General features: G+C 45.5%; 1 protein-coding gene across 1 annotated transcript; it reads left to right on the plus strand.

Moving 5' to 3' along the window:
- The first annotated feature begins 20,986 nt into the window (after window positions 1-20,986).
- Window positions 20,987-174,208, plus strand: RAB32 (RAB32, member RAS oncogene family). Its single transcript, XM_078649208.1, has 3 exons — window positions 20,987-21,491; window positions 134,353-134,633; window positions 173,127-174,208. The coding sequence occupies exons 1-3, from the start codon at window positions 21,236-21,238 to the stop codon at window positions 173,271-173,273; spliced, it is 684 nt and encodes a 227-aa protein (XP_078505334.1). The 5' UTR covers window positions 20,987-21,235; the 3' UTR covers window positions 173,274-174,208.
- Window positions 174,209-288,358: the final 114,150 nt, after the last annotated feature.

Genomic DNA, 288,358 nt, shown 5'->3' on the forward strand with positions numbered 1-288,358 from the left:
GAGGAGGTAAGGGGGTGCGCTCTAGTCCATCAACCCTCCCGCCCTTCCCGCCCCTTCTATGTATAAATTAGGAGGAATATCCCGTCCGCGCAGGGACCGGGCCTAGGGCCATAACCCCTGCCCAACAAGTGTTAGACACCAATAAGAAGTATACTAGTCAAGGCCTACTGGCACTTCGGCCAACCACCAGTACCAGCTGTCTCAAAATAATACCCTCCGAGATTCACAGGCACCTGGCCATCTCCTGCCCTCATTGTAGCTGCACCATTCCGTTACGACTATCTGACGTTAATACTACACCAACTAAGCACGATGAAGGAGCGGTTATATCTATTTCCCTCATCAATGCGCGTTCACTCGGAAAGCACAGGCAGGAGATCTCAGATCTTATAACAGATTTTAAAGTAGATGTTCTGTTTGTCACTGAGACTTAGACCGATGACACATCTCAGCCAGACCTAGCCATCGCAGTACCGGATGGATATAAAGCACACTGCCAGAACAGGCCCAGACAAAGAGGGGGTGGGCTGGCCATAATAGCTAGAGACTCATATCCTGTCAGAACAACCCCCATTCCATCAACTTCCTGTGAGGCCATGCAATTTGCTATTAACCCTTCACCTTTGTTTAATTTTAAGGGAATACTGATATACCGCCCTCCGGGATCCAAAACAGCATTTTTAACCAGCATTAATACCATGATGGAATCAGTAGCCACCGAAAGTGCCTTTACGGTTCTAGGTGACTTAAATTTTCATTTGGATCAAAGTCACCTAACAGATTCGGTCACCCTCATCTCCGATCTAGAAACTCTAGGGCTCAAACAACGGGTTACGTCCCCTACCCACCAAGCTGGTCACATCCTAGACCCCATATTTTCCAACTTAGAAGGCTTACAAATATCCAACATCTTACCCATGCCTTGGACTGACCATCATGCAATCTTTGCAACTATAGCCACCAACATTCGTCGTAATAACAAACCCCTTCCCATCCCCAAACAGTCCTTTAAAGATTGGAAAAATATCAATCAGGATGACCTAAAGCTAATACTGGATCACACCCGTCCAACACTGTCTACAGAGCCTAACTTAGCTCTTCAGCAATTTTACACCTGGTTGGGCCAGGCCACAAATCAGTCAGCCCCTACCAAAGAACTATCCAGAAATAGATCTAAACCTACCGCCCCCTGGTATAATGAACAACTAAGGGCACAAAAGCAAATCAACCGTAACAAGGAAAGACAATGGAGAAAAGATTATGACACAGTTAGCAAAGCAGCTTACAAGGAAGCCTTGGCACTCTATAAAGCCATGATCGTTAAAGCCAAAAAAGACTATTACACTGACCAGATCCAGAAAGCCAAAAATTGTAGCAGATTATTGTTTCAAATCACCAAAGTATTGTCAGGCAACTCCCCTGACCTCACTCCTCCCCCATCGCAACTTCTATGTGATTCGCTAGCTTCCTTTTTCTTTACCAAAGTGGATGATATTTACCAGGCTTTTTCCGCTAACTCACTTGTGAGGACAGTCAACCCCCCCATTTTAGCTCCAGTTAACATGTTCCCCAGCTTCCAACCAGTCACCTCCGACCAAATAAAAACTACACTGTCTACCATTAAATCAGGATCACCCCTGGACCCCTGTCCACTCTCAGTACTTCTGCCGGTAATGGACTCTATCATACCACTACTGACTCAGGTGTGCAATTCCATTCTCCTATCAGGCAACTACCCAGACCCCCTTAAAAACACTCTACTAAAACCCCTGTTAAAAAAACCGTCCCTGGATAAAAGCGAGCTAAAAAACGACCGTCCCATCGCAAGTCTCCCTTTCATGGCGAAGGTGATTGAAAAAACCATGAACATTCAGATTTCCGAATTTATTGAAAAACACCATCTTCTGGACAACACGCAATTTGGATTTAGGAAATACCATGGGACAGAGACAGCCTTGATTAAGGCTGCTGATGACATCAGGGTAATCAGGGATCAAGGGGGCACAGCCATTCTAGTAATGCTGGATTTATCAGCAGCTTTCGACACGGTCGACCATACCATCTTGGTCGACCGTGTCGAGGGATTTGGCATCTGCCACGCCGCCAAAGACTTAATTGCGTCCTTTCTTGCCAAAAGAACGCAGGCTGTTATCTTAGGACCCTTCCAATCGGCCCAACTTTCATCTCCATGTGGAGTACCTCAAGGCTCATCCCTGAGTCCGACACTCTTTAACATCTATGTGTCGGACCTTGCTAAAACCATCAAAGCACACGGGATGAGCCTAACCTCCTACGCCGATGATACCCAACTTGTGTTGGCGATTAAGGGGGATGGAGATCTAGTGGCTGAAAAATTCAAGAAGGGACTGTTAGACATAGGAGAATGGATGGCTACCAACTGCCTCAAATTAAACTCAGAAAAAACCGAGGTACTCATTTTCGGACCCCTTTCACCAGCCTGGCCATCAAGCTGGTGGCCAGAGGCTTTTGGCACTCCTCCCATTCCAACTGCTAAAGTCAGGAACCTCGGTATCATCTTCGACGAGGGTCTAAATTTCATGGATCATGCCAACAAAACAGTGTCCATAGCACACCTGAAGCTAAAGATGATAAGGAAAATACGTCCTTTTCTTCCTGACTCAGCCATCAAAACACTGGTTACCTCTCTTGTCCTTTCTTCTCTGGACTATTGTAATGGTCTCTTCCTTAATGCTCAATCCAGAGTAATTACTAAACTGCAGACTATTCAAAATGCAGCTGCACGTCTGCTCTCGGGCAAAACAAAATATGAATCCATATCCAACAATATAAAGGACTTCCACTGGCTCACTGTGCGAAATAGAATTCACTTCAAGTCCCTCTGTATTGTTTTTAAACCACTCAACAACCAAGGACCCCACTTTTTGAAAGAACAGCTACAACAATACAAACCTAACAGAGTTCTACGATCAGCCACCCTCAATCAACTGGTCATTCCTCGCACTAAAACCGTCACCTGGGGCGACCGGCGCTTTTTGGTGGCCGCCCCAAGGCTCTGGAACACGCTTCCTCCAAACATCAGGGACAGCTCCTCTCTTCTCCAATTCCGCAAACTTTTAAAAACCTGGCTGTTTGCTCAATGATCATCCCTTCCTCATGTTGACCGTCACAGATAACTGGTTTTACTAGCGCCAAGACGCCCAAGGGTAAATGATGCGCTTTACAAATATTAAAAATAAATAAATAAATAAATAACAAAAACTCATCTAAGGAACTTTTCGAGACAGTGGCTAGTCTGGCTTCTCCCAAATCCGTGATTGTGCCACCTAATATAGAACTTTGCGAATCACTAGCAAGTTTTTTTCTGAGCAAAGTTCATTCAATCTTTACCTCTCTTGAACCTTTGGTAGCCCAGAGTCTCTTAGAAATGCCCCATGGGAATAGTCCGGCTGGACCCCCGGCAGCTAAATTCTTGGCCTTTGAGCCAGTCGGGACAGATGAGGTATTGAAACTTCTGTTGGCCACTAAATCGGGCTCACCCCAGGACCCCTGCCCGACCGCAATCGCAAAGCTAGCAGCAGTCCCTATTGCGGACCACTTGGCCAGCATTTACAATCTAATGTTTGAGAGAGGGGAGTTCCCTAAACTATGGAAGCGGGCCTCAATTCACCCACTTCTTAAAAAACCCTCCCTTGATATTGCAGACCCCAACAGCTATAGGCCAATTTCCAGGTTGCCACTACCAGCTAAAATGGTTGAGAAAATTATGAACTCCCAGCTCTGTTCTTTCCTGCGTAACTCCAAGGGCCTGGATCCAGCTCAACATGGGTTCAGGGAGGGTCACAGCACCGAGACCGCTCTTATAAAATCCATAGAGGAGGTCCGGAAGGTACTTGATGAAGGTGGCCAGGCAGTGCTGATCCTTTTGGACCTATCGGCAGCCTTCGACACGGTCCACCATGCTTTGCTGGTGGATCGATTGGAGGGCTGCGGGGTCCAGGGTCAAGCACTTAACCTCCTGAAAGCCTTTTTAACAGACCGGGTACAAGTGGTGGCGATGGGGGAGTTCGAATCAAGACCTTTCCAACTCCCTGGGGGGGTCCCGCAGGGCTCCTCCCTAAGCCCCACTTTATTTAACATCTATGTATCATCCCTGGCCCCGGTGATCAGATTCTTTGGATTCGAGCTAACATCTTACGCGGACGACACCCAGATTGTGGTCTCGGTGCTCCCGGGGACAGAGGTGGCTGTGGCAGGCAGGTTTCAGGAATGTATGTCAGCAGTCAGTTCCTGGATGGCTAAAAGCTGTTTAAAAAACTTAACTCCTCCAAGACTGAAGTGGTCATCTTTGGGTCAAATACCAATCATTGGGGCCCCAGCTGGTGGCCTAATGATATGGGACCACCACCTTGCCCGGCCTCGAAGGTGAAGAATCTGGGTGTCATTATTGACAGCCAACTCTCCTTCAAACCCCAAGTCAAGGCACTGAGCTCCTCCATACATTGGACCCTGAAAATTATTAGGAAGGTCCTCCCCTTCCTACCAGAGGGAAGCAGAAAGACGGTGGTGACAGCTCTTGTACTTTCACGCATTGACTATTGCAATAGTCTCCTCCTCGAGGCACAACAGGGGGTGCTCAACAAACTTCAGGTCCTACAAAATGCGGCCGCCCGCCTTATTGGGGGTCTGCCCAAGTTTTCCTCAGTCACCAAGGAGCTGGAGAAGCTGCACTGGCTCCCGGTGCGGAAGCGGATTCTGTTCAAGGCCCTCTGTATAGTCTTCAAGGCATTACATGGTCTTGGCCCTCAGTTTCTTCAGGACCGCTTTCAATGGTATAGACCAGGTAGACAATTTAGGTCGGCCAGTCTAGGGCTGGTTAAAACGACCCGGATCAGGAAGGTGCATTGGGGCGGAAGGAGTTTCTTTAGGGGAGCAGAGGTGGCATGGAATTCCCTCCCTCTTTCCCTTAAACAGAACGAGAATCTGCTGGCATTCAGAAGGGATCTAAAAACATGGCTCTTTTCCCTCTAGGTCTTGAAAACTTTTCTCCCTAGGGACTATCACTTCAGCGCCAGGACACCGATTGGTAATAGCGCGCTTTATAAGTGTTATAATAACTAAATAAATAAATAGTATGGCGCCGACCGCGAGGTGCGTGGCGTAAGGCCCGGAGTCAAAACAGACCCACAGAGAACAGTACCTTGTAAAAGCGAAAATAAAGACTGCTCACGGCGTCAGGGAGGTGCAGCTTCGTTGGCGCATTGCGGCATCGGTTCCTTACTTCGGGGGAGATGATGCGCCGGAGGCTTTGGTTCTGGATCGAAGACGAGGTGACATCATGATAGCGACAAAACCACGGTTCCATATGATGTCACGATGTCGATGGATTCTTGACCATCCACATCGACGACCAGCTCCGCGAAGATGTCGGCTTCGGAGTCGATGCGGAACAGCAGCAGGCGTCGGGCCGGCGTCTCAAGTCGGAGCAGCGCTCACAGCTATGGCAAGCTTACAATGACGTCCGCTGGCGTTGATGTGGCATGGCGGCCGTTGTAGGTCTAAGCAGCGCTCACGGCTTTGATACAGATGGCGGCATCGCTTGCCAGCATCGGTGTTGCATAATTCCTTCTGTAGCAGCTAGAACAGCAAGGTCCAGATGCAGGAAAACAGAAGGGGTGAAGTCTGGTATCCCTGAGACTTCGGTCAGGAGGCAAGCTCAAATCAAGCCCTTGGAGTAATATTCTGCAAGTCCTTTAGAAGTCCCTTCTCCTCTCCTTAGCACTGAAGACACCACTGTAGGCCAACCCAGCAACACAACACACTGGCAGGGGGGTAGTACAACTCCTACAGCTTCCGTGGTTCATCTCCTTGGCAGAGGTTTGTCTTGTTGTTCCAGAAGTGATCTAAAGTCCTGGGGTCTGGGTCCCAATATTTATACTAGCAAATCCTTTGTCCTCTGAAGGCAGAGGATCCTGTTCCCAATCCAAACCAGTTCTGTACAGTCCTGGATCACTTTGTTTACATTACTCCTGCTTTCCTTTGGCAGGGTGGGCCAGGGTCATCAGACACACCACAGAAGGTGGAGCCGGCATTGTGGAAGGCAGGCACAGCCCTATTCAGACCCAGGTGCTACTCCTCCCACCCATCTGCATGCAGATAGGTCTATTTAGCCTTGTGCTGATTCACCCTGTCTAATGGAATCCCCCAGCCTCTGTCACTCACAAAACCAGACACACAATGCACAAGATAGCAGAGGCAGGCTGGATGGTTAGGAAAGAAAATACCTACTTTCTAAAAGTGGTATTTTAAAAAACAGAATGTTAAAACCAACTGCACTAAAAGGTGTATTTTATCATTCTGAGTTCAGGCATACTAAATTTGAATTTCTACCATGTTCCCTGAGTCAGACAGGATTATAAAATGTTATAATCAAACTGCCCATTCTGGCCTATGGGGAACAAAAATGGCTGTAATTCACTATCAGGACATGCCACACACATCAGGGCATGTTCTACCTTATACTTACAATGCACCCTGCCCTTGGGCCTACCTTTGGGGTGTCTGATATGAAGAAAAGGGAAGGTTTAGGGATTGGCAAATGGGTGCACTTATCAAGTCGACATGGCTGTACTAGACTGCACACAGGCTCTGAATGGCAGGCCTAAGACACACTTTACAAGCTGCTTCTGTGGGTGGCACAACCAGTGCAGCACGCCCACCAGCAGCATTTAATTTACAAGCCCCGGGGAGCCATGGTGCACTGGACTAGGGTCTGACAAGTAAATCAAATAACCCAGTCATGGAGTCACTAATCAATACATCAATTTAACATAGGGAGCACTTGCACTGTGGCACTGAATAGCAGTGTCACAGTGCCCACAGTATCTAAACAGCAAAACAGATCAAAAACAGAGGAGGCAATCAGTAAAAAATGGAAATGATACCAGGTCTAACACGCTGCAACAGCGTGCTGGAGTTTGTGGTTAAAAATTGTGGTTGGTGCTTCCAGCGGGAGCCACGCTTTCTTGCAGGTAGTGGCTATGCATTTCTCTTGTGAAGCGATGAGTCAAGAAAACAGGTGCTGGTAGTCAATGTGTGGATTTAGATCACCAGGTTACACTTCCAAGGGCTGGATTTTGCACCACTTGGCAGATCAGGACTCTCCAAAACCAAAGGTGGTGATGGACGGAGCGTTGACAATACAAGCACTCACCCCCAGTCAACTGATCTGGGTTTAATCCATCACCGTTCTTTAGCCCACTCTGCCACCCCAGTTCAGACATGGCCATATGCAAATCAGTCTGACCCTGTGCCTCATGGGAACAGTCCAGCCCGAACTGCCATGCCATGCCTTCCCTGGACCGGAAACAAGCTTCGGGACTCTCAGCAGAAGAGCATGGGCACTGGTAGGTGAATGATTTGATGGCCTTGAGACTTCTTAACAGGAGGCAATCATGCACAAGCCCTTGGAGAACCTCGGGTGTAGGATGTAGAAAGCAAAGTCCAGTCCTTTCACTCCCAGGACAGAAGCAACAAGTAGCAGGCCAGCCCACCAAAGCAACAGTTAGAGTGGCAATCCCTCCTACAGCATCCAGCTCTTCTTCCTTGCAGAATGTTCTCGGTCTAGAAGTGTTCTGATTTTGGTGTGTCAGAGGTCCAATACTCATACTCCTTTCTGCCTTTGAAGTAAGCAAACGTCAAAGGAAAATCTTTTGCAGTGCACAAGACCCTGTCTTTCCCTGACCTGGCTTCAGACACACGACGGGGTGGAGACAGCTTTGTGTAAGGACAGGCATAGCCCTATTCAGGTGTCAGTGACAGCTCCTCCCACCACTCTAGTTCAGGAAGGCTCAACAGCCTGGTGATGGGCCATCAGGATATGTAAGACAAACCTCACTCCTTTTGTTTGACTGTCTCTAGTGAATGCACAGGAGACCAACTGTCAGCTAACCCAGACGTGTATTCTACAGACAGTGAGAGGCACAGAATGGTTAAGCAAGAAAATACCCACTTTCTAAAAGTGGCATTTTCCAACACTCAATTTAAAAAACAGCTTCACCGAAGGATGTATTTTTAAATTGTGAGTTCAGAGACCGCAACCTCCAAATCTCTATCTACACTAAGAAGAAATGTCAAGGCAATCCCCTTGTTACCCTATGGGGGGGATAGTCCTTGCAATGGTGAATCACTAACTTAGCAGTATTTCACTATTATGACATATAAAACACACCAACACATGTCATACCTTTAAAATACACTGCATCCTTCCCAAGGTGCTGTCTTGGGCCTACCTTAGGAGTGATTTACATGTAGTAAATGGGAAGGTTTGGGCCTTGCATGTGGGTGCAATTGCCAGGTCAAAATGGCAGTTTAAAACTGCACACACAGACACTGTAGTGGCAGGTCTGAGACATGTTTCCAGGCCCACAAATAGCATTTGATTTACATGCTCTGGGCCAACCTGGTGCACTTTACTAGGGACTTGCTAGTAAATCAAATATGCCAATCATGGATAAATTAATAACCAATACATTTTACACAGGGAGCACTTGCACTTTAGCACTGATTAGAAGTGGTAAAGTGCCCAGAGTCCTAACACCAGCAAAAAGTAAATGAAACACAAAGTTAAAAACAGAAGGTCGGAAGTCAAAAGGCTGGGGAAATCACGCCAAAAGATGGCAGGACTAACAAGTCCATACACATTTCTCTGATGGTCCCTTCTGACAAAATAGCTGAGGATAATTAAACTTAAAAAGTGCAGTGGTCCTGGTCTCTTTTCACCCCAGTTTCAGAGTCAGAACTAATGGACACCATATCTAAGTTGGAAACATAACAACACCTTTCTGACACTGCTGATGATCAAAGACCTCACTAAACATCTCCTCCCATTTTATCCATTCTGTTCAACTCTTCTCTCGAAAAAGGTACATTCCCAGGTTCTCTAAAAGTTGGCCAAATCTCTCTTCTTCAAAAAAACAACCACTGGGCCCAGATGACCTAAACAACTTCTGTCCAGTCTCCACCTTTCCATTCTTAGGTAAGGTGATAGAAGGTTGCATATCCTACCAACTGTCATCTCAAATCCATGTAAATAATATCCTAGACACTCTACAATCTGGTTCAGTCACGGTTAGAACACCAAGACAGGAATTCTGCAGATCATTGATGATTCACTCCTCATTCTTGACACTGGAAATCCATGTCTTCTTGTTCTCTGTGATCTCTCAGCTGACTTTGGTACAGTCAACCACATGCTTTGTTCAGCATCCTGACAAATTTAGTTGAAATTGATAATGATTTATAAAGCGCAACGTATGCCAAGGGCATCATAGCGCTAATGTCCATAAAGAACTGCAATGTGGTAGAAAGAGAAGGAATTGAACAAAATAGCGATGCAATAAAGCCAGGTTTTGAAGTGTATCCAGGAGATGCTCAAATGTGGCTAACTTCCTAGATGCCTACGGAGCCATTTCCAAATTAGGCAGGAAGAACAGACAAAACTCCTCCAACCACAAGAAACGTTTTTGGTTTTGAGCACAATCAACTTTTTAGATGCTTCAGAATGCAGACTTCTGCCTAGGGTATCCATGAAAAAAAAAATCATTTAAGTACTCCTGCCAGTATCAGGGAAAGCTTGGTGCACTGTACATAGTGGTTGAAAGGCCGCTCTCTTTTTTACTGGGAAGCAATGAAGCCCCTCTAATGCCTTGGAGACTTTCGGAATCTTCCTGAGAAGCCTTGCTGTTGAATTTTGCAGCCTCTGAGCATCTATTTAAGGGGCCATGTTGAATGGCCAAATAAAGGGCATTACAATAATCAAGCCATGACAAAGATTAGAGAAATTAGGACTACCTTCTGCAGTTCAAATGGAATGAAAGAAGACATTTTCTTCAGGACTTTTAGCAGGAAAAAACAGGATGAGGTAAGTTTGCTAATCCGATCTGTGAAAGAGAGGTGTTAGTCAACGATTGCCTTCAGATTCCTTACTTTGGTACAAGCATGGTGAGAAAGCCCAACAAATGTGGTCACTAAGCCATGTTACAGAAAGAGGTGTCCTTCCCAAGAAGGAGCACCTCTTTTTTCTTTAAATTCAGCTTCAGGCAGTGACTACTCAACCAACTGACTATTGTTCTCATGCAGTTGTTAAAACGATGTGTCACTGAGGTACTGAAATTCTGAACCCGTTTCATAAAAGTCGTCGTATCATGACGATTTTGGTAACATTAGACCGAAAAAGACAAGTGTAAGGTATACGAGCATTTTCGGCATATTCGAGTGACGAGATCACCATGAAATCAGGGATTCCGTTCTGAACCCTCGGGTTCCATTTTGTATACAGCAGCCATTTTGTGGTTGCCCTCACATAGGCCGATGACAGTGGCCGAACGAGTCTCCAAGCACACCTACATCTTAGCTGACTTCTGAATGACCTGAGCAAGCGACCCTCTTGCCTGAAGCCAAAACTTGTTAGGCCAGTTCCTTTCCCAGTAGCTGATCAAGATTACTGAACATTATTGCGCATCACTATTTCTTATCTTGCTCACACCTGTCTCTGCTCCTTTCTTTATGGGCCGTTTACGATGGGGATGTGCCCGTTTTTATGGTGGGTTCGATCGACCGATCTGATGAAGAATGTTAGGTTTGACCAATAGTTGATTGTGGGCTGGACAAACTGAAAAATGGACTTGTCATCATGATCCTGCTTTTTTCTTTTCGTGAAAACATGTGAATGGTCAATTGTAAATAAGGAATGTTTGCCTGAAGCATAATTTTTGGTATAAAAAGGGATGACTAGCTTTGTAAATTTTTTGAGCAGTCTCCTGAGAACATACACCGTGTTGTACTTCTAGGATATCTGTTACTGGCTGCAGCTAATAAAATTGATCCTTGACGTCACCAAAAATCACCCGTGTCTCTGTACTCTAAGACAGGTGGACCCGGAGACTAGGGCGTTATCCCTGGCGCCGCTGGGTCTTAAATAACCCGGTTCTTCATTTGGTGCCCAACGTGGGACGATTTCAGCGGTACCGGTCCAAGCCAGAGGTTCGTGAGGAGCTTCGTGCGGAAATTCTGGAGGAAGGCCAACCACTTCATCGACCCCTGTATGTCGTGGTGGCCCGAAAGTCTTTGCTGCGAGGTTCCCCGCTTTCTGACGGCTACGAAGGACTGCTGGCCTGACTATCGCCCTGCCTTGGAGCCTTTGATGATTTGTAAAGCGAGACGATAGACGGGCCTTCTGGTGCCGACATCGATACCTCAGTTAAGTATGAGTGGAGCGTCTCCCAGTCCTTCGTTTTTGGGTATCCCCTTGGGATCTTTGATTTGGAACTTGCAAGTACCAAAGCCGAGGGACTCGTGTATTCACGAGACTATCGTATTCGATATTCCCTTGAAGTTTGAAGCTAGACTAGTGAGCGAAGATGCCTGGCCTTAGCAGACTTGGAAATTTGTTTTGTTGTGATTGACCCTATGATTTGTATGTCATCAGCATAAGAGATGGTGGAGAATCTGAAGGACTCGATCAGCTTAGTTCGGGGAGCACATAATTATTGAAAAGCGTAGGGCTCAGCGATGACACTTGCGGGATCCGGCAGGTCAAGGAGTACAAGAAGTGAACTCCCCAAAAGTGACTGATTGTTCCCTGGCAGCGCGGAATGACCAGAAAAGATTGTAGACAGAGCCGTCGATCCCAATTTCAACAAGGCATTCCTTCAGGACCGCATAATTCACAGCGTAGAAGGCTGCAGATAGGTCCAGAAGGACCACCACAGTCTTTTCTCTATTGTCCATGATATGACGAATTTCTTCAGTGGCCACTACCAGTCCTGACTCAGTGCTATGGCCCTTCCGAAAGCCAAACTGAGCTCCAGCCAAACTGAGCTCCAGCCAAAATCCCATTTTGATCTAAATACTCTGAAAGAGCAATATTCAAATGCCTCTCGAGGATCTTTACTGGCATAAGGAGACACAAGTGTGGGCACCAAAAGTGTAGTTCTTCATGTGTTTACCTCCTATCTAATGAACCGTTCACAAAGAGTAAAAAATGAGAGCTCTGTCTCAAATACAGTCAGCCTGAAACAAGGGGTTCCTCAAGGCGTGATCCTCTCACTAACCCTAGTTATCATCTATCTTGAGCCCCTTTGTGAGACCCTTAGGAACTCTGGGATCCTCTTTCACCTATATCTGATGATACCCAAATCTACTTGATGTTTTCATCCCCAGTCATTATTACCTTTCTTCCCAACACCGTGGCAAGAATTGAAACAAATGTCAACTTACCACCTCAAACTTTACCCTGCAAAAACAGAATTTCTTTTTATATCTTGAAGAAATCCAACCTACCTGTTCAAGAATGGATAGAATTCCTCTTGGTCTTGGACTGTCAACCCTTCATTGTTCAGGACGCTAGGTCACTTGGATTCATACTCAATAATTGACTCAACCTCCAGAGTTCTGCCAGGGCCACGGCCAAAAGCGACATGTTCCAACTAATGTTGCTCTGGGGGAGCGGCTGTTTCCCTCCAAGGACGTTTTACCTGGATTGAATTATTAGTGCTGGAATTATTCCCTATGTTGGTCTTCAAACCCCAGGGCACTGGCCATCAAACCTGATTTGAATAATCCTGAATTTATACAAATCACATGACTCTTGCCCAGCATCAGCATCAGTAATGCTGTTCCTTTTTTCACTTGTGTGATTGAGCCTACTTGCATCTTCCCTGACACTTGCAGATCCTCCTAGCAGCCGCAATTCTTCACGGGACGCTTTTCCAAGTCTGGGGCTGTCCCCTGTCCTTAAGAAGACCCGCTACGACATTATTTATGCGTTATTAGGGTCGGAACGTCACCACTTAACGTTGGTTCAGCCATTACATACCTCTGGTTCCTAATGCAGAGAAACCTTGCCATTACCAGAGAGACTCTGTCAATCTTTGTTCTGACCATTCCTGAAATTGTATATGCTTGTACATAGCTTCACAATTGTATATATACACACTTTGTCACCAGCACTGTGCACACGTCACTTTAAAACACCTGGCACTTTTATACTCTAATTTCACTTGGACAGCCCTACAATATGTCTATTTGGGATATCTGATGGAACAATTCAATAACAGAAACCCTTGTTGCAAAGTGCCTATGTATATTTAATTCTATTTGAGCTTTTTTTAAATATCTAAGCGCCAGCGTAGGCTGGCTTTTAGATAGACTTTTGTATAAAATGATTATTTATGTGTATGATCATGAATTACTGTTTTAGAATGTCTTTTATGATGAAGAATCGCAATAAAGACTTTTTGACTTGACTTGACTTGCCTTTGTGTTTTTTATTTGTTTTGGGGTGTTTTCATACTTACCTTTTTGCGCACGCTGATTTGTTCTATCTACAGTATCACTTGCTCCATTGAGAATTCTGTTATAAAGTTATTCTTCATGATTTATCCTTGTGAAACAAAGTAATTGTTGCTCCCCGACAGAGCCATTGTATCTTGCTATATACTCACCCAGGCTCTGAGGGACACTGGAATACCAGATTCAGGATAGTGGGATGCACACCTTCTCTTAAAAAGTTCCCTTGTTCTGTGTAAATGTTTGTCATCTATGTACTCTATCAATTAGTCTTTGTAGGCGTGCAAGCTCATCATGCGCTCTGTCCCAATGCGCTGCAATTGAAAACTGAACACGTGGGCACCACATTTCGGTACCCTTAAAGCTGCACAGCCAGAAACGAATTCAATGAATCAATTCATTAAACCTCTTAATTTTTTTCACCATTTTCTCCAACATATTTCATCTGTTTTACTTTTTACTTCTCATCAATTCATTTTACTCATTTGTTTGCCATTCTTTCCAATTCAAATAAGGTCCAGGAATGCCAGTTGTTTCCTCATGTCACGTTTATTGGTTACCCAATGCATTTCAGGAAAATTTCCCTTCTTCGGGGGTATGCCTATATATACACAAAAGAATGAATCAACTGGTGTTTGCTTGTCTTAATTAAAAATACATGAAACATGCTCTACGCACTGCTAGTACTCCCTATTCTTCACTTTTTGTAATCTCGTATATTACATTCCTGTGCATGTCTGATATTGTTTACATGTATAACCATCTCCCTTGTCTTTGTAAATAGTGCCAATGTTTGCTCAACAAACCCGCCCTTTCTTTAATCTAAACATCAGATGCTGACCTAGAAATTTGTTGCGCATCTTTAAACGAAGCAGCTTAATATTCCGTTTTCCATGCAACCTTTAAGTTAAACCAGCTTACCGTGCCATGAATCAATCTGTATTTTAATAAAATTCTCTTCAACATATCCATCTCCATTGTATAATGTTAACATTCATTCCGAGGTGCACGCCGCTGACATGCTCCTGCCTGTTCTTCCGAGGAGTGTAGATTAAACCATTGCCGGTTTCTCCTCTCCTTCCCTATTTCAATTAAGCTTCCCTCAGGTGCTCATGGCACCTGAGGGAAGCTTAACTTGGTTTAACTTAAAGGTTGCAGAGCAAGAAGGCCGCAGCAGAAGTGGGAACATCAGGCTACTAGGGTTCCCCAAAGGGGAAGAAGATAAGCCCGGCTCCTGCACAAACTTAATAGAAGAGCTACTACCACTAATAACTGGCATCAAATTTGACAGGCAATTTGAGGTAGACAAAACCTACAGAGTGCCTGCCAACAAACTACCTCAAGACCGCGGCCCAAGACCAATTATATGCAAACCATTGAGAGCAAACCAAACTGACGCGATCTTTGCTGTAGCCAGGAAAAACCCGAACCTAAGATGGAAGGGACACAAAATAATAACAACGCAAGACTTCTCTACACAAACAGTTGAAATAAGAAAAGGATTCCTGGTGCGAAGGGAAAAAATGCGGAAAGAAAATGTCACCTTCAGCTTCGCTGGCCCAGCTAAACTAAGAGTTACCGGCAAAATGAGGACTCAAATCTTCGAGGACCCCAACGACCTAAGAAGATACCTCCAAGGCCCCCCACCGGAGGACATGGATGCCAAGAACGCTTAAGCGGGGAAAAGAAGAGCATCAATGAGCACCACGGAAACCGGAGAACCCAAGGAGAACTGATGAACAAGACTTAAGACACGCATAAGACTATCTGGAACTACTCTACCTCAAACCACAATGACCTACCCCAGGACAAGACTAGACCAAGATGCAGACAGCCGGACACACAGAGAGGCAAGCCGGTCTGCAGCAACAGAACTTAGACCTCACTTAAAAGCTAAGACTGCCTTCATCTAGTCAAATCCAACAAGAAAAAGCTACCTCAAAGACGAAGCTAAGTTGCTCACATATCCTTTAAGTGATCAAGCAAGACCAGGACCTAGCTCAGCATGAGCCTCAGGGGATAAGGGAGGGAAGGAACTTTGCTGTTGCACGCCCGTATTGCAATCAAGGGGGTGTGGGGGGCCTCAGAGTACAGATTTCTATGGTTTCCATGCTTTCCTTCCTTCTTCCTTCTTTCTCTTTCCTTTCCCTCTCCATCCTAGTTGCGGACAGATCCAGAACCATACGAAGCCATCGAGCTAGTTACAGCATTTTACACAAGGGAGTAGCAACAAGCAGTAACAAAGGGCACCACCGAGGAAGTGCGAGGGCACACAGCAACACCACAACACACAGCGATTCCACAACTAAGGGATGACAAACAACCAATCACCCACAACCTTTAAAGTAGTCTCCTTCAACGTTAAGGGGCTAAATCACCCGGTCAAGAGGAGGAAAGCCATAGAATACCTGACCAAGAACAAAGGAGACGTATGCGTCCTCCAAGAAACCAAACTGTCAGAAGAGGATACACAACGGCTAAGAGCCAACTGGATAGGCCACACATTCTGCTTGCCCGCGGTACACTAAAAGAGGGGGGTCATCACACTTATAAACAAAAGATCCAGACTCATAGTCCAGGACACCTACGCAGATGAGGACGGGAGAGTACTAATAACCAGCCTCAAGAGGGGGGAGGACACCGTACACATTGCTAACATATACGGTCCCAACGCAGAAGACAAGGCTTTCTGGAGTAATGTCGAGAACAGGCTCAGCAAGCTCCCACACGAAGACCTACTCATTGTAGCTGGGGACCTCAACCGGACACTAGATAGCGAGATAGACAGACACCCACAAAGAACTAGTCACTGCAGGCCCGGCAACAAAACACTTGGCAACCTGTGCGCAAAGCTCAACCTAAAAGACCCATGGAGACTACAACACCCAAAGGAAAGAGACTACACATTCTACTCTCACCCACACAACTCATACAGCCGCATCGACTATATCCTTATCTCCGCACAACATACTCATCTCATAGACCACACAGACATTGCTCCCAGAACAATATCAGACCACTCACTCATCAGCCTAACACTCAGCGGGCGCCACAATGACCAGACTAGCAGGAGGTGGAGATTAAACAACTACATACTCAGAAATCCGAATAATGTCACGGAGATAGAAAACACTATAAAGGAATACCTAACCTTTAATGACAGCCCAGACATGGACAGAGTCACCCTCTGGGACGCCCTGAGAGCCACGGTTAGGGGGAAACTGCTTAGCATCAAGGCAAGAGGGAACAGAGAAAGAAACAAAAAAGTAGAAGAGCTCGAAAGCCAGATCAAAGACCTAGAGAGAGGACACTGCTCTAACCTCAAAAACAAGAATACCCTGACCGAACTGTCTAGGAAAAAATACGATCTTAACAAGTTACTAAGCGAGAGAGCAGGCATGTGGATAAACAGATTCAAGGCAGTTAACCTCTGCAAAGCGAACAGGGCAGGAAAAGCACTGGCGTCTTACCTTAAGTCCAAACAGAGACAACATACCATCGCAGCAATGACCGATAGCAAAAAGATATCACAAACGTCAAACAAAGAGATTCTCAGAGTCTTCAAGGACTTCTATGAACGCCTATACAAAGAGGACAAAGACCTCAAAGCAGACAATGGGGCCAGTCTCCTAGCCAAACTAAACCTGCCTAGTCTAACTGTAGAGCAGAGAATGACCCTAGAACAATACATCACAGAAACAGAGATAGAGAGAGCAACCGCAAGCCTCAAAGACAACAAGGCCCCTGGACCAGACGGGTACACAGAGGCTTTCTACAAACAATTCCTCCCCGTACTCAAACCCACAATGAAGGAGGTGTTCACACACTGTTTCCACATGGGCAAAATGACTAGCTCAATGTCAGAGGCCAACATAATAGTAATACCCAAAGAGGGGAAGGACCCACAGTACCCACAGAACTTCCACCCTATTTCACTAATAAATGTAGACTGCAAGATTTACGCCAAGGTCCTGGCAGCTAGACTAAACAACCAACTGCCAACGCTAATCCATAACTCGCAGGTAGGCTACCTCAAAAACAGACTATCCCAAGACAACACAAGACTGCTATGCCACCTGATAAACCACTCCTCCACCAAGAGCGAACAAGCGGTGATGATCGCACTTGACGCCGAGAAGGCTTTTGACAGAGTGTCATGGCCATTCCTGGAACAATGTATGCAAAGGTTCGGGTTAGGAACGAACTACAGAAGAATGGTGATGGCACTATACAACGAGCCAAAAGCCAGAATGGTAGTAAATGGGTGCTCCTCAGAGTTACTGCTACTGGAAAGAGGTACCAGGCAAGGGTGCCCGCTATCCCGGCACTGTTTCTACTTTCCATAGAGCCACTGTTGTGTATGATCAGGACCAATCCAGAAATAAAAGGAATTCAGATCAAGGACAACACGGTTAAACTAGCTGCCTACGCAGACGATATACTCATAACTACAGAATACCCTAAAAACTCAATAGCAGCCCTGATGACCACCATTGAGGAATTCGCTCAAGTGTCGGGCTACAAACTCAATAGAGACAAATCAGAATGTAAACCCCTGAACGTGCACACCTCCAAGGCGGTGCTAGGGAACTCAGGACTGAAATGGCAAAAAGGCGCCCTGAAATACCTTGGCCTACACTTCGAGAGAGACCTAAAAATGACACTGGACCACAACGAGAGAACATTTCTGAACAAAGTAAAAGAGAAACTAGACTTGTGGTCCCGGAAATATGTAAGCTGGTGGGGTAGGGTTGAAACAGTGAAAATGATGATAGCACCCCTGATTAACTATCTGCTAAGCATGCTCCCACTATTAACTACAGTAGACTTCCACAAAAAACTAGACCTCTTGTTAAACAAATTCCTATGGAAGGACAAGAAGCCAAGAATAAGTCTCCAGAAGCTAAAGCTACATAAAAAACCTAGGAGGTCTCAATCTCACCAACTTCAAAACCTTCCAGGCGGCATGCCTAGCCAAACAAGGTCTGCACTGGCTAACCATGGAACAGGACTACACACCGGTGTGGCTAAAGCTGGAAAGAACTATGCTAAACGGGCTAGACCCCCTAGCCCTACTAACGGCCAATAAGCACCCCGAAGCGAACAACCCTATCCTCAAAAACACCAAGAATGCACTCATCATGGTGGACAAAAGAATGGAGAACACAATAAAAGGAACCAAATGGGAGTCCATCTGGTTCAACACAAAAATAAAATACAAAGACAGGACACTGGACATACCCTACTGGTATGAACGGGACATCTCCACCCCCAACCAAACAGAAAAACTAGGCACTCTACTCACATTTGACACCCTAAAATACCTCGCCAAGTTCCCTAACGTAGAATTCTATAACTTTCTAAAAATAAGAGCGGCAATCACCAGGGCAGACCTAAACAGACTAACACCATCAATCTTGCAATACGCGGTCAGCCTAAACAAGGTGGGCCACCAAACTTCACACTTGTACAAACTACTAAGCCCAACATCAACAAAATTGAATGCCAAGACATTAGAGTTCTGGGAAAGTCAGCAAAACAGGAGATTTAGCGACAGGGAAAAAACCCGCCTGTGGAAACTCAGCAAGCACTAGCAAAGTCACCCCCATCTTGGCACAAACGAAATACTGGCTCCTCCATGAAGCATACTGGACTCCCGCCAGACTAGCAGCAGCAGGGATCCGCGACAATGACCTATGCTGGAACTGCCATAAAGTGAGAGGAGACCTGGCACACCTTATCCTCCACTGCCCCAGGGTCAAAACATTCTGGAACAAAGTATTAGACTTCATATCCAGCATACTGGGGTTCAGATTGCAGGCCGACCTTGCAGGTCATGACTCAGGACACCCAGCCTAAGGAAGATAGTGAGCTATTAGATATCCTACTTACTACAGCAGTCAAATCAATCCTATCAAACTGGAAAGACACAGGGAAGGCCACGTTCAAGAGCTGGTTCAACTGGATCATCTTCCTCAGAGGGGCAGACAGCATAACATCTAAACACACACCAAACTCAGGCAGGAAAGGAGAGATGTGGAATACCCTAGACAACTATCTAGACTCTCACAAACCTCCTTAGGCAGCTGACTGGTCCGAGACCGCACACTCTCCCGACGCACACTCATGCTTCCCAGCAAGATGGCTCCAACCAACCAAGGAGCGCCAACTACCCTGTCCGCCCCCCCTCCCTTTCTTTTCCGACCTTTTCTTTTCCTCCTTTTGAAGGCAGTATGCAATAAGACTTAACGCCAACATACCAAACCACCATAGTGCATGCCCGTAGAGAAAGAATGAGCAGCTCAACCAATAAACGCCAAATGTAACCTCACTGGCGCTGGACAGTACTGTTATTGCCTTCGACCTGTCTGTAGTTCCTATAAAATTCTTCTAATAAAATCCTTTGAAATAAAAAAAAAACCTGTGTGCACCACACACAAATGCCCTATTTTCCTCTTCGCCCATCTACACAAGTGGAAATTTAAAATCTCAGGCATAAACCAGAGTTCAAGAAACACAGAATACCTTCTCCTGGGGTCTCCAATCAAGGGCGTAGCTTGTTCAGTATGATTGGGGGAACGTGAGCTTCTGATTTCCCAACAATCACGCTTGGACATCTTTTTAAAGCACATTATAGGAGAAGCTCGACATGAGGGGGCTAAGGGAGCAGTCGAAAGAGAGGGTGCAGGTGTTTAGTGCTACTTAAAATGTAATAGTTTTCAAACTAATAAACATTTTTTAAGTCATTCAAAACATAGATGAGAGTGTGTGTGTTTTTGTCAGTATGGGCATGTAAAAATCCCAGGTGAAATCCAACGGACACTTCACCTTACCCAACTGAAAGCACTTGCACCCAACTATTTACTACAGAATCCATTTGTTATGGGGGTGTAGCATCTCAACACCTCCTCCCACCCCCCTTTACACTATGCCCCTGCCTCCAATCTTCAAACAAGAACTATACATGAACCAGTCAATCTCAGTAAGCGCAACAAGAATCTTCAACTGCCTTCTTCCATCCTCTGTATGTCTCCCATTGCCTTAAGAACTTTATAAAGAAACAAGACTTCGTTTTGAAAGACAATTTGGCTAAATCTTTGATTTCCCACACACTCTTGAATGTCTTTTTCTCAATTTTCCTGCAATGCATCTCAAATGTATTTTTCAGTTGAGTGCACTAACTGTACTTTGTAAAGCCCTCGGATGCCCCAACGCTATATGCAATCACAAAATAAAAAATAAAGTTCCTAAATCGTGAGATGTACGCAGCACTGTATGTAGTGGAAAAACAATGACTTAGACAGTAACAGAGTACCCCAACCTAATAATGCCAGAAAAAGACTAGGCTGAATAAAAAGGAATTTTTTTTACCCTTTCATGTTAGCTTTGCCATTTGCCCTCTAAAGGTCATCTCTAGTTTTTGGTTCTCAGGCAAGCTTTTGCATGCATCGTTTTTATTTCTGGTAAAAAAAAAAAAAGCTAATAAAAATATTGCAAAGGACTAAAATAGTCAGTTCTCAGCTTTTGGTATGTTGCTTGATGTAAGAGTGACGTCCCCGAGACGGGGGCGGGGCTTGCAGGACCTCGCCCCACCCCCTGGGCCTGTCGGCTTGCAGCCCGCCTACCTCCGGCGCTCGAGGCCGCCCCTGTGCCTTGTGACAGCGGTTGGTTGGTCCCGAAGAAGCGAGGGGAGGGTCAGGAAGAGGCAGACGTGAAGTTTCTCTTGGACATTTACTACCGAGGGCTCTGGAACCTTGGAGGCGTCGGGGGTGTAGAAAGACCTCACAGGACACTACCTCAATTCACCTGGGTGTGCTATTACGTACTTCCTTATTGTAGGCACCCGTTCACCCTGCTCTCCACTTCCTCCTTTGCCGCCGCCCCCCGGGGTCGCCTTGCAGCGGGCATGTCCGCCCCGGGCAGCGGTGACGAGGTTGCTTCAGCCGCTGGCGGGTCCCCGACGCCCCCAGAGCGCCGCGAGTACCTCTTCAAGGTGCTGGTGATCGGGGAGCTGGGCGTGGGCAAGACCAGCATCATCAAGCGCTATGTGCACCAGCTCTTCTCGCAGCACTACCGCGCGACCATCGGCGTCGACTTCGCCCTGAAGGTGATCAGCTGGGACAGCAGGACCATGGTGCGTCTGCAGCTGTGGGACATCGCAGGTGAGGCAATAACGCCACAATTGCGTAAAGGTCGCAGTTCAAGTGTCAACGGGTTATCCTGTCAGCCAGCAGCGTGTTGAAGTGTGGGATTTGTAGTTTCCATGTTGCCCAAGGAATGATGGTCTAGAAATCACTAGCATGGAGATAACTTTAGTTGAAAGTCCACGTTTGAGTAAAGGTACCCTATGTGACAGGGGGTAAATGTGCATCTATGTAAATTAGCGGGGGGGGGGGGCTAGTCTCTTCTAACTAGAAAATTATTAGCATCCCTAAAATGGAGACTGGCCTGAGGGTCTGGAGGAGTGAAGGGAGTGTGACCGTCGATCGTTTCCCCGGTGATCGTTTATTTCTGTGAACCCATAAGCTTCTGGCCCTTCTATGAATCGGTCTAAAGGTGTTTATTAATTTCAGAAGTGACTTTATCAATCTCTCCGTAGTGCCAGAGTACTTCGTTTGGGTGTGAGGTTCACACATTGAAGTAGTCTCACTCGTCTGCATTATCCATGCCTCTCTTTTTTTTTTTTTTTTTTGTGCGTTTACAGTTTTTATTGAATTTAGCAATAAAAATACATCAAGAGAATAAGGGTAAGGATGCATTATTACATTGTTAATAAATAAATGAGGCATTCTATAATGATAAAAAAGTGACAATAAATACATGACATTTGTTGATGAATGAAAGCATATACATATGGAATATATAAATATCCATGCCTCTCTTGAGGTTACCAAAATATGGCTAGTGTTTTTTTACATTTTTGTTACGTTATTTTTTTATCACAATCATCCGAAAAGAGTGACATATTATTAACACCATCCATGCTCATGACGAGCTGAGCTCGTCCTGTGGCACGGTGCTCATGACGAGCTCAGCTCAGCTCGTCATGAGCCGTGGAACGCTCACACGCGGGGATAATTCCCCTGCTGTGCTGAGCGTTCCACGGGAACGGGTGAAGCTGTGACGTGCTCAGCTCGTCATGAGCACCGGAGCGCTGTGCCTCATGACGAGCTGCCTCATGACGAGCTGAGCTCGTCATGAGCATGGGGGTGCTGTGCATGCCCCCTAGCACAGCGGGGGGATTACCCCCCCCACACCCCCCCGCAGCGAAGGGGTTAATGCGGCTCTATTTGGGATTAATATGGATATATCACACATCCCTCAATGGGAAACGGTTCAGTAACCTCACTGGACCAGACTTCACTTAGGCTTTTGCTGGAAAAAGACTCGAGCAATGGAAAATCTTTAGCAAATAAGGGCCAGAAACTTTTCAAATATTGCAGTTACACCTCCTCTCTAAAAACGATCAAACTTTTTAAGAATGGCACCAGCATTTACATAAATTACATAATACAGGTTTCCAATAAAGGTATTTGTTCAAACTTGACTGTATAACACTCTCTGAACTCCAGAGAGGTATTTCAAGAATGTTTTCCTCCTCAAAATATTGAAAAACACATATCTTATGTTGAAGGCAAGAGTGATCGTGTCTGTAAATCTCAGATGATTGAAATACATGTGCTGGCTCAATCGTCCTTTTAAAATCTAATTGTTACTGAGTAGTAGATACTTTAGTAAGAAAAGATGTCCGTTTCTTATTACAACGTATGTATTTGTGAAATGGAAAATATTAAAATGTAATAAAGAGATTGCCTTTTGCATAGTTTTTGACTGGTTAGGTGTCTTCTGGTGTTGTGGCTGATGTTTGTACTTTGAATGACTTTAGGTGATGGAATCCTGATCTGAAACTGCACAGCTTGCCACACCAAGTTCAGTTACATTGTTCAACTGGATGGCTAACAATTGCATAGATATATGAATAACAAAATGTTATTTTCCGGGATAATAACAAGAAATCGCGGGAAAGGAGTGAACCTTGAAAAGGGTCTAAGTTCCTGTGTGTTTGTGATTTTTAGTGCAACTAGTATTATTTTTATAGTACAGCTGGGTTACATAATTGCAACATCAGCTTAGGCCCCACATTCCGCTTAAAAAATAATTTGTTGAGTCATTGTCCCCATAAAGAATTTCTGCCCCGCCCTTTCTCCACTCCTGCAGATGTTTTTTAACGTGTCTGCTTATATTTTTCGGCCAATCATATTATTCAGTGTTTTGTTGAAGAGCCCATTACAATATTTCACTGTCATAATGACTAGGGACACGGATCAGAAGATAAAACATTTACAATAGTTCAAGAAGTCAAGGAAAAGGTAATTGGTGGAAGTGCGTGTGTCAGAACTTCTTAATTCAGAAAGTATGGACTAATGCTTTAATTTTACCTTTGCATCGCAAGGCTAGCCCACTAGCATCCAGTGAAAAACTAAAAGACAGAACATGTTGAAAGGCAGACTGACCCTTCATATGTTGAATCAAACCATTACCCCACAGGGCATTGTAGTCTATGATGTAACAGCCATCACAGATGGTATTTGAAATCTCACTTCTAGTGGTTGTAGATCTTAGAAGCATAGACGCAATCTTCATGGTGTGAGTTACACATCGTGGTTGCTGCAGAAGGTGAGTCGACTTATCCAGCGCATGCCAGAGCTCTACTTGCACAGAGCTCTCATTTTTTTGGCATGGCTCTGTGGAACCGTGGATTAGTAAGGCCTCTGATCTTGCCAGCTTAGGGATAACTAAATTGTATGTGTGGCGGAAGGAAAAAAAACTTACTATAGATGTGATCTCAGTTTGTATGTTTAGTGTCTCGTCAAGCAGTAACTCGTTCTTAGACTTTAGTAGGCACAGAAATCCTTACATTTCTGCGCCCAAGATTGCTGTGGTATGATATATGTGGTGACTCTGAATCTGCAAGCAGGTTCACTTCTTGCCACAATCGAGTTGGTCTGTCTCTAAACCACCTTCTTTTATAAAGTTTCCTTTATAAAGTCACAGGGTTTGGTCGGAATGTTTATAATATTATGTGGTATCCCCCACCAGTTCCACCTCCCCACCCAAAATTGTCCTCCATATGCAGATCTAACTAAAAGGTGGCCATATTGAGCCAGAATCTGTTTGAAGATAGGAATCTTCTTAGTTGTGTTCCTGCAGCTGATAAACAAATTCTGCATTATTTATTAGAGGGATCTGAATGGTCAGGCATGTCAAAATACGTCCTATGTCCTTGAGTTACGGGTATTTCGTCTTTGTGTTTCCAGGCCTTTGAGAGCTTTAAAAAGCGTATTGTTTCAAGACAACTGAAGGGATGTGACGAGAATACACTCGGCAACTTAAATAAAAAAAAAAGTCCAAGGGGAGAGCCTAGATTGGAGATCCCACCTGGTTGAGGATCCTAGAATCGCCACTTTATAGCTGAGCTAAGAGTTGAAAAGTTGACCGGTGGTCTTAAACAGTCAAGGCAAACGGTCCTACTAACCATTGTAAAAAATAAATTCAAATTTTTTGAGGCCAGGAACATAAATATGATTATTTCATGCCAGCACTAGGTGTGATCTATATGATCTGTGTTCCTTTGGAGGAAGCTATTGTTCATTGACTTACCACTCTAAGGTGTTGTAGTTTTATGTTTTGAATTTGATATCTTTTTATTAACTGGAGCAGTGTGATTCAACTCCTGCAAACATTCCATTCTACGTGTGGCATTCAAATGCACAGAATTTTTGCCAGAGTTTTGGTATGCTGGTGTTGTCATTCTTCTTCAGGATTAGACCTCATTTTTCTACTTCCAATCTAACCTTGTTGTTGTTGGCCAGTGACATTCAACATAACTCTTTAATACCTGCTCTGACACAATGCCTTATCCTAGATTTAATTAGAAACTCCTTTCCTCATGGCGTAGGACTCAGTTGCTGCAAGGTGGTTGGAGCGGGTTTAGTAGAGTTCGTAACAGTTGCTGCATGGTGGTTTGTGCGGGTTTAGTAGAGTTCGTAATTAAGGCAACTCCAACGGAATATTATAGGTTCAGCAGCAGGACATTAGCAGTTCCTGGAGACCATGATTCATTTTTAGCTGAGCGGTTCATAAGGTGTATGCTTTTCTGGGTTTCCAGAGCCTAATATAGTAGTTCAAAGTTTCAAAATTGTATTACATAATACAGTCAACGAAGTGAGTTAATAATGGTTTGAGATACAGTGATGAAATGCTGGTGTACATGCCACTCCCATCTTATGTGGTGTTTTGATGTTTTTGTTCAGGAAGTGGCTAGATCAACTTTAGGAACTTTGTGTAAAGTTATCTTTAGTAAGGTAGCGGAAGAGTGTGGTGTACTTATGTTTTTTACTTTTTTTTTAGTACCATACTTCTGCTTTAAAAAAGTTTGTAATGAGTCAAGCTAAAAAAAAATTAATCCCTCCTTCACCCTGCTCTACTTCTGTGTCCGTGCACTTGTGGTCTCGAAAATTGAAGAATCTTGTAGAGAGTTGAACTTGGTTGTGCAAAACTCAGCAAGCATTGGCAATGCCAATACGGCTGGCTTTAAAGGAATGTTGTATTGTAAAGTGTGTTTGTGTGAAAGCAAAGAACTGCAGAATAATATTGGTGTCGGTTAAAAGGACCGGTGACGGTTGCACTGTCAAGCCAGACCTCCAAATCCACGTTGGTTATTGACTGTCCATCTCCCATCTGTGCTGCTGCCAGAGAAAAACACACATTTTAATAATATAGTTATCTAACACACTTTTACAGCATTGCAATGTCGTGTATGTCCCTGAAAGTTTAAGGTCAGCGAACTGAATGAATAAAAATAATTATCACAGCTTATGGTGGGAAAACACTTTTTTGTGTAAAAGCACACAAGTTCTGCTCAATCAAAACGTACTCCTGGCTCACAGCATGTGGGCAGAGCCAACGCCCCTCTCTAGTGGTACTCGCATCATTTTCGGGTGAAAACTGCACTGTCAATCCATACCATAAAAAGGATGTCAAAACCATCACTAGTAGCAGGCCAGACCGTAAAAGCCCACCCTTCCCATTTGGGTCTATTTTTATTTTTGCTCACCGCTCTAGTGCATGCTAGGATGCCTTTGCTTCCCATTAACTTAAATGTGTTTAAAGGTAGACCTTATTGGATGCCAGTAATGCAATGTTTACTTCTTACAACACAGTTTATTTTGTGTGTTTTATGCATAGGATGGGCCGGGCTGGTACAAAGTTCAATGCCGTTGCGTCGCACCTGCAGACGAGCTGTTTATTAATCACTCATATCTGTAAGATGACAGTGACAGTATTGGAGGAGTTTTGAGAGGCTTCTTTTTATGCTGACAATCTTCTGGATAATGTGGCATAAAAGGTTTCTGTGTCATCTTGGGCTTGGGAGGTTTATTTTTAACACTGCCTAAGAAGTGCCGAATCAAGACATCTACTGGATTGTGTGATGATATTTCTTTCGTAGAGCTGTTTCGAGCCACGAAGGGACATGTGACTACCAATTGTGTCACTGTGATGGCACACTGGTCATTTCTGTGCAGGATCCGCGTGGACGCTTGGCCACAGCAATATTTGGTCATAGAAGAGTGAGGGACTAAACTTCAAACTCCTACTCTCCTTTACATGTTTACTTTACCACACTATCACCCCTACTAAAACCTTTTCTTCTTTGCACCACTTTGTCACAACTTTTTCATCTACACGTGGAGGCCAGGAGTTCAGTTTACCCCGATAACCGGTGCGTGCTATTTAGAATGCAGAAATAATGTAACAATATCTAATTAAGCATTGTCAATGCCAAAATGTCTGGCTTGGTAGTGCCTCACTCAGGAATCCACTCAGCACTTAAATGGTTATGACTCTCACCCAGCACCGAAAGGCACATAACACCCCTGCCCTCATGAACTCACAACCCTCCCCCTAAACACTTAACCAAAATACTCCCCTGCACTCGCACAGTTCCCACGGCTCTCACATGGTCGCACCTCTCTCTTGCCTCTCACACAGACATACCTCTCAACTTACACCAGTGTTTTTTAAACTTCTTAATGCCGCGTCCACGTTAAAAAGAAAAATCATTGGGCCCCTCAATTTTTCACAATTATTCTGTTAAATTGGCAATGTTTGAATATGCCTAGACATATTTAAACATTGCAGTTAAGTTCTGTAACTCCTTTTACACACACTCGGAGCCAGGATATAAATGGCAAATCATGTTGGTGATGGCTCATTACAAAGTGTCTTACCGCTGCTCATTTCTTTATCACTTAAAAGAAAGCATAATGCTTCACTTGGCCAGAGCCTGGTGCCCCCCTAAGATCTCTTAATGGCCCCCCAGGGGAGTGCACCCCCCCCCCCCAGTTTGAAGACCTCTGCCCTACACTCAGCCACCCCTGGCACCTTGCATTAACACGGGTACACCTCTGACACTTTACTCACAGCGCCACATTTTGACCCCACACTCATGAGGCACTTTACTTCTCTACCGTGCACAGACGCATCTTGGGGGTGGGGGTGTTCGGGCAGTGCGCACTGCAGGGTAAACTTTACCTGTCTGCGCGGGGATGTCTTAAGCAGCGAGGGGATGGGAAAGATTATGGGCAAGAGTGAGTATGGCTAGCAGAATGTGCACGTGGCGGGGTAGAGCAGCCCTGGGTGACCCTGCGGTGAGCTGTCCCCAAGTGGGAAAGAAAGTGCCCCAGGGGTGCCCCTCTGAGAGGGGGTAGACTGCATACATGTCCCCGGGAGGAGGGAAGGCGTTCCTGAGTGGGCGATAGATGCCACTGAGCGGAAAAGAAAGGTGCCTCTGAGGCGAGGGAGAGACAGGAGAGTGAATGGATACGCAGTTCATTTTTTACGGGGCATGCCAGAATGAGTGAAAGTTCTTGGGAGCTGGTGTTCTAAAATGTGACTTTTCGTTCTGGGCAGGCAGTTGTTAGAAACGGCCATTCACAAGGACTTCCTGACGCCATATTTTAAATAAAACATTTCCAAATCCAGCACAGGAACTTTCAAAAGGCAAACCACAGCGTGAGGCCTCCCACTAACGGAGCAGCGAGCGTCCAGCTGCTACTGCTGAAATATTCTTTCCTCCCCAAAAGCAAAGTTATAAAATGTTACATCCTTTTTTTTTTAACCAAGATGTTTGCGGAAGTCAGCGAGTTGCTTCTTGTAGTTCCTAGGTTACACATGGCGACAGTTTGCCCAGCGGATGCTCAGTGTTTCTGTATTATTCCAGAAAGCCTAGTGTGGGCCCACACAGACCCTGAACTTCCAGCCGTGGGCTTATAGGCGTTCGTGAAGAGAAGTCACTCTGGTAATCCGCACATGTTCATCTTGAACGGTCTAAGTCTTGCGGCACAAGGTAAGGCAACAGCTTGGGCAGAATCATGGCGGGGATGTGTCACTAGACACCTCTGTGGACACTATTAATAGCACTGGTCAGTACTAGTCCCATTGTAACTGGCACACACACTCCCTCACACCTCCCTCTTCACACGAATAAGGCGACATTCTCTAGACCTGAAAAGCAGCAAGAACTCCCGACAGATGGTGCTCACCAGTTTTTCATCTCACCTCAGGACCTGAGAGGAGAGCTTTTGACTGCCTCAGCAGTCCAGGGTTTTTGGATGACACATTTAGGGGTCGATTAGGATCGCGGACGGACTTGAGTCCGTCCGCGACCCCTGAGGAGGAGGGAACGTCCGCATGGGCTGCGGCGTTCCCTCCGATCTGATTAGGATGTGACCGCCAGGGTGGCGGTCACATCCTCTATCTCTAACATTGCGGCGGGTGCAGCTTCAAGCTGCACCCGCCCCAATGTAAAAAATGCATGCACAGCATTTGCGTGCACAAAGCGGCAGGCACCGCGCGGTGCCTGCTGCATTGTGCACGCAAATGCAGGGGGGTACCATAGGTACCCCCCATGTGCACCCACCACCACCCCTTCACCCAGGGGGCCCGCAACGGGCCCCCGAAGTGAAGGTCCGTATGCTTTTCCATGGCGGCAATGCCGCCGTGGAAAAGCATATTTACACACACATCATAATATGGCGGACGGTGTCTCATAGACACCGCCTGCCATGTTATAGCTTTTCCGCCGCGGTCGGAAGCCGACCGCGGCGGAAAAGCGGCGGACGGATTTCCAGACCCACCAGCCATCCTAATTTGGCGGTGGGTCTTTGGAGTCTCCGCCGCGGTTTTTCCGCATCCTCCAGGCCGGCGGACACTTCCGCCGGCCCGGAGGATGCGGAAAAACCGCCATCCTAATCGGCCCCTTAATGTGGTACATTTAATGGTCAAAGAGGCGCCACATGTAAAACCTGTGTGCTTATCTGAAATGCTGGTGCGCACACACAGTTTAGAAGGCCGTGAAGTCAGCACGCAATTGAGGCAGCTCTGGGCTGTAGTCGCTACAATACTCATGCTGCAGGCGAAGAAGTTCATCGCTACGTCATTACTCTTTGAGGCGAGTGGTATCCGTCAACGAGCAAGTAGGAGTGAAGTGCAAGCACTTGTTCTGCAGAAAAGCACAACTTCTGCCCAATCAAATGATGTACTAAGTGTAACAAACTTGTGGCCACCGCCAAAGCCCCTCTTAGTAGTGATTCTTAAAGCTCTTTTCTGGTGATTATATAAGATCTAGCAATAGCTGCACCATCAAGCCAGACCTAATGAGGTAAAACATTATTTGCACTGCCCAGTCAGACCTAATGAGGGTATACATTGTTTGCGTCTTGTCATACACGTGGGAAATGAAGGTATGAGAAAGTAGTTGTCGGGAGGGAAAGACATCTATCTGCCCAGACATGGGTGGTTTGCCACAGTCATAAAAAAATGGGAAGGTGCTTCTATTGATCACTTAAGCAACATATGAAAATATTGAGTATTGCACACAGTGTGTTTGGAAAATATTTAATGGTGATTTAAGAGGTCAAAGATAACCTTAGAAAGCTATCTAAGTGGTAGCTGTGGAGAGCAGCCTTCAGGCTTAGTCGTTACCTAATGTTAAGCAGCTTGTTTTACCAGAGTGCAACTTTATAGTATTGGTAAAATGAAAAGAGAACGGCACGGTAATTATAAAAATATGTATTTATTAACCCCTTAACCGCGGGCGTTATTCCTCTCCTGTGCGGGGGGAGGGGGTCTGTGCGCGGCGCCGCGATGCTCATGACTGGCTTGTCATGAGGCACAATGCAGCTGTGCTCATGTCGGCTGGGCTCGTCATGACTCCGCCCACTCCAATAGAACGTCCGCACAGGTGTGGAATTCACCTCGCGGGGGAGTGTCGCGGCCATTATGACGAGCTCGTCATGAGCACAGCTCCACTGTGCCTCATGACGAGCTGGGCTCGTCATCAGCAGGCAAGGGGTTAATATAACACACTCTTAAGTACGACACAGTATCTTCTACACGAAGATACTCCCAAAGCTCACAATACTGTAGCACAGAAACAATAGTAAATAGTACTAATACACAGCGGGCTCCAGGGGGAGACCAAACCATATACTAAAATAGTGGTATAAGAACCACGACTCGAGTATATTTACCAACCTATGGCCTAAGGGTAGGCTTCACATCCCTGTGGGGGTCTTGAAGCTGCCAGCACCTCTTGTCTTAATCCATTCGGCCCGAGCGGGACACTCTCTGTGATACTCAAGGTTTGACTTCATGGTTAGTGATGAAAATGGCCGCCACTGAACCACCAACGTGCAAGTTGACCACAGAGGCTATTGAGAAGTAATTCCTTGCTCCACCTGCCTACCACTACCAGGCCAAATTGTGAAACCAGACTGCACCTCCTGCTGCCACTTCTGAGAGGCAGCGAATGGTTAAATGCAGAACACTCTCTGCAGAAATAGGAACTAAACTTCGTCTCTAGGACCTGGTACCCAAAACCTGATAGAGAAGAACACTAAACCATCTACCTAATCCTCCTGCTCTGAGAGAAGAACCTGCTTGTCCCTCAATTCACCCAAATGTCAAGCAAGTGCGAATGTGTTTGTTATGAAACTGGAGTAAAGTGTGTTCCTTGTATTGGGTTAAAGCATAGCAGACTGGTCTGTCACCCAGTAGATAATCTGGATGTACATTAGTGTTCTCTAGCATTAACATATTAGAGCAAGACACATCAGAGGGAGCAAGTCGCTTCAGACAGTAAATGCTGTAGTTGGAGAGTAGTCCCTAATGCAATTCAGTGCAAGAACAGGAGTAGAGACTGAATACACCTAGTTCTTTAGTTCTTTCTATTGTTCTTAGCGCTAGATCGTTGAATCTTGGTAGTAGATTTGAGAAATACGGCACCATGTCCTCGCCAAATGCAACCCTGTCTGTGTTAGGATTGTGCTCGGCACCAGTAACCCTGCATCGTCTAATCCAACTAGACCCATTTGTATATCCTATTCCTTGGATGCTGATGATGTCATCCTTAACCAAGGCAATACCTAGTCCAGCTGCTACCTATCCCCTACCCAGGTTCACACTAGTTAATCTTGTCCTCAATCTGTTTTTCATTCCAAGGCCCCAATTTTACCCATTACGTACACCATGTATGCCACTCTCATTCCTCCTCAAATGCTTCCTCTTCAGCTCGTTATCCTAAGGTAGGGGAACCTACTGTTAAACCATTTGTTAAATGTTTTTTAAATACATGTTAGATCCTTTACTGAACACTTATGATACTTTTGACTTTATTATTATCCCAGAATCCTGACACAGTATTTTTAAAAGAAACGTTGCTTTCTGATAGTTCTGCTCCTGCTATTTCTCAAGCCACTCCTCTTGGTTATTCAGCCCTATGTTTAGATCACCCCTCTGTTAAATGAGGTGACCTTGCCATAGTGTTCAGATTGTCTTTTTCTTGTACGCTCCTTGACCCCGCCGATTTCCATTTTGGGGAATGTTTTTTTCTCTCTCAAATTAAGTCCCTGCAGCTCGATCTCAGGTGTGCTCATTTATCGCCCTCCAGACATTAGATGAACTTTCTCAGCTGCTCTGACTTCATTTTGTATCTCTATACATTGTCAAATCAGCTAATTTCATGATCTTCGGAGATCTAAACTACCACTTAGAAAATGCCTTTATCTATTACTCAATCTGTTTTTAATGTCCTTGACCCCACTCTTGCTGTTACTGCCCTACACTCCTTTGCAAGACATTTGTTGGACCCTATCTTCTCTAATGTGGATGCCCTAAAAGCTTTCTCTCCTTGAAGCCCTCTTATATTGACAATTTCCTGTCCCATTCTCCATTTCCCTTGGTTTCTATAGAACCTTTGCACCTGTACTTGAGTCCTCATTTGATAAAAGCTCCTGTGGTAATTTTATGTAACCTAATCTTAGGTCTACATCGCGCCCTAAATCTCTCAGTGCCTCGGAGGACGCCAACGCAGGGGCAACCAATTTTAATAATTGGAAACATTGAACCTTTGCTTACTTGGCTGCGGGCAGGTGGTGGCCCTTTATAACATCCTCTGGGCTTGCGCATGATAAAGAAATACTGGACAGAGCTCGCAGACTATATGTCCCTGGTGGGGAGAGTAGGACTGAATGGTTCCACTTAATGTCTGGGGAGAGGTGAAGTTCCCAAAATACGAGAAAACTTGGAAGATTCTTGTTCTCAGTGTCGCAAAATGAAACCTCACCAGAGTGAGGGAGTGCCAGGGACTCTCCAGATATTGACAATTGGAAAAAGACATGAATTGGTGTATGCTAGCAGAAAAAGTAGAAGGAAGGAGTTGCTGCAACATATGGGAAATAATCTGGCATAGCTGGAAATGATATAGTAGAATAGACTCCATGGTCTCAGACCTGATGCTGTGTCGTAGCGATATTGAAGATATTTACAGAGAGGGGGTACTTGAGTAAATGGAGGCAGTTGTGGTATAAAGGAGGGATGCAAGGCCAACCTGTTCTTTAAGGGTGTAAAAGTATCGTGCACATGACAGTAGAATGTTATCTTTGTTGCAACATCACTAATATAGAGTAATTAAAAATAATAATAATAATTGGTTGACTGACCATCGCAACTCCTTGGCACCTTCCACTTGTCATGGCTTGCACTGTTGTGTTCCTTCTTCTCTGTAGTATTCTGGGTACTCCATTGAGGATATAGACCATTGTGAAGCTCCCAAGAGATCCTGGAAACAATTCTGTGACCCCCTCCCCCACCCAGGACAAAGCCATTTATTGTACTGCTATCAAGAAATATCTATATAATAAGCTCGATGTGGTCTACCTATTTTGCAAATAAAATTGAGACTTTTGGTAACGTCCATAAGAAAATCTTGTCAATCTTTAAAAGATTTCTCCCTCATACGTGCTGTACTGATAGCCTCCAACTCTTTGTGATAATCTGTCATATTTTTTAAAGACAGAATTGACACGATTCAAGCATGTTTCACTGTCCAAACTGCTGTTGATGCTCTGCTGTTTTTAAATTATATGTCTCAAGTTCATCCAATGGGTCTAGTCTACCCTACTCTGAACTTGTAGGATTTACTCACCCTTCAGTCTATTGAGTCTGGCTCGTCTCTGGATCTCTGCCCCCCCCCCTTCAGATCTACTCACTTGCTCATGATGTCCTATTCTTACCTTTCCGTATCTTGTATAACTTTTCCTTGCTTTATGCCAAAGTACAAAGCACCTGGAAACACCATGGTTGTCCTTCTGCTCCGAGCAATTATCTGCCTCTGTTACTGCTTCCTTCTCCATGCAAACGTGTTGAAAAGAATATTATTTTGCAACTATCTAATTTCCTTGAATTGCATTTTCTACTCAATCGGAGCAATCTGGTTTCAGAAAAGCTCACAGCACTGAGTCAGCTCTCCTCTCAGTAAACTATAAAATTGGGAGGATCGTGGACCAAGGATGTTTTGTCGTCTTGATACTCCTGGATCTCTCTGCTCCTTTTGACATTGTATCACATCCTCCTTTGATATCTAATCGGTTTCATCTTTGCGTAAGTAAATTATCCTTCATCTGAGCCTGCTCCTTCATATCAGCCAGATACAAATCAATCTCAATACCCCATTCCGCTCATCATCTAAAGTGGTAACTTGTGGGGTTCAACAAGGTTTATCACTTACCCCCACATTGTGGTAAGTGTTGCATCTCCCAACTGACTCTTGTTAGATCCTACAGTTTTGACATTATGTTATATGGAGATGACAAAAGTTGTCGTTTCAGTATCTGGTAACATCGCTCTGACCTAAACAAATTTTCACCATTGCTTTTCTGGGGTTGAAAGTTGGAAGCAAGTGAACTGCTTCCATTGAATGGAGAAAAACGAAGTTCCTTATGTTTGTCAACAATGCACTAATTTGGTCTTCCAACTTTGCGGCCAATAGAACTCTGCCATTCTCCTTCTCGTTCTCCTTTAGTCGGAACTCTGGCATATTGTATTTGATCCCAAGCTCATCTTCTCACCTGTCGGCTAGGTGGAAGCAATCTGTTTCTCTTTACTTAAAATGGTCTGTAAGGTAATCCCCTGTCTTAATTTAAAAGAATGTAAGACCGTAGTCCAGGCACTTATCTTGCTTCTGGTCTACAGGAAATCTGAAACTATTAGCTTATTTCCTTCAGCAATTACAGATCGTTCAAAATTCTGCTGCCTGACTGCTACTCGGCCCTCCTCCATGTGCCTATAGCATGTTACCTTAAAAAAAAAAAAAAAAGATCTCCTCCGGCTTCAAATCCAAAGATGCCTGCCCTTTAAGGCACTGCGTATATCCCACATCGGTCCGGTCTACTTTAGAAACCAGTTTCAATCTTTTCTGCTGTGCTTATTGCGTTTTCTCATCTTATTTTGTAATGGTCTCAAAGTTTTCCTTCCTTTCACACGAGCTTTGGAACTCCCAACCTGCCAGTATAAGGAGAGTTGCTATCCACCTGCATCTTCTCAAGAAGTTGAAATATTGGCTCTTTGCCTAAATCAGGCTGTTTACCTGGCTCCTCTAGTTCCAGGACACCTTTCTGGGTATCTGTTGAGCCCACAAATACTATTCACTCAAGCAGCCAATAGCGTTAGGTGAGAGATAAACACTCCACTGGATTTAGTGTCAAGCCATTGGGTGAAAGCAGCTATGCAGAGAAAGCAAATGTTTGAAAGAGGCAGATCCAAATCCTCCTCTAAGAATTTTGCTAGTAATAGGTCTGTTTGACAACTGCTCTGTCAAAACCCAGATCTAAAAAAAGGTCTAGTATCGGAATGTGCAAACTACGCCTATTCTTGCACTTTTCTACAGCATATCTTTCCATGCGTTCCTACCAGTTCTGCTATACTTTTATTAGAGAAAGTTTCAAATCCTCCCACGTGTAGGCCAAACTATACGCCTCGCCCTATGAACCGTACACTTTGAACTGGTGCTCAGGACCCCGAATTAGAGCGCTTCATAGCCTCGGAAAGAGTAGAAAGTGCTTTGTAAATTAAGCGGTTACTATATATAATGCTTGCTTCTGCTGCCAGCGACTGGCACACTTCTCTTTATCTGTCTTTCTCTTCCGGTTCTTTTTTCCAGTGAGTTAACTTAATTGTTCCTAACTCGTGACGGCTGCCCTGAAAGCGTTGTGTATGGCGCAGAGGGCATGTGACTGTCATTCGCTGCACCCCTCCTGATAACGTGGCGTGACGTAAGGGGCAGGCACTTTTTATCGTCCATCGGAGGTTTCACAGGAAATTCGAGCTCGAAAGAATCATTTTCGGAAATAATGAGGAAGGAAAATCAGGAATCTTTTCTATTTATCAAATAAAGTTTGTATTAAGCCTCAAGCCGAGACTGGGTATCGAGGTGCTTATTAACATTAACACGGATTTTGAATAGAAGTTTGCGAGCCGCTGAAAGCGCGATTCTGGTGTCTCTGTCTCAGCTTGAGGACCTTGGACCCAAAACGAGCCGAACTTTTACAGGAGGCGAAGTGACTTTGTGGCTACACCTGACTAGTACCATGCAAAATGGGAGCCCCAGGTTCGAATCACTACCTCCGCTCTGCTTTCTTGGAATCCTGGCACAGCTACCTCTGCCAGAAAAAAATGTGTAACATAGTGTGTGTCTGTTGTGTAACGTAGCGTGTGTCTGTTGGCGAAGCGCTATTATGTCCCTGGGCAAAGTTAGCGCAGTGTAAAACTGCCCAAAAAAACCTGGATTCTACCTGTCTGTCACACACGCTCCACACTCCTCCTCTCAGAAGTAAGGACAAAAGCATTAACGTTTGATGTCGGAAAGAGATACCCTTCTAGTGACTCAGCTGCGTAGTGTGAAACTGACACATTTGGGCTCAATCCCGGCTTCCCTGCTTGGCCAAACTATGTCATTCTAGAGAAGTATTTTGTTTCTCACAGGCTCCTTTTTGTGTATTCTTGTGTATGCCAGACCTTCAGCTACATGTGTTCAGGTGCATTGTGCAAAAACGTCTCGTGTGTTTGACTTAATAGCCTCTGATGTTCCACTAACTAAAATAAGACTCTAAGTTTTATTATGGGTACACATTTGCCTCTTAGCTCACTATAACATTGTCATTAGTAAGGAGAAGGAATATTTCTCAGTGCATGTTAAAAAACGTACTTTTAATAAATACTTTATAACACAGATATAATCTGATGTACTAAAGTAAAATTCTTCAGTGTGTTAAAGATATACACTTTTTTTTAACTTTGAAGATCCTATATCCTATTCTAAAATGTTTCTTGCATGATTTGCATGTCAAATATTTTCACGGCTCGGGTTGTGCACTGGCTCTTGGAGTCCGTCGACCCTTGACTCAGCTTGACTTTTGTTGGGCTCTCCCTATACATTTGTTGGATTGACCTTTTCTATTCATGAAAGACGAATTGCTGCAGACTTTTCTTTGAGGGTAATTATCTGACTAGACGCCATGACCTGACCTGGAGACTTCGTAATCATACTGTCTTGTGACCGGATCTTCTACAACTCTTTTGTCCACTTTTTTTTGTTTCTTTATTTTGAACAAGGAAACTTCTACAAGTACTAGGCCACACGTTTTGAGGTATGGATCTGAAGGGGGTTCAAGATGGCTGTTGCCTGCCAAGCAAAATAAAACTGCACCGACTTTGGGAATTTTTGTTTCTGTAATTTTGACGTTCTCTAAGCTTTTTGTTGGTCAAGTCGGACCCTATGACTCCCCATAAACAAAGATTATCAATGGCTTAGCAAAGCAGTAAATGTTTACATTTCTTTAGGCAATAGGCTATGTTCGTTGCTGACTTTCACACTAACTGGATTTAATAAATAAAGCCTGTGTGGCAAATGGCTCGAAATCTTAAGGTACCAGGAGTCGAGGAAGCGAGTGGTGTTTCAATAAGGTTGACTAACTGGACGGTTGGCTCAGCTTGTTATCCCTTTTGCCCAGCAAAACCAATATTTCATGTTGTTCACCTGTAAGAAGGTGATTGGAGCTAGAGATTTCCTTTCCATGCAGCAAATAGTCCAGATATCACAGGAGAAGAGAGCAGAGCAACTAAAAAGTGTAGGGAGGAGGCTTATCTGCCAGAAAGTGCCATTCAGTTTCACAACGTTCAGCCAGTCCCTTTTCATTGCACTCAAATCTGCTCTCCCCCAACAGTGCTTCTTGGGGGCACAGAGGCATGCTGTGGCCTCTTTGGGGAATAGTCTGATACCTAACCTGCTATTTTATTAGTTCACAGAGGTGGAAGCCAGAAGATTGCTTAGTGCAAGAATACTCTACCATAGTCTCATGTTTGTGTGAGTTGGAAGTTTGCACCTGATCATGGTTCGCAACATGCTAAACAGTAGAACAGTGTGAGGGGGGACAAACTATTAATTACGAAGCCAGGAGAACTTATTAGCTTCATTTCAGAAGGACACTCGTGTGATTTAGTCTTTTTCTAAAGCTTATTGTACGTAAGGAGGTGCACAATGAAGGCACATCCAATCTCCTGAATTTCGTACCTCAGACCGCAGTCACACGAGGAGGCGCACTTATCATGATGATGGATATGGGGCTTGAGGATGCCCATAGGAACTGACAAACAGCTGGCAAACATTGCTTTAATATTGGTAAAATGGAGGAATACTGGCCTGAATTAAATTTAAAGCCTTGACGAAATTCCAGGAGTATTTTGGAGCGAAACGCATTGGCTCAATTGTACTTTTTATAAAAAACTTTTTGAAGATTGATAAAATAAAGGATGTTGTTACAAAATTTATGAGCTTGGACTTTCCTTCCTGGTGCACCTCCATACGTACAATAACTTTGGAATCTGTCGAACAGTAATACTAAATGGCGACAAGTGCCGGAGGAATTGTGCACAGGACATTATACTATTGTTGAATAATATGTAAGGGGCAGCCTGGATAGTCCATCGCCTGGTTTTATTTGTGTGTTTTTCTAAAGCTTAATCGTCTTAGCGTTTCCATCTCTGTACCCTAAAATGAGCCAGTTTTGCTTCTCTCAGATTTCACTTTACTAATACCTATGCCAACTTTAATTTGTGTTCACTCCTTGACCCCGCTATTAGCCTGTGCAAAATTACCTTACATGATGCCACTGCCATTGAAATGTTCTTGACTAGTGATAAGCATCAAGCCTTTTCTCGAGTTCCTTGGCAGTCCATGGTCTGTGTCCTGCCATTTAACAAGGCGAGCCTTGGCCACCAATACTATTGTAAATCAAAGGTACTCTGGTGCAGTCAAGGAGTGGAGTCTTATTCTAGTAGAGCATGATTAGAAACTCAGATACAGCACGACCCAAAATTAACATTGGTTTATTGTCCAAACCAGTGCTTACTGTATGTTAGTGTTTGTGTGCGCACCTGTAGATGGTGGGCACCGGCACTCATTCTAATTTACTGTGACTTCCTTTTCATCATTAGACTTTGGCCCAGGGTCAAAGAGCAAAAGACAGAAAAGAGAGATCTTCTTAAGGGAAATAAAGGTTAATCGTGACATGGAGAAAGAATGAATGTTATATAACCCACTGAGTGAGATAAAGACGCACGAAGTATAAGGTTGTGGAAGGAAAAAAGCATTAAGGGGAATCAAAAGTAGCTAGCCATGGTATTCGGTAACTCCAGCATTCAGCAGCACGAATAGGCTGGCTTCTAAGAATACGGTGCCATCCTGCACTTATGCTTTTTATAAATTAAGCATTGGCTGTGTCTTCCAAGTGGAATAGGACTTTAATCTACCGGTGAGCAATTGAGCAAAATATGATACTGGAAAAAAAAGAAAGCGCTAGCTCATGCTAGAGATGAGAACTGGCCCTTTACATTTTTTACCGTGTTTTATGGGTTAGGGCTTCTATAACAATGGCCATATGGGCAGTGTTTTACTTCAGGACTGCACGTCAGTACTCTCTGAGGCATTTGATGATTCTTTTCTGCTATTACCTTTTTTGCAAACTCTAAGATCTTAGACCGAGATGCCAAAGCAAAATAGTACTATGCAATAAAAAATGTATAGAGCCGGCTCTTTGTTTCAAGCGTCTCCAGCTCTGTCTAGAGTTCGGTGTGCTAAAGTGACTGAATTTCGGCTCAAAAATAGGAGAAATTCCTGCATCTAAAAACTCTCCACCAACATAGGCGCCCTACTCAAACAAGTCAATGTAGGGTGCCTTGTTTAAATGCTGTCTAGGCAGGACAGAGGTAAAGTTCTTTGATAATAGCAGAAACTTAAACTGCTCTCTGTATTTACAATGAGGTCAGAAGAAAAGTGTAGTAGTGGGTCAGGTCCCACCTTGATGTCCTACTAGCTCAAGGGGGCGATATTTACTGAAAGCCAAATCCACAGTGGATGCCTTTGTTCAGGAAGTTTCTGCTTAATTCAGTTTAAATTCTCACAATTACCGTGAAGCTCATCCTTGTTCTCAGGTCTAGGCCATTGGACATCGGAGTTGAATTTCTGGCAAGTGTGGACTGGTTGGGTTGCGATACCAATCACTAAATCTATGAAAAAGTGGATAAGCGGTGAATGAAGGTCCAGCATAAACGCTTCCAATTGTACAAGTAAGTCAAAGGTATACAGTTCCTAAGAAAGAGAAGAAGGGGAAAAGGTCCACATGCATCTTGCCTTTCTAATGGTTACACCACCTGTCGCAGAGTCCTGGGTAGGTCGCACACTAGCTGTGATCACGACCAACTGTGGTCCTACCCCAAGACTCCACTACCGACATTGAGGGCATAATTCATCTCCTCGGCTGTTGATTTATTTATTGATTGTCCTAAGGTATACTACATAATTTGTGTGATAGGTGGAGGGTACGGTTTTTGAAACAACACATACTCTGAACGACCCACCCTTGAGTAGTCTAGCCTTTGATTGGTCCTAAAGAATTGCTGTGATCATTTTTTGACATTAGAAAGGCAAGAAACATGTTGACCTCCACGTAATTCCTTGAGCCAATGTGGACCATTGTATCCACTCCTGGCCGTCACTTGTTTTTATTATAACAAAGCAATCCAGACATTAAATTTACATTTGAATTAGCTTTAGTTAATTTTAAACTCACTTCACAGCAGCCTATTCACTTCAGCACACTTGCACTGCATCTCACTCTTCACATCAGCAGCAGAAATGAACTCTGACAAAGAGCCCCCATGAATGGCCTTGCAGCACCGGCCCAAATAGGAGCTGCCAGATGATGAAGCATGACACCCCTCGGGGGGGGGGGGGGGGGGGTGAGTGCTCTTGCTCCCGATGGATCAGATCCCCTGATCTGACACCTCAGTTGTTCCCGTTATTTTCCCCTTCTTCCTTTTCTGAGGAACTGCATTCCTTTGACTGTACTCTGATATCGATTACTGCCAGGCAAAACTTATAAGAAGACCAGCCTTGCTCGGTGAAAGCTGGCAACTCTCGAACAGGGATGGGTTTCACTGAGGCATGAAAAGCCTACACTGAAGAAAGTATGGGGTGGCAACCTCCCCATACCTTAACAGTTACAACTGGTTTTGTGATGCGGTCCCTAACACAGTAGTATGGATAAAGGCATCCCCTAGGGAGTCCACCGACTTGTTCGCCAATGCATGGTGTGCCCCTGTTGACACCCTCAATTCATCCGATTATAATGACTAGTACGTGACAAACACACTCGATTGCACACTACTGACATGTTCCCCACATGAAGGTAGGCAAAACATCACTGTTAATGGGCACTGATTGGATCTTAGGGCCAGTAAGTAGTTTCTATCCAGGTTAAACGCCTGTGTCCCTTTCTATGTTGCGTCTCCCACCTTGAGCAGTTGTGGGCTGTTAGCCAGAGATGAGGAAGCTGTACCCACACTCGCTTAGGCTTTACTGTGGGTGAATAGCTCTGCAGAAAGCTGCTCTGAAAAGTGTGGGATACCTCCAGTGGGCTCCCAAATTTGAGTTCACTAGAGGAAAGCAGATCAGCACTGCTTTCCTAAGCCATGCACCGGATCGGCTTCGCAACAGTGTACTCTAGGCCCTTAACTTAGCACCTAGCTCCAGTGTGCTCCCTTTGTTGCATACCTGTGCTTTACAAATATTATGTAGCATTACTAATGATGCGTTTTATGGCTTTCTGTTTGGAATTAGTCTGTGCTGCTTTAACCCTGACAGATGATCAGTCATGGTTGATTTGTGGCATGTGCAGGCTCTCCTTGAGTATTGCTCAATTTCTAACTGGTAAAACCTCTTACTTCCTTCTTGCTCAAGCTCCCCGTGATTGTATAAGTTCATGCGTTTTTTTTCTGCTTTGCAGCGTTTTGATAGCCCAAGAACTGCAGTTTGAAAAATACTTTAAAATGTTAGTTGTAGGATGTCTTCTGTTTTGAGTTCAGTATCGTGATTCTCAGATGCTCATAGGGATTTCATATGCATTTAATCTGAATGAACTTTGTTTTCCGTGCACATAATCATTTTACAGGCGGAGATGTGGCAGAGATAGGCCTCTTGCCCGCTTTAATATGATCATGAGACCGAAAAGCAGCTGTTGTTGCAGGGTTTTGACTGGGTGTGTTCGTTTCCAGTGCAGATCATTCAGATAGGGAACTGTGGTTTCAAGCAGACGAAATAGTCCGACTCCAGTGAGCAGGGCATGTTAACAAAAGTCTGCATGCCCAATTATATATTTTTTCTTCTCTGGGGAGCATCTTCAGGCAGTCGTTAATCCAGCGTGGGTAAATGTCTGGACTGGTTCTGAACCCCAGTAGATGGATGTATAATGATTTTTTAAATAGGGTGCAAAAGCCTGTAATTGTGTGTTCTCTTTGACCTTGAATCACGGGGGTGTGTAAAGCAAGGAGCAATTCCAATTCTTGTGGAAAAGCGTTGCATCACGTTCAAGAAAAAACTGCGCTGCTCAGAGTCGCTGGCCATCTCCAATGGGGCTTTGCGGGGGGTGGCCGACCGGAGGGAGGCTCGCCCCCCCGGGGATTTTGGGGCTCCGGGAGGAAGGGGAGGGGAAACATTATCGAGGACACAGGAAGGGTTTAGGCATTTGGGCTTGCTGGCGGTTTTGGGCTCCTTTTGGGCTGGGTGGGGATAAAAGCGGCCATTTTGGGTCACTAGTCACCATTTTATGGGACAGTGACCCAGCAGCCGGGGAGGAGAAGGGGTTTTTTGTGTTGGTAGTGGTAGTTCACAGTTAGGGAGTTTTGAGGGTGTTAGCGCGCGTGTCGCGTGTAGAATAACGTAAGCGTACTTGCTTGTAGTTTGGCTCGCTGTCGGTGGACGTGGTCGGTGTCAGGCAGTGGTTCGTGACCGTTAGAAGAACAGCGACGATGGCGGCGGACGGCATGGCGGATCCTCGCGTGCAGGAAGCGCTGCGCCTGCTTGGGGAGGCGGGACGGACCGATCTTCTCCGCAGCGATGTGCGGGTAAGGCCCCCGCGGCGCGCTGCTGATGGCGCCGCGGCGGCTGTTGCAGCGTGTGTCCCGCTGGGGTCGCGTGCGCGAAAGGGTGAGGGGGCGGGAGCAGCCAAGAGGGCGGCGCGCGGTGGCGGCCTGCAGGCGGCTGGTGCGGCGAAGAGGTCTAAGGGCCCGGGGAGGAAGCGCGGTGCAGGTAAGAAGGCACCGTTGGTTTTTGTGGCCGAGCCTGAAGGGCGGGGGGGGCTCCGGAGCGGTGGGGGGGCGGGGGAGAATGGCTCAGGTGTTTCTGACGGGAGCGGGGAGGCAGTGGTAGCGCAACCTGGGGACGCGAGGGGGAAGGGGGGGGAAGGCCACGAAGGAAGAGGGGTCGGAGGGCGGGGACAGGCTGAGGACGCGGTGGGGGGGGGCCGGGGGTGGAGGGGAGAGAGGGGTTTTTGGTTGGAGCGGGGGGGGACCTGGGGGGGAGGAGCAGAGAGGACTGGAAGGGGCAGGGGGGGAATCCCCATTGTTGATTGAGGACACGGAGGGGGAGGAGGAGGAGGAGGGGGGGTGGGGGGCGGGAGCGGTCAGGAGGGAGTGGAGTCTGAGGATGAGCAGGTCATTCCGCCCAGCATTAGGGGTTCCCCGCGGGGGGGGAGGCGGGGGGTGCAGGGGGGAGGGGGTGCGATGAGGGGTAGACGGGAGCAGGCGGGGGGGTGGGGGATGCGTCGGGGGGTGGGGGCTGACGGAGAGGGGGGGAGGTTTGTGGGGGGTCACAGCGGGGGAGGGGGCGTGTGGGAGGGTGCGGGGGGGATTGGCGGGGGGGAGCTGCGTGAGTGGGGTGGGTGGGGGGGTATGGGTGGGGGCGCGTGGGGTGGTTCGGGCGGGGTGGGAAGCTGGGGGTGGGGGGGTCGACCGGCGTGGCGGGGAGGGCATTCTGCGGCGGGGGGGGGAGGTGGTTGGGGAGGTAGTGGAGATGGGTTTGCCCCGGCTTGCTGGACTTCCCCGTTTTTCTCTTGGCAGGAGCAGTGGGGGAGGGGCTCGGGTGAGCAGCATGCGGCTCCACCCCGCCGAGTGGATGGGCCGGCTCTGCCTAGTACGGGCGGTCGCGCTCCAACGAGGGACCTGGGGTGGTCCGAACGAAGATGGATGGACAATAGCTCTCCAGCGCCCCCCTCCCGATGGGTCGATCCGGCCGCCGGGGGACGGGGATGGAGCAACGAGGCAACGGTTTCTTCTTACCAACATGAGGGTAGACGGAGAGTGAGTGTGGACCTAGGGGCTTTGATGACGGAGTGTAGGGCCAGAGCAGGTTTGAGTAGGGTTTCTACTAGTGGGATTGTGGTGGAAGGGGCAGGGAGTGCGGAGCTGGAGTCGGAGGAAGAAGGGGAGGTGCGGGAGGCCGGGGAGGTTTGTAACGTTGTTGCCAGTGTTTTGCAGGAATGCCCCCGGCAAGTGGTGCCGCGAGTGACGGCCCCCCCTGAGGATCTGGTTAGGCGGCGGGATCCGGTGAGGACGCCAGCCTTGACGCCAGGTAAGACCAGTACGGGGTCGGGGTGTGGCTTGGGCAAGCCTCGAGGAGGCAAGGCGGGAGGTGGTGGTGTTGGAGGACACCACGTGTCGGTTGGGACGGATGCGGAGGGTGGGGATACAGTGAGACTGTTGAAAGGTAGGTATGTGATGGATGCCGGCGTGGGTACTGAGGCGGTTTGCGGGTCGGCGGGGAGTGCGAGGTCGAGCGGGTCTGCGGGTGAGTTAGTGGCGGCGAGTGTCGGAGCGGCTGGGAGCGGCGAGGGTCTGGCTGCGAGCGCGGCAGTGGGGACCGCTGGGACGGACGGGGCGCTAGGTGGTGCGGCGGCGTCGAGTTCCGGGGCGAAGGAGAGCTGCGACGTTCCGGTTAAAAAACTGCCGTACATGGGTGTAGCGAAGCCATTGGGGGCTCATTTGTCATTGGCGACCAGGGAGAAAATATGGAAAGGGGAGTATGTCGAGATCTTTAGGTTGCTTCACCGGGAGTTGATGGCCAAAGAAGGGTCTAAGGAGGAGGAACAAGAATTGGCGCGGCGACCGAGGGTGCCAGTTACTATTGAGAACTGGTCGGCGGCGTTCTTAATCTATGCGAGCGTATACTGCGAGAAGTACCCGGACAGGGCAGTCGCGCTTTTCAAGTACATGGATGTAGTGCGGAGGGCGCAGGTGACGTACGGTGGTAATGCGTGGTCACATTACGACGAGGAGTTTAGGGCGCGTATGGCGTCGGATCCGGAGGCTAAGTGGGGGGAGTTGGACGCGGACCTTTATCAACAAACGATGAGTGGGGCGAAATTTGGCCGCACTATTTACACGGCCAGTGGTTTGCCACTGGCTTCCACACCCTTTTCGGCTCGCCCCACCCGTGGGGGGGTGGGTCCGGGGGGTGCCGGGAGCGTCCAGAGTGGGGGGGCCTGCTGGGATTTTAACAGGGGTTCCTGTCTCCGGCAGACGTGCAAATTTAGGCACGAGTGCTCCTCTTGTGGGAAACGACATCCAGAATCGCGTTGCTGGGGGCTTTGGGGAGGCCCCTCACAGGGTCAATTCCCGGCTCCCGGGCCCGGTAGGGGTAGAGGGGGGGCAAGGGGGGGTGCGAGTACCTTGGGAAAAGGCTCGTACTCCGGTTAGGCTGGATCGGTTGGAACCTCTCTTGGAGGTGTATCCGCGGGCGGATGATGCGTCGGTGCTGCGTCGGGGTTTCAGGGAGGGTTTTCGGTTGGGGTACGAGGGTCCGCGGATTGCTCGTTGGGCGGAGAACCTGAAGTCTGTGAACGCGCACAAGGGCATCGTCCGGGAGAAGCTGTTCAAGGAAGTAAGGGAGGGGAGGATGGTGGGACCTTTTGCGGTGGCACCTTTGGAGGATCTGATCATTTCACCCATTGGTGTGGTCCCGAAGAAAGAGCAGGGTCAATTTCGCTTGATTCAACATCTTTCGTGGCCGGAGGGCGCGTCGGTGAACGATTTTATATCGGCAGACTTGGCGTCGGTGTCCTACTCGTCCGTGGACGTTGCGAGAAACTTGGTGACGACGGCGGGACGAGGGGCGCTCATGGCAAAATGCGATGTGAAATCGGCCTTTCGGTTACTACCGGTTCATCCGGAGGATCATCAGTTGCTGGGAATACAGCTGGACGGGTTGATTTTTGTTGACAGAGCGCTTCCGATGGGGTGCTCGGTGTCTTGTGCCTTGTTTGAGCGATTCAGTTCTTTCTTGCAGTGGGCCTTTTCCTGGCGCACAGGCTCTGAGGCGATTACGCATTATCTGGACGACTTCTTCCTGGTAGGTAGCCCCGGTTCAACGGACTGCCAGCAACAGCTGAGTAGTTTTATGGACCTGATGAATTACCTGGGGGTGCCTTTGGCGCCAGAGAAGACACAAGGGCCCAGCACGGTGCTGTCGTTTCTCGGGATAGAGCTCGATTCAGCGGCCATGGAAGCACGCCTGCCGGAGGACAAGAGGTCGGCGATGGTGGTTTTGGTGAGGGACATGTTGGCGAAAAGGAAGGTGTTGGTGCGAGAGGTACAGGTGCTGCTGGGGCACTTGAATTTCGCATGCCGAGTGGTGCGGGCGGGTCGGACTTTTTGTCGACGTTTGGGATTGGCTTTGTCTGGGCTGTCAATGCCTCATCACCATGTGCGGTTGCCGGCGGGCGCGAGAGAAGATCTGTGCATGTGGTTGGCTTTCTTGGAGAGATTCAACGGTGTTCCCATGGCGCCGCCGGAGGAGTGGGAGTGGGACGTGACCATGTCCTCGGATGCGGCGGGAGTCGGCGGTTTTGGACTCTACTGGGCGGGCAGGTGGTGCGCGGAACAGTGGCCGGAGCAGTGGCAGGCGGGGGGGAGAAGCATTGCTTTTTTGGAGTTGTTCCCGCTGGTGGTGGCTGTGACTGTGTGGGCGCGTGAGTTGGCGCACAGGCGCGTGTTGTTCAGGGTGGACAATATGTCGGTGGTACAGGTGGTGAATCGGCAGTCTGCGCGGGAACCTCAGGTGCTGAAGCTGATGCGCGTGTTTGTGTTGAGGTGCCTGGACAACAATATCTTGTTTCGGGCACAACATGTGCCGGGAGTGGACAATGACATTGCGGATGCTTTGTCTCGTCAACAGTGGCGGAGATTCCATGGGCTAGCCACGGAGGCGGAGGCGGTCAAGACGGAGGTGCCGGCGGAGATGTGGTTGGTGGGAGAGCGCGGGTCGTTCGATTGGTGAGGTCGTCCGTGGCGGTGTCCACATGGAAGAGTTACGAACAGGCATGGCTGGAGTTTCTGCGTTTTGGAGCGGTAAGGCAGCGGGACAGGTGGCGACGGGAGGAACAGGTGGTGCAATTCATGTTGGGGTTGATGGACAGAGGTCTGGCGAGGGTGACTATTGCGGGTAAGCTGGCCGGTGTGGCGTTTATGGGCAAGCTGTGGTGGGGCTATGCTCCCTCGGCGGGGGAATTGGGTGGGCGTCTTTTGGAGGGTTGGGAGAGAGAGAAAGGGGCCCGGGTGCGGCAGAGACGGCCCATTTCGGAGGCGATGTTGGAGGGATTGCTGAGTCGGATGCCGGTGGTGTGTAGAGATCAGGGAGAGGCGGTGCGGTTTTCTACGTTGATGTCGTGGTTGTACTTCGGGGCCTTTAGGGTGTCAGAGCTGGTGGGATTGAAGGGGCAGGCGGGAGTCAAGTGGGGGGACGTGGAGTTTCGGGGAAGGGAGGTCGCCGTGCGGCTTCGACGTTCCAAAACCGATCAGCGGGAGAGGGGCACGTGGGTGGTACTGGGGCCAGGGGGCAAGGAGGCAGTGTGTCCAGTGGAGTGGGGGAGGCGGTTGGCGGCCGGTGGAGCGCAGGCGGGGACGGAGGTTTTCGACAGGGGAGAGGCGGGACGTGTGACGGCCGCGCAGTTGTTATGGGTCCTGCGGCACGCCCTGCGGTCCATGGGTGAGGATCCAAAAGACTTCGGGACGCATTCTTTCCGCATCGGGGCGGCGACGGAGGCGGCGCGCCGGGGTTGGGGGAAGGAGGACATTAAGCGGTTGGGGCGCTGGAAATCGGATTGGTTTAAGACATACGTCAGGTTGAGAGGGGTAGTGGTGGAATGAGAAGGTGTGGACTTGTGGCTTACATGTGTCTCTTTTCAGGTGCAGTGGCAGGGCCTACGGCGGCGGCGGTGTCCATTTATGTGGTGGGACATTCTTTTGTAAAAAGAGCAGAAAAGGCCGAATGGGAAAAATGCAGGAGCCTTAACCTGGAATTAGACGAACAGTTGTTTAAATGCCATTGGAGAGGAAAGGGGGGAATGCGTTGGCACGAGTTGGTGCCAGTTTTAAATAATGTTGTTCGGGGAGGGGTGTGCCCGGATGTTTTGGTGGTTCATCTGGGGGAAAACGACCTGGTGCAATGTAAGGGTTTGGCCCTGGTGAAGCAGATGCGGAGGGATCTATTGGAAATTAAGAGGCAGTGGGCAGGGTGTCATATTATCTGGTCTGAGTTCATTCCGAGGAGATGTTGGAGGGGGGCAGTGAGGCCGGGAGCGATTGACAGAACCAGGAGGAAGATCAACAGGGAAATGAGGGCCTTTTGTGAGAAGGAAGGGTTGGGCAGGATGGAACACCCGGAGCTGACGTATGGAGCTATATATTTTTTCTTGGAGGATGGTGTCCATTTGTCTAGGTACGGGATGGAACTTTACGTGGTGCAGTTGAAGGAGGCGTTGGACAGGGCGATAGGGGTAAAGCGATATCCGAAGGTACAGAGGTCCTAGGTGGGGGGGTCGAAAGCGGTAAAGGCTTTCGAGTGGCGCTTTTCCCTAGTATAATGGGGGGGGGTAGGATAGGAGGAAGGAGCTTGACTGGTTGGAAGGGAAGGAGTGTACAGAGGGCAGAGATTAAAACATTGAGCCAGGAGTTTGTGTAAAGGATAAGGAGTTTATGAGGTTGTTGGGGAACTGTTTAGGGGTGGGGGTGGGGGGTTTGACAGATATGTGCATATTTAGTTAGGCCTAGTTTTGTGCGGCAAAGGCCAAGGTTGGGGTTATGTTCAGGATGCACCTGTTTCCAATAAAAGCGGCCTTTAACACACTATATACCTGTGTCCGGTCGGTTCTTCCCCTCCCCGTCTCCCGATGGGCCCCAATGGGGCTTTGCGGGGGGTGGCCGACCGGAGGGAGGCTCGCCCCCCCGGGGATTTTGGGGCTCCGGGAGGAAGGGGAGGGGAAACATTATCGAGGACACAGGAAGGGTTTAGGCATTTGGGCTTGCTGGCGGTTTTGGGCTCCTTTTGGGCTGGGTGGGGATAAAAGCGGCCATTTTGGGTCACTAGTCACCATTTTATGGGACAGTGACCCAGCAGCCGGGGAGGAGAAGGGGTTTTTTGTCCCACCCTCCCTCCCTGTTTTAGGCTAGTTAGGGTTGGGGGGGGGATACTGTAAGGGTTTTTGTTGGTTCCAGGTGCTTTCTGTGTTAGGGTTGTCGAGTGTGTCGCTAGGAGCAGGTGCGGGGGTGGTTTTCTTTGGGTTGGCGCTTTTCCCTAGTATAATGGGGGGGGGGTAGGATAGGAGGAAGGAGCTTGACTGGTTGGAAGGGAAGGAGTGTACAGAGGGCAGAGATTAAAACATTGAGCCAGGAGTTTGTGTAAAGGATAAGGAGTTTATGAGGTTGTTGGGGAACTGTTTAGGGGTGGGGGTGGGGGGTTTGACAGATATGTGCATATTTAGTTAGGCCTAGTTTTGTGCGGCAAAGGCCAAGGTTGGGGTTATGTTCAGGATGCACCTGTTTCCAATAAAAGCGGCCTTTAACACACTATATACCTGTGTCCGGTCGGTTCTTCCCCTCCCCGTCTCCCGATGGGCCCCAAAAGACAACTCAAAGCCTGGCTGTTTGATGCAGCCTAGTCATGAAGATAATGCAGTAGGAGTTATGTGTCTGCTTCGAGCGCCAGGACGCTTCAGCTTGAAATGTTGATGGACTTCATTCTGCTAACTAATAATCGGTTTGCTGCAGGTGCTGTCAAAATGCCTTTCGACGTTCTCTAAAAGGCACACAGAGGTAGCACAAATTGTTTGGACTACTGTGTAAATCTGGGGCTGCACATCTTGATGTTTTTTCTAGAGTTTTCTCATGGTGCTGTTCGTCTCTGGAAAGATTAAGGGAAGGAGCAGAAATTAAAACTTTATAAATGGAAAAAAAGATATTTTTTTATACTGAGGTTGAGCATTTGTACTAAGAGTCTGTAGCAGCAAGTGCTACAATGGACATTGTTCGATGGGGGGGTATATTCAGGGCCTCTGCGGCTGCAGATTTTTTCGCATGGCTGTGGATTTGCTGCGTTTGCCACGTAATTCATAGTCTTCTGCATAAAATGAAAAAAAAATGTTTCTAGCTCAAACAGATCAAAAGTTACTAAAAACAGGGCTACGTGTTTGCACGCAGTGGAAGGCCCTCACAAAGGTTACCTCGTCATCTTTAATTTACTAATTTGTTAAACAGACACCAATGAGGTGAAATATTTTTTCCCTGAAACTGTTACCAATTTTAAAAATGACAAAACAAAGAATGAGTATTATCAAAAAAGAAGCCGCATTAAGCCACATCATTTGCCTTTTCTTGCAGCATAATTTAATCAACCGTGCTGCATAACTTGGTGCTTCCCTGCCGCATATTTCCAGTGTGTATATTTAGATTGTCGCGAATGAGGAGTGAAGTCACTGAAGCCAACAATACTGGCATGCAATTTATTCATACTATACAATTTCAGCTCTTGGTAATTTTGTCTAGAAGCAAAATATGCAAGTCTTTCTCCATTTATTCTGATTTGAAATGATGAGCACACTTGAACAACGTAAGAGCATTGCCAGCTCTCTGGTCATCGGGGAGAGAGTTCCAGTAGTTGGGTCTCAGTGGATGAAACTACCTAAATTTCGACGTTGGGGAGGAGCGATTTGGAGGTAGTAAATACATTTTATGTTTTGCGAAGTGCAGGTTTCTGTAGGCACACATAGGAGTTTAATCTGATAAGCTTGAAGGCTATAATCAGAAATATGTAAAGCATGTTTTTTTAAGACATCCTGTTACCCACCTTTGTGTCAGTAGAAGAGTGTGGGTGTCTTTCTGTTGATGTTGTAGAACTTTTTGTAGAAAATGAAAGAGCCTGCTAGAGGACAGTACGCATACTGGGGTACACCCACTTTGAGTTTTTTTTTCAGTGGTCCATTTTGCTTGTGAGGAGAGTGTTGAATAAAGTCATATCTGTGAAAAGATATGGCAAGGGGTCTGAACTTGCACATATTTAGTAGATTGTATCTTAATATGATGTCTGCAGTGCAAATGAAAGTTACAGAGAGAAAGAGTTGTAAGCGGATAAAGAGATTTCTTGATGAAGGGAGCAGCTTTATTGTGTTGGCAGGAGAAAAACCGGATAGGTTAGGCCTCTTGGTGGGGTAAATGCTTAGATGATAAGGATTCCATTTTTGAGGAGCACACTGAGCAGAACCAGATGTTAGTCCAAGGACAGATAACAGTTTATACTTTGAGGTGAGAGACTGGCGGGGGAGGAGTGAGGTGAGGGGGGTGAGATTGATGGTAGAAAGATTTGCATGACATTCACACATAGGTTATAAATGAGAACAGATAAGAAAAGGATGCCACCTAGGGCAATAGTGTACATGTGAGGGGATGCCTGTGTGAGAATGGTACACAGACTTAGGACCTTATTACTAGTTTGGCAGTCCGACCGCCGTAGGACCGCGTCCGTTAGCAGGCCACGACACTCGCGATCCAAAGACCGCCTTATTACAAGTTTTCCATTCCATGGGGGCGGCGGTGTAGAGGTGGGTAACTTGCAGCAGTGGTGAGTGCTTTTCCCAAATATATCAATGCCTGTGTGTGCAATTTGACTGCAGATGTGTCAGATGCCCATATATGCATCATATATGTGGAAAAAACCCATATCCCCATTTCCGGGGTTCAGCCCATATGTGGGCAGTCCTGGCAATGGGTATATGGTACGAAAAGGACTTACCTGTGGATTGCTGCAAACAGGGTCATAATCCTCGGTGTGATGATCCTGCTGTGAAGGAGGAACCTGGAGAAAGGGATCTGCATTTGAATGTGCCTGGAATAACAAGAAAGGGGTGAGTATACATCCCAGTGCCTTTGTCACCTCCACCTTGAAGCAGGCGGTCGGATCGCCGAGATTCGCTGGTGGAACAGGCAACTTTCAATACGGATGGTGGTGCAGCTTCCCTGTAACACCCTGTGACAGCTGCCTTTCCCCGATCGCGACCCCTGTGGTCTGCTGACTATCTCAGTGGTCTTCCCAAAGCTGATCCACCCAACTCTTAAAACGGCACTCTGATCGCCGAGCTCACCGCACTTGTACCACCTCCGATGATACCCCGGTTCACTGGACTGCCAAACTCATTATAAGGCCCGTAATAACTGGTCCAAAGGTTAGAGAGTTTGCCAAAGAGTTAAAAAGGTACCAAGAGACGGAAGGATGATTTCTAAATGAAGCATCTGAGTCAGTTGAGGGCCTTTTCAGAGAAGCCAAGGGTAGCACAGTCTGCATACAGAGTGACCTGGTGATCTGTGTTATTGTTGTTTCTGTAGAGTGAAGCCCCTTGAAGCCACTTTGAAGACAGTTTAGGAGATTATGGTTTAAGAGTTACACTGTAATATTTTCGGATGGCTAGCTTAGAGATGGAGCAGTAGTGTATAGAGGGGCCAGTGATTCGTTTTTTTAGGTAAACTCAGTATTTGAGAAATGTGCTAGTATCGTCTGTTTTTTTGTGCTACTTCACTTCACTTGTTGCCAACCTTTACATAAAACATATTGTTTTGGAGGAAAAATACGCTTAGTAGACATCGGTCAAGAAATTAGCACTTAGGCAAATTTTGGGAAAAGACGATGCAATTTGTTTCGGGTTGCAGATGATAGTCTTAATAGTGCGGGTAGCAACAGTGTGGGTGAGCCTAACATAGACTGGGGAGTGTTTCATAAAGTGGTCATTTAAGATGGATTTGATTTAAGAAGAAAGGCTGTTATGGGCCTGACCAAAACAGGCGGGGATTCATTTCTGTCTGGGAGCTGGTGCTGACTGTGCCATCAGCAAGCATGTGTGCTGTGTTTCCCATGGGTTAAGGACGACTAGAGGATCCCCCCCTTCCACCGCTCACAGGGCTTTTAAAATCATAAAAATTTTACTAGACCTGCAGGTCTAGTAATTTGAATAATCTACTTGACCTAACTGTAATGTACTTGACCCGTGAACTGATCTCAAATTGTGTGATCCTAGGCAAATGTTATGTCTTATGGAGCCGCCTTTCTCTTCAATATCACATAAGGGAGCACCTTCAATTATTCAAGTTCACGATTTATGCTTTACCAAAAATCTCTTTATTTCCTAGACTAAACATTTGCATCATGTATAATAAGAATTGAGCCCACATATAGGGTACACAGGATCCCTGGCTTGCTCGCTACTTCACTAATAGCATTGTCATCTGTGCAGGAATATTTCCCCGTTCATGTTTAAAAACTCACTTTCATAAATTTATTACTAAAGCATGATGTGGTAGTGCACTGTCATTAACGGGTAGCACACTTTTCATTGAAATGCCCACAAAACATTCCCACTAACATGTATTGCTACTGATAAAACTACATACAGCATAAACAATGTTTGGAATTTGGGTTTTAGCAAAAATATTCAAAAGTTGCACATCTCCAAGTAAAGTGTTCTGATCCCATAAATCTTTTCGTTAGCCTGAAATCTAACAGCCTTTCATTTCACATGCTTTGCACAGCGTGCTTGTCACACAGTTCACTTTACAAAATCCTCTCACTTCAGTCACAGTGAGAAAAGTAAATGTAGGAAGACAGAGACTTTTGACCCTTGTCTCTAAAACCCAAGCAAATGTGACAAGATAACAAGAATTAAAGGCATCTTTATTGCTCATACACTCTATGTGAGCAAGCAGAACCCTTGTTGTCTGCTTGCCAGGACAGGCGAGTTGGCTCTGTAAATAGCTCCTTCTGATTAAGTCTGGCTGACCATAGCGAGTGGGCGAGTGGATTTTTCGAGCCCTGCCCCATATCTGCCAGTCCCCGTTGGCAGTCCATACGGCCTTTCATGTTCCAGCGTGATGCAGCAGTGTGGCGGTAGGCCTAGCTCCATCACCCCAGGGGACCCACAATCGTCCTTGTTGCCCCAATGTGCAGGGGCCTAAAAACTCAATGCCTTGGCTCTATTGCACTATGACTGACACATTCTAACCCTAAATCCGCAGACAGGCTTTTCCTCCCAGACACTGTAACTCAATTTTCTGAATTCCAAGACACCCTTGTTTTACTTTACAGGGTCATTGTAACTTTATTGTTTTTTTTAATTCTATTGTGTTTGTTTTAGCTGTTTACTGTATTCAAAAAGGTTTCCAGACCTGTAACAAATTAAAGGTTTTGACAAGATGTGTACAGTCCTCCATTTTACAGCACTAAGTTTCTGCACATTTCTTAACCGTTCTATGGTATTTCAGTGATTGCATAGTGAGACGTTTGTTTTTCTAACTTTGAGAAGTATTCCACTGTTCGTGATTACTTAGTGATTACTTAGTGATTGTAAACAGTGTATAATATTTCTGTCAAGGAGCCACAGTTCTATCAATGGGCACCCACTGAGTTTATTTATTTTTTATTTTTTGTGAGCCATGCTTTTTTGTGATGTGTGCTTTTAACTCTTTGACCTTTGATGTTAACTGCACCTATAGTGTGTGCTTAATTAGTTAATAAATAAATAAGTGCCAGGGCCATCATCAGTAGTCCACCGCATCTTGCAGCTCTCATTGTCACTGCCAGCGCAGCCAATGACAGTACCAACAAAACTACTAACCATAACACTGCTACACGTGTGACAATTCGGACTGTTCGATGTCCCCAAAGCTATAAGATTGACGTTGGTAACTTGTATTAGTTCCTTTTACTTCTCAAACAACTGTTGTGCTGTTCTTCTCTAAATTACACAAACAGTGTCACCATGTGGCTGCTGTTATAAATGCCGGTGTTGACAAGTAAGCGCCGATGCCAAGCACCGGAAACCACGGCTCAAATTTAGCACTGCTTATAGTAATATTTTGAGGTATTAAAATGATGTGTCTTTACCAAAATGTATAACTGTTTGGATATAAATGATTTCATTGTGTTGCGTCAGTTGTGTTGTAACGTACTTAGACTCAACGCTGTACCGCCTTATTTGAGCTAAGACTCAACTGCTCATCTACATCTATCTGGACAGTCAAGGATGCAAACTAACTGTCTCAGACTGAATACGCACTGTTCTGGTTAATGGGAAACACTAAGACGGTCACCTTTTAATGATATGTGTGTTGCTTTGAAAGGATCTGTGAAAATAGCACTACATGAAATTGTATAACGATTATTTTTATTATGACCGTTTTTATTTGTCTTTACATTAATATTCCTAGGTATTCACATTTAATTGCTTATGAATTATTTTATATTAGACGTTTTCATGCAATTCTAATAGTAGTTTATTCTGTTTACAGTTCGTTTTTTTGAGCCACATGTATAGAAATGGCAATTCTCCGGAGGCGACAGGACTGTCATTTCACAGGTGTCATGCAAGCCAAACCATTGTATTTCAGAACACTTGACAGAGATGGGCGTGTCTTTACTTGTGCTTGTGAAGCAGTGGAGCCAGACATCATGTGCCTATGCAGAGTCTGCCCTAGTGGAGAAGGCACTGTGTGTTTGGACATGTTCAACTATTAGACGTTTGGCTTCGCTCATGCGGATGACCAGGCCACCCAACCATAGCCGCTGAAGGCCGGAGGCTTACTTGACTCATGAAAATCAGAGGGTTCTGCCTCAAAACCAGATATTCTTGTTTAATGTAATGTGTTAATATACTGGTAGAATTTTCCCTGTAATTGATGCTATTTTCATAAACACCTGGTAGGTCGATTAAGTAAAGAGATTTAATTAGGTTGCCTCCTAAAATGAATTGCTGTAAAAGCAATTCTAAACCTCTTGTCCTGCTGAATAATGAATGCATTAAACCCATATTTCATTTTTATACATACCAATGTTCAAACTTTGGAATTCTTAGACTTCGGTCTAACGTTTTCATCTGTTATTGATGATATTGGGGAGAAAGAAGCGGCTTCTGGAAAGCCATTGGAATGAACGTTGGCTTCTGCAAAGATATTGGGGTGAACGTTTCTATTCATTTTTATTGATGGTTGCCTTAAAAGTCGAATATCGTGCATAACTTTGAGCTAGTGAGTGTTGCACCCTTAGCAAACAGCAAAACATCTACTTGAGTGTACTGTTTAGCAGGCTGGCTAGGTAGTATTATTTAAGGACACTGAAAATGTGGGGTGTTGGGGGGGTGGGGTGATCGCTCTCTCAAAATTCAAACTAAGGGGGTCATTAGGATGACGGGCGGACTTAGTCCGCCTGCCATCCTATCGGATTACGGGACCGTGGCTGGTATTAGGATGCGTCCGCCACAGTGGCGGACGCATCCTGCATTTTTGACATTGTGGCGGGCGGTGCTCTCAGCACCGCCCGCCACAATGCTAAAAATGCATGTAATGCATTTGCATACACAAAGCGGCAGGCACTGCGTGGTGCCTGCCGCATTGTGTATGCAAATGCAGGGGGGTACCACAGGTACCCCCCCTCCATGTGCACCCCCACCTCACCTTCACCATGGGGGCCCGCAGGGGGCCCCCAAAGTGAAGACTGCCTGCCTTTCCAGGCATCTCCCAAAGCCCATACAAATATGGATGGCGGTGTCTGATAGACACCACCACAATATTAAACCTTTTCCGCCCCCATATTAAACCTTTTCCGCCCCGGTCGCAAGGCGACCGGGGCGGAAAAGCGGCAGACGATCTTTCTGTCCGCCGCGGTCCCCCCGCCACAGTAATATGGCTGGGAGGAAATGGGTGGCGGGCGGGCAAGGATGTCGGGCAGCCAGATTCATGAAAGCAAAATCGGCTCACAAAGGGCCAGATTCTGAGAATCTGGCCCTTTGCGAGCGCTATTTTTGCATTTGGGATTCATCATCCCAAATGCAAAAATCGCAATTCTAGAAATCGCTAAATTGCGATGCATTGCATTTAAGGAATCTCAATTTGAGATTCCTTAAATGCAATTCATGAACCATTTTAAAATTGCGAATTCGCAATCTGGGGCCGCTATTTACCGCAAAGTCTAACTACGTGGTAGATAGCAAAAACTTAGAAAAATGCACTAAAGTCCATTTTTCTAAGTTGTATGTTACACACACATATGTCCTTTGGACATGTGTGTGCGCAACACCAGTGTACATTACCATTTCAGGGGTGCTACAGGGTGTCCTTTGGACACCCTGGCACCCTTGAATTTGCTTCCTTATTTGCGATTCGCTAATTGCGAATCGCAAAGAAGGAATGACTCCCCATTCATTCCTATGGGCCTTAGGAATGAATGGGAAAGCCATTCCTTATTTGCGATTAGCAATTAGCGAATCGCAAATAATGAACCAGTAGAAATCGCTAAAAAGATTGCGATTTCTACATGAATCCCGTTTTGCGAGTCTCTAATAGCGATTCCTTAAAAATCGCTATTAAGGACTCGCAAAACATGACCATGATGAATCTGGGGGTAAGATTCTAGAAAGAGCTGAAGCTTGCACTCATCAGGAAAAGTTTCAAGCACGAACCTTTAGTCACTTCTATCATGATCTCTGCAGGAGACTGGCAGTTTGTGTGTTGCTTTACTCACCGGCTTTGTGAGAGGGATGTTTAAAATCTACTCTTGAGATGCATTTTCTTCCCCCTAATCATCTGACTTTTGCTAGTCTGTTTTGGAAAGAAAGAATTTTCCCACATTATAAAGAATTTGGATCTGCTGAAGATGAAGCATATGACCATTTGTTTTTACTATTGAGTAAAAATATTTACAACATTCCATTAAAGCTAAATAAAAAATTAAATAGTATACTTCTGACCATTTTCTACAGGGAAAAAGTTTGGTTATGGCTCTGCCTGTCTATTTCCTCTATAAAAACAAAGCTAGAAAAATATTCGAAGTAGTCCTACATAAAAACCAGCGTGGACACCAACCAGGCCATGCGGCCCACCCTCCACTGGTGACCAAAAATCAGAACTCCTTTTAGAGGTGTCCATCTTTCAATCGTACAGCACATTTACAAAACCTATTTGCTAGGGTTTGACTGGCAGTGACAAGTCTTACTGCCTCAGACAGTCCCAGGTGTTTTTTTTTTATTCAGCTTTACCATAACCTGTGTCAGTGACTCTTAGGCATATAACCTATTTAACTTTCATTTTTTTAATGTATTTGGTTTGGGAAAAGAGATGTATGCTCTTCGATCAGTAAGTTCACTTTGTGAAAATTTTTCAATAAACGACCCCACATTTTCAAAGGAGGATGATGGTAGGGTCAAACGGATTAAACGGCATTACTGCAGATTTGCATTCTATGTGATTGTTATGATTATTGTGCAAATAGCTAGCAATTTTGTTGCAACTTTACAAAGGCATGTATGCAACCGTTGGCCAGATGTAAGACCCTTTCATTTAGCACCTCGCAATTTGCGACACATTGCGAGTCGCTGAATGAAATGTACAACAGTGTGTTTACACTGTTTTGCGATTCCCAATGAGGTCGCAAATTGCGAGGCTCATTAACATTAATAAGCCTCTCGCAATTTGCGAGACCATTGTGAATGCCAACCCTCCCAGGGATGGTGGCCTGCTGGCCTCAGGAGACCACCATGTCTGGGACTGCTTTTTATTAAAGCAGCTTTTTAAAAAAAAGAAAATGCAGCCCGTTTTCCTTAAAAGAAAATGGGTATAATTTAAAGGGAAAAAAAACGATTTTGTTTCATTTTTTAAGGGCAGGCAGTGGTCCATTGCCTGCCCTTAAAAAAATATTTTGCATGCATTTGCAACGGGACCCCTCCACCTACTTAAAGTAGGTGGTAATTGCGTGTGTTTTGCAATCGCAATTGCGGTTGCAAAACATTAGTACATTGTTTTGAGACGCTCTATTTGGAAGGGAACCCCCCTTCCAAATAGCGAGTCGCAAAAAAATTTGACTCGCTAAATAGGCTATGTACATGGCCCAATATGTTTTTGCATGCGCAAACTGGTTCGCAGACCTGTTTGCGCATGCAATAAAGGGTTGTACATCTGGCCCCAGTGTCTCTAATTTGCTAACAAATAAGTCTATTAATCCAAAAGTTTGTCACAGCAACAAAGTGAAACAAATGATTGTGCATGGGCGATTAGTGAATGGGACTGTGCTTAATGAGAGACACAGGAATCCGAACAGCAACCATTTCCTAAACAAATAAGCCATATCTGTGTGGTACTTAATTTAAACCAGTGGTTGCATTTTGTGTGGCTCACCGACACTCAATTTCTTGGGACCAGTACTTATTTTACCTCATGAGACTCTGGCCCAGAGCAAGAGTGAGTGAAATACCAAAGGGAGAAACAAGGAGGATGGGAAAGACTGTAAAATTGTGACAGAATAAACAAGCATTTGCAATGCAACAGGTCTCGCATTAGTTAGAGTTAGAGAATTTGGCATTGTTTATATTTAGCTGGATATGTTTGCTGGTTTGTGCACTGTGTGTGTTAGGGAATGGCAGGTTTGTATGTATCTGTGGAGTAAGTATGTAAATGTAAATGTGTTGTATTTGTAAAGCGCACGGCTGCCCACGCGACGGGGCGTCCCGGCGCTGCACTCATACCGCTGTGGAACCCTTCCTGGCTTTTCCATGTGAAATGTCCACTCCTGGGCACCCACAAGGTGAAGCCAGGCATCCAAGCGCTGCTGGGGCCGTTGTGGAGATTAAGCAAGCTATTGCCCAGAGTCACAGAGTGGGACCCATGATTAGACTAGGCACAGAGGCGAGAATTATCAGGTCCGGGGAGATTGAGTCCAAGAACTGCCGAGGCGGGAATTGAACCCTGGTCCCGGTCCAGACCAGACCTCTGCATCAGGGTCTGCCGCTCTAACCATTGAGCCACGCTTCTCCACTATGTGTACTGTAGCGTTCCCATGCCATGTTTAGATTGCAAGTGAGGCTAACAGTAGACCTATACACAGAGACAAACATACAGAGAGAGACACATGCACCGATACACACATAGAGACAAACACACACAAACGCACAGAGAGACAGACATGCACATAGTAACATACAAACAGAGATGCACAAACAGGCACGCACACATAGAGACTGACACACGTAAAGAGACGCACACACTGACAGAGACACACATAGAAACAAAGATGCACATACAGAGAAGAGACATACTTACAGAGACAAATGCACATATAGAGAGGCACACACAGAGATAGAGATGCACACACATCACCACTGACAGCCCCAGGTAAGATGCCTTGCATTCTCCCACCTGGATGAGGGTTGTGCCCTACTCGCCATCATCCTGAATACTTGGGCCCCAGTGAACGGTGCCTTGTTTGCCGCACCGGCCCCCTCAAACAATTGAAGAAACAGGACCACATCAACACCATAAATGATTTTTATTGGCTACCCCTTCAGAACTGCAATCATCGATCAGTGGAAATAGCCCACCAACGTAAAACACTAACCAGTTAATGCTGGTATTCATGATATTGCCGGACTTGAAAGCGAGAAATCCAAAACGAAGCTCAAGCCAAACCTGCCACTAAGCAATGAGGAGCTGAACACCTCTTCCTGTGGCCCAAGGCTGAACAATCGCCCCTACTATTCAAAAGGGAACTAAACAGCCCCTTCTTGAAGGATCACGTTATTGACTTCAGTAAGGACCCTCCTAGTTCCTCCACAGTCAAATAAGCTCCCCTTTTCCTACCTTGCCATTACTGCATGATCTCGAACAATGCAGCTTACAATCCCACTTCTCAAACCATCCCCATTTATTATGATCGGTTACCCCCTTTCTAGGCCAAAAGAAGCTAATTCTCAAAAGCTGGCCGCCATTGGTCTGCTTTAAAACAAGCAGTTACAAAACAACGTTTGATTTGCAGAAACAACTTTTATTATATTCTCGGATTTAACCATACAACAGTATTTATTAAAATCTACGATATATCAATTTTCTAAAACAAATTACAATATAAACTTTACAAATATAGAACCAGCATTGAGCTGTGCACATCGATGTACATGCTTTCCTCTTCAAGGCCCGAAAATAGAGCCCAATAGAGACCCGTTTCAAGGCCCAATAAAAATAACTGCCGATGCTCAGACCCGGACCACTTAAAGCCCTGCATATAATGTGATGAGCAAGAACGCTATTGTGGATGATACAATTATAACTACTAAATAGTACATAAAATGATCTTCCTCCACCCACCTCCCGAATATCCTACATTGTGCTACAACCAGCTGGCATTCAGTTCGGCAGTGTCACATATCTTAAAACATCTCTTCCTTCTGTTTACGGCACCATCTTCTTGGTAGTCCCTCCTTACCCTTATGACTTAAGCATGGGTCGCAGTCGTTCTTCTGTGTTTAGCGCGCAAGTTCTTGGTAGTCTCCTTTCTATGCCTGTGGCTCCACAGTTTGATCTAGCCGATTACCAATTACCTAAAGTGGGAACTGCTGTCTTATTTGGGAGGTCCGGTTTGGTCACTGTAACGGTAGATCACCTTTACGTTCTTTACTTCCACGCCGGTGGGAACTCGTTCCCAGTTCATCCAGGAACCTTTCGATACGGCGGCAGTTCTATGGAAACTGCCGCTGCTGACATAATGCGTGGCAGTCTGGGGTAAGTTGTACCCACTGTGTGATTAAGGGATGCCTGCAATGGTTAATGAGTGTCCAGTTTGGTGCAAGGTTTAAGGAGGCATCGTTGGAAAGGGCGTGCCGGGCAAAGTAAGGCGCACAGGGTTCGTTTTTAGGAGGCTATGAATTTGAGGGGCGAATCATAAGGGGGGTTGGGGCGGTCAGCAGGGGGCTTAATGTTGTTTGGAGGTAAGAAGTAGATTCATAGAAGAAAAGACAGCCACACGTTTTCGTGAATGGGAAGACACAAAGCATTTCCAATGCTAATTGGTCTGGCATTTGTGGGAGTTGGACGTACTGGCGTTATATTGAAAATTTATTTTACGCATGTATTTTATATGGGAGTGAACGTACGGGACCGCAAACATTTCTTACATGAAGTCGGCACAAAGTAAATAAAACACAAACGCATTATTACAATCCACAGGCCGAAACAAACCAAAACAAGTACCAGAATGCACCGGGGGGAAAACAGATTAAGTTACTAAATGCGGACATTAAACAAAAGGGATTACAGAGGAGGCTCTGCATTTCAAGCTAATATTAATACAACAAAAACAACGAAATGGAAACAGCGCAGTACCCCACATAAATGCCGAAAATAAGTGTGACACGTGTAAATAAGTCATAGCTGTCAAGTGACATTGTCCTGGGACTGTAACCAACAAGATGGTGAGTGCAGGGAATTTTAAGTCACCACTTCCAAAGATAAACAAAACTAGAAAATCCAGATTAACTACATTACTGGTAACATTTGACTGCTTTGAGTCAACGAGTTTCAAATCCTATTTTAAAGAGGGCAGTTTAAACAGAGAGTGATCTTTAATCGTCAGTGACTTAAAAAACACCACCAGGCTTCATGTTTTGAGATTGTGATCTTATTGTACTCCTCAATTTACTAACCAGTGGAATTTGGGGCCAAACTCTGCGTCATTTACGTTTTCTGTGCTGCATGCACATTTCTCAAACTTTCCAGGTATTAAGAAGGTCGCTCACACAGTGTACTTTTTCCTGTAATTTATTTCCAATCTAGCAATATTTTTCCCTACACCTCGACCATGCCAGGTTCGTGAGCCACCTAGCTATCCGTGTGGGAGTGCAGCCGGCGTTCAGCTCATCCCGAGTCCCAGCTGACCCTTGCCTCTCTCCGCAAAGCAATAAAAGTTCACGTTCGTCACCTCACGCAGTGCAGCCACGGTTAATGTTTAGCTGCAGACAAGCCATGGAACAGCTAGAAACAGAAACAATACAGAAACGAGGGTTCTCACCTCCATCCACCTCTGCGCCTCGGTGAAAGCGAAGACGTCAGCACTTCGCTGTGAAAAGCATCCCCCCCCAAAAAAGCCTGCGAGTGGTGCTCGCGCGCGCCCAACTGCCAGCATATGTCTTCAATTATCGTGGCCCGTGTCTGGCCGCGATAATTGAAGACAAATGGGCTTTGGTGCGCGTAACAGACACCAATAGGCCATAGGCGGAGCTACGAGACCACCTATGGCCTATTGCGTGTTCTGTTAAAAAACAGCACGCACGCAAAGCCCAATCAAAATGGACCTTGAAATAACACGCACGAGCTGTGTGGAATTTCCAGGTCCATTTTTTACACCCTACCAAAAGGGCTTTTCACTTGCGAGCCCTAAAAAGGAGGGTTACAAAAGAATCTGCAAGCATGAAATGCAAGGGCAGGGAGTATCTGGTGGGAGATTAAAAAGGTATGGAATGGAATGAAGGCTACGCAACCTAGACATTATCACCCCTAAGATTCGATACAGCCAACAGCGGACATCTGAGCAAAACTTTGGGCCCTGGCCCTTATTTACAAACAAGCACTGACTGTACGCTATTCCTTTGTGGCTAGGTTTGCACTATATCACTTACATATATGCAGTGTTTTTTTTACTTTTAATCTTTTGTAAAACCTCTCAAATATTTAGGCAGAGGTGGCCGGCTGGAGTCCTTTATGCTGGTTTCCCAGTAAGAATTTGATATCTTTATGTTCTGTGAGTGACCACACAACAAGGCTTCTGAAAGCCCTTCATTGACTTCTGATTGGATTTTAAATCGTGTGCATTTTGCTCAAGGTATTCCGTGTAGCTTTCGAGGACAGTTGCTCAGCATCTGCCAATCAGAGTTCACTGAAAAAGAACTACCAGTCAATCCCAGTGGTGTGGGATTTTACCAAATATCTACTTGGCCAAGGCCAGGATGTTTTAAAAATGTACTTATCCTCTAAAAAAAAATTGCAATGCAATGATGCATCCTCAGTACATCAGAGCTGTGTTAGGGGGGTTTAGCTGAAGCCAACAGTGGGCTCTTTTTATTTACGTTTCATGAACAAATTGATAAAGTATAACAGGAGTGACCACGAATGGACAAATACTATGCTCAGGCTGCGCAGTTTACAGCATAATTCTGGATTTACATCATTTACCACACAGTTTGCAGATTTCCCCCCCCCCAAAAAATGTGGTACCAGTTCATATGGTAGAAAATAATGCTGTTGGATGGAGAATGTGCCACATATTTCTTTCCACATAACTTGAATAATCTTACTGCGATATTGTTTGATACGAGCTGTGTAGACCATACCTTTCCGTGACATAATAGTGGATGGCTATTGTTAATGTAACTGTTGCTGCCTTTTGACGAAATTAATAAAAAAAATCTATTAAAAAAAATAAAAAATTGAATAATCTTGCCTCCTAACACTAATATTTCTGACAATGGTAAGACTGCCGAGTTGGTTGATTGCAGTCATTGAGATGGTGAAATCTTTATTTCACAGGGAACCATGAAATATTTCTCATATTTCACGGTGCCTTGTGAAATATCGGTTTTGATACCACTCTATTTGTGCACTAAAAGCACTCAAACCGGTAAAAGATCTATAGGGTGAGTCTGCTCTCTTGCACTGTGAAATAACAGCATTTTGCCGAAGCTGATGGTCCAATACTTTACATTGCCGATGCTTTTTTTTTCCTCCAATGTTTTTCCCGTTGTATACTTTTTTGGTCATCCTTGTGTTTTTCGACGTCTTCAGGTTACATTATTTCACAGCCAATAGTACTTTTGTTTGCACCAATAAAAATACTATTTTACTGTGATGTGCTTAAAAACAACATTTCTGCACCTATTCTGAGTGTACCTGCCTTTGAAATACCCGTTATAAGCTTAGATGTGGTCTTTTATCTAAATGTGTTTATTGGAAGAATGTAACTTGCACTTTTAAACAGCGACATATTTTCATCTTTTTCTTTTGGTGAATATGCCTGTAATAAAGAAAAAAACGAATCCTCACACTTGCCAAGACCACCCCACTGACTCTTGCAAAGATTTTTTTAGAAATCAATCCGCTGGTATTCCGTTTTTTTAACGGACACACGTGTGTTGAGAAGAAGAATGTACCACTTGTGTACTTCTCTGGACATGCACCTAGTGTATCGATGTAGAGAAGTAATTAGACGTCCATAGTAAAACAAAAGCGAACGATCTTTCCCTATGTGTTTCAAGGGCTTTGATGATCCGGTTTGCTCCAGTAAATCACACAGAGTGGTTCCCCTGAGTCTCGGGGCAGTCTTAAGATCACTGAATGAAAGGGAAGATTAAAATGCCAGGCATTCTTTGCTCATTTGTGCCTCCCGGTTTTACAACTTGCCTTGTGACTGCAATTATCGGTGGTCCAAGCAATCAAAAAATGTAACTTAAAAAAAAACACCTTTTGGACTTTGAGCATAAGTTTAAAGATGGTGCTGCCAGAGGAATGAAATGTCGTAATCTCAGCAAATCAGTTTTTTTCCACCACACTGACATTTTTTGAGGAAAGTAACGGTTAACAACTAGAGTGCACCATAAACAAATCCTACAGTTTTGTCTATAAATAGCCCACAATGCTAATTCCACTAGAATTGGAACTTAAAGTTTGAAAGCACAAAACATTTTTGTTAGTTTGTTTGTGAAGAAAGGAGTGCTTAAGTTACGTTTTCTTTCAGTTGTTGTTACCTTTAATCTTGCAGTCCAGAGACGAGGTAATATTTTATCAACCACTTTCATGTTACTTTTCCTCTTATATTTTTTTGTGACCATTCAATTAGATGGAATTCATACTATTAACCCCTTCGATGCTGATGACGGCCCCCAGCCGTCATGCATCACGGGGCTCATGTGCTGATGACGGCTGGGGGCCGTCATGAACCCACACACTACGGAAAACTCCGCACAGGCGCAGAATCGCGACCGTGCCAAGGAGTTAAAAGTAGACGGAAGGAAATATTGACTTTATTTTTACCATTTAGTCCTCACTGTTACTTCTGTTGTCTGTTTCCTAAAGCAAAGATATTTGATAAATGGATTTTCAGAGGCATAAACAAAATTGTAATTTATTGTTTGGGAGCTCCCTTTACTTTAGCAACAAATTCTTTTTTTTTTTTACGTTTTAAGAAATGTGTTCCCCTATAATGGTTACTTGTGATAGAACCGGCACTCTCAAGCGTGGCCTAAATCTGTTCCCAGGCCTAACATGCCCGATTTTTGACAGTACGCTATGGCCCTGATTACGAGTGCAGCGATAAAATTCCAATAGCTGTGCAAATACGTGTGTTACATTATCCGAGTATCTGTTCAAGAAATTATGATTACCAATCTACCGCTCGCTAAAAAAGTCCAATAAATTGTTTTTAAAAACAGATGTCGCACCAAGCCTGAATAAGATATCTGTTAAAGTGTTTTTGTCTATTAGCGGCAATTGTTTCAGGGAATAGCACCAATAGAAGCAAATTACGCCCACACTCAAGCCCCGTGATCCCTACCATGTGATTTTGTTCCAGGTGAATAGACAGTTTTGGGATCTATACAGTTGTTTGCATAATCAGAAGATGCTTCTGACTTGTCAAGATCCTCTCTGGTATCTATAGCTGGAAATGCTGGAGATCTGGAATTGATAGCCCTAAAAAATGTCTGTGGGACGCTCAAAGGAGAGAGAGTTCATCTGAGGCTTTTCACGATTTTTTTTAGATTTGCAAATTCATTCAAGAGAGGCTGACATTTAACTCATGTTTTTCTATTTCACGCATACTTATGCAGTGGAGCCTAACCTAGTTATCTGTTCCAATTAAACGAGTTTGCTTTTTGGTGTACTTATTTTCTCCCATCGAAGCTATTACAAGTGTTGCTGCAAGGACAACAGTAACAAAGAACCTGCTATGTGCATCAAACATATGACAGGAAGATGCTTGTCGGGATAGTAGGGTAGCTTCAGGACACAGAAGGCAAAATGCTGTCATTGTTACAATTTACGCTGTATGACCTCTGCAAGCCCTAGGCCTTCTCATTGTTGAGTAGAACAACGTCTCCAATATGCAGCGCAGGACCTGGATTCAAACCATTCAGTTTAGCCCCTGACTCAATGTATAACATTAACCCTCTGCACCGTATATATGATCTTGCCTGTTGAAATAGACCGTAAAACCCAAATCTGAAGCCCAATAATAGCTGAATCCTAAACCTCACCCTGTTCCCATACCTTACCAACACAGTAACTTCATCAATTATGATCATTCTAACTTTTCTGTACCCTAACTATAAGAAAGTCAATTGTTAATTGGTAGTCCACCACAAGTAATAAGGTCACCGACCATCTGCTTCCAGTCAAAGGTTTCAGTGATTTAAACTTGAGCTCAACCCCTAGTAGCTATGGCACAGAGCAGACAGGCTTAACCTTGAGAAAATGTGAAAAGTATTTAGAAGTACCTAAACAGTGGAAGTCAAAAACATGACCAAATAAAAAGCCCACTCCAATTTATAAAAATTAGACCAAAATGATAAAAACCCAATAAGGGAAACCAAGGATATGTTTAAAAAAAGATTGAAGTGAAAAAGCCCTAAGGAAAAATAAAGCACCAGTGATTATATAGTCAATGATCGTGGTTAACTGGAACCTAGGAGTGATTTCAGGGCAAAGGTGGTAGAGTGCAGGTCAAATACATCAAGTAGGATCATTGAGGTCAAAGATTTTACCTTGGGACTTTTAATCTCTGAAATGGAAAACTAATCCATGCTGTATCGGAGGAGAGTTCCACAAGGCTGGATGCCCATTCAACAAGGTCATGCGGAAGTAGTTTGTTTGGGTAGCCAAAGCTCAATGTGCCAAAATTCTAATTGCACGCCCAGAGATGTCCTCCCATTGGGCAGATACTTTATATGCGTTCACCTAGTTAAGATTTCTACATTCCGACTTGGGGGTCCATTAGGATGGCGGGCGGGTATTCGGGTGTGCCTGCCACAGTGGCGGGCACATCCTGTATTTTTAGTATTGTGGCGGGCGGTGCACTCTGCACCGCCCGCCACAATACTAAAAATGATTTGCAGCATTTACATTAACAAAGCGGCAGGGACCGCGCGGTGCCTGCCGCTTCGTTAATGCAAATGTGGGGGGGGTACCACAGGTACCCCCCGTGTGCATACCCCTACTCTGCTTCACTCTGGGGGCAACACCGCCTGCCTTTCCATGGCGGCATTGCCGCAGCGAAAGGCATGACACACAGCCCATTGTAATATGGCTGACGGTGTCTATTAGACACCGCCACCATATTAAACTTTTTCCGCCCCGGCCGCAAGGCGACCGGGGCGGAAAACAGGCGGGCGGTGTTTACTGCCGCTGCGGTCCCCTCCGCCATTGTAATGTGGCGGGGGGGAATGCAGGGATGGATGTCGGGCGGATTGCCTCCGCCAGGCTGGCGGTGGCCACCGCCAGCCTGGCAGAGGCAATCCGCCCGACATCCTAATGTCCCCCTTGGTCTTTGTTTTAGAATTCAAAATCCTCTAGCCGGTCAAGATTGCAAGCTGTATTCAACAATTAATTCTACGAGGTTGGGTACCTTTTGGTTAAGGACGCACCAAAACGTGTTTGCTACTGCAGAGAAACTCTGAGCTGAACTCCCAAACAATGAGAGTTGAGCAAAGGCTGCTGGGATGACAGTGCACATACAGTTCTACAATTCGTCTTTTCAATAAGGAAGAATGTTTTATCCCTGATTGAGAATTTTTCAGATACTGTAAATTGTAAATTGATACTTGTATACCGCACTACTCACCCGCAAGGGTCTCAAGGCGCTTGTACGAATAGCGCTGTGGAACCCATCCTGGCTTTTCCCTGTGAGGTGTCCACTCCTGGGCACCCCCAAGGTGGAGGCCAGGCATCCTTAGCGTTGTGGGGGCCGTTGTGGAGATTAAGCAAGCTATTGCCCAGAGTTGCAGAGTGGGACTCCATGATTGGAATAGGCACCGAGGCGAGAATTATCAGGTCCATGGAATTTTGAGCCCAAGACCCGCCCAGGCGGGGAATTGAACCCTGGTCCCGGGCTAGACCTCTGCATCAGGGTCTGCCGCTCTAACCATTGAGCCACACTTCTCCACTGTGGCTCCCTCACGTGTGCTCTGATGTAACTCTTCTTCTATTCCTTCAGTTTCCCCTGAGATTCTTTCTCCTCTTTTATTCCGTTACTCTTTACCTTCAGAATCCTGTTTTATTATTTTAGGATCATTTTCTGTTGGACCCCACCTATCGGAAGTGTCAGTATTTGCACTGTCGTCTCAGCAGCCTTCGCTTGACTCTCATTGTTTTTGTGGTAAACTTTGGCCATTCTGGTATGTTTTTTTTCTTTTGTTCTAAAATTAGTCCTTGTTAGCACTTTCTTGTGCCCTCTTTCTTGTGCCCTTCCTTGCACCTTGGACCAGAAACCGAATGTTTCTATTGGTGTCTCTAGTGGCATTTCATGTCTTTTTTGTTGCTTTTCCATAGGAGGCTGTCTCTGGCAGGATTTTCATGAGGCCTCGTGCCCGTGCCTCTTTTGGGAAACCCCATGTGGGCAACCTATTTTGGGGTTTGCCCTTGACCCTTGTAAGTATTAACTTTATGTTCTGAACAGTATACATTTCCCAGCATCTTTATATCTGTGTATCCAGTTCTTGACGCTAGATCTATGATGCCTTTGATGTATTTATTATTTTATCTCAGTTTGGGTGATGTTCTTCTGTACTTTTGGAGTACATCTCTGATTCTTCTAGTAGACACACAGTGGCTGCTATTGTATAGGTTTCTTGGCTTTTTCACTTTCACTACCATACACATCTTCATGATTGGGTCTTAGAACGTGGACTCTTTCTTACATGAGGCATTTGCTTGATTTTCTAGAGCCTTTCATATATATTTTTTGTTATTCCCTTCGATTTATTTTTTTACTCTTCCCTCCTCGCCACACTGGTTGGCTTTTATTCTTTTTAAGCCCTGAAGAAGGTGTGACCAGTTCCTTGGTTGTTCACCGAAACGCTCGTAGTGCTTACCCAGGACTGAACATACAGACTCTTGACTTTGAATGGCAAAAGTGGATGGAACTACTTCATTATTATTGTTTATATATATGAAGTTATCGATCTGTTGCAAATCCTAGGGAGTGTATAACTATCTTTGTATCTCTCATTGAGCTGTAATTAGTACCCGGAGATCACATGTGTATGAACTTCACCGTGAACCCACTGTCTGATACCAGTCCTTGTGGTTTTCAAAGGTGTTCTGATTTTAACTTGTGTTGCGTGTATGTTATATGACGGGTGGTGGATATAGCCTTTTTGCAGGGTTAGTCCCAAGTTTTTTTTACTTATTTATTCTAAGTTTTATATAGCGCGAACAAGATCCTTACAGATATCAGAGCGCTTCACAGAGACGGGGGTAGGGGCAGCAGGAATGAACAAGATAATGGGAGCAGTATAGTAATCACTAGCATAATAGGATAACAGTAATGTACAGAAACATATCAAAATACAATCAGGTAAACAAGTAATATAAGACGGCACAAGTCATTGCTCCCGCTACAGAAGGGTTCGGGTAAACCCTTGGATGTGTGGATGGCTTATACCAATTTCTTAGGATAGAGAAAGCACTGGGTGGGGGCATCGGGAGGGTGATTCAATACACCAAAGTGTAACATATATTGGTCGGTAGTAAGAGAGTAGCGTAGTAATGACACCATCAAGTAGGAGTATAGTGCCAAATAACAAGGTGATCAGTGATACAAAGCGATGCAGAGTCTCAGATCCAGTATCTAAAAAGTTCAGGAGATCTTGGCCAGAAGGATTGTTTTCACCTCTTTCTTGAAGAGTGCAGTGGAGGAGATAAGCCTGGTTTCCGGAGGGAGCGCATTCCAGATCCTGGGTGCCATTCCTGAGAAGGAGCGCTTGTATGTTTTTTCTTTCCGGAATCTACGAGGTTTCAGGAGTAGATTTTTTGTACTTCTATTGGATCTCGACCCTCCTGATATAGACAACTTTTGAGCGAGGTAGTTGGGTGCCTTGTGGTGCACGGCAGAGTGTGTCATAACTGCAATTTTTAGCTGTATTCTGGCTTCAAAAGGCAGCCATTTTAGAGATTTTAAGTCTGGGGATATATGCGAATGTTTTCTTGAGCCAGTAATGAGTCTCGCGGCAGCGTTCAGGGAGGCTCTTAGGGGTGCTGTTGTGGATAGCGGGAGTCCGCTGAGGGCCACAATTCCGTAGTCTATGCGAGGGATGACTAAAGCTTGTACAGCAGTTTGGAAGTCTTTGGCAGGGAGGAAGGGTTTAAGTTTCCTCAGTGTGTTGATTTGGAAATTAGCTCCTTTTGTGGCTTTGCTAACGTGCTGTTGCATGTTGAGCTTGGTGTCGACTGTGATGCCTAGGGATTTCGCTGAGTCCACGATGGTAGGTTGGACATTGAGTGCTGTTAGGTTATTGAGCCAAGTTTGGGTGGTGGAAATTTTCGCCGGGGGTGAGATAAGTAGGAACTCAGTTTTCAGCGCATTTAGTTTGAGGTGATTATCGGCCAGCCAAGATTGAGTGTTGCTAAGTGTGGAATTCAGAAGTTTGATATCTTCCGGGGATTGTAGCTTTAGGTAAAGTTGTGTGTCATCGGCGTACATATGGAATTGAACATTGGATGCTTGGAGCAAGGTGGCGAGCGGTTCCATGACGAGGTTGAACAGTGTGGGGGAGAGGGAGGATCCTTGTGGAACACCTAGATCTGCAGGCACCGGTGTAGATAGCACATTGTCGATCTTGAACTTCTGAGACCGGTTATGAAGGAAGGAAGAAAACCATTTGAGAACAGTTCCCGATAGACCCATTCTAGTGCTTAGCAGCTCCAATAAGTTCTCATGTTTGACCGTGTCAAATGCTGAAGAGAGGTCAAGAAGGATGATGAGGCAGGACTCATTGCGATCAAGGATTTGGAGGGCGTCATCAATTATGTGTGTCATAGCTGTTTCCGTGCTATGTTTCGCTCGGAAGCCTGATTGGTGAGGGTTGAGGAGGTCAAATTGGTCAATGTGTTTTGTTAGTTGGAGTTGGACACATTTCTCCAGCAGTTTGGCCAGGGTGGGGCATATTGGTGATAGGCCGGTAATTGTTCAGGTCAGACGGGTCAGCTGTGGGTTTCTTGAGTATAGGTGTGACTTGCCCCACCTTGAGGGAGTCTGGGATGAGACCTTGTTGAAGGGAGCCGTTGATGATTTTGGTCCAAAGGGGGAGGAGCAAGGGGATGAAGTCTTTTACTGCATTAGCAGGTAGGGGGTCTGTGAGGTGATTAGAGGGCTTCAAGGTGCAGAGTAGTTTGTGTATTGCTTCTTCCGAGTAGGTGTCGAAGTACAGCCAGGATGCCTTGTTTTTAGGTTGAATGTTAGACATTCTGGTGTGGTTGGGGAATCGGCTTAAATCCATGACGAGGTCATTTCTTATGTTGTCGGTCTTTAGCTTAAAGAAAGCAGCGAAGGCTTCACAGTGTGGGGTGTCGCTTGTTGCGCTGTTTGATTGTAAGGGTTGTGTCTTTGTTTGAGTCTTGATTAGTTCGAACAGTTTTCTTGGCCTGTTTTTTGCTTGGTCCAGCTGGCGGCTAAAGAAGTCCGACTTTGTGCGTTTTATTTTCCTAAAGTAGGCATTTCTCTTGTTTTTAAGCGTTTTTAGATGCAGTGATGAGGGGTTAGATCTCCAGGTACGCTCTGCCATTCGCATAGTGCGCCTGTCGTCATTGAGTCTGCCGTCATACCAGGGGTTAGAAATTTTGGTAGAGTCCCTCTTCGGTTGCAATGGAGCGACTACATTGACTATTGAGTTCATAGAGTCAAGGTAGTGGTCGGTCAGTGATTGAACATCCGAGACACCTGAAGGGGGAAGGAGGAGACTGCCGATGTGGGGAGGCAGGGTAGTGGGGTTAAGATTCTTCATGTCCCTTTTCCAGGTTTTGGATTTGGTGGGTTGAGCCGGGTTAGCTTTAACTTTTTCGTTGATAAAGAAGGTGATAATGTGGTGATCTGACCAGTCGCAGGGTTGGATCGCCTCCAGTTGGGTAGAGTCCTCTTTGGCGATGATGAGATCGAGTATCGAGCCTTTGTCGTGTGTTGGTCTATCGCATATTTGGATGAGGTCAAGCGCATTAAGGAAAGTTTTGAGACTATTTACCGCTGTGTCTTTCTGATCATTCCAGTGGAGGTTAAAGTCACCCAGGTAGACTTGGGTGATCTGTCCTCAAATTCAGGCTCATTTGCTATCAGGGTACTGTCATAAATTGGTCCAAAAGCACAATATATAAGGCACAATTGTGTGTGTCGATCGCATGTTTAAAGACTTGCTCCAAGTTTTCAGAGAGAGAGTTGCTAATAGCTAGATGAGGGAGTCTTGCAGATTACGAGCCACAGCGACAGGTAAGGTTCAGAGTTAAGACGATGATCATATGAGGAAAGGTCTGTCAAGCAATGCTGTTTGAGATTTATTTTTGGTGAACAATGTTCCAAAGTAAGAGTCAATGCTTGCTCCTAGCGAATCAAGTCTTGTGTGTTTATGCATTCATAGCTGCATCTTCTTTCTGGTCTAAGAATTTCAGGAGGGTGAGATGTCATGGAAGATGTGAGAGGTCTCTTGTACTGTCACCCGGTATTTAACAGAGCCTGCAAAGGAGAATTCCCAATTCATTACTTTCAACCTGGGTCGTAGGCCCAGGAAGCCCTTCCTGATCTCAACCGTGGAGTTAAGAGCAGTCTTGTGAGATGAAGACCATGCTGCCTTTCGATTGTATGTGGTTAGGCTTCCTCATGAACGCAATCATTTTTTCCACATGATGGTAGGGGAGTGGTTTACATACGATTTGGCGCAATTGAGTCTGGTTAGGATATTTCCTTGTATGTACTGTGTGCTCTTTTAAATTCAAGGTCTTTTTTAAAAATGATGTCCTATTTTGTAAGAAACATTTCCTCAGGAATAGGATGCAGGACCCAGCCACGTCTTCCTCACTTTCGGCGATGTCGAAGACACACAGGTTCCCTGGTCTGTTTCTGTCTTCCAGTGCCACAAATTCTCTGGCTAGAGTTTGGGTTCTGCTATTAAGGGTTGAAATATTTTGATTTAGTCTCAGAATCCTCCAGATTGCTGATTCTACTCTCTGTCTCTGCAATCCTTGTGTTGGTCTGAGTGGATAGCACATATCTCATTTTGCATTGCACCCGTGTTGTCCTTCGTAGATTTGGTGGGATTATGAACGTCTGCCAATTTTTTTAAGCCTCTCCATTGTGGAGTTAATGTTCTTTTTTGTTTTGACTGGCGAGTCAGGATTTGGCATGTCTGCTTTTACTCTTTTTGGACTCTTTTAGATTCCCTTTCTGCCATTTTGCTTGAAAATAGTTATTAGTAGTTTCAGCAATCTGTTATAGTCTGGTGTTCTGGTGTGTTGTGTCCCAAAGCTGATTTTATGTCTAGAGTTAGGTCTTTGTCAGCCCAGGCTATGCTATGATTGATGTTTATTTGAGTGTAAACGTTGAACTGAAGAATTATAAAGACCTGGGAGTAGCTGACGAGTACCTCAGTAACTCCATTGAGGTTAATCTTGCGGTGCCTGTGTCACAAAAACACCATACCAGCAAAGTATGTATGGGGTAAGTTTAGCAGGTACCCTTCTATTGATGAGATGATTTTCGCTCTTGTGGGTGGTGCAGTCTGTGTATTGCACTGGGAGGGTCTTTCTTTCTGTTTTATGGGGTCTCGTGTGCACTATATTAGAGGACCGTGTTAGGCGGATGCAGGCCGCAGCGCCAGACTGTGGATGCAGAGGTCAGGTGTATTTACAATTTAGGACACCACCTGAACAGCCATGGAGCTATGATCATATGAACCCAGGGACCACACTTCTGGCCTTGGGTCGATAAGTACAAGCTATGTTTTAGACAAGAAGTTTGGAGTGATCCTTGAGGAACTGCTGAGCACAGGTGATGGGATGCGCTATGCAGCTACTTGACTGAAGATTTATGGCGCTTAGGAAGAGGTCGTGCTTTGGAGTGTACAGCGATATACGGGTGGGGGGTCACCATTTTGGGTAGGTAGCAAATCAGTCGAGAATTGCCAAAGAACTGTAGAGTGCTAGCGTGGAGGAAGCGCTAGACAGTTATTTAACTGCAGTTTTCATAATGCATTGCCAGTTTTCGTGCTACAGAGCCTCAGAGAGTACAGCATGAGATGGGCGGGGGCCTCCATTTTGATTGCTGCTATAAGTCTTAAATTAGTAGTCACCCCATTTTAGCAATTATTAGCCGAAGCAGAATTCAGCAAACATTTAGCCTGAAATGCTCGAATTGCCAAAGAACTGTTGAGCACTGGTGAGGGGAAGAGCTAGGCAGTTAATAGACCGACGTTTTTGTAATGCGTAGAGCGCACAGCGAGGGATGATCGGGGGCACCAATTTGATTGCTGTTATAGGTACTAACCTAGCAGTCACCCACTTTTTAGTAGCTATTAGACTCGACAGCTTCGCAAGCAAATGTAAATCCCATTACGTGGGTGTATGATAAGCAATACTGGATTAGGTGACCACAGAATGTTCAGATAATTCCCCCAGTTTGAGCATGCTTAAGGCACCACTAATTTAGAGGCCTTAATCCCTAATGGTAAAGCTCCACTAACTCGCTGATATTATTTGGAGGGAGTGTTTTGTACAGGTGCTGCGCTATGAAGGGTGAGGGTTTCTTACTTGGTGTTGTAATGAGACTGAATTCCGGAAATGTCGCGGTGCGGGCCGCTTGCTGGGTGCTCATATCGATAGGTCTCCGCTGACAGTTGACAGAAGCGTAGTGTAATGGTGGTCTGCAGATGAGGCCAACATCAGGGCTTCGAGTGGAGATTGGCGCCAAGATGATGGAATCTACACTGCGATGTCATTTCTGTCATTCTGGTCTCAATTTCTGGCGTTTAGGCATTGATTTACAGGTGGATTCATTCCCGTGGAGCAGAGCTGCAGGCTCACACCACCATCTTACTCCTCCTCCAAGCCATGCCCAACTATCTGATTTACAGTAAAATTTGAGGCAACCAGAACCTTTTTTAATGTTTGGAATGAAATCCTAAAATGTTTCATAATTCTAGAATTCACAGCAAGCTTCTATGTTGGAGCAACACTTTTGTTTTTAGGAAACAATGTGGAAGAATATAGAACAAAAACTCTTCCTTCATATAAATATACCATTTATGGCCTTATTTTTAAATCTTTTGCAAGTATTGAGCGGATTTTGGGTTCCTAAGTCATGGGTCTTTAAATGCTTGCAGATATGTCTGTTCACCAATCCAGTGGTGCTACACAAACACAACCTATCGGATTATCCGTTCCTGCCAAATCATATTTTTACTGGTGACAGAGGACTAGCTCAACCAGGAACAAATGTGGTTGCATCGGTTGAAAGTCGATATTTCCTTGACAAAACGTTCTAAAACAACCTTTTTTCCTATCTCAGTTCCTTCCTGGAAGGTTTTGGGGTGATACATCAAGAGGAGCCGAGAAAAGGGGGAGAGACCCAAAACAGGTTTTTCCCCATCCATTTTTACATACGAAGTTTAGACACAGCTACACCACAAACCACTGAGAGGATTTACATAAAATTTGGCAGTAATTTAGATCTTGGTCAATAAAGAGTGCTTTTGTGATTTGGTTTAAATAGTTCTGTGGTTTTTGTGCAATTGCTGTTCAAATAGTTGTATGTTTCATGCCACAGAGGATCTGCAGAGACAGCAGATGTCATGCAGAGATCTGATTTGCTGCCACCACCACATATATATATATATATATATATATATATATATATATATATATATATATATATATATATATATATATATATACACACACAGAGAACTCTGGGTAGTTCTCAGATTTACCTAAAGTGTCCGGAGGTCCCCAATCCCCTTGGGACCCTTAGGGAAAGTGCATTGTTCTTCCACCGGGCGGGAGCACAAAGCAGCTCCCCGCCCAGTGCGAGAACAAAATATGTCCCTGTCTGCGCTCATGGACAGGGAAATACTGTGAATTGCTACCACCCTGCGGGAACAAATGAACTGCTCCTGCGGGGTGGAAGCAATGCCGGCTCCCACTTCACCAGCGATGGGTGCAAGAAGGGGAGCTGGCAGGGGGGATCCTGGGCTTCCTCCTGCAGCCCCCAATTTTGGGAGTTTTCTTGACCTGTTTTTGTTAGCTTTAGGACTCTGGACACTTTACCAGTGCTAAAGTGCATATGCTCTCTGTATAAATTATGATTCTGATTGGTTATCCATGATTGGCATATTTGATTTGTTGATTCACTGAGTGTGCTAGTGTCTGTTGATCAAATGCTACTAGTGGGCTTGCAGCACTGCTTGTGCCATTCAGGTGTGTAGCCTTGTAAATGTATCTCGGACCTGCCACTGCAGTGTCTGCTTTAAGTTTAAATTGTCATGTTATTATTAACGAGTTTTATATAGCGCCTGGTTACCCTTGGGCATCCCAGCGATGTTGACCTGGCAAGAGCACCAACTTACCAGGCCCCAACCTTCCTGTTTCTTAAATGTAATGAACCCCTCTGGTAGGCCCAAGGTACCCCCATGGGCAGGGTGCAGTGTATGTAAAAGTTAGGACATGTACTTGCGTGTTTTACAATGTCCCGATAGTGGAATACTTACAAAGCAACTCCCATGTTAGCCTACGGGACAGATGGCCTTTCAATATCGAAAACCGATATTGTAACATCTTACAAGTATAGCTTTCCATTGGGACAAGATAGAGAAATTGACTCTAGGCTCTCAGAACTTAGAATTTAACAGCACCTATTTTTAGGGAGATGGTTTTAAATTGTCTGTTTGAAAATGCTACTATTAGAAAGTAGTTTCAGGAAACAATAGTTTATTCAGAGTGAATTGATCTCAGTTGCAGTATTTTCAAACATAAACACACGCTAAAGGATCCTATATATTTTAGGATCCGGATTTTTACACTGTATTAAAGACAAGTATGTAGCAGGGCAAAAGGAAACTTTGTTAAACAATTACTTTATTCATTCCACATTATAGTATCGATATGTTAGAGAATTGGTAGATCTGGTGCTCACAGGTAAGTGAAAAAACGTGCTTGTGAAGGGTGAAAAAATATTAAAAACATGCATTGAATTTAACAACCAAGAGTGAGACTCCTTTTGGATAGTTTTTTTATATGATAAAAAGGAATATAGTTGCTCTATAATCAACAGCGTGTCTCATCTACACAAGATCATCATCAGGGCATGGTATGTGAGCACTTAGGGGCACATTAAAGTCCGCCCGCCATACCAGTGGGAAATGGGACCTCCCGCTAAGGGTGCGGCGGTCCAGTACATCCCATTAGGATGCGCCCGCCACACTGGCGGGCGCATCCCGCATTTTTAACATTTCGGCGGGCGGTGCTTTAATGCCAAAAATGCATGTTGTGCTTTTCAATGCACAACGTGACAGGCACCCTGCGGTGCCTGCCATGTGGTACATTGAAATGCAGGGGTGTACCATAGGTACCCCACATGTGCACCCACCCACCTCCCCCGGAGTCCCTGGGGGCCCGCAACGGGCCTCCCATGCAGACTCCCCATGAATTTCAAAACCCACATTCTAATATGTCTGGCGGTGTCTTTCAGACACCGCCACCATATTGAACCCTTTTCCGCCCAGTCGACATGTCGACCTGGCGGAAAAACAGCGGATGGTCTTTCCGTCCGCCGCGGACCCCCCAGTCATTGTAATATGGCGCTGGGTCATTTCTGCAAGGATGGCGGGCGGATCGCCCCCGCCGCGGTGTCTACTGCCGGCCCGGCATCCTAAAGGGGCCCCTAGTATTTATAAGATATAAATATTTTTTTTTGGGGGGGGGGGGTCAGACTTGTACCCTAGAGGCCTGCATACTTTATGATTTTTTTTAATTTTCTTTTTTTTTTATTTAAAAGAAAAATAGGCATGTTTACAATCAGTTCATCAAACTGTTCGGATGATTCTTAGGCAGTACAGTTAGGGAACACATCAAAAACTCCTTGCACAGTACAACATAGGAATCACATACTATTCAATATTAACCGCATTATCATCCGTGCACCCAGGCGGTTCACATATACCACACACGAAATGAGTTCCATGCCCCCCATATGTGTGACCATTTCTTTGGACACCCCCTAGAGACATATATAGTTATCTCTGTTACCATGCAGCAGTCCACATCCTTGGCCCATTCTGCAACACTTGAAGGATTCGGGGCTCTCCACATACGTGCAATATTTTGTTTGGCCACCATGTAGCCCAAAGTGACCCAAATTCTCTATTTTGCGGTGGGGTCCCATATATTCAATAAGATCAATTTGATATTCCCGTGTAGCTGCTGCCCCACTATCTCCTCCATCTTTAGTGTCACCCCCTCCCAATATTTCTGTATGGCTGCACATTCCCAAAGGGTATGAATAAAGGTGTCCTCCTCCCCACATTGTCGTGCACAGTCACTATCTTGGGTGTAGCCCATATGGACCAGCGAGTGTCCAGACAGATATGCTCTGAGAATGATATTCAACTGGACCAGTCGGAGTCTAGAGGCGATGGCAACCTCGCATAGCGACGCCACTGCAGCCTGCCATTCCTCGTTGCCCAGCCCAGCCATAAAGTGGTCCCATTTACTTCTTAGACGGATCAGGAGATTTGGCATGTTGTTCAGGAGGTTTTTGTTCATGAGAGATATGGCCTTTTCAGGCAAATCACCGTCAAGAATCCTGTCCTCTAGCGGAGAGGATTCAGGGAGATCTGCACCCCTTGTGAGAACTGCCAGCAGAGCGTTTCTAATTTGAAGATATCGAAATCGCTCAGTCGGCCATTTCGTATTCCTTCTGCAATCGGGAAAATTGTATGACCTCGCCCGACTTCCAAAGGTCCCCAATGCTGGAGATTCCTATGACTTCCCATTTGTCAAAACCCAGGGAACGCGACAACCGACCCAGTTGATCACCGTGCCAGAGTGGCGTAGCCTGAGTGAGCTTACCCTCCCAACCCAGGCTTTGATTGGCGTCTTTCCATGCCTGCACAGCATGTTGAGTCGGGCCTGAGAGGACGGGTGGCAGAGATTTTTTTACGCCCCCTCAAATCCACCTCCCGGGAGGAGCCAAAGGTCTATCCGAAAGGCCGGGTCATCGTACCGACGATACCTGCATTGGTTGATTGTTACGAGCTGTGAGGCCCAATAATATTTTTTCATGTCAGGGAGCCCGATGCCAACGTTGAACCATCCCAGAGTGAGTTTCTGTGTGGCGGTGCGGGGGGGGGAGGGGTTACCCTCCCACAGCAAGTCCTGTACTGTTGACTCAAGCTCTTTAAAGTACAACGCCGCGACCCTGAGGGGCATGTTGTGCAACGCATTCAGCAGTCGGGGGAGGGACATCATCTTAAATAATGCTGTTCGCCCCAGGAGAGTTAAGGGGTGTGACCTCCAGTGCTGATATCAGACGTGCTAGCGGAGGCCGAAGGTTAGCGTCATAGAAGCGAGATAGGTCCTTGGATACCCATATGCCCAAATACTTGAACCCGTCCTCGGCCTCTGCCAGTTGGCAATACCTGGGAAGTCGGGCCGCTCCCCACTACGAACGTAAAGCCCTTATTTGGACCAATTAATCCTATATCCTGCGAACTCGCTCAATACGCGGAATTTGGCCATTGCAACGTTGAGTGAGTTTGCCGGGGAGGGGAGATAAAGCAAGATATCATCCGCATACAATGATATACGGTCCTCCCAGCCATTTGTCCATCTCATACCCCTGATAGTTGGGTCCTGACGGATCCACGCGGCCAAGGGGTTCCAGGGCCAAGGCGAAAAGGAGCGGCGACAGGGGCAGCCCTTCCTGGTACCCCTACTCAAAGAAATAAATAGGAGATTTTACGATTATTGACAACGACCTGGGTCAATGGCTGGCAATGAAGGAGGCGTACCCATTGAATGAATTCCGGGCCAAAACCGAACTTCTGGAGCATGTCAAACCTGTAGGGCCATTCAATAGTGTCAAAGGCCGACGCGGCGTCCAGAGACACAACCACCGTATTCTCTCTATTCGTACCCGCTCTGCAGAGCACTCCATGTAGGCGGCGGATATTGAGATGTGTTCCGCGTCGGCATAAACCCGGACTGATCCGGGTTGATCAGGGTAGGAAGAACCTGAAACAGGCGAGTGGCGAGGACCTTCGCAAGGATCTTGGCCTCACAGTTAAGCAGTGAAATAGGCCTATAGGAAGTTAACAGATCTGAGGGTTTGCCCAATTTATGAATAACGATAGTAGTTCTACTACTACGCGCCGTGCCCCATCTCTGCAGTCATGGCATGCCAACAATTTGCCTGCCTTATCACCCATATCGTAGACCCTAATCCGTGTAGCCCTATAATGAGCCTTAGCTGCGTCAGTGGCTAAATCTGTCAATTCTTTCGTCTTGATATGGAGCTGTTGGCGCATGTCCTCCGAGTCCTGTAGGTGGACTGCACATTCCAGTTCCAGGAGTACACTCTCTAAGCACACTAGAGCCGCAGACTTCTCCTTTCGTTGCCCAGCAATTTGCCCCAACACGACCCCCCCCCCCGTTGACCATTTTATAGGTCTCCAGAAGGGAGCAAAATGAAATGATCGAGCCCAGATTTTCCTGAAAATAAAGATTTGATTCTCTCAACACCTTCTCTCTGATGGGGGGTGGGGAGATTGAGATACCACGGGTTAATCGGTGCCACACAGCCAGCCATCGGCTCTCCCATCTCCACCCTGCACAGCACAGGCGAGTGAACAGAGTTCCTTTGAAAATCGTTTTTGCAATGGTTTTTAGTGTGGCTTCTTGGGGAAGGTTGGTGTAAAGACTTTCGACATCCAAGCCAACTAGTAGTTCTGGTGCAAGGTGATTATTCAAGGTGCTTAAGTTGGTTCAGTAGGTCTCGGGTATCCTTACGGTAAGTATGGGTCCTTTGCACAATGGGTCTGAGGACAAAATCAGGGAATTGTGACAGTGGTTCTAGGATTGAGTTGATCGCTGACACGAATGAACGCCCAGGAGGAGGGGTTCTGTTTTTGTGCATCTTCAGTCAAGAATAGAAGCATTGTGTTGTTCAGTTTTTTTGCTCGTAGGAAGTTTGATTCTTTCTTACAAATCCATGAATCAGTTTCTGCTTCTTCCACCATTATATTGATGGTGCTTTCCAGTCTTGCAGTGGGATCTGTGAGCAAAATTGTGTAGCATTTGTTATCAGACAGAAGGTTGAAAGATTTGTCCGCCGGTTTAATGATCAGGTTGTTGTCTTCTTTAAGTTGATCCAGTGCTATGCATTCTTTTTTTGGTATATTGACAAATGGCTTTTTGGTAGTGTCCAGACACTCACTTTCTTTGAAAAGGGCTTGCGCGAAGGCAAGGATCTCTATTGGTGTGAAAGTGTGGGGAGGACAGAAAGTTGATTTTCTTCAGAGATGAATGACTCCTTCTGTTGGTATGTCTGTTGTATTTTGGAAAAATGCCTTAAGTTTTATTTTGCAGCAAAATTCGGCAACTTCACAGTGGGGCTTGAATTAGTCCATGGGTTGTGTGGGGACAATGCCTAATCCTTTATTTAGGTGTTGGTGTTGATCTTCTGTCAGGTTCATGGCTGTAAGGTTAAAGACTAGCGATTTGTGTTGATTGTTCCTGGTCGATCTGGGTCCTTTGGCATGCACCTGGTTAGAACTCGCTGATCTTCGTCGTCCCATCTCACTCCTTTTTAGGTCGAGCGTAGCGAAGGCACCTCGTGTATACTTTAGTATACTGAATATGTGGACAGAGTCAAACGCGCGCATTTTCCGTCTGGATTTGACCTCGTGAGCGCGCATGTGTGCGAGTGCGACTCTGCCATGCGCTTTGTAAAACGAAACCTAAGAGCCGCGCGACGTGAGCTGTCTACGGTAGAAGCTCACGCGCGCGGCTCTTAGGTTTCGTTTTGACTTGTTTGTTTCCCTGCCAGCGCTGCGCGCCGCCTCTGGGCGCTGCAGGACGTACTCTTTCATGGTGTGGCGCCGCTGCACGCTGGCCGGCGCGTTCTTGCTGCGGTGCACGGCCAGCAGCATCTCCGCGTGGATGTCCAGGCTCGTCGGCTTGGGGCTGTCGCGGAATAAGGGCATCGCCGCCCTTGAGATGTCCTGCTCCCGGAGCTCCGATGCCTCCTGCTTCTCAGTAACTTAGGACTAGAGCTCCTCTGAATGCCGAGTCCGCCTCAGGAGCCCTCTGCCTCCAAGGGCGGGCTGTGCATGGACTCGGCGCTGCCCAGCGGGGTCAAAGGCGAAGATCCAGGCGTGCCAGTCGGCCCCTCGAACACATGTGGTGCAGGAGCCGGGATGCGACAGGCTTGGGGTCCGCTACAATGTGAGGCTCTCTGTTAGGACGCTAGAAGTTTTATAAAGTGCTGAACAGCTGTTTCCAAACTCTTTCAAATCCTGCAAACAAGGCCGCTGGGTGCCAGTGAGATTAAATGATTTGCCCAGGGTCACACAATGCGCTTGGAATCCCTGTCCACTGCCGATGACTGGAGCACAGCCTGCATGCACCGGACCCGAGCCCGCTATGAAGTAAGACTGCTGGCACGGCTACTTATCATGACTGCTCCAGCGGTTGCCATGGCAGCCCCGCACAGACCGGAAAAGCAGCAAATCATAGGAATAGAGGAGCCTTTCAGGAGAGCGAGAGGGAGAAAAAAGTGCCAAAAAATGACGCCAGGCTATTTTTGAATGCGAAACATTTTCTGAGGGGAGGAGGGCAAAACTCCAACAGCACGTGGCCTGAGGAATCCGTACCAAAGGGAAGGAGCAGGGGACGGGCGGCGAGCAGTCAATCAGGGGGCGAGCTGCAGAAACCAACTGCACACTGCATTTATACAAGTTAAGAAACTTTAGTCAGGCTCTGCAGCGCTGAAAGTGCAGCAATGGTTTCAGAGTTCAGATCAATACGGACGTCACCTCCTGACCTACGGGGGGGGGTTGCTTTCTTTACCTGCAGATCGGACAAACTCCACCAGAACTCCTGGTCTGACTGGGAAAATGCCTGGAGCCACTGCTACCCAACTTACGCGCTGTTTACCTCAATGACAGGTTAATATCGCATCTGCGACTGGAAGCTGCGACTTCAAGGGGTCTGTGGGCGCCTGCAGTGGTGAGGCGACCCACAGACCTCCTGAAGTCGCATATTCAGTCGAAGATGCGACGTTAACCTGCCATTGAGGTAAACAGCGCGAGGGTTAGCCGATGAACGGGAAACCAGGACACACCACGCGCACACAACTAATGACCGATGTCACTTAAGTCACCGACAACCCGCACGGCACTATGTGCTTCACCTCCGACGCAACGGAGACCACCTGAGACAGGAAGGTACAACGTGGTACGCCCCTCAGGCTAGCAGACCGCAGCAAATCCCGGCAGAGAGCACCGATATACAATTAATAACAAATGCCACGCTGAGGCTCAATTTAGGACCACCATTTATACTATGGACGCAACTTTACGGTTCTTAAAGCAGTTACTGGTCTGACACTGACCGCACTTGACTTCACAGCAGCACGGCAAACTTGAAGCAGGGCCCTGCCGACAAGCCAGGGGATGGCCGGCACTTCTCAGCAGCAGAGCAATACCTTAAACGTGGCCTTGAGGCAGCAGGGGCCTTTTGAATTGTTGACCTATTTGAAGGCAGTAGGGGCGTGATGCAGAGCCCTGCTGGGGGGTCAATACAAGGTTAATTAGATCTGTGATATATATCAGAGACTCGCGGGCCCCTCCTCAGATACTGCAGGGGGCACCATGATTTTACGTTACGTCACTGGAGGGCAGGCCAGGTGCTGACAGGCACTTCACAGCAGCACCGCAATACCTGAGACGGGCCCTTGGGGGCAGACAAGGTCCTGGCCTACCCTTCCCATGAGCCGGGCACAACCTGGAACAGGGCCTCGTTGTCAATCATCCCTAACACAATCACACTTTGAATGAGACAGTGCAAGTGCCAGAAGCACCACCATCTACTTTACGGGAAGTGTCTGCCCCTTTCCAGCAACACTGGTGGTTGTTGCACTTACCACAATCTACCTAACTTCCTCTGCACACTGCAATATACTAAAGGTACAGCACTGGCAATCTCCAGGGGCATTGCAATACTCCGAATGGCAAAGTGCAAGCAGCTCTCAGCATCAATACCCTACCCTGGACAGAGCTGAAAACACTCAGAGGGACAATACCAGCGCTTTTCACCCCACATGCAAACTACGGATATTTGTCGACGGCACTCAACATGAGGATCCTAAGTTAAGCAGGAGTAACACTTCTCTGCAGTTCTGGAATTGAACATAATGTGAATGAGAAGCACTGCCATACTTAAATGGAACAGTACTGACACCTTTCAGCTGCGCTGCTGTACTTTCAAGGAAACAGTGAGTTACACCTCAGCAGTGCGGCCACACTTGGAAAGGTCAGTGCTGGCACTATTCTTCGTCATCCCAGGAGCACCCTCTCACCAGTGCAGTGCCTTCCATGAGTGGCTCGCTATATATGCAGGTCAGGCCGATGTAACTATCCAAGCTTCTGAAATAATGTAAAGTTCACCTTTACACCACCCTACTCACTCAAGTCAGCTGGTTCGTTCTTGGCGATCAGTTTCCGAAAGAGAGTGTTTCATCCCGCTGTCTAGATTGCCATATTTAGCCGTGGATTTATTGCCATTCTAAATTACAATAACTTCTATTTAAGTATTAGTTATTTAAAAAAATTAAACGCCATTGTTATTTGTAATATCAATACATCTAAGTCATGTAAATACAAAACATATTGCATTACAAATGCTATAGGTATCACATTTGCAAAAGTTATAACTATTGGCATTGAAAATTACAAAGCTATTAATTTCGCTATTTAAAAAAAAAAAACATAAATAAAAACTTTGCCATTTACAGTACCAATAGCTCAAACTTTCCTAATGCGAGACCTATTGCATTGCAAATGCTTGTTTCTTTTGGCGTGAGGGGTTCTGGCCTCTCCCTGAAAAAGGAGGTCTGTAAGTCAAAAAAATGTTTAAGAGCCTTGTCCGAAGGGATGATCCATCCTGTGTATAGACCTACATACGGTTGTAAGAAAAGGTGCAGTTGTTCCTCAAATTGGGCTGTTCTCCAGGTGGGGTATCGCCCCCGTGTACGTCGTCTGCCTCGTTCTCTTTCTCGTTGTTGGTGCTGGTTTTCGTCCCCACTACTCCAATCTGAGTTGCCTGATGTACTCCCTCCTGTGGAGTAATTGTCACTGTTGCCTATTGATGGTGTGTAATCTTCTTTGATGTGTGGGCACATCTTTTCTTGTGAGAAACTCTTTGGGTAATGAATTCTTTGGTTTCATTCATTTCTTTGTTGATTTCCTCTAATCTTTTTTTTTTTTTGTAGACAAAAATATATACCGAGATCTTCAGTTTTGCCTCACTGATTTGGATTTTAATAGTCAATGCCTCTGCTAGTCTTGTTGCTGTTTTTAAGATGAGGATTAAATAGTCTCTTGTGCATTTCTATGAAATAGCTGCCCAATATTTTCTAAACGTGATGTCTTGTAGGAAGATTTTTTGGGCATTGTGAATCCATAAGCCCTTTGGTGCAGCGTTGGCACGAAGGTATTAAATCTGTGTATAGCCGTTTTTATTTGTTCTTTTTTGTCATTAGTTGGAGAATCCCAATCGTTGGTTTGGGCAAGTGTTTGATTGAGAGCTGTATTCTGGAGTAGAGAAGGACCTGAAAGAATGGCATTGATGTTGTCATCAGTATAGCTCAGTCTTTGGTTTTCTGTCACCTTTCGAAGTCAATAAGTCTATATTGGGATGAGGTTAAGTGTAGACACTTGTTCTACTTTCAAGTGGTGTATAAAAAATATTTACTTGTACGGATAGGGGACATTTTCTCCTGTCATAAGCTTTCTATGAGATACTCCTGCAGCTGTGCTCTGCTTATATATTGCAAAACACTGAGCTGCACCTGTCTTTGTTCGAAAGGGCCTCCTCTGCTTTAGTCTGTTGGCAAATGCTGCTAAACTGAAGGGTTTGTGGGGGTCGTGGCTAGCCGAGCTGCGAGATGGCCGCTTTCTGAGCGAGTTCCGCCGGCCGGGGGAATAATCCTAACTTTTATCCTGTTCCGAGTACATTTGTAAAAGTGCTGCAAGCTGTGAGCAGATAGGTCAAAGTTGCCGTACACGACTAGCCTGGAGCGGTAGTCGGCGTTGAAGTTGAAGGGAAGATCTGAGGCGAAACGAAGCTGAAGGGGACTGAGGCCCAAGCGCCGCCCCGACTGCCGCCGGATCCAGCAATAACTAGAGCCCAAGGCGGAGGCCCTGATTGCGGGCCACGAATCGGTAAACGTGGAGAGGTGCCAACAAGAGAGGACGTGCTGAGAAGCTGAGACCGGGCGAACTGCAGACCTCCCCCCCCCCCCCCCCCCCCCGGTGAGTGCTAGACGTATTGCCCTGCTGCGTCGGTGAATGCTGCGAAGTAGTAGGAGGAAAGACCGGGAAGCGGATGGCTGGAAACATGGCGGCGTCCTGTGATCCTTGCGCATGAAGATAGGCCAGTGGGGCAACCTGCCTTTTGAAGTGGGATCACTTTCTAGCTGTGAGGTTGGGATGAAAGAAAACTGAGGCCTGAGCGTTAACCTAAATACTGCTGGATAGACTATATATTGGAGTCCGCGGCGGAAGCCTTGCCTACGGAACGCTACGCCATGAGCACGGAGAGAAGCTGGTAGGGTGATATGCGGTGAAAGGCACAGATCGAGCAAACTGAAGGACCCCCATCCCCCCCCCCCCCGACAAGTGGTCAATATACTGACCTGCTAGATTGGAAACAGATAGGAGTAGAAGGAGGGCAACTGAAATAGATGGTCGACAACACGGTGGCGCCCTGTGGTCCCCACGCATGGCGGTAGGCCAGGGAGGCCCACTGAATTTGCAGTGTGCTGGAAGCGGAGCTGTGGCGCCGAAGTGAAGGGCTGCCTGATTCCGAAGCTGCTCTAAGTTGCGAAGCACTGCACTGCGTTGGCCTGCATCTGGGATCCTGGCTGCTAGAAGTGGCGAGTTATATTTGCCTACATATGAGTTGAGCAGTGCTCTGAGCGGTTAGGTGGACCGCTCGGAGACTATAAAATGATATGCCCTGCGGCGTGGCCCGAGTGCAGTGCACTTAAGTAGATGACCGAGGCGCCGCCATTTTGATAGTTGTAGTGCGACCCCTCTATAGAGAGACCTGCCGATTAGCAGTGAAATATCTGACCAAGATTGGAGCTCCATCGGGTACCTGCGGCTACGGTGTCATGTGAATGTAAGACACAGGGACACATCTGTGCTTGACATCGTACACAGAAGGTATTAATCGCCGAACCGAAGAGGGAGTGCTGGAGGGGAATAGTGCATAACGTAGGGCTGGAAGACATTTACAGCGCCTAGACACAACTTGGTGAAGAAAGGGATGTGCTAGTGAGACTAACGAAAGTGAGCTACGCCAGGGCTACTGCACTCCATCGAGCTTCTGTTGGCAATTGTGTCTAGAGTGCGTAGTGGGGCGCTGCGGCGAAGCTGTTGAGGTGGGAGTAATTGGAGGCTCATTAGAGTCCCGCTGCAACAGTGTGTGACCATACCCTATAGGCGCCAGAGCTGGCACAGGAGAGCTGGGTCTCTGCAGATATGGGGAAACAAGATCCTAAACAACTGAAGATAACGTTTGATGCTCATCGTTCGACCAGGCAGGCAGAAACGGAGGCCGGAGCGCAGGGTGGATCAGACATGGATATGCAATCTGGAGCGGGAGACGAGGATGTAAAGACCCTGCTGCTGGAAATGCGCACCAGCCTTAAAAGTATTGACACCAAGTTAGACACACTGACACAACAGCTGGATCGTGTGAAAACTCAGGTCTCTGTACACGAAACATGACTAGACAGACTGGAAAACTGGCAGGTAGAGTTCCACGAATTCCAAACTGAGACAAAGGAACAGCTCTTACATATGGACAAGCTTTTAGGAGTAATAACGGCAAAGAACTATGACCTAGAGGCGAGGTCTCGCAGAAGCAACCTCCGTGTCGCTGGCATACCAGAGACGACAGCAGCGTCCAAAATGGAGGACTATATGGCAGATCTCTTACAGTCACTGTTTGATCCACACCTCTCGAAAGTGTTCACTGTGGAAAGGGCGCATAGGACATTGGGCCCAAAACCGCCAGTGGGTGGTACACGGCGGCCCATTTTGATTAAACTGATTAACTACCAAGATAGAGACATGATTCTGAGACTGGCAAGAGAGAAAGGTCAGATCACATATCAGGGAAACTCAATATCTTTTTATCCCGATTTCATGCCACTGGTGCAGGTTGCTCGGAGAGAATTTCTGCCAGCTAAGAGACTTTTGCTGCAGGCACAGATACTTGTTTTATCCAGCAAAGTTGAAGATGTCACATGACGGAACGGCGCACTACTTCACTGATGCGAAGTCGGCGCTAAAATTTGCCAAACATGTTGCGGGAAAAGTGCCTAAGAAAAGGAATGATGGAACTGAGTGCTCGACGGACAGGCTAAGTGATAACAACTAAATTGTTGCTTTTCCTATAATTTATGTGTTAAGAAAGGATGTGTTGGCTAATATGATGCATTATCTCGCAGTAAGCAAGTACGATACAATGGTGGGGCTGTGATGGACCCTGATGGGGGTCCCCGTTGGAAGAAAAATGTACCTTTTAAATTGTCCCCGTACTAAATGTGGAACGTATGCTGTAGTGACACCCCGGCCACCCTGCGAAAGTAGGGGGTATGCCGGTCTACCCTCGCCCCCCCCCCCCGGAAAGGTTCCCTAGGGATGGTTTGATGTTTGCAAATATTGTTATTGGGTGGGATATGCTACAACCTGATTGGGGGTTGGTGTGGGTGGGGACAGGTGTAGTTTGTTTCTCTTTGTGAGCCAGTAAGTCACAGGTATGATTGTAACACAAAACTGTGGTTGGTTCTAGACTCATCAGAATTGGAGGGTGCAGTATATTTTGTCTGATTTGGAAATGCCGTGCAATACTACTCTGAATATTGTAACCTGGAACATTAGGGGGTTGAATGATGGACGCAAGGCGAGAGTGGTTCATGCATACTTAGTAAGGCATGATATAGATATTTGTTTCGTGCAGGAAACCCACATCAACGTAGCACAGTCACAGAAAATAAAACATAGCAGATGGGGGAGATATATTCAGAAATATATTATAATTATGCGGGGTTGCTGTATTGGTATGGAGGGGAATTGATTGGTAATGTGCTTCATCCTTTGCGGACCCAGAAGGTCGCTTCGTGTTACTAAATGGGAGATTAAGTGTCAGGGAGGTGACACTGGTGGCTGTGTATGGCCCTAATACGGATTCTACTGACTTTTTTAGACAACTGTGGTCTAGAATTAGAGCAATAGGATGCCGCAGTGTACTCTGGGGTGGGGACTTCAACGCGATCCTCTCAGACACTGAGGATAGGCTGGGGACGGCTAGGCCATTGCACCCTCAAGCACGCACGGCTCTACACAACATAATGATAGATGGGGACCTCTTGGATATATGGAAGGAACGTAACCCCACACTCAGAGATGGTACGTGTGTATCGACCCACCACCGAGCATGGTCGAGAGTAGACTTCTGGCTGATATCGTGAGAGGTGGCAACTTGAACGGTGGAGATATCTCATATGACAAGGTCACTGTCCGATCACGCACCTTGTGTTCTCCGATTGTCAATTCCTGGGGCTGCCCCACGAGCTTTCAGCTGGAGGCTACCTCAGCAAGCGTTGCTAGACGAAGCATTCAAAGAGGAGATAAGGTCTGATATTGAGGCATACTTTGACACGAATAATGGTTCAGTGGACTCCGAAGCCACTTTGTGGGATGCCTTCAAAGTAGTTATAAGGGTGTATTGCTAGGCAGGCAGGGGTGCTAAAGACTGTAAGAGGGAAATTGCTGGATTAGAGAAAGACATTAAGACCCTGGAGGGCCAGTTATACTTACACACGACACCTGAGACAGCAGGCCTGCTCAAAACCAAACTCCTTGAATTTGAGGAAGAGGCTCGTAGGGAGGTTAAATTCTTGGGTAAATATGCCGAGGCCAGGCGGTACGGGGAAGGCGACAGACCAGGACGTACACTGGCTAATATGGTTAGACCTACCAGGGATATGGCATTTGTGCATGAGATACATGATATGAAGGGAGAGATTGTCAGGGGCCAGGAAGGGGTGCTGACTGCATTTCGTGACTTTTATTCTACTTTGTATAGCACAGCTGAGATGTCGGAAGCTGACAACATGTCGGAATTCTTAGCCTCTATTGCACTTGCGTGGTTTAACGACAATCATAGATTGTACATGGACCTGCCTATCACTAAAGAGGATGAAGCGCAGGTAATTAAAAGCCTTCCGTTAAATAAGGCCCCGGGTCCGGATGGACTTACGACTGCATTCTACAAAACATACGCTGAGGAGTTGGCACCTAGATTACTTGCAGCGTACGGAGAGGCTTTAGAGACTGAGCTCTTACCCCAATCCATGAGAGAGGCTATGATCATTGCACTACTGAAGCCGGATAAGCCAGAGCTATAACTAGACTCCTATAGACCGTTGTCTCTGATAAATGTTGATGTCAAAATTTACGCGAAATTGTTGGCGAATCGGCTGCAGCCGATGTTACCTATGATTGCGCTCCCTGACCAATCGGGTTTTATCCCAGGGAGGTCAACGTCACATAATTTACGCACATTGTTTTCAGTTATACAATATTTACACCCGAGTGTGCAGGCAGCGGCAGTATTTCTAGACGCAACTAAAGCGTTCGATTCCTTGGAATGGCCATATTTGTTCTTGGTATTGCAATGCATGGGGTTCAGCCCTTTATTTATGAAGAGAATAAAATTACTGTATGAAGCTCCACAAGCCCGTGTCAGGGTAAATGGAATGGTGTCGGACTCCTTCGTGGTCTCGAGGGGTACAAGACAGGGATGTCCGCTGTCGCCACTCCTATTCGCCATAGCTATGGAACCGTTGGCAGCTAGAATTAGGCAACACCACACTGCCAGGGGCATAGGGTTTAGTACACGCAGCCTCTTGATATCGCAATAAGCAGACAACGTCACACTGTATATCCTGGACCCGGAGGTGAACCTTGCTCCGGTGCTACAGGAGTTTATAAGATTTGGGGGCTTTGCGGGAATATCCATAAATTGGACCAAGTCAGTGATCTTCCCACTGACTGATGGTACGAGGGAAGTTTGCTCTGAATTCCCACTACGTTGGGAAGCCACGGAGGTTAAATACTTGGGAGTCTGGTTGAGTAGGAACCTGTAGGAAATTTGGAACCTGAATTTTGGCCGAGCTTATACATGGCTGGAAAGTAAGGTATCTATTTGGTCTAAGTTACCACTCACAGTAGCAGGGAGAGTGGCATTGACAAAGATGATTATATTGCCCAAATTTCTTTATTTATTTGTGAACGTGCCAATTCCTCTCTCTAAACATTTTTTCGGGACGTTATGATCGCAGCTGTTGGCCCTGATCTGGGCAAATGGGCAAGCCAGGGTATCATGGAACATTTTGACCCTCCCCCTTAAGCAGGTTGGACTAGGTGCCCCGAAATGCATTTATATGCCCTATGTGCGCAGGCTCAATTCTTAAATTTCTGGGTGCACGAGACTCCATTCCAACCCCATGTTGCGGTTGAGCGAGATGCGGTGTCTCCACTCCCACTGGATGTTGCTTTGTATCAAAGGGCCAGTCGCCCGGGAGCGGACGTGGACACTGCAGGAACATTGCGTTGGGTGTGGCGTGAGTTGCAGAAAAGGGCGGGTAACCAGACGATATATGCACCATCGATGGTGCTGGAGCGTAACCCTTTATTGCCTTGTGTGGAGAAAGGAGTCAGCAAGGCGCTGCTCGCCGCAATGAAGTTAAATACATTTGGTGACCTCTACCCGGACGGTACTTTCCGGCCTCCCTCTTTGGAGGAGGAGGGGCATGAGACGCCGTTTGCTAAAAAGTTTTTATACCATCAGTTGCGCACGGCATGCCGAGCGCTGTATCCAGGAGTCCCCGAGGCCCCACTGACTATATTAGCTCTTTAAAACGTTCTAAAACTGAAATCGTCTAGGAAACTAGTTACTAGGCTCTACACGGTTATGCAATCTGACTGCCCGATTCTGAAGCTCAAATCCATGGAGCTTTGGAATGGTGAATTGGACTCGCAGATGGGAATATTGCTGTGGTCAGCTCGCTGTCTTGTCCCTGAATTATCGTCTGAGACTGATACATTTCAAATTCTTACATAGGTATTATCGTACGCCGGTTAGCTTACACCATATGCGATTGCGAGGCGAAGCGAGATGTTGGAGATGTGGCTACGATCAGGCCACCTTTTTACATGTGGCTTGGGAATGTCCGCATTTACAATTGTTTTGGAGAGAGATATTCAATGCAATCAATCAAATAATTGGTAGACAGGATCCACCTTCGCCTCTACTGGGCCTTTTAGGATATGTACGGGACACAATACCTAAAAGGCGTAAGCTACACGCACTATTGCTGCTATATGCCCGTCCGATTGATATATGGGGCCCTTTTATGGAGTGGACACGATTGACAGGTAGCCCGGATGCACAGGTTGAGAGTTCTGAAGAGCATGAGGTGGAAGGGAGCTGAATCGAAATACTGATGCGACTGTAAATAAATGGCGAAAGTGAAGGATTGCTGAACAATTCAAAACTGATGTATCTGCTGCAATGTATATATACTAAAAAGTCTGGCCTGCGCCGTCACGAGGAAAAGGTTGAAATGACTTGTGTTCCCCTGATGTTGCGTATAGTTAAGGCTATATACTATGTCCAAAAATCTGATATGAAGCGATTATGGAATATAGAACCTGATTCTGTAATAGGATAAGATGAAAAAGCATTTGACTTTCAATATGTGTTGTAAATGTGACGTAACTGGCTAAAAGTTGGCGCCTTGCGCTTTGGTTTTTGTATTCTGTTGAAAAATCAATAAAAAAAATTTTTTTTTTAAACTGAAGGGTTTGCGTCCTCCTGGGAACCCTCGCTGATGGCACGCCTACCCCTGAGTCTGTGGCGACACCTCGCCTAGCACTGAATTACAGGTGCCGTCTTGTGCGGGGCCCACACCACTATGGGCAGACTTCTTTTTAGGGATATTACAACCTTTTGGGGCATCAATTAGCCCCCATGACATCTGTGTTTGCCGTACTGATTTTTGTGCCCCCCTTCCACTCTGGTTACTTGACGCTGGGCGCAGGATAAACGGCGCTGGGACCCCTCGGGCAGCAGGAGCTCAGCTGAGCACATCCATTGCCTGCCAGGCCACGCCCCCTCTACTCCACTCTTGAAGTGCATTGTGTATACTTCAGACATTGGATTGGCCCATAGGCACAGCTGTCAAACAACACTGACACTGCCTGCATGTGCTCCTGTAGCTTCTCTGGAGATGTCCAAGCCACACTCATGAACATGCTCTTTGATATCAAGAAGCTATTTGGAGAAAAGACAATCTAACCCCAAGAACTTACAAAAACAGCAGTGTTAATGGTTGACTGCTGGGCCCAGACTACGTAGTCAGTCAATTTGATCAACAGCATAGGAAGTTTCTAGGCTATTGCAGGATAGGGGTTTATCTACTGAATGCTATCAACAATCGCAACACCTATCCCGTTTTATGTGGAAATGCATTAACTGTTGTGCTGGCCAAAATTGAGGCACTTTAAAAAGTCAACTATATATATATGCTACCTATAAACCCCTTCAGTCACGCAGACTCCTTTAAGAGTCTGTGGCATGTGTATGTTATTGTAAAAGGAAACCCCTAATGCCAAAAGAAATTAAGTCAAAAACAAACAAACAAATCTGCTCTAAATACGATGAACATGAGTTAATAGCAACCTAAAGGTGGTGGTAAACGGAAGCTCTGAACTGTGAAACAAAGTCACAAACTGCTTCAAGAGCCCGTGGCATTTGCTTGTTGCTGTAAAAGGAATCGCCAAATTCCAACCAGAAAAAAATAGTAACTGTAGAAAAAAAAAAAATGCCAGTCAGGAAAAAAGTACTCCGAATCAGGGTGCAAACAGCGGAAGGACACCAAAAAAAAAAATCAATTGGTACTTGGTCCATGCTCCGGAGAAATAAAACAGAATAATGAGGCATATGGTGACCAATTAGGAGGCAGCAAAAAGAATGAAAATTAAGCCAGCAAATGGTAAATAATGGACAGGCTCCAAGCCCTTTACTGTACACAATACCCCTTGCAGCAACAGCACATACATGAGACAAAGAGTAACTTTAAAGGATCCCCAGGCTGTAGGATATTCCTGGGATTCTTCCATGCACTGGTTCCTCTGAATGTTTGTAATCCTTACGATTATCCTCCCTAGAGTATGCCAGCACATCCTACACCTTTACATAAAAGGTGAATTCAGTGGACTGCTTTGAAAGTACAGCGCCTGCCCACTGTATCATGAAGATAAGCCCCAGGATTACTCTTATGTTATGATATTCGTTCTCCCCTCAGGGAAGGTAATCTTAATGACTTCCGTGTGGACTTGGGCTGCTGACGTGAAAATAGCCATTTCGCCCAGTGCCTGGGGCTCAGTGAATTAATGAAAATTCCCGCACACACAGCTGCCATGTGGAAAAGGGTGCAGAAATGCGGAGGGATTTGTAGGACCTTGGCATGGGGCAAATTTGGAAACTACCACGCGCTCCGGGATGGCAGGCCCGAGCACCATCTTCCCACCCGGCCATGTAAAAAAAACCTGCAGAGAATACCGCCACCCTATTCTTACTTGTAGGGGAGTTTTGTGGGCAGGGGCAGAAGTGAAGGCAAGGATACTGCTGTCGGACTGCCCCATCTTCACCTTTACCTTGTAATTGGTGGGTAATTAGTTTTTTTTCTTTTTTGTGTGCAACATATAGGTACCCAAACACCTGGATAGATTGCAAGACTGCATGAGTTTACTCTTCACAATCTCCCATTTCCTCCTCTAAATCTCCACAATGTACTGGTCACCAACTTCACAAGTACCCCATCTCCTGCTTACTGCATCATGTCTTGTGGGCTCAGATTTACTAAACATCATGTGGCGCAACACTGAGGTGGGGCCTGCAACAGTACATTATGCAAACTGGAACATAGTGGGGTCATACATACAAAGAGTCAACAGCTGTGCTAAAAATGTTTTGCCAATGCTTACTGTTTACAATCTGAGTTTAGGTGCAAGTACAAGCCATTGTTTTTTGCATGAAAAATTTACTTGAGGAACACAATCCATTGCAAATTATACACGATGCTGCTATGTCAGTTTGTGGAAATTAAACATGTTACGGTGGAAAATAACACAATATTCTGCTTGTCCCTTGGTTGCTCCTGATTTTATTTGGTGCTAGGACTTCACGTAGAACCATAGATTTGGCTTTGTGCGGAATTGTATTCGTGGTTGTGCTAATATTGCCCAGTTATGCCCCCTCTGCATAGATAACAGACCTACTGGCGCCTCGTGCTGGAAAGCCATTTTGCTCTTTGCTCGCGTCAAGTTAGTGCAAAATGTTGTCACCAATGATCATTTCCGCATGCTTGCTCAGACAGTCATTGGCTACTACCTAAACATTACAGGCCAGTATGCATCCTTGCCATTGCATAGAACGGTAATTTCCAGAAATTTAAATCTCAGTCCATTAACCAGACATTTCGACTCTGTGGCATTCCAGTCAGGAGCTCCTCCCTGCCCACCAGTTCACATTACTTCGAATTGTGGCATGAATGACTCTAGTGTGTAATTTGAAAGCTGTCTAGCAAAGAGAACCCCTTAAGGCATGACCCGGGCCTCCTGTGGTTTCTTTAACATTATTCTTAGTCCCACGGTTTGAAGCTGGCTGCAATAGTTGTCCTGCATTTTCTTCCAACCACGAGTTGATGGAACTTCCCTTCACTAGAATGTGAAAGGCGTGTCTTCTATTGCGACACTGTCATGAGATCTACAATTGGTGGGTCATCCAAGAGCATTGCGTTATCTTTAAAAAGGAATGTTGTCATGAGATCCCCTGTAAAAATGAGCTGTTTTGTTAATTCCCAGAAAAAAATATTTTTGTTTCCAGTGGTAACTTTAGGCTAATCTCTCCCTCTGCTCTCTACCACCAAAAGCTTTTAACCATCTGAGACCACAATTTTTCAAGATGGTTTTTTTTCTTCCTTTTCTTCCTAAAGTTTTTAAAGGATTAAGCTAATGGTAAACATGTATGTTGTTATAGTCTTTCCGGGAATAACCTTCAAGGGGTAAAATAAATCATTTTACCTTTAATTTATACCTTTATCCTCCCTAAAAAAAAAATCAAAAATTTACAGACGCTTTTATAGATCCGATGTGGACTTATTGGTTTGAAAATACCAGCCTGTTTAAAAAAATATATATTCTTCTCCTTTCAGCGGCTCAGCCACCAAAAAAGAGCACATCTACTGCCCAGGTCTTGAAAAATAAGTGCATTGCCATTAGATATACTGGTGGAGTATTCTAATAAAGTCACTAGAACCACAAAGCTTCACTCCATCCTGTTTTCATAAAGTAGCAGTAAAATATTTATTTTAATCTATAGTTTTTAATTTGTCTACCTGGTGGTAGTAAGCTGAGACTGTGGCTCGCTGCACTAATGCATCCACTGCAAGGATCTGTGTTCATGGTATATTTGGGCACCCAAGTTCCTGCGTGTGAAGTGCTGTTCGCTAACATGCCTGCTCTAGCTGTGGGTGTTGAACTTGACCTGAGGCCTCTGTAATTATGTTTCTGACTGTTTGCCAGCTTTACCAATCTTTCAAAGGCAGGTTATGAAGAAGTCGTGCATGCAATACAAAAAACCTTATTACACAAATAATTAAGGCACGTATTGCTTAATTTGGGGATGCTTGCATGTGTATTCTAGAGGGATTAAAAGCCCAACTGGTTGTTGGACAAAGTGCCACTTAACTATTGCCTACTCTCCACATATCTTCCTTTTTCTTCATGTTCAAAAAATCCTTCGACGTTCAGTAACGGGGGTTGCCAATGAATAACCTGTTTTTCAGTGTTAGTGACTGAAATGTATATAAGATTTAGGAGAGTGCATTTGGTCAGTAACCTAAACATATGGAAGAATTTGATGTTGGGTCCTGTCTCCCAGAACGTGTTTGGGAACAGTAAAGTAAAATGCTGCATTGTAAGGAACCTATTTTGCCAGAGCGCCTGCAAGTTCTTCCCCAAGAAACTGTCATGAAAGTAATACCAGATGGTGCATGTTAAAGCACAATGGGACTGTAACATCGGTCAAAATTTGAAGACCGTTTTACAGGATAACCGGATGTGCTCTACATTCCCCAGATAAAGCCTGATGGAGATCATGGGGGTATCCAGGTGTGGAGCAATACATATAATCAGCCTCAGCATTTCCAGTACTGGGTATGGACAGCCTGTACATGCCCATCAATTGTTCACTAGGGGCCAGATAACAAAAAGACAACTACTGGACGGGTGATCTAGAATATTGGGTTGGCAAGTGTATAGGAATGTCTATGGTATGTTTTTACATTGTTTGTTATGATTTGACTGAGAACTCGTGCACGGGGCGAACACTGGTATGAAGGTTTAAATGGCAAGATCAGTTGCGGTTCGACCTTCAGACCAGGGAGTTGCTCCAAGTCGTGGGTGAAGTTGAAAAGGAATAAAGTATTATTAAAGCTGATCACGGTGTGCCTCCTCTTACTTACTGCATTTGGCGACGAGGATGGGATCCTCTCACTTACTGCAGCGACTTACCTTTGGAATCCCAAAACCAGAGTTAAAAGCTCTGTTACCCCAATTGAACATATTCTGTGATCCTGGGCACACGTCTTTACCCCCCACTCCTGTCCCTAAATTAGCCAATACTGAGATAGCGCGAAAAAAACTCATGCATTCGGTATTAAGGCAGTTTAAAAAATGGACAATTACGTTCTCAAATTATTGGTCCAGACCCCAAGTGAGGAGACAAAAAGCTTTCAGGGCTGTTGGCTGCTTCGTATATTCAGTTAATGTTGTATCCTTTAGACGCATTTTACAAAATATCTCTGGTGTTGCCTACACTCCACCTCATGGAATATCTTGTGATGCCAGGCATGGCTCCTTAAAGAGGGGGCACAAACCCCCGTCACATGCATTTTGGGATTTAAATATCACTAATGTCATAATTATAAGTGGGTAATGCTACTGCCCAACTCAATAGTAGTAATGTTTTCAAATAGTTTCCGGTAGGCATAAGGCAGACACTGCTGTGGCGAGGCTGCTCCCGGCGGCGTGGTGGTGTTGACTCTTTCGGAGCTTTCGTGGACGGACTGCGGGCTGAGGTTCCAGGCTCTGGCTGAGCACCGCGGAGCACCGCGGATGCGGCTGAAGGCAGCTCCGGGATCTTCGTGGACGGACTGCGGGCTGAGGTCCCAGGCTCCGACTGAGCACCGTGGATACGGCTGAGGCAGCTCAGGGATTTTTCGGCGGCAGCGGCGGTAACGGGTCTGTTTGGGTTACCGGACCCCCGGCTGTTTCTACATTGTGGCACGCGAACCAGAGCGTGAATAAGCGTTTCTATGCTATGATGCTTGTGAGCCCACGCGCGGAGGAGGCAGCGGTGGAAAACGAGAGCAAAACGCTGTAAAAACGCTTTAAAATCCCGTTTGTTTTGTTATACGGGGGAAAACAGAAACATAGAAGCAAGAAACTACTGACTTGATGAGCGTATGCGGCAAGGACAAACAGGTTCATGTTCGAACTGACTAAATATTCAACTGCTATAGTTGTTTCTTACAACTCCCCATAGTTGATCTATTTATCAATCAAGCAATCAGTGCATTCGAGGAGTTGCCTTCTTTTATGAGCTCTGTTGTTGCCGCTACGCCCCGCCCCGCCCCGCCTCGCCTTGCCTGAAGCACCAGAGGAGGAGGAGGAGTATCGTGACGGAGACGTCGGACTAAACGCCAGGCCAAACGCCGCGGACGCTGCGGAAATCCAAAGCTGGGAGCTGGGAACCGTAACAGGGGCTGTCGCGGGAGAAGAGCGACGAAAAACGCCCAGCGAGTATAGTGTCCCTAAACGCCGAGGCGCCGCGCTCGGTACGGCTTGAAACGCGTGCCGAGGGGTGTGTCCCCCCGCAGCTGTCCAGACTGTTTGTGCTGCGAGGCACGGTATAGTGGAGGGGCGAGCCCAACTGACCCCACCCTCATTTCCGTGCCGTTCGGGAGTAACTGCACCAAGATTGCAAAAGCTTTGAGCACCCCTGGTCGAGGTCAGAGAAACCTGGGACCGGGAGGTGCAGAAAGGTGCGAGAAGCGGCAAACAGTGCCCCAAGATGCCCCGAGGGGGAGCTTTATAAACGGTTACCAGGGACCTCCGAAAGTCGACTATCCAGCCCGGACCATTGAGCCTCTGGGCGCCCCAAACGGGGAGAACAGGAGATAAAGAAAGAGATTTGCATCATCAATCCTTGGCAAGGCAGGCTGGTGGATAGCGCACAACAGAGGTAAGTCAGCTACAGTGTGGAGGAGTGTGTGTCTAAGCCAGAATATATGAATATTAATTGGTGATTAACAAACCACGCTGTGCAGTAAAAAGAAAGTAAGCCCAGTAGGGGAAAAACAAACCCCCACCAGTTTAATCCTATAAAAGGGTATGGGCCGCAATTTAAGAAAGAAAGTGCGGAAGGGGGCACAAGATTCCAGCCCGGAGACGAGCAAACAACCGGCTGAGTTCAGCTTAAGGGAAGAGAGTCAAGAGAGTCTGAATTCCCAGGAGGATACTTCCGGGGGGAGAGACACAAGAAGGGAAAATGCAAAAAAGGACCAAAAAAGGCCCCGCAAGTAAAAAAAGGGTGCTCTCTAACAGCCCTTAAAAAACAGAATATAGAGCCCTCAAACCCAGTAAAGGACTTCTTAGGTAAACATTATAAAATCCAAAACCCAACGGCAATAAATGTGGACCCTGATGAGGATGAGGACTCCGAGACAACAAATATAGAAACGGATAACGTGCTTCAAGAGGATCAAAACCTGAGAGGAATGCCAGAAAAAGAACAGGAAGAAGAGCTGGAGGATCCCCTATTAATAAACCTATTACTAAACAGTCAGAATTCAAAATTGCTGGTACCTCGGCTATCTTCATCTCCAAAACTGTTCTCCCCCCCAAGTATCGGGGAACAAAGATCAAGTGAGAAGAGTTAGCCTGGAGACAAGTTTTGTTCGGGAGGTATCCCCCAGCCAAGTACCACAGTGAAGAAAGGGGAAACAACTCAAACGTGCAGAATACGGGGAAAATCAGAAGCCACATAATCCCAGAGAGAAATAGCCAACATGACCCTGACCCTCCCCTACCACCTCAATGATGGATCTTCTATTAATGTTGCAAAAAACTCTGCAAGGGATCCTCGAAGTCTCATTGCTGAACAATGGAGTTCTGAATTCCCAAAAGCAACACCTAAAGAAGATAGAGGATGAGTTGACTGGAATAAAAAGCCAAATGTCTACCCTGATAAGACCAGTAGGAACCCCCCAAGCTACGGAACAAAGCTTGGAAAGTACTCGGATGGAGATCCCAGATAATGTCTATATCTCTAAGCGCCCAATGTTAATAAGAAGGAGATGTGACCATGTAAGAACTCACACCAAAGGTAGAGTGGGGAAAAAAGCAGGCCACACAGGTAGGGCCAAAGGAGAAGCCAAAGAAGAAGCTGAAGGAAAAAGAAACCGGAGATACACTAAATATTATGGCTCGGGCCTTTGTCCCGACCAGACCTTCGGAAATAGAAACATTAAGGAAGGTTCAAAACATGCAAGAAAAGTGTAAGAATGGAAGGAAGGACCCAAAAGGGACAGTACAAAAGAAAAAACTCATAGGCCAGAGAATAACCCCCTCATTAAAAAGCCAAAGGGAGACCCCTCTGAGACACAGGAACCCGGAAGAAATTTCCCAGCCACAAGAGACCGAAATGAGAGTAACAGGGCAGAAAGGACTAAGACAGAAAACTTTAGAATTCCCAGTGAAAGGTTATGATCAGGGGAACAATAAATGGGTCTACCTAGAACCAGCAGAAGAAGGCCAAAGGGGTAAGAAGTCAAGAAAAATAAAACCCCTAAATAGGTCACAAATCTTGGCGATCTTCTCAAAATGTGTAAGCCTGAGTGGGATTGACACAAAAGATTTAAGACAGGTGGGCTTTATAGACAGCACCACAGGTGGGGAAATAACAAAAGTCTTATACTCAGATCTGGTAAGAAAGGCAATTCTGAGGGCAGCCAGTGAGATTCTCCAAGAAGGAGTAAAGGTACTGACTGAAAAAGAGCTAAGGGGAAAAGTACTCGCAGGAAGGGACTTCCTAAGCTGCCACGCAGGTCTGGGAAAGAGACAGGTGAGAATACACCAGGGTAAAGAGGAAGGGGATAACCGTCTAAAGGTGGTGATAAATAACACTGTGAAAGAGGATTGGTGGGGCAACTGGAGTCAATGTAGCTATCTAGGGGACTCAACCGAGTGCGATTTGGAGGGAAGTGAGGTAATCGGGGGACTGAGCGATATAGAATAGGAGAGAGGGTCGCCGACTGCCCTAAGTCTCTTAACGTGGAACATAAATGGGCTAGGCAATGATTTAAAAAGGGAACAGTTAAAGCTTAGAATAAACGAAGTAGCAATTGCCTGCCTACAAGAGACTTGGGCAAGCGGCGAAACCCCCATCTTCGAGGGATATCATCAACTAAATCGACCGGCAACGAGACAAAGATTTGGTCGCCCCTCGGGGGGAATAATGACGCTTATCTCAACGAAGATACTAAGAAATGTGACAATGTTAAAAGTAAAGTGTAAATGGTTACTGGCATGTAGGATAAACCATCTCTGTCTGGATAAGTCATATGCAAAGATAATTGTTGTAAATGTATATATACAATGGGACAATGTAGAGGACTATGCAAGAGAGATGGGAAACTTCAAACAGGACGTAGATTATATTTTTGAAAGGTACACTTCAGACAAATTGTTAATTTTAGGGGATTTTAACCATAAATTATACCCAGGGAAGACCGATCGTTGGTGCACAGAACTACTAGACGCCTATGGAATAACACATGCAAAGTTTCCAACATGTGACTCCTCAAAGCTGGATTGGGAATTGGTCAATTATTTGGGAGAAAAGGGACTCTTTTGCCTTAATGGCAGATTTAAATCAGACTGCCCGGCAAAGAAGACCTTTAAAAAAGGTCGGCAAAACTCTCCGATCAACTATGTCTTTATGCCAGCATGGAACTTCCAATTAGTGCAGGACTTTAATGTACTGAATGGTGAAGGTAGTGACCACAATCTGCTTTTGGTAAACTTAAAATGGGGAAGGTTGGAATGAAGGGAAAAGGTGATTCACCAAGAATTAGATTATCCAAAAAGGGCAACAACCAGAGTAACCGAAGATTATGTGGAAAAATTAAAATCATAACCAACAAAAGATAGAATTGGTAAATCTAGAAAATTCAAACTTAAAATGGTACGAGGAGAAAATCGCCCAATTAGTCGAATGTCTTAGGATAGAACTAAAAAAGAATAAAAGTAAAGGCCAAACAAACCATGACAGACGCCTGAAATGGTTCTTAATGGACTGCCAAATTAAAAAAAGAGAAATAAGGGCAGAAGCTAGAAAACAAAGGAAAGAATTTAATCTAGAGAGCAAAAAACATATAATCTCTCTAAAAGTAGAGCTTAAGAAGATGGCCCTTGATGCAAAAATGGAGTACAAAGAGAAATGCTGGGGAGAGCTGCTAGAATCAATTGAAAATAAAAATCTGAGACAATTTTGGAAATTGATAAAAGCAGCATCGTCTCCCCCTGCAGGAGAAATGATATGCGTAGTAAGTGAGGCAGCCTGGGACAAATAAATAAGGGAACTGTATGAAGCAAGATTAGTCTCAGGAGTAAGAGCTCTACCAGAGTGGCAGGAAATCTCAGACAAATTTAAATCAGATTTCACAGAAGACCACACTGGAGAAATAATTAAGAAGTTGAACCTAACTAGAGCAGCAGGGCCGGATAACCTCCCAGCTATAATCCTTAAATCCCAAACAAAATGGTGGGCACGGTTTTTCTCAAACCTCTTCCAATTAATCCTAACAGAGGAAAAAATGCCATCAAACTGGAAGGGGGCAATAATCAGACCTATCCACAAAAAGGGTAGCCCAGGGGAACCGAAAAATTACAGATTGATAAACCTCCTGGACATAGGGGCAAAAGTCTTCTCAAAACTTGTCCTTAACAGACTAAATGCCTGGGTGGAAGAGTACTCAATAATACCAATCGAACAGGGAGGATTTAGAGCAGGTCATTCAACAATAGATCACTGCTTCTCCCTATGGGCAATGGCGAGGAAGTCTACGGAACAGAACGGAAAACTCTGTTGCTGCTTCATGGACTTCCGAGCCGCATTTGACTCGGTAGACCGGGACTGTCTCTGGGAAATACTAACTAAGAAAAATATCCCAAGAGGCTTGTTGACGGTATTAAAAGAACTGCACCGGGAAAATTGGGCCCAAGTCATCAGGGATACTGAGGGGACATTAACGCCAAAAATCCCCATTGGAAATGGCCTGCGGCAAGGCTGCGTACTGGCTCCCCAGTTATTCTCCATCTTTCTAGCCGAATTACCGAAATACCTCGAAGTAAAGGGTAGCGCCATTCCAAGAATGGATGGAAAAAAGGTGTCGTGCCTGCTATACGCAGATGATCTAGTGATAGTGGATCAAACAGAAATTGGCCTCCAAAGGAAACTGAATTTTTTTAATGAATATTGCAAAAAGTTGTTTTTAAAGGTAAACCTAGACAAAACAAAAGTCTTATGCTTTGGGAAAAAAGCGATCAAGTTTAATTGGTTTTTAGGGGATTTTAAATTGGAATCAGTAAATGAATACCGATATCTAGGTGTGTGGTTCGATAAGAAATTAAATTGGCAAACACACCTTGAAGCCCAAAAAGCAAAGTCAGAAACTTCAATTGCTGGTTTAAAAATGTTTAACCGGGATTATGGGGATAAGTCTCATTGGCCATTATTGAAAGCATTTAATGCGATGATTCCACCACAAGTCCTCTATGGAGCGGAGGTCCTTTATTTGAGCGGTAGGGGAGCCTGGGACATAGAGGAAGGAAAATGCATGAAAAAGCTCTTATCCCTACCCCAATCGGCAATGGTTCAAGCCATAAGAACAGAGCTAGGAACAACAGCTTGGGGAGTTCAGACGCAATGCGCAGTAATTCGGTTCTGGAAACGCTTAGAAAACAATCAAAAAATTGCACATTGGTGCCGGAACGAAATACAACAAAGTGACCTAAAATGGGCTAAAATGTGTAAGAAGAGAATGTTACAGGCCTGCGAAAATATAAAAGTGGATATGTCTTGTGAGGCGCTAACTATAGAGTGTTCAAAACAGGAATTACGTACTAATGGACAAATGTCTACAAGAAGTATGGATAGGGAATATCTAGGGAAAAAAATATCAGTGAAGTTCATGATGAAGGCATGGGCAAAGGAATCCTGGTTCCCTTATTTGGATCTATTGCCTAACACGTGGCTTAGACAAGAGATCCTAAGATTACGTATTGGGATCAACCCATGGTTATCAAATAAAGAAGCTAAAACCAAAATGCTGGACCCAAATGGGCACTGCAAATGCAGGCTGGGCACAAAAGGGGACATCGTGCACTTTTTGTTAGACTGTTTAAATAATTTAGAACAGCGTAAACTTTGGTTGCGCCCAATATTTATAAAATATGATATAAAGAACAGGAGACAAGCACTTGAGCTAATAACAGAACTTCCAAGCATTGATATCGCAATCGCACTTGGGAAATTTTTAAAAAGTGTACATAATGTTATAATAAATCAGTAAATATTAATGTTTTAAATAGTACTGTCTAGAGGAAATTGGTTTTATGAGTTTTATTATGAAAACTATTGGAATTGCTGAAAAAATGTGTACCTGCTGTCAATTGCCATTTGTCGGGGGGAAGTCCATTTACACCGATATTTTAAAGGAATGAAATCTAATGATAATTTTGTATGAATATTGATGATTGTTGCTATTTTATTGCAAGTAAGCACTGTGTATGGTTTAAAGATTATGATCTAAATAAACTTAATTTTTGACCTTGACCTGCCTTGGAGGGAGACCAGCCTACGATATGCAAATCACACACTATTTCTCTACTCACCCTTCCAGTGACACATGGATCTCTCCAGTAGATGCACCCTTTTCAACACCTCATGATGTTTTGGCACTTTTACGCACAGAAAGAAGTGGAAAAACCTTGCTGAATACAAAGAAGCTAGTTACTTCTGAACCAGCTATCTGCAAAATATTGCATGAAGATGATCATCACTAAATGAGGCATTGTGGGCTTGCTGTCAAAGTCAACATGAGTCAGAGCGACTCTTCTTGTGTGTGACACCCACAAATAAAGTTTGTTTTTCCACACCCAGCAACTAGATAGTGTGATTTATGACCGCATGTGAATCAAGCATAACCTCACTCTGCAAAAATACTTAGTTTTCTTCCACTATACTTGTATATATACGCAGTCGGATGTGTTTATATAAGATCAGGTGTGGTATGGCTGTAGGCGCAGTCAGGTGTGTCCTGCTGAAATACCTGAACTAAATACAGGTCAAGGGTCCGAGTCCCCGTAACAATCAAAATAAACCTGTCCTTTTTTACTGAGGTCAACAAAATGATAACCAAATTTAAACTAAATAATGACTGTATTGGTGTTTTAGACTTGCATACCATTTGCTTTAAGTCTAACAAAACTCTTCCTTTTTAATTATTAATCCAATTACAAAGCAACTGCAAAGATCCCAGTATAGTACTCAAATGAATAAAGTGACCCCCCAACTACTCTGGAAAATGAACAGGTTTATTAACATTACACTGCAAGCTACATGGGTGCTCTTGTTTTTGCACATTGCAGGCCGTGTACCTTCCATTCCCCATGTATCCTTTCATGAGAATGCAATCTACTATTTCCCACCCATTTCTTTAAACACCCTCTTCCTGGTCGCCAGCCTTACTTATCTTCAAGTACTATTGCCCCTCCCTTCTGCCTTATAGCCTCCTCGATCCACCTATTCCATGCCTCTTACAACCATACAGAGTGTCTAGTTTTGGCCTTGCTCCTCTAATGCGGTCTCTGGTAGATCCAGTAGTATGGACTGCCTAACAGGTGTCCGCACAGAGAGAATGTACCTTGCTCTAGGTCGAACAGCGTGTCTCTTTTATCCTTAATATGTGGTTGTGTGATGGAAAAACACATGCCACAACAACGCATGCCATAACCATGCGGTCTAAACCCCTCATACGCGGTTAAGGTATATTCGTGGTTTAGGCGTGCGTGCTACCGCCAGCGTGATTCAGCCAAGTGTAGTTCACTCTGCCTAGTTAAGGCTGTTTCCCTTAATATGTGGTCATTTAGCACCCCGCCTGCATGAAGTGCCAAAAGACGGTCAACAATGTAGGTTTCCTGCCATTGTTCCCTTCTTGTTCATAATCTCAATGGTCCTTTAAACAAGAATAGCACAATCACTTACTTTACTATGTCTGGCTGTTACATGCTAAAGCATGGAAGCACACACATGCACTCTTACATGCATGTGTTTGCACGTTACAACATTAAAGCCAGGCAGTGGTTGTCTAATCTTTTATTGCTTTTGTGCTGACCTCTAAACGAGGCCTTTGCCCTAATTTGGCATGTCTACACAAAACGTTTTAATTACACCTCATCCTCATTTACTCTATCAAGGGTTAATTATCTTAAAGCATGGCCAAATAAATGTATATTTTTGAAATTATCATTCGGGGGTAATCAAATAATTTCATGGACTGTTTCAAACTCCTTTCATGGCCAGATCAATAAAAGTGCGTTGTGTGCCAAACTGATGTTTTCCGACCAAATCATCATTGTAAGCAGCTATTTTTGAAGGCTGGAACACATTGGAGTGAAGAAGGGACCAGAAAAAGAAGAGTTGAAGGGGGTGCTGGCCACACAGGACTATCATACAGCACTGAGTAGGACAATCTAGCCATGCAAGTGACAACTGGAATGACATACTCAGACATTCATAGGTATAACTTCAAATGGGATGTGGACATCTGCAAAAGATAAATGGGCTTAACAATAGAAACGTGGGGCTGAAATGGGAAATACAGAACATTTTGGACTAGTGGTACAAGAGGCAAACAATGTCACATCAGATGAGATGGCAAGCTCACTGAAAACATGTTGCTGGCCAAAGTGGATGTGTGTGGTTTATTTTATTTTTTTCAATACATTTTTATAGATTGTAATAATAAATTTATAATGAGGAGCAGTACAGTGGAAATTAGGAGGGAGAAGAAAAGGATTCAACCTCCGCCATCTGGCAGTCGCACTAGGTAAACAATAATGTGGCAGATAAAGAAGGTAAAAGAATGAGATAACAATAATCATAAATCCAGTACATTAGAAGCAACAGACGCAGTTGGCACCTGGTTATGTGCAGGACTGGGTGAAATGAACCGGGGGAACTGTTAGATGGGGAAACGGCCACTACGATGCGGCCGTTTCCACGCATAACTGAACCACGCATGCATTACAACGCATGCGTGGTTACAACGAATAGCCTTTACCACGCATACCTTTACTACGAGAAACGTAGTAAAAGCATGTGTGTTAGAGGCTAAAAATAAAAAAGGGGGCTTGGAGGGGTCTCTTTAACCCCCCCTCCCCCCCTAAAAAAGCGTGAAAAGAACAGGGGGCTTGGCGGGGTATCCCCCCACCCCACACAAAAACGCACCTGTGAAGTTTCTCTGTGGAGGCAATCGGGAGGCAATCTGCGTCGTTAGAGGAAACGGAATGACACTCGAGTCAGCCAGTTTGTTTGGGGAAAGCCTTTGCAGCTACAGGAGTAGCTCCTTCAGTTCCTGCCTTTGTGGAGCCCTGGGCGGACAGATAGCAACACCGGAGGCTGGCCGCAGTGGAGGTGAGAGGCACGGCGAGCGGGACTGCGAGGACCAGCATTCTTGCTGAACACCGCCAGCTGGTTCCTCTTCCCGCCCGCGCCGCGCCCCCTCCCAGTGCCACGCCCCCCTGCCATTCATTAGAGCACTTGGTTACGCGCACCGCGGGACGCGCGCGGGGCGATCTCCGGGGCGAAGACCGGGCAAAGAGCGGGCCGTTGTAGGCCGTTAGAGGCCGGAAGAGACCGGACCGGGCCACCCCTCTAACGCCTCCGCTAATTTGCTCCTTATTCACCTCATCATGGCATCCAGAGCTCTAAGGAGTAAGTCGGTACAACATGGCACAAGCACTTTGGAAACATTTTTCCCCAAGGCGAGCTCCCAAATTAGCAAGTGTCACTTATCTACGGACTCTCCCCACCTAGAGATGGGTCCTGAAAGTGTGTTCCTGGACCTTGAGGAATCTGCCTCAAATGATGCTAGTACACCCATCACTACGGACGCTACCCATATGTCTCTGCTGGATAGCATCGACCAGACCATTGAGTCGGTACTTCGGCAGCTAAGAACTCCGGTTACGCAGAGGGATCGAGATTCCCCACGGCCAGCAGGGATTTCCGACCACTCTGGTGTTCTGGATAATATGGGTTTAAATACGCTGGAAGCGGGTCAAGTGGTCTTGACAACAGTCCCTGTTGATAGTGGGGTGACTCAGCCCTTAAAGAGGAAAAGGCCAGCTGAACCAAAGAGGGCAAAAAGGGCAAACTTTGTAGCATCTGATTCAAGCCTCGAAGACAGTACAGATATTTCGGTCTCCCCTGAGCTCATTCCATCTGGGACTGGGTCGGATCTTGGGGCCTCGCCAGCTCCTGTGTTATCACCAGTGGTGGCGGGCCCATTTATCTTTGGTGGGCTGTCTTCTAATAGTTCAGATGCAGTAATCAATTCCCTTACAGCCACTATTAAGAACTTGTTAGCTCCCATCTTAGCTAGACTAGAGGCTATAGAGAATCTCCTTCAGCCCCGGGGAAATATTCATATTAGGAGTAGCCCTGGTGTAGCTTCTAACATTCCTGTAGCCACCGGGGAACCATCTGGGAATAGTCTACCACCTTCTACATTACCCCAGGCTTCTAGTAGGGCACTGCCTAGCGCAAATGGTGTGTCTATTTCCCAGACGCGCACTTCACTACCTCCAGTGCCTGGGCCCCCTGTTCCGGCACCCAGGAGATCTAAGCCACCCCCTGTGCCGCGGCTTGTGCCGCAGACAAGGGCGACAGTGGGTCCTACAAACGCCCTGAGTGATGGTTGTGTCCCCCCCTTAGATAGACGCAGGGAGGTCAACCTGCCCCCAGAAGCTGTCCCATATACGGCAATCATGGTGGGAGTTCCTGAGCTAGCTGGTGGTGTTAGGGAGTCTCAGGACTCCCTACGTAATAAGGTCATAAGCTGGCTCAGTATCAATAGACCGTTGCCTCCAAGCTTGAAGGGTGAGGTTCTGATGGTTAGGAGGATCCCGTGGATTGGCCCTACCAAGAAGAACAGGTCAGGGGACTGTATCGTTTTAAGTTTCAGGAGCCCGCATGTTGCTAATTACATCTGCAACTGGCTTGTAAGGCCTGATAAGTCCGCAATAGAACTTGTACCCCTTGCTTACTTCTACCCTAGTGTTAGCAACACGGTGGGAGGGAGTGAGAAGGGATGGACCAGGGTGGGCTTTGCTGTAGATGGTTCTCGTTACAGACCAAGGCCCTCCTTGCCAATTGCTCAGGCAAACTTCATTCATCACAACAGGTTTTCCTGTCTGGACCAGGTTGATTGACCACAAACTCGGCCAATCTTGTCTGGCCATGGGAATGGGGTGGATGAGGTGCAAAGCCATGTGGGTTTGGCTGTGATCCCTATGCCGGAACTAACCCGGCTCCAGGCAGTTGATGAGCGAGGGGCTGACACGATTGATAATTCATGCCAACTGAGTCCCCCACTTAACACCGGGCTAGCCCATAATCCCCAAACAGGGGCAGCAGAGCGGGCTGGTCGTGCTGCCATCGCTGTCGGCGGAACCGGCGCCTCAGACGTCGGTCCACCGAAGGCTACCCTGCAACCCCATGCTGGAGCCAAGGGCAGCCTGCCACTTGACCCAGGACTGAGAATTCTCTCCTGGAATGTGGCAGGATTAGCGAACAAGGAGGGCTCTCCTGAATGGGACTCCCTGGTGAGTGGATGTGACATTGTTCTCCTTCAGGAGACTTGGGCGAGGGCCGCTCAGACCAGGAGAGGGTTTGAGGTATTTGAAATCCCTGCCAAATGGGCCGGGAGGGGGAGGCCATCTGGTGGTTTGGCAATCTGGATTGCGAGTCACACTGGCTGTCAGGCGGAGCGGGTACTCACGTGTTCGCAGGACATCCAGTGTGTGCGGCTCACTTGGCCTGGTAAAACTCCGTGGGCCATTGTCAATGTCTACTCGCGCCCGGTCGCCTCGTCAAGTGAATCACCTACCTTAAATGATTTGGCTTCCTTCCTGGGTCAACTCCCGGGTGAACACAAGGTGGTACTTGGAGGAGACTTCAATTGCCACTTTGAACCCTTGGAAGGGTTACTCGATGGTGCCCTTACGGCCGAGGACGACCATTGGGGGGTTCCACCCTCTTCTTCCCCTCACCCTAAAGCCTGGTCCCCTCTAGCCTTACAGCTCATGTCCCTTACTTTGAATGGCGCGCTGAGGGCATGTAATGGTCGTACTCCGTCCGACACCCCCTCGGTGTGTACATTCAACAGGAGGGGCCATGAGTCGAGGCTAGATTATATTATGGTGGATATCTCACTCTGGCCCAAAGTGCGGGACTTTAGGGTTATTAAGAGGACAGACAGCGACCACAACGCTCTCTGCTTAAATATTGTGTGCCCTTCGCCCTTGACGGACTCATCCCCAGCTGGCCAAGGGGCTGATATGGGGGATTTGCTCCTGACCACAAATAGGCGCCGAGTTAAGTGGGGGAAGCTTGTAAATTCGGAGGAGTCAATCAAGAAATTATACGAGCTGGCGCTCCCTAGCCTCATGGAGGTGGAGACCCTTCTGAACGAACCTAGAACCGCTGATTACTGTGAGAAGCTGGGAAATATTCACCAGGTTCTAGTGAGGGACTTGGCCGAGGTATTTCATCCGGAGGTCCCAATTCGAAAGAAAAGGACACCTCTTCCCACCTGGTATACCCCAGACTGCAGGGCTGCAAAATCTGACCTTATTGCAGCCATAAAAGAGGGGTCAGATAAGGCCAAAGTGCGTGACCTGAGGAACCACCATAAATCAGTGCTGGTGGCTGCAAGGACCGAGTGGGATTGGAAGTATTGGCAGGACCTCTACGATGCCCTCAAATCTAGGGATCCCCGGCAATTCTGGGCCCTTGTAAACAATGGGTCAGGGAAACTTAGTAAAGCGATTGAGCCTAATATAGCCCCTGCGGTATGGGAGTCCCATTTTGGGGCTCTCTACCTAGATACCAGTTCCTGTTCGGCTGTGGAGATGCAATTGCCCTTGGGTGCTGAGGAGTCCGGAATGGAATTATCCCTGGGGGAAGTGGAGCTTGCCCTAGAACGTCTAGCAGTGGGGAAGGCGCCAGGCCTGGATAGGTTACCCGGGGATCTATTTAGGCATCACCCGGATATCTGGGGCCCATACCTTCTCGTTCTATTTAATGCCATTCTTGGAGGTATGGCGATCCCTGGGTCGTGGTTGGGGGCAGAGATTGTGCCCATCCACAAGAAGGGCTCTACTCTGCTCCCTTCCAACTACAGGCCTATAAGCCTCATAGACGTGCCCCAAAAGATCTTCGCGCGCCTCATTCTGGACCACCTCCTAGATTGGGTCGAGGCCAATGACATCTTAAGCCCTCTACAGGCTGGCTTCAGAAAGAACACGTCGACCATGGACCAAATCTTTCGCCTCCTTCTTCTGTACTGGAAGACGGTTACGCTAGAGGGAGGTCGATTGTACATGGTCTTCGTGGATCTGAGGTCAGCCTTTGACCTCGTCCCGAGGGGGAAGTTATGGGAGGTTCTGCAGAAGCTAGGAGTTCCCCCCCACCTCCTTAAAATCATCACTAGACTCCATGAGAACAACTTTGCGGTAGTAAGGTGTGGGAGGGATGGCAAGCCCTCGGGTAAATTCCCGGTCCGCCGAGGTGTCAGACAGGGCTGTGTTTTGGCTCCGACACTGTTCTGTCTGTACATCAACAGCGTCATTCAACACCTTGACGCTGTCGGGGACAATGATGCCCCGGTTTTGGCAGGAAGGAGGGTTCCGGCAATTATGTTTGCCGATGACACCCTCCTTCTTTCCAAATCCCCCACGGGGATTCAGAGGATCGTGGATGGTTTTGGTCACTTTTGTAGACAACACGGGTTGGAGGTGAACACGGAAAAAACTAAGTTCATGATCTTCAACCCTCCGACCAAGACCAGACCCAGCCCAAAACTCGAGGGAACCAGTCTGGAAAGGGTTTCTACCTTTACATACTTGGGGGTCTCACTTCAAGAAAATCTGACTTGGGATTCCCAGGTGGCAAGATCTAGGCTGAAACTCTCCCAGCTTTCGGGCGCACTCCTGAGGGTATCTAACAAGTCCACCTTTAAGCCTGTTAGCCCGGCCTTAGAAATGTACAGGACTCAGGCAAAGGCGGCTGCCCTGTATGGCAGTGAGCTGTGGGGCCATAAAGCTGGGAAGGTCATGGCAGGGGTGGAAAATTGTTTCCTCAGACGTCTTCTTGCTCTCCCGCAGGGCACACCACTCCTCCCCTTAAGACTTGACCTGGGCCTCCCGTCAATTACAGAGGACTTGCGGGCGAAACCGGTGAAGTATTGGCATCGGTTATGGTCCACTGAGGAGCTGCATCACTATAGGCAGGACCTCATACATGTCTTGAGACTGGATGTCAATGGTAAGATCCCGTGGCTGGCACTTATCAAATCGGAATGTGTCAGCTTGAATTTGCCAGACCTATGGGATGACCCAGCGCAGGGATGTAGAAGGATCTCGCGCAAAACCCTGGCACAGCTCTACAAGAACAAAACCCTTGCTGATATGGACACTGCACATGATAGTGGCACCCTGACCGGATGTTTTATTGTATCCAAAAATTCTAATGTTTTTGAACCTTTTATGGATTTTATCTACCCTCTTCTGGCGAGGAAGTTGTTCCTGCAATGGAGGTTTGGTACGCTCCCTACTAAAGTTTTTACCCACAAGTGGTCGCTTGGGGGCGACAAGCTTTGCCCATGCTGTAAAGTTAAGGAAGAAGATGACTTGCACATAATGTTCTGCTGCCATGTCTACAGGAGTCCGAGGAGGCGCTGGCTAGCCCCTCTATGTCGGAATCTGGGCTTCAGTAATTATTTACAAGCCTACAGGGTGCTGAAAACGAATACCCTGGGCCACATTGTGTTTGCGGTTTCTAAATTCCTAATGGCAGCATGGATAATAAGGAAGAAAATGTCTGGTTAAACCATTTTACCACGCTTTTTAAACTCTGCAGGTTCAGTTGGTTTTTACTGTATATATTGTCTTTTATCTGTATGTATTTTTATTGCTTCTTTTATGGCCCATGAGGCCGAAATAAAGAATTTTTGGATTGAATGACACTTCTGTTTCCTCTTGACGACGTGCGACGTCAACACGGAAGAACATTGAGAAGAGACGACGTGGAGAGGTAAGGGGAATATTAGATTTTAGAAAAAAAAAGCAGGGGTTCGATTTTAGGGTTAAGGGCAGGGGAGGGTTTTTTTTAAGAAGGGTTTAGGGGGTGGGGGAATAACCTTTACCAAGAGTATGCCCTTACCATGCATGAATTTACAACGAAAATCATTGTAAAAGTATGCGTGATAAAGGAATGTTCCTGGTAAAGGTTATGCGTGGGAAAGGCATTCGCGTTGTAACGCATGCGTGGGAAAGGCCTGTGTTACAACGGAATGCGTTGTAACATCATATAACCGTCAGATTTATACTATTCGCGAATGTACCAATGATGTAGTTAATGAAAAAGAGAGAAAGAGGGGTAAGTGGGGGGTAGTAGGGCAGGGGGAGAGGTGAATGTGTGTTTTATCTGTTGGGCATAATGAGACGCCGGTCTACCGCCTGTTGATGAGCATAGAGCAGCTGTCAATGCCCGTCACTGGATATGTTAAGAATGGTCAAATATGTGTCTGGGCACGACGTGCTGGTCATGCCAGCTGTTGGACAGTTATCTCGCTTGTGAAGGTTGACCATACATGCCGTGGGCATGTGAAATGGGCCATGCCTGTTGCTGATTTTTGGGCATAACAAGCCTTTGCTTGACCACTTTTGGCATTTGGGAGCTGGTCATACTCCTCCTAGAAATACCGGTCAGTGTGAATGTAGACGCTGCTTAATCGTGTCGGAGCATGTGGAGGCTGTCTATATATGTGGCTTATTACTTACTTGGAGACCAGCCATACATGTTGCTGATAATATAGAGACTGGTAATAAATATTTCCGAGGATGCACGCACCAGCATTACCTAATGCCAGTTCTATGGGGGCTTGGCACATCTAAGGCTGTATCACTTAAAATGAACAATGCAAGTTATAACTTAAGAAACAGATGTATCTGTATGTGTGCGTAATTATAAAAATTCTAGTTTTACCACATTCTGAAAGCGGGTTTCTGGGGGTGGTAAATGTCACTGTGCATCTTTGTTGTGAGACGTCTGGCGGTGGTGGTGGTGGTGGTGGTGTGTTCTGCTAGAGCTGGTGTGCTTTTGTGGGACATTATTCCAATGTGATGTGGTAGTGTGGTAGTTGTTTTCTGTTTTGATTGTTTTGTTGTGGTTCACCCTGTTCTTTTTAGGGCTCGGGCCTACGTCACCACGAAGTGGGGCGGAGCTCCGAGCTCTATAGTAAAAGAAAAAAAAAAGTGTCTTTAGGGGTCCGGACAGCAACATTCCTTAGTGCACGCGCTTTTTTTAATGGCATGTGCATGTTCATTCGTCTTCGCTGTGCTGTGTTTTTAGTAGCCTTGACATGATAGGCTATCTGTAATTTAGCGTGCGTCATCTTGGCATTTTCTCTGTGGGTACGCGCACAGGAGTCCATTAATTTCAATTATGATCTGTCAGGGTGCCGCGATAATGTAATGCAGATGTTGTGGGCGTGTTCACCAGTCTGCTGGGAATGGCGGCGTTCGTGCTTTTCCTGTGTTTTCTTTCCGTGTAGGGCAGGTTTGAAAGGCATTGTCTTAAGAGTAGAAGGCCATATATCTTCAATTATCTCGCCATCACGGCGGAGATAATTGAAAACATATGCCTGCAGTGGCGAGGCCGAGAGCTGAGCAGGATGACTCCATGCCACAGTGTAAGAAAGCGTCCGCATCAAAGCAAAGTGTAAAACTTAAAAAAAAAAAAAAGTGAAAAAGCGAGTGGCTGTGGGTGTCCAGGGGTGCAGCAGGTGCAGTGACACCGGGGCCTCGAGGGTCTCCTTTAACCCAGACAGTGCTGTATTTTACTACCAGTGGCTGTGGGTGTCCAGGGGTGCAGCAGGTGCAGTGACACCGGGGCCTCGAGGGTCTCCCTTAACCCAGACAGTCCTGTATTTTACTACCAGTGGCTGTGAGGGTGCAGCAGGTGCAGTGACACCAGGGCCTCGAGGGTCTCCCTTAACCCAGACAGAGTAGTGAGTGCAGAGTAGTGAGTGCAGAGTAGTGAGTGCAGAGTAGTGAGTGCAGAGTAGTGAGTGCAGAGTAGTGAGTGCAGAGTAGTGAGTGCAGAGTAGTGAGTGCAGAGTAGTGAGTGCAGAGTAGTGAGTGCAGAGTAATGAGTGCAGAGTAGTGAGTAGAGTAGTGAGTGTAGAGTAGTGAGTGTAGAGTAGTGAGTGTAGAGTAGTGAGTGTAGAGTAGTGAGTGTAGAGTAGTGAGTGTAGAGTAGTGAGTGTAGAGTAGTGAGTGTAGAGTAGTGAGTGTAGAGTAGTGAGTGTAGAGTAGTGAGTGTAGAGTAGTGAGTAGAGTAGTGAGTAGAGTAGTGAGTAGAGTAGTGAGTGCAGAGTAGTGAGTGCAGAGTAGTGAGTGCAGAGTAGTGAGTGCAGAGTAGTGAGTGCAGAGTAGTGAGTGCAGAGTAGTGAGTGCAGAGTAGTGAGTGCAGAGTAGTGAGTGCAGAGTAGTGAGTGCAGAGTAGTGAGTGCAGAGTAGTGAGTGCAGAGTAGTGAGTGCAGAGTAGTGAGTGCAGAGTAGTGAGTGCAGAGTGGTGAGTGCAGAGTGGTGAGTGCAGAGTGGTGAGTGCAGAGTGGTGAGTGCAGAGTGGTGAGTGCAGAGTGGTGAGTGCAGAGTAGAGAGTGCAGAGTAGAGAGTGCAGAGTAGAGAGTGCAGAGTAGAGAGTGCAGAGTAGTGAGTGCAGAGTAGTGAGTGCAGAGTAGTGAGTGCAGAGTAGTGAGTGCAGAGTAGTGAGTGCAGAGTAGTGAGTGCAGAGTAGAGAGTGCAGAGTAGAGAGTGCAGAGTAGAGAGTAGAGAGTAGAGAGTAGAGTAGTGAGTAGTGAGTATAGAGTAGTGAGTAGAGAGTAGAGTAGTGAGTAGAGAGTAGAGTAGTGAGTAGAGAGTAGAGTAGTGAGTAGAGAGTAGAGTAGTGAGTAGAGAGTAGAGTAGTGAGTAGAGAGTAGAGTAGTGAGTAGAGAGTAGAGTAGTGAGTAGTGAGTAGAGAGTAGAGTAGTGAGTAGAGAGTAGAGTAGTGAGTAGTGAGTATAGAGTAGTGAGTAGAGAGTAGAGTAGTGAGTAGAGAGTAGAGTAGTGAGTAGAGAGTAGAGTAGTGAGTAGAGAGTAGAGTAGTGAGTAGAGAGTAGAGTAGTGAGTAGAGAGTAGAGTAGTGAGTAGAGAGTAGAGTAGTGAGTAGAGAGTAGAGTAGTGAGTAGAGAGTAGTGAGTGCAGAGTAGTGAGTGCAGAGTAGAGTAGTGAGTAGAGAGTAGAGTAGTGAGTAGAGAGTAGAGTAGTGAGTAGAGAGTAGAGTAGTGAGTAGAGAGTAGAGTAGTGAGTAGAGAGTAGAGTAGTGAGTAGAGAGTAGAGTAGTGAGTAGAGAGTAGAGTAGTGAGTAGAGAGTAGAGTAGTGAGTAGAGAGTAGAGTAGTGAGTAGAGAGTAGTGAGTGCAGAGTAGTGAGTAGAGAGTAGAGTAGTGAGTAGAGAGTAGAGTAGTGAGTGCAGAGTAGAGTAGTGAGTGCAGAGTAGTGAGTAGAGAGTAGAGTAGTGAGTAGAGAGTAGAGTAGTGAGTAGAGAGTAGAGTAGTGAGTAGAGAGTAGAGTAGTGAGTAGAGAGTAGAGTAGTGAGTAGAGAGTAGAGTAGTGAGTAGAGAGTAGAGTAGTGAGTAGAGAGTAGAGTAGTGAGTAGAGAGTAGAGTAGTGAGTAGAGAGTAGAGTAGTGAGTAGAGAGTAGAGTAGTGAGTAGAGAGTAGAGTAGTGAGTAGAGAGTAGAGAGTGCAGAGTAGTGAGTAGAGAGTGCAGAGTAGTGAGTAGAGAGTAGAGTAGTGAGTAGAGAGTAGAGTAGTGAGTGCAGAGTAGAGTAGTGAGTAGAGAGTAGAGTAGTGAGTAGAGAGTAGAGTAGTGAGTAGAGAGTAGAGTAGTGAGTAGAGAGTAGAGTAGTGAGTAGAGAGTAGAGTAGTTAGTAGAGTAGTGAGTAGAGTAGTGAGTAGGACATCACAGGCAGCAGCTGTGCAAGCTTCTTACACTCACAAGGAGACCACAGGCAGCTGAGTTGCAAGCTTCTCCCACTCACAAGAAGGACATCACAAACAGCAGCGGTGCAAGCTTCTCACACTCACAAGAAGGACATCACAAACAGCAGCGGTGCAAGCTTCTCACACTCACAAGAAGGACATCACAAACAGCAGCGGTGCAAGCTTCTCACACTCACAAGAAGGACATCACAAGCAGCAGCGGTGCAAGCTTCTCACACTCACAAGAACGACATCACAGCCAGCAGCAGTGCAAGCTTCTTACACTCACAAGGAGACGACAGGCAGCAGAGGTGCAAGCTTCTCACACTCGCAAGAACGACATCACAAGCAGCAGTGGTGCAAGCTGCCTTTACACACTCACAGCAGGTACTGTGCCAAGGCAGCAGCAGCAACAGAGCAAGAGTCCCTTACAAAGAACAGGCACAGCACAGAGATGCACAATGCAATCTTCTCATACTCCCAGGCAGCAGCGGTGCAAGCTTCTCACACTCACACGAAGGACATCACAGGCAGCAGCTGTGCAAGCTTCTTACACTCACAATGATACCACAGGCAGCTGAGGTGCAAGCTTCTCCCACTCACAAGAAGGACATCACAAGCAGCAGCGGTGCAAGCTTCTCCCACTCACAAGAACGACATCACAGGCAGCAGCAGTGCAAGCTTCTTACACTCACAAGAAGGACATCACAGGCAGCAGCAGTGCAAGCTTCTTACACTCACAAGGAGACCACAGGCAGCAGAGGTGCAAGCTTCTCACACTCACAAGAAGGACATCACAGGCAGTAACGGTGCAATATTCTCACACTCACAAGGAGATCACTGGCAGTACACACCACATGCACACTCCATAACACATAGCAACAATACATTGGCATTTACAATGCCATTAGCTCAAACTCAAATAAATCCGAGCCCGATTGCATTTCTAATGCTTGTTTTAATTGTGTTATGTTGCTTTTTGTATGTTATTGTCTTATGTTACTTTGATTCTTTTAGACCGGTCAAGAAGTACTACTACATTTTCAGCCAAAAGCAGCAGGCGCCTTTAAAGTTCCTGTGGCAATCCGCCATTTACCAGGGTCTTCCGTGATTAATTAGCCCTGCCCCAGATCTTCCACACTTTAAAACACTAGATAGCCCAAAACTGTAGCAGTGACTGTTTATAATTATTCAAAAAACAGTATTTCAGAAATTACTCACACATACAGATAATTCTTATAGTGCAAACCCATCTTTTACATAGAAAATTGAACAAAATGAAAAGGAGAGCCTCCAGTAGTTTCTCCTAAGTACTTGTGAAAACGGTAACAAGCTTTGTTCCCTTCAGTGGTCGAAGTGGGGAAAAAAAAAGTAGGGGAACTGTGGGCAGGGACTCGGGGGGCCGGAATAAGCAGAGGATTGGATTAGTGGGCGTAGTCGGAGGTGTGGCTAGAAATAGCAAAACATACCAATTTTTAGTACGTTTGCCATTTCACTGACCAGTTACAGCTTATAACGCTATTTAATTCAAACAATCGATAAACATGTTTATTTGAGATTTAATATATAAGTTGTTTAACGGAGCAAAAGTTACTAAACAACGTGAATTGTGTTGCTGTGAAGTGGAAGGCCGTGGGCAAAGGTTGACTGGTCACCTTTCTCACCGCTGCATTTGCATGTTACACTGGGATTAATGAGGCGAAAGCTTTCCAGAGACTTAGGATGTGCAAAAATGTCAAAATAATAAAGTATCAGCAAATGTACTACATAACCCTGCAGTCTTTTTTGCTGCATAATTTAGTCAACACTGCAACATAATGTTGTCCTCCATTGCTGCATAATTGCAGTGGCCACAAAGCAGGCAGCACATGCTAAAAGTGCTTGTGTATGAAGCAAAGAGACCAAGAAGTGTGTGAGTTTAGGGGCATATTTATGGGAAGGGTGGCCCTGGGCAGCGCAGCAAGTTACTTTGCTGCACTGCCCTGTATCACAGGAAAGGGCAAGAATGCACAGTATCTATCCAATATGGTGCATTCCTGTCTTTTCCCCCCAGCGCCGGCGCCATTTTGACAGCCTAGCGCCAAGGCAGGCACACTTGCCCCATGGTGCAAGGGTCCCTCCGTTGCATGCAGGATTGCTTTTGTGCAGAAAGGGGCACCATCCTGCACACAAACAATCTTGAGAGGCTTTTTCCTCTTTCTATGTGTGCTGCAGAATAAAGCACACTTTGAAAGAGGAAAAAACAAGGAGAAATAGAGATATTTCTCCTAGTTATGCCCTGGGGCAGCGCAAGATTTTGACGCATTCCCAGGATTACAAGTCCTTGTAAATCTGTGAATGCATCAAAACCGTGGGAGTTACGTGGGAGACTTTTATTGTTGCAGGAAAACTACTGGGTTTACAAGGAACTCTGCCGTGATTTATTCGTTTTTAAGAGTGAGTCATAATGCTGCACAATTCTGCTGGTTTTGTTACTGGGGGCCGATGTTGCAGCATTGCTGCAAAACCAGTGCCCAGTTACAAAACCAGTCTCCCATGCAACACCTACCGCAACACCTCCCTTGCACACAGTAAGACAATGCAGCAGTTTGTGCTGCGTTCCACTACTCAATATCTATGAAGTTGTTGTGGTGGACAGGGCTTCAAGGTTAACCAACACTGGCCATCGGTAGGGTTCACCTGGTGGTGCTAAGTGACCAGGGCTTCTATGGTTAAGTGGGGCCTTCTACGGTCCATCATGGGAATGTGCTCCCTCAGGAGTGGTCTGATGGACTAGGCATGAAGGCTGAACCAGGATCCCCAGTTTCAAATTCTGTAGCTCTGGCCATAGTGTCACATCCTACCCCCACCAAACACCCTTCTGCCCCACTGAGTGAAACCAGCACTGTCTTCAGCTACAACCCAATTCTGCCCCATTATAAACACCTGGATGTGACTCATTTCAAATTATGCACTGCCTGAAAAAAAGTAACAACATTCTGGAAAAAGCAAACAGTCATAGGGAATGCAGGATTATGTAAAGCATGCAAAATATAAGCAGGAACAACATGTTAACTTAACGCTTTCACTTTCATTGTTCAGAAATCAATAAGTATGTTTGTGTCTCAAACATTGAGTACATGAATATAGGGCTCCCCCTGTACATACGTGTTAAGCAGGGCTCAGAAGAGAAAGGGACTCTTCAAGAGAATCTGATCTGACTCACGGAAACCCACATGGGCTTCTTCATATTCATGTTAGCCAGCTAGCTGCTCAAACATAGAATATGGAAAAAAAGTATTCAAGTGTCCTGCAAAGAAGAATGAGTGCGAGTAAGTAAATGTGGGTGCAAATGATTGAGTGCCTGAATGTAACCGAGCATGAGTGAAAGAGTGAATGCGGATGAAAGTGACACTGTAAGTTAGAATGAGGTAATCAGAGTAGGAAAAAGTGTGAGTGAGAATGTGATACCGAATGTTGAAGAGTGAGTGCAAGATAGAACAATAATTGGCATAGCCAATAGGTCTTGCCTTTGGGAGCTTATAAGTGCTTAGCCATGCAACAGTTGATGTAGTTGCACCAAGGATATAACTAAATACTTATAAGGTCCCAAAAGCGAGACCTATTGCCTATGCCAATGCTTGTTGATATTGTTCTAGGCACTACAAAACAAAACAAATTGAAAACATTTGTCTGCTTGAAAGTGATTTTCTCTTGAGCATCTTTGAACAAAATTAAATCGGGTCACATTTGAAGACATTATTACTTGTATTAAAATGTTTGATTAGTGCCCAGACTTCTTCTTTTGAGGATAGGCCAATTTACTGGAATGGGGTCAATTATGAGACATCACACTGACTGCATCGTCATATACACTTGGAAAGTGTCATTTAAGGGACATCTCAAAGGCTCAAAGAAAGGATCTTTTAAGAAACAGGACACTGCTTACAACCAGCAACAGGAAAGAAAAGGTCACATAATATAGATCACGCTGCTTGAGACAGCTTACCCCTTGTCTCAGGCCCTGGGTTTAAAGGGGCACCCACAGGGCACACCGCCTGAAGAATGGGCATTTATGGTGTCTATGGACAACGGCTCCTTGGGTCCATGAGTAGCGACGCACTTAAAGCGCTTTTATGAGTAGTGATGCACTTAAAGCGCTATCTGTGTAGACGTGCATTTATTTCCTTACTCATGCTTGTATTTCTTCATGCATCTTTATGTTTTTAGGTCTCGCCTGGAATTAGCATCCGAAGGATGCGTCCAGGCTGGAGACTTATAGTTGCCTGTCTCGGGGGAAGGAAGGACAAGAGGGTGTTACGAGCTTGAAAGCCGGATTTGTGTGCGTGAACGCGCTCGTTCCATCCCGCGCCGCGCCGTGCACTTCCCTCCCATACTCCCAGCAAGTCAGCCTAACGCGCATGCATGCACACAGACACACACATGTGCGCACACGCACTTACACTTACTTACACACACACACACACACACACACACACACACACAGACACACACGCAGGCACCCAGACAGGCAACCCCCTCTCCCCTCCTTTCTCTTACCTAACCGGGCTTCGGGCTTCTCGGGAGCCTCGCAGAGCACTCGAGCTGCTCTGCCATGCCTGCAAGATGCGGGGCTCTCCCCTTAGGCTTGGGGGTCCCGCAGTCTCCCCGCTGGTCTTCACCCGGGCCCCCTCCTGGGTCCCGGGACTTCAGGTACGGCACTTCGCTGTCGCTCCGGGGCCGGGCTCGCGCTCCGACCTCAAAACGAAACTTTGAAATGTTGCGCATGCGCAGGCAGCCCCCGCCCTCCCACTCCTCCCAGCCCGGATACTGAGCTTGTTTGGGTGAGCACTTCTTCTGTGTGGCAAACGCACAATAAATGATACGATTGATCTCAAAGGAAAATGCGATCTGAGAGCATTTCTTTTTGGTAATTTGCCCACCGATTATTTGTATCTTCACTTTCATAAATGTAATGTCCGCCCCACTGGCCCCGCCCTGGCCCGCCCCCTCCCCCCGTCTCGGCCGCTATGGCGGATCCAGGGAATGGCTCCTCTCCGCGCTCCGGATCCTCGCCCTTCCTGGGGATGCAGCTGGCCTCGCCACCCACCTTCAGGTACCGATGCCCCCCAGCCTCACCTGCCCCTGGGTAGGATCGAAAGGCATGAGGTGTAATCGGGATCACGCAGCCTTGTTGGCACGTTAACCCACTGAGCTGACGTGCCTGTTGCACACGGATCTCTAAACAGGCACGCCAACCCTCTGAGCTGTTTTAGTGGAACTGGACCCGGATGCGTACGCACACATCTCCATGGCAGGCACATTAATCCACGGAGCTGTCTTGCTGGCATTCGGTAAAACACGACACACGCACCGGGCGTCTCTGCGCCAGGCACATTAACCCGCTGGGCTTTCTTGTCGGCTATAATCACTAGCAGCGGTGCAGTGCCCAGCATCTGGCCAGGCCTCTATGGTGGGAATGTTCACGTAGACGAGTTTATCAATGAGAACTTCCCATGACAGCGCCTCTGCCTGCAACATGTTTCAGCGTCTCCCGCACTGCGCCCTGCTCCCACACTCCCCCTCACACACACACACACACGCAGCCCAGCGCCTCGTCTAACAGCGGAAAGCCATTAATACTGGGAAGTTTTCGCTTGAAGTGAGCGGAACTATAACATGTATCCTTTTCACACGCAGGCTTAAATCCACCACCCGCTGTGACCTATTTACAGACGTCTGAGCTCTGCTACTTCATGTGTGTGTGGTGTGTGAGGGCGGTGCACGTCATGATTCGTATCTGGGGGGTCATCCTTATGGGGTATGTGGTGTAGGAGAGACTCCACATTTGACTGACAGATCCCGTGTATCCATTCACCTCACCCCTGCTCACGTGACTCATGGCCCGCGCGCGGTACCCGCTTTGCCCTGCCTCCTTCATTACACCAGTCATTCATTATTTCCGTCCCAGGCCTGTTTGGGCCCGTTTACCGCCTGGGCCTCCCGCGCTTATAAAGGCAGGTTATTCAATCTGCTCACCGCCTTTCCTCTAGAAAATGTTGTCTAATGCACCCGTCCACCCTCTCTCGCCAAACCACCCACTGGCATTTTGTGACCACAGGCCCCTATGGGTGCTTTTCGGGAAAACTGCAGCCTCACGCTGCATGTATGCCATCGAGGGGTCGCAGAGCCTTTCATGTGGAGGCAAAAAATGCCCCGTGGCAAAATAAACCTACACTGAAATCCAGGCATCTGTGTGGCCGCGCCGTGTGATCCTGGTCAAATGGCTTCACTGCTGCGAGTTCGATTTCTGCCAAGTCTGGGCGCACGCACCAAAGTAGGGGTTAAATGCTGGCAGAAAGCCACTCCCTCCTCTACATTGTGAATATATTTAAATATATATACATTCCTCACTCGCCTCTCATAGGAATTGTGCTTCAGACCAGGCCCTGTTTGGGTAACCTGTCTCTGAACTGTCCAGTCTCTCTCCACCCCATGAAGGCACCGCCCCTCCCCTCTACAGAGGGAGGGCCGGCCACGGTTTTACTCCCCCCAACTTTTGCAGCCTCCAAAAGCACAGTCCCTCACAGCCCGCGAGTCTCCGTGACACACGGCAGTGATCTCACCCCTTCGCCGCTGCCCTGCATTCTTCCAAAGACGGAGAGTGTCAGGAGCGCTGCGACCGCCTCCACCCCCAACCCAAAACACGAGCGCGGTCCCACCACTGGCGGGTGTCTGCAGGTGAGTGAAGGGACGAGGGGGTCACGCAGGCCGCTTCATGCGGTGTTTGCAACTTCATTGCACTCTCTATGCTCACTCTTCTATACTTGCACGTTTTATATAGCGCCAAACATAGCGCCAAGCTTTAAACCGTATTAGATGTTAAAAGTGAGGTAATCTTGCTCATGGCGTGAACAGTTCACAGAGAGTTGTTAGAATCAGATATAGTCACGGTGGTCCCCGAGAGGTGTGGGGGTGTAGGCTGGCCTGGCCCCCAACACTGGTCTTGGCGTCCAACTGTTGCAGTGTAACTGAAGTGCAGTGTGATGCAGAATGTCATAACTGTGCAGTGTGTGATGCCGTGCCGTGGGTTCGGGTTAATGATCCCCGCCGTGTGGTGCAGGGTAACCGAAACAATGGTGTGATGTACTGTAGGGCTGTGTATCTGTGCGACATGATGCAGTGTAGTGCAGAGGCGTTTCATGTCTATGCAGTGTGATGCAGTGCAACGAAGCAGTATTGTTTATCTGTGCACTCTGATGCAGTACCGCTGAAACGCCGTTGTACATCTGTACATTATGGTGCAGTGTAGTTCAGAAGTGTCCTATAGCTATGCAGTGTGATACAGTGTAACGAAGCAGTATGGCATAGCTGCAGATGGATGCAGTGCCTCAAGCAGTGGTGTATAGCTGTGTAACGTGATGTATGCACTGCACCAGCGGATCATATCCATGCAGCGTGATGTACTGTCCTAAAATGACTTGCAGGGCCCCGGTTTTTCATGTTCTACCCTGGCGTCAAAAAACCTTACACTAAAACACATGTCGCAGTTTTCGAGAGAAGGTCAGGTGTAAGAGTGCATATTAGTTAACATTTTGTGCATGCTGAAATGTCCACTGACCAGCTCCTCTAGATCACCCATTGCACAGGACAGAACGTTAAAGAATCCTCTCCGTTGCTGCCTAGTCTCATTCATGCATCATAGCAGGGTTTAAGGAAACGCCAAGAGCAAGTCCCTCCTCATGTAAAACCAATGACGTGTCAGAGGGGCAATGACACCAAAGGATGAAAGGCAGAGGCTGCCCAGCAGAGATGTGAACCTATAATCTGCTGAGAAAAACACACACACACAAATAAATAAATACACACACACACACATACAAACACACCCACACACACAAACCCACACGCACACATACATACATACAAACACACACAAACAAACCCAAACACATAAACACGCACGCACGCACACATACATACACACGCATGCACACAAAGTCACTGAAAAAAAGGACCACTTAACACTAGGTATCCATTACATTAAACAATGTTCCATGTGTAGCGCTTAACATAAAAGCCCTTTATAACTGACACCTATTACATTTTTTAGGAGCAGAAAAGAATGTTCTTTATCCTCTAAAATGCAACGAATGAATAGCCCCTGACAACTATCCAACACTGGCTGAACATTCTAGCCATCCTAGCTGCAGAATCGGCTCTTCCCTGTATACCCGACCATATTGTATAATGCTATTAAAACAGAGACTTTTAAGGTCGTTCCAGAGCAGCGCATGTGCTGCTCTTCGAAGCACGATGTATTCAGGTATGGACTTGTTAAGATAAGCTTGCAGTTTTGTCCTATAGCTGAAGGTTGGTAGGTTGGGGATGTAGTGTCTGGGGCGTCCTTTAAACAAGCATTTGCAATGCAATAGGTCTCATTTTTGCGAGAGTTTAACATTTTCCATGCTCATGACGAGCTGAGCTCGTCATGAGGCACGGTGCTCCGGTGCTCATGACGAGCTCGGCTGGATCCCAGATGCGGCCCAGAAATAGCTGCCAGAAACACTTACTTTCCAGCACTTGCAGTATTGGATGAATACATAACAACAATAATTTTGTTGTGAATAATTAGAATTGAAAATGAATTTCAGCCGTTCCTCTGCCCGTGCTTGTGGGTGCCCCAATTCTGCATTGCCTCCACCCCCTGTGCCTCATTAACACTGCCTTCAGGCGGCCATGTCAGTACTACACCTGGATGATTTCCCACTCGAGCTGCGTTTGTTTGTTTACTTGAAAAATCATTTAAAAATTTAAAAAATGCAGTTGGCAAGCGAATGGTGAATAATGGGAACTTACAGCACATGGCTCTTGGTCCACTGGTAAACTAACTTGAGCGGAGATTCATATTGACCATCATGGTTTGAGTCTGCCACCTTGTGGACATGTGCACTATGAGATTTGTCTTCCTACTCCTATGGGAGTCTTTTCTAAATCTTTATATTTTTTTTAATCACCTTATCAATGTTGTCCACTTTGCTTTAGGTCTCATAGATGCTTTATTTTTGTTAATTTTTTGTTAGATGGTTGTTATTTCACAATGAACATGCATGAATTGGTTTAGAGGCCCACACTTATCTCCTGCTACTAAGAACTGAGCTAAAGTGATACTTGTAGAAATTGGTTTACCTCTGCAGGTTTGGCTGACCTGGGATCGTGGACATAACGCCCCTCTTCCAACTTTCTGCCCCTCTTCCAACTTTCTGCCAGGGCACTTATTGGCAACTAGGTTGCCCTCTGAGTGAGGAAAGCAGGTCTTTATTATCCGGAAAGTAAGCTGCAGAAAAAAATCAAGTCAGCCAACGAAATATTCTATATTCAAAAGTTTTGTGTTGACGTCTGACTTAAAAAAATTATAATGAACACACATTCATCTACACTTAGGTACAGGGGCTTTCGATATTCCCGCTTCATCTATTGATCTGTTCACGAGCCATTTACATTTTGCATCCGCTCACCACAGCATTGAGCAGTGGCTCAGCTCACTTCATCCATTGGCTGTGTTGCACTGTCGGTTGCAGCATTTTACCTTTCCACACATGCTCAGTTGCCTGAACGAGTGCTCTTCAGTTAAGGGTGTGATGTGCCGGGGCTGCTGGACTTCTGCCTAATTTTATATTTTTGGAAAAATATTTTTGCCTTTTTATGAATATTGCCTATGGTTGTAAAAAAAAAAATGCACACCTAGCTTACACGTTTTGCCAAGCCTTGTTATAATTGGTTTTAGCAGCAGTTAGGCGGTGACCGTTTTGGAAATGCAATTTTTGACTTAAGGGTGCTTCCCAAGGCTTATTGTTCTACTTGTCTGACTTGTTTAACTGCACTCCTGCAAAAGAGTGCAGCATAATATATAGCAGACCCCAAGCACAGATGCATTTTACGTGTCACACACTTCAAATCACTGGGAATTGATGAGAGCATTCCAATGATTATTCCTTCCCTGGGCTGCTACCAAGGATTCGTTTCGTCCTTGCTCTTTCCCTGGGCGTTGCTGGAGTATTGCCAACTTTTTGGTGGAGATACTTAATATTGCTGTACGACACAGGCTGAAGGACTCTTTGTTCTACCGGCCTCATCATGGCGCATAAGGGTAAAACTCAGCGTTCCTCCTCCATTCGCGACATGCTCCAAAAGCCTGACTCCCTCCGAGTGGCTCTCAGCCCCAGCTCACGGCAGAGAACGAAAGTTAATATTTGCAACCTCCCCCCAACTAAGGAAGACCTTTCATGATTCCTTGCTGAGTTCCGCAAAGACATCCCATCCCTCGTCAAGATTTCACAAGAGCCATCCGTATTGATCTGTCATTGCGCCCGGATTGACACTCGCTTGACCGTGGTGGAGACGATGGTGTCAGAACATACCCTTGATAATGTTGGCAGGACGGAAAGAATGGAAAAGTTAGAGAGAGGGCTACTAACATTGCAGGATAAGATGGATGATTTGGAGCTTTCCAGATGCAGTAATTTTCGCATTCGGGACCTGGCTATCGCCAGCTGTTTTGAGGCACATGTTGAGGCCCTTTTTGCACACCTGTTGTAACTTCCAGATGAATCCCTGGTTCTGCCCGATCGCACCCATCAGGGGTATTCCACCTTCCAAATATAAAATAATCTAACCCCAGATACTTTGACGCAAGTGCACTAATTCCGCCAAAAGGAACAAATTATGAGAGCAGGACGGCAACAGGAGCCTAACATGACTCCATATCCCTGTACCAGGATATCTCAGGCCATACACTAGCTTGCCGTAAGGACTTTCGAGATGTTACTCACCATTTACAAAGCAACTGAACTCCACATATTTTGGGCTTTCAACTCCACCCTAATTTCACTCACCAGGACAAGATAAGGGTTGCTTGCATGCCATATTATTTGTGAGGCCCCTTGGCCTGGCCCGCCTGCCTGATGAAGACCAGTCTTCTGGACAACGAGACCTTGCCTTCATTGATGGGAGGGGGAGGTGGGTGTGGTTGGCGCTTTCAGCCCCCACACCAGTCCAAGCATTAGGTACGAAAACAAAAGCAACGGGTCGCTGGGGATCAGCGCCCTCCCTTGTCAGATGATGATACAGCATCTTGACCGCCTTGCCTTTCCCGTGGGGATGTTGTTGGACTCCTCTGATTCTTTGGGCTCTGTACGGGGAGTGGGGGTACTACTCCTGTTTTCCAGCCAATACCCGATTCTTCATCCTTCTTCTGGTTCTATTTCTGTCGGGAGCCCACATGGTGCTAACCACGAGCTCGCACCTTCTCCTTTGTTGGCTATGATGGTCTTTTCGTACATTTTTTCTATTTATTGTAATCTTTGTCTTTCTGATTAAGCAATTATTTGGTTGTTGATAGGTGGCCACTTTTCCCCTCTGTCTTTGTTATTCACAGTTTTATGTTTTGTTAACTGTTTATTGTTGTTGACTCATGTATTCATACTGTACTATGTCGGGGGGCGGGAACCGCCTCCATACCGTTTTATTCAAGACACACTAGGGATTTCTACACCTGGATCTCTATGACCACATTATATCTTTTAACATAGAGGGCCTTAACACCCCACTCAAACGTAGTGTTCAGACACAATAGTTATGTTTCAAGGAGGTGGGCGTGGCACTCGTAAAAGAGACACATCTCCGTGCAGATGCTAAACACCTTTGCTTATACTGGTACCCCACACAGTTCCACTCATGCAGAACCTGCAAGACCCGGGGAGTAGCTATTCTGCTCCGTCCCGACCTCCCTTTTACCTTGGACAGCACTTACAGGGATCATGAGGTATGGCAGATAGGCATACGAGGCACAATTGGTCCCACTCGACTGTCTATATCTGCGATTTATGGTCCCAATGGAGAGGATGACTTATAAACTGACCTTTTTCCGAAGATCTCCCACTTTCATAAAGGCAAAATAATACGTGGAAGTTACTTTAATGCACTATTTCTGACCATGCCCCTGTGTAGTTGATGCTTAGCTTGGCGGCCCACAGTGACCTTTCCCTCAGCTATCGATTCTCCATGATGTATCTCATTACTACGGATGAGGTTGGGCGGCCATTAGCGCCCTTCCTTCATGTAAAACACCTTGACCTGAAGGCTATATGTCACCTTTTTATAAATACTGTGCTTCTCTCCTAATTGATCACTGGGTGCGGGTCTTTAATTTATTTTTACAATTGGTGTGGCTGAACTACACATTACTCGACTCCAGAAACCGGGTAAGCCCACTACTCAATGACTTGCATAAATGTAAATGTAAATCCAGTACTTGTATAGCGCACAAATCACCCCCGAAGGGGTATCTCGGCGCTGGGGGCCGTTGGGAAGATTAAGCGAGCTATTGCCCAGAGTCGCATGGTGCTGGGCAGACCCCTGACGCCGGAGCCAGGGATCGAACCGCGATACCCAGCATCCAGCGTCAGTCGCCCTGGCGCCACACCTCTTCCGTGCTGAGACCGTTCTCAGTCCTGATCTGACCCAAGGCATATTGGACTTGACCCTTACTGACATCTGTCACCACCACCATTACCTTTGAGAGAGGAATTTTAATGCTAGGTCTTGTCGACACTCATATCGACGTTGGCACTATTTCTGACCATGCCCCTGTGTAGTTGATGCTTAGCTTGGCGGCCCACAGTGACCTTTCCCTCAACTATGGATCATCCATGATGTATCGCATTACTACGGATGAGGTTGGGCGGCCATTAGCGTCCTTCCTTCATGTAAAACACCTTGACCTGATGGCTATACGTCACCTTTTTATAAATCCTGTGCTTCTCTCCTAATTGATCCCTTGGTGGGGGTCTTTAATTAATTTTTGACAATTGGTGTGGCTGAACCACACATTACTCGACTCCAGAAACCGGGTAAGCCCACTACTCAATGACCTACATAAATGTAAATGTAAATCCAGTACTTGTATAGCGCACAAATCACCCCCTTAAGGGTTATCTCGGCTCTGGGGGCCGTTGGGAAGATTAAGCGAGCTATTGCCCAGAGTCGCATGGTGCTGGGCAGACCCCTGACGCCGAAGCCAGGGGTTGAACCGTGATACCGAGCTTCCAGCGTCAGTCGCCCTGGCGCCACTCCTCTTCTCTTACAGGCCTATAACTCAGCTCAACTGTGATGTAAAACTATTTGCCTCCATCCTGGTTGCCCGCTCTCAACATATCTGGCCTTCTATAATAGTCACATCTCAGTTTGGTTTTATCCGTAACAGGCAGGCCAAAGACAACAAGCGACTGGCGGTGGCTCTTATGGAAGTAGCCGAGTGACAACGTCAACCTATGGCCCTTCTCTCTCTCAACACCGAGAAGGCGAGTAGTGAGAGCAACATTGAACAAACCGGATTTGGAAGATGACCTGGTCTCCCCGATGTTTCCACTTATATCTTGGTGACACAACTCCACCCTTCTTTGGACTGGAATCATTTCTGGCGGTGGCCTTTCAAGTCATTACCTCTAAACGGAAAAACGTTAACAATATTCCTTTCTCACATGGTGGAAACTGATTTGTTATAATCATAGATCGGATCGTCCTTTCACCCACTAGCCATTAAGAGAGATTTGCTTTGGTTGCCATTGACATCCTATTTATCTAACTCTTAAACCTTTAACATTAGAATTGTTGAAGATTCCAAACCTCTATGAACCATACTTCATTTCACTTCCAATTTCTCCTTCACTCTCTTCACATCACCCACTGTAAATCTCTCTGCAATTATCCTCAATATATTTTTTGCTGTTCTATTCTATTTTTTTTCCTCCTTTTTGGACTTTTGCAATAGATCGTTTTCCCCTTATCCTCCCTCCTCTCCTCAATTAAAATTCTAACAAACTGCTATTAGTTGGTATGCAGTTTTGTTTTTTCCTTCAGTATTTCGTAATATTTTATAAACGCCAAGTCATTGTAACTTTTGTTCAGTTTGTGTTTATCTTAAAGATTAATTGCTCTATTGCTTTGATATGTATCATTCAAGTATTCTTTCCAGGTTTTTGCTGTATTTTACATTCTCTAATAAAGCATTTTTTTTTACTGTGTTGGAGTCATGACCCTGGTCTTCGATCTGTGTCCGCTATAAGGAAAACGCATATAAAATGTGGCCCTTTGGTATCTCACACCTGTTACAGTAGCCAAGATTTTCAAGGTTCTGACTTGTACTGGAAGGGGTGCTGGGAGAGGGGCACCTTCCTACACACATGGTGGTCATGCTCAGTGATCCAGGCATTCTGGGTTGAGATGCGACATATAATACAGTCTGACCATGGCCAACGTTCATCTTCCACTTGAACTAGTAACAATTCTTTTGGGCGACTCCGGGACTGACAGGCTTTTCCGCACATCAACACCTCAAGGCCTCCTGCTCTCCCATTTTCTTCTAGTGGTACAACTTGGCGTGGCACAGCTGAGGAAGCAACCACTTCCTCCTTCCTTAAATACGTGGTGGGGTATGGTATGGTACATATACGCAGTGGAAAAATTGACTGCCATCATTTGGGACCGGGTGGCTAAGTTTGAAGCCACATGGTGTCCTTTTCGAACTCACATAAAGAGCCAACAATGAGCAGGGGAGGTTCACATGATGATTGATGTCCACGGTTCTACGCACACCTGACATCAACATTATGTCCTCTTCTGACCCTGAGGAGGATTCTGTCGAAATATAACTTAAATGTGCATGACCACTGGGTAGTGAAACGTTATACTGATTTTTCCATACTGTCTGGGTGTGTGTTCTGCCTTTTCCCTGTCATTTATTTATTTTTGCGCCTGACTTGCTGTTCCTCGTCCAATTGCAGGATGTATCGTATTTCTTTGTTCTCTTTTGAAAATTAAAAAAATAAAATCCTTAAAATAAAAAAAATTATTATACTTTACTATATAGTTTCTTAAATTGGCCAGATCTAATGTTGTTGAACTTGTTTATTTATTAGTGCTTCTAGGCGCTGTATAGAAAGTGATTACAGTACATCGAAATACATATAGTGTTCTAAGCAATTGAGAAAAATGCATCTTTGGTTTATTGATGTAAAGGAAAACCAGTCCTTGGATGAGCTGAGGATCACATGTAATTAGAGTTGTTCTCCTTATTCTTAGAAGAAACAGTTGATCAGAATAAATTCTGTTACTTAATATTCAGAGCCATCACATTATTGAAAGTAGTTTTTCAGCCAGATGTTTTATTTTTCTATCCTCCAGGACAGGAAAGGTTTGGCAATATGACAAGAGTGTACTACAAAGAAGCAGTAGGTGCCTTTGTCGTTTTTGACGTGACCAGAGGGTCCACATTCGAAGCCATCATGAAGTGGAAACAAGATCTGGACAGCAAGGTCCACCTTTCGAATGGAGGCCCCATTCCAGCAGTGCTTCTTGCCAACAAGTGTGACCAAGCTAAAGAGACCCACTACCAGAGCCCAGCACAGATGGACAGCTTCTGCAAAGACAATGGCTTTGTTGGATGGTTTGAAACGTCTGCAAAGGTAAGAGCACCTGCAGGATTCTTTTTTTTTAAGAATGTCACATTCTTCCTGGGCCATAATACCCTTCTTAATACAACATAATTTTATAGTTGGGATATGCTCGATTTCTGGTGTACACATCAGTATCAGTATTTAAACATGTTTGTGGCTATTTAGTGCACGGTTGGGACGGAAAAGTCCTAACACTACATACCCGTTTAGTGAACAGTAAACTGTATGGTTATATTCCGTGTCATAGGAGTGGAGCCCACCGGCCCACCCAGTTGATGTTCCGCTGCTGTATTTTTAACTCGCTTGGCCTGCATGGGAGGAATGTAGTGTTGTGGAGCCTTTGCATGTCTTCATGTGTGCTAGAGACTGCATGCATGTGTGTCTGTGAGAGTACTTAACTCAGAGTCCTGTGTGTTCGATTTTGGGAAGCCCGAAGCATAGAAAACTCTGAAATGGACTATGGAATGCAGACTCAGACTGTAGATCTGGGCTACTGTCGTTCCTGAGGCTGGGGAGAGAGCAACACTTGAGGGGGGCAGAGCAACTCCTGTGTGCATCAAAGGCATATTATGATTCAGGAAGGATGCTAGGCAGGGAGGCGTGAGCATAGTGTCTATGGTAGATGGTGGGACTGATAGTGTTCACACTACAGGAACACAGAATCATAAGAACTTGGAGGCTTAATACTTTGAGAGGACTTATGTCACTGGAGGCTGACACCTAGATATAAATAACTCTTTGCTTCATTCAAGACCAGAGTTCTGGTTCCACCAACTCTAGTGTCACCCCTGCTGGAACAGACAGACCCTTGGACAAAGAATAGAGCTGAGGCGTGGGCACTTCAAAGAGTCTGAAGCCCACTATACGAATTTCAAAGGGGTCAGGCACTAAATCACATTTGTGTCTGGAGAGACTGTATAACAGTGGAAACTGAAAGCCCACTTGTTGTTCAGAGCTGTGACAAGATCACCACAACTTGAAACGTTTTCTGCTGCTACCAGGAATAGTGATCAATGTCTGTTGTTCCCTACAGCTGGGGAGGGGGACATTACCCAGGATGCCCGGAACACTCAACTTGAGCCTGGAGCACCAGCCTGTCTGCCTGCTAAGATCAGTGTGGCCTGTGAGGAAGGCAGGAGATAAGTAGGAGTGAGGCAGGATTCAGAGATGAGGAGCACGGTGAGCCAAATTTGAGGCAGAATGTCCATGAGGACTGACTTCGCTGTGGGTCTGCTCCATTGTGCCATTGATTGGTGGCCATCACTGTTGGATGACCGGATCACCGCCCAAGTGTTTCGTTGTGGTCGTCGTCCAAGGAACCAAATGAACATGCTGGGACCTCCCATTCTACCAGGAGAGGGAGGTCTTCTTGACTTCAGAGCTTCCGTCCGTGACCCTGTGTGTACCACCAAGCCCAAGTAGCCTGGCAGCTGATTACATGCCTTTGCCAGGCTTCAGCACTTCCATCCAAGTTTTGAAATCAACAGAACATCCATCTGAAAATAGAAGGGGATTGTTGTGTTTTTCTTACCAGTTGAGTAAGACACATCGAACAGGGTCTCACTAAGATTTGGGGCCTGAGGCGCAATGCGCCACATGTGAAAACAGTGTAAGACTTGCAGGCATTAGCTGCAACCTTTGTGAACCGAAGCCTTATGGTGGGGGGGGGGTAGCACATATGGGACAGTTGCCTCTCATACGCTTCAGAACCAGGCAGTGGGTCTATACGGGACAGACTTGGATGAACAAGCTCGAAGACCTAAAAGTGGCTCTGCAATGGATTTTATTGACTATTTTATTGTGATAGATTTCAACTGTTGCACGTAATAAATACTTGTTTTTCCATAAAATTCAGAACTGGCCATGACCTGATTTATTGGGTTGCTGAAGGGTGTGTTGAGATGTGAGTTTACGTATACACCAACACTTTACTCCCACTCAAAAGCCTGGGACTACACGCCCTGCGCTTTCACTGAGAGTCAAGCGCTACTATGAACTCTGTTGCATAGATTTCATAGTAGGCTTATCCCCAGGACAGCAAGGGTAAAGGGCCCAAACCACCACGGTGGGCCCCAGTTACCCTGGCCTGTCCTGTGACCTGCTAAAAGAGTTCTGACATGCATCGTACAAGAGTCACTACATCGATAAATAACTTGTTGCTATTAACTCATTTGTGCTCACATGAAATTGTGTTAAACGGTTCAGACATCCTGTGTTCTGGTATCAGTGCTCACTTGTGCAATTGAGAACCATACCAAGCATCGTTTTTTTTCAGTAAGTGCCCTGGCAAACAATAGGGCGTACTGAGGTAAAAAGTCTGTTAATGTCTCCATAGCTTTCCCTTTGACTTTACATAGTAACTCCCTGCCACTCTCACCAGGATTTCGGTTGTGCAGGAATGCGTCTGAGCCAGAGTATTTAGAAAAAAGATTCATGGTCAGTCAGTCAGTCAAAATTACGTTTATTTAGACCGTGGTCTTTAAACAAGGTAAAAGATAGTTACCATTTAAAACATTCTACAGCACCTTTTATATAAACTACGCGATAATTGATACATTAGTTAAAAGGAATGGGGTTGCAATAAAAACAGCTCTTCTTGAGCGACCCTGCCCTTTAAAACAATATATACACTTAAAATAACAATTTCTCTCATAAAAGCTATATAATTCATCTAGTTTATAAAATTTCTAAAGGTTATGGCTCATATGTTTTTAGGAATCTTTGTATTGCTTTTATATAGTTTCCTAATGCGATTGCTATTTCCAGGGTAGACATTTCTGTTAGTAGGTTGACTGCCTGTGTCCGCGACCTAATATCATATTTTAGGAATATTGGACGAAGACATAATTTGCACTGCTCTAAAATAATTGTACAGTCTAGCAGTATATGCACCATATCACCTTTTATACCTGGCCTACACTTACAACACCCATTGGGGTCCAACATTTTTATTTTTGATTCTTCATTTACCAACCACAGGTTTATACCAATTTGTAATCTTAATATCTCTTGTCTAAACCAATGGTTCGGTAAAATATCCAAATAAGGAAACCAGTTTCCATTAGACCAGGACTTCATCATATACTGTACAGATTTTTTCTCCACCAGATATTCCATGTCTGATCTTTTAGACAGTTCTTGTCCATGATACTTCAAATCACTTTTAGTGCATTCTACTCGTAAGGATTCTTGGCAGATATCTACCTTTATAGCCTCGCATGCCTGCCCAATTTTCTTCCTATTTTCTTTTGCCCACTTTAGGTTACTAGATTGTATCTCTTTTTTGCACCATTGTGAAACTTTCTGGCCTTTCTAATTATCCAGACGTTTCCAAAATCTGATCAGAGCTATTTGAGATTGAACCCCCCAGGCTGTTGTTCCTAGCTCCGATCTTATTGATTGAATTATTGATGAACGTGGCAAGGACAACAAGGTTTTCAGGCATTTACCTTCCTCCAGGTCCCAGGCGCCTTTACCGCTCAAATAAAGGACTTCTGCACCATAGAGTACTTGTGTAGGTATCATAGCACTGAATGCCTTTAACAGCGGTCAGTGAGACATATCGCCGTAATCGCGATTAAAGATTTTCAGACCAGAAATTGATGTTAGGGCTTTCGCTTTCTGAGCCTCAAGATGCGTACGCAAATTTAGGAACTTATCAAACCACATCCCTAGATAGCGATATTCATTAACAGATTCCAATTTCAGATCACCTAAAAACCAATTGAACTTAGTGTCTTTTCTCCCAAAGCATAGAATTTTCGTCTCTTCCATATTTACTGTTAAAAATGTCCTTGCGCAATATTGACTAAAATAATTCAGCTTTCTTTGGAGACCCATTTCCATCTGATCTAGTATTACAAGGTCATCCGCGTACAATAAACAGGGTACTTTATTACCGTCCATTCTTGGACTTGCGCTTCTTTCCACTTCTAAACAGGCAGGTAAATCAGATAAAAAAAAATGGAGAATAACTGGAGAGCCAGTACGCAGCCCTGTCTCAGGCCAGTTTCGATAGGTATTCTTGGCGTCAGTGACCCCTCAGTGTCCTTAATTACTTTTGCCCAGTTATCTCGATGTAGTTCTTTTATTAAAACCAGTAGGTCTCTCGGTATGTTTTTGTTTACGAGAGTGTCCCAGAGACAGTTCCGATCCACTGAGTCGATCGCCGCTCTAAAGTCGACAAAACAACAGCAGAGCTTGCCGTTTTGTTCTGTCGACTTTCGTGCTATTGCCCATAGTGCAAAACAATGGTCTAACGTGGAGTGCCCTTCTCTAAAGCCCCCCTGTTCCGTGGGTACAATTGAGAACTCAATGACCCAATCATTTAGCTTATTCAGAACTATTTTTGAGAAAACTTTTTCTCCTATGTCTAACAGATTGATCAGCCTGAAATTTTGTGGTGCGCCCATGCGGCCTTTTTTATGGATTGGCCTAATTACAGCACCTTTCCAATTCATTGGCATTCTTCCTTCTGCTAGTATTATTTGGAACATTTGGGAAAGGAATTAAGCCCACCACTTTGTCTGGGACTTAAGTATTATTGCTGGTAAATTATCAGGCCCTGCTGCTCTGGTTAGTTTCAGTTTCATTATTGTGCATTCTACTTTCTGTTCTGAGAAATCTGATTTAAAGTCTTACGTTAGTGCTTGTCAGATATGGGGCTCTGTATCTACAGGAGCGCCTCGATATCCATACAGTCCTTCAAATACTCCTCCCAGGCTGCCTCACTAATGACACAGTTCATACTACCTGCGGATTGACTGGATACTGCTTTTACCAGCCTCCGGAACTGTCTTAGGTTTTTTGATTCAATTGAGTCTAACAGATTCGCTCAGCATTTGTCTTTATATGTTCTTTTTGCGTCAGCAACCATCTTTTTGTACTCACTTTTCAATTTTTTAAGATAGCTTTGTCTCACTTGGTGAAACTTTTTCTTTAATCTTCTTGTTACCGTCCTTATCTCCCTTTTTTATTTTGGCAGTCAACAGAGAACCATTTTAAACGGCTAACCTGGACCGTAGCACATTTTCTTTTATCTTTTTTTAGTTCTATCCAGGGACAATGTACTACTTGATCTATCGTCCCCTCATACCATTCCAGATTTTTACTCCCTACATCTCCCAGTTCTACCTTATGCTGAAAGTTTTTTAGTTTATCCAAATGTTCTTCCGTCAATCTTATTGACGCACGCTTGGGATAATCAACTGGTTGTGGGATAACTTTCTCTCTATATTCGCTCGTACCCCCCATATATATTCAGTTGCAGCAGATTGTGATTGCTTCCTTCACTTTGGGGTATCAGAAATCCCCGCACTAGGGGAAAATTCCAGGCAAACATGAATGCATAGTCAATTGGACAATTTTGTGAGCCTATTGTAAAAGACTTCTTTGCTGGGCAGTCTCCTTTAAATCTGCCGTTCAGACAAAAGAGCCCCTTCGTCCCCAGGAAATTTATCAGATCTAGGTCCTGTCTCTGGGTTTCACACATAGGGAACCTGGCTGGGTCTATTCCATACGTATCCAGGACTTCCCTATGCCAGAGGTCGACCTTCTTTGGGATCAGTTTGTGATTAAAATCCCCCATAATAAAAAAACACATCTGAAGCGTACTTTTCGCATAGAAAATCTATGTCCTCCTTAAAATTCCCCGTCTCAATTCCATACTCTGCACCATTCTCCCACTGCATATATACATTTATAACAGTTACATTTTCATATTTTTGTCCTGAATCAACAGTGCTAATCTACAAGCCAACAGCCATTTACATTTCACTTTTAACAAACTTGCATTTCTTGTTACTTTTGTCGATAAAAGGGTTATGATCCCCCCCCGGCCGGGCGGCCGAATCTTTTTTTAATGGCAAGTTGATGTAGTTGTAGGTAGCCTTCGAAGATTGGGGTTTCGTCGCATAACCAAGTCTCTTGTAAACAGGCAATTTCTGTGTTATATACTAACTTCTTTATCTGCTCTTGTTTTATTTCATTTCCTAAGCCATTTATGTTCCATGATAAGAGGCTTAGGCTATGCGACACCCCCTCATCCTATTCCACCTCGCTTAAACACCTTCTTCATCCATTTCCTCCCTATAGTTCCTGGATGGACCTGCGGGACTATTTCTTTGGCTCCAATTACCCCATGAGTGATTATTTACTGAGTTGTTTACCAGTATGTTCAGGACACTACCCTCTTCTTCATTATCCCTCAGTAGTCTCAACTGTCTTCTACCAAGGCCTGCGGGACACTTAAGGAAGCTTCTTCCTATTTGGGTGTTTCCCATTAGTTCACTCTCTGGGATTAACCTTATTCCTTCCTGAAGTATCTCATTTGCCGATTTCCCGATGGCCATTTTTACCAAATCTGAGTACAGTAGTACTTTTGTTATTTCTTTTCCATTTTCATTTTCTATAAAGACCACCTGTCTCGGGTCTTTTGTACCTAGCCCCCTCAGATTTGGGCATTTAGAGAAAGAAAGTAGGATTTGTGCCCTATTTAAGGGGTTCATTTTCCTTAACTTCTTCCTCCTTTGCCCTGTATGTTCCGGTTCTAGGTAGAACCATTTGTTATTACCAACCTCTACCGCTTTCTTGGGGGCTTCTGGTTTTTGCTGCCTATGGTTTACCCGTCCGGTGAGCCCCGTTTTAATTTCCACTTCAGGTTTGCCTTGAAGGCAAAAAACGCCTTCTGATGTATAATCTAAACTTAGCTCCTCCTCTACCTCCCTTTCCTTCCTTTTTTTCCCTATTCCCTCTTCCTGGTTATCTTTTTTTTCGTATATCCCCTTACGTATTCCCCTCTTCTTTTATCAACATTGGGCGTTTTGATATCTGGGGGTTCTACTGTCTCTCTATCTACTTATTGTTCTGTAGGCTGAGGAACAGCTGCAGTTCTTAACATATGTGGCATTTGTCCTTTAATGCCTACCAACTCCTCCTCAATCTTTTTTAGATACAGCTTTTGCGATTTCAAGACCCCATTGTTCAGCATTGTTACTTCTAGAATCCCCTGAAGGGTTTTCTGTAGCATCAGTAGTAGGTCCATCATTGAGGAAGAGGGTGAAACAGAGGTATCCAAGTCCTGAAAACTATTTCTCTCCGGGGCGGCTGGGCTTCCAAACCTTGAATGATCCAGTCCGGTTAAAGATTTTAGCCTCTTCGGATGTTCCGCTAGTCGGTTTGGTGAATTACCCCAAGCGAAGCTAGGTCCTTGACTTTCATTTTCCAGTAGCCCTGCATTCTCCAGTTCTGATACATGCATTGAGAATAATTTAGGTGATGAAGACAGACGCTGAGCTGCTATTTGTTCATTTTGACTCACTAGGGAATGATTTATTAAGATGGATGCCACCATTAGCTCCTCTGGAGATGCCCCCGTGCCATTCCCATTCAGGTGCTCCTCCTCTGCAATTTCCGGGGATATTACCGTCTGCTCTAACCTTTTATAGTGTTTCCCTAGAAAATTCTTTATAGATTTAGTTACTGAGGAACTACTTTTGGCATTGGATGGTGAAGTACAAACATTTTGGGCTTGCAAGTTTTTTTGGGATACTTTTTTGTTTTTTCTCTTCGGGGGTACCCCTATGGTATTCTCATCATGGCCTCATCATGGCTTGCCTGACTTTCCTGACTTTCTTCCAGGGTCTTAGACTCCCCAGGTAACTCACTCTTCCCTTCGCTATCCTCCACCGATTCCATGCGGGGTCTTTGTTTCCTCTTAGGGGCCATCCTTCTTTGGCTCAGGACTACTCCTTTGTGTTAATAACTCTGGCCCTGCTATTGCGGTATGAGACGTAGTCCTTAATTCACCTCCCCACAATTCCCCCTCGTTGATACCACTTAACAATTAATTGGTTGATGGGTATTTTAGCGGGGTAATGGGGTGCATCAGTCGCTCTCTCAGTCATACATTAACTTACCTCTGCTGTGCCATGTGCCCTCCAGCCTGCTGTGGTATGTTTAACATTCTCCTTTAAATTCCTTATGTCCTTTATATTCACTTTATATTCACTACACAGTAGCCAGGTTGCCTTCCCTTTTTCTGCTTCTTACTTAATTCCACAGGCGCCAGGGGGCTGCCCTGGGTAGCTGCTGCTCAGGTCTCCGCTCCTCCTGCCTCACCCTTTGCTGGGTGCTCTCGCGGTTCTGGCCAAATTCCCCTTCCCCTTTTCTTTTTCCTTTTTTGCTTCTTTGCCGCCACCGGCCTCACTGGGTAGCTCTCCTCTCCTCTGCTCCTCTACTCCAGGGCAGGAGACCACACGAGCACCGGGCCCCCAGCAACCACCACCCGCCTCGGTCCGCTACTCTCCCCACTTCCTGCGGCTGAGGCAATACAACAACCGCCGGATACAGTCCTCGACCATCGGCTGCAGTTCGCGCCCCTCTCAATTTTCAGCCACAGTCCAGTCCAGGCGGCTTCAGGTAGGCACCGGGTGCCGGCTCCCGGCGCTTCCGTGATTGCTTCGTGAATGATACTCTCGGTGCGCAGCTCACCACTCCTGCGCAGACGGCTCTCTACTGGCAGGCTGGCTGTTGATTGAGTCGATTGAGTGGGCGAGACGGGGCAACAACAGAGGGCCTCAGTTGGGGACCAAATTCATTTCTATTTAGAAAATAGATTCATGGGCAACTTTATTCTACACAGCACTTGCAATGCCTCTAATCTGGCAAGAAGCCAAGTTCAGTTCATGGTCAGCACTTTATAGCAAAGGGTAAGGATAAAAAAGTCGAAATCACTTTGATGTATCAAAATGCTCATTCCATCATGAATAGGAAAATATGGTCTTTGACAAACCAGTCAAGGAATCTTGTGATCACCAAAGTGTTGAAATCCATGGTAAACGGATTGCATGAAGCTCTCTCAAGCACACGCGAAGTTGTTTAAAAGAGAAGGTTGGCCTTGTCTAAGCTCAGGACATACAATTTGTAATCAGGGTAACCATAGAATATTGGGTTTTCTGTTTATAGTGTTTTGTCCTATGGTTTGTGTTCTATTGGTTTTTCCTATCCAACCTACCCATGTTTTTTTTCTATATATTGTGTTTTGTATCTAATATTCCATTCTGCTGGTGTAATTACCACGTCTTCTAAGTTGCCTTTTCTTCCTATTTTTTTGCCTTCTTAGCAATAACGAATTAATACTCCCCACCTTAAATCTCATAAAGAATGTTTTCTAATTTTTCTTACCCCTTATCGTTCTTTCACAACGGTTACCTCTGCTGCCTTCAAGGAACACCACTCCCATTATGTCACTCAGTAATCACTGGACTTAGGAATGTGTAAACTGGAGTAATTTCTCAACAAGTGGGTAATCTTGTCAGAATGAGAATCCGGGTAGTGGTCTCAGGCGTTTCGACATATTTACGCAGTTCATCTTGAATTCTTCTCTCCCTCCCACTCTGCTCCAGCCACCCAAGGCTCTTAGGAAGGCATACGCACTCCACAGTTGGCTCTTCGAAGTTTCCCAGGTGGCATGATGATTTGGGAATGGCACAGGGATAAATGCTATAGTGTGTCGGAAAGCACCAGCCTAGTTCTTTGTATCCAGTAGCAACAATGAACTCTTTCTTTTCTTACTGATTCCATCAGTGACCACTTACAACAATATTATAAGGGCCAATAGTAGAAATAGGGGATGTGGAATGGGATAAGAGAGAAAACAGACACCGTACACCACCACTATGACTCATCACGTCTGCTGGGCACTGATGTCCACAGATCGAAGTGGATAAAGACAATTAAGAGCTATCTAAGTAACCTGCTGTGAAAGTCCTGCATCTAACTGTAACAACAAACGGATATATTTTAACTCTATATCTATGTAACCAGCATTTATTTTGATCTGAAACTTGTTACTCCTGAAACTAAAGCATATGAGATAGGTATCTTAGATAAAAGTTCACTAACAGTTCTCTCGTAGGTATGAGAACTAGCTCAAGCTTCATAACTTTCTAGACTGTGGAAGACGGGCTTTCCACAGTCATTCTTAGACCACCTCCATATGGTTGGTTAATAACTTTATTCAATCTTAATTGATAAGGTCTTAAAAGTATACAGATCATGCATTATTCAAAGGATATAAGAAAAATACATCACAAGCAGTATAATTAAAGCATCACAAGGGCGTACAAACAAAAAATAAACCCAGATAGGAGCCATTTAAAATAGTAATACCGTTCATTGGGTCATTCAGACTGCCTTATCCATAGCTCGTAAAGTGCATAGTGCTTAAAGTGCTAACAGTGCCCTTTGTAAACAATACCATTAATTGATAAAATACATTGCAATGGCAAATATATGATTTATAAAAACATTTTGGATACTTATCAAATTAGACTCCTCCCAAATCAGTTATTATAATATGTTAGTTAATGTTTTTTTAAACAGTCTAATGCCTCACTAACCTCCTTTTTGATAGAGCCGAACATAAATACGATGCTACACAGTATTTGACATAAGGATTAAGGAGCATTTGTAGGAAAAAACAGGGCAGGACGGCACTGGATAAAATGGATATATTGTCACAGGGAAAAACTGGAAGGGCGTTTGCGGAGTAGGTCCCTGATGAATAACCTAACATACAGGGGATAAAATTGAATCTAAACCGTAACAATATAATCTGTCGGGGATTTGTTACAGATGTCAAGTATGAATTAATTTCTCCATATGGTAGCGAACCTCCTTACAATGCTGGGTTTCACGCACAACATGCCAATGTCACAGGGAACTACTTTGTAAAGGCCGAAAAAGGGAAATGTTCCTTTACTTGGGAATAACCTTAGGTTTTTCGTAAAACCCTCACTCACCAGGGTTACCCCTTGGTCGCAGGCTTCATCATAGGGTCCTTCCGCTATGAAACGGGCATGGTGCGACCAAACGATTACGCTGGAGCATTGATTACACAGACTATGAGAGGCAGATGTGCTCTGGAGGAGTCAAGTTTTAAGGGGGGAGTGTACTTAAAATTACATGGCTAGTGGGAAAAGTGCTTTATTCTGACCCCATAGTCAGAAAGGTTAAAAAACCGGGAAAAGAATAGGGTGTCTGGGAAATGAATGTTCACACACTCTATTGGTTGACCTGTTTATAGCCTATCCCTATCGGCTATTCTTCAGGACCTAGTTATAAAGTAATTTATCTCCAGGACTAGATCCACTCCTTAGGTTTTATAACTGAACACAACTAAATACGTCAACAATCTCACATTCATGCACAGGTGTGTAATAATTCCATATCACCTGATCCTTTGTAACGGTATAATTTGTAGAAAAAAGGAAAAGGAAACGAGGTAACAGGATATTTGTAGCGTTTGCTAACTAACTAAACCTATAAAAACGATCAGACTTAAGGACAGGATCACTTGGCAACTTAGGCAGTTCATTAATCGTAACACACAGTGGGTGGTCTACATGATAACATGCCTATGTGACCTCAAATACAAAGGGATGGCCTTTTCTCATACATTGCTTTGGCTCAGTACAGAAGGAGTTAACTAAAGCTGATGACAAAAGCAGAATAGAAAGGCAAGCAAGAGTGAAGCCGGAAGAATTACATAGCTGACAAAATGGATGCTACAAACAAGATGGATTCAGCTCATGCAAAATCCAATTATTTTCGATTTCCACAGACGGCCCTTTTAGCATTGGCTGAAGACATCTCTATGATTTGGAAGGAGCAGGGAATATATAATTTACATCTATTCTCATGAGTTCATTAATTTCCTGGTCCATTGCTATGCGGGCATTTGGCGGGCATTTACATTCTTAGCATTTTGTTTATTCGGTTTACACGCGGTAGAAATACAAAGGGAACAGAGCATCGGGTCACATTGAATACATAGGCAAAGAATTGCCGCAAATATACATAGAGCTGACATTATTTCCAGCCCCATACAGTAAACATTTTCCATAGTCATCCAGTCAAAGTCCATGTCCCTGAATCCTGGTGGATTTCAGTGGCTATATTGTGCATCTTGGAAATCGCTTCAAAAACTGAAGGGGCGTGGTCAGGGATGTATACGCAGCAGCTGCTCATAATGATGTGACATGCTCCACCACGGTCGGCCAGGATGACATCGAGGACCATCCTGTTTTGTAGCGCCACATTTCCCCGCAATTTGTAGTTCTTCCGTAATATTTCCAAGTGCCATGGCTTCTGATTGGTTACAGCCTCTACAACATGTCTCAAATGTCTGATCTTTCTGCTGTTTAAGGCCGCACAAACAAAGAAGAATATTCCCAAGTTAAAGTCTGTATACTGCTGCAGTGCAGTATCAGTTTGATCCACCTCATCATTGTTTATTGTCCTCATGAATCGGCCCTTAGAAATGTTATTATACAGCTTATAGTCTTTATGGTAGGCTGCAGGTGCCAAAAACACAAGTGGAAGCAAAAAGGACACATAGCAGCTTCCAAACCACCCAATGGTAGTTGCTAACTTTACTTCCGCAAATGAAATAGGTGTTGTGTGAGTACCAAAAACTACTATTGTTTATTCCAGTAATGATCAATACTAAAGTACAGTCACTTTTTCCCACAGGGATATTGCCAATACCGCACACACAGAGATCTGCTCGAGCTCTAGTAACAGTGATAACAGAAGCCCCATTTCCCTTGGTTTTTCGAGTGTTAGGGAAAACATAGCGTGCACAGGAATTTCCTCGTCGATCCTCCTCCATTTCCCATACAGTTCAATTAGCTTGTGGATCTCCTTCTTCATCAGGGTAACACACTTTATTCAACTGCAAGTTTAGTCTTCCAACATCCGCATGAGTAATGTTAGCAACTTCAGAAGCCCACAACAATGCAAACCAGGCTCTGCAGGAGCCATTGTGTGAAAACAGCAAGGGAATAAAAGGTGTTCCTCCCTTTTTCTGACGTGCTGGCATCATTTCACATACCCAACCGTTTGTAACATTGTGTGAATGGTGCAAAATCTGAATAAAAGTGTTATTGAGATAGGACATTCTGTGCTTCTGTTCGTAAGGAAGAGTAAAGTAAAGGTGTTCAATGAGGACAGGAGTAGTAGCAGTCAGCAGATTTCAAGCAGGAGCTACTCCCTCTAAAACCTGTGTAATTGTAGCAATAATAACAACAATCAATGTGAGTCCAATAATGAACATACTCTTTCGATCACAGACTCTTGCAGCAGTTCGCTTCTTCTCCTTAGGCATGTTCATCTCGTCGTTGAATAATAAAACAGATGGTGCCGTAAGGTCCTGGGCAGACGTTGGTTTCTTCACTGAGGTTGAGATGAGCAGTCACTAAAAGGCTACCCCCCTTTGTAGTCAGTCTTTAACCACCCAGGACAGTGGCTCAAACAGTCGTTTTCAGCAACAAAGTGTCTTTCTTCCTCTGTCGCAGCTGATATCGAGATGTACCAGGGATCGTGTGGTCCGGGAAGAGTTCCTCCAGGTAACGTAGCTTGTCCTTTTTCTGTAGCCAGGATGTTGCGGTGATCTGCCAACAAAGCTGGGCTCACTAGGTCTTGCAATACTTTCCGGCAACGTGTTGCATGGACCCAGTTCTTCCGGTTGATTACTCGAACCGCAGTCCTGGTAGCCGAGAGCACCTGTTCAGGTCCTCGCCATCTGGGTGCTAGGTAACGGGCTCTCTGGAAGGATTTAGTCACTACAAAATCTCCAGTGCGCAAGCAGTGGCCCTCACCTTGCGACATGTCTGGAAAAGTTTCCCGAATCTGTTGATAAATAGAAGACAAACTGTCAGTCAACTGAGACAATAAATCGTTCATCAATACATAGGGTACACCGTGGATAGGGCGTGGCTTAGGAAACCCCAAAATATTCATTAGCCTTCCAAAAACTACCTCGTACGGTATGAGGTCAGATCAATTATGTGGTATCGATCTCATAGATAGCAATACCAAGGGCAGTGCATCCGGACATTTCAAAGATGTGGAAGCCTGCATTTTAACTAGTTTTAATTTGAGGGTAGAGTTGTAACGTTCCACTAGTCCTGCGGATTGTGGGTGAAAAACAGAATGAAACTTCTGCTTGATTCCTAACCCTTTCATGAGATACTCAACAACTTGCCCAATGAAATGGGGTCCGTTGTCACTCCACAAAACTCAACAAATTCCAAATCTGGAGAAAAACTCCTTTATGGGCACCTTTGCTGTAGTAAGAGCTGTATTCTCCTTCATGGTGTATGCCTCCACCCATTTACTGAAGGCACACACCACTACCAGAACATACTTCAGATTATTACAGCGTTCAAGCCGGATATAATCCATTTGCAGAACCTCAAAAGGTGCAATAGGTATTGCAAACCCTCCTGTTAGAGGTTTTTTCCCTTTCCAGGATTATACTGCAGCCAAATCAGACAGGACTGCACTAGTTCACTAGCTGTACTGACAATTTCTGGATGATCCCAAACTTGAATAAGCTGTTTTGCTATTGAGGATGCTCCACCATGTGCCGGCCCATGTGCCATGTGAATCATAGGGTGTAAATAGGCTGAGGGTAACTTCCATTTGGTCATTTCTTTATTCCTCCAACAGCCCTCATCGTCCAATGCTCCCTCCTTGGACCATTGGTCTAATTCACCGACAGAGGCAGATTGTTGCATGTCCAGTACTTCTTGCCTGGCATCATGCCATCGTTCTACCTGCGATTTAACTACATACATAGATGTAGTACTTCGCTGCATTGCGGTCTCACGAGCTGTGTAGTCTGCCTGCTCCTATTTTCTCGGTCACTTTCTTGTGTGTGGTACATTTAACAATTGCCACTTTCCTAGGATAGGTCAAGGTGGTAAGAAGATTATGTACTAATTCCCCATGCACTATTTGTGTCTCATGTGAAGTGAGAAATCCTCTTTCTTTCTAGAGTTGGGCAAAGCTGTGTACCACGCCAAAGGCGTATTGGCTATCAGTGTAAATGTTAACAAGTAAATCTGTACTAAGCTCACATGCTCTTGTCAGTGTATTCAACTCAGCAGCAGCTTGAGCTGACTTCTGTGGGATACGAGCTGTCTCAACTACTGTCTGAAGTGTTGTAGTTGCATAAGCAGCAGATGTAGTACCATCAGGCAACTTCAGGCAAGACCCATCAACCCACAGTTCCCCATCAGCACTGTAAAGAGGTGTATCTTGTAGGTCAACACGACCCTTTGTTTGTTCTTCAGTAAGGTATATACAGTCATGTAACTTTTGTTCCTGAGCCTGAGTAACTGGAAATGGCAATAATGTAGCAGGGTTCAGAGTCAAACATATTTTCAGTGTGATATGAGGAGCCATGGCCTGTCAAACGGGCACTAGTCAAATGTTGTGTTTTCATTTGATTTAACAAAGCATCAACTGAATGAAGTACTAGCACAAGCAATCTGTGACAAGACTATGCCCTCACTCTGGCGTATGGACACAGCCATCGCTGCCACCGCTTGAAAACACCCAGGCAACGCACAAGCAGCTGGATCAAGGACAGCTGATAAATATGCACAAGGACGTTGCTTATCACTGTGTGTCTGTGTTAAAACTGAGAGAGTGCAACCGTCCCTCTCGTGTACATAGAGTATGAAGGCCTTGGTGTAGTCTGGAGTTCCTAATACTGGTGCAGAACAAAGAGCGTGACGTAACTGTTGAAAGGCATTCTGACAATCAGTGTTCCGTGGGAGAGGCATCGGAGTGTCTTTAGTCAAAAGGGCCAACAAGGGTTTAATAATGTGAGAAAAACTAGGGATCCCCTGCCTACAGAAATAAGTAAGGCCAATCAATGCATGAACATCCTTCTGAGTACGGGGCACAGCAGTGTCTAAAATAGTTTGAATGCGATCTGGTGTGAGTGCACTCCCCTCCTTAGACAGGAGGTGACCTAAGTAGGTAACCTGCTGTCTACAATATTGCAATTTCTTCCGAGAGACTTTGTGTTGATGAGAGGCAAGGAATGATAATAGGGACAGTGTTCTTTCTTCACACTGTTCAGGGGTATAGGCAGCCTACAAGATGACATCAACATATTAAAGAACAAAACTGGCTTTTCAGTGCCTGGCTATAAATGATAGGACTCTCTGTATACCCTTGTGGAGCTCTACAGAATCTGAAGGATCGATTATTCAAAGTGTAGCCGAACAAATAACTGCTGTCGGGGTGAATAGTTATCGAAAAAAATGCATTCTTCAAATCAATGACACTAAATGTAGTTGCAGTAAATGTAAATTGTAAATTGATACTTGTATAGTGCACTACTCACCCGCAAGGGTCTCAAGGCGCTTGTACGAATACCGCTGTGGAAGCCATCCTGGCTTTCCCTGTGAGGTGTCCACTCCTGGGCACCCCCAAGGTGGAGGCCAGGCATCCTTAGCGTTGTGGGGGCCGTTGTGGAGATTAAGCAAGCTATTGCCCAGAGTTGCAGAGTGGGACTCCATGATTGGAATAGGCACCGAGGCGAGAATTATCAGGTCCGTGGAATTTTGAGCCCAAGACCCGCTGAGGCGGGGGATTGAACCCTGGTCCCGGGCTAGACCTCTGCATCAGGGTCTGCCGCTCTAACCATTGAGCCACACTTCTCCAGTAGGAGGAATAATAGTAAGAAGTGTCGTGATGTCAGAGACTACCGGGTATTGGGGCACTACGATTTTGCTAACTTCTCGTAAATCAATAATGAATCTGTAAATTTTAGTGTCAGTGTCTTTTTTTCAAAATAGGAAGAATAGGGCTATTACAAATGTTACAAGGGACTTCTTCCACAACCCCCAATGGACTTCTTCCACAACCCCCAATCTAATCAAATACTGAACAATGTGTATTAATGCTTCTTCACCTCCCCCAGGTATTTTATTTTGGGGCAGTTGAGGCAACAAAGCACCTTCCTTCACTTGAATATGTACTGGTGGGATAACTATTTGTCCCACATCAGTATCTGATGCTGCCCACAAAGTACAAGGTAAAGATGCCACAGCAATATCTTCTTTAATGAGACAAGACCTCTCAACCATTGGATAGTTATAATTTAAAATAAAATGCACACCTTCTGGGGAACAACGTATTGTAGCACGAAAATGTTTAAGCATATCAATGCCCCCAATGTTATCCGGCGTGTTATGGGAAAGCAAAAATGGACATGCTGCAGTGAATTTATCAAGACTAAATGCAAGTGGCTGTGACAGTGGGCTAAGTGTAGGTGTCCCATCGAATCCTATCGATGTTATCATTGCGCCAGACAGGAAAGCCTTTGGAACCAATTCTTTAGACAGAGCACTACGAGTAGCTCCTGTATCAACCAGAAACTGATCAGTAGAACCCAAGAAAATTTGTATCAACATAAGGAGCTTTCTGATCTACTGGAACCTCAACCGGTTCCTTACCCCATCCTAGGCATTCCTATGCATAATTAGAATCCTCAAGACCATCAGTCGTATAATCTGCCATTTGATATGGATTTCGTCTATCAAAGGTGTTAAAATAATTTGGTCTGTGTTCAACTGCCTCACATCTAGTACGGTTTTCTATTACCTCCCCTTTGTACTTCATTCCCTGGGTGTCCTCTCATGCTTCCTCTACCCCGTTGATACTGCTGACCTCGCAAAAGGGGGCACTCAGAATGCCAATGTTCAATCTCTTTAAAATAAGCACACTGATTAGAAGACAAAGTTGCTAGAGAGAAAGGGGGTACACCAGGGGTATATACAGTATGTCCGCCTCTACCACTGCCTCTGAATGGTAGACCATATACTTGAGCCAACATAACTTTCGTCTTTAAATCCTTAACCTTCTTATCCTCTTTGCCCTTTGCTTCTAATTCCTGACGCTCCTAATACTGGGCCATGGTCAAAAGGGAGACTGGGGAAGAGGTAGTCCATGAACTCTCGCTGGCCTTTAGGTGACTAGCTATTTCTGGCAACGTTAGCGACAAATTTGTTGACAAACAGATGCTTACCTGTGTCATCTGTCAATGACTGCCCGCTAAAGTCATGAAATGTCTCTTCAAATCGCGTAAAGAAATCAGAAACTGACTCATCCGCTTTCTGTTTACAAGACGTTAACATTGTCCAATCTATTTTCTTAGGGGGTATAAGAGTTTTCAACTTAGTCACAATAGCTTTGGGAAGATCTAATATCACCTGTTGCGGTTTCTGCGCAGGCTCTCTAGCCACATCTATTTCCTCTAAATGCACCCAAGTATCACCATAAGCTACAATATCGTCTACCTTCCGAATTGTTCTCCATATACCAGGGGGCAAAATGAGTCCAAAAACATATCCATATCTGGCAGGGTCATCTTGCAGGAGCTACTAGCTCCTTCCACTTCTTCATAAAAAGCAGTTAGATTTTTCCACCGATCAGGCAAAGCAGCTTTAAGAGCCGTAACATCTGCTCTACTCCAAGGGGTATAGACCCAATTATAAATAAAATATCCCTTTGCATCATCTGAGGTTTTATCCTCATTCGTTCCCGCTCCCTTTGGGGGAACATACAGAGGTGCTGCTTCACGCATGGGTTTCAAAACAGCTTCACTATTACTAGGTTTGTTCACATCTACTGAAGCATCATCTTCCTTTGTCTGAGATGGAGCTATTTCTACTAAGTTATTTTCCTCGCTAACTCTTTCTCTTTACGTAAACACAATGTTTCATCTCGTAATTTGACCACTCGCCTAATCTTATCAGTTAAGTTTGAAAAACGGAAAGTCCCATCTACTAACTGTTTAGAATCAATACTTCTATCATCTGGCTCTGTTTCATAAGAATTATGCCGCCAACCCTATATTACGTTCGTTACATTTTTCTAGAATATATATCCTGTTGGCGGTTTCCCATGTCTGAAATGTAATTGCGAGGACCGTCGCTGTAGTAGTCTGGCACGCTTCCTCTCTGGCAATGTCCCCTAATTTATCTTTCTCTTCCTTGGTCAAAGTAGAGCGAGTTAGCCGCCCACCTTGCTTATCTTTTTCATCTGAAGACAAATGCTCTTCATCAGAAACCTCATTTTCAGTGAGACTAGGGAATTTATACGGGGGCGGAGGTCTATCTAACAAGATGGAATCATCTTGAGGTTTATTAAGTATGGGATAAATAGGGCGCCTAATAGGGTACTGGCCAGTTACCGCTAAACAACGCTCCTTTTCCTCTTTTTCTTTTATTTCCTTCATTTCCTTATTTTTCAATTTCAATGCTTTTTGATATATAATTTTCGTTGCTCTTTTTCTGCTACAGCTTCTTCTTTCCTCACTCTGTCTTGCGCTTCTTTCTCCCACATTCATACACAATCAAACACATCTTGTCGACTCTTACGTTTAAACAAACACTGCTCTACGTACTGAATATTTTTATAGTCAAATGACCCATTCACAGGCCATCTTAAATCGGGATCCTTTTTCGTATATTTGTTCCACAGTGTACTATACATTATGGAGGAAATGCCGTATTTAATATACATATGCCTATTAGGTGTCCCCTCTGGGGGAGCCGGCTGACTTCTTCCTAAATCCATTTTGGTACCTCCAAAACCGCAACACAGCCTACGGAGTGTGCTGGGAACAGGCATGCTACCAATTTTGTGTAAAATATTACCCATCAAATATACTCAAAAGTAGAGAAAAATCTCCACATTACCTGCCTTTATCATTTGCAAAAGATACATCAAACAAACACAACCAGAATCTTGGCCTAGCAAATAAAGAGTGCGGCTTCAGCGACCCTACCAAACAAAAGTCTCCAACCTCCAACTGCCAATCTCTTTGTCGACCTAATGGTCACTGCAAAAACTTTCTCCCTAGGAAACCTCAGTCGGGGAGCGGCCACCGCCTGGAGGGTCAGAACAAGAAAACCGGAAAAATCACTTCAGCTGCAAAGACCAGGGCCTCCTCATGCAGGAGGTCTCCTCAGTAGAATTCCAATCTTCTGGCAAGACCACTTCTTTGGGCGGATGCTTCTCCGATGAGGATCCACATCGGGCGCCAACTGTGAAAATGTGGTTTTCAGTGAGCACACCGGTGCAGGGGTCACCCTTCACTGTCCACGGGTCCTTAGACCAACAAAATAGAGATTGGCACTGAAGCTGAAATTCAAAGAACAAGTTTATTAATCACTCATCAGTGGAGCTATATCCACACAGCACCCTCGAGTGCTGCATGAGGTAGTACACTGAAGTCACAGAACACAGCCCTTATATACAACTTTTTCTGCACTGTAGGCATGTAATTACAAATAGAAGGTACAAGCATACACAGGAATAACTGCCGACAAACATGGGCAGATGGAGATCACTTAGTCAGCAAAGTGGGAGGGGGAACAGAACTGCTTACAGTAGCAAAGAGTGATCGATAGTTACATCTTTAGCCAGGTGCATTCTAGCAGCTACAGGCCTTTTCTCATACATTGCTTTGGCTCAGTACAGAAGGAGTCAACTAAAGCTGATGACACAAGCAGAATAGAAAGGTAGGCAACAGTGAATACGGAAAAATTACATAGCTGACAAAATGGATGCCACAAACAAGATGGCTTCAGCTCATGCTAACACCAATTATTTTGAATTTCCTCATCTGGACCTGACTCAATTGTCAGGGTTTTTCCCTTCTCGTGGGATCCTTAAACGCCAGAGCCGACAAACTCGCTAGCATTGCCTTGGAATCATTATGGCAGCTACAGCTTCAGGTGGTCCAGGGAAACTTTCAGCAGTGGGGAGAATTGGGGCTCGATCTGTTCACCACAGCTGAGAACATGCAGTGTAAACGCTTTCGCGCATTGGAGTTCCCAAGAATGTTTTTTTTTAATGAGCCCTAGTCCACTTATACAGGAATACGTTGCTCCACTCTACCTTTCCCTAGCTGCCTCTCTGCCCAAAGTTCTGAAGGTCAGGAACGACAGGCCAAGTCATCCTAGTGGCTCTGGAGTGGTCCAGGAGAGTGTGGTACCCGGAATTGTCTAGGCACGAGCATCTGTTCTCCGATCTGCCTATCACTATTGGAGGACCTTCTGATGCAGCAGGATGCTGCACCTGGGCCTAAACAATCTAACACATCCAGGTGTGGAGATTAAGTGTGGCAGTTGACTGCAGTTGATCTCCCTCCCGAAGTAATGGATGTCATCCTGGCAGGCATGTGGTGTTCTACAAATCTATTTGCGCTGGACAATGGGACAAGTTTGTGGTTTTGTACGATACCCATAATATGGACCCACTGCAGGCTAAACTGTTGGATGTGTTACTGTTTGTTCTTTACTTGGCTCTGCAAGGACTTGCAGTGGGCGCTGCTAAAGATTACTTGTCAGCCTTTATGCCTTTTTATGTTTACTGAACTTGCCATCCTTGTTCATTTCACCTGTAGTGATGCATTTGCTTTAAAGTTTGGTCCACATATTTCCACCAAAGCCTTTAGTGATGCCTCACTGGGTCCTTAATTCAAACCTTGTACACCCCATTTGAGTTATTTAACTGTACCTTTAGTCTCCCGACCTTGGAATCGGTGTTTCTCATTGCAATCACCTCAGCTTGTCGCAGGAGTGAACTTCCAGCCCTACACCACCTTCTTTCAAGACAAACTGGTGTTGAGCACTAGAGAGGCCTTTCTACCTAAGGCTGTGACTCCCTTTCACATCAGACAGTACATCACACTCTTTATCCCACCTCACCCTTCAAAAGAGGAGGTGAGACTTCAAAATTTGGACCCCAAAAGCTTTTACATCCATCACACTTAAGACCATCTGGTGGAGGAACAGCTCCCTTTGGTCAGGGCCAAGGTGCTACAACTGCATTAGCGCATGGAGTGGATATTTTCAGAGTGGAATAAAGTCAGCACAGAGCCACACGTTCCCACCATCTGCTGTCATGGGTTTCGCTGGAAAGTCCTCTAGATCCAGTTTGGTGTGTGGATGTATTCTACAGGTGGGAAATCTGTAGCTAAAGTATTCAAAAGAAACACGTTTAACAAAGGTTAGTAACCTGTATCTGAAAGAGACAGTTAGTTGTAGATTCCTTAGAATTTCCCCCAGATGTCAGTCTGGATCCGGAGATTTTTCTTTAGCAGAACCCCTGCACTTTGGTAGGTGGCGTTGGTCAACTCTGCTTCTATCGTTGGCGTCGTGGTCGCTGGGATGATGTTGCGGTGCCTCCTTAGACGCCGCTCATGCGTGCTGAAGGCAGTTCTCTCTTTTTCGTGCCAGCCTAGCGCAGATCCAGAGGGAGAGCTACCCTGTGCTTTTTTTTTGGCTAACCTTTTTTCAACTTTTCTCTGTATCTTTTTCGAGTCTTGGATTCCTGGTGCACGAGGGATGTCCCAGCTTTGGACCGCTTTCAAGCCCTTCTGGTCCTGCCATAGGATGTACGTGACGGACCCGTACTTCGTGTGCTTGTGATGTCTGAAGCGCGACCATGCCCCGAAGTCGTGCTCTGACTGCCGGGTCATGCACCCGAAGATTTTGCGGCAACGGTCCTGAAAGTTGTTGGAGGCCCGGCAGTCCGCTCCGCATTGTTCCCAGTCTCGTTCGAGAGAAAGTTCGTGCAACCATTCGCGGAGCACCCACTCCTCGACACACTAAGTCGTCAAGGTCTTCTGATAAGTCGAAACACAAGAAGAAGGCGAAGAAGCACAAGTGCTCTTCACCTTCTCCCCGTCGGTCGACTGACCCAACACGGTAATTAGAACATTGTTGCTCAAAGGCTCCGTCTCTGGTGCCTGTTTCAAGGATGACTTCGCACCGCCCACCCTTTGTGGGAGCCGGAGCGTCCCCTGCCCAACTTAAGCTGTTCTACCAGGCCTTACACCTCGTCTTTGGGCAGCCTGACTCCTCCAGCGCAACTTTGGGCCCCGCGGGTGGGGTCCTGGGCCTTCGATGTCAGCAGCTCCGGCGGGACCCCGCAGATCCAGGCCTGGCTCGACGCCAATCAATCTTACTCAACCTCCCCAGCACCGATCCAGATGACGCCCCCGGAGTCGACCGTGGCCCTGGCCAACGCCGTCCCCATCCTCATCCCCGAGTTGGACCTGGAGCTGGACCGACACCAGAAGGTACTTTTGGTCCCCTGTTCATCCCTGGTGTTTCCTGCCGACCTTAGGGTGGTGATGAAGGACTAGGAGGGGATGCTAGACCCTTTAACTGACCAGCTTGAAGTGCCGGACTGGCGAGAGGACCTGGGTGATGCCAGTGGTCTGGACACCTCTCCAGACACTGGTTTGCATTCTCCCCCAACCATGGCTACGAAGGAGGGAGCGTCCTATGCTATGGTGGTGAGAAGGGCGACTGTGGTCTTGGGCCTTGAGCTCCCTTCAGTGGCAGTCAGAGGTGCTTCAGATTGCGGCTTCCTCTTCTGAACCCCAATTACCGTCACTGATGTTCTCCTGGCCGCTTGGTCCAAGCCCAGCACAGGTGCTCCTGTGGAGAGGACAATTGCCCACCTCCCCGCCCCGGGCGACTAAGTTTTCTTGACCAAACACCCTTCGCCTGAGAGCTTGGTGGTCCAAGCCTCTTCTTCTAAAGGTGCAGTCCCTTCTGCCCCTCCAGATAGGGAATCCAAGAATTTGGACCATCTTGGAAAGTGTATGTTCTATTCCTCCAGCAAGGCTCTGTGGTTGGTGAATACCGCGTGCCTCTTGGGCCGCTACTCCTATACTATCTGGGATACGGTCGTGCAGGTTCTGCCTCAGGGCCCAGAGGAGCCTTGATCCATGCTCCTCCAAGCAGTGGTGGATGGGATCGATGCAGCCAAATTCGCCATGAGATGTGGACTGGATAACACCGACTCACTGGCAGAACGATTGCCATGTCAGTAGCCCTTAGGCGCTACGCCTGGTTGAGGACATCTGGCTTTTTGGGGGATGTCCAGTCAACTTTGATGGCCGTCATCTTTTTAGCGACCAAGCAGACTCTGTGCAGGAGCACTTTAAAGAATCTGGAGCTACGGCAAGGTCTTTGGGCCTCATAACACCTTCTCGCCCACTCCGGTCTGCTTTTCGTCCCTTTCGTGTCTACGGAAGGGGCACCTAACCACATTCGGCCCAGTCTAGCCACATTTTCATGCAAGTGGCCCAGCATCTGTATGGACGTGGGACCCAGCAACCTCGAGGGTCTGGGTGCCAGCGGGTGGGCCAGTCCCCCTCCCCATCCCCCTGCCTCCTCCTGCAAGCCTTCCTAGTCCGATGTTTCAGGCCCATCATGGCCAGTTGGAGGCCGGGATCACCACGACCTCCTCCACTGGCAATCCATCACGTCAGACTGGTGGGTTTTGCAAATCGTCTGAAGGGGCTCCCTCGATGTCACCATCTAAAGAATGCTTATCGGAGGATCATTTGGCACTTTTCCGCCAGGAAGTCTCGGATTGACCAAGAGTGCTATAGAGAGAAACCCTGCACCAGAAGTAGGTTGTGGTTGCTATTCCTGCTACTTTCTGGTGCCCAACAAGGACACTGGCTTGCATCCTATTCTACGCCTACGTGCCCTCAACTGCTTCCTCTGAAATCAGAAGTTCAAGATGATCACGCCGGCCCGGGTCCTTTCTGCCCTCGACGATGCATATTTCCATATTCTTGACTTGCCAGCCCACAGACGCTATCTATGGTTCACGGTGGGCCACAAACACTTTCAATTCACTGTGCTCTCCTTCGGCCTTACCAGTGCCCCTCGGGTGTTCACAAAGGTGATGGTGGTGGGTGCAGCTCATCTGCACAGATCAGGGGTTCCAGTCTTCCCCTATCTTGACGACTGGCTGGTGAAGACTGGTTCGCCCAGGCTTTCATCTCCCAACTCTAGACTACGGCGGACTGCCTGCACCTGCTGAGGTTCACTATAAACTTGCCAAAGTTACTGCTGACTCAGTCTCAGATGCTCCCTTTCATCGCAGCTGTTCTGGACACTGTGCAGTTTCGGGCCTAGCAGCGAGTCTGGGATATTCGGGCTATTATACCGATGTTTCAGCCTCTAACCTGGTTTCAGTGAGAATGACTCTGAGGCTGCTGGGCCTCATGGCCTCCTGCATCCTACTAGTGGATAATGCCTGACCTGAGGTTCCAGTGGGCGCAGCATCAGGGGAATCTTTCTGACTACGTTCAGATCTCCGAGGGAACTGCACAATAACTGCAGTGGTGGCTAACGAACCAAGCTTGGTTCCGAGACAGATCCCTCTCCCTTCCACAATCAGATCTAATGTTGGTGACCGATGCGTCACTCCTGGGATGGGGCAGTCATCTTGGAGAGGCGGAGATCAGAGGCTTCTGGTTTCCGACAGAGTCCGGGCTCCATATCAACCTGTTGGAGCTTCGGGCGATCCGACTGGCACTGAAGGCATTCCTTTCCTCTCTCAAATGGAAAGTTGTGCAGGTGTTCACAGACAACGCCACCACCATGTGGTACTGTAACAAACAGGGCGGAGTGGGGTTGTGTCCCCTTTGTCAGGAGGCTCTTCCCCTCTGGACATGGAAGGAACATCAGGGCATGATCCTGGTTGTTCAGCACCTGTTGACCACAAATGGTGTCTTCATTCAGAGGGTGGTGCAAGGTCTCTTTCAGCAATTGGGAGCACCTTCTTTAATTCTGTTTGCCCCCAAAAAGAACGTGCAGTGTCAATAGTATTGCATGTTGGAGGTTCCAAGGCGGCACTCGATTGATGATGCTTTTCGTCATGATTGGAACTGCAGCCTCCTGTACACCTTTCTGGACTGGGCATATAGAGTCTGGTACCCCGAGCTTCTGAGCTTGGCCATCAATCTGCCCATCAGACTGCCTCTTCAGGAAGATGTCCTGTTAGGGCAGCAGAGGATGGTTCTCCACCCGAACCTGTCCGGTCTTCACCTCCCTGCGTGGAGATTGTGCAATGACAGTTGACAGCTTTTGACCTTCCTCCCGAAGTCTGTAATGTGATCTTGGCGGCCAGGCAGCCCTCCACTAAATCGGTATATGCCTGTAGATTTATTTATGTATTTATTTATTTTTAGTGTGTTCTATAGCACGAACAACACCCTGGGTAGGGTATCAGTGCGCTTCATAGTACAGGGCAACAAATTCAAGAACATTTTAGTAGGGTCCTATATATAGATATGTGGCATATATGAGGTTCGGAAGAGTACAAATCGATAATGAACATAAAAAGTAGAAATATGTTGTTCAGTTAAGTGCAGTAGGAACAAGTTCAGGTACAAACAAATCATATTAGCGAGGCTGTCATCACGGGCATCGTAGATACGCGTTTAGAGTAGCAGATTGGTTCAAGCAAGAGGGATATAGAAAGTAGGGCTTCCTTCAGAGTCGGATCTTGTGATCGCCAAAGTGGAGAGAGTCACTCCTAGAGAGGGTCAAGTTGAAAAGTTATCTGTTGCATTTTATAGAGCCCAGGTGGGTGAAGATTGCTATGGAGTCAAGGGAGGAATTTGCTCATCAGGAAGGTTTTAGCTTCTTTTTTAAATAATATCGATGAAGAGATTTTTCTGATGCTCAGAGGGAGTGAGTTCCAGATTCTTGGTGCAGCTCCGGAAAATGCTCTGTCAAATGTTTTTTTTCTTGCTGAAGCATGGAGGTTTCAGGGGAAGATTGTTGGAGCACCTAGACTGTCTGTTTTCTCCCAATAGAGTAAGTTTCTGGGCTAGATATTGAGGCATTTTGTGGTGTAAGGCTTTATGTGTGATGCAGGCCATCTTTAAGTGTATTCTCGCTTCATATGGTAGCCAGTTGAGCGCCTTCAGGTGTGGTGAGATATAGTAACATTTTCTAGATCCTGTTAGGAGTCTTGCGGCTGCGTTGAGACAGGCTTTTACAGGGGCTGTTGAGAATTTTGGAAAACCCCGATAGAGTAGTATATCCGTATTGCAATTTTGAGATGACTAATGCCTGAACTGCAGGTTTGAGGTCCCAGTTCTCGATGAATGGTTTCATTTTTCTGAGATAGCTGAGGTGAAAGTAGGCATTTTTAGCCAACATGTTGAGGTGTTTTTGCATATTAAGGTTCTTATCCCGTGTGACTCCAAGCGATTTGGTGGAGTACACAAGGATCGGCATACAATTTAGAGCAGTGATTATCTTGGTCCACTCTTTTATCACCAAAGAGTTTTTGCAATTTTAGTTTGAGGAAGTTAGTAGTTAGCCAGATGATCTTTCCTAGAGCTTGATGAATCATCCTGATCTCTTCAATGGAAGTGATCTTGATATACAACTGTGTGTCATCCACGTACATGTGGAAGGAGATATTCGCATGGGGTTCGACATAGAGGTTGAATAGCACAGAGGATAAAGTCTAGCCTTGTGGTACCCCTAGTACATTTAAGGATGAAGGGGAAAGGTTTTTATTCACCATAAACCTTTGCATTCTCTTTTCTAGGAAGGGTTTGAACTATTGAAGGACTGTGCCTGGAAGTCCCATCCTGTTTTCTAGACTCTCTAGGATTATGCTGTGATTAACAGTGTTGAAAGCAGACGAGAGGTCAAGCAGGACTAGTAGATGGGTTTCATTATGGTCAAGAGCGAGTAGGGCATCGTCAACTATAGGTAGAATTGCAGTTTCGGTGCTATGCCTGGGTCTGACACCTGATTGGCAGTTGTCCAGTAGCTTGAAATCCGTGATGTGTTGGTTTAATTGTTGTTGAATACATTTTTCCAAAACGCTGGCTAGCATGGGAATGTTGGTTATTGGTCAGAAATTATTGTTGTCTGAGGGGTTTTTGGGAGTTTTTTTATAGGGTGGGATAACTTGACCAATTTTTAGGCAATCCGGGATGGAACCTTGTGAGAGCCATGCATTGATGATTTTGTTCCAGAGAGTGGAGATGATATGGTAGATGGGTGATAGGAAATTTGAAGGGAAAGTGTAATTGAAGTTATTAGGTTTAATAGTTGCTAAGGTTTTTGTAATTTCACTGAGATCGTAAAGTTTGAAGGTTGACAAATGAGCGTTGTTTTTAGGCATAGGCGGAGCAGGTTGGATTGGACCTTCAACTTGAGAGTTCTTTAGGGTAACTGAGTTGTTTGCGGCTGTCCTGAGCTCGTTTTGTAGAGAGTTGGCTTTAGCTGTGAAGAAGGAAGAACATTCTTCACTACTTAGCTCCGATTTTAAATTCATGAGTGCGGTTTTGGCCAATTTGTTTGATTGGTGTTTTAACATTTCGAAGAGTTTCTTCTGCCTATTTTTGGCATTGTCTAGTTCCGATCTAAAGAAATCTTTTTTATGTTTTAGAATACTTTTGTAATAGGAGTTTCTAGACTTTCTTAGCAGTTTGAGTTGATGGTAGAGGGATGTTGTCTCCATTTCCATTCAGTTAGTCTCAGTTTACGTCTTGTCTTTCTTCATTCAGGGCACCGTTGAACCACAGGTTTTTGTCTTTAAATGGTATTCTTTTGAGTTTTGGTGGGGCAACGTGGTCAAATAGTTTGGTCATTGTGGAGTTGTAATGATCAGTGAGTTCATTGACATCTGACAAGTTATTAGGAGTTATTATTACTTTCTCACAGTAGGAAGCTAGATTGTTCCAGTTGAGGTTTTTTGAGTCTCTAATCCAATGTCTGAGCTTGATTTGCAGCACGGAAGTTTTCCTTTTAGTGGTGGGTATTTGAAAAGTAATAATATGATGGTCTGACAAATCGCATGGGATGATCAAGATAGATTCAACCATTTTTTCTTTGGAGATGATCCACTCAAGTGTAGCACCTTTGGAATGAGTTGTTAGTGAACCGGCTTTGATCAGGGAATGGTCTGCTAGGAAGATTTTGACAGCATTGACCTGCTTATCTAAGGGGTCTTCCCATTGGAGATTGAAGTCCCCTAGGAATATGTTACTAGAGCGAAGGGTTGAGTTTGTTGTAATGATTTTCATTAGTTGGTCTATGAACAAGGCGTTTTTACCTGGCGGATGGTAAAGGATTTGTAGTTTGTAAGGATGGTTATCTGAAGATTTTATGGAGAGTCCGAGGTATTCACAAGAATCAAGGGGTTCGGAGTGAAACTTCGCGATAGGGATGTTGGATCGATGTATGCAAGCGATGCCTCCGCCCATTTTATGTGGTCTGTCTAGTCTTATAATGTTGTAGTGAGTGGGTGCAAGAAGGTCTAGGCATGGGGAAGAGGAGTCCGTGAGCCATGTTTCCGTTAAGATGGTTATGTCCACTTTCCGGTTCAGGATGAGGTTGGCGATATCAGAGGCGTGTTTCATTGCTAAGCAGCAGTTGAGTAGGAGGCAGGAGAACTGATTCGACGCATTTCCCAAAGTAAGGTCATGATTTTCAGTGGTTAGGGTTATTCTTTGTTGGTTGTGAGGTTCTATTTGGATTGATGGGGACTGGGTGAATAGAGAATTCATCCTTATTGGTGAGGGGACATGGTGTTGATTTGTAGGATAGTAGTAAGGTTTGGATTTCAGAGTCAGTTAAGTAGTTAAGGTGTTTGCATGTACGGAATTGTCGGTTTGACAGAGGCAGTAAGATAGTATTTAGCTTTATGTTAGCTGAGGCTAATGATTTTTTAATGTGCTCGGTTTTTGAGAGATGATTGTCTGAGAGTTGTAAGATATTTTTCATTTCTTAGATAATGTTTTTTAGGTTCCGGTATGTAATGTCCATTGGGTACTGAGTGTATCTAGTTCAAATTGGTGTGAGGGAGAAGGAAAGAGCTGCACGCAAGAAGGGCTAGGCTTAGGATTGCTGGGAGATTCGAGAACTGTGCTCGCAGTATGGGAGGTTTGAGCGGCTGAGATAGTGGTAGACTTAGATGAGTGGGGTTAGCACGGGTGAGAGGCTTTTTTACGATTCGCTTCAGCTGCCTTATTGCTGAGAACTTCACAAGAGGTCAGAGAAGGGTTGAGGGGGTGGGAGTTGGTTCTGGAGATGGGGCTAGGTGCAAGGTATGGAAATGACAAGGGTTGTGAGTTGAGTTCTAAGGGAGGTGAGTTGCTGTTGCTTCTTTCTGGGGTTCTAGATAAGGGTGTCAGTTGCTGTCACTCTAGAGAAATAGAGGAATCTGTTTGATCCAAGTGGTCTGTGGGTTGAGTGTAGGTGTGAGCTTTTAGTATGGAAAGTATTTGTCGAATTGTTCTAAGTCCTTATTGGCTGCTTGGATAAGAACAGTGCTGTTTTTGTAGGAGGTTATGTTCAGAGTAGCTCTAAGGTTTTGTGAGGGTGGCGTTATAATCCTGGTTCCATAAGGAATATTTTTCTTGTCCTGGATGGTTAGTAGCTTAGAAAAAAAGTTCACCATTTAGCCATTTTTCTAGTGAAAAATATAAGGTCATTTATTATACCTTTCTTTACGTTGAAGGCGGGGTCAAGAAATAGAGTTTTGGGGTTGTGTTTAAAGGTTTTGGTAGCATTACTAGATAGATTGGTGAGGTATATATAGAATAGGAGTTTCTTCCGGTAGGTTTCATAGTTACTCCCGCCATGATGTAGTTTTCCTTGTTCTGGATGGAAAGACCTGTTTGCAGTCCTACTGAGGAAATACTAGGGATATGTATTTCAGAAGGAAATATAGGTACATGTCTAGGCCTATGCAGGAGAAATGTATTTGAGTGGGAATTTAAAAGAGGAATTTTTCGTAAAATAGTCAGATGGGCCAAGTATAACAGTGGGTTGGGGGGTGTTACAAGATGGCTGCCACTTTGTAGGCTAAAGGCTGCAGAAGAGATGGAACAAATTTGTAGCATGGTGCACAGCAAAGGCTGTGGATCCCCTTTCTGCCCTCTTTTAGAGGTCCTTTTGTATATCTTTTCTTTTGGCCCAGCAGGGCTCTGCTCTGGGCATTCTCAAAGGTTATCTTGCAGCTATCTCTGCTTTTCTTCGGCTGCCAGATACACCATACTTATTTGAGTCTCCTATTGTTAATAGGTTCTTAGAGGAAACAGATGAGTAATGCCGTCAATCTCCTTTCATAATACCCCAGTGGGACTTGAATCTTGTTCTCACTTACCTTGTGTGCTCCCTTCAAGCCTCTTCATAACTGTCCTCTCGGGCTCCTCACTCTCAAAACTGCCTTCCTTGTGGCCATCACCTCTGCTCGCAGGGTGAGTGAGCTTCAAGCTCTGTCTTTCAAGTCCCCTTTCTTCTCTATGCATCCGGACAAAGGGGTGCTTAGAACGAGGCCTTTGTATCTTCCTAAAGTGGTTACACCATTTCAAGTAGGACAATCTATCACTTTACCCAACTTTTTCCAACCACCGCACCCTTCCAAGGAGGAGGAGAGACTCCCTCGTCTGGACCCTAAACGTGCGCTGTCATTCTACCTTGATCGCACCAAAGATTTCCGGATGGATGATCAACTCTTTATTGGATATGTAGATGCCAAAAAAAGGCCGGACTGCTCAAAACGTACCATCTATCGATGGGCTGTCCTTTGTATAAAGATATGCAATGCTTTAGATAAGAAGGGTCCTCCAGTGGGGTTGCTTGCTGATTCCACTAGGGCTACAGCAGCAACCATTGCATTGGCACGCGGAGTCCCAATACTTGATATCTGCCAAGCGGCAATATGGGCATCTCTGCACACATATGTACCAGACATTACTGCCTGGACAGCTTTTTTGCCCGTTCGGTCCACCAGGACTTTCTTGTCTGAACTTGGTCTGCAGAAACTCCTCCGGGGATGGTATTGCTGGGGTATCTATTCTAAAGGAAAGGAATCTACAACTAACTGTCTCTTTCAGATGAACAAGTTACTTACCTTCAGTAACAATGTATTTGTAAGAGACACAGGTTAGTGGTAGATTCCTTACCGCCTCACTCATCCTCCTCGCTCTGTGAACTGATTTCTGTAGATAGAGACTCCATAGTTGTAGTGCACCAGAGGTCCGTGTCCTGCATGGCTCTGCACTTCTGGCGTGAAAAGTTGTGTCAGAACTGACCTCAGGGCGGCATCTGAGTAGGCACCGTGACGTCATGCCGGATACCACGACGCCGACAACAGACGCAGAGTCGACCAACACCACCTACTGGCGTGCAGGGGTACTGCTAAAGAAAAAACTCTGAATCCAGACTGGTGCCTATGGGACATTCTAAAGCTAAAGAACCTACAACCAACCTATGTCATTTATACTTTATTCTTTGATTTACTCAACGTTGAGAAAGTCAAAGGGATCTTATTGTTACAGGTGACCTAAACTTAAACCTAATGGGATCCTCCGTGGACGATAAAATATCCTTACAAAACACAATTTGGAATATCCCAACACAAGGGAAGCCACGTTCATGCAAGCAATCTAAGGCGGGACAGTCGGCCCTGGAGGAATTGGAACATCTAAATTTAAGAGCATTAACTGGCAGATCTATCGCTCACTGAGACTGTTATGGTGCAATCCTGAAGATATAACACATTTAAACTTATTGCAAAAGAAAAAGGCTCTGCTGAAAAAACAAAAAAAGAATGCTAACAGGGACACAGAGAATGATCTATGGGCAAAACTACAAGCTGATATCAAACAAAATAACAGCGCAAGTTTTTGGAGAGCCATAAGTCAATTTGTTCATCCTAACCACGATGGAATTTCCTCAAACATTTCGGAGGTAGTTTGGACGAAATATCTTTGGTCTCACTTCCATCAATACACTGAGTTTAGCACAAAGGGGGAAAATTCCTCGGGTGCATCTGACGGTCTCAACATCAGCACGGCGTATGCAAGAAGCAACCAGATCGCACTACGCGAAGCCAATGATGACATCCTAATTGACGACTCGCCAACAAATCGAATCAAGATCATTAAAAGGCAAATAGGTAAAGGCAGGAGGGAAGGGGCACCCTGCCCAAATGGAATACCACCAGTGCTCTACAAGCAAGAGGCAACGTTCTGGGCTGAAGCACTAAAACCACTGTTCAGGGAAATAAGGTTGACAAACATCCTGCCAGAGTCCTGGAGAGGATCGATCATTGCACCAATTCACAAGTCAGTTCTGTGGCTTTGACCTATCCCCTATCAACTAGTGGCACTAATGGACAATGAGGCAACATTTTTTGCTGGTATGCTATTGGAAGAGCTCCAGGCATGGGCAGAAGAAAAATTTGCTAACCCAAAAAACCAGACTGGATTTACGAAAAGCTGAAATGACAAGGAGCTCCCTGCATTTGTGCTTCATCGATTATAAAGCAGCCTTTAACCACGTCAATTGAAACCGACTGTGGTCCAAACTGCACAGCTGGGGGCTCCCCCAATCCCTTCTAAACCTGCATACAAACACCTGGGCCAGACTAAGCTGGGTGACGGATCATATCTGTCGAGTCGCATACCAACGGACAAAGGGCTTAAACAAGGTTGACTTTTAGCTCCTACACTTTTTAACCTGTTCATAGCTGACCTTGTACCGATATTAAACGCCTGCAACTCACATGCTCCAAAACTGGGAGACATTTTATTGCCATGTCTCCTATACGCGGACGACATAGTCCTGATTAGCCAAACAAGAGTAGGCCTTCAACATCTTATAAACGCTACACAGGACTATTCAAAATAAAACGGTATAACGATAAATGTCGACAAAACAAAAACCATCACAGTCAGTAAAAAAAAGGAAAAACCTACAGCATGGTTCTGGGGGAAGACCCGAATAGAGAACATCATGGAATACAAATACTTGGGCATAAAGATAGACAAAGGCGGTCAGTTCCTGGCGCAGAGAAACCGTATCAGGCATAAAGGCATTGCCCTGGCAATCTCCCTAAAAACTCTGATTTCTAAACTAATCGGTCCATCGATTCTGCCCATAGCGCAGGTGATCCGTGCAAAGCTACTGCCAACAATTACTTATGGTAGTGAGGCCCAGAAAGGAAGAGATGCCAAACTACTTGACTCCACAGTAACAACTACGTACAGGTTTATATTTGGGCTGACTAAACATACTTCACCACCACAAATCAGGCTTGAGTTTGGCATACAGAAGCAATCTATTGTGAGCCATGGGGCATACATCATAGCGTGGGACAAAATATGGAAAGCTGCTCCAGGGTCATTAAATGCACAGTTATGGAAAGAGATAGACCGTTACACCACCTCACCCGCAGCGAGATATCTCAAAAACGGCTTGCACAAATTAGAATTGAACCAACTGTGGGAAACACCCACTAGTACCGGCGTGCTTAAGCAACTAGTCTGGAAAACAGTCAAACACCTGTCGTGACTGGAGAATAAAGCCTCACTTGCAGAAAGGTCTCACGGATGGATGCCTTTGAATACCTACTGTGAGCCAGTAGCTCAGAAGTACTTCAATTTGGGTTATGCTAAGCATACAAAAATTAGTTTTATGAAGTTTAGACTTGGCCTGCTACCCTGTACTCCACATTTGCCACCCTGGCTAAAGGAGAAGGCGGACCCTAGGTGCCTTATGCGGGTCAGCACCGGAAGACCTACTACACCTACTATGCTTCTGCAAACCACTCTGACTAGAACTTGAAACAACTGTTGAAAGTTAAATTCAACCAGCGAGGAATTCGAACCAGGAGGCAGGCTGTCCTGGCTTGTTTTGCTCCGAGTGACCCTCATCTAAACTGTTCCTTGGTAAAATTCTTGATGACATGCGAAAAGAAAATGTCGGAAACCAAAGTATTGGCAGATAACCAACCCAGTGATACGGAAAAAAAGCAGGAACAGGAGGAGCTCGAAGTCTAGCTCCAATGAACTTTATTCCTGAGATACAAACTCCTCATTTTGCATGTATTAATGATTAACACACTAAGGAACATACAGACTTAAACCAAATATCCTGGACAAACAAACAAGATGTGCACCGCTAGTCATCATGCACCCACAAACTAGACCATAGACTTGTAACATTTGAACAACCATAGTACAGTCTTTTTAACAAATTTGTAATGTTTTAGCAGTATGGAGTTTTATATGTAAAAATTGTTTTGAAATGAAATATTCTTGTTTTGCAATGGTTTTAACGAACTATGCAAATAAAAATAAACTTGAAACTTGAGAAAGTCAAAGGGGAAACAATGAGCCTCATCAAAGGGCACTCCACCCATAAACATGCCCTTATTATACAAGAGAATGAAAAAAATAATTAACCATGTATTAGACACTATTAAAATGTGTTGGGCATTATTTTCATGTTGCTAAACGGTAGACCCTTAAATTGTGCATAACAAATAAATGTGCTCGTGTTTCTCTCTCTGTAAAATAAAATAACACTGTGAATTAATTTTAATCTGCTGGTCGTTGTTGTTCTTTTGCGATTTATTTTCTGACCTAACAAGATTACATTTTCAAGGGGGAAGCCTGCAATGTTTTAGCAGAAGTAAATGTTTTCATTGTTTATTATGTGAAGCTTCCTTTAAGCATGATACGTGCAGGACGAATGAGATCTAAGAAATGAATTAAAGCAATGGATATTAAAGTTGTTATTCTACTTCTTGTGAAAAGATGGTATGAATAATGAATGCTAGCAGAACATTGAGAGTATTTTGTTGATAAAAGTGTCCAGACGTAACGCCGGAGAAATGTTTTTATTTTTGTGTACCATTTCATTTCCTAAATCCGCTAGTGACCGAATGTTATGTTTTAAATACATTTTTGCCACATTTTGTTGTGTGTAACGTGTATTGTTCAAAACAGTATAAGGGGTTTCGAATTTATTTTCCGTATACCTCTTTTGCGAGTTCATTCGGAGCACTTGTTGCTAGGGCACGTTTGTTTGGTGCATCCCCTCATATTTTTCTCGCGGGCTTTTTGTAGATCTCTGCACATTTCCCTGTTGCTTACAGATCTCATTTAAAAATCATTTTGGTTTTAGCTTCTAATCCAATTTGAATATTTTTATTTGTTTGGCAGGCTTGCTTTAACATCTTACTTGGCACTTTTGGCTTGTTTTAGCTTAATATTAGACATAGCCGGCATATGCACATCATTTACAGGCTGTCTGTTCACATGTTTTCTCATGCAGAGTATTGTAGTATTGTTTTACTTATTCGAACTGGCCATGCTATTTGATTATGCCTTTCTTGTCTGTCTTGTGTATTGTTCCCTTAGACAATTTGAGTGCTGAGAGCATACAGTTGATTTTCTGTTTTGCATTATTTTTACTGGTTTATCACTGCTGTAATGGCAGCTAGGTTTACTGAATACATCTAATATTTGAAAAGACCAAGTGAGAGCCTTTTGTAAATTATTTGTCTAAATTTCTCATGAATCAGCCATGCCCCCAACTGGTCCTGCAGATATTTTTGATAGAAGAAAAGCGTTGACATGATAATAACCGAAAACTGATTGCCATTGGATTGGTTTTGCTGAGACATGGTTCCGTGAGAATTCTATCACTGTGCTAAATGATCTGATTGGTTTAGTTTTAAACAATTACATTTTAAAAAAAGCTTGAGGAGAAAGCACAGTAGTACTTTTTGTCCTAATGACCTCATCCACACTGAAGTATTTGTTGAAAAACTCATGTCAAATGTGTGATTGAGTAGTGTGCAATAAATACAAGCATTTCCTTTGTACAACTGTAAAATACCTCTCTTTAAGCTAATATTGATACTTTCTGGATGAAATTTGCAAAGCACAGCTTAGTAAATAACTTTAATTGATGCGGTCAACCGTGTATTGATGCCAGAACAGCATTGAACCTGAAGGAAAACTAGTTATGGGACTCATACAAGTTGCAGGGCACTCAGTGGAGCTAGTGCTCACATGTAGTGCTATAATCACATGCTTCATGGTCTAATTGTAGATTTTGCCTGATAATCCACTAGCACTCTGCCTACCATGGTCTGCCAGCCTCCTTTTCAAAGTAGGACATAAGTCAAACCAATTCCATAGAGGTACTTCAAGGAAAGTAGTACTGAAGAGTTTAAAGCACTCTTCAACTTTGTTGAAGCGGACACGCTCTTTGTACCTAGAGTTCCCTTGGCAAGTCTGCACCACAGTGCTGCCAACCCCCTTAACAAAATTGTTCACCTACACATTCCACATCTCATCCCACAAAGAATAGCTGAGGGGTAACAAACACTGGCATGGGCCGCCACAACTATCATTTGTGCTCACATGTTCTGTTTTTTGTATTTTCTACTGTTTCTCTCACAGCTCTTTGTAGAGACTTGCAAAGTGACACATCAGTTCAGACAACCTAAATAAATAACATAATAAATGTTATGGATTTATTTTGAGAAGGACAAATGCATAGAGAGTTCCTTGATCCTAACCCTAATCTACTCATTCATCTTAAATTTATAAACTACTATCAGCTCTGCATTCCTGCCTCGTTCTTGATGGATTCATAACATTATCTCCCAATATTCTCTGTGCTTTTCCTGCTAACTGGACCACATGCAAGTCTTAGTTTACAATTCGAGCCATCAGTGGTCTATTGCTTGATTCAGTCAGAAGGTAATGCATTCATTTGTGGAGATGTTAATTGGAGGTTGTGGTGTTCTCCATTGGGAGGATGCCAGGAAAAGATGTCAGACATAGTGAAAATGTTGTACTGTTAGCTACGGAACAGGTACGTTGAACATAAAGGGTGGGAATGTCCAGTTTCTTTCATGCTTTGGCAGTTGTATTAGTGTTTCTATCACTAATTTTCGTTTGAAAGATGGAGGTTGAAACGGATTATAACGAGATTAGTCTAGGTAATGATATTTCTTTTGTTCACTATGACCATGTTAAGAATTGCAAAGCCTGTGTCCAGAGTATGTCCAGCAGTGTGGTTGAGCACAGTTTTGAAGACCCAAGTCTAGTAGCAGATCAACAAATGCAGGATTGTGTGGTGAAGTCCCAACTAGTATGGGGATTATGGTGTAGAAGACTATTGTATGGACAGATTTGTGTATTCTGAAGTAATATAATCTATGATAGAATTCGTTGGTATAGTTTTGTGAAAAGCGTATACATCCTGTCTAGTTTTCAAGGGACAACTTCTCATGAGGATTTTGTATCCTGCAGTAATTGCTTCTTGTAGAATTGATGCTCATCATTTGTGATTCAATTTTCATGGTAATTAGTAGGTCGAGATTAGAATCTGAATTTAGAAACAGAAATTCAATTTAGTTTGGTAAGAGACTTTATACTTGAAAAAGATGGGCCGATTTGTTAAAATGTATAGCCTGGTCATTTGAGAGTAGCTTTATAGCCATTTGTGATGGAAACCAGAGTGGTAAATGCACTCTGTGTTGTGCTTAAACCAGTAGAAAGGGCATGCTTGTTCTGCAGACACTCACTTGATAGACTGGGCAATAGTGCCATTCATAATTAAGTTTATAACCTAGGACCTTGCAGCTAATTTCTTAGAAAATGTCAAACTTAAATTCCTCATTTCGACCTATTGGTATACATTTATCTCTAGGTGGTTAAAGTCTACACAACTTTGTTGAATTGGTTTGGCTTGCTTGTTGCTATTTGGGCAAGGAATGTAAGCGTCTTCGGTTTTCAGATTTCACCAGATTCTGCTCCCATGAAGTCACGTGGCAGGAAATGTGCTTCAATTGATTAAATATGATTTTTAATATATGTGCAGCACATGTGTAATTTTATTGAAGCAGCAATCGAGCCATATTACTGCTCCTGGGATATGGCAAAACTAAGCAACAATTGTAAAGAAATAAGGGTGCACTCTTCTGTTTTTTCCAGTTCATCCATTTTCATTTCTATTATTTATTTATTTTCAGGATAACATCAACATAGATGAAGCAGCTCGCTCCTTGGTGGAGAACATACTTGTGAACTACAAGAATTACCCTGCTGAGAAGCATGAAGAAGACGTTGTAAATCTAGACAAAATGATGCCGGCGGAGAGCAAATCCCAGTGCTGCTGATGTTGACATGCCTATTTAAGCATGCACCCAAACACGCTGCTCTGCAGCTGGACTAGTATGTGCCTTTAACAATCATACTGCTGCTGTGATGCCTGACCATGATAAGACACAAAGCCAGAAGTCGGAGCGTTTTTTGTTTTTTTTACTTTGTTACTGAAGTTTGCATGTATTTTGATATAGCGGATACATTTTTAATTGTTGTCACTACATTACTAACTGCTTGAGGATAGTCATCCACCTATTTTTGGGAATCAAATACTTGCTGTACATATACCAGGATATTTTTCATCATATGGTGGTGATAGGACAGAATGGGGGTTTATCCATAACCAAAATTATCTTATATTCGAGAAGATTTATTCTGTGTTCGCTTTTGTATCCAGATATGCAAGTCCAGTTCAATGAAACGTGTTTACATTACTTTTTCAAAGACTGATCTGAGTAACAATTCTGGTTCATTTGTGCCATTTTGAATTTGTCCTTTTATATGCCGCTGGTTTGACAAACGCTGCCTAAAGGGGGGGGATCCTTTTAAAGTGAAAGCCTAGAGGGCTGTTTTGCATTGGTCACTTGGATCTTCGAGCAGAGCGAGATGAAGGCCTGTGATCTGTAAATGACCGACATCTTGTTCGTAATAAATTTACCTATCTCATGATTAGTAGCACCAGATTATGTAACAGATGACCACTTCATGCAATGTTGCGCTACCTCATGCTAGCTTGACTGCCTGCCTCCAGACATTGTGACTCCATGGTTCTCCATCAAAAGGGTTTGCTGCGGTGCTGGTGAAACTACAGGGTTTCTTTGGTTTTTGACCTTGTGCGAAGCCGCAATCTTCATTCGTGGTGAAGTTACTCCATAAAAATGCATGTGCCCGTTTCCTCTTCAGCATTCTTTTGCAACAATGTCTTAATAAAAATATCTTGGGAAGTATCCATACATTGTGTTTCATTTAGCATTCCCAATCCGCCATTTCTGCACTTTCTATATAAAAAAAACTCTGGTGTTTTCTCTTAATGTCATTAGCAACATGTTGTCTCTCAGCTGGGAATCGTCATGCTTCTACAACTTACTCATATGTTTGTTTTTAGTGCTCCATTCCCACTACCAGTTAAATTTTCAGTGTATGAAAAGAAACTGTTACTTGTATGTGGCTCTGAAACTTTCCGAAGATTGGCTTTGGACAACATTTCTACCATACATTAATGGAAGTTAATGAGGGTAGGATAGGTTCGGTTCGTCTGGTGTATTGTTGGTCCAAGGGCAATTTTCTTTGCCGTTATATGGCTGTTCTTTCCAGGCCCTTTTTCACCCCTCCTTTTGTTGAACAAGTACTTTTCTAATAATTGTATGCACTGATCACCTTGCAATGAGCAACACCTGGATTTTCTTACACTTTCCTGCGGATTGGTATTGATATGCACTTTAAGATTAGATATGCATGCACTTATGCCTGGAAGAATATTTTTGGGGGAATATTGCTCACACAGCAACAATGTATCCATTTTCCATTTGCTGCTTTTTTGAGTCCGTTTTTACCTTCTGAAGTGTACCTTCAAATATCATTTGGTTTGTATGCTCAGGCTTTGACTACACATTTCTTTTCTGTGCATGGTATTATGGATCCTAAAGATGTAATAATTCAGTGGCCAATTAGGGTCCAAATCCATGTGGATTTATAAAATTAAAACATTTCTCTGATGTCATGTAGGATCATGAGCAGTGCATCGCCTCACTAACTTACCAAACATACTTAGACGATTGGGGTTTGGCACTGTAACCTCTTTGTATGACTTAGTTGACGTGGTATTATACTTCTGATAGACAGGTATCCTTTATGATTCCCCTCAATAGCTCCGTTTTCAGTGAGTAGCATTGATTTCATAATGATAGGCTAAGAGAATGCGTAAAGATCATGCATGCTGTTAATCCTGGTGCTATATCCTAAAAAATGTCTAAAGGGCCCTTTGTGAACGCATATTATTTGCTATCTAATCCACCAGAAAAGAGAACATTCGACAGCAACTGTCAGTTGCCTTTGTATGAGCTGCTGTATGACATGAGAATGAATGAATGAATTAATGCAATTTATAAAGCACATAGCTACTCCTAAAAGGAGTTGTCCCAGCACTGAGAGGTCAGAAAACACTAAGGAAATAGCAGACATGAAGGGAAACAGCCTATCTGAAAAGACAAGTCTTTAGTCTTTTCTGAAACAAAGATTCCCTGCAAAAATGGACTCGCCTGCAGCGGAAGGGAGTTCAAGAACAAACGCGAGAAGGCTAAAAGCTCTTCCACCAGAACAAGCTTTCTTTACTCTGGGAAACTTCAAGAACAGTAGCTCTGAAGACCTGAAACATCCCTTAGGAGAATAAGGAGTAAGAAGAGAATGCAGATAAGCTGCACCAGTCTTTTAGAAATCCTGTAGCAGAAGCAAAGAGCTTTGAAAGAAAGGCTTTTCTCCACAGAGAGCCAATGCAATTTAACACGTGCTTTTCCCAAAGGTTCACACATAGAGAGGTTAAGCAGTAGGGGAACCGCCAAATTTTAAACATGCTGGAGACTATTAATTCTAAAGCAAACACAAGGAGATGATGGACGGAGCTTCTGCATGGAGGGGTGAGGAGGAGTGGTAGGTGCACTTTTAAGTGTGCATGTCAGTTTGACCGGCTGACTTAGGCTAACCAAACTAACATGCCCACTTAGGTTTCTCTAACCCAAGTTTATTGCACAGCCAGGTTTTTAGAAACAGCACAAACTCCCTGTGCGTGACCAAGCGTTAATCCAGCCTACTCAGGCCAATCCTCACGCAGCACTCATGCTTGAAAGCAGCGCGCGATTGAATGGAGAGTCAATGATGGAATACCAGGGACTGGTGAGACCAGGATCTGGAAGTAGAGAAGCGGCCAGCAGCACCAGATAAGTCTTTTCATTTTGTTTGTATTATTAAACCCCCTGTTCCCCCTGTTCCCCCCGCCGCCTCCTCACAACTCCTTATCTGTGTCAGCCGCCACTGGTGATATGTACAGATACGAATAACTGGATCCTCATGTCTTTGCTCTCTAGCAGTTTTATGCAGAAAACCCTTTATATGGATGAAAGCACACTCAAAAGAAGAGGTAAGAGTTTATTGGTTTGAAGAATGTGCCTTGAATATCAGATTTGAGTGATATCCTTTTCCACATCTTTGTTTAATCCCCACTCCAGTTTGAAAACACTATGTAGCGCCTGACTGTTTCTGAACAATATCATCTAAACTTCCTAGAGAGACTCCCCTCCATCAGAAGACATGTCAAATTACATCATGAGCTGAAGCCAGGGAGTGTTGCACAGCCAAGAGCCACATCCACAGTGAATTATAGAAATATTTGTTCAGGGTGTTCTTCACTTCATGTTCATGAGAAAAGATGTTCCAACTTTTAGAAGGCCTAAATTATCACCTAATCTGTATTTGATTTTGTTTTGGGGCAGCTACTTTCTGCCTCCCTAAAAACTTCACACATTTAGGTTTATTTAATATTTTTGTCAAATTCAAATACACAGTGTATAAGTGACTTAAATGCATTTAAATTATTTTTAATTTGATGATCTTAAACAGTGACACATGGAAAGTCTTCAAATTGCATTGAGAACAACTTTTGCAAGTTTGCATATCCAATAAATAGATGTTTTATGGCTACCCAATGCACCACTTTCTCAACACATTCCCACTATGAAATGTCTTTTCACTAGTCAAGTGCTTTACTTAAAGTCCAAATACTGTGGAAACTATTATACAGCAGGTACTGGGCACACGTAAGGTATACACAACTTTTAAGTGATTAGGTCGGTTGAGATAAAAACAATGGACACTGGTTTGTATGGTGAAGACAATATATTAAACTTTATATAAGTCTTCTTTCTTTTGAATGTTTACAGAACGCCAGCCGACACGTGTTTCATCAACAGGGCAATGCCTGTGACTCATCAGGGCTGTAAAAATATATCATACAGAAAAATCAATTGTGGTTCATAATGATAAAAAAATAATAATACAAGCATTTCAGACTATAGCAGCAGTCCTTAAAGGGTACGTGACCTGTGTCAAGTGAAGGCAACACCAGGGGGATGTGTACGACGACTACGTGCAAACGAAAGTAATGTATGCTATCGCACATTAAGAGGCATGTGGGAGAATAAATAATGAATGCTGTCGCACATTAAAAGTCAAGGGATCACCTGCCTTGATAAAGAGCCACGTGCTGAGTAGCGTGTATGGCTCGTGATTGTATGGCGACGAGGGAGCTTAGAGCAGGTGAATAAAATAAGTATGCGTCGAACTCTCACCTACTGTCACTTTCCACATTTCTGAGTCAGCTTTCTAGCTGCCCGCGTCACGTATCCTCACTTCCTTTTTCAATCACGAATGCGCATGCGCGCCCCCGGGCATTGTTATTTCACCCCCAGCGTCAAGAGCACTGTGATCTCCTGATCACTTTCCGCCCGACGAAACATGCAGTCACATCGATTTTCCAGGTAACTTCCCATACCCAACCACGCGCTACCACTATGTTCCAGACTCCCCTCTGTGTGTCCGACCCGTACTTCCTTCTCAGTACGGTAACAAAATTTTTATATTTTCTTATTTTCCCGCCAATGGGAGATAACGCGTCAGTCATACCCGACTGTGCGAGCAAGTTATTCGTCACTCATATGACTCTTGCCCTCTACTTCAACATCATGATTTGTTCCTAATCACCGTATCCACCGGTGAGTCTCCACACGGATGCCTGCATTCCAAGCCTTTAATTACACTCTAATGGTACTTTGTCATAACTTTCCCCATTTTATCCATGGCCCTGCTAATTTCTGCCTCCTTTTACCCCTCACAGCCCAGAACACAAGCGCCGCTCTCAGGTATTTGCCGCGGTACTCTCACCCCTTTCTCACCGGCCATTTGTACACTACGCCCTGGGATCGTATTTTAGTCTTAGGCCGCCATGGTATCACTAATTGTATTGTGTGCCTTACAGCTCTGATATATTATATTAATAACGCTACGGAACACCACACAGGCAATTTTCTTTGCCTTTTAACAGTCACTCGATTACTATGTCTCTAAACTGTGCTTCTTCTTTCATACCGACAAACTGATCACATGATCTGTTTCCTTATCCACTAAACAGCTTGACCTTAAATTGCCTGATTTTGCATGTGCAATGTTTGTTTTTTTCTCCCATTTTACACATGTGGTAACGCCTTACAACTATGCGTTTTTGCCTGCAACCGCCTTATTACTGTCGGATTTATGTTTTTCCACATTGATTAAGACTCGCACCCCTTTTTGGACCGCCTGTATATCACCCATACATGTGGTTATAACCGTTTCCTGCACATTATGGCTCGTGTATGTGGTATCATACAAAACATTATGATTTTTGGTCATTGCACATGTTACTTGTGTTTCTGTTTCTTAGTACCAGAATGTATGAACTAGCTAATGTTTTATTATCCTTCTCCAAGTCACAGACACGCCAGAGACACACCTCATGTCCGCCCGCGTCAACCTCACATAGACGTACGTTATCCTCGTCCAATAGCCACGCCATCGTCAGCACTATGATTCTGCTGCTCACTCCTGTGCACCACACATACCATAGACCACCATTTTTCGCAAGACCTTATTTTATTCACCTGCTCTAAGCTCCCTCATCGCCATACAATCACGAGCCATACACACTACTCGTCACGTGGCTCTTTATCAAGGCAGGTGATCCCTTGACTTTTAATGCTCTCCCACCACTACCCTGCCATATCTCCACAACCCCCTTCTTCATTCATCCACATGTAAACGCACTGGGCACTCAACTATCACCAGATCCCTATCCCTCACGCAGGAGTCTCCCGACTTCTTGTCGCACATGCCTTCTTAATGTGCGACAGCATTCATTATTTGTTCTCCCACAAGCCTCTTAATGTGCGATAGCATACATTACTTTAGTTTCCACGTAGTCATCGTACACATCCCCCTGGTGTTGCCTTCACTTGACACAGGTCACAGATCCCTTTAAGGACTGCTGCTATAGTCTGAAATCCTTGTATTATTATTTTTTTATTATTATGAACCACAATTGATTTTTCTGTATGATATATTTTTACAGCCCTGATGAGTCACAGGCATTGCCCTGTTGATGAAACACGTGTCGGCTGGCGTTCTGTAAACATTCAAAAGAAAGAAGACGTATATAAAGTTTAATATATTGTCTTCACCATACAAACCGGTGTCCATTGTTTTTGTCTCAACCAACCTAATCACTTAAAAGTTGTGTATACCTTACGTGTGCCCAGTACCTGCTGTATATTTTGTGTGGTGTTCTGGCTTCTTTTGCCAGACCGCCTCTGAGATGCTTCAGGGTTTCCCTCTTTACTGGTAGCACCGTCCTACGCCTGTTCTTTGTGTCCATCACTACATACCCTAACTGCACTGTGTGAGCGCCCTTACTGTACAATCCAAACCCTTAGTAGAACTTCCTTCAGTCTCAGTACAGTTGGCAGCCCTGCAGCACCTTTCTCACAACGCACTCTTGTCCCAGGTGATGGATAGAGACAAAGAGGCATCGGATCTTTTTGACAACCTTGAAAGAGGAAGACCAACTACAGGTCTGTCCACCAGCAGCAATCCACCACAGAGGAACTCACTAAAAGAAAAGTTCATCAAGCTTGAAAGGCTCCGGAAAACAGAGAACTCACGGCGGTGGGACTGCGCCACCCTCAAGCAATACCTCAGGCTGAACAGGGTTCCCCGTGGGCTCCGTTTACAGATCTTTCCTACGTTCGACGACCTCGACGATGATCTACTAGGTAAATGGGAGGAAGCACTGACCATCAACTCAAATACACTAATCAACATTCTCATTGAAAGCGGAGAAAGGAAGGTGTGCAAGCTACAAGCAGAAATCCAGACTTTGGAAGAAGAAATTAAAGATCTGAACCTCAAAGACTCCACCGAAAAAAATTATGTAATACTCAAGGACGTTCTCAATTTACACCAGAAAGAAATCAAGGAACGAAAAAGCAGACAACTAAAACGTGACAAAGCAGATTACAGGAAGGGCAGAGTGTTCACATTCGCTAAAAAATACGATCTACTAGTGAAAAAACCAAAGGCATCTGATCCAACATTGGGAGCAGGAGCAGCCTCAACCGCATCAAGCTCATCCTCTCTCAACACCATCCCCAGCGAGACGAAACAGAAACTGAAAGGAACACTAACGCCTCTAATTTTTTGGCGAGATCTTAACCATCAGACGCGAGAAACGCACTCAACAGCGTCAGAACCCCACCGCAAAAAGACCAGAAGAGGAAAACGATCAGGGAAAAGAAGAATACAAGAGAAAATTGAGGTCGGGGAACAACCCGAAATAAATACAGAATCCCAAGAGGTACAAGAAGTGAACCTGTCCAGTAAAATCCTGTCCCAAGATATGACAAACGTGCTCAGTAAAGGCCTCAACTTCAACCCACAAGATAATGGCGACCCTTGCAAAACAAAAATAGATTTATACAAATTTGTACGCCGACTGAAACTAAGGAAACATTTTGCCCACAACCCTAAAGAAGGGCCAAGCCCAGGCACAACACTGGCCAGACCTACAGAGGATATGCATACCATACAAGAGATTAAGGACATACACCTCCTTCTGACCCTCAATGAAACTACTGACCAGTTGTTCACACCTGAAAACCTGCTACAAGATCTAGGCATAGATGATGACAACACACTCAACAGCAACCTGAGATGTAAATCAAAATGGACTCCCAACTTACCAGCAGGCAACCCCATCGACACATTCCACACGCTGGTACTAGAAGACCTTGAAAGATATGAGATCAGAAATTACCAATCACGGAAATACAACATCAGTGACAATCTCCGCAGAGGCGAACGCCTGGCCCTGAAGTCACTCACACTGGACAGAGAAATAGTGATCAAAGAAGCAGACAAAGGCGGCAACGTCGTTGTCATGGACAAGATTGACTATGAAGATGAAATATATTCCCAACTCAATGATGTGACATGCTACACTCCCATTAAGAATAATCCTCTGGAGGCCATAACTTTCCAGATCAATAACCAATTAAAAGAATGGCACGGTGCTGGTCTACTGAATGACACAGAGACTACGTACCTTAAAATACACAAACCAATGGCCCTTGGCTCTACACTCTGCCCAAGATCCATAAACCTGCCGCTTTTCCTCCTGGAAGACCAATCGTCTCTGGTATAGGGGACCCACCGAGAGAATGGCGGAGTACATGGACATTTTCCTTAACCCCTTGGTTAAGAACCTCCCTTCCTATATCCAGGATAGGAAACACGTCCTAAGTATCCTCAATGACATACAATGGCAAAATGGAATGACAATGGCGACTTTGGATGTTGACTCACTGTACACCTCAATTGATCCAGACAAGGGTTTGACTGCTGTATCCAAATATCTCGATACCAGACCAGCAAATCTATGGCAACATACGAACATGATTATTACCATGATGAGTATCATTCTCAAAAATAATTTCTTCATGTTCAACCAGAAATGGTTCAAGCAAACGAAGGGGGTAGCCATCTGCTCAAGGTTTTCTCCTTCGTTTGCCAATCTCTACATGGGGACCTTGGATACCCCTTGGATTTGGAGCACTAAAGGTGCAGCCTGGGTGGACTCGATAGTATATTGGGGGCGATACATCGATGACTGCCTACGATTTGGTCCGGCACACACCCTGAGTTGGAAGCCTTCTTTGAACATCTCAATACAAATGACATGGATATGAGATTTACCTGCAACTACAATACCAAAAAAGTCACCTTTCTAGACCTGGAGATCTACATATTGGACAATGAACTCCACACCAGGCTTTACCGCAAGGAGACTTCATGTAACGCCATCCTTAGAGCAGACAGTTCACACCGGAGACATCAAATTGATTCGATACCCTATGGCGAAATGGTAAGAGCGCGCAGGAATTGTAGCGAAGGAGTTGAATTTGAGACCTGCATGAACGACATGCGGTACCGTTTTCTCAAACGAGGCTACAAACAAAAGGTCGTGAATAAAGCAGTCAAAAAGGCTCAGAAACTGAACAGAAACAACACGTTACTATCAAAGAATAAACACACTGCTGACACATCTCAAACAAGAATGATCATGGACTACAACAACATCAGCCCCTTGGTGAGGAGAAGTATCAATAGACATTGGAATATACTGTTAGCTGACAAAACTCTCGCGCCCACAACCCAAACACCCGGCTTACCAACAGCATGAAAGGACTCCACACATGTGGATGCTGTGGTGTGTGCAAATGGGCAAGGAACAAAACTAAATACTTCCATGGCCACCACAAACAGAAGTATGAGATCAACACCAACATAAACTGCAAAACCAAATTTGTTGTATACGTCGTGGAATGCATGTGCCACAGCCAGTACGTCGGAAGCACAATCAGGCCCCTCAAGGATCACATTGGCGAACATGCCAGGGCCATGCACCAACAGGATCCCAGATATCAAATGGCCTTACATATAGCTCAATGCTCCAGTCAACCAACCCACAAGAAATTTGAGTTCTATGGTATAGACATTGCCAAACCAAACGTACGCGGAGGTAACCGTCAACTCCGCCTACGGAGGCTGGAAGCTACTTGGATCATGCGTTTGCATACTGTTAAGTATGGCCAAAAAAAGGACTCAGAACTGGAAAACTTCTTAGACACCTGAATCATCCATCACCACCCAGCTTAGCAGCTTGTTGCTGTCTTTCTCTGCTTCCCCAATACATTTGGGTGTCATGTTCTTCACAAACGATTCATCTCCACATGACACCAATCTCCCACGTAACCCCCGTGGGATTCTGTCTCAGTAACACCCAGAGACATCGCTTTCACTGTCTTTCTCCATAGTATACTGTTTACTCCCTTCTAAGAGCTATCTAGGCACCTGCCTCGGACAAACTGAATTCGGTCTCTATCCCTTGCACTCAACGCAATGTGTTTAGACTATTTCTTGTGTGACATAATGTTGGTTACTTGTTTTTACATGGTTTACATCTCTTATTACTACACCAATGTATTTTAGGTAGAGCTCCATATTGTGCAAATACGATCCCACCCTCGGCACATCTTCCCTCACACCCACCATGCTAGAGTTTCCACTCTAGTTTCTCCTGATTTTATGTCCCAACGTCTTGTGTTCTGTTTCCCCATCACTCGTGCATACCCGCAGGCTGTTGTACAGTTTCCATCGGCAGTATGCGTCAAACTCTCGCCTACTGTCACTTTCCACATTTGTGAGTCAGCTTTCTAGCTGCCCGCGTCACGTATCCTCACTTCCTTTTTCAATCACGAATGCGCATGCGTGCCCCCGGGCATTGTTTTTTCACCCCCAGCGTCAAGAGCACCGTGATCTCCTGATCACTTTCCGCCTGACAAGACATGCAGCCAGATCGATTTTCCAGGTAACTTCCCATGCCCAACCACACGCTACCACTATGTTCCAGACTTCCCTTTTGTGTGTCCGACTCGTACTTCCTTCTCAGTACGGTAACAAAATTTTGATATTTTCTTATTTTCCCGCCAATAGGAGATAACGCGTCAGTCGTACCCAAATGTGCGAGCAAGTTATCCGTCACTCCTATGACTTTTGCCCTCTACTTCAACATCGCGATTTGTTCCTAATCACCGGATCCACCGGTGAGTCTCCACACGGATGCCTGCATTCCAAGCCTTTAATTGCACTCTAATGTTACTTTGTCATAACTTTCCCCATTTTATCCATGACCCTGCCAATTTCTGCCTCCTTTTACCCTTCACAGCCCAGAACACAAGCGCCGCTCTCAGTTATTTGCCACGGTACTCTCACCCCTTTCTCACCTGCCATTTGTACACTATGCCCTGGGATCGTATTTTAGTCTTAGGCCGCCATGGCATCACTAATTGTATTGTGTGCCTTACAGCTCAGATATATCGTGTTAATAACGCTACGGAACACCACACAGGCAATTTTCTTTGCCTTTTAACAGTCACTCAATTACTATGTCTCTAAACTGTGCTTCTTCTTTCATACCGACAAACTGATCACATGATCTGTTTCCTTATCCACTAAACGGCTTGACCTTAAATTGCCTGATTTTGCATGTGCAATGTTCTCTTTTTCTCCCATTTTAGACATGTGGTAACCCCTTACATCAATGCGTTTTTGCTTGCAACCGCCTTATTACTGTCGGATTTATGTTTTTCCACATTGATTAAGACTCGCACCCCTTTTTAGACTGCCTGTATATCACCCATACATGTGGTTATAACCGTTTCCTGCACATTATGGCTCGTGTATGTGGTATTATACAAAACATTATGATTTTTGGTCATTGCACATGTTATTTGTGTTTCCGTTTCTTAGTACCATAATGTATGAACCAAATAATGTTTTATTATCCTTCTCCAAGTCACGGACACGCCAGAGACACACCTCATGTCCGCCCGCGTCAACCTCACATGGACGTACGTTATCCTCGCCCGATAGCCACGCCATCACCAGCACTATGATTCTGCTGCTCACTCCTGTGCACCACGCATACCATAGACCACCATTTTTCGCAAGACCTTGTTTTATTCACCTGCTCTAAGATCCCTCATCGCCATACAATGACGAGCCATACACGCTACTCATCACGTGGCTCTGTATCAAGGCAGGTGATCGCTTGACTTTTAATGTTCTCCCGCCACTACCCTGCCATATCTCCACAACCACCTTCTTCATTCATCCACATGTACACGCACTGGGCACTCAACTATCACCAGATCCCTCTCCCTCACGCAGGAGTCTCCTGACTTCTTGTCGCACATGCCTTCTTAATGTGCGACAGCATTCATTATTTGTTCTCCCACATGCCTCTTAATGTGCGATAGCATACATTACTTTAGTTTCCACGTAGTCGTCGTACACATCCCCCTGGTGTTGCCTTCACTTAACACAGGTCACGTACCCTTTAAGGACTGCTGCTATAGTCTGAAATCCTTGTATTATTATTTTTTTACTATTATGATCCACAATTGATTTTTCTGTATGATATATTTTTACAGCCCTGATGAGTCACAGGCATTGCCCTGTTGATGAAACACGTGTTGGCTTGCGTTCTGTAAACATTCAAAAGAAAGAAGACGTATATAAAGTTTAATATATTGTCTTCACCATACAAACCGGTGTCCATTGTTTTTGTCTCAACCGACCTAATCACTTAAAAGTTGTGTATACCTTACGTGTGCCCAGTACCTGCTGTATATTTTGTGTGGTGTTCTGGCTTCTTTTGCCAGACCGCCTCTGAGCGGCTTCAGGGTTTCCCTCCTTACTGGTAGCACCGTCCTACGCCTGTTCTTTGTGTCCATCACTACATACCCTAACTGCACTGTGTGAGCGCCCTTACTGTACAATCCAAACCCTTAGTAGAACTTCCTACTGTGGAAACTATTGGCCGCTGATTAGAGGTTACCTCTCGCTTTGTGAGAGTATGAAAGCCCTTAAATAGTTGACACAAACCTACAAATGAAAAGAAAAGTGTGGAATAACTTGTATTTCTGTATGCTTTCTTCACCTTTCCTAATTTATTTATACGGTGTATGTTATCTAAGAGGTGCATTTTGCATTTAAAATTACTTGTAAAAAAATGTGAAACTGCTGCAAACATTGTGTTCTTGATATTATGCCCTCCATCACTAGGTACACCAACTTTGCAAATTGCGACAACTAAACATGTGTTGAATGATTTAATAGTTTTACAGCAAATTGCCATCAAAAATATTTAATTATTTAATAGGGTGACAATGCAATTTTTCAAGTTTCTAAAATGTTTAGTCACAGAAACCTTAGAAATGATGAACACTATAAAATGTAAAAATGCATTTATGCACTCATTGAAAAGCTTTTCCTATGGAGCTCTAATTTTCAAAGTACTTTGCTGATGGGATTGTCTTCTATTTTGTTAATGTTTGCTTGTGAAGTAGCTCTTCCAAATTGCAGACACTATCGAATGCTACTTAGCCAGTATTCTCAGACTTTTGAAAGTACAATAATCTTTCCATGGCTGTCATTAGTACAGTGTGAAAAGACTCCTTGAACAATATTAATTCCAAATTTTCAACACTTTACTCAAATTTCTTCAAAATATTACCATTAATCTATATTGAGAAACAAATGTACAACTAGGTCTGTTTAATTTTTAGCTCCTGCCTCAACAGCTGGAATTTACAGCCGAGGCAGTTTGTGATTACTTTTAAAATCTAGGTGTTCCGTATTCTCGCAAATGCATGCTGTCTGCTGAGACAACCCTCTGCATAGACTTGAGGCTGCGATAAGATGGATCTGAGATAAGCAGAGAGAGAGATATGCAGGACTGCGTGCTAGACCGATTGTACCATCCACTCCCCTGTAGCTCTGGAAGAAGTTGCAAGACGCTAAGCTGTGACATGGGCTCAAGGAAAAGTTAATTACCTTCAGTAGTGTCTTCTCATGGATACCTTTTCCCTCTGATTCCACACCTCATGAATCTAATTCCCAAGGAGTTGCCTGTGGATGGGGATCTGAGGAGAGAAACTACCAAAGGGTCCGCCACCACGCAATCTGGGGAAAGATCAAACCATAAGCACTGGCAGACAAAACATTACAAAAACAAGGCAGAAGCCAATCCCAAGGGATGTACGTACCCTTACAAGTCGATTTTCACCAGCTAACAATCGTAACACATTGGTGCATAGAAAGAAGTATTAAAATGCCTGGACTACAATGTCTTAGATAAGAAAACCAAAGGGTCTGGCGCAGTGATTGGCAACTGGGGTGTCAGAAACAAAAGCCTCCCAAGGGGAAGGAAAGGAGGCCGGTTTTAGATCCCCACCACTTAAATGAAAAGGAGGCAAGCACAAAATGATGTATTTTTACACAATCACCACCTCCAGATACTAAGGAATAACAGAAAAGGCTGTTGTCAGAAAGGAACAACCATTAGTCATGCAAGTCCTAGCCATCCAAGGTCAAACTGAAGACGAGAGCACCAACTGATCGAAGGACAAAAACAATTATACCCATAGAAGGAAAAGTAAGGGTTGCAAGGGCAACCTATGCAGTGACAAGCAAAATAAGGAACAATAAACTGAACCACCCACCCAGCAGAGGTCGGAGGTTCAAGGAAAATCACTGCTCACAAGCAGAGCCTGTATAACTGAGCAGTCTAGGCAACCACTAGTAGCATGTCCACAGCAACCACTTTCTCCATGTTGCATCCCAAAACGGGGACCAAAATTGGTCTACGTAACTGGTGAAGGAAGATGCACTAACACAATACGATGACAAACCTTCACAGAGTGAGGAGAAAACCACCATTGTTACAAAAAACTTAAACCCCAACGAAGAGAACAAAAGTAACTGGAATCTGGGAAGAGCTTGGACACCAACGAAAATGAATACCACAACATCTGAACAGAAACTATGCATGTGCCAAGCCTTGGGCCCTAACAGCAAATTATACCCAAACTCTGCTTAGGGCAGTAGCATAAAGTGTGAGAAAAATTAGAACAGAAGAATAAGAGAAAACAATCAACATGGGCACTCATAATCACCAGCAGGAGCGTCGACCTAATTCTGAAAAGGAATTGATCATGCTCTGAAGGCTCAATGCACCACACATCACAAAGTGGTCACTTGTCCCCATGATAAATAGCCTTAATGGCTAACACTCGAAAAACCGTCAGCCTGCTCATACAGCCTCTGCAACTTATTCACAGGAGAAGGCAACGTTCTAGAGGAACAAGTCACTGTCCATACCTACTCGGCCACTGTTCTGTAAAGACAAAAGATATCAAAAGGTGGTGAGTCCAACAACTCCATCTGGGAAGTACTCTCAAGATCAGAGGTATCTATCTGAGCACAGTAGGATAGCGATATTGAGGAGCCCAGTGGTTTTTGCCATTGAGTCCACTCTGCCAAGCCCCTAATTAAGCAGCTATTTGGCAGTTCTAAATCCATCATGACCAGCCTCAGCAAAGTAGTCGCTCGCATAATCTGGAAGGAGCAGAGCCATCATCTGTGCTAACTTCCTATGAGCGGGGAAATAGCAGGTCAACAGTTACAGCATTACAACAATGGATGGCCATATCGCCCAACAAGAACACTTTCTTCCCCATTGCATTACTCTCCATCCAATAGAATGGATCAAGATGAAGATAGTTGGAGATTGTAGCTCACCCCATGATCTTCGAAGTCACCATGCAATGCTGTCAAACTCCGGATTGAAAATGAAAAATCAGGGCCCTAGGATATCAGGCGTTATGTCGGGCAAGCTGACTGCTGGAGCTGGGGTTCACTTAATCCAAATATACTTCATGAATTCCAGCAGGATTTTCATTAAAAAATAGTTATACCTCTGTCCTGGGTAATAGAAGATCCCAAAAAAAAAAAACCTCCGCACCTTTGCACAGAGTTTCATTAAAAGAGAAAATATCCTCTGAAGGAAGGCTACGGGCCTGTTCAAGATCCACCGCAAATTCTCATTCACTGGTGTCATGAAACCAACTAATGAAACCTTACAGAGACTCTGAGAAAGAGAAGATACAAAACACCTTCTTGATGTCCCAAACATCCTCACACACCTTTGATAGCGCCATAATGGAGCAAGCTGAGGACTCAGAAGAGGGAGTTGAGCAACTGGAACTGGAATTGTGATCCTAAGGCATGAGAAAAAAACATGGCGGGCTCTGACCTAAATGTCTGGTTGACTTCAACAGGCAGAGCAGAAAACACCTGGAATCCTGGCTAAGGGGTTTCTACTGACACAGACCATGGTATCACTGCAACGGTCAAGAAAATTACACTGTTTCCAGTGGCAGAGTGGATCACATTGAAGCTGCGGCAAAACAGGCCAGTTCTCATATGTGAGAGTAGAAGCTACCAGGATGAGACATAGACATGCCTAGAAGCTCCAGAGGGCATAAAGGCAGAAGGGCTGTAATTTAGCCAACAGAGGTTTGGTGAACACCACAAATTAATGGGGTCAAGCACCAAGTGCTAGAAACTCGGCGAGTATAGCAGGCAGCACAGTTTTAGACTCTGGAGCAAAGCTGGGCTCAGGTGCTGGGCCTCTGTCCTTCCAAGCAGGAATCTCGTTCATAGACTATTTCAGGGTTGGAGTCAAGCGGTAGCCTGCATTGTGGTCCAGCGGGATGTTTGATCAAAGAACACACTACCACCAGATCAGTGTAAACAAGCAGAGGAAGGGTGATTCCGACAAGGCAGATGATTCCTCTGTTAGAAGGAATCTTCCGTCCACTGGAGTGTACAAACAAAAGCAGGTTCTAAAATGGCTTAAAATTTAGCCGCACAGAGGAGCACATTGGACCCATATCAAAGGGGGTGTAAAAAAGAATAGTGATGTCAGAGCACTGGGTGTGCCATATAGTGTTCTGTGATGTCATCTCTGAGGAGATGTGTGAGCCAACTTGGAGCCATAGTTTTCATGCAGTGGCCATTTTGAAAGTTCGGGCATTTAGCAAATCAATGCACAGAAGATTAGGTGTCCATATTTTGGGCAACACAAATGCGAAGTGAGAAAATTGACTTGACGCACTGTGACATTTTCAGTCAGCTGTGATTTCAAACCGCTACGGAGTGTCTGAAGGTTTTAGGAAACAGTGAGTATTGGAAGAACACAGTTATAAGAATGGATCGGGATAGAGGAAATGTTTTGGAAGAAAAGATGAAGGAATATATGGAGACGATGTTTGGTGATTTGGCAGAAAGGATAGATAGGAAGATATATACTAGTGTTGAGAGCTATATTAAGTAAAACAAATCTTTATAATATTTAGATGAGGTGAAATTGTGATCACCAGAGGAGGTTAAGCCTGTAGCAAGAGGCACAAAAAAGGCTCTAAAAAGGAAGCAAGAGGAGGTACTTGCATAAAGCAGAGAGCCTGTGCATAAAGCGCCAGATACAGGATGTGCTATAAAGGCAAAAGGGAAGTGGCATAATGTAGTGACAGATGATGAGTCATCTTCAAGTGGAGATGTAGAGTTGACATGCTCATCGGATCTCGATGTGAAGGAGGAGTGTGTCAAAGGTAAGAAGAGAAAATTGGGTGAAAAGAGAATAAAGTGGAATTGTGTGATTTTGTAGAGACGTATCGTGAGGAAATTTTCGATCCTCTACTGATGCAACACTCCTTGTTACCTCAGTGGTTGCCAGCCGAGCATGTGGTGCAGTGAAATCCTAAAGAGGTTCAGACAAGGCTATGTTCTGACTGTCCAAGGCCTACCCTGCAATCACAGTAGCCTATATCCCAGAGTTGGATCCCAAAATGTTGAGTTTCCTCAACAAAACTTGCTGAGATCCTAGGAAAGGGTTAAATAAGGCTCTGAAAGGGTTCCAAGATAGGCTTTTGGGTATTGTAGGGTGTTTGATTTGTGAGATGAGGCACATACTAATAACATTGATGTGAATGTATTTGGGCTTCCCCAATGGTTCCAGAGAGCGATCTGCTTACTGGTCAATACTAATGCGGCTCTGTGTATGAAAAGGTGCAAAGGTATTTTAATAAAACTAGATCCAAAGGTGTCTGAATTAGAAAGCAAAGCGTTTGGAGAAGAGAATGCGTTTGGCAAGGAGTTCATCAAGGACATGCCCTGACATATGGGAACTTTTAATTCTTTACAGAAAGTGCAAAAGGACATGCTTAAAACTTTTGGTGGGGCCGGGAGAATGTGCGGTCTAATCTCCGGCCGTGTACAAGGGATCACTCATGGTTCTTTTATACGAGGTTTCAGACCCTATAGCTAAAGGTATAGGGCAGAACAAGGGGGATTTTATCCTCGGAGGCAGAGAGCAAGATTGAGAAGACAACAAATTGAGAGAAGAGCAAGAGGTGGAAGAGGTGAGTTTAAGGAGCAACCTTTTATGTACCCTTGTAGAACTGGGCAGCAAAGTAGAACAGTTTCTTACGAGATGGAGAGAGATTACAAAAGAGCCTTGGGTGATAAGTACAGTTCAGTGGTATCATATAGACTATTTAGGGGTTCCAGTGCAGGAATTTTGTCCAAGGCTACTACGGTTTTCAAAAGAGCAGGAGAGGTTGGTGTCCAAAAGGTGGAAGTCCTCTCGAGGTAATTGCCCATAGAGAGAGCAGTGCAGAGCCCGACATGTTTTGTAAGCAATATTTTCTTAGTGGAAAAAAGACAAAGGATGAGACCGGTAATACATCTGAGAGAACTAAACGATTGGGTGTGTTACAATCACTTCAGGATGGATTCTGTGTGGTGTTTTATGAAGGTCTTGAGACCTGAGGTGGCATGGTTGAGATCAAGGGGAGTACGGTTAATAGTGTAATTGAAGGATGTGTTGATTATGGCGGAGAGGAGAGAAATAGCAGTAGATCAGATGGAGTTGGCAGTGAGGATGTTGGACGATTTAGTATTTCAGATAAACAAGGAGAAGTCTTGTTTGATACCAGAGGAGAGTTTTTTTAAGTTTTCAGTTACAAACCTCGGATGGAGTGTTGAAGTTACCTATGAAGAAAGTGAGAAAGATACGCAAAGAGTTGAAGAGAGTAAGGCAATCAGTTTGAATTTCCTTGTGTCAAATAGGGAGGTTATGGGGACTTTTATCCGAATCAATTCAGGCAATTTTTCCAGCACCCCTGCATTACACGGCAGTTCAAAGGTTGAAAGTGTATCATTAGCACTTGGGAGCAAAGAATTCACAGAATATAGAGAAGAGTCGGGAGGCAGTGCAGGAGGTGAATTGTTGGTTAATGAACATGGAGGCATGGAACGAAAGAGCTATTTTTGAGTAAGTTCTAAATGTAGTGATGGAGTCTGATGCCAAATTGTATGGATGGGGAGCCAGGTGCTGATCATTGACTACAGGAGGGTGTTTGTTGGAGACAGAGAGAGAGATGCATATCAGTTGCTTGGAGTTAGTGGCAGGGTTGTTCACAATGAGGAGCTTTGTAAAGAACCAGGTGACGTGTGTTCTGCAGAAGATGGACAATTTTTCAGCAGTCCATTATGTCAAAACGTTGAGGAGCCCTCGATCAAGGGGATTATTGGAGTTGGCAAAGGAGGTTTGAAGTTACTGCTTGGACAGGAATATTATGGTACAAGTTAAACATATTCCAGGGACGAACAATGTAGAGGCATATTTGAATTTGAGAAATCTAAAGGATGCAAGCAATTGGAGGTTGAACGGGGAGGTGTTTTTGAGTTTGGACAGGAGATGGGGTCCATTGAAGGTGGATCTGATCTCAGACAGCTTTAATGCAGAGCTACATAGGTTTTACAGTTGGTAGCTGGACCCGTGGGCTCTCTAAGTGGATGCCTTCCTTCAGGACTAGGGGAAAGGGAGGTTGTATGCGTTTCCTCCTTTCTCATTGATTCAGAGGGTGCTCATGAAAGTCAGGAGATAGAGGATGGAATTGGTGTTGATAACTCCATTTTGGCAGTCACAGGTGTGGTGTACGGATGTGAGGAGTCTATTGGTGGACGATCTGGTGTTGTTACCTTGTTTTTTGCAGTTGCTGGTGGACACCCAGGGGACTTGCCGCAAGTTGGTAACAGAAGGACAGTTGGTTCTGATGGTATGGTTGATTTCAGTAGAGTGTGGCAAGTCCCTGGGTTATTGAAAGAGGCCTCAGAGCTTATTAAGGAGCCATGAGTTCCAGAAACAACAAAAGCTTAAAGGATGTTAATGATAACATGGTCTGGTTAGAGTGGTTCAAAGGCTTTGGATCCCATAATAGCACCTGTAGTAGAAGTGGTGAGTCATTTGATGGAATTGTTTAGGAAAGGTTTTGTGTACAACTTAGTAAACTTGAGCAAGTCAGCTATTTCAGCTGGTCATGAGTTGGTGGATAGGGTTCTAGTAGGACAACATGCTTTAGGTAAAAGAATAGTTAAGGGTGTGCGTTTGGTGATGCCCCCCTAAGGCGAAGTATGCATCTCTATGGGCTACGTCGCAGGTGTTGAAGGAAGTATAAGGATAAGGAAGTAATGAGTTGATGTCATTAAAATTGTCTTGTAAGATGGCGATATGGTTGTGTTTGGTGACGTTTAGCAGGGTTTCTGTAATTAGTATTGGAGGTGACTTCTAGGAGTTATCAGCTTGAGGGTGTGTGTTTTGAGTTAGGAGAGTGCACTATAGCTATGTCTAGGGCGATTTTCTATCCAAGAATGGAGGGTCATGACCTGTTGTGCGTGGTGCAATGTCTGAGACTGGATGAGAAAAGGATTGTGGGGTTGTGAGGGCAAGGATTTCATATTTACTGATTTCTTACAGGCAACTATTCAGAGCAGTATCTGCGCCTACGTTGGCGAGATGGGTAAAGCAGGTGATGAAGTTAGCAGGAGTTGATGTGAGTGTGTTTGGAGTGCATTCGGCAAGAGGAGCAATGGCAAGCAACGCATTTGTAACAGGCGGTAGTCTAAGTGGCATTATGAAGGCAGCTGATTAGTCAAGTGAGTCTTCGTTTAAAAGTTTATACCTTAAACCTGTGGGAAATGCAGTACAAGGAGTAATGGATGAGCTTTGAAAGTGCATAAAATTGACTTCAGTGCTTTGCCATAAAATGCAGATTTTCAACAGTTTTAATGTGAAGAAAATCATAGTTGTATTAACCCCTGCGCTGCTAGACCTTTCTCTCCCCTGTGCTAAGCCTTTTTTGGCTATTTTGAGTAGTTTGTGCTAAGGCCCCTGTAAATGTTTGTCCACATAAGGTATCCATGCCAGATTTGCGTCCTTTTCTTCTACCATCCTAAGGATTCTAAAGGTACCCAGGGTTCATGGCGTCCCCTGGAGGGGACCAAGAATATTGCCAAAATTCAGCTAAATTTTGTTTTGTTTTTTGTTGGGAAAAACTGCTGCAGAAGAGACAGTCTATTGTTTCCATGCAAATGGTATCAATTAAGATTTTTGCACTGCTGAAATTACCATCTTCATAGCTTTCAGTAACAGGCAGACTTTTGTCAGAAAACCAAACTTTTCTCTGCAGTTTTGGCATTTTACTGGAATATAGCCTATTTTCATTTTTTTGCTTTCTCAACCTACTTCCAGTTAGTGGTAGAAATGGGTGTGAAATCAATAATGGATCCCGGAAAGCTACACATTTCTGAAAAGTAGACACTATTCTGAATTCAGCAACAGGTCATTTGTGTATCCTTCAGAGTTTTCCTATAGAAAGTAACAGTTAAAATAGAAAAATATTGAAATTGATTTAAAAAAAACAGCCATTTGTGCCTACGTTGTCACATGTAACTTCTTCTAAGTATGGTAGATTTTTTAAAGCAATATACCGAATAGCGATATATAGGACTTGTAGGTTCAGAAAGAACCAGAGGTACCCAGAGCCAATAACTGAGCTGCGCCTTGCAATACGTTTTCATTGTGTACCGGGTAAATCATTTGGTAAAATATAAAGAGTGAATAATAAGTATCAAGGAAACCTATGTATTTCCAAAATGGGAACAACATATGGAGTTTAGAAGCAGTGGGTATTTCACATCTATGAATTTGTGGGTACCCATACAAGCATGTGAATTAGAGGGCATTTTCCAAAATCACTTATTTTTTTACATCTTACATTTGAAAGGCAGAAATGCTTAGCAAATCAAGTGGTAATAACCCTTGTTCTACTATTTTGTATTCCCCTACATTTCCTGATAAAAATGGTACCTCACTTGTGTGGGTAGGCCTAGTGCCGGCAGCAGGAAACCGCCCATAAAGCAATGTAGACACCATATTTATCCAGTGAAAACTGACTTTTTCAAATATAGCTAGCTCTGTGTTTTGGACCCAAGCACAGCTGGCACCTATGGAAGCCTAGCTAACCTGGACATTTTTTAAAAATAGATAACATGGGAAATCCAGGATGGGGTGACTTGTGTGGCTCACCGCACTGGCACTAATTTCCTACCACCCATCATTCCCCTCGATCTCCTGAGTAAAATGATACCTCACGTGTGTAAAATATGTAAAACAACTCACTTGTGTAAAATGATACCTCACTTGTGCCCAAAGCAGAGTCAGCCTAAACCGACTTGCACCCACCTGGGTGATCCACTAAAGAACTACAAGTACCAGAGTCCCGAGGGGCGATCCGGAGGAGGGGCTAGCGGTGTGCGCTCCATTGATGACTAAACACAATATGGCTCCCTTGAGCTTTGGGCCGACGGGCTCTTGGACGACGCACCTGCATGCCGGTTCTGGCATCGAGGCCTTTGACTGTTGTGTGGCGGCCTTCTCTTCCACCCCTAACGATCTTTCTCTACTGATGAGGGAAGTTATCCCGAAACCGAGACATGTCTCGGGCGATATCCTAAAACCCGGGACATGTATCGGGTCTAGAGATTCATCAGTCCAACAAGTACCGACTTGCACCCACCTGGGTCATCCACTAAAGAACTACAAGTACCAAAGTCCCGAGGGGCGATCCGGAGGAGGGGCTAGCGGTGTGCGCTCCATTGATGACTAAACACAATATGGCTCCCTTGAGCTTTGGGCCGACGGGCTCTTGGACGACGCACCTGCTTGCCGGTTCTGGCATCGAGGCCTTTGACTGTTGTGTGGCGGCCTTCTCTTCCACCCCTAACGATCTTTCTCTACTGATGAGGGAAGTTATCCCGAAACCCGAGACATGTCTCGGGCGATATCCTAAAACCCGGGACATGTATCGGGTCTAGAGATTCATCAGTCCAACAAGTACCGACTTGCACCCACCTGGGTGATCCACTAAAGAACTACAAGTACCAGAGTCCTGAGGGGCGATCCGGAGGAGGGGCTAACGGTGTGCGCTCCATTGATCACTAAACACAATATGGCTCCCTTGAGCTTTGGGCCGACGGGCTCTTGGACGACGCACCTGCGTGCCAGTTCTGGCATCGAGGCCTTTGACTGTTGTGTGGCGGCCTTCTCTTCCACCCCTAACGATCTTTCTCTACTGATGAGGGAAGTTATCCCGAAACCCGAGACATGTCTCGGGCGATATCCTAAAACCCGGGACATGTATCTGGTCTAGAGATTCATCAGTCCAACAAGTATCGACTGGCACCCACCTGGGTGATCCACTAAAGAACTACAAGTACCAGAGTCCCGAGGGGTGATCCGGAGGAGGGGCTAGCGGTGTGCGCTCCATTGATGACTAAACACAATATGGCTCCCTTGAGCTTTGGGCCGACGGGCTCTTGGACGACGCACCTGCGTGACGGTTCTGGCATCGAGGCCTTTGACTGTTGTGTGGCGGCCTTCTCTTCCACCCCTAACGATCTTTCTCTACTGATGAGGGAAGTTATCCCGAAACCCGAGACATGTCTCGGGCGATATCCTAAAACCCGGGACATGTATCGGGTCTAGAGATTCATCAGTCCAACAAGTACCGACTTGCACCCACCTGGGTGATCCACTAAAGAACTACAAGTACCAGAGTCCCGAGGGGCGATCCGGAGGAGGGGCTAGCGGTGTGCGCTCCATTGGTGACTAAACACAATATGGCTCCCTTGAGCTTTGGGCCGACGGGCTCTTGGACGACGCACCTGCGTGCCGGTTCTGGCATCGAGGCCTTTGACTGTTGTGTGGCGGCCTTCTCTTCCACCCCTAACGATCTTTCTCTACTGATGAAGGAAGTTATCCCGAAACCCGAGACATGTCTCGGGCGATATCCTAAAACCCGGGACATGTATCGGGTCTAGAGATTCATCAGTCCAACAAGTACCGACTTGCACCCACCTGGGTGATCCACTAAAGAACTACAAGTACCAGAATCCCGAGGGGCGATCCGGAGGAGGGGCTAGCGGTGTGCGCTCCATTGATGACTAAACAGAGTCAGCCTAAAAACATGTAGACATATTTGTGCTTTCAGCCTGCTGTGAAATCCCCTCAGACTCTACACATTTTAGCCCTTACTATTCACAGACACTTGGCCCATCCACTCTAGTAAGGTATCATTTTACACGGGAGACTGAGGAGAACGTTGTGGTAGGAAATTAGTGCCAGCGCGGTTATCCCACAAATAAATGTGAGAAAAATAGATTTTGTTTAGCTAAATTTGAGATTTTCAGGGGATACTGGGTAAGAAAACGTTGGAGGATCCATGCAAGGCACACACTCCTTGGACTCACACAGGTGTCTGTTTTTCAGAAATGTCTGGGTTTGGTAGGTTTCCCAAGATGGCCACCAAGCCAGAGACCAAAAACACAGGTGCCCTCCTTGTCAAACCAGTTTGTTTTGTGAATAGATAGTTTTGATGTCTACACAATGCATTTTGGGCCCTTCCTGTAGCAGGCACTTGGCCCACTTGGACAAGTCAGGCACCATTTTTATTGCGAGACCTGGGGAAATGCTGGGTGTCATTTGTGTCGGTCCAGTGTTCCACCAACTTTCCCACACAGAACTATGAGGAAAATGTGATTTTTGTTATCAAAATTTGAAGTTTGAAAGACATTCTTGTTAAAAAAAAAAATTTGGGAGATCTACTCAAGCCACGCCCCTGGACTCCCCAGAGTGTCTATTTTTCAGAAATGTCTGGATTTGGTAGGTTTCCCTAGATTGCCACCGAGCCTGAGACCAAAACGCAAAGAAGGGTACCATTGAAAAGGGGAGATAGCCCCATGAGCACCAAACCAGTGAAACTGAAATTAGCCGATTGGCTCATTTCAGTTTCACTTTCAATGTTAAGTCATCTCGTCAAGTGCGCTGATAGTCATTACATCAAAAAAAGAAAAATGCCTTGGGCAGCTGGGGAAGCTCTTCCTCTGCTCCCAAGGCTAAAAAATGAAAAAGGAAATCCACCTACTGCAGAGGGATATCTGGGTCGTATGCAGAGGACAGAACGGTTCCGTCCTCAGCACATGACCACCATGGCTGAGGACGGAACCATTCCGTCCTCCACACGGAATGGGTTAAAGACACAGAGGCTAACATTATCCCTCCCTATCTGTGCCCAACCCTTTTGATGTGTTTAATTTAGGTTTTTTTCCAGGACAGAACTAAGGGAAACAGATCAACGAGGATCCTTGGCAACAATGGAAACTTGTGTAGATTACAATGGATGGAGTTAACCCCTTCCATGCTCATGACAAGCTCAGCTCGTCATGACCACACCCGTTTTCGTTGCTGTCCAGCACAGGAGGGGAAAGTAGTAAGCAGAGATGTGGTTAAGGTTTTTCATAAAGTTTGGACTTTGATTTTGCAGCAAAAAAAAAGATGGCTGCATGTTCTATGATATGATTGTTCTAAAGAGTTCTAGAATTGTAAGAATGTTCTATTCTAATTCTAAGTTCTTTGTTGCTGCTGTGTATGCGGCAATAAAGGAGTACTGCATAATAGTAGCCTCTGTGTCTTTTATAAAATCATGATTTCATTCCCATAAAAAATGTGGAAAATCTGCATTAATCTCAGCCACTTGGAACGTGTGTCTTATGTACACCATACCACTGTAACCCAGATACTTAAACAACCTAACCCATGGGGCCACTAACAGAGGGAATCCACTTGAAGCGGGCACTTGGGTACCCCACGTGAAAACCCTGTACTCTGACCATTCGAATACAACTCCTCCAAATCGTCCAACAACAATAGGGGAGGGAATTGGCAACACCACAGCTGAACCTACCATACTGTTGGATGACCCAACCCTCCCAGATAAAGGACTAGTTGGCACAACTTTAAAAAAGATTCGACACAATGGGGCACCTGGCCTTAACGGTCTGCCTGGCTCCCTCCTCAGGGAAGATATAGACTTTTGGATGGAAAATTTGGCTCAGCTATACGTTGAATGCAGGTTCCTGGGGGATGTTCCAGATTCCTGGAGGGGATCACTGCTACACCCAATATATAAAAAAAGGGAAGAACACTGACCCCAGGAACTACTGCATGATCGCCCTGCTGGACATTGAGGGCAAGGTTTATACAAGCACTCTGGCGGGCCTAGTGGACTGGGTGGGCACTGAAGGCCTCATGCCCTTCTTTCAGACCAGTTTTAGAACAGAGGGCACCACTGTGGACAACATCATCGCCCTCTCATACTTAGTACATCAAGCGGTGGCCCATTAAACCCTACCGCTTTTCGCTTGCATTATTGATTATTCAGCGGCCTTCAACGTACCATCCTCTGGCAGAAATTGGCTCACTGGAACATCAGCCAGACTACTACAAGCTATTAAATCGCTGTATTCACGAACCTGTGTAAGGGTCAAACTCTCGAGTGAGTTTGCCACAGAGGAAATCGCCACGGATTGGAGGCTAAAGCAGGGCTGCATCCTGGCCCGATACTTTTAAAATTATATACAGCCGACATGGACCAACCCGTGCACGGAGCCACTTTATCCACCCCCAGGATTGGGCATACAAAGATCCAATTGATGCAATCAGCGGACAACCTGGTTCTTTTGGATCATACCAAAATCGGCCTACAAAAAGCACTCGCAGCCTACAAACCAAAAACAAGCTGGCCGCCAAACCAACCAAGTCTAAAATAGTGACCTTTGGCCATTACCGGAAAAAAAAATTGGCCAAGTGGAGTCTGGGTCTGTTGATTTTGGACTGTGTACAACATTATAACTACTGGGGGCTTGGCTTAGCGAAACGGGCCGCCCACAGGTCCACCTCCACAAACTGCAGCAGAAAGGGAAAAATGTCACCTACGCCCTCTGCAAATTAAATGCTACTTTAGATAGTCCAACAACAACGGCCATTCAAAGAGTACTGAGGGCAAAACTACTGCCATCCGTCAACTATACGCAACAGGCATTTCCAGGGAAATTTGCGAATGACCTAGAAAAAATACAATGCACAGCTTATAAAAAGCTATTTCGTCTACCAGCCTGCACCAGGAACAACTTAATTCGCCTGGATCAACGAAAATTGGAAGAGATGGCAGCCTTGACCAAATATTTTTATCAAACGACGACGGTGCCAGAAAACTCCATGAAGGCCGTTATAAGACGTATCTTCCAACAACCTGGAAATCCTTGGTTTGCCTGTCTCGCCTCCGCCAAAGACCTCTTGCAACTTGCAACAGAGAATTGGGACCCCAGCATAATCAAGTATGCAACTTTTAAAACGACAATAAAAAAGCAAGTAAGTCTACGTTCTCGTACTTTGGATATTGAATCCTTGGTAGCAAGAGGCTTCCACAAGACCCAAAGTCTCCCCACACATTGTCCAGCCTCCAACCTCATCTTATGCAGGCTGTGGGGAGACCAACCCTACATAGGATCCTAGCAGCTAGACTACATCCTCTCCCTCTTAAAGAACTATACCCATCTGAAAGAAACAGGTTAGTATTAGATTCCTTACCTTAGAATATCCCCAGGCGTCAGACTTGAACTGGAAATTTTTGCGTAGCAGTACCCTTGCGCATCGGTAGGCGTCATCTGCGGCTCCGCGTCTGTCGTTGGCGCCGGGATGACGGCGCCGGAGTACTTAGACGCCGACCTCGCGCGCTGACGTCAGTTCTTCTTTTTTCCGCGCAGCAAGCGCCGATCCGGAAAAAGTTGTACCCTAGTCAATTTTTGACTAACTTTTTCGATCCTTTTTGATCATCTTTTTGAGTCTCTCGACTCCGACGGTGCCGGTAGGAATGCCCGGGTTCAAACCCTGTGTTGATTGCAACCGACGGATGTCGGTTACCGACCCCCATCGCCGGTGTCTTCACTGTCTGGGCCCAGACAATGACGACAAGTCCTGCTCCGACTGCCGGGCCCTGACGTCCAAAGCTAGACGGGAGCTCTGGCAGTCAGCCCGCGCCGCTCGAGGTCCCGGTCCGGAAGGAGGTCAAGGGACCGGTCGCGGGGCCCAAGTCACCACAGTTCCGGGAGTCGTTATCGGTCTTCGGGCTCGAAGTCCTCAGGTAAGAGGCACAAGAAGTCGAGGAGACGACATCGCTCTTCTGACTCCCTCCGACGCTCACGCGACGCAGCCGGGGGTTCGGGCGACACCGCCCCCGCGTCTCCGCCGGAGCCGAAGGCGTCGCGGCCTGCTCCATACCCGCCGGTCCATGGGCAGCACGCGACGCCGGAGGAGATCGAGGCCTTCCTCACGGCCATGAAGTCGTTCACTCCTCCGTCGGGTTCCGCGGTGCCTTCGGGCCAAGCGGCCCCGACTGGGTCCCCCAGCGGGTCGGGTGCTTCGGCCCCGGCACCGTCGGGTGCTTCGGCCCCGACGCCATCTGCGACTTCGGTCCCGATGCCGCAGGGCCCCGCTGGATCCGGGTCGCCGCCGGTCGACCTCACGACCTCGCCGGCGCCGGCCCCCAGGGTGTCGCCTCCGGCGCCGTCCCAGGACGACGCGGTCCCTGGTCCTACCCTCGATTCGGGTCCAGCGCCGGATGGGCACCACTCTCGACGCCAATGGGAGAATTTTACTTCTACGACCCGGCCCGTCCTTTGAGCCGGAGTATCAGGCGATGGGTGACGAGGGGGATTGGGAGGGGTCCGAGGACCCTCTGACACTTGAGTGCCAGTCATTTTTAGGACTGGACAGGTGAGCTTGGGGAGGCCAGTTGTCTGGACACTTCGCCCGACACTGGTTTTGTCGCCCCTCCGACCGTGGCTACGGAGGAGGGGGCTGCCTATAGTGTGGTGCTGCGCGGGCTGCCAACGCCTTGGGCCTTGAGCTCCCCGTCGCGGCCGTGAGGACTAACCTCCTCACAGAGTGCCTTAAACCGCAGACAAGCTCGGCCGAGCCTCTGCTGCCTTTTAATGAGGCCTTGTCAGACGTTCTTCTGGGCACTTGGTCCAAGCCCACTACAGGTCTGCCTGTAGATAGGAATGTGGCAAGGCGCCACCGCCAGGCTCCGGGCGACCCTTGCTTCCTGTCCACCCACCCCACTCCCGAGAGCCTGGTCATCCAGGCCTCTAACACCCTGACCGCATTCCCGTCAGTTCCCCCCGATCGGGAATCCAAAAGGTATGAGCAATACGAGAAGAAGGTATTCTCCTCCCTGAGTTTGGGATTGCGGTCAGTCAACACTGCATGCCTCTTGGGCCACTACACCCACTCTCTTTGGGACACGGTCGCGGACGTTCTGCCACAATGTCCGGAGGAGGCCCGGACGAAGCTCGTCCAAGCCCATGCGGAGGGTCGAGCTGCAGCACGGTATTCCATCCGGTGTGGGCTGGATACCACGGACTCACTGGGCAGAGCGATGGCAACGATGGTGGTGTTTCGTCTCCACTCCTCGTTGAGGTCCGCCAACTTTTCGGCTGATGTCCAAAACACCCTTATGGACATGCCGTTTGATGGCCGTCGCCTTTTTGGCGACAAGACAGACCATGCGCTTGAGCGCTTTAAGGACTCCAGGGTTACGGCCAAGTCCTTGGGCCTCTCGGCCCGCGCCAGCAAATGGCTGCTTTTCGCCCCTTTCGTGGCCAAGAAGGGGCGGCCCCACACATCCTGCCAGCCATGGGCCGCAGACTACCATCCAGCGCGGTGGCGGATGTGGAAACCGCCGTGGCGGCGGTCGGGGACAACGGCGAGGCCAGTCCACACCTGCCCCTGCAGTATCCGCCTCTAAACCCTCATAGTCCGTGCTATCACGCCCATGTGACGCCAGTGGGGGGCAGGGTCCGCCATCACCACCACTACTGGCGCACTGTCACATAGGACAGGTGGGTACTGCAAATCGTCCGAAGGGGCTACTACCTCCCCTTCGAGGCGTCCCCTCCAGCCATGCCACCGCAGTACCACCCTGTGTCGGGGATCACTTGAAACTTTTACAAGAGGAAGTTATGGCCCTCTTGGCCAAGGGGGCAATCGAGCGCGTTCCTTGGCCAGAAGTAGGGCGTGGTTGTTACTCCCACTACTTTCTGGTACCCAAGAAGGGCAAAGGGGGCCTACGCCCTATCTTGGACCTACGGAACGTCAACGGCTTCTTCCGGAAGGAGAAGTTAAAGATGCTGACCCTGGCTCAGGTCTTAGCTGCCCTGGACCCTGGAGACTGGATGGTAGCGTTGGACTTGCAGGACGCTTATTTTCACATCCCTGTCCTGCCGGCCCACCGGCGTTACCTGCGGTCCACTGTAGGCCACGAGCACTTTCAGTTTACCGTGCTCCCCTTTGGCCTTACCAGCGCCCCACGGGTGTTCATGAAAGTGATGGCGGTGCTCGCAGCTCATCTGCGCAGGTTAGGGGTTTCAGTCTTCCCCTACCTCGACGACTGGTTGTTGAAGGCGGGCTCGCCCCAGACAGTCGTCAGCCACCTCCAGACTACGGCCGACCTCCTGCACCTGCTGGGGTTCTCCATCACTGTGCCGAAGTCACACCTGTGTCCCTCTCAGAAGCTCCCCTTCATTGGAGCGGTTCTAGACTCGGCGCAGTTTCGGGGTTAGCCTCCCGAACAGCGGGTTCGGGATATTCAGGCTCTGATTTCGATCTTTCAGCCGTTATCCCGAGTCTCGGTCAGGTTGACGCTTCGGCTTCTGGGGCTGATGGCCTCCTGCATCCTTCTGGTGCATCACACCCGGTGGCGGATGCGGGCTCTGCAGTGGGACCTGAAGTTTCAGTGGGCCCAGCATCAGGGCAACTTGTCCGACCATGTCTTGATCTCGGAGGGCACTGCAAGACAGTTGCAGTGGTGGCTCACGGACCGCGATTGGGTCAGCGGCAGATCCCTCTCCCTACCCCAACCGTAGCACGTAGTTGTGACGGACGCATCCCTCCAGGGCTGGGGGGGCACATGGGAGAGGCGGAGATCAGAGGCCTCTGGTCTCCGGCGGAGTCCCGGCTCCACATCAACCTTCTGGAGCTGCGGCCGATCCGGCTTGCACTGAAGGCATTCCTCCCCTCTGTCCGGGGGAGTGTAGTGCAGGTGTTCATGGACAACACCACCGCCATGTGGTACTGCAACAAACGGGGCGGGGTGGGGTCATGGACCCTATGTCAAGAGGCTCTGCGCCTCTGGCAGTGGCTGGAACATCAGGGCGTGACCCTGGTGGTTCAACACCTGGCAGGTTCCCTGAACGCCAGGGCGGACGAACTCAGCCGTCGGTGCATGATGGATCACAAATGGCGTCTGAACTCTGACGTGGCGCAAGGCCTCTTTCAGCAGTGGGGAGAGCCTTAGTTAGATCGATTCGCCACAGAAGAGCGCGCAATGTCATCAGTTCTGCGCGTTTGAATTTCCAAGGCCTCGCTCGGAGCTGCGGTCTGCTGTACGCCTTTCCGCCTATACCACTTCTGCCCAGAGTACTGGAGAAGACCGGGCCCAAGTTATGCTTGTGGCTCCGGACTGGGCACAAAGATATTGGTATCCAGAGCTACTCAGCATGTTTGTCGATCCCCCGATTAGTCTGCCTCTTCAGGAGGACCTTCTGTCGCAGCAGCAGGGGACGGTCCTCCACGCGAACCTGTCCAGTCTCCACCTCCATGCTTGGAGATTGAGCGGCGGCAGTTGAGGCCATTTGACTTGCCTCCTGAAGTTTGTAATGTGATTCTGGCAGCCAGGCGTCCCTCCACAAAGTCGGTATACTCCTGCAGGTGGAACAGATTTGTGGCATGGTGCACAGCAAAGGCTGTGGATCCACTCTCTGCCCCCCTTTCTGAGGTTCTCCACTTCCTTCTTTCTCTTGCCCAGCAGGGCTCTGCTCTGGGCACTCTCAAGGGCTGCCCTTTCCGCCTTCTTGAGGCTACCTGATCAGCCTTCTTTGTTCAAGCCCCCGAATGTTAACAGATTCTTGAAGGGCATCACTCATATGTTCCCCCCCTGTTCCTTTCGTGATGCCCCAGTGGGACTTGAACCTGGTTCTAACTTACCTGATGTGCGCTCCTTTTGAGCCGCTTCATAACTGTCCTCTCCGTCTTCTTACACTTAAGACTACTTTCCTGATTGCCATCACCTCTGCCAGGACAGTGAGTGAGCTCCAGGCTCTTTCCTCCAAACCCCCTTTCCTTTCTGTCCATCGGACAAGGTTGTGTTGCGGACAAGACCCTCTTTCCTGCCCAAGGTAGTCACAGCCTTCCACATCGGGCAGTCCATCACCTTGCCCACCTTCTTTCCGCCTCCGCATTCCTCGAAAGAGGAAGAGCGGCTCCACCGTTTGGACCCAAAACATGCGCTGTCATACTATCTGGATCGCACACGCCAATTCTGGGTGGATGACCAACTCTTTGTTGGTTACGTGGGCGCTAAGAAGGGGCAGGCGGTGCACAAACAGACAATCTCTCGGTGGGTCGTGTTGTGCATCAAGGCATGCTATTCTCTGGCTAAGAAGGAGCCTCCTGTTGGGCTGAGAGCCCATTCCACTCGGGCCACGGCGGCTACTACTTCCCTGGGCCGGGGAGTCCCCTTGCAGGACATATGTCAGGCAGCTACGTGGGCCTCGCTGCACACGTTCCCAAGACACTACTGCCTGGACAGCCAAGTCCGGAGGGATGGCTTCTTTGGCCGTTCCGTCCTCCAGGACTTTCTGGTGGGATCATTGGTTCGCAGACCCACCACCGGGGTTGGTATTGCTGGGGTATCTATTCTAAGGTAAGGAATCTAATACTAACCTGTTTCTTTCCGATGCACAAGTTACTTACCTTCGGTAACGATATATCTGTAAGAAACAGGAGTTAGTATTAGATTCCTTACCGCCCCACGCATCCTCCTCGTTCTGCGAACCGCTATCTAGGGTTAAGGTCATCCCCTTTCAGGGCCCTAGTTTCATGGGACCAGTGTTGGTTTTTATCATGGCTCTGCGTTTCTGGCGCGGAAAAGCTGTGTATAAGAACTGACTTCAGCGCGCGAGGGCGGCGTCTAAGTACTCCGGCGCCGTCATCCTGGCGCCAATGAAGCTGACAACATACGCGGAGCCGCAGACGACGCCTTCCGATGCGCAAGGGTACTGCTACGCAAAAAATTTCCGGATCCAGTCTGACGCCTGGGGATATTCTAAGGTAAGGAATCTAATACTAACTACTGTATCTTACAGATATATCGTTACCGAAGGTAAGTAACTTGTGCAACTGGGAAAGTAAGGCCAGCTATCACGGAGTGCGGCCTTTGCTACTGCAAGCGAGAGTCTCTGGCCCACATTTTACTCTGCTACCCGGCGCTGCGCCTAGTCTGCACAATTTACCTTAGGCCCATCCTCCCTCAACTGGGCACTCGCACAGCAAACGAGGCAGTCTGCCTCGATACATTGGACACAATGAAGCAAATGGCCAACTTTGGCAAATTTGTCCATTATACTAGTACAAAACTGATGGTCACCTCCCCCTAGGCTGTTAGACGGGCATTGCGGGGGCTGCCCTCTGGCCACTTCTTCACAACAGACTTACTTAATATACAAGACTGATTGTCACTTGATTGTTTTTTATCTAAGATAGCAAAGGAGAATTTTAACAATGTGTACATATGCATGTTTTTTCTATTTTAGGTTTTTAGATTTCACTCTGTCACTTTATAAGCTGTATATTTGTATTGGGTTTAAGTAACTACACAAATAAAGAATTCATTCATTCATTCACTGGAACCAAGATATACCTGGTTGATGATCCCTAATAAGGGCACAACTGGTCCTGGGTTGCTTATGCGCCAATTCAGGGTGGACCTGTCCTTGCAGTTCAGACTGGAAGGTTCCAATTAGAACTAGGTCAGAATGGTATGCAGCCCAAGTGATTACCAGTGGCTGTGATTAATTCAAGCATCCCATCCATTTATTTTTTGCATACTACAGTTTCCACTGTTGAAGTCACCATTCCGTTTGCTGCATGTAATTCTAATGCTGGCCTCCAACCCTGAACTGTCGTTACTGTAAAGCAACCAGTAGTGATTGCTTCAGCCTCTTCCACAAAACCAGTATTACTAGAGGCCTTTTTCAGCCCAGACTCTGGCTTGATCCCCTTTACTGTGTAGTTGAAGGACTTTACTTGGACCTACAGAATGCCAGTGGGTTTGACCCCCGCCTTATTAATGGCAGGTTCATACCCTCTTTGAGAGAAGTTTCTAACTGCTCCCGTGAGATTGAGTCAGATGGGAGACCTCATTTGAACCAAACTCACATCCTAAGGGAAGACTAGACCTATGGTTGAGCATAATTACACCTGACTAGCATAGGTGCAGCTAGAACAGTGGTTCTTGACCTGTGGTCGGGAGACCCCTGAGGATCTTCAAATGCTACTCAGGGTCTGTAACTGCGTAGAAAATTAAAAAATATTAATATTTGAATATGTATATAAATGAAGATGCAAAATATAAAATTGAAAATGTTTAAACATTCAGTAAATATGTAGAAATTTGAAATTGGAGGTTAAAAATTAACTTCCATTGACAGATTTTTTGAGAGTGCAAGTGCATCAAACAGAATATAGAATGGATGATGTGTGGCATCAGTCGAGTTTCGAAAAGCTCCAACCCTCCCATTAAAATTTTGATTTCGTTTTTAATGTGTTTGTGTATCAAATATTTAATTATTTTTGTACTTGTTTGATGAATGCTTATTTCTGTATTTTTTGTGTATTGTTTTGTGGTTCAAATCATCGAAAATTATTAGGGCTGGTCCTTGGCTTTTAGTAATAACTCAGTGGGTGTCCCTGGATTCTATAATGATTTGCTTTGGGCACCCGGTTCCAATAATGATTATGTGGGTGTCCACAGAATTCAAAATGTTAAGGACCATGAGGTAGAGTAATCTCAAATCCCATTTTCTGTCATTTGAATGGATGATGGAATAGAAGTGTTGAATGTTTCGGATCCAATGAAGACCCTTTTTTTTTTAAAGACACCTTGCTTTCTGAACACCCTCCTGCAATTTAGGAATGTAATCACTAAAACCCTATTCTCTATTGGTGGTCTAAATCTAGGGTGGGCTCTGTGATCAACAAAAGTATAATCACTTCTGCAGTTAATGCTTCTCATGGTGGGAGCAGGATACTGGGGGGGGGGGGGGGACAATATCCACATTCCCTGCCCTTGACTCACTATTGTTTATTGGGGACTTTGGGACTGGAGATTGATATTCCATTTACCAGGATTTATAGTTTTGTGCTAAACATGCTGTTGCCAACTCATGATATACCTCTGGGTCTTGCATGTTTTGAAGCCCCATTATAGAGTCAATGTTGTTTGTGGTTCATCTCAGTCGTTTGAGTAGCTATTTGTGAGGTGGAGAATTTTCAGTGTTCAAACTGGTAAAATCGAAGTCACCTGTGAAGATGTTCAGCCAGAGATCAATTAACTTGGCTATCACTTGCCTTAGATAACAAAGTGCTGCTTTCAGAGACCTAATCATGTCGCCAACCTACTCTACAGTCTAGAGAGTAGATCCTTGTGCTGGAGCCCCAATGTGTGCTTCTATGAACAAGTCTCGGATCAAATTTTCCCCCATCGTATGTCGGTTCTTCCCCTCCACAAGCTGGAGTACTTCAAACCCAATAGTTAACATAATATTTGGGCTAAATGATTGCAACTTCCAGATAGTCAAAGTGGCTGATACTAGCGGTGAAAGACAACTAAAATTATCCACCAACCAAAGGAGTAATTTTTTGTTTTTACTCTAATATTACAGCCAGTTTGCTCCCTCTTCTAGGTACCCCTTACCTCAGATTCCTAACACTCAGCATGGTTTCTTCTTCCTCTGTTAGAGTGTCTACGTCCTTGATCGTGTAGTTTTCTGCTGCATCCTTCATAGGTTTTCTCTTCCTTATAATCTGGCAGGCAGAGCACAGTCACAATCCTGAGAAACCCAGCCAAAACAAACTTGCAAAAGAGGGTACCCAAGGAGTTCAAAAGAATGACTCCAAGGCAAACAGCAGCACGCTTAGGTGTTAACAAGTGTTCAATACCTTAATCGGGTCCTGTGCCTATTTGGTGCGGCAGAGAATACCACTACCAAGCGGGGTAGCCCTGCCTTATCCTGGCTTAATGGGTGTGGAAAGGACCACTCTTTTCTTGGACTTCACCTAGGTGTGGCATGCACGTGTCCTGCCAGTGGAAGTGACAGTTGCCCTTTGTAGCACTTGCTGCTGCAAGGGGATGCATCTTCCTCCCATCCTCAGGGATTCCTTGGACTTGCAGTCCCTGGAACAATCTCTAGGTGTCCTGTGCAGCAGGAATGTTGGTGATGCTTTGTTGCACTTGCTGCAGTGAGGGGCCGCCTCCTTTTCACTTTGTTGTGGGCTCCTATAAATTATATTCCCCTTCGCAGTCTCTGGGCATGCCCCACAGTGGGAGTGACAGTCGAGCTTTGTAACCCTTGCTGCAGTCAGGGCTCGCCTCCTTGTGGGCTAGTGAGACTTGCGGTCCCCTGAGGAGTCTCTGGGCTTCCAACACAGTAGGAGTGACAGTAGTGCTTTGTAGCACTTGCTGTAGTCATGTCCTGCCTCCCTTCAGGCCCCTGAGGGTTTGTGAAACTTGCAGTCTCTAGGCATCCTCTTTTCAAATCTATTATGCTTTTCCTGAAAGGCCTAACTCCTATGTTTCCTCCAAAACCCTTTGCCATCCCATAGTGGGATCTCAGTTTTGCCCTTACATTCCTTAAACCTACACCATTTGAGCCTTTGCATAATTGCTCCTCATAACTTCTAAAATTCAAAAGAGTATTTCTCTTCGCAATTGTTTCTGCCCAACGCAAAAGTGAACTGCAGGCATTGTCTTTTCAACCTCCCAACATAACTTTCTATCCAGACAAAATGATGCTGTGTGCTAGTACTACCTTCCTGTTCAAGGTGGTATCACCCTTTCATGTCGGATAATCATTCATCATCAAAGATTTAATTGATTTGGCCCTAAAATTGTTCATTGTACAGGGGACCACTGTAAATGACTATCTCCTTGTGGGATTTACCAGGACCAAAAAGGTAAATTGGTACAAAAAGAATGCTGTCAAAAGGGATCGTCCTTGCACAAAGAAATGCTGCGCATTGACTAAGAAAGAACCAATTAAATTCCTTCAAGTATCCACCCTTAAGAGCATTAGCGAAGGAAAGTAACTTGTTCAATAGGACTACATAGCGAGGCCTTCTTGGCCCCTATTCAGAGAGATTAGAAATAGTTCAGGAACTAGAGTAGGGGCGGGAGCATTAAGAAAACATCCCTTTTCTCTCCTCTATGAAAAGGTCAGAGTTTTGGAGAGGATGTGGATCTCGGCATTCAAGGGAGAAGCCCTAGACTGGTTCAGCAGGCTGGGCCCTGGCACTTAATGATCCTTAGCTAGACCAGCAAAACACACAAGATGATGGACGGAATGTTGCACAATGGCAAAACATTCACCCCCAGTCACAGATCTGGGTTTAATCCATCGTTATTTTGCTCACCAAACCACCCCAGTTCAGATGTTGTTTTGCCTTAGCTAGACCAGCCTGTGCTGTCTAGGATCTAAGCCTTAACTGACACTGGTGCTGATTTATCTGCTCTGGTGAGGACTCTGAGATCCTAGGCCCAAACAGGATTGTTGGCTGCCTTGGGAACATCTTACAATGAATGTGATCCTTTCACAAAAGACAGCAACTTCATCCACCTCAGTGGGCAGTTGGTCTGGTAGAGGTAATGAAGAACTCACCTGCTCCACACGGTATGGTATAAACGGGAGAATGTGCCTGCACCAGTGGCCTTATGCTGGGGGGCCTCTTCATTCCTTCCCTTCTCACTCTGCTTTACCTTTCTAGCTGCTCTCAGTTTACACTAGGAGTCAACAAGCCCAGCATTGCCATGCAGTTAACCACATGGCCCTAGTGGGATCAAAGGTAACTCATTTGCTTGCTACTAATTTGTCAGTTTCCGTAGGCTTACCTTCTGATTTTGTGCGTTTATCCCTCCCCTAGAGCATGGACACATTACTTGTATGCCCTATGCTAATTTTATGGGGCTACGGTTTTCTTTTTCTGTAGGCGCTCTCTAATAGTGTGCATATTTTCCAGCTGACTCCCGTGTGCTATTCTCCCCCTCCTTGTTCCTTTCTCGCCTTCTCTCAGTTGCCATTATTGTTTATTCTTCCTCATCTTCCCTTATCATTCTTGCTTCCCCACACTCCTTGTACTTTTGCTCCCACAGCCTGCTCGCCCACCCTCTATGGTCCATTTGCTTCACTGGCCCTTGTCAATGAACCTCCACTGTTTGTAATATCCCATCCCCTTTTACCCGCACTCTGTGCATGCTTTCCAATCCTCTCTCGCTCATTCTCTGTTGCCTGTGTGCTACCTAGCCCCACCCGCCCTCCGATGTCAACATGCTTCTCACCTCCTTCTACCCTCTGGTTTCTGCTTGCTTCTCCAGCCCCTCCAGCCCACCCTTCTTTGTCAGCTTGTTACCCCATCCCCTCCAACCTTTTCTCTATTGGCAGCTTACTGCCCCATTACTCCTACCGGCCCTCCATTGTCAGTTTGCCTCCCCAGCCCTTGCCACCCACCCTCCATTCTCTGTGTGCATATATTCAGACTAAACTAATGCAGTAAAGCAGCAGAGAGACTTCCCTTGCTGTGAAATGCCATTTGATGATACTGAACCTGAAATATGCACTATTCTTTCCAGCGGAAACTAAGAATAATCAATCAAGGCTGAGCTCATTTCTTTGACTCTGCCACCAAGGTGTGGGATTGGCTGGACCCCTGAACAGTATATCGGATGGAGTGGCTGGGATGTCAGAGACAAAATCCCAAGTGAAACAAGCAAAGTTGGAATGGGCTAAGATTGTCACAGACATTAAACCTGCCAACCGTTGGGTCGCCCAGGCAAATGACTCTGGGGAGGGGGAGACTTGTCACATGTCCCTTGCAGGCCCATTGCCATTTTCCCTATGCTGGTATGAGTATGCTGCAGTCCTTACTTTGCTTTGCACTTGTTTCGATATACACGTATTTTGCTTTGTCCCACTCTGTACTTTCACACAGAACGTACGGTTATTTTGTGTTAGTATTTTCTTGGGATTTAGTCTGAACACCATAGACAAGGTCAAACAACAATGCCCCTTGTATTCTGATTTGGTCAGGCTCTAGCACATAGACAAAACACAAACATGCAGCTGTTGTTTGGGAATAGGTACTCTTTGTCATATAGGTATGCACGGACCAGCAAATACACAGACGAGCTTGTGACTACACCTGAGATGTAGAACCTTCATCTGTGCATGCTAAGCTACAGGGTTTGCCGCAAACACCTAGATATCTTTTGATATATAATCACTCTGTTTCTGTAGAAGGGGAGGGGGTTACTTTACCCTGTCTTATACAATGACAGCTCCTTTTATGATTTGTGGATTATTTACTATGCTGACCGTATTTATGTTAGGCATTTTCTTGATGCTTGTAGCACGTATACTGCATACAAGAGCATGAAACTTTTCTTGTGTCTTTCAGTTCCTATTGTGGACTAGTACGTGTGTGAGAGCAAAAAGGTGTGGCCTGTCACTGCGATACCTAAGGGGGTCAGGAGTGTTGTGCTCTGGGTTGTCTAATCACTTGATCCTCTGTGAATTAGTAGGAGGGAAAGTGAGCCACTATAGCTAGTCCGTTCTGGGATCTTGGGTACTAAGGTGGTAGGATAGCTCAGTCCCTGTCTACTAAGATTTTATGTTCCAAAGCATAATTCTGTGATTTAGCAGAATCCCTGCAACATTGCGCCGGGAACGTTTGGTCTTGTTCTTATTCACGGGACCCTAGAGTAGCGCTTGTGTTTGTCCACAATACCCTCACAAGTTGCACAGAGATGCTCGTGGTGCGGGGGCTTTACCACCTCAATTTTGGGGTATTTTCTATTGCTGTAGGTTTTTCATGCTTGGATTTTAAAACCCATTTTTGTGCTGCTGTTTGAATTCCTTACGTTTCCCTATGGCTCAAACGGTCATTCCGGCTCATTGCTGCACAGCTGTAACTCAACATGTGTTCCAAATGTGGGGCCTCCCGTTGTTTTTGTAGTCAAAGCAGACCCTGCATACCACTTCGAGGTTTTTTACTCCTGGATTTCATTCCCCGCTGTTCATGTGAATGATAATACTTTTCATTCTTATACAGTAGCTAATGTTCCTGCAGCTTATCGCCCCTTTGCGATGATCATTGAGCTTCCTCTTGCGGCTTGGGAGTACCAGATTTGGTTTAATGATGGCCTTCCACATCCTATTGCTTCTGTTTGTATGGGGCCCTTAAATATTGACCGGCCACATGGCCTGTGTACGACGTTTTTTCTCCATATCCACATTATGCTACTGTGGGGATGTTCGTTTGTTAAATGCTCAGGTACTCCATCTGTATAGATACTTGATTCAACCTGTTCTTTTATGGCAGCTTTTCCTGGGGCTTCACCCCCTGTGCAGGCCCCACAGGGTGAGGGGCTTGTAATTAGCCCCATTATTATTAACTCAGTTATGAACAAATGACCCCTTAATCGTGAAGACTTTCTGTTTTGGATTGCTCAAAAAATTGATCAGCTTGATGCTGTTTTTCCCTCACTGCTCCTGTAGAGACGCACAGGCTCCTTACTATGTGCTTGCCAACTGGTCTGGTCTCCACCTTGGCCAACTGCAACACCTGGGAGACGGTGTTTGCTACAGAGTATACACTTTGTTATGGCACCCCCTCAATGAGCGTTCTTCCGAATGTTCTGAGAATGAGCATGGGGCAGGTACTGCTCTAGATTTGGGGATGAAGCTAGTAGGTAATTTTCCCATAGTCTCCAAAATTATTCTTTCTAATGTTAAAGGTGAAGCAGTGTCCTTGATTATATACCACCAACTAACTGCTGTGGCCTCAGCCTACCGCATGTGTGAGTTGCCAAATATTATTTCTGATGTTTATACATCTTTAGGACGTAATAGTTTGGGGTCAAGACCATCTGCACAATCCATGGGCATATCTCCCCCTGAAAAGGAAGGTCGCCCAGTTTTTCCTAAGAAATCTTGGGATCAATCTAGAAAACAACAACAGAAGCCCAGGTCTCGTCATGGCTCTCCACCACCGGGCGTTTCTGAATATAGATATGATTTGCGTGATTGCACTTCAGTCAGTCACAAGTACTTTATTCGGTTACAATCAAATAACCATAAAAGCATACAGAATACAAAATTCATTTAATTAAAATATACACAAGATTGCGCAAAAGATATTACATTAAAAAAGGTTTTTACAATTAAAAAACAAGAACAAAAGTACATTAACCAGTTATAAACGGGAGAAGTGGGGCAGATGGACTGCATCATGGCTATAGCGTCTGTCCTTAGTTAATGATGTTAAACAGAGTTCAACGTATATGCGGTACGGGGGTAGAAGTGAAACAATTCTCGTGTTTTTATTTGCCCATCTCCTCTTTGTGGCTCCCAGCTACGCAAATATGGAACGACCTGCCTATCCTTAAAATTGACAATTACCAAATCACCTACCATGTTCTTAGGCCGAGGCCCTATCCACCCCACCCTTCTCACACTAAAAATTCTACCATTGATACTAGTTGGGAGGGGTCTGTTTTTCGTCGGCCAATACTGAACTTTGTTTTTAAGGCCCTGATGGTCTTCAGTTTTCCCAACAGTGAGCTCCGGAACTCCCGATAGGACGCACACATAGGATCCTGCCTCTGGTGGTAAATGTATGCAGTTGTTGGGTTTTACTGGACCCTCAGGATGCTTACCTAGTTGGGTCGGCCGTGCTCTAGAGATAGAGCAGTTGGCTGTAATGCATTTATTAAAAGGCTCCTTACTTTTAGGTGTTCGGGATTCAGGGTCCGATGGTTGACCCAGGGGGGTTTTATGATTGACAACGATGTCATAGGTATTTAAAGCAGCTATGCTCTGAGATTGTTTGTTTGTCAGGTTGTTTACCTCTAGTTCTGCGAGCTTTACCCCAATTCTCTCTATCCTGTCGATTATCGGGACAAGCAGGTTTTTAAGCATTTCTTCTAGGCTAGCTAGCAGGGTGGCTGGAAGGAGGGATACAGGTTTTTCCAGTAATTGATTGGGGCTCTCAGGGGTGGTGGCAACTGTAACCATAAGTGGTTTTAAGGTGATTTTTGGGTGTTTCGAGGGTCTCCCATTGTAAGCTACACTTTTACGTTTAATACCTTGGACAGGAACCTGTGGACAATCTATCGATTGGACGGTGGGAATTTCTACTAAAGCAACATCCAGGTTTACCGGGGAACTGTTAATGACTTGCCGCGGTTTTCTGGGCTTAGGACTTCCAGAACCCACAGGGCGTGAATAGGGACCAGTCTGTTCATCCTCCTGCGATATAATGTTATACTTAGTGTTACAAATCCCATTTAGCTCTTTCAACAATACAGTGTTCGGCGAATCAAGTGGAGTTGAGGGGGGTCCTTCACAGCATGTGACATCTTTGGGAAGGCTGTGTTCGATAGTAGCAATGGCCGATGGCACCCTGGTTAGATACAGGTCCAGTGTCCCTTTCAAGGATCCACCCTGAGCAGGAGTTTGATTGTAGAGTACTTTAGTCGTCATGGGGCAGCTAAATTCACTCACCCACGCCAGTGAACAGACAGTTTATTAAACTACTTCCTTTTTATGTCCGGGGATAGGCTTGGTAGGCTCTGGGCAATACACTGTGAAGATCCTACCTTGGTTCTTCTGTAATCCAAGAATCGTGCCCCATCCCGGCCTTTCTGGCCTCTCTCTCAGCCCGCGACGCGAGGGCTGCCCTCCCTTATGAAGCGCCTCCGGGCACGGTGCTGCCGGCAAAGGAGTCTGGGGGATGTAGTCCCCCTCCCCACTGCGGGCGCAAGCTGGAGTTCTGCGGCGGCGGGAGGGGAACGGAGGGCAGGCACCAACAGGCTGTAGAAACTCCCCACGAAGCAGGTAGAGGGTCCGAAAATCACCCGCCCAAGTGTCCTGGCAGCTGATGTGGTTTCCGCTCACCTCGCAATAAGAGAGAGGCTCCGTTATCGTCTCCGTGAGCCCCGTGTCCGTGAGCCCCCACAGTGGACTGCAGTAATCCTTATCCGAAATCCCTTCAGAGAAGCCGAACAGCAAACTCGGCAGTCTCCCAGGAAATCTATCGGCGTGAGCACAGACGCCCGGCTCAGCACGCCAAACGCCAAACTGCAGCAGTCGCCATTGACCTCAAGGCGAGGGGGGGAGGAGCTGCAGTCCCCGTGATTGCACTTAAATTAAGACTCCAGAGCATTTACAGGTTCCTGATCCTCAATCTCCTTGTTCCTTTCAGGAAACATCTGATCAACAGTACGACAGAGGAATGCGACCAGATCGCATGTAAGGCGAGCCCATACAGCCTAAACGGGACATGCAGCACTCTGTGATGATGACGTCAAGAGAGAGGAACTGCCTCCGTATAGAGCTCTCTTCCTAAAGAAGAAAGTTGCTTCTTTAATAGTGAAATAAGCCCCAGGCAGTGAGAACCCTTCTCCTGGACAGTAGTTGGGCGTTGGCCCTCCTCAACAGTGCGGCGAACGTCATCGTAGTGCACTAGACACTCTTCCGCTTTCTGGAGGTGAGAGCAACTGGAACCTTTGTTGCGGTTGAGACCGCGGACACCTGTGTTGCACATCCTTGTTGACTTTATCATTTAGACACTCAGATTGAAGGTGATATTAAATACACCATTAATGCAATTTTTTGGGACAATTTGACTTCTTCATATGACATTTTATTGTAGAAGGTCGATTGGCCTCCCTCCTTTGTTCTTGCTTGTCCTCGTTGGAAAGATTTTATCCTCCCTTCTTTTTCACCTCTCGTCCTCTAGGAGTGACAGCATGCTTATGCTTCCGAGTGGGCCATTGCTTTGGCTCCTGTCCTGTGTCGCAACCAAGTTCGTTGGGATGTGAACTCTCCGCTACATTTTATTCCTATTCGTTCCACCTCTCAACCGCAGCCTTAATATCCAATTAAACGTGACCCAAAATAATCCATTAAAGACATTCTTGCTCAGCTGGAGAATCAGGAGGTCTTGAACCCTGAGTCTCTTATATGAATAATCCTCTTTTTCTAGTTTTGAAACCTGACCGCTCTTATTGCATTGTCTTGGTTATAGACAGTTAAATAGCCACAGTTGCACTTTTGCAGTGCAGAACACACATTTTTAACAGGTTTTTTTACTCACAACATTGCTCTAGAGAGCCGCCATTGGTCCGCTTTTAATGCCCTCGGTTTCCAGAGACGATACACTTGTTTACCAATGGAATATAAGAACAGCCCTGGTGTTTTTGCGGCACATATTGTCACTTTTACATTATCTTGATCCTGACGTTTTATCCTATGTCGATGACATATACCTTACCAAAGAATAATTGAATCCACATTTGGTGAGAGTGGATCAATTTCAATGTTGCAATGTCTCACATTGCATTTCTTGCGGTCGTTTTTATTGGCTATGAATTGACTCATTAGGGTAGAGGTTTGGCTCCCCATTTCTTGGGGAAGTGTGAACAATTGCATCCACCTTTAAAAAATTGCAGTCCCTGCTTATTTTTTTTTTATTTTGGCAGGACTTACATTATTGAGTATGTTCTTTTTTTTAATTTTTTTTTTTTATATTTGGATTTTATTTGGCAGTGGAAAGTTGCAAAATACAGATACAATAATTCATAATAAAAAACATAGAAAGGCAAAGTAAATGCATCGTCATTTTCACATAAATAATACAAATTTGGTACCAAGTAAAAGAATAGCATTGTCCTAAAGTCCATTTTTTGTTTTTTGTTTTTAAGAAGCATTATAAATCAGTTAGATCCAGTTGCTAATAGGTGCCCATAATTTTTGACCAAACAGCCTCTTACGCCGGCCTTTGAGTTTATATACCGCATTTTCCAACCGATATACACTTAACAACTTGGATTGCCAATGATAAAAAAACCGGAGGGTCTACATCCAGCCAGCGTGAGGTGATACAGTATCTATACACAGACATGGCTAAAAATAAAAAGCCTTCTTCTTCAATTGTTCTGATACCAACTTGTTCAGCCTGAATTCCCAGTATCACTAATTCTGGTGACAGTACTATAGTTGATTCTAGAATGCTATCTAGGAAACCTTGCACATCTCGTATAAATTGGTTCAATTTTGGGCATTGAACAAACATATGGATTGAGTTAGCAGCAACATAACCACAACGACTACATTTTGTGCCCCCTTTAGCTTTCCATAGCGCCAATTTCAATGGTGTATAGTATAAGTCGAAAGCAGCCATAAAATGTTGGCTTTTAAAAGACCCATTAATAGCACCAGACTGGCCAGCTCTAAAGATCTAGAAATGTCAACCTCAGCTATTCCAAAGTTCCTTTGCCATTTATCAGTAAATAACTCGAGATCGTCTTTTAATCTATTCAACATCAATTGGTATATTGTGCCAATTCTATTTTTCCTGATACAGCTTTCAAGTACATCCATTTTATTCATAGAACTGTTATTAAAAAGATTTTTAGACACTATGAAGCTATGGATTTGGAGATATTTGAAGAAATCGCTCCTTGTTAGACTGTATTTATCCTGCAAGAACGAGTATGGTACCATTTGCCCATTCTGAAATAGATCCCCGAAGGAGCTGATTTTAAGATTATTCCACCTCTGCATAACAGAATCACCGAAAATTTCGGGGAGCGATGAGTTTTTCAAAAATGGTGTGTAATAATTCAACTTCGGATTAAAGCAAAACTTTTTGCTAAATTGTTTCCAAATTTGCCAGGCTTGGAGTCAACCGTTAATTCTCTGTGGTGACTTGAACATTAACATGGAGTCTGATTGGAATATCCGTGCCCAGGGGATGTATGCTTGCCGAAAAATTAGGACATACAGAGCTTTAAGAGCTTTAGTGGTAGGAAATGGGCTATTTGATGTGTGGAATAATTTTTTCCCTACTGACCCTGGATATACTTTTTTTTCATCACCACATCAAAAATTTGTCCGATTAAATTATTTTTTATCTCTTCTTTTTTTTGGACAGGGCTAATATTGACATTATGCCTCAATCCCTTTCTGACCACAATCCACTTATATTAGAATTATCCTTATCTTCCCAGTGCTGTAATCCCAACCGTCAATGGTCGTTCCAAAGGAATTTACTTCTAAATGATCAATATCTGCTACATATGGCTAAAATTATTCAGGACTTTTTTATATGCAACAGTGGGACGGCCTTAACCCAGATTGTTTGGGATACATTTAAATCAGTCGTTAGAGGGGAAACTACCAATTTTTCTAACTTTTATCGGAAAAAAATTCAAGAGGAATTCAAGAATAATTCTGATCTGGTTAGGTCGGCAGAGCTTAAATTGGCTATCTCTATCAACAGGGGCTTTGGAGTTGAGGAAGCTCAACGTCTGTTAACGATTGAACGAGCCGCTCTATATACATATTTAGCCGATCAGGTCGCTATTAAGTTCAAACAACATAAAGCAGAATGCTATGAATTTAATGATCAGACAGGTAAAATTCTAGCTCAACGGTTGAGGCAAAAAGCAGTTTCGAATGATGTTACAAATATTATTGACCTAGCTGGTGTAACCCAAGAAACGCAAACAGGGATACTGGCTGCGTTTAGTGACTTTTACAAACTACTATATAATAAAAAGGAGGATGAGGATATTCAAGATAGGGCTCCATCGGAGTATTTAAGGAACATTGATAATCTTTCCATTGCTGACTCAGATATAATGTTTTTAAGTGCTCCTATTTCTTGGGAAGAAATTGAAGCGGCTATTCTGGGTTTAGCACCAGGAAAAGCAATGGGACCAGATATGATTCCCCTAGAGTTTTATCGGACATTCCGAAACATGCTTAAACCTCAATTACTTGAGATCTTTCAGCAAGCTTTTATAGGGCATCCCCCTACTTCTTGGTCTTTGGCCACTATAGTGATTTTCAAGAAAAAAGGAAAGGATAGTAAGGAAATGGGATCTTATAGGCCGATCTCTTTGATCACATCAGACAGCAACATTTTTTCAAAAATTTTAGCAAACAGATTAGTTGATATAATGCCAAAGATAGTATCCAAGATCCAGCATGGTTTTATAAAAAAGCGGGACACTACTGACCATGTCAGACGCATTATTACTTTGTTAGACTGGGCACAGGCCACAGGATCCCCAGTCGGCGCTGTATTTCTAGACGCTGAAAAAGCTTTTGACAGGGTCGACTGGGGATTTCTGTGGTCCGTATTGGTTTGGAAAGGGTTTCCCAAAGAATATATCTGTGCAGTTCAAGCGTTATATAATAGCCCAAAAGCTGTTATACGTGTAGCCACTGGTACATCAGATCCTTTCCCGATCACAAGGGGGACAAGGCAGGGGTGTCCCTGCTCCCCCCTGCTGTTCGCGCTTTATCTAGAGCCATATTTAAATAGGCTAATAAATGAACCTAGGATTATCCCGGTTATGCTACATCATGTACCCCATAAAGTCTTCGCATATGCCGATGATGTGGCAATTGTCACGACAGATGTAGCATCTGCTGTACCTAAAATCATAGAACTTGCCCAAGATTATGGGCAATTCTCCGGATATAAATTAAATATTACAAAGACCCAGTTTTTACATTCAGTTGAAGGTAGACCAGAAAATTTAATATTCGCATCTACAGCGTCTTATCTTGGAGTGACAATTTCTGCCAAAGTTGAAGATATTGTTGGCTTGAATACAGACACCTTATTAGTTTCTGTTAATAGGACTCTTGAGAGGCTGAACAATTTACATTTATCACTATATGGTCGAACAAATGTAATAAAAATGGTTATATTTCCCAAATTTTTGTATTTGTTCCGCACTATTCCACTTTTGTTTTCTTCTGCCTTTTTCAATAAACTAGAGAGATCTATCTCCAGGTTCATATGGGGATACCGGAGAGTAAGAAGATCTCTGAATTGGTGTACTATGTCTAAATTAAGAGGAGGACTGGGGGTCCCAAATTTTCGACTATACTATTGGGCAATCTTTTTAAAGACTATGGGTATTCTAATCTTTCCAGATATGTGTTTGGAGGAAGCAATGGCTCCCTCCATTTATGAAATGTTGTTAGGAATAGAGGTCCGACAGTGCTTTCTGAGACTGTTAGAACCAAGTTATTATAAGAAAACAAAGTTTAAAGTTTTGATTTCAGCCTGGCAAATTTGGAAACAATTTATTGAGTATGTTCAGTGAATCAAACCTCTTTGCACTTTGATATACCAAACTTTTTTTGCCTCCTTATGGCTTCCGGAAAATACTGCAGTCTTGCGTGACTTACAGTCTGATTTACTTGCTGCACAGTTTTTACAGACCAGGCTTAATTCCACTTATTTGGTCATCCGGATTGTACCAGGTGCAGTTGGTTTTACATATGTCAAGTCCAATGAGGGAGACCCTGTTCCTATTGCTTACAAGTGGCATCTTTACACTCCTGCAGAGATGCGGTTATCATCTACTGAAAGTTTTAACTGCGGTGCAGATGGCCAACCTTAAAAAACGGCCTCTTGCTAAAGGTAAACACATCTTTGTTGTTTCACCTGTACTTGCCTTAGAGGTGGTCACAAAAGCTAGTGTTCCAAATTCTAAAGCCCTTCATCCGCTTTGGATTCAATGGGCTACATCTTTGACGTCTGTTGATGTTTCCTTTTTTCCTTTGTTTTTGACCCTTCACTAAGAACACAGTTGTTTCATCAATATGAACATGATCATCCTCTACCTTCTACGCTTCTTCCTCTTGATCAGTATAAATGTATCTTTTACACTGATGGTCCGGCACAACCAGCCATTGGTTAGAAGCAGACTTATTCTGCAGCTTGCGCTATTGTTGTAGGAAAAATGATTGATGAAGTTTTCCACTCCACCTCTATTTATACACTGTCTCTGGGTGATTGTACAGCACAGTTGGCTGACCTGAAAAGCACTACTTTTGGCTCTCGAGCATTCTGGTCCTGAGTCACTTGCCCTGGTGTTGTGTGATTCTTTCTACTGTGCACAATCTTATAATGACAATTTAAATTTTTCAAAACAAAATGACTTTCTGAATTCCAAAGGTGGCACAATAAAGCATAAAATGCTTTAGGTAAAGGTTGCTGTTCTTAAAGATCACCTACCACTTACACATGTTTTACATATATTGGGCCATCAACGTGCAGGAGTGCTCGATGGCTGATGAAGCTGCCAATTCTGCAGTATCCACGACTAAAGTAGCTGCTGTTACTTGTTCTATTACTTAAATTGATGATGACCTCTTGGCTACTATAGCCGTATGTCAGGAGGGAACAGCTTATCCTCAAGGATTTCCTTCTAAGTATACTTATTAGTAAACTACTGACAAGGTTCCCTTTGTAACTATTCCTGGGGTTGGTGATCCCCTGATACCAAACCTCGACCGCTGACACTCTTTAATAATGGCCGCTCATGAAGGCATAGCTTCTGCACATGCTTCGGCCACTTTTTCTCTGTTACAGGAACGTTACTGGTGGCGTGGTCTATACCAACATACTCGCCGTTGTGCTGTGATGATTGTCATCAAATTAAATGTTATACTGTGTCCCGTCTACATCAGACACACCTTTATATTTTAAATCAGCCATTTGGCTATGCTTATCTTGCTCATTGCGGTCCCCTTGTTTCAGACAATGCATTTAAGTATATTTTGGTTGCTGTCGATTATTGCTCTAGGTTCCACTGGGTTTGGCCACAGCGCTTGGCTTACGATTGAACTGTTATTAAGAATTTGCAGGTCTTTGTTGGAGCGTATGCCTGTGGAGCTTTCCATTCAGACCGGGATCCAGATTTCACCTCTAAGGCATACCGTGATTCAATGGCATCATTGGGAGTGCAGGTACATTTCTCTTCTCAATATAGGCCCGAGGGCAACTCTGTTGTGGGGCGGATTAACCGTGACTTTAAGCAGTCTTTACCAGCGAGAGAACTAGGTACGGGGCGTGGCTGGTTAACTCATCTTGATGGGGCTCAGTGAGCGCCTAATAATCTCCCCAAAATATCTCTGAGTGGGCGGACTCAGTATGAAACTATCTTTGCATCAAGATGTATGTTCCAGACCTTGAAGGTGTAGACATTGTGGCGGCAGCAGCATCCTTTTACGTAGATAACTACTGTGCTCTCTTGCAGGATCTACAGAAAAGTTGTGAGGTACTGGCCATAAGTCCTTTGCCAGCATCTGTTCAATCTAATACGGATATTCAGATTCCAGTTACTGGCTCGCTCCCTAAAGTTGGTGATTTAGTTAGTAAGAATATTACAATCAAGGAAGAATTTGGTCCCTCCTACCGTGCTTCTGTTCCAGTGCTTGGTCTTAAGGGTACCCAAACTGTGATTTTGCCTCCACTTCCTAGTTACAAGGCTCATCGCTTTGTTTCCATTGAACATGTCAAGAGACACCATATGGCCAATCCAAATTAGTATGCCGTGAGGGGTTTATACACAGAATTTTGCTTTACAGCTCGTGAGCACCATCCTTGCTGATTCTCCCCAGCTGCTGGAGCGGGATGTCGAGACTTAAGTTGACCTGATACCTGTTACACCTACACATTTAGTAATGGACGCTGTATATTTTGATCCGCCAGTTGATGCCCCATCTGCGGTATGCAAACCAGCTTTCCCTCCAGAAACACAGCCTCCTCTATTTCATCTGAGTTCCTCTGGTTAATATATCGATCAAGATCATTTTTCTTTAGACAGTTCTGCGTTATATTCTGTTTTGCCTTCACCGCCAGCACAAATTTGTGTTTTCCTCTCCTGGTTAAAACGCACTTATCTGGTTCTGCCTTGGATATATATATCTGGATTGTATTTTCCAAGGTTTTTTTGTTTATGTGGATTGGGTTTATGACCATTTTTTTTCCTTTTGATCAATGACCATTACCTCCCAGAATGTTCTGCTGCAGAACTGGTCGATGGGGGTGTTGGCCCCACATTCTTCTTCACATAAAATGAAAAGAGACCAGTCCCTTGTTAACATTTCAATGTTAACATTTCAGTGGTCCCAGTCACTGATGGAATTGTATGGGATGAAGTATCATTTGATGTATTTGGTCCTACAGAGACCGTGCAAATACTATATGTGTTCCGAGTTTCCATGGGTGATGGCTTGGGTTGTATTCAGATGATTGGGATGTTGATACTGTGAATTTGATGTTTTCTGAACTGCAATATTACACTGTATTTGACTCTGAGGATTTGTATTTAAGTTCTGCTGACTATGCCCATTTGTTCGGTTATCAACTTAATCAACATCCTTTTTTTAATAGGACTAGTGGACAGCATCCTTCATATAATTATACTCAATGGGAGCCTTGCCCAATTCCATCTCAGGGTAGTTCAAAAATACAAAAATTGAAGTACACATATTCTACTGGTTATAACACCAGATCCAACATCATACTATTTTAAATTGATTCCTACTCCCTTGAAGAAATATATGCTTACACAAACTAAGCTAATCTGTACAGCTTCTTTATTGAAAAATTCGACTTCAAAGGCTATGATTATTGAAAGAACAGTACAGCCTTGAAATATATATTTGGGGGCACTAAGTCCTGGCATGTCCAAGGTACAGAATCTTTATTGTAGTATTAATAATTCACCTGGAGCCATAACTTACACATTTTAGGTACCATTTTGTATATTTTTATTTAATTGATCTTCACTTTAATTAATATATGTTATGTTATGTTATGTTGAATTTATAAAGCGCACAGCTACTTAGAAGTGTCCCGACGCTAGCTCCTGAAAGAAAGAGATGACCGTTCATCTGATTAAAACAGCAAAGTCTTGAGTTTCTTTTTGAACATCAATGGGTCTTGAGTGGTCCGCAAAGGCTAAAGGCAACAAATTCCAGGCCAGGCCAGCCCTGCGCACAAAGGAATTGCGACCGAGACGCTGACGCTTGAACTTCGGGGTCTGCATCAGCCATTGGGCGGAAGACCGAAGCAGTCGCCCTGGCGCATAGAAAGCGAATCTCTTTTGTAGGTATATGGGACCGGTACCATACAGTGCCCGATGAGCAATAGTCAACATTTTGAATTTCAGGCGTGATTCAACTGGCAGCCAGTGCAGGGCGCGCAAATGTGACCATACACCGTCTCTGGGAGATAAACTCATAAGAAGTCTGGCTGCAGAGTTTTGCACTACCTGCAATTTTTTGACCAGGAACCCTGAGCAGCCAACCAGGAGGGCATTGGCGTAGTCCAAGCAGGACAAAATTAGCGCACGAACCACTGTTTCCCTGAATTTACTCGGCAAGAGGGGGAGAAACTTCCTCAAGCTCTTAAGTATGCCGAAGCAGGTGCAGGCCAGTTTCTTCACATGCGTCACAAAGTTCAGGTTTTGGTCGAACCAGACGCCGAGGTTTTTCACTGCGCCAATTCTTTCGGAGGGCTGAGGAAAACCCAGAGGCCAGAGCCTCTCTCTGAAATCCGAAGGAAAGGAGCCAAACAACAGCGCCTCAGACTTCCCTTCATTACATTTCAGCTGAGCGTTGGCCAGCCACTGAAAAACAGAGGATAAACTGTTGGGCCATCCCAACAGAGTCATCCACCTTATACCAAGTAAACAGCAACTGGGGATCATCGGCGTAAGCCATAACCTTAGCCCCCAGTGACTCTACAAGATACACAAGCGGAGTCACATAGATGTTAAAAAGGAGGGGGCTAAGTGATTAACCCTGTGGCACCCCTGTGGACACCGGCAAGGACGCAGAGGCACTTGGGGGAAGCCAGACTTGCTGCTGCCGGCCCTCAAGGAAGGAACTAATCCAATGCAGAGCCTTGCCCGCAATGCCTATATCAGATAGGCAATTGAGGAGCATGGCATGAGGGACAGTGTCGAATGCCGCAGAGAGATCAAGCATAACCAATGCTGCTCCCCCGCCGACATCCAGACACTCCCGAATTGCGTCTGCGACCTCCAACAAGGCGGATTCCGTGCTGTGAGCAGCACGAAAGCCCAAATGGGCCGGATGAAGCCCATTTGCCTCCTCAACGAACTTGGTGAGTTGGAAGGTGACAGCCTTCTCACAAACTTTCGCCAAACTTGGTAGCAGCGAGATATGACAATAGTTCTCTGGCACTGAAGGGTCTAAAGACGGCTTCTTAAGCAGAGGAAGAATCAGGGCATGTTTCCAGGCGGTGGGCACAGAGGCTGTACAGAGTGATTTATTGATCATGAAATTCACCTCTGTATTTACGGTGTCAGCCAGGTCGGACAGAAGCCTAGCAGCACAGGGATCGTTGGGTGAGCCGGACTTAAGGGCCTTCAAGATTTTAAGGGAGCTGACAGAATCAACTTGCCCAAAATCCGAAAAGGTGGAGGGTGGCTCTACCCTACTGATAGGTAAGGATAACACCAAACCGTGATTCCCTGGAGAGATAGATAGCGAAACTTGGATACTGATTATTTTATCCTTGAAGAATGCCGCCAAGGAGTTACACCAAGTATCTGACATAGGTGTGGCAGCCACCTGAGCACAAGGGGCCAAAAATCTTTGAACAATGGAGAAAATCTCTTTAGAATTGTTTTTGGCTCGCTCAATGCGAGTGGCATAGTAGTGTCTCTTGGCTTCTCCAATAGCTGTATAGTAGAGCCTTTGTTTTGCTCGGAGAGCGTTCATGTCAACAGGACAGTAGCCACGGCACGCCAGGCTCTCTCGGCTATTTTGCACTCATGTTTCAGAGTCCTCAGCTGAGATGAGAACCAAGGCTTGGAGGGGGACTCTCTCCTAAGCTTGGACTGACACGGGGCAGACAGAGACGCAACCGAACCAGTAATCCAATCAGCAAACTGGACTACGATGTCCTCTAAATTCCCTAGAAAGGAGGGACGGGAAGCACCCAGAGAGGCACTAAGTGCCCCTAAGTCCAGTCTCCTAAAGGCTGGGGGGGTGTTGGCAATGAGCAGGGCGAGAGGAGTTCATCAAAGCCCAAGAGAAAAAGATGGGAAAGTGGTCGGACCAGGCAACAGTCCTCGGTCTCTTCACCGATATAGGGAAGTTAGCCCCTATGATATCTAAAGTATGCCCTCCAAGATGGGTGGGAAACAAGACTCTTTGAGAGAGGTTCGCCAGGTGGAAGGCATCCAACAGGGCAGATTGGATTGCCAATTATCGAAAGGGGCCGGGATGGAATAGTTGGAGTATTCAATTCTTTAATGTTAGCAAGTCCCATACAAGTAGTTTGTTGGACCGTATCATTTAGAAAAATTATTTGTGAAGGTATCACACATGCACACAATAAAGATGCTGTACTTTGGACTTGCCTCTCTAGAAGGGGAGGGGGGTTTACTCTGTTTTATACAATTACAGCTCCTTTTATGATATATGGACTACTTACTATGCTGAACATATTGTGTTGGGCATTTTTTTTCTCATTGTGGCACGTATAATAACTATTTTAAACATTCTCATGTCTCTGTCAGATCTGATTGTGGACAAGTACGAGTGTGAGAGCGTAAGGGTGTGTCCTGTCACCACAATTCCTGAGAGGGTGAGGAGTGTTGTGTTCTGGGTTATCTAATCACTTGTGCTTCTGTGAGTGAGTAGGAAGACAAGTGAGAAACAATAGCTAGTCAGTCCCTGGCTCATGGGTACTAAGGTGGTAGGATAACTCTGTGCCTGCCTACTAAGGTTCTATGATCCCAAGCATAGTTCTGTGATTTAGCAGAATCTCTGCAATGGGAGGCACCCCTGATGGCCAGCCCAGTAACGGCATACACTCTGAGCAGAAGAGCGGAGAGATCATGCCGGACTCAAGGTTAAATTAGGGAAGCGCTTCCTGCTGAGGGTCACGGGGACGTGCCTGGTGTTAATATGTATATGTCTGTATCTGCTCCATGGGACCAAGTTCCCCCTATTTTGCTGCATTGATATTTGAATATCTGCATCTGTTGCCATAATAGATATCAGTATTTGCTGACAAATAGCACTTTTATGTTTTTGGGGTAACAGACGCCTCGGACATTGGGGTGGTGAGTAGTTCATAGCCCGCAGTGTGAGGTAGTGGGGCAGGGAGATGGGAAGTTTGCATGAGGTATACTCGTTCAGGAGACACATTCACAGGAACAAAAGACACAACCCGACATGGATAGGGACTGTGGAATGGTGGAACATGTAGCTTGACGGGTAGCCCTGGGGTTGACCCTGAAAATACTTTCTTGGAATGTTAATGTCCTGGGCAATAAACTCAGGAGAGGGATATTGTGGAAATATCTGTCTAGGCCAAACCCAAATGTAATTCTCCTACAAGAAACACACATGGTTGGCAATTGTGTGTATTTATGGCCCAAGGCAGATACACACTGCTGGCCCATGCAGGGTTCTCCATGGGGTCCGGAGGAGTGTGGCTCGTAAAACCCTTCCTGTTCAGGTCATGCAAGTTTAGGTGGATGATCAGGGTTGCCTGACCGTGGTGAACCGGAGATGGAATGGGAGGAAGCTCAAGGGCTGGCACATGCTACTTGAACCTGGACCTGCAATGGCTGGGGCTGGACCGACTGGGGGATTGGGTAGTGGGGCTCCTGAAGAGCGTCCTCCTCATTGGAGGCCTAATGGCAAGAGGTGGGATTGATCTGGTGACTGCCTTTGGGGCGAGACCTCGGCTGAACCTTCGACTGTCTCAGTTCGGCCAGGCGTTTGGGTTGACTGACTTATGGAGGTACACCCAGGCGAACATCAGTACTCCTATGCGGCTAATATGATGCACTCTTTTTCCAGGTTAGACTCCTGCTGGTACTGTTTACCCCTTGTGAGTGTTTCATGCGCTTTTGCCACAAGGTTTTTCTGATCACTTTCCCTTCATTACATACCTAAATTCAACCACCCCAAGACTAAAAGGAGAATGGAAACTCAACCCATAGGAACAGATGGACCGGACACCAGGAAACTAGTAACTAAGTCCACAACCAATTACTTACTGGACAATAAGGGGGAGGTAGCCTCAGATGTGACTCTCTAGGGGGCATTTAAGACATTCATAAGGGGCCAGCTGATTGCCCATGTTTCAGGGAATAGGTAAGAGAGAAATAGGAAAGCTGGGGAGATGGAAACTGCACTGATGAAGTGGGAGGAAGAATATGTGGCTGCCCCCTCCCCGAGTATTATGCACAGGATTGTGGGCCGACCTGCAGGCACACACCCAACAAGAGGAAGAGCCAACTTTAGGAGACCGGTAACATGACCAAGAAGGTTCTGGCCTGGCAGTTGTGTAGAGCGAAGGGGCAGGGCTGGCTGCCCATGGTCCGGTCTCTTGCTATCACAGAGATGGAGATCTCTGAGACAATCGCCCAAATGAAAGGGTGGTGATGCCCTGGCCCTAAAGGTCTGTGCCCTTATTTCTTCGAGTATTTTTGGTGTCATGTGGGGCGCTGAATGCAGGACCTTTTCTACTTGGATGGGATCCTTCTGCAGGATTTGAGAAGAGCAACAATAGTAATGCTCCATAAGCCGGGGAAGCCCCCCCTGAGGAGCACACCTCCTACAGACCAATTTCCTTGCTTAATGTTCCCACCAAGACTCTAGCTAAGGTTTTGGTAAGTTGTTTGATGTTGACTCCCTGGTGGAGCCCGACCAGTCAAGATTTATGCTTTACTGGGTGACAAGAAAAAACTTACGATGGCTGGCTGGGTGTCTCGCCCGCAGGGACCGAATAGCTGAAGTGGCAATTTAGCTCACCCTGGATGCCGAAAAATGCAAAAAGAACAATTGATGGACAGAATGCAGAACAATGCCATACATTAACCCCAGTACAGAGATGTGGGCCTAAATCCATTGTTTTGTTGCTCACCATGCCATTCCAGTTTGGACCCATTGATATGCAAATATGCAAATCATTTTTGACCCTGCGCCCAATGGGAATAGTCCAGCCCGAACTGCCAGGCCAGGTCCTACCTGGACTGGAAACAAGCATCCTAGGACCGGTTTTGGGTTTTCAGCCCTCATCAGCCAGGATAGCTTGACTCTAGTGGCATGGAGAGCACGGGACCCACGTCTGGTCATACCCATCCCTCTCGGGGTGACAAGTGCAAAAAGAACAATTGATGGACAGAATGCAGAACAATGTCATACATTCACCCCAGTACAGAGATCTGGGCCTAAATCCATTGTTTTTTTGCTCACCATTCCATTACAGTTTGGACCCATTGATATGCAAATCAGCCTTGACCCTGCGCCCAATAGGAACAGTCCAGCCCGAACTGCCAGGCCAGGTCCTCCCTTGACTAGAAACAAGCATCCTTTCAGCTCTCATCAGCCAGGATAGCTTGACTCGAGTGGCATGGAGAGCCTTTCTCACTGTGCCACTGAATTCAAGCTAGTCTGGCTGAAGAAGGGTGGCATACCCTGAAACCGGTCTCAGGATGCTTGTTTCCGGTCCAGGTAGGACCTGGCCTGGCAGTTCGGTCTGAACTGTTCCCATGAGGCACAGGGTCAAGACTGATTTGCATATGGCTGGGTCCAAACTGGGGTGGCATAGTGGGCAAAAGAACAATGGATTTATCCCAGATCTTTTGACTGCGGGTGAATGTTTGCATTGTCAGTATTCCATCCATCATTTGTTTGCTGTAACACTGGATGCCGAAAAGGCATTTGACTTTCTCGAATAAACTTTCGTGTGGACGATTTTGCAGAAGATGGGCTTTGACCCAGGGCATCTGTCCTGGGTGTGGCTGCTCTATATTGATTAGAATGCCAGGGTGAAGGTTAATGGGGCAATCTCCACAGAGTTTAGCTTGGGTAGGGGCACCCATCAGAAGTGCCTGGAATCCATCTTGCTACTCAGGTTGGCAGATGAACCACTGGTGGCATGGATACACTGGGACACACTCCCCTGGGGACTGCAGTGGGACCCGGGGTGGGAGGGTGTCATATCCCTCTATGCAGACGACATCATGCTTTACTTGGCCATCCCTGAACATTCCATGCCCAGAATTCTACAGATTTATTGCAGCGTTTGGGTCTTATTCAGGACTCTTCATTTACTGGGATAAATCAAAAGTCTACCTTCTATCTCATGCTGGACTGCATGGGATTTAGGCTATACCCCTGGCTGGGAAGTGACTACATTCAAATACTTGGGCATTTTTGTGGCCACAGATAAAGAGCTTTTTATCTGTGAAAACCTAACTAGGGTTCTGGATAACTATATATGAGATGTGGGTTGCTGGCAGAAACTCTTGTTGTCGCTAAAGGAAAGGGCCGCCTTATCCAAAATGAAATTTCTATATACACCACAAAACAACTTGTTTGAGGTTCTGGATGGCCTCTAATATGGTATATTAAGTGACTAGGGGGCCCTTCTCGAGACTTTGTTGGAGACCTGAGCTGTTGCTGTCCTGTGTGACGAGAAGCCTGTTACACGCGTCCTGTTTCCCTGGTGGGACTCGTGGTCCCAGGGTATACCGCCTTACTCTTCCTGCTGTCTGAGTGCCCAAGTGCTTACAGCTGCTGCTGCAGAGGGAGGCGCTGTCATCGCGCTACAAAGCGCTGCCTTCCCCCCCACAGCGCGTGGCCCTTCTTGAGACTTTGTTGGAGACCTGAGCTGTTGCTGCACTGTGTGATGAGACGCCCGTTACACACGTCCTGTTTCCCTGGTGGGACTCGTGGTCCCAGGGTACACCGCCTTACCCTTCCTGCCGTCTGAGTGCCCAAGTGATTACAGCTGCTGCTGCAGGGGAACGCGCTGTCATCGCGCTACAAAACGTCGCTTCCCCCACGCAGCGCGTGGCCCTTCTTGAGACTTTGTTGGAGACCTGAGCTCTTGCTGCACTGTGTGATGAGACGCCCGTTACACGCGTCCTGTTTCCCTGGTGGGACTCGTGGTCCCAGGGTATACTGCCTTACTCTTCCTGCTGTCTGAGTGCCCAAGTGCTTACAGCTGCTGCTGCAGGGGAGGCGCTGTCATCGCGCTACAAAGCGCTGCCTTCCCCCTCACAGCGCGGAGCCCTTCTTGAGACTTTGTTGGAGACCTGAGCTGTTGCTGCGCTGTGTGACGAGACGCCCGTTACACGCGTCCTGTTTCCCTGGTGGGACTCGTGGTCCCAGGGTACACCGCCTTACTCTTCCTGACGTCTGAGTGCCCAAGTGCTTACAGCTGCTGCTGCAGGGGGAGGCGCTGTCATCGCGCTACAAAGTGCCGCCTTCCCCCACGCAGCGCGGAGCCCTTCTTGAGACTTTGTTGGAGACCTGAGATGTTGCTGCGCTGTGTGACGAGACGCGCGTTACACGCGTCCTGTTTCCCTGGTGGGACTCGTGGTCCCAGGGTACACAGCTTACTCTTCCTGCCGTCTGAGTGCCCAAGTGCTTACAGCTGCTGCTGCAGGGGGAGGCGCTGTCATCACGCTACAAAGCGCCTCCTTCCCCCACGCAACGTGGGACGCGCGCAGGCAGCGCCGGTAGAAGCCCGGGACAAGAGCGGGCTGGTCTAAGGCCATCCAAGGCCGGAAGAGGCTCGGCTGGGCCGCCCCTCTTGGTTTTTATACACAGAAGGCACATTTGGTGAAATATCTTTTAAATTTTCGCATTGCTCCTTTTGTCAATTGTTAAACCGCCCAGTTAATTTATTGGGTGTTTATTTTTATTGACTGCCCCGTATCCTCCGCTTTACTGACTTTACCTTGTGGGCTACCAAACCTAAACCTAAGGCGCATATTTAGGCGAGTTACCATTGAGCGCCTTGCCTTCTAAGCCAATTTATCTTAGTCCTAAAACTTTGTGTGTCTGGATTATATAAACAGCAAACTGGACAACGCCACTTGAATAGTTGGTTATATTTGCGTATTTGAGCCATATTTATTCTTGATATTAGAGTTGGTGGAGGGAGGTTTTCGTTTTATCATAGAAACTTGGTGATATTTAGTGGTACCCGTTGATTATGTCGGGGGGGGTCAACCTACCAATGAGTAACGGAAGGGAACTGCTGGAACATTAGATGATTTCATAACGCAAGCAGAATCTGTACTATGTCATGAAATTGAACTTTCCCAAAGAAGACTCTCATTAGACCCCTCTAAACTCCCTGTATACACACAAACCTGGGCACAGTTGTTAGCACATACACTGCATTTAAACACAGGCACGGACAGCCAACATGATAATGCCCAACTAGTTTTGAATAATCCCACAATAGATCTAATGGGAGTGCTTGATGTAAACGACCAAGCAAGTCCGGGGATCTCAACAAGACTACGGGCACAGAAAAAAGTAGGAGTATCTAAAGAAAAAGGTGAAAAATCGCAGAGGGGGATAAGAACTGGTGAAAAAAAAAGGGAAAGTGGGTGGAAAAGGGAGTTTATGCAATGGGGATCCTAATAAATTGGAGCATGAGGGTAGCAGGTATAGAACAATAGGGGTGCAAACTGATCCCAACAATGACATTGGACGAGGCATGGATAATGAAGCTGCAGGAATAATAGATCAAACTGTGGTAGATATTTTTAAATCTGCCCTAGACACTATTCATGCCCAGATAAATGAATGTATGGATAGCAAATTAAGGGCTATGGACAGCAAAATTGCCCAGTTAAATGTCACAATAAATCAACTAGGTAACAATACTAGAGAGGGAAACGAAAACACCAAAGAAGGGGCAAACCTAATAGCCAATTTAAAGAAGGTCTTAATGGCTAACAAGGAATCCAGCGGTGTGGATAGCACTTTGATCCAACCGAGCACAGTAATCTTAAATAGTGCTCAGCTAGGGAACTGAGCAGAGGATTTATGGACATGTGAGCCAAAGAAGAAGGCCCTCACCTGTCCCGACAATAGTTTAATTAATATAGAGTGTGCTAGTTGTAGGCCATTAGTGTATAGTCCAAAGGGGACAGATTTAATTCCTAACCCGGATATCTTGAATCTACCCCCAGCTACAAGTCCTTACGTTCTAGTTTTAGCTGGTGTCCCAGCATTGAAAAGGGACCAAAGTGAATCCTGGCACAACCTGAGGAACAAAGTTGTTGATTGGTTATCCAAATATAAAAAGTTTAATCCCAAAAAAATGAGCGAAATCCTGATGGTACACAGGGTAGGGTGGGTGGGGGATTCGTATAAGGATATACAGGGAGACTGTATTGTTGTTAATTTTAGATACCCCCACGTAGTACGCACCCTATTGAAAGCACATGAGAAAACGCCAACTTGGAAAACCAATATTTATGCCCTACCATTGGGATATTTCTACAAACCAATGGTAACTGGGATTAATAACAAGCAAGGCAATTTATACTCCCAGAAACCTCCAACAGCTTCCAGGAATTGTCTTCCCTGGAAGCGGTAGATTGACTGCATCAGTCTAATATCACAAATGCATCGAATGTAGTAGAGAGGAAAGCAGAGGGGATAAATATAGTACCAATTTTGAATCCTTGTGAAGGAATGGGGGAAGAAGAAACCTGCTGTGTAAGCAAGGACACCCTAATATCTCCAAGAGGCATCAACACTATATCCAGTTAAGGGCCTATGAGGGATGTAAGTCATAGGGCCCGCGCGGATGTAAAAGTTATTTCATGGAACATAGCGAGCCTTAAGAAGAATGTCAGGGATCCCGAATGGGATGAATTTATTGAAGCAAGTGACATCTGTTTATTACAGGAACCTGGGCAACTAAGATAATTCACAGGGTAGGATATAAAACTTATTATATAGCAGCTGTTCCGTCTACAAGAGGAAGACCTTCAGGCGGCCTAGTTATCTGGGCCAAAGTGACCCTTGATATAAGTGTAACACAATTAGTCACAGACTCTTTGGACATACTTGGGATTAAAATAGTGACCAAGGATAGTAGGGTGCTGTGTATATATATATATAATGTTTATAATCGGCCAGGTCTGGCTTCAAAGAAGTCACAGACAATTGAGCGAATGGCTTTTATTTTAAACTTAGCGGACTCAAGTGTAAGCATAGTAATAGGTGGAGATTTCAATTGCAATTATGAACCGATTGCAGGGCTTGGAATGATTTTAGAAGAGGAAGATAGGGCCAATAAGATTCCTATTATACATTTTTTTTTAAACTCTTTATTCAGAACTGATTTATGTCTGCTTCCTTATTCAAACAGTTCCATGGGATTAAACAAATAACTCACCCATCTACCCGCCTCCCTCCCTCCACCCCTCACCCACATTCTATTCCCTCCCCCCGTCTCCTGGTGGGCATGGAATCTCTCACGTCTAGGCCCAGCACCCTTGTTTCATGTGTACCTAGTATATGCTGTATCTTAGTATGTTGTACGGGTACCCGGGAACCCCCAGATTCTCTCAAAGTAGTTCCCGTCCTGTCTCTCTCATCCCTGCAATCCGGACCCAGGCGCCGGGGTTATGTCTGTGTCCTCCAGTGCCAGTAGCATGACCTCCCAATCCTGAGATATGGGATATTTCCGTTGGCCCCGTGCTTCCTCCCGTCTGAGAGCCAATCCCTCTGCTCGTCCCCACTTTATCACCTCTGCCTGCCACAAGGGTATCCCCGGTGGTCTAGGAGATTTCCACCGCATTGTCAGTGCCCTGATCGCCAATCGTAGCGCTAGGTCAAGTAATTTCAATTGGGCCTTCAGTGACTTGGATTGTCTACGCAACCCCAGTAAGCAGGGCAATGCTTCTTCCTGCACTGGTAAATTCGAGACCGTCCGTAACGTCCGGCACACCTCTGACCAGTACCCTCGAAGTCGTGTGCAGGACCAAACCATATGGAGGAATCCATCCTCGTCCTCTCCACAGCATGGGCAGCCGTGGGGGGAATCCGGAAACATTTTATTTAGTCGTTTGGGGTCAGGTATGCCCTGTGCAGGACCATCACTTGTATAAATCTAAACTTAACGTTACGGGAAACCCGTCTGGGGTGTTCTAGGATCAGTTGCCATTCTTTCTCTGTCAGTGGTCTATCCGTGTCCTGAACCCAAGTGTGCTTAGGTGTTGTGAGCGAGGTTGTAGCATGTGTCCTGATGCTTGAATACAGCCAGCGGACCAGATGCCCCCCCGCACCCATGTAGTACAATAAGTGAACCAGTTTGTGCTGTGGGGGTTGGAGTCGTTGCGGCGCCCATCTATTTTTGATGTAATGCATAACAGTGGCATGTAGCAAATACAGTCGGGGGCGCCCGTGGTCTGTAAGAAGGTGTCATGATCGAGCAGGTTGCCGTCTCGAAAAAATGCGCCCACTCCCGTTATCCCAGCCTCCTGCCAAGGGCGCAATACTCTATCCCTGAGCCTACCTTGTGGCGTTGGGATGGCCAGCAAGGGAATATTAGCCGCGTATGCCACGGCCGACGAGGTATATGCCAGGGCTTTTTGCCAGCACGTCAAAGCCGTACGTAGGAGTGGATGACATTCTGTGGGAATTCGGCTTTTTGGAAGCAGGAGGACGTACAGTTCGCCCCGGTTCAGCCTCTCTGGCGTGTAGTCTATTTCATAGAGGTTCATAGAGGTTCCGCCCTGCCGTTCAGTAGGACAGCCACTGGAGCTGGCTAGCGTAATAGTAGCCCCCAAAATCCGGAGCCCTCAACCCCCCTGCCCTGGTCCCCAGCTGCAATTTGCGGAGACCAATCCGTCGTCTCCCAACCCCCCATACTAAGCTAATTAGGAGTGTGTTGAGTGCAACAAATATGGACTGCGGTAGGATCATGGGGAGATTGACGAAAAAGTACAGTATACGGGGGAGCATCACCATCTTGGAGATCGCGATCCTGCCCATTACTGATAAAGGTAAGGCTGTCCAGAATCCCACCGAATTGCGAAGACGCGTGATGGCTCGTTTGATATTTCCATCTATCTGGTCTTCCTGCTTCCTATATACCTGGATCCCCAGGTACTTAAAAGTGGTCTGAGCCAGGGGAATAAGGTAAGCTCCAAAGGGAATGAAAGCTGGGCTTTGTGTATCATGAAAGTAAAAGACATTTGATTTATCCGGGTTTATCGCCAGGCCTGAGATTCCGGCAAAGCGGTCAAAAATCTCATATATAGCAGTGTGGTCCACCTCTAGGTCTTTTAAGTATAGTAAAATATCGTCCACGTAAATCGACAACAGATTATGTGTGCCTCTTTGCAGGATGCCCCTCTGCTCCTCCTGGGCCCGTAAGGCTATGGCCAGGGGCTCTAGGGCAAGGACAAATAAAAGTGGAGACAAGGGGCAGCCCTGTCTAGTGCCGCGGTGTACTGCATAACTATCAGAGATATGCCGTCCAGTACGTGCCCTTGCCAATGGAGCAGTGTAAAGCAATCTGATCCATGCCCGGAGGGATACAGGGAGCCCAAACTTCTCCAAGGTTGCAAACATGAACGACCAAGACAGTGAGTCGAATGCCTGTCTGAAATCCAATGCTATACAGCCCGCCCGGGGAAGATCCTGTGGGGTAGTCGCCATAAGGGCATGCAGTCGTCGCGTATTAATGGAAGTGCTCCTTCCCGGGAGGAACCCACACTGATCTCTATGTACCAAGTTAGGGAGGTGTGCCTGCAATCTTAAAGCAATCGCTTTACTAAGTATTTTATACTCCGTGGAGAGCATCGATAGGGGCCTGTAATTTGATATGTCCGATTGATCCCTGCCAGGCTTCGGTAACGAGACGACCAATGCTTGCATCGTGGAGTCGGGTAGGTGGCCCTCCTCCAGCGCCGTCTGGTAGATTTTTTCCATGATCGGCACCAGGGTATCGGAGTAAGTCGCATAAAACTCCACTGGGAGCCCATCCATACCCGGCGTTTTGTTGCGGTTAAGGGATTTAATGGCAGCCCGTATTTCGTGTTGGGTGATAGGTCCCTCAAGGTCTTTCTGGGCATCCGCTGTCAGTGTCGGGAAAGGGAGGCCGTCGAGGAAATCGGACACACGGTCCAGCTCCTCCCGTTCGGGTCGTGTGTACAGCACGGTCAGGTGATCGTGAAACGCCCTGTTAATTTCTAATTGTGTATTAACCAAGTCGCCCGTTCGCGTTCGTATTTGAGTTATCACCGGGGGTCAGGGTGGTCCCGTACCAGGCAGGCTAACAGTGCCCCCGACCTGTCTGCCTCTGTGTGTTGTCGACGGAGGTATTCTTTGTGGTCTATGACTCGCAATATTTCTAGAGTATCAGCATGGTCTATATTCTCTTTCTGTAGCTCTGTCCTTTTTGCATGGTCAGTGCTCGCTTCTCTCTCAAGTGTTTTCAATCTGTCTTCTATATCGCAGAGTTTCTGGTGGATTTCCTGTCGGGCTCCTACCAGTTTACCAATTGCTTCGCCACGTACCACTACCTTCATAGCATCCCATACCACTAGATTAGTGGAGGCGGAGTCCCAATTTTCTGCAAAGTATTCGCCCAAAGCCTCGGACAGGGACACCCTAAAGGGGGCGTCTTCTAGAAGGCGCGGATCCAGGCGCCACGTAGGAACTGGGGTTGGGACTCTCCCCCAGAGGAGGCTAAACGACAGGGGTCTATGGTCCGAAAAGGTCTTGGCGAGATACTCCGGGTTCCCTACCCTCGAGACTAACGACTCTGAGCAGAAGAACCTATCAATCCTGGTGTGTAACCTGTGTATGTGTGAATAATACGAGTATTCCTTTGTCTCTGGGTGAAGTGCACGCCACACGTCCCTTAGGCCCCACCCTGTCGACCACGTCTGGAATAACTCCGTCAGTCGGGATACCCCGGCTATTTGCAAGGGAGGATGTGACCATGTTCCAGTCTCCTCCCAAGACCCAGGGAATGTCGCCCAGTCCGCAAGCGCCAGACCAACCATCGTCAAGAATTTGTCCTGGTCGAAGTTTGGAGCATAAATACAGCCTAGCACTATCAGTGTACCATCTAACGTGCCCTTCACTAATATGTAGCTGCCTTGCTCATCTACCTTTCGCTCTAGCTCTGCAAACAGCGTGCCATGTCTGACCCAAATTGTCGCCCCTCTGGAAAAGGCAGAGTAAGTCGTAGAATAAATTGTGCCCCTCCATTTTTTCCGCATTTTAAGGGCCTCAGAAGCAGTCAGATGGGACTCTTGAAGGAAGAAAATCTGCGTGTGGTGTCTGAGCAGGAAAGAGGGTATTCTGTGTCACTTCTGTACTGCCCCAAGTCCCCGCACATTTCAAGTTGTGAACCTATAAGATCCTACCGTGTCAGCCATACTCATACCTGTGCCAACCCTGTAACGGCCCGAGCCCACTGATCCGATCCCTATGTACTAACCACCAGGAGACGTCTCACCCCATTTCCCTCTCAAAGAACTGAACAGTAACGGCGCAGCATATTAACAGAGCTGGGCCCAACAATAAAACCAATATCAAACATTCTCGAATTCCGGTGCATTTGCCTTTGGGGGGGGGGTGGCTTAGCACCATTCCAGTCCTCCTTTCCGCCCGTCGGGCTCCGCTGGCTCAACGGCATACTGTCCTTAGGGGCAATGTTACAAATGTGAAACAGAAACATACTTTTCCATCACCATACATAATGTCCATGTTACGTCTTCACCTCAGTATCCACAGGGTAATGTGCTTACCAATTGGGAAAAGGGGGGGGGACCATGGGGCCGATGGGGGGGGAAACCACATTAATTTGGGGGAGAGCCCTCCCCATCATTTCACCAGTGGCGGTGCTACTTGCGTTATGCAAAATAATCCAGGCCTAACATTATTACATTGTAGCAATACATAATTTGGAGTACCCTCGCCTCACATACCGCCCCCAAGTAGTCACAACACCCGAACAAAGGACGAAAAGGATACAATACGGTTGGTAGGCAGTTCATCCGTTTCCAGCACGTTCCTCCCTCACACAATTATCTATTAAATCGTCTGCTGCTCGGGGCGTGACGGTGGGGAACAGAATTATGCTATGGTCCGAGTCCAAATGGCCAGTACTGTCCTCCGAGTCCATTGCGATCTTCCCGGGGTCCTCTCGAAAGGCGCCCACCAGTGCCAGGGCGTCCAGCTGATTCTCTTTTTGCTGTTCCCGCTAGGGCCCATGGTGTCTTGCCCCCGTCTCGGTTTAGGGGACTCCCTCCTCCGTTGGGTCTGGGCATCCCCCGATCCGTCGATGAGCGACTCCTGTGTGATCTCCTGGCTCCCGTCTATACCCATAACCTCCAGCCATTCTTCGGCATCCGAAGGGCTCTCAAAGAAGTGTGTCTTTCTGCCATGGATGATTTTCAAGCGAGCAGGAAAGAGCAATGTGTATTTGAGGTTAGCCTTTTGCAACTTCTTCTTCACATCCATATATGAAGAACACCGTTTCTGGACGGTGTTGGTGTAGTCCGGGTAGAGGGATATTTTCTGGTTTTCATATTTGATGAGAGATTTCTCCCACGCTTTTTGCAGTAGGACATCTCTATCTCGATAGTTAGTATTCGCACTATGGGAGGGCGTGGGGGGCGACCGGGTTTGGGCCTACCCGTCGGGATCCTGTGTGCCCTCTCCACACAGAAATGCGATGATAAGCCTTCCTCTGCAACGTGGTCGCGGAACCATTGTTCCATAAAATCCGCAGCCTGGGCCCCCTCGCAACGTTCCGGGAGGCCTATGACGCGACATTATTGCGGCAGTTACGGCCTTTCGCGTCCTCCACCCGTTCCATGAGAGAGGTGACTTGTTGTTGGAGCTGTTGGATCGAGGTGGTATGATCCACCACTGTTGGTGTAAGCTCTTCGATTGCTAGGCCTTGGTCCTTGACTCTGTCTGCTAATTTGCCGTGATCCGCTTTCAGCAAAGACAAATTCGTGGTCAGGGTGCCCATCTGTTGTTCCAGCATCGATCTAGAGTCACGTATTTCTTGTAGTATTATGTCCAGTTTATCCAGTCCTCGGCAGACTGCATTGTACGGGCCAACGTGGGGCCGCCCAGGCCTTCGGGGGCCTTGACTCCGTTGCGCACCATGGCGGCCAATAGTCTCGTTCCTTCGTAGGCAGCTGATTCCTATTATACATAATTGTAAAACTGTCCCGTGCACTGCTCTAGCACTCCACATCATGAGATTAATGGTGGCCCATGCCTAAGGGCATGTAATGGTCGTCTTCCATCAGATGTACTAAAGGCCCCAACTTTTTGTAGAAGTACTACCCAAAGCAAAATAGATTGTATAATCTTATCCCTTGATATTGGCCCTATGCTGCAGATTTAAACATCATACCAAGAGTAGAGAGTGACCACCATCCGCTTGAACTTATTCTAAATAGTAGATTGTTGCCTAGCACAGTGGAGAGCAGTAATAACCCTTGTAATAGTATGGACAACATCATAGTTCGTAATAATCGCCGTTCGGTCAAATGGGCACACATGTTAGAGCATGGCGAAAAGTTGGCAAGTATCTATAGTACTCTTGCGAACACTTTCTGTAATTTTACTACTATGGAAGTGGAAATAAACACATTTCTAGAACTACACAAGGGCTTTTTTAAGGCATTAGTCCCATTAGTAACAAAAAAAGCCAAAACAAGCAGGAAAAATGAAAACTTAAAGCCGATGGGGAAACCTTGGTATAATAAGGATTGTCGTATGGCCAAACCTGAGTTAGTACTAGCCATTAAACATAATAGTAGTCTGATAGTTAAAGAAGCTAAATCAAAATATAAGAGAGTACTAGAGAATGCTAAAACACGCTCGATTTATTGATAGCAGCAAATGACAAGGATCAAATGGCATTTTGGAAACTTGTGGCCAAAGGAAATAAAAATGAAAAGGGCTCTAGAGAGGTTTATCTTGATGAGACTACCTGGATAGATCATTTTACAAAGTTGTGTGCAGCCCCTGAGATCGAAGGTTCCTTAAACGACGAGCTATTATTAAGCTTGAGTGAAGGAATTTTAGAATTTGATTTACAAGAAATAATCCTGGCTATTAATTCGGTTAAAAATAGTAAAGCCCCAGGACTAGATAAGATCCCAGGAGATCTATATAAACATGATACCTTTGTATGGGGCCCCTATATTAACTATTTGTGCAATTCTGTAGCCGCAGGAGCTGATTTACCAGAGATATGGAGGGGGGCGGAAATCATTTGTATTTTTAAAAAGGGTGATGGGAGCAATCCTGCGAACTATCGCCCTATTAGTTTAATCGACATTTTACAGAAGGTATATGCAAGGCATATTTTAAATCGTATTAATTTTGGGATTGAGGAAAAAGCAGTTCTCTCAAAGTTTCAGGCAGGATTTAGAGCCATAATAAGTACAGTAGACCAGGTATTCAGATTCTGCTGCATGTGTTGGAAGTACTTGAACATAGAAGGGTCATTTATATGTGTCGTTTGTGATCTAAGGGCTGCCTTTGATCTTATCCCCAGACATCTATTATGGAAGACACATAGCAGCCAGGGGTTACCAGCCAACCTCCTGAAATAGATCATTAGACTGCATGAAAACAACTATGCAAAGGTGAGGTGGGGCCCGGATGGCGAATTATTTGTCAATGACATTCGACGTTTTATTAAAGTGTTGCAACAATGATGCACCGAAATTGGGGGGCGAGACAATACCGGCCCTATTATTTGCTGACGATACTATTCTTATATCACAAACACCAAAAGGCCTACAATGTTTACTTAGCACTTTCCAAATTTATTGCAGTAAAAAGGGCCTTGAGATTAATACCAAAAAAGCAAAGTACATGGCCATAAATCCCCATAAGTCCTTCAGAGAATTTTTTTTTTTAATGGACAAAAATTGGAATATATTAAAAATTTTAGTTACTTGGGTGTGTCCTTGTATTCAAACTTATCTTGGAAAACCCATATAGAAAAGAGCAAGCTGCTACTAACGCAAAACACTCTACCAATTTTAAAAAAGACATGGAAATACCCTCAATAAGGCGGTATCGCCAGCACTTGAGGTATTACGATTCAAAGCCCAATCAGCAGCATTATATGGCGCTGAACTATTGGGGTCTTCATCCAAAAAGGCTTTCGAAGCCAACAAGAATACATTTATAGAACATTGTTAAGATTACCAGTGCATACCCCGCTAATACCAACCATGCTCGATCTTAATATGAAACGCACTGACCACCATGCAATAATGAGACCCTTGATGTTTTGGGTCAGACTCTGGACAACACCTGAGCTGCTGGATTATAAGATGGCTCTAATAGAAATAAAAGATCTGGACACTAATAACTGTATTACATGGTTGAAACATGTTAGTTCTTGGTTAAAGAAGATTGGCCTAGCACACTTTTGGAATAATCCATCTATGTTAACCCCAACTTCGAAAAAGATTTTAAAAACATAGTTTTGGGCATTTATGGATCATAATAGATCAAGTGATAGAGTGAATGGAACTTTGACTAGTAAGTTTCTCAAGTTCAAAGATAGTGCTTGCTTCAAACCATTTTTAGATGAAGTAAATCCTCCACTTGCCAAAACAGTATACTTGAAATATAGATACAGTGTATTAATGATAAAAACAAGAGTAGCAAGGTGGACAAATAACTGTAATGAAATATGCATGCTGTGCTCAGGAAAAGTAAAAGAAGATATTCCACATGTTTTGTTTTTTTGTCTGGCCTACACGGTCCCTAGGAAAACATGGATAAAACCTCTTTGTTCAAACATAGGTGTGAGATCGTATAGAGAAGCAGAAAGGATTTTAAAAACTGATACTAGCCAGGTTACTGTCTTTGGTATTAGCAGATTCTTGCTGGCTGTTAATTTCTTAAGAACAAAAGCTGGTGAGAAATTTTAGAGAACTGTCATTGAGCTGCATGAGATGTCTAGGAAACAATACAATAAATTGTATTACCAAGGGTATATGTTTGGTACGCTTAGAATAATTATGTTCCAAACCCGAATTTTTAATACTATATTTATACGTGTGTATCCAAATTATTAGCACTTTAGTTACGTAGACTACCATGTCCCTAAACTGAATGATTTTATTTATTACTATATGCCTTTTTAAATTATTTATTTAAGGTTCTTAATATAATGATTGACACCACACCTCCATTATAATACTAATTATTGAATTGTATCTAAATCTGGTAATTGTAATATTGTGATCCCTCTCTTGTATGTGCTTGCACTGTTTTTTAAAATGCATCTTTTATGATACTGCAGTATCGAAATAAAGATTGTGAAATGAAATGTAATGACTAGGATCCTGCTATTGAATGGAGCTCCCATAGTATTGCCTTACCTATTGCGCTTAAGAAACCCCTAGCAGGCGGAGTCACACTCCCCAACTTACGTTTGCATTACTGGGTAACCCAGCTCCAAGTGATCAATGATTGGGCTTTTTCATCACAGCAGGAGCCAGTGCTGCTGACTGATAGGCAAGCAATGGACCCTGAGGACTATGTTCCAAGAAAAAGTAACGCTTGAATGATAGTCAATGCTCGTTGTAGACCAGGACCCAGGGACAATTTCAGGTCAAGTGCGATGGAGCACTGGTGTGGTCCCTGTGATAGCATGGAGGTCAAAAAGCCTGAAAACATTTCTAAGTTCCACTGGTCTGGAGGAAACATTTACAAAAGTTTCCAAACTTTTTGTGTGATTAAACAATTTCAAGAGTTCACTTCCAAGTCCCCAGGACTTCAGGGGAGGCAAATAGAGACTCACAGGTTGTCGGGGAGAGGCCGACAGCAGGGTACAGTCCAGATCGAGTTGCTACTGCTAAGCTGGGCCCTTTAGGAAAATGGCCTCTTGCAGCTTGCTGTATCCCTTTAGCCAAACAAAAGGGCAACCAACTGACTCTTGGAGTTTGGTTCTTTGTCCTGGGTTCAAGAGGGAGCAGGTCTAGCTCTTCAGGTCTTCTCACAGGTGTCAAACAGTAGGTGTAGTCCTTTTTCGGTTCTTCCTCAGATCCCGAACGAGGTCTGAAGAAGGCTGGTTGAAGCTACAGCTTTGCAGGTTTCACCGGTCTGTGAATAGGGGACCTACAGGTCATAGTGGGTGATTTCTATGATGCATAATGCATCCATACTTTTTTAATTGAACAAAAACAGTTGCCCTACTTTTCATTCAAAGACAACTGTCCTGGGGTGGTAATTCTGACAACTGAGATGCATCAGCATTAGTGGAAGGGAGGGAAACTTTTGTGCTCTGAAGCTGAAAGAGGGACAGACTGCCAAACAACCCTTCTTGCCAGGGTACCTATTGCCTGAAAGAAATATAAATGTGAGCAATTGGTTAACCTGCAAATGTAAATACTGGGAGGAAGCTGGTATTGACTTTAATTGATGGATAAACTTTAAGCTTCGTGATGACAAAGATTAATTATTTGTAAGAGTGTTACCAGTCGAGATGGGGAATGCATGCTTGTAATGGACACTTATAAATATTTGTATTAGGTGCAATGTAAGTATTTCTAAAATCTACATTTTGGAAGCACTTTTTAAAAAAATCTTAAACCTAAATCTTTGCGCATTTTGTGGTAGCCTCTGCTATTCTTCGTGTAATGCAAGCTTAAAATAATGACATATATCCAAAGTGCTTTAAGTCACGAGCTGCATCAACCAAGGTTCAGTTCTGTGTATGTATATGTGTATATATATTGAAAACAAATTGCCACAGCATTGAAAAGGTCACACGACAGCGCCCCGACCTTCTGGTCTGTTAAGCCTCGCTGCAACCTGCATTTCACCCACCACAGATTCTTTTCATGTAGCTGACGCGTTTCGAGGCCAAGTCGCCTCTTCTTCATGAGCTTGAAAAGAGCCAGGCATCGAGTGTTCACTTCAACAAGTATGTTTTTATTCAATGACATCCTTAGTAGGTTGGGCTTACAGCCCCTTTGCATTGTAGGATTCGTAGTCCCATGAAGTGAATAATTAATAACTTTTAGTAAGTCCATGTGTATATATATATATATATATATATGTGTGTGTGTGTATGTATATATATATATATATATATATATATATATATATTACCTACTGGCGATAGCCAGTAGGTATATATAGTTAGGACCTAGCTACCATAGGAAATCCGCAACATTCGATTGGGAATAACTTTGGCGCCGGTTGAGGAATTTGCGTGTAATTTTCCAAAATTTTGGCCAGCTCCGCTGCGCTCCTTCTCTGAAAGTTTTGGGGGGATTAGTGAAGTAGGGGCTGAGAAAAAAGCGGGGGTCCCAAAACGTGTTTTCCCCATGTTAATTTCCATAGGACGTTCTGACAAGTCTACAGCCCGAACCGCTGAACGGAATTACACCAAACTTGGCAAAATTGTAGGGACTGGTATGCAGAAGTGCCTTTGCTATATTTGGTGAAAATTGCTCCAGTGGTTTTTATGAAAATTAACTTCAAAAACACTTATATATCTGATTCAAAAAGGGGGGGTGGTGATGGACAGAGTATCTGAATTAAGCAGAACACTCCTACCCAGTCAAAAGATCAGGGCTTGATCCATCACCGTTTTTTAGCTCACTGCACCATCCCAGTTCAGAACCTGGCTATATGCAAATTAGTCTGGCCCTGGCCCAGTGCATCATGGGAACAGGGCAGACCAAACTACCAAGCCAATCCTTTACTGGAAAGGAAACAAGCTTCCGGGGACCGGTTTCTGGCATTGCAGCCGTCTTCGGCCCGGCTTGCTTGAATCCTGATGGTGCAGTGAGCAAGGGACTCACATCTGAGCATACCCTTCCACACTTGTGGTGGCTAAAATGATTCAAAAAGGGGTGGTGGCGATGGACAGAGTATCTGAATTAAGCAGAACACTCCTACCCAGTCAAAAGATCAGGGCTTGATCCATCACCGTTTTTTAGCTCACTGCACCATACCAGTTCAGAACCTGGCTATATGCAAATTAGTCTGGCCCTGGCCCAGGCCCAGTGCATCATGGGAACAGGGCAACTAAAAAACGGTGATGGATCAAGCCCTGATCTTTTGACTGGGTAGGAGTGTTCTGCTTAATTCAGATACTCTGTCCATCACCACCCCCTTTTCTGAATCGTTTTGTCCACTATAGGAGTGGAAGGGTATGCTCAGACATGAGTCCCTTGCTCACTGCACCATCAGGATTCAAGCAAGCCGGGCCGAAGACGGCTGTAATGCCAGAAACCGGTCCCCGGAAGCTTGTTTCCTTTCCAGTAAAGAATTGGCTTGGTAGTTTGGTCTGCCCTGTTCCCATGATGCACTGGGCCAGGGACAGACTAATTTGCATATAGCCAGGTTCTGAGCTGGGATGGTGCAGTGAGCTAAAAAACGGTGATGGATCAAGCCCTGATCTTTTGACTGGGTAGGAGTGTTCTGCTTAATTCAGATACTCTGTCCATCACCACCCCCTTTTCTGAATCGTTTTGTCCACTATAGGAGTGGAAGGGTATGCTCAGACATGAGTCCCTTGCTCACTGCACCATCAGGATTCAAGCAAGCCGGGCCGAAGACGGCTGTAATGCCAGAAATCGGTCCCCGGAAGCTTGTTTCCTTGCCAGTAAAGAGTTGGCTTGGTAGTTTGGTCTGCCCTGTTCCCATGATGCACTGGACCAGGGACAGACTAATTTGCATATAGCCAGGTTCTGAGCTGGGATGGTGCAGTGAGCTAAAAAACGGTGATGGATCAAGCCCTGATCTTTTGACTGGGTAGGAGTGTTCTGCTTAATTCAGATACTCTGTCCATCACCACCCCCTTTTCTGAACGTTTTGTCCACTATAGGAGTGGAAGGGTATGCTCAGACATGAGTCCCTTGCTCACTGCACCATCAGGATTCAAGCAAGCCGGGCCGAAGACGGCTGTAATGCCAGAAACCGGTCCCCGGAAGCTTGTTTCCTTTCCAGTAAAGAATTGGCTTGGTAGTTTGGTCTGCCCTGTTCCCATGATGCACTGTGCCAGGGACAGACTAATTTGCATATAGCCAGGTTCTGAGCTGGGATGGTGCAGTGAGCTAAAAACAGTGATGGATCAAGCCCTGATCTTTTGACTGGGTAGGAGTGTTCTGCTTAATTCAGATACTCTGTCCATCACCACTCCCTTTTCTGAATCGTTTTGTCCACTATAGGAGTGGAAGGGTATGCTCAGACATGAGTCCCTTGCTCACTGCACCATCAGGATTCAAGCAAGCCGGGCCGAAGACGGCTGTAATGCCAGAAACCGGTCCCCGGAAGCTTGTTTCCTTTCCAGTAAAGAATTGGCTTGGTAGTTTGGTCTGCCCTGTTCCCATGATGCACTGGGCCAGGGACAGACTAATTTGCATATAGCCAGGTTCTGAGCTGGGATGGTGCAGTGAGCTAAAAAACGGTGATGGATCAAGCCCTGATCTTTTGACTGGGTAGGAGTGTTCTGCTTAATTCAGATACTCTGTCCATCACCACCCCTTTTTCTGAATCGTTGTGTCCACTATAGGAGTGGAAGGGTATGCTCAGACATGAGTCCCTTGCTCACTGCACCATCAGGATTCAAGCAAGCCGGGCCGAAGACGGCTGTAATGCCAGAAACCGGTCCCCGGAAGCTTGTTTCCTTTCCAGTAAAGAATTGGCTTGGTAGTTTGGTCTGCCCTGTTCCCATGATGCACTGGGCCAGGGACAGACTAATTTACATATAGCCAGGTTCTGAGCTGGGATGGTGCAGTGAGCTAAAAAACGGTGATGGATCAAGCCCTGATCTTTTGACTGGGTAGGAGTGTTCTGCTTAATTCAGATACTCTGTCCATCACCACCCCCTTTTCTGAATCGTTTTGTCCACTAAAGGAGTGGAAGAGTATGCTCAGACATGAGTCCCTTGCTCACTGCACCATCAGGATTCAAGCAAGCCGGGCCGAAGACAGCTGTAATGCCAGAAACCGGTCCCCAGAAGCTTGTTTCCTTTCCAGTAAAGAATTGGCTTGGTAGTTTGGTCTGCCCTGTTCCCATGATGCACTGGGCCAGGGACAGACTAATTTGCATATAGCCAGGTTCTGAGCTGGGATGGTGCAGTGAGCTAAAAAACGGTGATGGATCAAGCCCTGATCTTTTGACTGGGTAGGAGTGTTCTGCTTAATTCAGATACTCTGTCCATCACCACCCCCTTTTCTGAATCGTTTTGTCCACTATAGGAGTGGAAGGGTATGCTCAGACATGAGTCCCTTGCTCACTGCACCATCAGGATTCAAGCAAGCCGGGCCGAAAACTGCTGTAATGCCAGAAACCGGTCCCCGGAAGCTTGTTTCCTTTCCAGTAAAGAATTGGCTTGGTAGTTTGGTCTGCCCTGTTCCCATGATGCACTGGGCCAGGGATAGACTAATTTGCATATAGCCAGGTTCTGAGCTGGGATGGTGCAGTGAGCTAAAAAACGGTGATGGATCAAGCCCTGATCTTTTGACTGGGTAGGAGCGTTTTGCTTAATTCAGATACTCTGTCCATCACCACCCCCTTTTCTGAATCGTTTTGTCCACTAAAGGAGTGGAAGGGTATGCTCAGACATGAGTCCCTTGCTCACTGCACCATCAGGATTCAAGCAAGCCGGGCCGAAGACGGCTGTAATGCCAGAAACCGGTCCCCGGAAGCTTGTTTCCTTTCCAGTAAAGAATTGGCTTGGTAGTTTGGTCTGCCCTGTTCCCATGATGCACTGGGCCAGGGACAGACTAATTTACATATAGCCAGGTTCTGAGCTGGGATGGTGCAGTGAGCTAAAAAACGGTGATGGATCAAGCCCTGATCTTTTGACTGGGTAGGAGCGTTCTGCTTAATTCAGATACTCTGTCCATCACCACCCCCTTTTCTGAATCGTTTTGTCCACTAAAGGAGTGGAAGAGTATGCTCAGACATGAGTCCCTTGCTCACTGCACCATCAGGATTCAAGCAAGCCGGGCCGAAGACGGCTGTAATGCCAGAAACCGGTCCCCAGAAGCTTGTTTCCTTTCCAGTAAAGAATTGGCTTGGTAGTTTGGTCTGCCCTGTTTCCATGATGCACTGGGCCAGGGACAGACTAATTTGCATATAGCCAGGTTCTGAGCTGGGATGGTGCAGTGAGCTAAAAAACGGTGATGGATCAAGCCCTGATCTTTTGACTGGGTAGGAGCGTTCTGCTTAATTCAGATACTCTGTCCATCACCACCCCCTTTTCTGAATCGTTTTGTCCACTAAAGGAGTGGAAGAGTATGCTCAGACATGAGTCCCTTGCTCACTGCACCATCAGGATTCAAGCAAGCCGGGCCGAAAACGGCTGTAATGCCAGAAACCGGTCCCCGGAAGCTTGTTTCCTTTCCAGTAAAGAATTGGCTTGGTAGTTTGGTCTGCCCTGTTCCCATGATGCACTGGGCCAGGGATAGACTAATTTGCATATAGCCAGGTTCTGAGCTGGGATGGTGCAGTGAGCTAAAAAACGGTGATGGATCAAGCCCTGATCTTTTGACTGGGTAGGAGCGTTTTGCTTAATTCAGATACTCTGTCCATCACCACCCCCTTTTCTGAACCGTTTTGTCCACTAAAGGAGTGGAAGGGTATGCTCAGACATGAGTCCCTTGCTCACTGCACCATCAGGATTCAAGCAAGCCGGGCCGAAGACGGCTGTAATGCCAGAAACCGGTCCCCGGAAGCTTGTTTCCTTTCCAGTAAAGAATTGGCTTGGTAGTTTGGTCTGCCCTGTTCCCATGATGCACTGGGCCAGGGACAGACTAATTTGCATATAGCCAGGTTCTGAGCTGGGATGGTGCAGTGAGCTAAAAAACGGTGATGGATCAAGCCCTGATCTTTTGACTGGGTAGGAGTGTTCTGCTTAATTCAGATACTCTGTCCATCACCACCCCCTTTTCTGAATCGTTTTGTCCACTATAGGAGTGGAAGGGTATGCTCAGACATGAGTCCCTTGCTCACTGCACCATCAGGATTCAAGCAAGCCGGGCCGAAGACGGCTGTAATGCCAGAAACCGGTCCCCGGAAGCTTGTTTCCTTTCCAGTAAAGAATTGGCTTGGTAGTTTGGTCTGCCCTGTTCCCATGATGCACTGGGCCAGGGACAGACTAATTTGCATATAGCCAGGTTCTGAGCTGGGATGGTGCAGTGAGCTAAAAAAACGGTGATGGATCAAGCCCTGATCTTTTGACTGGGTAGGAACGTTTTGCTTAATTCAGATACTCTGTCCATCACCACCCCCTTTTCTGAATCGTTTTGTCCACTAAAGGAGTGGAAGGGTATGCTCAGACCTGAGTCCCTTGCTCACTGCACCATCAGGATTCAAGCAAGCCGGGCCGAAGACGGCTGTAATGCCAGAAACCGGTCCCCGGAAGCTTGTTTCCTTTCCAGTAAAGAATTGGCTTGGTAGTTTGGTCTGCCCTGTTCCCATGATGCACTGGGCCAGGGACAGACTAATTTGCATATGGCCAGGTTCTGAGCTGGGATGGTGCAGTGAGCTAAAAAACGGTGATGGATCAAGCCCTGATCTTTTGACTGGGTAGGAGTGTTCTGCTTAATTCAGATACTCTGTCCATCACCACCCCCTTTTCTGAATCGTTTTGTCCACTATAGGAGTGGAAGGGTATGCTCAGACATGAGTCCCTTGCTCACTGCACCATCAGGATTCAAGCAAGCCGGGCCGAAGACGGCTGTAATGCCAGAAACCGGTCCCCGGAAGCTTGTTTCCTTTCCAGTAAAGAATTGGCTTGGTAGTTTGGTCTGCCCTGTTCCCATGATGCACTGGGCCAGGGACAGACTAATTTGCATATAGCCAGGTTCTGAGCTGGGATGGTGCAGTGAGCTAAAAAACGGTGATGGATCAAGCCCTGATCTTTTGACTGGGTAGGAGTGTTCTGCTTAATTCAGATACTCTGTCCATCACCACCCCCTTTTCTGTATCGTTTTGTCCACTATAGGAGTGGAAGGGTATGCTCAGACATGAGTCCCTTGCTCACTGCACCATCAGGATTCAAGCAAGCCGGGCCGAAGACGGCTGTAATGCCAGAAACCGGTCCCCGGAAGCTTGTTTCCTTTCCAGTAAAGAATTGGCTTGGTAGTTTGGTCTGCCCTGTTCCCATGATGCACTGGGCCAGGGACAGACTAATTTGCATATAGCCAGGTTCTGAGCTGGGATGTTGCAGTGAGCTAAAGAACGGTGATGTATCAAGCCCTGATCTTTTGACTGGGTAGGAGTGTTCTGCTTAATTCAGATACTCTGTCCATCACCACCCCCTTTTCTGAATCGTTTTGTCCACTATAGGAGTGGAAGGGTATGCTCCGACATGAGTCCCTTGCTCACTGCACCATCAGGATTCAAGCAAGCCGGGCCGAAGACGGCTGTAATGCCTGAAGCCGGTCCCCGGAAGCTTGTTTCCTTTCCAGTAAAGAATTGGCTTGGTAGTTTGGTCTGCCCTGTTCCCATGATGCACTGGGCCAGGGACAGACTCATTTGCATATAGCCAGGTTCTGAGCTGGGATGGTGCAGTGAGCTAAAAAACGGTGATGGATCAAGCCCTGATCTTTTGACTGAGTAGGAGTGTTCTGCTTAATTCAGATACTCTGTCCATCACCACCCCCTTTTCTGAATCGTTTTGTCCACTATAGGAGTGGAAGGGTATGCTCAGACATGAGTCCCTTGCTCACTGCACCATCAGGATTCAAGCAAGCCGGGCCGAAGACTGCTGTAATGCCAGAAACCGGTCCCCGGAAGCTTGTTTCCTTTCCAGTAAAGAATTGGCTTGGTAGTTTGGTCTACCCTGTTCCCATGATGCACTGGGCCAGGGACAGACTAATTTGCATATAGCCAGGTTCTGAGCTGGGATGGTGCAGTGAGCTAAAAAACGGTGATGGATCAAGCCCTGATCTTTTGACTGGGTAGGAGTGTTCTGCTTAATTCAGATACTCTGTCCATCACCACCCCCTTTTCTGAATCGTTTTGTCCACTATAGGAGTGGAAGGGTATGCTCAGACATGAGTCCCTTGCTCACTGCACCATCAGGATTCAAGCAAGCCGGGCCGAAGACGGCTGTAATGCCAGAAACCGGTCCCCGGAAGCTTGTTTCCTTTCCAGTAAAGAATTGGCTTGGTAGTTTGGTCTGCCCTGTTCCCATGATGCACTGGGCCAAGGACAGACTAATTTGCATATAGCCAGGTTCTGAGCTGGGATGGTGCAGTGAGCTAAAAAACGGTGATGGATCAAGCCCTGATCTTTTGACTGGGTAGGAGTGTTCTGCTTAATTCAGATACTCTGTCCATCACCACCCCCTTTTCTGAATCGTTTTGTCCACTATAGGAGTGGAAGGGTATGCTCAGACATGAGTCCCTTGCTCACTGCACCATCAGGATTCAAGCAAGCCGGGCCGAAAACGGCTGTAATGCCAGAAACCGGTCCCCGGAAGCTTGTTTCCTTTCCAGTAAAGAATTGGCTTGGTAGTTTGGTCTGCCCTGTTCCCATGATGCACTGGGCCAGGGACAGACTAATTTGCATATAGCCAGGTTCTGAGCTGGGATGGTGCAGTGAGCTAAAAAACGGTGATGGATCAAGCCCTGATCTTTTGACTGGGTAGGAGCGTTTTGCTTAATTCAGATACTCTGTCCATCACCACCCCCTTTTCTGAATCGTTTTGTCCACTAAAGGAGTGGAAGGGTATGCTCAGACATGAGTCCCTTGCTCACTGCACCATCAGGATTCAAGCAAGCCGGGCCGAAGACGGCTGTAATGCCAGAAACCGGTCCCCGGAAGCTTGTTTCCTTTCCAGTAAAGAATTGGCTTGGTAGTTTGGTCTGCCCTGTTCCCATGATGCACTGGGCCAGGGACAGACTAATTTGCATATAGCCAGGTTCTGAGCTGGGATGGTGCAGTGAGCTAAAAAACGGTGATGGATCAAGCCCTGATCTTTTGACTGGGTAGGAGTGTTCTGCTTAATTCAGATACTCTGTCCATCACCACCCCCTTTTCTGAATCGTTTTGTCCACTATAGGAGTGGAAGGGTATGCTCAGACATGAGTCCCTTGCTCACTGCACCATCAGGATTCAAGCAAGCCGGGCCGAAGACGGCTGTAATGCCAGAAACCGGTCCCCGGAAGCTTGTTTCCTTTCCAGTAAAGAATTGGCTTGGTAGTTTGGTCTGCCCTGTTCCCATGATGCACTGGGCCAGGGACAGACTAATTTGCATATAGCCAGGTTCTGAGCTGGGATGGTGCAGTGAGCTAAAAAACGGTGATGGATCAAGCCCTGATCTTTTGACTGGGTAGGAGCGTTTTGCTTAATTCAGATACTCTGTCCATCACCACCCCCTTTTCTGAATCGTTTTGTCCACTAAAGGAGTGGAAGGGTATGCTCAGACCTGAGTCCCTTGCTCACTGCACCATCAGGATTCAAGCAAGCCGGGCCGAAGACGGCTATAATGCCAGAAACCGGTCCCCGGAAGCTTGTTTCCTTTCCAGTAAAGAATTGGCTTGGTAGTTTGGTCTGCCCTGTTCCCATGATGCACTGGGCCAGGGACAGACTAATTTGCATATAGCCAGGTTCTGAGCTGGGATGGTGCAGTGAGCTAAAAAACGGTGATGGATCAAGCCCTGATCTTTTGACTTGGTAGGAGTGTTCTGCTTAATTCAGATACTCTGTCCATCACCACCCCCTTTTCTGAATCGTTTTGTCCACTATAGGAGTGGAAGGGTATGCTCAGACATGAGTCCCTTGCTCACTGCACCATCAGGATTCAAGCAAGCGGGGCCGAAGACGGCTGTAATGCCAGAAACCGGTCCCCGGAAGCTTGTTTCCTTTCCAGTAAAGAATTGGCTTGGTAGTTTGGTCTGCCCTGTTCCCATGATGCACTGGGCCAGGGACAGACTAATTTGCATATAGCCAGGTTCTGAGCTGGGATGGTGCAGTGAGCTAAAAAACGGTGATGGATCAAGCCCTGATCTTTTGACTGGGTAGGAGTGTTCTGCTTAATTCAGATACTCTGTCCATCACCACCCCCTTTTCTGAATCGTTTTGTCCACTATAGGAGTGGAAGGGTATGCTCAGACATGAGTCCCTTGCTCACTGCACCATCAGGATTCAAGCAAGCCGGGCCGAAGACGGCTGTAATGCCAGAAACCGGTCCCCGGAAGCTTGTTTCCTTTCCAGTAAAGAATTGGCTTGGTAGTTTGGTCTGCCCTGTTCCCATGATGCACTGGGCCAGGGACAGACTAATTTGCATATAGCCAGGTTCTGAGCTGGGATGTTGCAGTGAGCTAAAGAACGGTGATGGATCAAGCCCTGATCTTTTGACTGGGTAGGAGTGTTCTGCTTAATTCAGATACTCTGTCCATCACCACCCCCTTTTCTGAATCGTTTTGTCCACTATAGGAGTGGAAGGGTATGCTCAGACATGAGTCCCTTGCTCACTGCACCATCAGGATTCAAGCAAGCCGGGCCGAAGACGGCTGTAATGCCTGAAACCGGTCCCCGGAAGCTTGTTTCCTTTCCAGTAAAGAATTGGCTTGGTAGTTTGGTCTGCCCTGTTCCCATGATGCACTGGGCCAGGGACAGACTCATTTGCATATAGCCAGGTTCTGAGCTGGGATGGTGCAGTGAGCTAAAAAACGGTGATGGATCAAGCCCTGATCTTTTGACTGAGTAGGAGTGTTCTGCTTAATTCAGATACTCTGTCCATCACCACCCCCTTTTCTGAATCGTTTTGTCCACTATAGGAGTGGAAGGGTATGCTCAGACATGAGTCCCTTGCTCACTGCACCATCAGGATTCAAGCAAGCCGGGCCGAAGACTGCTGTAATGCCAGAAACCGGTCCCCGGAAGCTTGTTTCCTTTCCAGTAAAGAATTGGCTTTGTAGTTTGGTCTGCCCTGTTCCCATGATGCACTGGGCCAGGGACAGACTAATTTGCATATAGCCAGGTTCTGAGCTGGGATGGTGCAGTGAGCTAAAAAACGGTGATGGATCAAGCCCTGATCTTTTGACTGGGTAGGAGTGTTCTGCTTAATTCAGATACTCTGTCCATCACCACCCCCTTTTCTGAATCGTTTTGTCCACTATAGGAGTGGAAGGGTATGCTCAGACATGAGTCCCTTGCTCACTGCACCATCAGGATTCAAGCAAGCCGGGCCGAAGACGGCTGTAATGCCAGAAACCGGTCCCCGGAAGCTTGTTTCCTTTCCAGTAAAGAATTGGCTTGGTAGTTTGGTCTGCCCTGTTCCCATGATGCACTGGGCCAAGGACAGACTAATTTGCATATAGCCAGGTTCTGAGCTGGGATGGTGCAGTGAGCTAAAAAACGGTGATGGATCAAGCCCTGATCTTTTGACTGGGTAGGAGTGTTCTGCTTAATTCAGATACTCTGTCCATCACCACCCCCTTTTCTGAATCACATATATATCTGGGCGGAGCCTAACCACACATCTGATCTGATTGGCTGTCAGCACTTCATCCAAGAAGTGTTGGCAGCCATCTTGGGACCAATATACATGATATCACCTCATTAAAAAGCATTGTAGTTAATAGAGGGTTTTAGGACTTTAGTTACAGTGTAAATCATTTGTTGATGATACCATACTCATTTTAGGAATTGTGGTGTGTTCTAAGGTGATTTTACCATGTGAAAAAGCCTTCTGCTGTGATATCATGAATCATGTTTGAAAGAAAACTATTATCTCATGCTTTTCCCACAGTGGTTTGGAAGGGGATCTATAAGCTAAACTGAAAGCATATTTTCTGTAAATTCACATTATCTTTCTCAGTCATGTGAGAATGAAGTCTAACATTCTCAGTAAAACATGCACATCCAACAAGGACAGAGACTGTCAGTTGATTCCTTTGTGTTCTACTGCAGCCTCCTAGAGTGTTCTAAAGAACAACTAGAGCGCTAACAGTCCTACTTATTACAAAGGTATGGCACACCTGAAGCCATCTTGATTGGAATAAAGTGGTAACTCTTAAAACATTTAATTTAAAAAGGAACAAAATGAGGGGGTATATTTTGCCATAGAAAGTATGATTAGTGCTGCAGAAAGAAAAATTAGGGCACATTTTGAGTGACTTCCCAAATCCTCTTCTATTTCATTAAAGGATTCTGACATGCAGTCTCCCAAGATGGCCACCAGAGACAAAACAGCCCAAATGTAGCCCAAATATCACCCAGATGTAGCCCAAGTACAGCCCAATGACAGAATGTCCCAGAGTGTCCTAAAGAGCAACTAGAGCGCTTACAGTCCTACTTATTACAAAGGTATGGCACACCTGAAGCCATCTTGATTGTAGTAAAGTGGTAACTCTTAAAACATTTAATTTAAAAAGGAACACAATGAGGGGGTATATTTTGCCATAGAAAGTATGATTAGAGCTGCAGAAAGAAAAATTAGGGCACATTTTGAGTGACTTCTCAAATCCTATTCAATTTCATAAAAATATTCTGACATGCAGTCTCCCAAGATGGCCACCAGAGACAAAAGAGCCTAAATGTAGCCCAAATATCACCCAGATGTAACCCAAGTATAGCCCAATGACAGAATGTCCCAGAGTGTTCTAAAGAACAACTAGAGCGCGAACAGTCTTACTTATGACAAAAGTATGGCACACCAGGAGCCATCTTGATTGGAATGAAGTGGTAAGTCTGAAAACATTTAATTTAAAAAGGAACATATTGAGGGTGTTCATTTTGCCATAGAAAGTATGATTAGTGCTTCAGAAAGAAAAATTAGGGCACATTTTGAGTGACTTCTCAAATCCTCTTCTATTTCATTAAACAAATTCTGACATGCAGACCTAAACATGCACTTTGAATACCAGCAGCAGACTTCCCTGGTGAGCAGTAGCTTTACTACAGTGATCTAATGAGCAACTAGAGTGCTAACATTCAGAATTTATGGCAAATGTGTGACACATCTGAAAGCCTTCTTGATGGAACCAAAGTAAACAAGCATTGAAAATGCAATAGATCTCGCCCTCGTTTAAGTTAAAGCCATTCTGTTTGTAATGAGGTGGCTTTTTAGCCTTGCTTTTATTAGTGTTTTTTAAACTTTCATGTAAATAACATGCATATGTATGCATATATGTATATATATGCATGCATTTATATTTGTATTTATATAGATATACAGATTATATATGTTTATATATGTATGTATATATATATATATATATATACACACACATATATATATAAATGCATATGCATATATATGCATATATATGTGTATGTGTGCGTGTAGAGAGAGAGGTAGAGAGGTAGAGACTAGTAGAGAGAGAAGTAGAGAGGTAGAGAGTAGAGAGTGAGTAATAGAGAGTAGAGAGTAGCAGAGAGTGAGTAGTAGAGAGTAGTAGAGTGAATAGTAGAGTGAGTAGTAGAGAGTAAGTAGTAGAGTGAGTTGTAGAGAGTGAGTAGTAGAGAGTAGTAAAGAGTGAGTAGTAGAGAGTGAGTAGTAGAGAGTGAGTAGCAGAGAGAGAGAGAGTAGTAGAGAGTGAGTAGTAGAGAGTGAGTAGTAGAGAGTAGTAGAGAGAGAGTAGTAGAGAGAGTAGTAGAGAGTGAGTAGGAGCGAGTAGTAGAGAGTAGTAGAGTGAGTAGTAGAGAGTGGTAGAGAGAGAGAGTAGTAGAGAGTGAGTAGTAGAGTAGTAGAGAGTGAGTAGTAAAGAGTGAGTAGTAGAGAGTGAGTAGTAAAGAGTGAGTAGTAGAGAGTGAGTAGTAGAGAGTAGAGAGTAGTAGAGAGTGAGTAGTAGAGAGTAGTAGATAGTGAGTAGTAGGGAGTGAGTAGTAGAGAGAGAGTAGTAGAGAGTGGTAGAGTAGTAGAGAATGAGTAGTAGAGAGTGAGTATTACAGAGTAGTGGAGTAGGAGAGAGTAAGTAGTAGAGAGTAGTGGAGAATATTCCAAAGTTTGGCACAGCACCACTTGCACAATAACTCCAATCAAATCATATCACTTAGAGTCCTTATTGAAGCGCTTAATCTTGGTGTATATTCAAATGCTTTTATTTTCCTTAAGTTTATGTACCACAGCCAGCCGACACGTTTCGTTCTGTACAACAGAACTTCTTCAGGGCGTTCTTATTTCCTTCAAGTTATGTCGGTATCCTGTTGTCATATAACTAGATATTTCTTCCAAATGTTAGACGAGACATAAGTACATTCTTATTCAAAGTGACTAGGTATCAATTTTACCCACACAATTCGGGCAGACTTGAGTAATTTATAGCATCCTCAAAGTCAGTCCTTCAAAAATTCCAAAGTATAGGACATGATAATCCAAATGTTTCTCAAGAAAAGTAATTTTCAATCGTTCGGAATATTGGCGTTTGGGCAGATATGACCCAGGGACCCCCAGTATGCAAGGGGAATTAGTCCCCCCTCTGCAAACGCGCCAGTGGCCTGCGTTGCAGAGAGGTGTAAAAAGGGGCATAGCCTCATTACACCTCTGTGCAATGCAGCCCCCTGGCGCATACTGGAGGTTCCAGGTGGGCTAGTTGGCCCCCAGGGACCCCTAATATGCAAGGGGAATTAGTTCCTCCTCTTCAAACATGCACGGGGGCTGCGTTGCAGAGAGGTGTAAAAAAGGGTGTGGCCTCATTACACCTCTCTGCAATGCAGCCCCCTGGCGCATACTGGAGGCTCCTGGTGGGCTAGTTGGCCCCCAGGGACCCCCAGTATGCAAGAGGAATTAGTTCCCCCTCTGCAAACGCAGCAGGGGGCTGCGTTGCAGAGAGGTGTAACAAGGGGCATAGCCTCATTACACCTCTGCAATGCAGCCCACTGGCGCATACTGGAGGTCCAGGTGGGCTAGTTGGCCCCCAGGGGCCCCCAGTATGCAAGGGGAATTAGTTCCCCCTCTTCAAACATGCACGGGGGCTGCGTTGCAGAGAGGTGTAAAAAGGGGCGTGGCTTCATTACACCTCTCTGCCATGCAGTCCCGTGGCGCATACTGGAGATTCCTGGTGGGCTTTCAGGTCTTATATAGTTAGGAATTAGCATTAAAAAAAACTTTGAAATTCACTGAAAAAAACATAGGTTTCAGGCCTTATATAGTTAGGAATTAGCATTTAAAAAATCTTGCAAATTCACTGAAAAAACCATAGGTTTCAGGCCTTATATAGTTAGGAATTAGCATTTAAAAAACCTTTGAAATTCACTGAAAAAACCATAGGTTTCTGGCCTTATATAGTTAGGAATTAGCATTTAAAAACCTTTAAAATTCACTCAAAAAACTATACGTTTTAGGGGTGTTATAGTAAGCTGGACATTTCACTCATACAAAACCATTGAAATTGCTCCTATATAGTTAGTTGTACTAACTATATTTCGCGCACCCGCAATCCACTGCTGATGATGTCACATATTACATCATTCATGACATGGTCAGTGACATCACTGATGACATCTCAAATGACATCACTGATGACATCACTGATGACCTCATCCACGTGACAATCATATACACCTTTTCATACACTAGTAAAATCTTTCATCACTCTTTGTAAAATACAGAGTATCATATTTGAATCCATTGTTACAGCAATACAAGTATCTAAAAACCCATTCAGTGATTCATAGATGTATACACACATCTAATCACTTACCTGTAGATTCACTCATACATGCTGTCAATGAACAATAGAACACTATCATAAATACTTATACACCTAAATCGACATTACACACCAGCACACATCCTATTCACATATGAAGTCATCCTACTCACTTATGCAAACAATGGATCATACTTACATATTTACTTAGCTACACACTTATACAAACACAACTTCATCTATTCATTTAGATAGTAAGTCATACTTAGTGAATTATAAAATCATTATTACAAGTATAAAGTTATCCATACAGTCACTCACACAATCATTGAGTCTTATGTATACTTATTTATATACAACAACTGACACATACACTGCCTTTTATTTTTCTAGTTTGTTGGACATGTACCATTGAGAAATATATTTGCTCATCACCACACCCATAAAGATATTCACTTACCCAAACAACTGTTAGAACATGTAGTTTTAACTTCATATATCTAGTGAATCAACTATTCACACATCTTTGGGCAGTCACACACCCCGCACCGAACCACACACACATTTACTCTCCCATACAAATACTCAGTTAACTAATCAATAACTAATATAGACTTTCACATAGCTAGTAACCAACTGGAGAACCTGTTTACACAACAACTGACAAAGTGATACAGATATTCAAACAGTTTAGTCACTATCCACTATATTTAGTGAGACACTATAAATTGGTCAAGTAAACAGTCAATTACACTGCTACTAAATCCTCCATCCAAATATTTATTTTTATATATCCACTCATTCTTCAATGCAAATTGCTATATATATATATATAATGCATATTTAAATAACGAAGCAAACCACATTCACTGGATGATGTCATCAGTGATGTCATTTGAAATGTCATCAGTGATGTCACTGACCATGTCATGAATGATGTAATATGTGACATCATCAGCAGTGGATTGCGGGTGCGCGAAATATAGTTAGTACAACTAACTATATAGGAGCAACTTCAATGGTTTTGTATGAGTGAAATGTCCAGCTAACTATAACACCCCTAAAACGTATAGTTTTTTGAGTGAATTTTAAAGGTTTTTTAAATGCTAATCCCTAACTATATAAGGCAAGAAACCTATGGTTTTTTCAGTGAAAAAAAAAAAATATATATATATATATATATATATATATATATATATATATATATATATATATATATATATATATCCTACTGCCGGTCGCCAGTAGGTGGTTATAGTTAGGACCTAGTTACCATAGGAAAATTGCACCATTCTATTCCCAATAACTTTGGCGCCGATTGACGAATCTTTGCGAAATATTCAAAACGTATGACCCGCTCTGGTCCGCTCCTATCTTGAACGTTTCGGGGTGATTCGTCAAGAGGGGGCAGAGAAAAAGGGGGGGGTCCCAAAACGTGTTTTCCCCATGCAATTTCCCATAGGAAACTTTAGACACAGCTACAACCCAAACTGCTGAATGGAATTACACCAAATTTGGCAAAAATGTAGCTCTTGGTTCAGAAAGAGGTATTTCTGTTAAATTGTGCAAATCCGTTCAGTAGTTGCTGAGAAAATCAAAATTAAAAGTTTCGGTATCTAGAGGCATGCAGGATCCGCGCACGCTCCCGATCTCGAGCTGCATGCTAATTGGCTGTCAACACTCCAAACCAAAAAGTGTTGGCAGCCATCTTGTGCCTCAGTAGAACCGAGGCACAAGAAAAGAGAAAAATAAACGTGCAAAACACGAAAAGGGGGCAGGGTAGAAACACCCTGACCGCCTAGGCCTGCTCAGGGGCTCCCACAAGGACCCCCAAGGCCCCCCCAATTTTTTTTTTACAAATCGCGGGATGTGTTGAGGATCTGCAGATCCGGCTGTGAAAAAACAAAAACAAAGCGCAGTGCTTCGTTAATATTTAGCCCTCGGGTGGACCAAGTCCCGGGGGCAATCTTTATATTGTAATGGGGGGCTCCCCGGGGACTGCCACCCCCATAGGGCTTTTCAAAAATATGTGCGGGGGGCTCACAGCCCCTCCCAGCCCCGGGGAGCGTCCACCCCCCCCCGGACTTGTAAATTAAATGGGTGGGGGGCTCAAAGGCCCCCCAGCCCCAGGGACCACCACCCCCAGGGCTTTTCAAAAATATTTGCAGGGGGCTCCCTCCTAGAGCCCTGTCATGACCTCAGGACCGCTACCCCCAGGGCCAACTCCTGCAGTGTCCCGGGTGCCCACCCTGGGACACTGTAGTTTGCTATGGCAGGGGTGGGGCCTTGTGGCTCCCGCCCTGCCATAGCAAACTTTGCTTTGGCTTTTGGAAGAGAGAGCAGGAAACCTGCTTTCTCTTCGAAAAACGAAAGCAGTTTCCTTTTCCACACGGGGAGCCGCAACTTAGCAGCTCCCGTGTGGAAAATCAATGCCGGCTCCAGCAACGGAGAGGGCCAGCCCTGGGGGATGGGGTCCCCGGGGCTATTAGTGGCCCGGGAGGGGGCCTCCACGCGGCCCCCTCCTCAAAAATAAAAAAATAAATATATTTTTTTTTTAAACAAAGGCCGGCCCCCGGGGATGGGGTCCCAGCGGCCATAAATGGCATAAGGAGGGGAGCAAGGATGCCCCCCTCCAAATAAAAAAAAAATGGCCATGCCCCTGGGGATGGGGTCCCCGGGCAGATTATGGCCTCAGGAGGGAGGCCACAGCCCCCTTCCAAAATGAAAAATTAGGGTCAGGCCCTGGGGGATGGGGTCCCCAGGGCCAGCAAAACAGGAAAAGAAGGGGGGGCCAAACAGCCCCCTTTCTTAAAAATGTTTTTTTTTATAAAGACCGTCAATGCGCCGGAGGCCCCGCGCCGGAGGACCCGCACCCTCCCTGCAGCACTCTGCAAACGCACCCCTGGCGCGTTTGCAGATGGGGAACTAATTCCCCTTGAATACTGGGGGGTCCCTGGGGGCCGAATAGCCCACCAGGAACCTCCAGTATGCGCCAGGGAGCTGAGTTGCAGAGAGGTGTTCAGAGGCCACGCCCCTTTTTTCACCTCTCTGCAACGTAGCTCTTTGGCGCTTAATGGAGGTACCTGGTGGGCTAGTTCAATCAATCAATCGGCAATTTGTATAGCGCGCTACTCACCCAGAAGGATCTCAAGGCGCACCCCAGGGACCCTCAGGATTCAAGGGGACTTAATCCCCCAACTTAAAATGAGGAAGTGGCCTCTGAACATCTCTCTGCAACGCAGCTCCCTGGCGCATGCTGGAGGTACCTGGTGGGCTAGTTGGCCCCCAGGGACCCTCAGGATTGAAGAGGAATTAATTCCCCAACTTAAAACACGCCCCAGGGCATGTTTGCACACATGTCGCCTCAGGCCCAGCCCCCTTCCTTCTCCACTGTGCAAACGCGCCCCCTGGTGAGTTGTAAGTTGGGGAATTATTTCCCCTGCAATACTGAGGGTCCCTGGGGGCCAACTATCCCATCAAGTACCTCCCAGTATGAGCCAGAGAGCAGCGTTGCAGAGATGTGTTCAGAGGCCACGCCCCTTTTTACACCTCTTTGCAACGCAGCTCTGTAGCGCTTACTGGAGATACCTAGTGGGCTAGCTAGACCCTAGGAACCCTCAGGATTCAAGGGGACTTAACCTCCCAACTTAAAACGGCCACAGGGCACTTTTACACAGTGGTGAAAGGAGGGGACGGGACCTGAGGTAACGTGTGTAAACATGTCCTGTGACGCGTTTCCATTGGGGAAATAATTTCCCTTCAATCCTGAGGGCCTCTGTAAGCCAACTAGCCCACCAGGTGCTTCCAGTAAGCGCCACTGCACTGCGTTGCAGAGGGGTGGTCTAGGCCGTGCCCCTTTTTACACCTCTCTGCAACGCAGCTCTGTAGCGCTTACTGGAGGTACCCAGTGGGCTAGTTGGACCCTAGGGACCCTCAGGATTCAAGGGGACTTAATCTCCCAACTTAAAATGGTCACAGAGCGTGTTTACACAGTGGTGAAGGGAGGGGACGTGCCTGAGATGGTGTGTGCAAACTCGTCCTGTGGCGCGTTTAAAGTTGGGGAAATAATTCCCCTTTAATCCTGAGGGCCCCTGGGCGCTAACTAGCCCACCAGTGGCTTCCAGTAAGCGCCACTGCACTGCGTTGCAGAGAGGTGGTCCAAGCGGGGCCCCTTTTTACACCTCTGTGCAATGGTGCTTACTGGAGGTACCTAGTGGCCTAGTTTGACCCTAGGGACCCTCCGGATTCAAGAGGACTTAATCTCCCAACTCAAAACGACCATATGGGGTGTTTACACAGTGGTGGTAAAGGGAGGGGACAGGGCCTTAGGTGAAGTGTGCAAACCCACGCTGTGGCACATTTAAGTTGGGAAAATTATTCCCCTTCAATCCCGAGGACCCTTGGGGGCCAAGTAGCCCACCAGGTGCTTCCAGTAAGGTGCCACTGCGCTGTATTGCAGAGAGTTGGTCCAGGCAGTGCCCCTTTTTACACCTCTCTGCAATGCAACTCTGTGGCACTTACTGGACATATCTGGTGGGTTAGTTGACCTCCAGGGACCCTCAGGATTCAAGGGGACTTTATCCACCAACCTAAAACACCCCCAGGGCGTGTTTGCACACATGTCATCTCAGCCCCCCTCCCTTTACTAGTGTGCAAACGCACCCTGTGGCGCGTTGTAAGAGGTAGTTTCAATCCCCCTGCCCTATTATATACTAGGGGCTTACAGAGGAGGTCATGCGAATCACAGGGGTACCCCAACGCATAGTGTTCCCTAGTGTATGTAGGTGTTTTCACTGTATTCTAAGTGTCTTTTAGCATCCCACTGGCTCTAGGTCTGGTTAGTCAGTCTGTTACCAGCAGTACCCGTCTGAAAAAGTTGTGTGCACAGGATGATTTTGTAACAAGGCCTCTTTTCGCTCCTCTGTTGGATCTTCTGCACTTCTTGCTTCTTCCTGCACTTTTCTTCATCTTTGAGGAATTCTGTTGCTTCTTTCTGCATTTCTTTTGCTTCTTTCTGTGCGTTTTTCTTCTTTCTTCACATGTCCTACCTCTGTAGGCATAGTTAGAAACTAGCATTTAAAAAACCTTTGAAATTCACTTAAAAACCATAGGTTTCAGGCACGTTATAGTTAGGAATTAGCATTTAAAAAACCTTAGAAATTCACTGAAAAAACCATAGCTTTCAGGGGCGTTATAGTTAGTTGCACATTTCACTCGCACAAAACCACAGACATTATCCCGTTCTAGTTAGTTCAGCTAACTATAACTCGTGCACGCGCAATGCACTGCTGATGACGTCACATATTACATCACTCATGACATGGTCAGTGACATCACTCATGACATCACTGATGACATCTCAAATGACATCACTGATGACATCATCCTTGTGCTAGTGGCAGACCTCCTCTTACCCTAATATAACCTTTGATACACACAATCAAAAATAGAAACTAACATTTTCAAAACAATGGAGATACCAATACCAGTTACAACACACCTATTCAGTAATTCCAAGATCTACACACAAATCCACTCATTCACCAACAGTGCTATACAATCACTCATACATGTACTCCTCATATGTACTCATACGTCCTGTTACACACTGACACTCAACCATAAGTTACTCACACACATAGTCACACATGCAAACAAAGCATCAAACATCCCATTACATATATATACAGGTGTACACACACACCACCACACTTACTTCTACAGAAACTTACACATACTTACTCTCTTAAACAATCACGTATATAAACACATACTTATTTACACTGGTACTCTTCCAATCTCGCGCTCTCACATACACCAATACTCACATATACTAGTTTAAAACATATGTAGTTACTCATAAAGACACTATTGAGACAGTCATTCACTTACTAACACACCCATACACACTCATCCACCCATACAGTCCTGCATACATGCTGTGTTCAACACATACAGTGAGTCACTCATTCATGCATCTATGCACTAAGTAATACCCCCACCTAATCACTCATACTGATACTCAAAAAACCAACTAATAACCCATATAGACACTCATGTAGCTACTCACCAACCCATGCAGCCACTTATACACAAAGTGAGAGACTGATACATATATTTACATATTTAAACATTACTCACTTACCCATGTATTCACTAAGATACACTTAATCAGTCAGTTATACAATCAATTTCACACAAAAAAATCATCCATTTAGACACTTATATACCCATTTATTCTTCCACAACCTTGAGATGTACATATTTAAAACATATTTAATTTTCAGAAAAACACACATTCACTGTATGTCATCAGTCATGTCATCAGTGATGTCATTTGAGATGTCATCAGTGATGTCATGAGTGATGTCACTGACCATGTCATGAGTGATGTAATATGTGACGTCATCAGCAATCCATTGAGGGCGCGCGAGTTATAGTTAGCTGAACTAACTATAACGGGGGAATTTCTATGGTTTTGTATGAGTGAAATGTGCAACTAACGCCCCTAAAACTGATGGTTCTTTCAGGGAATTTTTAAGGTTTTTAAATGCTAATTTCTAACTAAAGCGTACCTGAAACCTATTTTTTTTCAGTGAGTATATATACACACACACACACGCACACACACAGACACACACACCTCTGAGCCCAAGTGACGAATGGCTGAAGACTTAACATTTTGAAAATATTCAAAGTGGGTAGGGCTGACCCTGGGAGCTCTTACCCCATTTTTGAGAACATGTCCAGGAGTCATTCCCACCAACTAGCTCATGCCAGGCCAGGTACCCACTACAGAACATTCCTGCACCTGAGGAAGATTAGGAGATGTCTGAACCTGCTGTCTGTGGCCTGAGAAGAGCCTTGATGGACTGGAAGGATTTTCTTCCACTCAGGACAGTGAAGTGGATTCCAAGGGTTATAAGGCTGACAACCTGTTCAATCTACAGGGATACTACAGCTACAAGAGGCCTTTCCTGCAACTGCCCAGGTGACGAGTGGCTATTGAATTTGAAATGGATCTTGCTGTTGGTCTCTGCTTGACACCCTCTGAGTCTCCAAGTACCTCCACCTAGGTCCTAGGGGGCTTTAGAAGTGTACACCTGTGGTGGATGGAGCTTAAAGGACTAAAGTCAGAAGGTAAAAACTTTGCCCAGGATGCCCCTGATTGGTGTGAAACCTGCGTTTCATCGCGTTCAGCACCAAATTGCACCAAGTCCTGGTCTACTGCAACCATTGACTAGCATTTTATGCTTTTTGGAGCTATCTCTGCTTAAAACGTTTAAAAACTCATATCTTTGTTTCCCCTTATTAAATCTTTGCCAGTTTGGTGTCATTTTGTTTAATAAATGTACTCTATTTTTTTAATTGGTGTTTGGATTTTCATTGTTTTGCATTTTGACCTTACTACTGGTTTGACACTGCATTAATACATTGCCCTAAATTAAGCCGGTCTGCTCTGTGCATAGCTACCAAGGGGTTCACCCTGACCAGGGTTGTGATTATTCCTTGAGGTGGGTAGTTACCCACCCCAAATAATCCAATTTCCTACTGAAGTCTATAGAGTATTGAATTTGATTGTGTGTGTGATCCAGCGAAGAACCGCTCATAAAAATTAAAAGTGCCGATGCTGAATGTGAGGAACTAAAAACTCTCTTTTCCATAATGATATACTTATTTACTTCCACACTTTAATTTCGAGCCCTTAAATATTTCAAGTATCCCTAAAGTCAGGGCCACTCGAATTATGCAGCAGGAAAATACTTCATTATGCAGCAGGGTTGACTAAATTATGCATCAAGTAAAGGCACGTTAGGTGGTGTAATGCTGCACATTTTCTGATTGGACTACTTCATTATTTTGGAATTTGTTTAGCCATCTTAACACTATCAACTCGCTAGAACAACTTAAAAACTCTACTACAGTAATACGCTACTGAATGTTGACCAGTCAACCTTAGAAAACAGTCTAACACCTGACAGTAACGCATATTGCTGCTTTGTTAGTAACTTTTGATCCGTTTATGCTATACATTTTGTTTCTTAAAGATCGCAAATTCTGCAGCAGATGATGGATTATGGGGCAAATGCTTACCTATACCTGGAAATGTTGGGAGGTCTGGGCTCAGTCTCGGGGTCAGAGGCAGACTCCTAGAACACACTTTCTTGATTACATTGGCCCCAAGTGAGTCTTTGGGGCATTACTTTCCAACTATATGGAAGATTCTTGCTACTTGTATGCCTATCTGCATGCAGCTTCTCTGTGGTAAACACTGCTTATTCCAAAGTGAATAGCTGACAGGATTGGGTGTTACGGACATCCTTTCCTCTATATCATCTAGGACCACCTGCTTAAGAAATGGCAGCAGGTGTTAATCAGCAGGTAAGAGGCAGGGGGTCGGTAAAAATTCCTACTATACCCAATCACCACTGCACCATCCCCTGTGAATGCCCCATGCACCTAATTTAGAAGTTTCCAATTTTATCCATTTTATTTGTGTTGGACATCAGGCCTGTTGAAAGAGACAGGAGTCTTAAGCCATATCAGAATCATGTGTCACATGAATGCTGGAATAGAATTTTTAGGACAAGCCTAGACAGAGCTTGCGCAGTCTCTTTGAGACAGTTTGTATGTGCTTTGTGGGCTTATATCCAGTCTATTGCTTTTCATTTGTTTCTTTCAGTGTCCTTTAAAAATCCTTGCTTCTAAGTGGTAAACCTTTCCTGTTTGTCCCTCCTTTTCATCAGGTGTTCACTCCATTGGAGCAGTACACCATTAATTGGAGCCTTCAATTTGTCTTATTTTAGTTACTGTCTCAGGAACAATCTTTCAATTCGAAAAGAGCCCTTCACACAAGTGTTTGTGTGTTGAATAGCTATGAGCTTTTTCTGTTAATAGGGTAGTTAATCTTGGTCTCATCATATTTGCTGTTCATTTAAAGACGAAGATCAAGTGTCAGAGACTGTTTCCATGAGTGCGCCTGTTTCCTTTTGATTATCTTATTACCATCTGGCACGGAGTAATTACAATGTTTTCATCACACCAACTTGTAGAAATATAACCAAAGTTGTTAAAAAAGCTTTTGCATCATCTCTCATATGGTGTTGTACTGCATTAACATTGGCAATTTTTGCCTTGTTCCTTTTTTTAATGTTAAAGATGTAACATGATTTAAAAGTGTAATAACCGGTCACGTGCACTTGCCTATTTGCACGCGAGCGTTTACTGGTAGCAGGTTATAGATACTATGTGCCACTTCTGTAAACTATTACATTAACTTTAACATCCTAGCAGTGTCTTGCTTCTTGTTTTAACATCTACTGTTTCAACTGTCTGGGAACACCTCAATTTGCCTTGTTTGTTTTGTTGAGAGGCAGTCTGGTTTTAAATCTCCAGTTTTACCTACCGGGACTGCTCCAATTTGCTTGTTCTTTTGAGGAACAGTCTGGTTTAAAATCTGTGATTTTACCAGCCCGGGACTGCCTCAATTTGCTGGTCTTGTTTGGCTTAAAATCTGCTGTTTTAATTGCTTTTTGTTTTGTTGATGGGGGAGGGTGGGGCTGTCTATTTTAACATCTGCTGTTTTAGTTACCCAGGACCACCTCAATTTGCCTGCTTTGTTGGGGGGCCTGTGATTAAGGTTTGCTGTTTTACCTGCCCAGGACAGCCTCAATTTGCTTGCTTTGCTTGGGGGGGGAGGGGCTGTCTGGTTTAAAATCTATTTTACCAGCCCGGGACCACCTCAATTTGCCTGGCTTCTTTTGTAGGGGAGGGGGGCTGTATGTTTTAAAATCTGCTGTTTACCTCCCCCAGCCTGCCTAGTTTTGCCTGGTTTGTTTTGTTTGGGGACTGTGTTTAAAATCAGCTGTTTTACCTACCAAGAACAACCTCAATTTGCCTGCTTTGTTTTGGTGTGGGGCTGTCCATTTCAAAATATCCAGTTTTACCTGCCAGGGACCGCCTCAATTTGCCTCCTTTGTTTGAAGGGGGGTGGTGGGCATCTGGTTAAAAATCTTAACCGGGACTGCATCAATTTGCCTGGTTTTGTTGGGGGGGTTACCTAGTTTAAAATCTGCTGTTTTACCAATCCAGGACAGCTTCAATTTGCCTGCTTTTTTGATCATGGGGAGGATGTCTATAAAAGCATCTGCCATTTTAGTTACCCAGGACTACCTCAATTTGCCTACTTTGTGTGTTTTTGGGGGCCTGCCTTGTTTAAAATAAGTTATTTCACTAGCTCGGGACAGCCTCAATTTGCTTTTTTTGGGGGGGGGGGGTGACTGTCTGGTTTAAAATGTGCTGTTTTATCTTCCAGAGACTATCTCAAATTGCTTGGTTTGTTTGGTTGGTGGGCTGTCAGGTTTCAAATCTGCTATTTTACCTGTCCGGGACAGCCACAATTTATGTGTTTTGTTTAGTAGGGGGCTATCTGGGCAAAAATCTCCAGTTTAATCTGCCCGGGACCACCTCAATTTCCCTGCTTTGTTTGGTTGGGGGCTGTCTGTTTTAAAATCTGTTTTACCTGCTCAGGACTGCCTCAATTTGTCTGGTTTTGTGGGGAAGAGGGGCTGTCTTTAAAATCTGCTGTTTTACCTGGCTGGGACCACCTCATTTGTCTGCTTTACTTTGTCAAGGGCATGTCTCATTTAAAATCTGCTGTTTTACTTACCCTGGACCGCCTCAATTTGCCTGCCTTGTTTAATTGGGGGGCGTCTAATTTAAACAAGACAGCACCCCAACAAAATAAAGAAAGCAAATTGAGGTGGTCCCTGGCACGTAAAACAGCAGATTTTGAAGTCAGATGTTTTACCTACCCAGGATTGCCTCAATTTGCCTACTTTTTATGGTGGGGAGGCTGTCTGTTTTAACATCTGCTGTTTTACTTGCCTTGACTGCCTCAATTTGCCTGGTTTGTTTGGGGGAGGGGAGGTAGGAGTCTCCTTTAAAATCTGTTTTACCTCCTCATAACCACCTCAATTTGCCTTGGTTTTTTTAAGGGGCTGAGGGCAGGCTGTCTTATTTAAAATCAGCCGTTTAACAGGCACAGGACAGCCTCACTTTGTGTGGTTTGTTTTGTTGGGGGAGCTACCTTGTTTAAAAGCAGCTATTTCACATGCCCGGGACCACCTCAATATGCCTAATTTGTTTAATTAGGGGGCTGTCTCGTTTAAAATCCGCTGTTTTACCTGACCAAGACAGCCTCAATTAGCCTGGTTTGTTTTGTCTGCCGGGGATCACCTCAATTTGCTTGTTTTGTTGGGGACTGTCTCGTTTAAAATACACTTTTACTTTCCCGGGCGGCCTCTATTTACTTGGTTTTGTTTGGGGGTGCTTTCTGGTTTAAAATCTGCTGTTTTACTTTTTTGGTTGGAGGGCTGCCTGCTCTAAAATCTCCAGTCTAATCTTCCTGGGACAGCTCAATTTGCCAAATTAATTTTGTTAGGCGAGATTTTTGGGTTTAAATATGCCTTAATTAGACTAGGGTTTTTTTGGGGGGGGATTGTCTTGTTCAAAGTCTGCTGTATTTTGTGCCCGGATCTGCCTCAATTTACCTGGGTTGTTGGAGGGCCTGTCTTGTTTAAAATCAGTTTTACCTACTTGTGACCACCTCAATTTGCCTGCTGTATTTTTGGGGGGGAATATCTCATTTCAAATCTGCTGTTTTACCCGTCTGGGACCACCTCAATTTGCCTGGTTTGTTTTGTTGGGGGCGGTCTTGTTTAAAATCTTTAGTTTTACTTGCCTGGGACCGCATCAATTTACCTTGTTATGTTGAGGGGGTTTGTCTCATTTAAGATCATCTGTTTAACCAGCTCTGGTCCACCTCAATTTCTGTGGTTTTGTTCTGTATTAAAATCAGCTATTTTACCTGCCCGGTACCTCTTTAATTTGTCTGCTTAGTTTTGTTGGGGGAGGTCTTGTTTAAAATCTCCTGTTTTACCTGCCTAGAACCACCTCCATTAGACTAGTATGGTTGTTAGGGGGCGCTGTCAGGTTTAAAGACTCAATTTTTACTTACCCGTTACAGCCTCATTTTGCCTGGTTTGTTTTGTTGTGGGTGGCGGTCTTCTTTCAAATCAGCTGTTTTACCTGGCCGGGATTGCCTCAATCTGCTTGTTTTGTTGGGTGTCTGTCTTGTTTAAAATCAGTCCTTTCATCTGCCTGGGACAGCCTCAATTTGCCTGGTTTGTTTTGTTGGGGTGCACTCTGGTTTACAATCTCCAGCATTACCTACCGAGACTCCCTCAATTTGCCCATTTTTTGTTGAAGGGCTTTCTCATTTAAAATCTGCTGTTTTACCTGCCCATTTAAAATAACCTGTTTAACCAGCCCGGGAGAGCCTGTCTGGTTTAAAATCTGGGATTGTACCTGCCCGGGACCACCTCAATTTACATGGTTTGTTTTGACGGGGGGGGGTGTATATTTTTAAAATCTGTTTTACCTGCTTGGGATGGCTTCAATTTGCCTGCTTTGTTGGAGGGCTTTCTGGTTTAAAATCTATGACTTTCCTGCCCTGGACCACCTCAATTTGCCTGCTTTTTTTAGGGGGCTGTCTTGTTTAAAATCTGCTGTTTTACCTGCCTGGTACCAACTCTATTTGTCTAGTTTGTTTGGGGGAGGGATGGCCGGTTTAAAATCTCTAGTTTTACCTGCCTCAATTTTCCTGCATTATTTTGTTGGGGAGGGGTACCTCATTTAAAATCTGCTTTTACCTGCCAGGTTTGCTTGTTGGGGATTGTCAGGTTTAACTGCTGCTGTTTTACCTACACGCACCACCTGAATTTGCCTAGTTAGTTTTGTTGTGGGGCGGTCTCATTGAAAATCTCCAGTATTACCTACCAGAGACTGCCTTAATTTGCCCGCTTGGTCTTGTTGAAGGTCTGTCCCATTTAAAATCTGCTGTTTTACCTAACCAAGAGAGCCTTAGAGAGCCTTAGTTTGCCTGGTTTGTTGGGGGGGCTGTCTTGTTTAAAGTTTTATTTAAGGTCTCCTGTTTTAACTGCCCGGGACTGCCTCAATTTGTTTCTTTTGTTGGGGTGGGGGGGACTGTCTAGTCTAAAATATGCAGTTTTGCCTTCACAGAACTTCCCCAATTTGCCTGCTTTGTTGGCTTCTGTCTCATTTAAAATCTCCTGTTTTACATGTCCAGGACCGCTTCAATTTGCCTGGTTTCGTGTGTCTTATTTAAAATCTGCTTTACCTGCGGGGGGAGCCTTAATTTGCCTGGTTTGTTCAGTTGGGGGGAGGGGGGAGAATTGTCTGGTTTAAAATGGCTCTTTTACCTTAGCAGCCTCAATTTTTCTGTGTTGTTTTATTGGAAGGCTGTCTTGTTTAAAATCTGCTAAATGGTGTGCCTGGGTCTGCATTAATTTACTTGGTTTTATTGGGGGGGCATGTCTAGTTTGAAATCAGCTGTTTTACCTGCCTGAGACCACCTCAATTTGCATGTTTTTTTGTGGGTGGGGCTGTCTGGTTTAAAATCTCCAGTTTTACCTGCCTTTGTTTCCATCAACTTGCCTGGTTGGTTTTGTTGGGGAAATGTCTAGTTTAAAATCAGCTGCTTTACCTATTTTTGTTGGGGGGTTGTATATTTAAAAAAAAAAAAAAAAAAAAAAAAAAAACAATTGCCTGCCTGGGATGGCCTAAATGTGCCTGGTTCATTTTGTTGGAGGGCTGTCTGGTTCAAATTCTGATTTTTCCTGCCCATGACCACATCAATTGGCCTGGTTTGCTTTGTGAGGGTTTGTCTTGTTTAAAGTTTGCTGTTTTACCTGCCCAAAACCACCTCAATGTGCCTGCTTTTTTTTGTTAAGGGGCTCTCTGCGTTAAAGTCTCCAGTTTAATCTGCCTGGTACAGCTCAATTTGCTTCATTTATTTTGCTGGGGGGGGGGGGCAGGGGGTTGTTTGGGTTAAAATGTGTCTGAATTGACCAGGTTTGTTTTTCAGGGGGCTGTCTTGTTTACAGTCTGCTTGCTGTATTTTGTGCCCGTGTCCGCCTCAATTTGCCTGTGTTGTTTGGGGGGGGGGGGGGGATTGACACACCTAATAGAGCACACTGATATAGCGGTAAGAACAGAATCAGACCACTCATGCATCAGTCTACAGCTAGAAGGGCGTCACAATGAAAATCTCACCCGCAGATGGCGTTACAACAATGTAGTCACAGCACGACAAGAAGATAAAGATAACATAGAGCAAGCCATCAAGGACTACATTCCAGATAACGACATACCAGACACAGATCCAGAAACCCTATGGGACGCACTCAAAACGACAATTAGAGGGAAACTTATAGAGATCAAGGGAAGGAGAGACAAAGAAGCAAGGGCACAGATAGAGCAACTAGAAGGAGACATCAAACGCCTAGCAGCGACACACATTAACGACACTAAGAACACCAATGCACTAAATGAGCTCACAAGCAAAAACTATGAGTACAGCAAAATCCGAAAGCGAAAGGGCAGGTCGGTGGATAAAAAAATACAAGCAAATCAATCTATGCGAGGCAAACAAGGCGGGGAAAATTCTAGCTTCATATCTTAAACACAAACAGAGGCAACACACCATCTCCTCCATTACAGACTCAAACAACAAAACATACACACAACACAAGGACATTCTACACACGTTCAAGGACTTCTATCAAGACCTCTACAAAAGGGATGAGGCCCTAGACCAAGAAGGATGTGAAGCCTACCTAAGAGAGCTAAACCTACCCAGGATCTCAAGCAAGGAGGCGCATAAACTTGTTCAAGAAATAAACATGAAGGAAATAGAAATGGCGGTCAAGTCCCTTAAGGACAACAAAGCCCCAGGGCCAGACGGTTACACGGCAACCTTCTATAAAACCTTCCAAACCCACCTACTCCCAACAATGAAAAAGGTCTTTAACCACTGGGAGAAAGAGGGGACAATAACAAAATCTATGATGGAAGCAAATATAATAGTCATACCGAAGGAAGACAAAGACACACAACGCCCCAAAACTACAGACCAATCTCCCTTATAAACAAAGACTGCAAGATCTATGCCAAAATCCTAGCCACAAGACTGAACACCGTTCTACCACAACTGATCAACAACAAACAAGTAGGCTTTCTGAAAGCACGTGTCCCACTACAATACAAGACTACTCTGCCATGTTCAGGAGCAATTCTCCAGATCTAACAACCCAGCAGTAGCGATCACGCTTGACCCGGAGAAAGCCTTTGATAGGGTGTCCTGGAACTTCCTAGAACAGGCCATGCGAGCTTATAACCTAGGAGGAAGCTACATTATAAAGGTAATGGCAGTGTTTTAAGCACCCAAAGCACAGATCGCTATTAATGGGACGACCTCCCAGCAATTCAATCTCCAACGAGGGACAAGGCAGGGATGCCTCCTATCCACCGCACTGTTCCTCCTGGCACTTGAGTCCCTGATTAAAAATGTAATAACAGACAGGAGGATAGCAGGAACTACAATCAATAAAGTGACAGCAAAAATTGCAGCGTATGCAAATGACATACTCATAATCACAGAAGACCCAGAAACCTCTATCACTGCCCTAATGGACACCATAGTGCGATACTCGTCGCTCTCAGGATACAAACTGAATAGAGACAAGTTGGAGTGTATGCCACTCAACGTACACACACATAAAGAGGTAATAGGAGACTCAGGACTAGCCTGGCAACCTGGGTTTGTCAAATACATGGGGGTCCATTTCAGGAAGAGCCCAAAAGCCACTCTCGAACACAATGAGAAACTAACCCTAGCGAAGATCAAAGTACTACTAGAAACCTGGTCTCCCAAATTTAACACATGGTGGGGAGGAATAGACACTGTAAAAATGATGGTCACTCCGGTGATCAACTGCCTGGCCAGCATGATACCACTTACTCTATCGGACGAGTTTCACCGCAAGATAGAACAAATGATAAACATCTTCCTATGGCGGGGCAAGAAACTAAGAATAAGCCTACAAAAACTTAAACTAGAGAAGAAACTAGGTGGTCTAAACATGGCGGATTTCAGGACATTCCAGACAGCCTTTATAGACAGACAGGGTATGTACTGGATCCATACTAACCAGGCATACACGCCGACATGGCTCAACCTTGAGAATGCCATGCTAAATATTACGGACCCAATAACTCTCCTCACCGCAAACAAACAAGTGCAACCAAACAGCCCCATACTAAAAAACACTAGAATTGCACTACTCAAGGTAGACCGGAAACTCGAACATAGCCCTTGCCTGTGCTAGGGTCAAAGGCATGGAATAAACTCCCCCCTCATCTGCGTGCCATGGAACGAGAAGCAGAGTTCCGAAAGGCTTTGAAAACCTGGATCTTTAATCTCCCTGATACCTGCGCCAGAGCACTAGTGTGAACGCCCATGGCTGGACCTTGAAAGCAGTCTGACCAGTGTCTTAGATCTTCCTGGTCAGTATAGGCGCCTAGATGCTCCTTGGCGTGACAGTTGTGCGGTATAAATACTGGCTTACATTACATTACATTACATTACATAGTATTAAAAACTCAAACTGGGAATTGATATGGTGTAACGCCAAGATCAAATATAGAGGGAAACCCCTGGACATAGACCACTGGAAAAAATTAGGACTCTCGCTCCCAGCCCAACTGAAAGACGGGGGCAATCCCCACACTTTCAACACCCTAAAAGCAAGACATAACCTCCCGGGCATAGAGCTTTATAACTTTCTTAAAATCAAAACAGCCTTAGCAAAATCTAAGATATCAAGACACAAACCTTCGATTATCCAATACATGGAGAACTTAAACAAAGTCGGCCACATGATATCCCACCTCTACAAACTTCTACGGCCCAAATCCTCAAAACTGAACGACAAAGCTAGCAAGTACTGGGAATCACAACTTGGCTCCACACTCACAGAACAGGAAATACATACCCTCTGGGCCTCACCATCAAAAAATATGATATCCCCGTCCCTAGCGCAGACAAAATTCTGGCTATTGCACAAGACATATTGGACTTCAGCACGTTTAGCAACTTTGGGGCTGAGAGAGAATGACCGCTGTTGGAACTGTGGTAAAGAGAAAGGGGACTTGGCACATCTTATCTTCCACTGTGCTAAAGTTAAAAACAATTGGGAAAGAGTACTAACATTCATTAATAAGGCACTAGGCTGCACACTCAAAGAGGAGTTTGCCACAATCACCACGGCTCTCATAACAGCAAAGGTAAACACACAACAAGACAGATACCTCATTGATTTCTTACTAACGGTAGCAACAAAAACGGTACTCTCCAATTGGAAGGACACAGCCAAAGTAACATTCAAGGGATGGCTGGACTGGGTGACCTACCTGAGGGGGGCTGACATGGTAGCACTAAGAAACCCACCCTGGAAGAACCCCATCAGAGGAATGTGGACAAACCTAGATAAAATCCTAGCCCACTACGAACCCCCATTAACCAAAAAAAAAGAGTAGTAGACACAGGGTAAAAAAACAGACGACACAAGGGACTCCACATGGGACGATCAAGTAAGAGCGACTAAAACGGAGCAGAGTAGTTGGAAAGAAAGAGGGTGGGGCAGATACCAAACCCGGCCAACCAGATCAAGCTGTGTGTCGCCACCAGAACTTATACCAGCACCACATAAGGTGTTATTTGACGCACTACCTAAACCTAGTATGACCACCACATACCATGTGTTTAGTGTTGTATGTTGCAATATATATCAGCAAGGAAGCGATGAAAGTGTAATGTATAACATTGTACTAATCCCCCAGCAGCCCTCCATTGGAGGCTGGGGGCCTTGTAGCAACAAAACCTGCGAAATGTATATGTTTTCTGTATATTGTGTATATGTGTAAAACATGTCAATAAAAATATTTTTAAAACTCTGTTTTACCTGCCAGGAGCCACCTCAATTTGCCCAGTTTGTTTGGGGGCTGTCAGGTTTAAAATCTCCAGTTTTACCTGCCTGAGACTGCCTCAATTCACTTTTTTTGTTTTGTTGGGGGCTTGTCCGTTTTCAAATTTCCAGGTATACCTGCCCAGTACCATCTCAATTTGCCTGGTTTGGTTTGTTAGAAGGACTGTCATTTAAATTAAGTGGTTTTACCTGCCTGGTATGGCCTCAACTTGCCTGCATTGTTTTGTTAGAGGGCTGTCTGGTTTGAAATCTGATTTTTCCTGCCTGGGACCACCTCCTCCATGTGCCTTATTTGTTTGGGGGGAGGCTGTCCATTTCAAAATGTCTAGTTTTACCTGCTCCTAACTGCCTCAATTTGCCTGCTTTATTTTGTTGGAGGGGGAATACATCATTTAACCCCTTCGCTGCGGCGGCTATTCCGCCGCAGCGCTAAGGAGGAGGTGGGGCCGCGCGGCGGTCCCGTGCTCGTGATGGAACCGCTCCGTTACGGCCCTCGGGTGAGCTGTGCTTGTGACGGAACGGTTCCGTCACGGACCCACCCGCCCATTAGAACGTCAGCGCAGGCGCGGAATTTGCGCCACGCAGGCGCGGCGAGCGGGCCGTGACGGAACCGTTCCATCACCAGCACAGCCCACCGAGGCTCGTGACGGAAGGGTTTCGTCACGAGCATGGGAGGGGTTAAAATCTGCTTTTACTTGCCCGGAGAGGTACAAAAGGGGGTGGTGATGGACGGAGCATCTGAACCAATCAAACACTCACACCCAGTCAAAAGATCTGGGTTTGATCCATCACCGTTCTTTAGCCTACTCTGCCACCCCAGTTCAGACATGGCTATATGCAAATCAGCCTGACCCTGTGCCTCATGGGAACAGTCCAGCCCGAACTGCCAAGCCATGCCTTCCCTGGACCGGAAACAAGCTTCCGAGGACAGGTTTCTGGCACTACAGCCGTCTTCAGCCCGGCTTGCTTGAATCCAGTGGCAAAGTGAGCAAGGGACTCACGTCTGAGCATACCCTGCCACACTTATGGCGGCCAAAGCGGTACAAAAGGGGGTGGTGATGGACGGAGCATCTGAACCAATCAAACACTCACACCCAGTCAAAAGATCTGGGTTTGATCCATCACCGTTCTTTAGACCACTCTGCCACCCCAGTTCAGACATGGCCATATGCAAATCAGTCTGACCCTGTGCCTCATGGGAACACTCCAGCCCGAACTGCCAAGCCATGCCTTCCCTGGACCGGAAACAAGCTACCCCAGTTACTTTCCCGAAGCCATTATCAAAAATGGGGTGACCCAAAAAGGTACTGGACCTGGGTACAGTTCGATATGAAAAACAATGGTCCTACACCTAAATTTAAGATAGAACAAAGCAAGCCTATAATCCTTAGTTCCTTATTTTGAGCTTTAACATCAATTACTCACAGTATTAAATACAATCAATAGGCTGATTATGCAGCAACCCAGACTAACTTGTTGGGGAATAAAGATTTTTATCCCACCAAATTTCAACAATAAGTTAAAGGTTCATTTAATTTTTGACACTTTTGGTACATAAGGAGAATACTCCTAAGAATGTGCAAGAGAGGTGCTGAAGAATTGAAAAGGTGAGTGAAAAGAGCAAAAGTTTGTGATTTTTTTTAAAACACAGAATTATGGACTGGTTCATTGATTCCAGTCACTTTTTTCTTGCCCACATTTAGTCTTCAAACATATAGTTCTTTATCACTAATGTAACAAAATACAAATTCTTGTGTAGCACATTTTTACAGATTAGGGCTATTCGTGGTCCAAGAGGGGTTATGGGGGAGTTGACGTTTCGACCTGACTTAATGCTTTTGGGTAAGTGGGGGACTAAGCCTGCGGATCTTCGTCAGGACGGGAGGACCACCTCAGTACTAAGGTGGTGTCAGGCTCCTAGGTATAAAAAGTAGTGTGTCAGGGTTGCGCACAACATTAAAATAGTTAATGAACAAGACTGTGCTGGCATAGCACTGTCAGAGACTTACCTATGTGCGGATCAGGGCAGTCAGTGTAATCAATACTGGAATCAATACTGGATGCAGGGCATAGTTGGGTATCTCCAAAGGTTTGTCATCGGGCTTGCCGAATCCCACGTAACAATCAGTGGCGGCGTCTTAATCTGTGTGGGGAAGGGCTCCAACTAAAATCTAAAAGCCAGCACTGTACGGGCTATCTAATTATCAATTCACTAGGGGCGTTAGCAATTACCCCATTCAAAACGGAGTATTGATTGTATTTAATACTGTGAGTAATTGATGTTAAAGTTCAAAATAAGGAACTAAGGATTATAGGCTTCCTTTGTTCTATCTTAAATTTAGGTCTAGGACCATTATTTTACTTGCCTGGAGCCACCTCAATTTGCCAGGTTTGTTTTGTTGGGGGGCTGTCTTGATTAAGTTATTTGAGAGGGGATCTGTCCTGTTTATAATCTGTTTTACCCGCTTGCGACCACCTCAATTTGCCTACTTTTTTGGTTGTGGCGGCTGTTTAGTTTAACCCCTTAACTGCTGGGCCTTTTCCCGCCAGTGCTGAGCCCTTTTTTGGCTATTTGCAGTAGTTCGCGATTAGGCCTCTGTAACTTTTTGACCACATAAGGTATCCCCGCCAAAATTGCGTCCTTGTCTTCCAACATCATGGGAATTCTAAAGGTACCAAGGGTTTGTGGATTCCCCTGGGGGGGTCCCAGATTTTAGCCAAAATACAGCTACATTTTGATTGTTTGGGGAAAAATGGGAAAAAAGTCCCTCATATGAAAGTGTCTGGGTTTTTCCCTGCAAATGGTATCAAAAAAGAGTCTGTGGGGCTGAAATCTCCATTTTCCTAGCTTTTAGGTAATGACAGACATGTGTCAGAAAACCAAAAGATTTTACACAGTTTTGGCATTTTTCTGGGACATAGCCTATTTTTGCAATTCTTGTGCTTTCAACCTCCTTCCAGTTAATGGTAGAAATGGGTATGAAAGCAATAATGGGTCCTGGAAATCTATACATTTTAGAAAAGTAGACTAAATGCTGAATTGGGCAAGGGGACATTTGTGTAAATCCATCATGGTTTCTTTATAGAAACTAACAGTTAAATATGAAAAATGGAAAATTAGTTGAAAAAAACAGCTTTTTGTGTCAACTTTTTCACCTGTTACTTCTTCTAATTATGACAGCTCTTTGAAAACAATATACCGTTACATTCACTGAACGTTATTGGTTGTTGGGATATATAGGACTTATAGGTTTACCAAGAACCCGACGAACCAAGAGCCAAAAACTGAGCACTGTCTTGCAATGGTTTTTTATTATGTACCGGGTAGATAGCAATTGTTCTGGGAAAATGTATGCATGGAAAATATGATATGAAAGACTCCTATGTATTTCTGAAATAGGAACAAAATATAGAGTTTAGAAACAGTAGGTATTTGCACATGTCCGAAATTGGGAATACCCATACTAGCATGAGAATGTTTGGTCATTTTTCAAAATGACCTATTTTTTATACATTGTCTTTCATTTGGAAGGCAGAAATGCATCGATAGTCAATAGGTAATAACAGTTGCATTACAAATCTGAATTACCCTAAGTGTCCTGATAAAAATGGTACCTCACTTGTGTGGGTAGACATAGTGCCCACAACAGGAAATGGCTAAAAACGCAACGTGTACACACCACATTTTCGCAATGAAAAATTACCCTTTTTTTGCAAAGTGCCTAGCTGTAAATTTTGAAAACTTGCTCTGCCGGCACCCAGGGAAACCTAGCAAACCTATACATTTTTAAAACTAGACACCCAGGGGAATCCAGGATGGAGTGACTTGACTGGCTTTCAACAGGTTCTGTTACCCAGAATGCCTTGAAAACCTAAAAACATGTTTAAAAAACACATTTTCTCACATTTCTGTGGTGGAAAGTTCTGGAATCTGCGTGGATCCACAAAATTCCACCCACCCCGTGTTTCCCAAAGTCTTTCGATAAAAATAATACCTCACTAGTGTAGGAGGCCCAAGTACCCATGACAGGAAACGGCCCAAAACTTAACAAAGACACACAACATTTTCGCAGTGAAAACTGACCCTTTTTCAACAAAGTGCCTAGCTGTAGATTTTGAACCCTAGCTCTGCCGTCACGTACAAACCTATACATTTTTCAAAACTAGACACGCAGAGGAATTAAGGATGGGGTGACTTGGCTGGCTCTCGCTAGGTTCTGTTACCCAGAATCCCTTGCAAACCTAAAAAATTGTCCAAAAAAACACAATTTCCTTACATTTCTGTGATGGAAAGTTCTGAAAACTGCGTGGATCCGCAAAATTCCACCTACCCAGTGTTCCCCAAAGCCTTCCGTTAAAAATGGTACCTCACTTGTGTAGTAGGCCCAAGTATCCACGACAGGAAACGGCCCAAAACGCAACGAGGACACACCACATTTTTGCAGTAAAAACGGACCCTTTTTCAACAAAGTGCCTAGCTAAAGATTTTGAACCCTAGCTCTGCCAGCACCTTAGGAAACCTATCAAACCTATACATTTTTGAAAACTACACACCCAGGGAAATCCAGGATGGGTTTACTTGACTGCCTCTCACCAGGTTCTGTTACCCAGAATCCCTTGCAAACCTAAAAAATTGTCAAAAATCACATTTTCCTCATATTTCTGTGGTGGAAAGTTATGGAATCTGCGTGGATCCACAAATTTCCACCCACCCCGTGTTTCCCAAAGTCTTCCAATAAAAATAGTACCTCACTTGTATGGGAGGCCAAAGTACCCATGACAGGAAACGGACCAAAACTTAACAAAGACACACAAAATTGTTGCAGTGAAAACAGACCCTTTTTCAACTAAGTGCCTAGCTGTAGATTTTGAACCCTAGCTCTGCCGTCACCTAGGGAAACCTAGCAAACCTATACATTTTTCAAAACTAGACACCCAGAGGAATCCAGGATGGGGTGACTTGGCTGGCTCTCTCTAGGTTCTGTTACCCAGAATCCCTTGCAAATCTTAAAGATTGTCAGAAAAAAACACATTTTCCTCACATTTCTGTGGTGGAAAGTTCTGGATTCTGTGTGGATCCACAAATTTCCACCCACCCTGCGTTCCCCAAAGTTTTCCGATAAAAATGGTACTTCACTTGTGTGGGGGGCCCACGTACCCGCGTCAGGAAATGGACCAAAACACAACGTGGACACACCACATTTTCACAGTGAAAACGGACCCTTTTTCAACAAAGTGCCTAGCTTCAGATTTTGAACAGTAGCTCTGCCTGCACCTAGGGACACCTAGGAAACCTATACATTTTTGAAAACTCGACACCCAGGGGAATCCAGGATGGGGTGACGTAACTGGTTTTCACCAGGTTCTGTTACCCAGAATCCCTTGCAAACCTAAAATTTGCAGGGCCCAAAACGCATTGAGGCAACATTAAAATTGCCTATCGCAAAACAACCTCGTTTGGTAAGGGGGGTCACCTCGGTTTTTGTCCCCGTGCTAGGCGGCCAGCTAGAGAAACCTATCAAACCCACACATTTCTGAAAACTAGACACTCGGGTGGTTCCAGGGAGGTATGGCTTGCATGGATCCCCCAAAGTTTTCTTACCCAGAATTCCCTGCAAACCTCAAATTTAGCTGAAAAAATGATTACTTTTTCCACACATTTTTGTGTGGGAAAGTTGTGGCATCGCCGGGAAGACATGCATTTCCTACCACCCACTGTTCCCCAAGGTCTCCCGATAAAAATAGTGCCTCACTCATGTGGGAGGCCCAAGTACCCGCGACAGGCTAGGGCCCAAAACGTATCGAGGCGACATTAAAATTGCCTATCACAAGACATCCTGGTTTTGTAAGGGGGGTCATCTTGGTTTTTGGCCCCGTGCTCGGCGACCAGCTATGGAAACCTATCAAACCCACACAATTCTGAAAACTAGACACCTGGGTGGTTCCAGGGAGGTATGGCTTGCGTGGATCCCCCAATGTTTTCTTACCCAGAATCTCCTGCAAACCTCAAATTTAGCTGAAAAAATCTTTTTCCACACATTTTTGTGTGGGAAAGTTGTGACAACGCCAGGCAGACACGCATTTCCTACCACCGAGTATTCCCCAAGGTCTCCTGATAAAAATGGTACCTCACTCATGTGGGAGACCCAAGTACCCGCAACAGGCAATTGCCCAAAAGTTATTAAGGTAACCTAAAAATTGCCTATCACAAAATGTTTTGGGCCATCTGACCCCAAACTATGACAGGGGAAGTGCTCTCCGCATGAATTCTAGTGAGCGCGTACACATCACACCTATATGACATTGGAACGCAACGCAGTGCTCTGGGATTTCTGGAGCTTCTTGCAAACAAGTTCCTGAGGGAATCCTTTCAGGGCCGGACTGGGAACCAAAACCGGCCCTGGCAAAGTGCTCGGCCGGCCCCCCCCTCGGGCGGCCGAGCGCTTTGCCAGGGCCGCTTTTCGGCCGATTTTGTTACAGAGCCGATTTTGCAGCTATGCTGCAAAAACGGCTCTGTAACAAAAACGGCCCCCAAGGCCCAAAACCGGCCCCCATTCTTGCGGCCGACCGGGGGAGTGCCCGGTGCACACAACGGCCAGTCCGGGCCTGAATCCTTTGCAGCGACAACAAATCGTACCGCACGCCACGGTGCCAGCTTTATAGAGCTCACTGAACAGTACTACTCCTGTATAGACCCGCAAAAAGCCTCGTAATAGTGACGCAGTGAAATCTATGAGATTTCACTGCGTCACTTTTAGGACGCTATTGCGTCAAAATCTTGCGCCTGCCTCACAGCAGGCGTAAGACTGATGCAAGCCCTTTCACATGGGGCTTTTCCCATGTGAAAGGAAGCATTGCTGGAGTTGCGTCACTTTTGTGACACACCAGCAATGCGTGACTTTTGCGCCTACAGATACGTCAGAAATACTGACGTATCTGTAACTCCTTGCGACATGATGCGTCATATTATAAATATGACGCATCAATCATGTCGCAGGGAGAGCGCAGTGAAAAGTGACGCATCGCTGTTTTCACGCAGCGATGCGTCACTTTTCATAAATGAGGCCCATGGTCTGGATGGAATCGGGGCAATGCAGCAGAATTGTCATTGAAATGCAGCATGCCCTGCAATAGCAAAAAACGATCTCTGCTCATGTATGGTGCGAAGATGGGGGTTAACCAAACCGTGCGAGTAGACCAGTAGGATAGCAAGGTTGGTTTATGCACTACCCCTATTTTAAGCGTGAGGCCCAAAAATATCTTCAACTCCCCTGGAGAAGTGGAAGTCCACTTGCGCGCCCTGGAATGAGGCCCAAGATTGCCTCCTTGCTCCCTTAGAAATTGTTCGTCACGCAAATTTGTTTGCTGCACAATTTCGTCTAGGAAGTCAACACCAAAAAAGAGATGGTAGTAGTCAATTGGCAAAAAATTTGCTGTATCTACTTTACATCCAGCGTCACCAGTGAAAGGCAGAATTTGGGGCTGAACTAAATTGGGAGGCTGCCAAGACAGCACTCCGTCTGTGCTTGTGGCCGCACGTGCCTGCACTCTGGGCTGCTCTAACTTGTTACTGGTGTCCTGCTGCACAGACTGTGCAGGCAAAGGGACAGTACAACTGACATTGTCTACTTCAGAATTGCTAGACGATAACTCATCGAATGGCACTGCACCGACTGAAAAGTCACTCCCAGATTCAGCTCCATTGTCCTCTCCCTCAGATGCTGTCTTAGTATCTGCTGTCGCAGTCTCTGATCCTGACTCGGAGCTGGACTCCAGAACCAAACTTAGGGCCTGGGCAGCACTCATCCAACGATATGCCATCTCTACTAGTGCCTAAAACTATCCTTGTAAAACACTATCCTATGAGGAAGGCAGATTGGTTGTTGGTTTTAAAGTGTAGGTGGGTGTGTGCGTCAGTGAAGTGTTTAACAGTCAATAATGACGAAGTCACCTTACCGTTGCAAAATCCGTACGCTCTCCAAAAAGACTAAGAAAGAGAGAAAAAAGACACCGTATTACTTATCCTTGCCACATACCAATCATCGTGGCCTTTTAGCGCTGATGGGAGCCAGTACGACTATCATTTTGTGCCAAGATGCCTATGGGTGAACGTGTGCTTTACAATTGCACACTATAACCTCCTTTCACTCCCTCACTACCATCCTTGCAAACGTGCCCCTCATCTCTCCATAGCCCTGCTCTCAAAAATACATTTAATCTGTTTAAAAGTGTTTCTACTGCGTGGCTTTACTAATCCACTTAGCAGTCCACATAATACAGAATTGTTATTTCCAGCATGCCTTTTGTGGTGTCAACCCTGCCACTAGACAAATGTCAGATATCTCTATCTAGCAGGATTTTTTTTTATACTCTGCAGCAGTACCCCACTTTACTGCCTTTCATGCAATTTCAAAGAGACTCAATATAGTTCTTTCACAGTCTCATATTTTCAGCACTGGGAAATAGCTCTGTAAATATATATATATATATATGTATATATATATATATATATCAAACAAATAATTCCCAATGTCAGCACGCTCAATGCCTGGTGCAGGCAGCAACGGGTAGAATCCTTACCCGATATATAAATTCAGAAACACAAAGGATGCTGCACTTCATAGACCGGTTTCAGAGTTGCTTTATTTTCACCACCACTACCACCAGTCATGATGAAAATAAACTAACACTGAAACCAATCTCTGGAGTGCGGCATTCTTTGTGTTTCTGAGTATATACATATATATATATATATTAATATATATATATATTCACTGAAAAAACCATAGGTTATAGACCATATATAGTTAGGAATTAGCATTTACAAAACCTTGAAAATTCACTGAAAAAACCATAGGTTATAGACCATATATAGTTAGGAATTAGCATTTAAAAAACCTTATTTTACTCACACAAAACCATTGAAATTCCATATATAGTTAGTTGCACTAACTATATATCGCGCACCCGCAATCCACTGCTGATGATGTCACATATTACATCATTCATGACATGGTCAGTGACATCACTGATGACATCACTGATGACATCTCAAATGACATCACTGATGACATCATCCAGTGACTGTGTGTTTCTGAAAAGTTTAAATATGTTTTACATATTGAAGAATGAGTAGATGTAGAAGTGTCTGGATGAAGGATTTAGTAGGTGCGTGACTGACTGTATGAGTGAGTGATTAAATGTGTCTCACTGAGTGCATGGGTTAGTGACTAAACTGTCTTAATTTGTGCATCATTATGTCTGTTGTTCTGTAAACTGCTGCATGTGTTGGTCAGTAGCTATATGAGTAACTATATGGGTTATTGATTGATTGCCCAAGTATTTGTATAGGAGACTGAGTGTGTGTGTGGCTGGCTGGGAGGTGTGTGACTCTGTGCAGATCAATGTGTACTTGTATCAATGATTGTATAAGAGAGTAAGTATGTGTTAGTATATGTTTCAAAATGTAAGGTGCTCTATGTTTAACTGTATAGATTAGAAAATGGAAGTGTGATTGATTATTTACAGGACTGACTAGGTGTGTGAGTAACTCCATGGATGAGTGACAGAGTGTGAGAGTCTGTATAGGTGTATGAGTCCATATGATAGTGTTGTAAAGATGAGTGATTGTATGTATGAATGATTGTATGGGTAAATGAGTGAATGTGTGTGTAAACATAGGAATCACTGAGTGCGTATGTAGTAACTAGTATTGGTGTGTCAATGGTTTCAAAAATTATACTCTGTATTTAACACTGGGTGTAACAGAGGTTATATTAAAGTGTGAGGAGATGCATTGTATTGTCACATGAATGATATCATCAGTGATGTGGTCATTGATGTCAAATGAGATGTCATCAGTGATGTCATCAGTGATGTCATTTGAGATGTCATCAGTGATGTCATTTGAGATGTTATCAGTGATGTCATTTGAGATGTCATCAGTGATGTCATCAGTGATGTCATTTGAGATGTCATCAGTGATGTCATCAGTGATGTCACTGACCATGTCATGAATGATGT

This window comes from Lissotriton helveticus, chromosome 6, assembly GCF_964261635.1.
Source record: "Lissotriton helveticus chromosome 6, aLisHel1.1, whole genome shotgun sequence".
In the NCBI taxonomy this organism is placed as follows: domain Eukaryota; kingdom Metazoa; phylum Chordata; class Amphibia; order Caudata; family Salamandridae; genus Lissotriton; species Lissotriton helveticus.

Bases quoted from the DNA above. Each gene is read 5' to 3' on its own strand.
- RAB32 (XM_078649208.1), top strand. From the start codon at position 21,236: ATGTCCGCCCCGGGCAGCGGTGACGAGGTTGCTTCAGCCGCTGGCGGG. The intron at 21,492-134,352 runs GTGAGGCAATAA...TCTATCCTCCAG, and splicing joins GCAGCTGTGGGACATCGCAG to GACAGGAAAGGTTTGGCAAT. The intron at 134,634-173,126 runs GTAAGAGCACCT...ATTTATTTTCAG, and splicing joins GGTTTGAAACGTCTGCAAAG to GATAACATCAACATAGATGA.